Source organism: Vulpes vulpes, chromosome 2 (genome assembly GCF_048418805.1).
Source record: "Vulpes vulpes isolate BD-2025 chromosome 2, VulVul3, whole genome shotgun sequence".
Classification (NCBI taxonomy): domain Eukaryota; kingdom Metazoa; phylum Chordata; class Mammalia; order Carnivora; family Canidae; genus Vulpes; species Vulpes vulpes.
The window spans coordinates 35,939,853-36,198,373 of record NC_132781.1 but is presented as its reverse complement, the minus strand read 5'-3'; the positions used below and the strand labels follow the sequence as shown (position 1 = coordinate 36,198,373).

The 258,521-nt window shown below is 39.6% G+C and overlaps 2 protein-coding genes and 1 pseudogene across 4 annotated transcripts; 1 reads left to right on the top strand and 2 right to left on the bottom strand.

Moving 5' to 3' along the window:
* Positions 1–29,429: 29,429 nt before the first annotated feature.
* Positions 29,430–37,802, top strand: CA4 (carbonic anhydrase 4). Of its 3 annotated transcripts, XM_025996073.2 has the most exons (9): positions 30,431–30,606; positions 31,892–32,079; positions 33,853–33,906; positions 34,674–34,829; positions 35,515–35,660; positions 35,777–35,875; positions 36,142–36,205; positions 36,350–36,516; positions 37,489–37,802. In XM_025996073.2, the coding sequence occupies exons 2-9, from the start codon at positions 32,031–32,033 to the stop codon at positions 37,681–37,683; spliced, it is 930 nt and encodes a 309-aa protein (XP_025851858.2). In that variant the 5' UTR covers positions 30,431–30,606; positions 31,892–32,030; the 3' UTR covers positions 37,684–37,802. The 3 variants fall into 3 exon arrangements, with proteins under 3 accessions (XP_072603750.1, XP_072603751.1, XP_025851858.2); XM_072747649.1 differs by lacking the exons at positions 30,431–30,606; positions 31,892–32,079 and adding an exon at positions 29,430–29,704; XM_072747650.1 differs by lacking the exons at positions 30,431–30,606; positions 31,892–32,079; positions 35,777–35,875 and adding an exon at positions 29,520–29,704.
* Positions 37,803–55,451: 17,649 nt separating this feature from the next.
* On the bottom strand, positions 55,452–257,839 carry USP32 (ubiquitin specific peptidase 32). Its single transcript, XM_025996072.2, has 34 exons — positions 257,581–257,839; positions 192,020–192,147; positions 157,483–157,588; positions 153,786–153,904; positions 147,414–147,573; positions 128,190–128,321; positions 126,616–126,723; positions 124,360–124,475; positions 123,736–123,798; positions 121,977–122,060; positions 115,523–115,584; positions 106,483–106,585; positions 98,270–98,465; positions 96,276–96,451; positions 95,100–95,240; positions 90,361–90,478; positions 86,377–86,531; positions 85,403–85,484; positions 84,509–84,583; positions 83,900–84,038; positions 83,539–83,644; positions 81,848–82,021; positions 80,941–81,115; positions 79,721–79,872; positions 78,112–78,223; positions 76,613–76,824; positions 72,022–72,206; positions 68,786–68,872; positions 67,710–67,830; positions 63,071–63,262; positions 60,841–61,129; positions 58,792–59,216; positions 58,213–58,305; positions 55,452–57,729 (listed from the first exon to the last, which is right to left on the bottom strand). The coding sequence occupies exons 1-34, from the start codon at positions 257,636–257,638 to the stop codon at positions 57,556–57,558; spliced, it is 4,818 nt and encodes a 1,605-aa protein (XP_025851857.1). The 5' UTR covers positions 257,639–257,839; the 3' UTR covers positions 55,452–57,555.
* Positions 95,875–95,995, bottom strand: LOC112918178 (U4 spliceosomal RNA; annotated as a pseudogene).
* Positions 257,840–258,521: the final 682 nt, after the last annotated feature.

Genomic DNA, 258,521 nt, shown 5'->3' with positions numbered 1-258,521 from the left:
GATACTTTTCTAAGAGTATCAGCCCAATAAATGAATGGGGCAGAAGAACTATGGAGAAAAGGGTGTGGTGTCTCTCAAAGGGCCTAGAGAAAAGGGAATAGATTCCAAGGCAAAAACCTGTTGAAGTTTATTAGAGAACCCCACTCCTTGAAATGTTTTAGTAATTCAAGCCTTCACATTTACCTCCACAGACATATGGAGGTAGGCAAAGCGGCAAATTCCTTGTGGAAAGAAAACTTGACTTTTGCTTACTGCCAAGTGGTTGTTTTTAAATGTTTGGGGTTTTGGTATAATTAAGGCAGACTACATAAAAAACTATATCATTTGGCGGGATGTCTGGGGGGCTTAGTCAGTTAAGCATCTGCCTTCAGCTCAGGTCATGATCTCAGGTCCTGGGATAGAGTCCTGCATCATAGGGCTCCCTGCTCAGTGGAGAGTCTGCTTCTCCCTCTGCATCTCCCTCCAGCTCATGCTCTCTCTCTTGCACTCATTCTCTCAAATAAGTAAATGAAATCTTTAAAAACAAGATTATTTCATTTGGCAAAGTTTTCTTTATTAAAAACTAAGGTTTGGTCCTCTTTCAAAAGTAACTATGTGCCAAATCCCTACTTCTTCTCCAGCCAAAATTTCAAGTCACATTTCATTCTGGCCTTCCCTGGGTTATCACACCGTTCTCTTCCAAAGAGCTCACAGGGAACCTGTAAAAATGCTACCATAAAATGTAATGGAGGAAATTACACAACAACTAGAAAACCTTCAAGAATGCTAATGCTTAGGTACTAAAAATTCCAATTAATTCATCTAAACATTAAAAAAAAATCCTAATTAAAATGACCTCATGAAAAGTCTGTGGCTAGATAGGATCTCCATTAAATGGACCCTGGTGTTTTCCAAGCAGGATGTGATGTGATAAATCTAGTTATTCTTTAGGCGTTGAGTTTAGAGGTGGTGTGGCTAAAGTTCAGAGACACAGCCTATGACAGAAGTGGATGGAGGCCAGGAAGAGACATAGCCCTGGCACAGTCCTAGAAGCACTGTGGCTTAAGACAACTGGGGGGGGGGGGGGGGGGCGGGGGTGAGGAATCCCACACGCAGGAGGAATGTGAGGCCCAAGAGGTTCAGTGACTCACCTGAAGTCACCTGGTTTTCAGTGGCAGAGCCAGCCTTCCAGCTCAGGTCCATCTGGTGTCAAGTCTCCCTCCTGGCCTCCGCAGGCCAGACAGTCAGATGCTCTCTCTGCCAAGCATAACTGGCAAAAGCAGCAGCCACGTGCAACCTCCAGATGTGTTTCCCAGCCCTCCAGGAACTAGCTGATAATCATTTCAGCTTCAAACAGAAAAAGGAGAAAAATTAAAATGTCATCAGAGCTGTTAGGTTCCTGTCTCTGAACTAACACCAGCATTACCATAAAGGTTTGGCTATACTAACCTTCTGCATAAAGGTTAAATCCTAAAGTCAGGAGCAGCTGGGTGGCTCATTGGTTGAGCTTCTGCCTTCAGCTCAGGTTGTGACCCTGGGGTCCTGGGATCGGGTTCCGCCATTGGGCTCCCCAAGGGAAGCCTACTTCTCTCTCTGCCCATGTGTCTGTCTCTCTGTCTCTCATGAATAAATAAATAAAATCTTTAAAAAAGAATCCTAAAGTCAGCAGGAAAAAAAAAGTCAGAAATGACCTGGAAAAACAGCCTTTGAACACTGCATAGCTTGGAGAGATGGCTGCACGTTTATGAGGCAGGGAAGCAGAGACCAGGGCTCAGCAGAATGTCTCACCTTCCCTCCCAGGCTGTCCCCATGCTGGCTCAGGACACAGTAGGGAGTCGCATCAGCCTGTGCCTTTTTTTTTTTTTTTAAGATTTTTATTTATTTATTCATGAGAGACAGAGAGAGAGAGAGAGAGAGAGAGAGAGACAGGCAGAGGGAGAAGCAGGCTCCATGCAGGGAGCCCAAGGTGGGACTCGATCCTGGGTCTCCAGGATCAGGCCCTGGGCTGCAGGAGACACTAAACTGCTGAGCCACCAGAGCTGCCCTAGCCTGCGTCTTTTGAAATTCATTCTGCTCTGACTCTCCTCCCTCTCTCCCATTTCTTATTTCACTTTAGTTTCAGAGCCCTCAGCTAAATCTGTCCGTAACTCCTCATAGCCCCAGCTGGTAGCAGAGGGGTGCACTGAGGGCTACAGCCACACATTTCCTTGAGCCCCAAGACCCCTGCCCCGGGAGTGCTGCACTCCCCACTCTGCTCCCCCAGGGTGACACTCAGACATTTCCCAAATGCTTGTGAACTGGGTCATGTCACAGGGCACTGGAGCACGAGTGGTTTCATCTGGTCAACAGCTGTGGCTGCTCTTCTAGTTAGAGAATGTCCTGGAAGAGAAGGTGCAGCATGACATCCTTGGGATTTGGGGGCCATCCCAGGGCTGAGAGACGAGAGCTCCTCAGTGCACAGTGGTCTGAATTTGCTCCTGCATCCCTTACCTGGCCTCAAGGAACTGGCTCTGGCCCCCTCAACACTCTACAGGCCTCTCTTGGCCTTCCTGCCTCTAATCATCTGTTTTTCCCTTTTGACACTTTCTGAGGAGCTCAGGATCTGGCCATTCCGAGGAGTCTTTTTATTATTATTATTTTTATTATTATTATTATTATTATTATTCAATTAGCCAACATATAGTATATCATTAGTTTCAGATGTAGTGTTTAATAATTTATCAGTCGTATATAACACCCAGTGCTGGGATCCCTGGGTGGCGCAGCGGTTTGGCGCCTGCCTTTGGCCCAGGGCACGATCATGGAGACCTGGGATCGAATCCCACGTCGGGCTCCTGGTGCATGGAGCCTGTTTCTCCCTCTGCCTGTGTCTCTGCCTCTCTCTCTCTCACTGTGTGCCTATCATAAATAAATAAAAATTAAAAAAAAAAAAAGAGTCACTTAGGGCAGGAGATCCCTGGGTGGCTCATCTGTTAAAAAAAACAAACAAACAAAAAAAACAACAACAAAAAAAAAACACCCAGTGCTCATCATATGACATGCCCTCCTTAATGCCCATTACCTAATTATCCCCACTTCCCTCCAGCAACCCTCAATTTGTTTTCCAGTCTCTCATGGTTTGTCTCCCTCTCTGATTTCTTCCCATTCAGTTTTCCCTTCCTTCTCCTATGATCTGTGTCCTATTTCTTTTTTTTTTTTAAGAGTTTATTTACTTATTCATGACAGAGAGAGAGAGAGAGAAGCAGGCTCCATGCAGGGAGCCCAAAGTAAGACTCGATCCCTGGTCTTCAGGATCACGCCCTGGGCTGAAGGCGGCACTAAACCACTGGGCCACTGGGGCTGCCCTGTCCTATTTCTTATATCCCACATATGAGTGAAACCATATGATAATTGTCTTTCTCCTAATGACTTATTTCACTGAACACAATACCTCCAGTTCCACTCTTGTCAATGTAAATGCTAAGTATTCATCCTTTCTGTTGGTTGATACAATATTCATTATACAATATTCACTATATATATCACATCTTCTTTATTCATTCATCTGTCAATGGACATCTTGGCTCCTTCCACAGTTTGGCTACCGGAGTCTTGTAATCCCACTTGTGGTTGTGCCTGGACTGACCTGGAACCTCCATTGCTGTGGGTTCCCCTCGGCAGGGTGGCAAAGACTGCTTGGTGGCCAGCAGGGTGACTCCTTCCAACCTGGAGTCCCAAGCCTCCTAGTGAATGCTTACAAGGGCAGATGGGCCCAGCCCTCTCACTGCTTCCTATGTAGGAGTAAAAGGTAGATGATACCTACCTAGCCCTGTGAAGGCCCAGTGGATCCCACTGCCTGCCCTCCTGCATTCATGGGGCCTACTTCCTTCGATTTGGAATTTACCTGGGGGCCCTGACCATCTTTAGCTGCCCAGTGCCTATCTGGAGACAGAGGCTGCCAAGTGGGAGACTGCAGGTGATAAACACCAACAAAGCCCATTACAACCAGAAGCCAGAGGCAAGGAACAGAAGAGGAAAGTAAGCCATGGAGAAAGTAGAAGAAAAGAGAAGTGGGAAAGAGTGAAAGTGACAAAACTGTGCCCAAGATGGGAGAAAAACAAGCAGAATTGTCTCAACAAGACCTGACGGGGTAAGGTTATATGGGAGTCTCACCGTGTGTACACAGGACCCACTTTCTATTTCCAGGCCCCCTGTCAAGAATATGGTTCCCCTGAAGGGAGATCACATGGCTGAAAATGGGCAGTGGTGGTCAGGAAGTGGTAGGGAAATAATTCAGCCCCTTCCCTAACTCTAGCCCCAAATGGGAGCTTTTCACTGATATAGGGACTAGAGCTGGCTTCCTCTCCTGGTTGGGCACCCCCCCTGAAAGAGTTGGGGGAGGAGGTTACCTGCCTTTTGAGGGATGCAAATAACCTGCCCCACAGGCTCATTAAGGAGATGAAAGCCAGGAGATCCAGGCTCCCTCAGTGTCCCCACTAAATTGATCACTCTACTTAGATCCCCACCTACTCCATCCCGCATAGGCTAATCCCCTACTGGGCTATGGCTCCCAGAGATGCCCAATGACCTGCCTCTTTCACAGACTATGTGTAGGTAAGACCTGTACAACTCATTTACAAGTGGTTCAAAACAATAGTAATAATAACTGTGTGTGTGTGTGTGTGTGTGTGTGTGTGTGTACCCAAGACAGAAACAGAGAGGGAGGGAGAAAATGAAAGCAGAGAATAATAGAAACTTGGCAAAATATTAACAAGAGCTGAATATGAATGATGGGTTTACTGAAGTTCTTTGTACCACCTCCTCCAGTAAGTTTCAAAGTATTTTGAAGTAAGAAGTTTAAAAATTAGCATAGCTTTTAAAAAGAGCCCTTCAGGGTCTCTTCTGGACTTTTCCTATCATACAAACAGGCTGGAGCCACATTGCCATAGGCATCTACTGATGGCACTCTACCATCCACCTCCACCTAATCCCTCTGCTACTCTGCAAAGGAACACTTGCAGACACAGCTGATATCTGCACTTCTTCCTCCCAGTCAAATCCAAACACTTCTGATTCTCCTGGCACTTACTTACAAATGACCACTCTCTCAAATCACATTTTCCACTTATGGGGACTGGAAAGGACAGCTGTGACCTGAGAAACAGTCTCACTGCCTCAATAACTGGCTTCCTGGGAACAGCAAACCCCAGGACAGTGTTCAAAAAAGGTACACAAGGCTGCCAGGACCTTCAGAGCATGTTTGGAGGTTCTGCCTCAGTGGCATGATGCTGTGACAAAGGGGTTAGTAGAGAGATGACCTAGACTGAGGTTCTACATGCCCATAGGAGGAGGGTAAATTCGGGGCTGTGTGTTTAGTGGTTTTCCCCACAGGTTTGACTGAAATGAGGTTTTCCCAATGTTTCAGGTCCTACCTAGTGCTGTCCTTCCCCTGTCTCACTGTGGCTTGGGGCAATTCTCAGGCCCTCTCTGGGCCAATTGCTCTTCGCTGATTGTTGCATTTGCTAGAAAAGGTGGCTTCCAAGGCAGGGATCCAGCATCCTCGCGGAGCTGCTTCTCCCCACATTTGCATAAACTGCTTCTCCCCGTATTTGCATAATACCAGTAAGTCCAGGCACTGGCTAATGCGGATTGGTGGTGCTGGGTCATGTGACACCTGCCTCCCTGCGCTGGGACAAGGACACCCTGCCTCTCAGCCCAACTCAGGCTCAGGGTCCACCCCGAAAATTCCATACCGTTCCTTTCCTGAGAAGATCTGGTTAAGAGTTGAGGACCATTGACCATGCCCGGATTTACCTGCTCGCTTTGGAGGCGCTGTCCAGCCCGCGGTGCTGAACCGTGCTGGGCCCTGACGCCAGAGAATAGAGAATAGTCCCTGCCTCCAACCACTATTCCCAACCCAGCAGACTCCAGGCCTTGTTCACACTGGCCTCATAATCCACAAGGGTGCTTGTCTGCCTCAGCAGGTGTAAAGGGAATCACCTTGGAGGTCCAAGCTCCCCAGGGGCGGCCAAGGGAGGGCCAATGTTTTCCAGAGGCCACTCAGCATGGGAAAGTGGACAGTACTCAATTTCTGTGCTCCATATGGAATGAGTGTAGGTATTCACAAACCATGAGCATCTCCACTGCCCTCTCCCAACTTGTCCTACAAGTGGTATGGGGAGACTGGATCCAGGGGAGGGTCCACCCACTTTCCAGGAACTTGATTCTTCCCACCTGTATCCAAACCCAGTAAGCCCTGCAACCTCAAGACAATAGGTGAGATAATCCCTGGAATTCCTCCTGTACATATTCCCTGCTGTGAAGAAGCTCTCCCTCCATGCTGGATGACCCCTCAATGTTTGTGGATGCCCACAATTCCTCCCCTCCACCCAATGTTCAGGCAGGCAGGGGAGACCAGCTGTTCCCAGTGAAGGGTTCTGCAACTTAGAGTCTAGAAACTTGGCCCTCAGAGGAGTAAATGGCACAGTCGCTCAGCATAACCATGATGGCAGTAATATTGGGCAGCATGAAGAAGCTAGATACAGCTCCTACAGCAGAAACTAGTCCAGAATAAAGGGCTGATAGGACTCCAAAAAAAGCAGCCAAATGGCTGCACTGGTGCCCATGACCAACCCCACATATGCTCTGGTTTGCCCCAGGATCCCATGGACAACCACCATGGCAGCCATACCTTCTTAGTGTCAGTTGAGCCTCAGTTTAGGCTAGAAGATAGATGAGGCACCAATTAAGTCAAAAGGTTTTGAGAGAGCACTCCAGAGTTGCTGAGCATGCAGTCAGGACTCATCTGGTGGAAGCAAATGTCATGTCCTGCTCTTTAGAGACTCATGAAAAGACCCAGGTCTAGTGCCTACAAACACCAGCAGCTCCAGTTTGAGGCTTTCCAGAGTATAGATGGCATTCTGGCTGGACATAGCTTGCATGGCCCCAGTGGATCATGTACTAGTGCAGGGATGAATTCCCATCATAGGGAAGGGCAGGCAGTGGCTTCAGGATTGTTGAACTGTCCGAGAATGAGGATTCTTTTTTTTTTTTAATTTTTTTTTAATTTTTATTTATTTATGATAGTCACAGAGAGATAGAGAGAGAGGCAGAGACACAGACAGAGGGAGAAGCAGGCTCCATGCACCGGGAGCCCGACGTGGGATTCGATCCCGGGTCTCCAGGATCGCGCCCTGGGCCAAAGGCAGGCGCCAAACCGCTGCGCCACCCAGGGATCCCCTGCTGCACCACCCAGGGATCCCGAGAATGAGGATTCTTAAAATTGATTATTGTGCTGCAGAGCAAATCATGTGCTTAACTCTTGAAACCTGCCCCTCTCTTTATCCAGTGCTTGCTGGTACACCCTGGAGGAGTGTCTAAAGATGGGCAGTGCTGCTCAGCCCACTGAAGGCACACACTTCAGCCACTGAAGGCACACACCGGTGTGGGATGGAGTGGACAGTCAACCAGGAGATGAGAAGATCCAATACCACCCCCCAACACAGGGGCCTCATATTGCGGCCTCTGTGGCAATGGATAATAACTAATGTCACCCTGAGCATCATAATGACCCCAAGAGGCAGACAAAGTGGATATGAGCAAACCCATTAGGCAGATGGGAAGGCAAAGGGGCAAGAGAAGGCATGGGATAGTCACTAAAGCCCCAGAGAAAGCCTAAAGCCCAACTTCCAGCATTCAGCCCACCATAACACCCTCCTTCCTGTCCTCTGCTCTCCACTTCATCCATCAAGGAGTCGACACTTGGGCAGCCTGCGTGGCTCAGCAGTTTAGCGCTGCCTTTGGCCCAGGGCATGATCCTGAAGACCCAGGATCAAGTCCCACGTCGGGCTCCCTATATGGAGCCTGCTCCTCCCTCTGCCTGTGTCTCTGCCTCTTTCTCTCTCTCTCTCTCTCTCTCTCTGTTTCTCATGAATAAATAAATAAAATCTTAAAAAAAAAAAAAAGGAGTCGATGCTAATGGAGGTCCTCCTTGGTCAGATCCTAACAGCTCTGGTTACCAGGGTAATTAACAAGCACCATTCCTGGGGGGACAGGAGGAGGGCCCCTGTGGCCTGAGGACCAATGTGCTACCCCTTGGCTGGGCCCACAGCCAAGGCAAGGACTCAAACAGCATCCAGAGAAGAAAGGATGCTGGTGGGCAGACCCTAGGGAAGTGGGAGGTGGCAGGAGGCTGCAGGAAGCACAGTTGTCTTCCGGTTTTGATTGCCTCCCCCACACATGCTAGGCTTTCAGGCCTCCTGAACCAGAAGTGCTGCCTCAGCTTCTCCTTGCATCAGTTAAGCCACAGCTGTGCCACACTGTTGTTGGGAAAGAATGTGAATCCAAACATGTCCAGTGGGCCTGACAGGATGAAGCAGAGGGGCCACTGCAGGAGATCACCAGCAGAAAGTTTCCTAAATCCAAGCGTTACAAGGCTCCTGCCAAGTTGCATGGGCATCCCTGTGAACTAGAAGAATTTCACAAGCTGGATTACCTGGGTTAAGGATGGGAACTGGGCAGTATGCAGAGCACTAACACCCCCCAACACACACATGCCCCAGGTGGTCCCTCTCCCCTCTGCTGCCCACCCTGTGAGCCTGGAATGCGCAGAATTGGAGGGTAAGGTTGAGGGAAAATCTTCCAGGAGATTAAAGAAAGGAGAGTTATTACAGAATAGATATTTTTTAAGATAAGAAACTTAGATGATTAACTTCATATTCATAGAAGTTCTAGGAAGAGAAAATGTTGGAAAGGAAATTATTATAATTTTTCCAGCCCCCCAAATGGAAGAGCAGGAGTTGAAAGGTTGAAGGGACTCATACCACATAGCCACACAAATGGATTTAAAAATACCACACAAGGCACTGCCCCAGTAGTTTTAACAATGCCTCTGGATAAAGAGAAGGTCCTAAAACTTTCTGCAAGAGAAATTTGTGAAGTTGTTGGTTAGGATTACTGATTTTATAGAGAAAGAAATAGGTTGGGAGTTGCATGACTCTGGATAATGGATGGAGCTCAACCACATCTTTGCGTTACAGGAGAGAGCTGAAGCCCAGGCAGCACAGTGGCTCTCCCAAGTAGGCCTGCAGGGGAAGAGCAGAAGCTGTTCCCAGTGCTCCTCCTGTGCTGTCCCCTTGCCTTCTCACTGGGATCCCCAACCGCTACCAGACCCTCTCCTCTGTATCCTCTGACAGACAGTGATGCCAGGAAGTGTCTGCAGGGAACTCTGAATCCCCCCATATTTTGGGTTGAGATAAAACCCAACACACACACACACACACACACACACACACACACACACAAAACCAACACAAAATAAGGCTTAATCAACAGCCTGGACTCCCAATCCAGCTCTCCACAATGGAGAGCAAAGACAGGAAAAGTTCTCTTCTTGTCAGGCTTGAAAAACCTATTGCTCTGCTCCCTTCCCCTTCACCACCACTTTACAATTCCTCCCTGGGGCACTGACGGAACCCTGGGAGAGTGAACAAAGCAGAGAGAAGGCTAGAGGTGGTCACTGGAGTATGACAGGGCCTCCTTGGCAGGGTGAGCAAAGGAACATTTTGCCTCTACATACTTTGAAATAGCAACAGACATGAGAAGTACAAAAAGTCCCTACAACACAGATGGCACACAGTCTCCTCCAGCCCCACCTCCCAAGGTCCCACGCTCATGAGCCCAAGCTCACACCAGCTGGAGGCTGGGACCAGAACTTCTGTGGCCTTTCTGAGGGTGTTTATGCACATTCCCATGGGCCCTTGAGGTTCCCAGAGTCCGCTAAGGAAGAAAAAACATAGCCCCTGACATTGATAACTGATTTGGCATTCACAGTTAGACCTCAGCATTGCTAGGAACTGGTCTAACAATTACAACCAAGTCATTTTCTTTTCTTCTCTTGTTAGACATAAGCAATCAACAATAGCAACCTCAGATAAGGTTACTCTGAGACCATGATAAAATGAGACAAAATAAGGCTACTTCATAATTTCTAAACACAGACAGAAATAAAGTCACTGTGCTGACACCCATCAAATACCAAACATACCACTCTAGTGGCTACAATGAGTGACTGACATATTTTTTAGCAGCTTTACTGACATAGAATTCAATTACTATATAATTCACCCACTTAAAGTGTAAATTCAGGGCACCTGGCTGGTTCAGTTGGTAGAGTATGCAACTCTTGATCTTAGGGGCATTTGAGTCTAAGCCCCATGCTAGGCATAAAACTTCCATTAAAAAATTTTTTTAGGGGCAGCCTAGATGGCTCAGCGGTTTAGCGCCGCCTTCAGCCCAGGGCGTGATCCTGGAGACCCAGGATCAAGTCCCACGTCAGGTTCCCTGCATGGAGCCTGCTTCTCCCTCTGCCTGTGTCTCTGCCTCTCTCTCTGTCTTTCTTTGTCTCTCTCGTAATAAATAAACAAAATCTTTAAAAAAAATTTTTTTAAGTGTACAAGTCAATGGTTTTAATTATATTCATAGAGTTGTGCAACCACTGCTGTGGCAGATTTAGAACAATTCCCTTACCCCAAAAAGAAACCCTACACCCCTTCATCATCAACTCTAAATCCTCCCATCCACTAGGCAACCACTGATCTTTTTTGTCTCTATAGATTTGCCTGTTCTGGACATCTCATATAAATGGAATAATATAGTATATGGTCCTTTGTGACTGTCTTCTTTAACTTAGCATTATGTTTTCAAGTTTTATGCATGTTGTAGCAATGCATCAGTAATTCACTCCTGTGATGGCTAATTTCATATGTCAACTTGACTGGGATGGATATACACACACACACACACGTATCTGTATGTGTGCATATATGCTTTATCGGTTCCATGGCAGTGTGTGCCAAGAAGCTTAACCTTCATGCCTTTAATTCCAATAGTTCTTTCTCTTTTTTTTTTAAGATTTTTTATTTAGTCATTTGAGAGAGACAAAGAGAGCACAAGCAAGGGGAGAGGCAGAGGGAGAGGGAGAAGCAAGCTCCCGGCTGATCAGGGAGCCCAATGCAGGGCTTGATCCCAGGACCTGGAGATCATGACCTGAGCTAGAGATAGATGCTTAACCATCTGAGCCCTCTAGGGGCCCCCCAATAGTTCTACTTCTAAGAATGAACTAATTCCACTGTTAAATGAAATAACAAAATTGAAAGATTTTATTTAGCATCATGCTCATAGCAATATTATTTTAAAAACAAAAAAAAATCAGAAACAATCCAAATATCTAATAGCAAAAGAATGCCTCAATCACAGTACACTCATTAGGCATGTGGGGTGTTCAGAAAAAATTCTGAAGGAAAATATGGCAAAAGCATCGGGGGGGTGAGATTATAAGTGGTTTTTAATTTCACATACAAATGCCAACATACTGGGTCTTATGTAATACATTAACATTTTCCCATTCTGGTTTTTTTTTTTTTTAAGATTTTTATATATTTATTTGTCAGAGAGAGCGAGAGAGAGCACAAGCAGTGGGAGTGGCAGGCAGAGAGAGAAGCAGCCTCCCCACTGAGCAAGAAGCCCAATGCAAGGCTTGAAGGCAGATGAAGCTGAAGGCAGATGCTTAATTGACTGAGCCACCCAGGACACTCTGCATTTTCTTGTTTTGACTTTCTTTTTTAAGATTTTATTTATTTATTCACGAGAGACACACAGAGAGAGGCAGAGACACAGGCAGAGGGAGAAGCAGGCTCCATGCAGGGAGCCCGACGTGGGACTTGATCCTGGGACTCCAGAATCATGCCCCGGGCCAAAGGCAGGCACTAAACTGCTAAGCCACCCAAGGATCCCTCATTTTGACTTTAAAAAGAGATGCAGAAAATACAAAAGCACAAGTTATAAGTCCTCACACAAGGAGCTGGAACCCTCATAATACTGATGGTGGGAATGTAAAATGGTACAAACACTATGGAAGAGTCCAATGGCTTCTTTTTTTTTTTTTAAGATTTTATTTATTTATTCATGGGAGACACACAGAGATTGGCAGAGACACGGCAGAGGGAGAAGCAGGCTCCATGCAGGAAGCCCGGCGTGGGACTCAATGCTGGGACTCCAGGATCACGCCCTGAGCCGAAGGCAGATGCTCAACCTCTGAGCCACACAAGCGTCCCCCAATGGCTTCTTAAACTATTAAACATATCCCTACCAGATGATCCAGCCACTAAAGTAATTTAAAACTATTTTCTAGGAAGGTTATATTATGCTTCTTCATAAAGCTTATAACCTATACTCACCACAAATAGCAAAAGGGATTAAAAAATATTTTTTTTTTAATCAAGTACACTCCACACCCAATTTGGGCTTGAACTCATGATCCTGAGATCAAGACCTGAGGTGAGATCAAGAGTTGAAGGTGGAGGCTGGGTGGCTCAATAGGTTAAGAGTGTGTCTTTGGTTGGGTCATGGTGCCTGGATCCTGAGCAGGGAGTCTGCTTCTACCTCTTTCTCCTTCCCTCCTCCTGCTCCTCCTGCCGGTCTTCTCTCTTGCAGGTATGCTCTCTCTCTCAAGTAAATAGATAAAATCTTAAAAAAAAGAAAAAAAAAAGAGTCAAAGGCTTAACCAACTGAGCCAACCAGGCATCCCTCAAAAGGTTGTGTTTTTTTGTTTGTTTGTTTTTTAAGATTTTATTTATTTATTCATGAGAGACACAGAAAGAGAGGGAGAGAGGGGATCCCTGGGTGGCTCAGTGGTTTAGTGCCTGCCTTCGGCCCAGGGCATGATCCTGGAGTCCTAGGATCGAGTCCCACATCAGGCTCCCTGCATGGAGTCTGCTTCTCCCTCTGCCTGTGTCTCTGCCTCTCTCTCTCTCTCTCTCTCTCTCTCTCTCTGTCTCTCATGAATAAATAAATAAAATCTTAAAAAAAAAAAAAAAAGAAAGAGAGGCAGAGAGACATAGGCAGAAGGAGAAGCAGGCTCCCTTCTGGGAGGCTCATGCCAGGAGCCTCATGCAGGGCTCCTTCCCAGGACCCCATGATCACGACCTGAGCCAAAGGCAGATGCTCAGCCACTGAGCCACCCAGGTGCCCCTAGAAGGTATTTTATTTTAAAGATTTATTTATTCATGAGAGAGAGAGAGAGAGAGAGAAAGAGGCAGAGGGAGAAACAGGCTCCATGGAGGGAGGCCAATGTGGAACTGGCTCTGAAACTCCAAGATCACTCCCTGGCTGAAGGCAGGTGCTAAACCGCTGAGCCACTCAGGGATCTCTCCAAAGGTATTTTAAAAAGACAAAAACACTCCCAACTGGTCCTAAGCCTGGAGAAATGGCTGCACTTTGAGAGGTACCAGGAGCTGAGACCCCCGGGAGGCCCAGCCCCCTCTCCTCCGGCCTCAGGTTCAGTTCTGGAATGGAAGAGAATGAACTGCCTGCATCTTTGAAATTATTTTATTTTTTGCTTGCCAATCCTCAGTTGAATTATCCATGATATGACTCTGCCACATGAGAAAATGCCCCACCAGAGCTCCTGGCCCCACTCATCCACCGTAGAGGCCAGGCAGCCCGCAGGGGGAGGAGGACGGAAGCTGGGCCAAGAGCCACCCCCACCCCCACCCCTGCCCCCAAAGTCCCAGATTCTGCTGAAAGTCGAGGCCTGCACTTCAGGGCTTTAGGTTTGGATTATTTGTATCAACACAGCTAGGAATTTTCCAGAGCCCCTTTTACTTCTTCAAACCTCCCAGCTAAAAGTGTTCTGGCATCTCCTGTGAATTTTTAATTAATTTCACTTCCCGAGAAATAACTAATCCTATTTTTGTTGACAGCTTGTTCTGTCGAATGGCACTGTGTTACGTAACTTGGCTTTTCGGTGTTGCGATTTGCGTTTTCAAATCTTATTACTCTAACTTATGTCCCTTCTCGGCTGAAAAGATGGTGACCGGGCGGGGGTAGGGAGTGCTCCACGGCTGCCAAGCTAGTGCATTAGGGCCTCCAAGAAGGAAGAGTGTGGTTGGAGGCAAGCCCCCGTTCTGGGGCTTAGAGAGGTGTTCAGGAACCTAGACCCCGCCCCCCCAACCCTGCCTGGGGAACAGGGGGCCGCTTGCTGTGATTCCTTTTGAAAACCATTGCTTCAAAACGGGGACAACAGCTCAGCCCGGGTGGCTCAGCGGTTTAGCATCACCTTCAGCCCAGGGCGTGATCCTGGAGACCCGAGATCCCAGGTCGGGCTCCCTGCATGGAGCCTGCTCCTCCCTCTGCCTGTGTCTGTGTCTCTGCCTCTCTCTCTCTCTCTCTCTGTCATGAATAAATAAGTAAAATCTTTAAACAAACGAACAAACAACAACAACAAAACAGAGACGAAAGGAGAAAGTCAAAGACTAAAGAGTTTTCACTCCGGAGACGGAGCAGACCACAGGGCCAGGGGGCGGTCAAGGGCAGGCCTGACAAGGCTTAGACTGACCGCGGTGGGGACTGAAGGGTCCCCGCCTTCGGGCGTCAGGACCCGGGGCAGACGTTGGTGCCTCAGGACCTGCGTCCACCTGCTCAGCTCTCTCTCTCTCTCTGCCTTTTTCCTGGTTTCCAAACTGGAGCCAATTCGTGCGCTCGATGGGCGGGAGGTCTTGGGCCCCACGGAGGGACCCCGGCTAAGCTGGAGGACCTTGATCTACAGTTGCCTCCTTGGGTTGCTGGGAGGAAGTTGTCCTCGAGCGATTCAGGTGTTCCTGGCCCGCCCGCTACCTCGTAGTGGGGCTTGAGGCAAGTCATCTCTTCTGTCCGTCTGGGTCCAGTTGCTCTACCTGTACCACAAATGAATGGTACAGAACAGTATGGTCCCTTGTTCACCCTGGACCTGCAAACCCAGGATTATCGCAGGTGTCTCGGCTGAGGCCAGCGGTTTCACTTTAGCTATGGTCATCTGAAGCTCTTCGAGCAGTAACACACACAGCAAGGTTTTCTGCAGCTCAGGACACCATCTCTGGGGAAAGTGAGGCATGGGGGGTGGGGTAACGGGGCTTGCTCATTGGCAAATATTGTGCTTCTGTTATGTTTCTGGCCCTGGGATGGTGCTGGGAGCCCAAGGAGAAACAGGTGTGGTCCTTGCACCAGCCGTGAAGGGCCATACCTCCCCCATCAGACTGTGAGCTCCCCAGGGTGGGAGCTGTGCTCTTAACGGGAAGGAGCTTGGAACCTCAAAACTCTATTGCTTCTTTCTCTGAGGTGTCCACCCCCACTGCTTTACAGACCCTTCCAGGACTCTCCCCACATATTATCTACACAATTTTAGGCCTTTACAGGCCTGGGGTCCCCTTGGACTGCCACTGGCTCTCTCCCACCCACAGATCTACAAGGAACCAGTACAGACCAGAGGCTCCAGTGACACCTCCCCACAGGAACTACCTTCTCCTGGCTGCCCCACCCTGAGAGGGAAGTTTGAGGGGAGCCAGACCCAGCCAGAGTCAGCCAGAATACACCTGAGCTCCCTTGGTACCTGACCTGCCCCCCCAGGCCCGCAACCCTGCTGGGATTCTTTTGCAGAAGTTTGTCTTGGGGTGACCAGGCAGGCATGCTTTACTGAGCATCAAAGCTCCACGAAGAAGAATACCTGTAAGGCATCTGAAGTCAGGCTGCCCTTGGTTCAAATCCTGGCTTTTCCTTCTATGACTGTGTGATCTGCGCTGGTGATATAGCTTCTAGCAGCCCCGCCTGTGCAGCGGGCACTGTCATAGCACATACCCCCAGATTGTGAAAGGATTATATTAAATGATGCATACATACAGGTTGCTTGCATTGTGCTTGGCAGAGTCATGTAGTAAATGGGCATCAGTTAGGAGCTTCTATTATTATTCTGTTAATCGTGATTATATTCAGCAAGAGAGGGGCCCTTCCCGGGCTAGGCTCCAGCCCTTAAGAAAGAGCTTACATCGTGTCTGTCCTCTCCCGCCCGCTCAGGTCCTGGCTGGACTGCTGCACCTCGGCAACATCCGGTTTGCTGACTCTGAGGATGAAGCCCAGCCCTGCCAGCTGATGGGTGATTCCAAGTGTGAGGGTAGGGTGGGGGCCTGTGTCTCAGGCTTTGATCACACACCCAGGGAGCAGGGCACACCCCGTCTGGAAAAAGGCTGGCATTGGTGGGTCTGGGTGGCCAGAGGGTGAAGTTTGGAGTGCAATGCCCTTGATGAAACCATGGATGTTACTACTCACCCCATCTCTGGTGAGGCAAACAGCAGCTCTCCACTCTATAGGTGAAAAACAAGAGTTGGGGGGTTTATAAAGTGATTTGTCCCACATGTGGCAGTGGGGACTGGGACACAGAAGTCCTGGATTCAATTTCTGACTCTGACATTTATGGGGATGTTTGGTAAGCCTCCTCACCCACCAAGACCTGAGTTTCCTCTGTCCATTTGGCATAGCACAAGGTGACAAGTGTCCTGTTGGGTAACAGTGGCTCCAAGAGGCAAAGTGGGTATTAGCAAACCCATTAGGCAGATGGGAAAACGGAGAGGCAAAGGAGGGCATGGGACAGTCCCCAAAGCCCCAGAGAAAGTGGACCGGCCAACCAGTGGTGTTCAGCTCATGGCAACAGGGTCCTCCCTGTAGCTCACGCTGCTCCTCGTTCATCAAGGAGCAGATTTTATCCCCCCTTTCAAATCCAAACAGCTCTGTTTATCATGGTAATTAACAACACCTCTGGGAGTTGTTAACAGAATCCCCTTTGGTGGGGGGTGCCAGGAGGAGGGCTTTCATGACCTGAGGACCACTCTTTGGCTGCCCTGATAGTCACTGCAAGTATATGCATAACAGGAGGACAGGAGGCTGCAGGCAGGCCCTCCTGCATCAGTGTGTGTGTGTGTGGGGGGGGGGGTGCTGGAGGAAGTGCCAGTGCCTCCCACCTGCTGCACCCTCGGGCAGTGAGCGGGCAGTGAGCGGTGAGCCCAGAGGGCTGCTTCAGCGACTCACTGCAGTAGAGCCACAGCTGTGCCCAGCCATCTTGGGGACAAACATGAATCCAGACACCTCCAATAGGCCTGGCAGGGTTGAGAGAAACCGAGGGGCAATCAGGAGAGGGTTGGCCAAGGTAGGAGTTCTCCTGCCAAACTGAACAGTTGGTAGCCCGAGCATCTACATATGACCATCATAAAGCAAAAAAAAACCCCACAACTGGGGCACCTGGGGACAAGGTTGGGGAACATGATGCTGGGCGGTGTACAGAGCAATAAGCTGCAATAAGCTCCTCTCTGTACATACACCCAAGGTGGTACCATGCGCTCCTCTGCACCCTCTGTGAGCCCGGAGCAGGCAAAAAGGCCCAATGGGGGGTAGGGGCAGCCCAGGGCACGAGCGCACTTCCAGAGACAGACACATGAAACATCCAAACAGATCATTAGTGTAACTGATCTCAGGAGCTGCTGGTGACCCCTCACCCCTGCCGGTGGCGTGCTCGTTGGGATGTACTAAATACAAGAATCCCTGTGATCTGGCCTGTTCTACCTCTCAGGTACCTGCCCGAACTCTACTTTGAGCCAGAACTGGTTTGTGGCTTCTTCCAAAATCCCACACTCTCCTTTTCCCTGAGCTTTTCTACGCACATGCTGTTCACCTTCTGAAATGATTTCTTTTTTTTTTTTTTAGTGTTTTTCAACCACTGCCCCCTCAACTCTAGCCTCAGTCCTAGCCTCCACATCCCTTTCTCAGTTTATTCATTCTCCTTATAACCTCAGCTTTAGCATCAGCTGCTGCAGAAAGTACCTCTCAAACACCTGGGTTTGGTTAGGGCTCTCTGTGCATGCTCTGACATTAGTCCCAGGCATGCCCAGCATGACCGTAGACTCAGGAGCAGAGATGGCTCCTGGTGTGGCCCCAACACAGCTGCTGACACACAGGAGGGGTTTAGTAATAATTGCTGGTACCTGAAGGAATGAGAAGGGCATCTTGACACTGTTCTCTCCTGGAAAGATTGCTCTGTTGAGGAGGGGGAATGGGGAAGAACCCAAGACCAGAGACAGAGGGATGAGTCAGATGGAAGGAGCACAGGTCAAGGGGACCAAGTGGATGAGCAGCTGGGGTGTGCTGGGAGGTTGAGAGAGGAATGTGCATAGGACTTCTCAGGACACATGAGGATCCTAGTCTGGGGATCCCAATCTCAGAGCTGGGAGGGTCCCTGTAGGTGTCCGATACAGTCACCTAGCCCCTGGTTTGTCCTCATCCCCTCCTGGGCTGCTTTCTCTACCCTCTGAAGGCCTCCTTGGAGCATGTCCTACAGGTCCTGCACAACACCTCACTCCCTCACATCCTCTGCATCAAGCTCAACAGCCAGAATGGGCACAAACCGTACACCAGGAAGAGGTAATTAAGGTAGGACTGGGCCTCTGCACAGAGACTAGCCTGGCCGTGGCCCTGGGCTGATAAGGAGCAGGACTACCAGCTCTGACCAGAGGTGGGCTCTCAAGCTCCTCTCTGTACATACTCTGTCAGGGCTGACACTCCTGTTCTGGGAGGGATGCCAGGTGTGTGGTGCAGTCTCTGCACCGCACAAGGGCTTAGCTAATAAAGCAACATGGGCTTCAAACCCAATCTCCCCCAGAAAGAGCCACCTTTTCCGAGTAATAGAAAGGCCCTCTCTTTTAGCCATTCACAGGCCCTGTGTCTCCCTGGGGTGGATGGGCCCTCCTACATAGACCATACCAACCACCCCCCCATACCCATGAGCAGTCACTTCCATTTCCCCTGAGTACTTCCAGCTGTAAGCAGTCACTAATTCAATTTCTGTCTCTAAATGTCTGCAAATGCTAGACATTTCCTACAAAGGGATCAAGCAGTTTGTGGTTTTTTGTGATCCCTCTTTAGCTAACCCTTTTCAAGTTTATCTATGTTGTAGCTTATATTAAAATTATCTTTTTATGATGGAATAATATTTCATTAAATGGACATACCACATTTTACTTATTCATTCATCAGTAGATGGACTTTGGATTGTTTCCACCTTGTGGAATTATGAATAATTCTGAATTATTATGAATAATTCTGTTATGAACAGTCATGTACAAGTTTTCACCTGAATATGTTTTTACTTCTCTTGGGTAAATACTTAGGAGTGAAATTGCTGGATCATATGGTAACTCCGTGATTTATCTTTTAATGGGCTGCCAATATGGGGATCCCTGGGTGGCGCAGCGGTTTGGCGCCTGCCTTTGGCCCAGCGCGTGATCCTGGAGACCCAGGATCAAATCCCATGTCAGGCTCCCGGTGCATGGAGCCTGCTTCTCCATCTGCCTATGTCTCTGCCTCTCTCTCTCTCTCTGTGTGTGACTATCATAAAAAAAAAAAAAAATTAATGGGCTGCCAACAGTATGTGTGCTTCCCCACAGATCATGCTGGTGGTGTGCCATTCATGCCTGGTCCTCTCCAGTGCCCTTTCTGCTGATGTAAAGCCTTTTATGCATGGGGTGGGGCGTGGAACCAGTCTGCACTCAGTAACATCCCCACCATCCCGTGGCCTCCATAACCAATAGAGCAACCCTGGAAGTAGAGAGTCCTTGGAAGTAGAGAATTGTTGCACTTGATTAACAACAGGACCAGGAGACTAGAGCTGAGTTTGGGAACTGTGTTTTCTGGCTATCTCCTGGGTTGCTAAAAGATCAAGTTTTCTGGGGGAGGAAGGTGATTTTCCCCAATGCATTGATGTCTTTGAAAAACTCTGACATTGTTTTAAATTTTTTTTTTTTTTTTTTTTTATGATAGTCACACAGAGAGAGAGAGAGAAGCAGAGACACAGGCAGAGGGAGAAGCAGGCTCCATGCACCGGGAGCCCGATGTGGGATTCGATCCCGGGTCTCCAGGATCGCGCCCTGGGCCAAAGGCAGGCGCCAAACCGCTGCGCCACCCAGGGATCCCGACTCTGACATTGTTTAAAAAAAAAAGGAAGGAACGAAGAAAAGAAAAGGAAAGGAAAACTCTGACATTGCTAATTTGAAACTTCAAGAGCTTCCTTGGTATAATCTGAATCAGCCCCATACTCAGAGGGAAGAAGAGAGGAAGAAAGAGGCAAACCATTCCATGGGTCGGTGGCAGGTTTGATAAACAAGGGAACGTACATATGAGGCTTGCCTGGGCTGGCTGCAAGGTGAATATATCTCTGCACTCACTGACAAAACCTTAAGAGTTTATATAAAGGCCTTAACTGGGTTCAGTCACATATATAATCAAGATGGTCTCAACAACACTCTACTCTCTCAAGGCTGTGTCATTGGGCAGCTTTAGTGTGGAAAAGGCAAGCAGCTTGAATGCATATTCCAAGGGCAGGGGAGATGAGGAGCAACCCTCTGATTGCTTGGGTTTATCTACCTTGCTGTGTGACTTGGGACAGATTACAGCCCCATCTCTGGGCCTGCAGCCCTATCTGTAAAACAAATTCAGAATGCCCCAAGATCCACCATGTTATTTTCATAACATTGCCAATACACCCGGCAACTGGATAAGTCTGGATTGGTACCAGCAGCTGGGTCATTTCAGAGATGCTCCTGGGGTGATCCTGAGCCACTGGCCAATAGGGACCCACTTTTCTTCAATCAGACCACCCACGGTGAGTAAAGCAAGACAAGGCTGATTCACTGACAAATATTTGTGGAGCTACTACTGTGTAGCACTGCCATGGAAAAAGCCAACCAGGTTCCTGATCTGATTGAGCTCAGGGCCTCAGGGTTAGGAGAGACTGATCAGGGAAGAGATAAGAAGATAAGATGTCACACCTGGTGACATCTGCCACAAGGGTAGGGAGCCTGGGCCAAGGGCTCCAAGCTAGGGAGACACCACCCAACTGGAAATGTGGTACAGTTCAGGCTTGAGGGTATGTACACGTTTGATTGAGAAGGTTGTTGTGCATAGATGGAATCAGAAATTCCAGGAGACTGAAACAGCTAAGAGGTGGTTCCCTTGGGCCAGTGCTGGGGGACTGTCTGGGGAGTAGCCACAGGCAGAGATGACCAGACAGCTCAGGTGCATGTGAGCTCAGGATGTGAGGCCTTGTGTATAGTATAGCTAGAATCATGTTTAATGGAAGCCCTGGGCCTCATCCAGGGCACACCAACTGTGCTCCCATGACCATAAACCGCTGCCCTCAGGTGTCTCCCCTCTGCCTTTGCCCACTCAGTTCCCCCCTCCTGTTGCATTCTGACACGGGTGCCCCATGACCCATTATGGAGGCTCTGGGGATAGTGTGGCTACTGGGAGGCCCTGGCTGGGATGCTGTTCTGCTCCCTTCCCATGAGACATGTAATCTGAACCCTACAGAGGCTCACTTGCATGTTTCCTAGAAACAGTTCATAACATTCCTCCCTGTCACAGAGTAGGCACAGCTGGACCTCTCCACTTCCCTCTCCTGAACCAGCCCTGCTATACCTCCATTTCTCCTCAGAGGTGCCTTTGTCTTTCCTTTTAACTTGGGGTGGGAGGTGAAGGCTGTACACCTGGGTCTGTGTGTGCAGGAAGGTTTGTCATGACATGAACTGGAGCCAGAGTTTCTACTGGAATTCCAAGCACACAGGGAAGAGGCTCCAGGGGTGTGACCAGGTCTCTGCCTTCAACTCCTGCCTCCATGGTCCTGGAACACCAGCCTCCCCAGGCTAGCTCAGTTCAAGCTCCCTCTCTCCCTCCTTCCCCCCATCCCTGACCTCAAGCTCTGGCTGATCCCCTGAGCACAGGCTCAGAGCCCCATCCAGCCTCTGGGGCTTGTGATCTGGCCCAGGAGCTTGGCCCTACCGGGCCCACCCCTCTACCTTGCTTCACAGGGTAAAATGCACAGTGGAGAGCGGGGCTGTCACTGACCCTATAGAGCTTCAGAGGGGCGCCTCCAGGGTGCTGTCCATCTCACGGTGCTGAAGCTCCTGATTACCTCCACCCTTCTTGGGAGCCACATTCCCCACTGTGACCTGCACTCAGAATCTGACCCAAACTCTAGGATGTGTTCACACTGACCAATAACCTGCATGGATTGTCCTCTGCTTCAACAGTTCAAACCATCACTGGTTTGATTTGAAGCATGCAGAGTCCGAGCTTCGAGAAAGCAGAATGTGACCCAGCTCAGGGCCCCAAAAGTGGCTGCTGGTCCACCGGTTCTCTGAGGCACTGTTGCCTGCTTTCTGGCCCTAGTAGGGTGGAAATCCAGGCAGAAGACTACACATCACTCTCCCCCCACCCCGTATCCCAGAAGGTCTCCGTTACACTTTCCAGTAATGAAAAATCCTACAAAATGAAAAATGCAGAGCACCTCGTTCAAAAATTGTCAAGAATGTCAAGAGACGGATGCTTGGGTGGCTCAGTAGTTGAGTGTCTGTCTTTGGCTCAGGGCATGATCCTGCAGTCCCAGGACCGAATCCCACATTGGGCTCCTTGCGGGGAGCCTGCTTCTTCCTCTGCCCATATCTCTGCCTCTCTCCATGTGTCTCTCATGAATAAATAAATAAAATCTTTAAAAAAAATTCAAGCGAGTGACAGCAGAATATTCAAACAAGTGTGGTTCCTCTGTGACTACACAAGTCCCACACTCATGAAGCCAACCCTGCCCATTCCTATCCGACATAAGTCTCATTAGACTTTAACTATATTTCAGAGTTAACTTTGACATTACTCACTATGGAAGCCACTTGCCCCCCAGCTTCCTTGGTTGCCAAAATAAAGGAGGGGGTGCAGTAGATTAACCTAACCATCCCACAAGTACCCACATGTAGCTCTTGCCAGAGGCAGGAGGTGAGCTATCTCTGCAGGCCTGCTAAATCTGTTTCTATCCGCTGGCCATTCTGACACCTTCATCATCTCCCTGGGGTATGAGGGAGCCAGGGCCACACCTAAAGAAATTAGCTAGGGTAGGGTACTTGCTGACACATTCTCAATTACTTGTCTCAGTTTCCCTTCTGATATCCGAGGGTAGTTCAGATGTTAAATGAAGCTGCACCTGGTGGTAGTGGTGTGAAGTCTCTCTCTCTCTCTCTCTCTCTCTCTCTCTCTCTCTCTTTTGGTGTGAAGTCTCTTAAAGGAGGCAAAAGTTCTGGGAATCAGGTACGGGGTGGACCTAAAGAGTTGTTTTCCAACTCTCTGAATGCTATTCACTGTCATTAAATGATGCCTCCCCGGGATCCCTGGGTGGCGCAGCGGTTTGGCGCCTGCCTTTGACCCAGGGCGCGATCCTGGAGACCCGGGATCGAATCCCACGTCAGGCTCCCGGTGCATGGAGCCTGCTTCTCCCTCTGCCTGTGTCTCTGCCTCTCTCTCTGTCTCTCTGTGACTATCATAAATAAATAAAAATTAAAAAAAAATTTAAAAAAAAAATAAATAAATGATGCCTCCCCAACCCCACAAGCGAAAAAGAAATGCTACCTTAGGACAGATTGATCTTGTTAGTGGGAAGAACTGTAAAAGGCACTGATGGGTTGGAAGCACCTGGACAGCAGAGGGCGCCATTGCTGTGCAAACACACAGCCGGGAAGAGGCACCCACAGGCACACTTCTCACACTCCTCTCCACCCTGCAGATCTACACAGAGCACCCCACCCTCCCCACCACCTTCCCACATGTTCCCTATCTGACTGACACACCAGAGGTCAAAGAGTTAGAACTCCAGGCTCAGATTCTCCAGCTGGCTTCTGAGGGTCCCTTAGATGGTCCCTCGCAAATCTTTTGCCTTATCCCTTATTCCACCTCCAAGTTGTTCTCCTGAACAGATGGTACTTCTGCTCAATGAGGAGCTACAAGAAGGAACTTGCCCTCACTGATGCCTGGTTTCTTTCCCAAGCCTATGGCTTTGCTGCTCCAGGGGGAAGATGTTCCCTGCAGTGTTATTTACAATGAGAAGTCAGCGGAGGACACAGCCTGGGTACACTGTGGAACCACAAAATGACAGTTGCAAAGGCAATGAGGTGAAGTGGACTCATGTTTATGCTTAAATGTGAAGGTTAAAAAGCAGGCCACTAAGCCGTTCACTGTGTCAATACTGTTCTACATATAAAGACTGTAAGAGAAGATAGAAAAATTAAATAGACTAAGGTTGGGGGGTGATCATTGTGTTTAAAGTTTCTTAAAAATCTGTCAAATCGTAAACTAATTGCTTTGGGAGCTAAGGTTTTCAGGGATTTTTTTCCCCCACTGCTTCTTTCCAAATATTCTACATTGAGTAAGTATTATCTAGATAATCAGAGAAAAAGAAGTTCTCACACACACACACACACACACACATGAGTGCACATGAGCCCCTGAAAGAACCTGTTCTCTTCACGTTGCTGCAGCATGAACTGAGGAGGAAATGTTCCTCTCTCCCCCAAGGCTGCCTTCTTCTCCCCACCTGGTTCCACCCCCATCATCCTCTTCAGAGGTTCTTCTGCCACAAAACCAGAATGTAAATGAATGCACTTGGAAAATCCAAAGCAACTCTGACCCCAGCCTCCTGCTGCTGTGAGCCTGGATGCCTGTGGCTGAGACACTGACAGGAGAGGGGACAGCCACGGAAGAGTTTTTCTGAATTCTCTGCAGGGCAGGAACAGAACATATGTCATCTCCATTGCTGGATCATTCCATGCTTCTTACTGCTGTTACTATTTCAAAATGTTCAGGGGCAGAAGTTTCCAGCAACCCCTCCACTGAGGAGGCCCCCATCCTGCCCCCACGAGAGCCTCCAACTCTTTCTGCTTCCTCCCCTTTCTCCCCAGGAACCTCCCTATAGACCAGAGAAATAGGGTAGGCGTGAAGACAAGGGAAGAGGAACTGCAGCTTTCACAGATGCTGGCACAGGAGCTTTCTTGTCTCTGCTGGAATATGGCAGAGATCCAGGCTGGGGAGTGCTCAAGAGGGGAATATTGATTAAACCTTCTCTCTGTGGGTTTCATCTTAAGGTTAGTCCAGGGACACAAACCTTGGGTCTCTGCAAACATTTCCATGAATGATTACTAATCCGAGGGCGCCCTGAGGGTGAGAAAACAATGGGAGATGGAGGTTGGGGGTCCCAATGAGAGGGAGGTGTGTGTTTGGGGTAGGGGGGGGATGAGATGGTAGGGAAAGCATATAGGGAGGGGAGTGGGAGATCATGGTTAAAATCTCCGCTCTGCTCTCTCTTTGCTGGGCAACTTGGGTGATTCACTGCCCTCTCTGAGCCTCAGCTTCCTCTTTTGTAACTCAAAAAAGTAAGGATCCCTGTCCCTTTCTAGGGCCAAGCAACCCTTTCTGAGGATGTTTCCTGGCCTAGAAAATTAGGCTCTTGGGACACCTGGGTGGCTCAGCGGTTGAGCATCTGTCTTCAGCTGAGGGTATGATCCTGGAATCCCTGGATAGAGTCCCACATCGAGCTCCCTGTGGGGAGCCCACTTCTCCCTCTGCCTATGTCTCTGCCTCTCTCTCTGTCTCTTGTGAGTAAATAAATAGAATCTTTAAAAAAAAAAAGAAAAGAAAAGAAAAGAAATTCAGGCTCTTGCTATCTACCCTCTTTTTTTTTTTTTAAGATTTTATTTATTTATTCATGATAGTCACAGAGAGAGAGAGAGAGAGGCAGATACACGGGCAGAGCGAGAAGCAGGCTCCATGCAGGGAGCCCGACGTGGGATTCGATCCCGGGTCTCCAGGATCGCGCCCTGGGCCAAAGGCAGGCGTCAAACTGCTGCGCCACCCAGGGATCCCTATCTACCCTCTTATTAAAGGAAATAATCAGTCCAAACTTCTAACCTCAACAAACAAGTCCTATCCATTTGAGGCCAAATACCTCTCCAACCCCATCTCTCAACACTCTCACCTCTCACTTGGAGACTATTCACCCCATTCTAGGCCTCTTCTCATTCTGTTCCCTCTGGCTGGATTTCCCTTCCCTTTTCAGGTTAACGTCTACTTGTCTTCCAGTACTCAGCTTGGATCTAATGTCCTCCGACAAGCCTTCTCCAATGCCCCCCACCCCACCCACACCACTGGCTGGGGTGGTGCCTACCACTCCTCAGGGCTCCTATAATATCAAGGGTATAAGCCATTTTTGTCTTTAATGACTAGTAACTACAGCTGAGGTTTACTGAGCACTCGGCAAATGCCTAGACCTCTACCAGGCCATTTACCCAGCACTGCATAGTTGGATGCTAACCATACCACGTGAGGGAGGTGCTGTCTTTATCCCCATTGTCCTGATCAGGATGTTGAGCCTGAGGGAGGTAAAGGGTGAATGGTAGGTTTGGGATGTGAAACCAGAGCAGTGTTGCTCCAAGGCTGGTTCTGAGCTTCGGCCTTATACTCTGTCTGCCCAACTTGCTCCCTGAATGTAGGCATGGTGGTTCTCTGTTTGGGGACACGTGCTTAGCCTTCCTCTGACCTGTGAATACCAGGAATGCAGGATCTTGCTCCCTGTGCTCATACCTCGTGCAGGTCAGAGTCCCAGCAAGGGCTGAATCCGACCGAATCTCACAATCTTACCTTCTTGTGTCCATGCAGTTGGGGGCGCCCCTTGCCTTGCCCCTCAGCCTTCTTCACCCCTCCTTAGAAGGTCTTGGGAGTCCAGAATAGCCCTTTCAGGGCCTAGCCCAGTATCCCCTCCCACCTGAGGCCACATCCACACCTGCCCTGGGTCAGGTTTAATCAAGGTAAAGGGACCTCCATTTGGAGGTCATGGGGACATGTGCTAATGTGCCAGCCTGGACCAGCCTACCTCAGGCATGGCTCACAGAATTCTCACAAAAACCTTGGAGGAAGAGAGTGGTATGATTTTCACTTTATAGATGGTGGAAAACCAGGCTCAGCTGACCTCACAGAGCACGTGGCTGGAGCCAGAAGTGATCCCAGGGTCATCTGTCCTCAAAGCTCCAAAGCTTTCCCACTGCCTCCATCTGGCTCCAGATGGGGCCATGCAAGTGGACACCCCCAGAGGACGAGAATTGTGATTCATTTCTGCAGCTGCCATGGGCCAGTGGCTGCACCCAGGAACCGACAGGCATGTTGTGAAAGTCTGGGTTGGGCTGACCCTGTCTCACTGCTGATTCCTAATAACTGTTTATTGGCAGAGGTCAGTAAGGTAGGGATGACCATCCCCACTTTATAGATGAGGAAGTTGCAATCAGAGAGGTGTAGGAAAGTTGCCCAAGGCCATCCCTGAGTCTGGGGAAGAGCAGGGACTTGAATGCAGGACGCTTGGGAAGCCTGGGCAGAATAAGAGGAAGGAGCCTGCACCAGGCTGGGGCCGGTGGGCCCGGGCTGGCAGCTTTATGGGCCTGTAAGTCACTGAGATGTGTCAGGGCCCATCCCTGCTCTAACAATCCCTGCTTGAATGAAGGCTTTGTCTCCTCCAGGGAAGCAGGGCCATAGGCCTAGTAGGTGACAGGTGACTAGTTTATGGCAGACTAGGACAGGGGTCTAGCCTGGGAGATAAAGCTGGGAATGTTAACATTAGACGTGGGGAGCCTCCTGCCCTGCTGTGTAGCCTTGGAGAGATGACATGCAGAGCAGTGGCCACACCCTGACCACTCCCCACCCATTGCCAACATACACCCCCCGTGGTGCCCCTGATTAAGGCACATTCATGAGGATGTGCCCAACCTTAAGCTCCTCCCATGCACACCCCATGCCTCAGAGAGGACACCACACCAGGGCTTGGCTCTCCCACATCTTGCTGGCCCCAGCATACCAGGGGGGCATACCCACAGGTGTGGAGCAGGATTACCTAAGGGGCAGCTCCCTCTCCCACATTCTTCTCCCTCTAGGAGGCCCCAAGGGGGTGGACTTTGATGGGTGGCCCCTTAACCCCACCAAAGTTTTTCAATCTCTCCTACCAGTCAGGGGGCTGGCCTAGGGTCACATGGATCCCCTGAAGTAGACTTCATTCCCAGGAATAGGATTCCTCCCCACTCCATTCCTCAGTCCTGAAACATAGATTTTTATAGCCCTATGGATATAAATCCACTCCCCAGAAAAGGCCCTAGGGTGTGGAATCCCTCCCCTGACTGCCATAGTCTTGGCTGCTGATTAAATTCAAAAGCAGTGTAGACAATAGAGTCCTAAGCCCAATGTGGACGCCCCCTCCCCTCTCTGTAGGATCAAAGCTGCTCCTTGAGGCTGTGATCCTGGGCCAGGACGCGGAGTGGGGAGTGGTGGCAGTTAGAATCAGGACTCTAACCAAGGAGGAAGCCCCTTTGCCTGGGGAGTTCTAGGGGAGGCAATCCCTCTTCAGAGGTCCCTAGCCTAGGTTCAAAGGCCGGTGGGAGCAGAGGGGTTGGCAGCGGATGGGGAAGCGACAAGACCAGAAAACAGGGGCTTCCTGTTGATGAAGGGGGCCCAGGCCCACTGCCTGGTTCCCTCTCCCTCTTCCCTACCCAAGTCTGAGCTTTCCAAACCCCCACGGAAGCCCCTACCCGTTGTGGGACACACAGTACCTAGACCCATAAAAGAGTCAACAGGCACTGCAGCAGGGGGGCCAGACCCAGGAGACAAGAGTACTCCTCCTGAGACAAGAGGCATCTTCCCCTCTAGAGCAGCCCTCAGCCTCATTTACCCAAATGCTAAGGCTTTTTTCAAGGAAACTTTCCTTTTCCCTGGACCCCTCTGAAGATCCTGGCAGATGAGAGAACTAGAAGAGAGTCCATTCAGACCCCTGTCTCTCTCTTTTTTAAAGATTTTATTTACTTATTTGAGAGAGAGAGCAGGCGAGAGAGAGCATGAATGAGTAGGGGAAGGAGTAGAGGGAGAGAGAGACGCAGACTCCCCACCGAGCAATCAGCCCCATGAGAGACTCCATCCCAGGGTCTTGGGATCATGGCCTGAGCCGAATGCAGATTACACTTAACCGACTGAGCCACCCAGGTGCCCCAGTCCCCTGTCTCTTCTCTTCCCATCTCATCTCAGGGGTCTGGGAGCCTCGGCAGGAAACAGCCCCTTCCCTCTGACCCCCTAAGCTTCTCTCTCACTGGAATCTGTTTCTCGACTCTCCCCTCACCGGCCCCCTCCCTGCTCTGGCCATCACCTAAATGCTCACGCAGCAACTCAGAGGCGTCTTCACTCTGTGTTGGAAGAAGGGTCTTTGGTCTGCTTAGAAATTAAGTTTGGAGCAGCCTGGGAGGAAACAGAAAAGAGAGGCGACCCGGAGAATCAGCGGCCACTGCCTCAGCAAGAAGAGCAAGCCTCTTCCCCGGGACACCGGATGCCACCAACCCCAGCGCAGCCGCCTCCACTGCACCATCCTGGGAGGCTGCGTCCCCCCGCGCCCCCCAACCAAGGCCGTTCCCAGGCCCCGCGGGCCGCTCCCCCGGCCAGAGGCCTGCGCAGGGGTCCGGGCCGAAATGATCAAAGGCAGGAATCCGGGCACCCGCTCCTGTGTTGATCAGGCAGCTCGCAAGGTCTGCACCTTGTTCCCAAACCAGACACCAGGTGTGAGATGGGGGCGGGCGGACCGGAGGGAGGGCGCTGCCTCGGAGCGGAGCGGAGCTGGCGGCGGGGGCGGGGGGGGGGGGCGGGCACCAGGCACAAGGTGGCCCGGGGGGGGGGGGGGGGCGGGCGGGCACGAGGCACAAGGTGGCCCGGGGCGGGAGGGCTGCGCCAGGAGGGGAGCGGAGGATTTCAGCGCAGGGACAGGACGCGCCGGGAGGGGAGGTTCCGCCAGGGGGAGGAGCCGCTCCCCGCGCCCCGCTGTCGGGGCTCCCTCCCGCCGTCGCAGCTCCGCTATAAAACCCGGGGCCGGCATGACCGCCGCACCCCCGAAGGCCGCCTCGGCGCGCGACCCCCGGCTCCGCGGCGCTTCTGCTCCTGTGCGGGATGCGGCTGCTGCCCGCGCTCCTGGCCCTCGCGGCCGCCCGGCCCTCCGCCTGCGCAGGTGAACGCGGGGGCCCCGGGCCGGCGCCCCCCGCCCCCCGCCCCCCGCCCCCCGCCCCCCGCCCCAGCGCTGCGGGGCCTCGGCGGACGCGGCGGGCGCGGACAGCGGCCACGTGCGGCGGCGGAGCGCGGGGTGCACTCGCGGGGGGCGCGGGGCGCGGGGCGCGGGGCGCGGGGCGCGGGGCGCGGGGCGCGGGGCGCGGGGCGCGGGGCGCGGGGCGCGGGGCGCGGGGCGCGGGGCGCGGGGCGCGGGGCGCGGGGCGCGGGGCGCGGGGCGCGGGGCGGTCGCTCCCCCGCCGCCTCGACGCACGCCGCTCTGCTCGCCCTCCTGGCGTTGCACGCGTCCTTGGTGCTCGGCCTGGCCGGGGTCGCTGTCCGCCCTGCGCGGGCTCAGCGCCCGCTGGCTGCCCCCGCCCAGAGCCCGCGCAACACCCTGGGTGCCGAGGGGCCCTGGCATTCCCGCTTCTCGCCCTGGGTCCCTTGTCTCCCGAGGCTGCCGCCCCCTGCCGCGTCCCAGCCCCCCAGCACTGTACGGGGAGCCCGCGGGCTGGGGACCCTAGGACACCCCACGCCCTGGCCGAGCCGGTCTTTCCGGCCAGGGTGATTTTCGTTTAAAGATTAATGATGTGGCCGAGCTCTTAATTATTCGCCTGGGTGGGAGGTGGCAGGAGTTGTGCGTTAATATTTGATAAGGAGCTGGAAGCACCTCCAACCCCGCGGCTGGGCACAGGGATGGGGAGGCATCTTCTTTGTGACCCCGCGGGGGACCAGCTCCTTTGCAGGAAGCCCCCATCTGCCAGTCTTCAGCTCAGCTACTCCTCCGATGGTCCCCTTTGGGGTCCACCTAACCAAACTTCCTCTCCCGACGCTAGATGCTTCTCTCTTGGAGTCGTGGGGTTAGGGGTGAGGAGTGAGGGTGCCCTTAGCAGCAGAGAAGGAGAGAGTGTGCCCTTTGCAGGGAAGATTCAGCTGGGGGGCAGTGTGTGTGTGTGTGTGTGTGTGTGTGTGTGTGTGTGTTAGAGGGGATGAGGGGAATCTTATAGAAACTACTGGCTTCTTTCTAGGAGAGGAGGGAAGAGGACAGATGGGATGTGATAAATTTTGTATGTAAAGTTTGAGTTTGAAACCTACTTAAGCAGCTGGGTTTGGTAGAAAGAGAAAAGAGAAACACTTTGCAATTAATTCAGTTGCTTTGTAGCTGTGTGGCCCTGGGTAAGTCGCTTAACTTCAGTTTTCTCACGATATATAGTAATTCTGACTTCACGTGTTTCAAGGATTCAGATAAGAATAAGATAGTGGGTGTAAGTGCTTAGTGCGATACCTGTGTGGCACATGGCAGACGCCCCACACATGAAGGTTGTCATGGCTCTACCACTGGCCTGGGGCCAGGCAGCCAGGGATCAATCTCAGCTGCCCCCTCATACAAGCGGTGCTCTCCTTAAGTGCTGGGGCTTTTGGACTGGAAACTGTCTTGGGATCTTGGGACCCGTCTTCCACCCATTTCATCCCCTGGGACACTTGAGAGTGACCAGGATACACATCAAACAACCGAGAGCATCTTCTGCCATAGATGGAGAAGGAGGGGAGAGGATCATAGGCTTCTTCAGGGCTCCAGAACCCTAGCCAGGAGTTACTGATACTTTGCCAGGACATACTTGGGTTTTGCTGAGCTGGTTTCCAGGATTCCTCCTTCTCCAGAAAGTGAGAGGGTAGAGTGAGCAAGGTCCATCAGAGAGAACTTCTTCAATCACCTCTAAAGAAAGGGGACGGGTGGTACACAGGTCGAGAGTGGGGACAGTGGCCGGGTGATTGGTGATGGTTATCAGGTCTAGTACTGCACGCCTGGTTAGACCTGGAGCTTGGAGCCCAGATCTGGGTGTGGGGAGCTTCCTCCTTCCCAGGCGCCCTTGAGATGGATTGAGGTCTCTAACCTCGGCCTGTGGACATAGACCTGACCCTTGGCCTCATCAACATTGTGTTTTCCTGGTTCTTGCCTCCAGAAGAGGGTAGTTACAAGAGCATTCAGCTGCATAGGTCAAAAGTCTCCATGATTAAGACAGTGGATCAGAGGTCACCATTACAAAACCAGGAGCTGTACCCAGAGTCAGGGAAGAGCACATTCCTAAGGATGGCTCAGCCTAAACCAGATGGGCCCTGGGGGAGGCTGAGAGGAGGCTATGTCCTTCAGGTCTCTGGCTCAGACAATGCTCCCCGGGAATAGCTTCCGTTTGGGCCTCCAGTCAACCTCAGAGGCCCCTCCTGCCTTCAGGACTGATGAGAGGGGAAGACACAGGTGAATTATAACGAGGAGCCTTTTGCACTTGCACATGACCTCCATCCATCCATTGGCTCTTCGGACACTGACCAAAGTCCCAGGTTGGTGGTGGTTTGTTCTGCCTGAGGTAGAATGGAGGGCTCGGGAAAGTTAATAAACTCTGCTGTACAGATTAAGCCAGAGCCAGGACTGAGTCAGGTGAACAGGCTCCAACTTGAGAGCCAGGACCACCTGCAGAGAAGGGCCTGGGTGGGAAGTGGCCACAGCCCCTTGCTGAGTTTGACCTACATGGGTGTTCCCTAGATTCAGCAGTTCCCCACATTTAGCCCTGTCCAGGGCAGGGGATGGACTGTCATGGGGTCCATGGGGAAGGCTCTGAAAGAGGCTGGGCCAGCACGGCAGGGCCTCTGACCCAGAGCTGGGAGACTCATAGCCCTAGCTGGCTCCAAGGGGCCTGGAGCCAGAAGGTGCCCATTTTCTATAGATGCTCACTCTCCTGGCCTGGAACCCCTCCTTCCCTCCCCTACTGAGAACCCCACCTCCTCCTGGCTCCCTCTCCACCTGGGCCTCATTCCAGAGACCCCAGAGGATGTTGGGGTGGATGGAGCCAGCCCTGCAAGAAGGGGGTGGATGTGCTCATAGGCCTCAGCTCAGGCTGAGTGGGAAGCTATGCTTTTCTTAGGAATTTTATCATCCCTGAGTTCTTTCCAGCTCACTTCATTTCTCTTCTGTCTGCCCAGCCTGAGCCTTGGCCATCTGCGCACTTATCTGAGGCCAGAGGGAGGGAGGCCAGGGAAAGGAAGTACTCATTAGGGACTTTAACTAAGCTCTAGGCTCCCTGGAATACTCTGTAGTCTGTCATTTAATTCTCCTACAGCCCAGAGAGGTAGATGCTGTTAGCTCCATTTGACAGATGAGAAAACTGAGGCTCAGAGAGCTTAGGTGACTTGTTTGTCCACCCTACAGCTGCATGCTTTTTTTTTTTTTTTTTAACCAATAGACTATAATTATAGAGCAGTTTTAGGTTTACAGAAAAACTGAGCAGAAAGCTTCCAAGGCCCCCTGCCCTGGCAGTTTCCCCTGTTAGTAACATCTTGCACTTAGTGTAATATGTTTGCAGTGCAGCCTCTTTTCAGAGATGCTGGTTCTACTGAGGTGAACCAGAGCTGAGATTAGAACCTGAATCTGACCACCTACCAGGATTGTGGGGTGTTGGGACCGGGGAAAGGTCCTGACTGCCTTCCCTGGTGGGCTGTGAGAGCTTAGCCCAGAATGGGTGTTAATCACACCAGAGCGTGTGTTCCAGGGAGGGGCTAGTCTAATCTCCTCCGTCATCCCGGATCAACTCTGGGAAGGCAGCCAGGCTGAACTTGGCTCTGTTGTCCCAGGAGGGGAGACTGGGCCTAATCCTCATCCTGTCCTCTTGCCAGAACCTCCCTTCCAGGTTTGGGGTAGGAGATACAAGGGAGGAGGAGGAGGCTGAGAGCAGCTGGAGGAGAATATCAAGGCCAACTCCTGGGGTAGAGCTGAGGCCTCAGATGGCCTCCCAAGAGTGACTGTTTTGCCTGAGGAACAGTGTCCTGGGCACGATGACCAGTTGGTTAGCAATGGGTCAGGACACCTGGGGCCTGGCTTCTACCACTCTGTCCCCATCCCTGTATTTTCTTAAGTCTCCTTCCTTTGGGCATTCCTTCCTAGACTCCAGGAATGTTCCATCCCAACCCAAGGAGGTCTCTGGCTTCCGAGGATATTCTTAGCCTCTGACCCACTGTGTAGAGTGTTGCTTATGTGCACACAGCTCAAGTCGATTCCTAGAGACATGTGTGCAGAAATACACTGATGCAGGCCTCCTATCCTTCTTCTCTCTCTTCCAGAGTCACACTGGTGCTATGAGATTCAAGCCAAGGCCTCCAACTATGCTTGCTCAGGTAAGTACAGCAAGTCTTGGGGACAGGCTTTTCTGCATGGTGGAGACTGCCCAGGTCAAAATGAAAGCCCGGGGAAGGTGGGAAGGATGAGGGTAATGATGCCTCTCCACCTGTCAGATATCAGTCCTTCAAACACACACAGAGTCCAGAGTCCTGGGGCTCAGGGGACAGGGAAGGTACAGTGACCCGAGGCATCTCCCGTCTTTGTCACTAAGAGGAGAAGTCTTCTATCAAACAAATCAGCAATAGCATCAGATACAGAGACACATTGTATTCTTTTTTTTTTTTTTTAGTAGGCTTCCTGCCCAGCATGGGGCTTGAACTCATGACCTTGAGATCAAGAGTCACGCGTTCCACCAGTTAAGCCAGCCAGGCACCCCACATTTTGCTTCTGTAACAAAATGGAGCCTTAGGCCTTTTCCAGTGATACCTTTTCTTTCGGGTGGACCTGGGAAGTGGTTCTTTGCATTTTGTTTTCAAACTTGGATCAGTTTCCCTACCGTCTGCTGTCCTCCTGCCTCTGCTGTGTTTCAGTGACTACACAGCGCTGTCCCATTCCCAAGTCCCGACAGACCGTGTTCTTCTCCAGAGGCTACTTCCTGGCCTCCAGCTCTCAGATAACGCTTCCTGTTAGTCAGCGTGACTTTCCTGAGGCCCCCTTCCTGGGTCTCCACTCCACAGCTTCCAAGCGCTCTTCCATTCCCCCTCCTCCAACTTGAGGAGGTGCCCTCTGCCTGACTCTCAGCGGACCCTTCCTCCCCGCTCAGGGCCCAGCCAGTGGGGTGAAGACTGCCAGAAGAGCCGCCAGTCCCCCATCAACATTGACACTACAGAGGCACAGGTGGACTCAAACCTGGGACCCTTCTCCTTCTCTGGCTATGACAAGAAGCAACAGTGGAGAGTCCAAAACAATGGGCATTCAGGTGGGTCTCGAGCAGGTAGGATGGGGGTCCTGGGACCCCTGAGTTCTGGAGGACTAAGATGTGTGGGCTCCTCCAGGGAGCATCTTTGCTGAGGAAGGGCTGCACAGCCCAGTGGTGGGAGAGTAGGGGGAAGCAGGACAGGCCTGGGGAACACTTCACAGTATTTTCAGTACTTCCATCAGACCAGGAGGGGCAGCATTCCAGGAAGAGGGAACAGCAGGGCCAAGGCACAGAGGCATGAAGCTCAGGGTGCTCAGAAAATTGTGTGTGGCACCGTGTGCATGGCAGGCAGAGAGTGGAACCAGGAGGGGCCAGTCAGCCCAGGAGCAGGTGACCCAGGACTAAGGAGTTTGGACATTCCCTTGAGAAGGCCGGGGCATCAGGGAGGGGGCTTGAAGCAGGGGAGGGACTGGGCTGAGTGGCACGTTAAGCACAGTGGGGGTGTGCAGAGAGAGAGAGAGAGAGAGAGAGAGGCAAGCGGTGGGGGGTATCTTTGCAGGGTCAGCGACAGGTCTGGGCTGTACCACCTGTCCAATCCCATCCTGTCCCTGCAGGCCCAAGACTGTAGCCTGTGAGGGGTAGGAGGCGGGATGGGAGGTTCTCCGTGGGTGGGACTGGGAGGGGGGTGCTGGGCGAGGCTAGGGGAGGCAGGCGCAAGGACTCTGCCCCCGCATGTGCCCTCCAGTAATGGTGTTGCTGGATCAAGAGGCCTCCATCGCTGGAGGGGGACTGAGTACCCAGTACCGGGCCTTGCAGCTGCATCTGCACTGGTCGGAGGAGATGGACAGGGGCTCCGAGCACACCATCAATGGGAATCGCTTTGCCATGGAGGTAAGGGCCCTTTTCCGAGTCCGTGCATGCTTGGGCTCTGGGTGGACCTGCCCTGGGCAAGAAGGGTGCTCCAGCCCACTCATGGGTCCTCTCTCCATTCCTCTCACCCCCACTAGATGCACATAGTACACGAGAAAGAGAAGCAGTCATTGGAGAATGAGAAGGAGGCCCAGGATTCCAAAGATGAGATTGCAGTGCTGGCCTTCCTGGTGGAGGTGTGGCCCTCATTCCCCGGGGTCTGAGAGGCTGCTTCTTAGGATCCAGAGATCTGGGATTCCGGCAAGGCAGGAGGGGGCTGGGGGACCCCGACTTCCCCTGTTTCTCAGCGACTTGTATACACCTAGGTGGGGAGCCCAGAGCCTCTCAGGGCCTCAGTCCTAGAAGCTGCCTGCCTTCCCCACCCCAGACCAGAAGAATGGACTGGTGGTCACCACTGGCTCTCCACAAGTCCCTCTCAAGGCCTCCTTCCCTTCTCTTCCAGGCTGGATCCGAAAATGATGGCTTCCAGCCTCTGGTGGACACACTGTCTTCTGTCCCCAGACCCAGTGAGTGGCTGGAGGGGTGGGGAGGGGAGGAGACTTCTTCTATTGAAGAAGGGCCGGGGTGGGGTGATGTGGTGGCCTGGGCTCTCGGGATCCCTCGCTTTCCCCACCAATTGAGGGTATTCTCTGTACCTACCCCTGCTGCAGAGATGAACACCACAATGAAAGAGAGCATCAGCCTGTTTGACCTCCTCCCCAAGAAGGAGAAACTGAGGCATTACTACCGCTACCTGGGCTCACTTACTACTCCAGGCTGCCAGGAGAAGGTTGTCTGGACCGTGTTCCAGGAGCGCATTAAGCTCCACAGGGATCAGGTACATATGGCCCAGCCAGGGATGCAGCCTCCCAATGCCTGGTTTCCCAGAAACCATCCCTCTGGATCCTCACAGAGGCCCCCTGGGCTGGGGTGGTGATGGGGCACCCCAGGGAGCTGAGATCCTGTTGGTTGAATCCATAGACAACCCCTGAAGCAGACAAGCAAGGAAGGCCTTGCCGAGCCCATCTCTGGTTTGAGAGCGGAAGGGGAGGCTGTGGCAGGAGCAGTCAGAAAAGGCTTCCATGCCGCCCCCTGCAAGTAGGCCGGAGTTGTCCAGCTGAGGGCAGGGAGTTGGTGTCCTGGGAGGGAGGGGTTGGCAAGGGGGAGGGTCCGGGGCTGGCCAGAGCAGCTCAGAGAGGGTCAGTGTAGCCACAATAGGAAAGCAGTCCATTCACCCAACAGTGGTACTCAAGTCCTTATAAGTACTCGGCTCCAGGGATATAGCTGTGAACCGGATCCCTGCTCCGGTGATACTTCCATTGCAGACCAGTGGCTCTCAAAGAGTGGTCCCTGGACCAGTGGCATCAACATCATCTGGGAACTTGCTAGACATTTGAATTCTCAGACCTCACCCCAGTCCTACTGAATCAGAAACTCCAGGGGTGGGGCCTGGCAGTGTGGGTCCAACAAGCGCCCCCACCCCAACCATGATGCTATTACACTCAAGTCTGAGAACCTCTGTTCTGTAGTAAAAGTAATAATAAACAGTGACCAGTGATCAGATTATGGGCCCTCAAAACTGTAGAGCTGTGTGTCCACCTGGCTAAGGGAAGCTAGGAGGAACTAAACCCCCACCAGCACTCTACATCCTTTATTCTTTTCATCTGTACAAAAAGCTAGGGATTCTGAACCCTTTTACTAATGAGGGCTCAGAGAGGCAAGGGGACTGGTCTAGGGTCACAGAGCAGGAAGCACAGCTCTGCTTGCCGCCCCCCCCCCCACTTCCTGCTGAGCCCCATCCCTCCCACAGATCCTCGCATTCTCCAAGAAGCTGTACTATGATGTGGATCAGAAACTGAGCATGACAGATAACATCAGGCCTTTGCAGCGCCAGGGCCAGCGCGTCGTGTTCAAGTCTCAGGCCCCAGGACAGCTGCTGCCCTTGCCTTTGCCCACCCTGCTGGTCCCCATGCTCACCTGCCTGATGGCTGGCTTCCTCCAATGATAGCTCCCTTCTGGACACTTGACCTCTGCTCTCAGCCTGTAGAAGCCTGGGGCCTCCATTCCTCAGGCTTCCTACCTTGGATTTTGATGATGATTAAATGGATATATTTTTGGAGAAAACTTTCTCAGGTCTATTTTTAGTTTCCATGACTATCCCTGCCCTGTTCCCCTCAACTCACTGCCATTCCAGGGTAAGGGCCTTAAGTCTTGGAGATTTCTTCTGGGCAGGGACCACCAGGCATGCTCTCCTACCTTTGTGGACTCCCTGTCTATACCCCACCTGGGGGGATGCAAAGCCAGCTCTGAGTTCCAACACAGAGAAAGGCAGAGAAGTTCCAATCCAGCCTCTTCATTGTATAATGGAGGAGGCTGAAGCTCAAAAAGGAGAGCAGGCTAGGTGGAGACCACACAGTGGGGCTCTGGCAGAGGTGCTCAACCCCCTCCCACCCAGCTCAGCACTTTCCCTCCATGCTGGGGCTGTGTGTGAGTGCAGCCTAGGCAAGGTAGGTGCCAGGAGGTTCAGGTTCATTTATTTGCCCAAATATTTCTTGAGCTTCTATGTTCTAGGCACTGGGGATGTGGCAGAGAAGACAAAGAATGCCAGCCCTCCCTGGAGTCCCCAGGCTAGCTGGAGTCACCATAAATAAAATATACATTGTACAATGTATGAGAAGGCAGTAGGAGCTTATGGAGAAGGACAAATCAGGAAGGGAAGGGGGTTAGGAAAGGTGTCTGTGGGGAGGGGGCATCAGGAAGACTTGAAGGAGGTCAGGGAGGGAGGCCATCTGGAAGCCAGCAGAAGGAAGGGTGCCAGTCAGAGGAACAGCAGGAAGGCCAGCAGGACTGGAGTGAGGGAAGGAAAAGCCCTAGAGGAGAGTTGAGAGGAAGGGGAAGGGAGGAGGTAAGGGGAAAAGGGAGAGGTCAGGTGTGTGGGGGCAGGGAGGGCTTGCAGTAGGACATTGTAAGGATGCTGGTTTTGAATGTGAGAGAGCTGGGAGCCCCCAGAGGCTAGTGCAGAGGGACTTGATGTGCTGCTGCAGGGGTGAGGAGTGAGGGGAGGTGGTACAGTGATGGCGGAGCTAGCTGATGGGTCACAAAGGAGTCCATCCAAGGGTCTTTAGATTCTTTGTGAGGCCAGGAGGAGGCAGGTATGGAGAGGAGGGTCCAGAAAACTGGGGGAGAAGGAAATGAAGGCCCCACGGACAGGTCCCAAGCCACGCAACCAGGGGTCAAGAGACCCCAGGCTCTGGGACCTCATCAGCCAGGGCAAAGCTGGACTTTGGAGCAGAGATGCAGGAGGGAAGGGGGAAGAGAATGGGCCTGGCTGGGTGAAGAGGGGTCCCTGGTGGGTAGGGCTAAGCCCTCTCTAGCACAAGTTCACACCATGCGGAGGTGTGAACTTGTGCATGGGAAAATGTGGATCCAGCTCAGGGCACTCAAGGGTCCCATTACCGGGTGCTAGAAGCCCCCTCAGCCCCACCCCTGCAAGCTGTCCATCTCTGGAGGGGAGCTGGTTGGTGGAGGTGACCTCTAAGCTTTCAGCTGCCCTGACACTCTAACCACCGCCAGCTCAGCCTGGGGAGAGGGAGAAGCCTCCCCTCCCTTTTCCCCTTTCGTGACCAAGAATAAGCACCCTCCTCCCTTCGAAGGTGACCACATAGCCGTGGGGGGTGGTATTACTGTCACCATGGCAACAGCAGGCAGCCTGTGTCAGCAGGGGGTGTGTGGACATCAAACCTGTTCTCTTTGGTTCCTGGTGCAGCCTGTGGGGGATCTGAGATTTAAGCTGTGCCCTCCCCCTCCCACTCAAGGCTCAGGGTTCTCAGAAATCCAAACTGTCCCCCTCCCCGATGAGTCCCCCCCCCCAATAGCTCTCAAGGCAGCATTCAGTGAATAACAGGGTAGCACAACCAGGAGGTCCCAGCTCTCTCCAAGGGACGAAAGGAGACCAGGGGGAAGACACTTGGCCCTCCCTTGTCCCCCTGACCCCGCAATAATAAACCTGGCCAGTGAGTGCCAGAAAGGCATAGCTTGTTGGGGTTCCAGGGCAGAAACCTCTTCCCTGAGCTGGACCCGCCCTCCCTCATGCCTAAGGCTGAGTCAGTGCTGTCAACTCGTGATTCATAGCAAGCTCATTCCTGGCCAATCACTGCAGGAGCCATTCGTGGAATTGGCCCCCACACCCTGGAGTTGAGGCTGACAGGCAATCCCTCTTGTGGGGTATGTGTGTTCTTGAGAGCCTCCTCTCCTGAGTAAATCCAATCCTCCATGCGCCCGCCCCCCCACCCTGGGTAGACCCCTGTCTAGAGAAGGTGCTCCATCTTTAGAGACCCAGTCTGGCTCCTGACACAACTCTGCCAGAGATGATAAGGGGCTACCAGCATCCCCCTTATTCAGAAAGAGGACCCAGCCTCCCCTCACCTCAGCTCTCCTTTCATTTACTTCTAATGCCCGTTGGTCACTGCATTGGGCACGCACCATGTACACAGATGCATACACACGCTTCATTCGCTGCAGCTGGCCAGGTCTGGGGAAGGCTCAGTGCCTGGTAGTCTGGGTCACCATTTGACTTCTCCGAGGTTACTGGCTCCCAGCACTGACCGTGATACACACTTGTCAAATGCCCGCTGAGTGCCAGACATGGGCCTCACTATAGTCCTGTAAGGGTGGTGGTATTTCTCTGTTGCACAGATGAGATGCTGAGGCACAGAAAGGGGTTAGAGTGATGTGGGAAACAAAGGCAGAAGAAAAATCCTTAAATGTCCTTACTATGCACAGCCCACTGACAAGTCCTTGAAATAGGCAGAGTGACATTCCTCTAGGGACTCAACAGCCTTGATGTTGACACTTTGCTAAGGGCAAAAGGCCATCTTAGCCTGACCCTTCAGGATCCCGGGGTCTTCTTTAAACATACAGAAATTCCTTTGGAATCTCCCTTTATCTCTACGCTGCTACCCCCAACAAGATTTTATGTTAGGAATCATCCTTCAAACACAGGCCCACTAATCTACATCTGAAGGATCTCATGACTGAGGGTTTACTGAACAGTAGTAAATGACCTTTGCCAACAATAGCTAGCCTGCTCAGGGTCCTAGAAACCTTCTCTCCAGAATACCTTGGAGGTTTGTACTGTCCCTAACCCCTTTCCAACTTGAAAGTATATAGGCACCACCCCTCACAACCCCAGTGCAGCTCTTTCTGCCCACAGGTCCTGTCCCTGTGCTTTAATAAGGCCACCTTGTTGCACCAAAGACGTCTCAAGAATTCTTTCTCGGCCATCGGCTTTGAACCCTAATGTCTTTCCTACATCAAGGGGGACCTGTCAGAATCTGGGGTCACTTCTCTGTACCTCCTCGGCTCCCGTTGCCACTTTTGACCCATAATAGTTCCCAGGGATGCACATCTTTGGATCAGGGGTTAGGGTGGGGTTAGTAGCACCCTGTCCCACCCTGTCTCTGCTGGTTGCTCTGTATCCCCGATGGCCCATCTCTCTGGCCTCTCTCTGGCCCCCTGTTTAGATTTGGCATCTGGGTGGAAGCCAGGAGCTTAAAATACTCTCCATGTGTTTAGATGATTCTTGGAAAATAAACTTCCCCATCTTGGCTCTCAGTTTGAACACTTGCTGGCCCTGTTTCCTGTGGCTCTGATCTGACATTGCCCGGGTTGTTGAGACAGGTGGGATGGAAGGGTGGGGAGAGCAGAAGGGTCCATAGGGCCCCAGAGTCATGAGTAGTGGCGAGGTGTGCAAGTGTGCGCAGGTATGTGACAAGGCCGCTACGACACCAAACTCTGGGGGTGCCTATGCAGAGACCACATTATGAATAGTGCCCCCCATGTGGTATTACCCTGAAGCTCTGGGCTTCCTTATGGGAAGAGGCAAGGAAGCTGGTGGCCTGGCAGGCATGGGGACAAGTCCTCCATGCTCTGGGCCTGTTTATCCATCTACAAAATGGGTTAAGCTTAACCTTTCCATCTAACTGGGCCTGGCTGTCTTCAGGCTCCTGCCGGTGACCTTGAAAAGAAGGCCTAGCCTATCTCTGTGGGTGGGGCGCTGCTCCTGCACCTCCAATTACACATCTAGCAGCTCTGTTTGTTTATCTGAGTAGGGACAAAGGCATTATCTCCTCTAGGGACTAAGGACATGTCCCTGGGCCCACGCAGGCCCAGGGAGGGGCTTCCTTTGGGGGAGAGCTACAGGACAGGCGAAGTCACAAGCCAGTTCCTTCCTCTGAGCCCTAGCCCCAGCTGAGAATGGACACGTGGAAGGCTCTTCACATTCCAAGTGTCGGCTGCTAAAGGCCTGGGAGGATAGGCAGAGGGCCAGGGGACAGGGCAGGGATGATGGTACATTTTGATCTTTCAACAAGATTTAGTCTTTCAACAAACACTATTATTTCCTTTGTGCCAGGGACTGAAGATTCAGGTAGAAAAACCCAGTCTATGCTCTTCCTCTGGGACTCCTGACCAAAGGGCATGCACATATGACAGTGCTATTAGGTCTATAGAATATGCTCATAGAACATGGACCCCAGAGCCACACAAACCTAGGTTGGTTGCTGTGAAAAGCCTTTGATAACTTCATTTACCTTCCTGAGCCTCTGTTTTCCTCATCTGTAAAATGGGAATGATGATGATATTTACTTCATAAGGTCACCTAAAGATGAAACAAGAAGCCTGGCTGAGAGGATTTATTCAATATTTTGTAGTTATCATTATGATTCTTTTTATTAGAGAGAGCATTGAAGTTTGAGAAGGACCTACAGATGGAGAGAAACTGGCTGCTTCCAGGGATGGGGACAGGAAAGAGTGGGTGGGAGTCACAATTCTAAGAAGTGATGCCTGGATTTGCCTCTGCAATGAGGAGCAGATGTGAGGTGGGGTGGCAGTCCTGCTCCTATGCAAGGGAGAAACCGAGATCCTTTGAGGGGCCTGCTTCTCTACTCACACACCAGGACATCCCCCCAGCACTCCACTCCACCCATACACAGAGCTGTCCCAGCCTGTCTTTTGCCCAGAGTTAAATAAGGTCACCCAGAACAACAGGACGAGTCAAGGGGACCAACCAAGGCCCAGCCTGCTCTGCAGCCCTCACATCCCTGCCTTACTGGGTGGGGGGGTCTGGCTTAGACTTGGGCTGAGTGTCCCCAGGACCTCTGCCGCATTCCTGCTGTGGGATCCATTTCACTGTCCTCCAGTCCTTCCTTAGTAGCAGGATTACCAGGTGTGTCCTCTGATGTGTCCCTTTCTGTATCACTGGCTGTCCCTGGCCCTCTGTCCTGATTTGCTGCAGGCTTTCCCCAGCATATGATCTGCACCCACCTAGGATTGCCTGATAAATCTGAATTTCAGATAAAGAACACTTTTTTTTTTAAATGATTTCATTCATTTATTTGAGAGAGAGTGAGCTAGCAAGAGAGCACACACAAGGGGAGGGGCAGAGGGAGAAGCAGAACCCCCATGGAGCAGGGAGCTGGATGTGGGGCTTGATCCCAGGACCCTGGGATCATGCCCTGAGCCAAAGGCATACGCTTAACTAACTGAGCCACCCACGTGCCCTAAATAATACCTTTTAAAGTATATCTCTCAAACTGCATGGGGCAGACTTAATACTAAATCATTATCTGTTTATCTGCAGCTGAAATTGAACTGTGTATCTTGAATTGTATTTACCACATCTGATGATCTTATCCCACCTCAGGGAAACAGGCCGAGAGGGAAGAGTGGGCAAAGAAAGGGGTCAGAGACTGAGCCAGCCACCAGTTCCTCCTTGTCCATCTCCCTCTCTCTCCTGCTGGCCACACCTTCCAGGAACTGACAGCACACTGGTTGAGGGGATTTCCCCCTGCCTAGTATCAGGTTCCCTGTTGGAAGGGCAACTGGGTACACTTTGGAGCAGGCCTTTCTGCCAGTGGACTTCCTCCCCACAGTTTTCCAAAGACTTGGGAGAGGTCAGTTCCAAGGAAATTGCAGAAAAAAAGGCAGAAGAAAAATTCTTAAATGTCCTTACTACTCACAGCCCACTGACAAATACTTGAAACAGGCAGAGTGACATTCCTCTAGGGACTCAACTGCCTCGGATGTTGACACTTTGCTAAGGGCAAAAGGCCATCTTAGCCCGACCCTTTAGGATCTGGTGAGTCTACTTTAAACATACAGAAATTCCTTTGGAAATTCCCTTTATCTCTAACCCCCTACCCCAAAATACATGTTAGGAATCATCCTCCAAACATAGGCCCACTAATATATATCTGAAGGAAGCTCATGACTGAGTTTACTGACCTTTAAATGACCTTTCCCCAACAATAGCTAGCCCGCTCAGGGTCCTAGAAACCTTCCAGAATGCCTTGGAGGTTTGTTCTGTCCCTAACCGCCTCCCAACTTGCAAGTGTATAAGCACCACCCCTCACAACCCCAGTGCAGCTCTTTCTGCCCATAGGTCCTGTCCCTGTGCCTTAATAAGGCCGCCTTGTTGCACCAAAGTCGTCTCAAGAATTCTTTCTTGGCCGTCGTTGGCTTTGAACCCTAACACCTTTCCTACATCAGCAATCTCATTCCTCCTCCTTGGGTCTCTGCTTGACTCCTGCCTCCCTGAGCTGCAGCGTTAAGGCCCCTTCCTGCAGCTCAGCTCCCACTCATCAGGCCAGCCACCTCTTGCGGGAGGGCGGGCTCAGGGAGTATCTGGCTGCAGCCTCCAGGTGGGGTCAGAAGGGGCCTGGTGCCAGGGTTTTATTTATAAACCCAGGAGACTCAAGAGGTGCAGAACCCTGTGGGAGTTGGAGTGTTCGTTCCCTTCATAGCCTGGAGTACAGGAAGAGCAGGACCCCGACACCAGCAGGCACTTGGGTTCCCTCAGTCCAACTGACGCCTTTATTTCGATTCCTTTCACCTTGTAAGCAGCCTGATCTGTTTCACTACCTCTGGCTGTCATTATCCACACGCACTACTTCGCTGAATCTTGACAGTAATCTAGAACAAAAGCTCCCACTGGCATAGCCTCTTTGGGACAGCAGTGATTTTCTTTCTTTTTTTTTTAAAGATTTTATTTATTTATAGACACACACACACACACACACACACACAGAGAGAGAGAGAGAGAGAGAGGCAGAGACACAGGCAGAGGGCTCCATGCAGGGAGCCTGACGTGGGACTCGATCCTGGGTCTCCAGGATCACACCTCAGGCTGCAGGCGGCGCTAAACCGCTGCGCCACAGGGGCTGCCCAGTGACAGCAGTGATTTTCATCTGTTCCATTTATTCCTTGTGGCGGACACTGTCCTGCCCAGCTCAGAGCCCAAGGAAGGCCTGCTCCAGCGGTGAATGCCCATGGAGTGCTGATGCCTTCAGCCATTGGCCGCTCCAGGGGAAGGAAGCCCTTTATTGGAGATCACGCTTCTTTCTGCAGCAGCCAATTACTGTGATCAGTGTGGGGGTAGAGTTAGCCCAGTTTGGGATGACTCCAAGGGATCATTCCAGCTTCCAGGCTCTTGGTGGGGCCAGGCAAGGTGACCACTGGGCCTGTGGGACGTTTCCATCTCTTCCTCGTCTCAGCCCAACCCTGCTTTGCTCTCTTTACAAGTGTTAGTCCTAGAGACTCTTCTTTTTTTTTTTTTTTAATTTTTATTTATGATAGTCACACACACAGAGAGGGGCAGAGACATAGGCAGAGGGAGAAGCAGGCTCCATGCACCGGAAGCCCGACGTGGGATTCGATCCCGGGTCTCCAGAATCGCGCCCTGGGCCAAAGGCAGGCACTAAACTGCTGCGCCACCCAGGGATCCCCCTAGAGACTCTTCTTAATAAACATCTTGTGCACTGAACTCTGTAGCTTCCTGGGGAAGCCAACCTGCAGGGCTGTGGCGCATTGGTGCCCAGATAGCCTAGAGCACATAGTAGGCTTTCAATCAGTCCTGGACTGGAAGAACCCTGGGACAGGCATTGCTAGTCCTGAGTCTACACAAATAACACCACACTAATAGCAGCTAGTATTTATTCAGGCAAAACTATACAACATGCTTTATAGCTCACTTAATCCTTAAAACAAGTTTCTGAAATGTGCATTTCTATTTTCCCCATTTTCACAGGAGGGAATGAAATGCTAGGGACCCATGACTGGCGAGTGGTATAGCAGTAGTGGGACTTGGATCCATACAGTCTGGTACTCAAGCCCACCCTTGGATCATCGCTGTGCTCTGCCATCATTCTGAAGGAAACCGAGGCTTAGGTAAAGGGACTGCCCCTGCCCCCGGTGAGCTGAGCGGCTAGCAGACCCACAACCCCTGCAGTCTGTGCTGCTCTGCTTGAACTAAGTGCTGCTGACCTGGAAGCACTTCCAGGGAAGCTTGCATTTAGAAGTCACCTAGCCAGCCGGAGACACGCTGTTCCCTAGTTCTGGAACACTCTCCCCTGCCCCTCCCTCCCTGTGTTCGTCTCATGAGCTTTATGCGCCAGCCAAAACTCAGCTTAAAAGTGACTCCTCTGTGAAGCCCTCCTCCCCAACCAAGACCCCCTTGAAGGAAGACTGGAGGATTGCCTCTGAGCCATCAGAGTATGGAAGTGCCACGCCTTGGCTGACCACGCAGAGGGGGGCAGGCAGCAGATGTTTGCAGGATGAATGAATTTAAAAAAATGATAGCAAAACACTGAATTAGCAGGCACCATTCCAGGGCTAGAACTAAATATTTACCTTGCCCACGGGGCAATCCTGAGAGATAAGCCAGGTTTTCTAAGCTCTATTTATGCCGACTTTCCTTCTGTGACTGACACAATCAACCTGGTTTTGTTACAGTTTGAACAGCTGTTTCCACATGTAGGGCCTGGGCGTAGGAGATACTTGATCCTGGGCTTTCACTGTTCCACAACCTCATGCGTTCTCCTCAGGGAATCTGTTTCCTAATCCTTGGTCCGAGGTGATTGGGCTCCTTCATTCTGTGGGCCTGGAGTGGCCCCAGTCTCCAGAGGGCTGTGGGTTAAATTGGGGCTTCACTCTAGTGTAAGTTGTGGGTTTGTGCGCAGTCACGGAGTTAACAGCTACATCAGGAGCTGCTTGGAGTATGTAGGAGACACTTCTTAAGGGAAAGGGATTGGGTATGACATGCTGGGCTCAAGTAAAGAGTCATAGGGTCGGAGGGACCTGGAGTTCATTTATTAGTCGGCCTTTGGGATTCACACTGGGGTCTGTTAGAAAGAAAACTTCAGGCCCAATATGGAGTCACTTATGTTAAAACTCCAATGTCAGCATACCTAACCTAACTGTAGTTTCAGCTCTCCCAGGACTGTAACCTTTAACCAGTCAGCCTGGAATTTCCTGGTTAGCACTAGGAAATATACTGATAGACCCTTTCCGTTCCCCTTAGAAGGGTGACCTTGCCTAAAACAATGCATTCTTTGCTAATAATTTCCTTTTTTCTATTCTCTTTCTGCCTTTGAAACCTTTTCTTTCCTGCAGCTCAATGGAGCTCTCCTCCACTTACTAGATAGGATCTGCCTGATTCATGAATCAATTAATAAAGCCAATGAGATCTTGAGAACTTAATTGGTTGAATCCTTGTCATTCAACAGGTCATAAAAGTAATGGACGTGGACTAAGATGGTAGAGCAATCTCATCTAAACACTAAACACTGCTTGTGGGGGGCAGGCAGCTCTGATTTGGGGACAGTGATATTAAGGCCCAGTGAACAACTCCGACCCTGGTGTCCACTTTGTGAAGGGACATTTGGGGGAGGCAGTGGTGGGATTGCATGAAGGGATCAGAGACGGGATGTTCCTGCTCAGGGGACACATGACAGCTGAAAGGATTAGTGGAGGACATATTTGAGATGCCCTCAGGGGCTGCCTTCAATATGTACAGGGAGAGGGGGCTTTGTGGAGTAAGAGGAAGAGGCAGTGAAACCTGTGTCATCACAGAGCTTGGGGCTGCAGTGGCCAGGCCAGCACAATGGGCACGCAAGCTGATTCATGAAACGCTGCTGTGTGGTCTGGTGATAATTCACATTCAGGGAGTGAGCCTGTGCTCTAGGTGAGAAGAGGGTTTCCGCAACAAACATCAATGCAAACAGGTAACAGAGGTCATGTTTGATCCAAGCCTCTGCCAGGCGCTGTGCTCATGCTGCCACCCTCAGCCCTTTCTTCCTTCCTGTGCTCTTTTTCCATTTCTCTTTTCCTCACTATTTTTTTTTGACAGAGACAGGTTTCCCTCGCTATCCAAAAGTAGAACCTTCCTGGGGCACCTGCGTGGCTCAGTTGGGTAAGCATCTGACTCTTGGTTTTATTTTTTTATTTTTATTTTTTTAAAGATTTCATTTATTTATTCATGAGAGACACACACACACAGAGGCAGAGACACAGGCAGAAGGAGAAGCAGGCTCCATGCTGGGAACCCCACATGGGACTTGATCCCAGGTCTCCAGGATCAGGCCTTGGGCTGAAGGCAGCGCTAAACCGCTGAGGCACCCCGGCTGCCCTGACTCTTGGTTTTAGCTCAGGTCATGATCTCAGAGTCAGGAGACAGCCCCGCATTTCAGCTCTAGCTCTGCGCTCAGTGGGGAGTCGGCTTGGGTTCTCTCTCCCCTCTTCTGCCTCTCCCTCCTCTCTAAAAACAAACAACAACAAAAAAACACAAAACCAAAAGCAGATAATTCCTGTGAAAACTTCATTAACTAAAGTGGTGTAAAGTGAAGAGTACTCCTCACCTTCTGAAAGTTCATGTTACACTACTTAGCCTTCACAAATGACCTACGTTAGTACAGTAGTAGCTTTTTTTCATAAAAGTGAAAATCCTCTTTGGATTTTCTCTGGTTATCAAAAACAGCTACCAATAATGTAGGTCTTCTGAAAAAGTAAAGTGGCATAACTCCAACTTCTGGAAAGTGGGGGATAATACATACCTACCTCAGTTTTGGATTGAGATCTAGCATTTCTATTATCATTGAAGAGGACAGAAAATCAAAGTTGGGCTCTAAACCCGAAGGGAGCGGGGAGACCATGGGCTGCCTCTTTGGGGTTCAGCACAGCCAGGACTGAATGGAAGGCAGTTGAGGAGTCTGCCTGCTGTGTGATGGGCCAGCCATGGTAGCCGCTTAAGCATGTGGTATTTGGTTTAGAGCCTAGGCTTACGGGTGCAAACACCTGGGTAGAAACGGTTTGGCTCAATTGTTCTCCCTCCCTTCCAGGGGAAAAGGCCAGGAAGGAAAAGGCCTCAGCTTAGGGGAGGAGGCATTGTCCTCAGTGGGTTAAGCATCGTCAGGTAGCCCGGTCTGGCAGGGGGCCAGTGGGGAGCACAAGAATCCCATGGCTGCTATGGCTGGTGGCTGTCTTCCCAAGGAACAGCTCATGCAATCCTTGTCTTTCCTATCCTGCCTCTGGAGCCATCACATCCCTGATAAGATATTTTCGGACACTTCAAAGTCCAGTTGGGAGCCACAGGCCTTGACCTGACCCAGAGTCCTTTCTTTCTCCCTCCCTAGTCCCACTTCCCCTCCTACACCCTCCTTCCTCCCTCTGTCCAGCTCCTAAGGTTCCCGGGCCATCAGAAGTGGAGAGAACAAACCTAGGATGTCAGTCTCAGACAAGAGTCACTTCATGGCTGTTTGCTCCCAAGCATTTTTTTAATCTTCCAGGAACAAGGGGAGGAGGCTGTTTTCAGGACACCTACTTCCCCTCCTTATGTAACAATAATACTTCACATTTGCATAAGTGTTATCAGTTGTAAAAGGGTTTCACATTCTTTTTTTTTCTCCAAAGTTTATTTACTTAAGTAATCTCTACATCCAACATGGGGCTTGAACTCACAACCCCGAGATCAAGAGTCGGGTGCTCTTCTGAGTTCGCCAGGCACCCTATCACATTCACTTTTTTTTTTTAAAGATTTTTTTTTATTTATTCATGAGAGACACAAAGAGAGAGAGAGAGAGAGAGAGAGAGAGAGAGGGGCAGAGACACAGGCCGAGGGAGAAGCAGGCTCCATGCAGGGAGCCCGATGTGGGACTTAATCTCGGGTCTCCAGGATCATGCCCTGGGCTGAAGGCAGCACTAAACCACTGAGTCACCGGGGCTGCCCCAACTTTTTTTTTTTTTTTTTAAAGATTTTGTTTATTTGAGAAAGAGTGAGAAATAGATCACAGAGGGAGAGGGAGAGGACGAGGGAGAGGGAAAAGCAGATTCACCACCGAGTAGACAGCCTGATGTGGGGCCCAATACCAGGACCCCAAGATTGTGGCGTGACCCAAGCCAAAGGCAGACGCCTAACTGACTGAGCCACCCAGGCACCTCCTCACATTCACTTTCTCCTTCAGTGCTTACCACAACAATATAAGGTAGTTGGGGTCATGGTGACTCTCATCCCTTGTTATCATCCCTTGTCAAAGAAGCCCACTGGGAGGGGGGGGGTGTCCTGGAGAGTTGGGTTGGTGTGCATGCGGAGAGGTGAGGAGAGTGGTGTGCCTGGAGAGGACACGATAGCTCCACACCCTTTTCTGCATACATTGCCCTATGCATCTAGCTGTTCTGAGCTGTACATTTTTGTAGTAAGTCAGTAATCTAGTGGTGGGGGGCAGGGAAGAAGGCCACGGGGGCTCAAAGTGCTTGACCACCTTGCCAAAGGTTGCTAAGTGGCAGATTATAGACTCCAGTTTAGGCAGAAGTGAGATGGTATAGAAACAGATTAACTTGGGTTTGAATCCAGCTCAGAAACATTCCACCTGTTTGACACTTTGGACAAAAGACTTAATTTTATTGAGTCTTAGTTTCCTCATCCGTAAGAAGGGATGATAACGCCTCCCTCAGAGCCATGGTGAGCACTGAATAAGGAATGAGATGTGCATAGCCCGGGATCTGGTAAATAGATGTCCACTGCATGTCTAAGTGCCCCTCCCAACTGTCCTTCTGGTTCCAAGGGCAGGACTATCCTCCTTTATGCCACACGGTAGGTGTTCAATTAACATTTGCTGTATGAGCAATAATCCCTACTTCAACTGTCCCAAAACGAGAGGATATTTACAGTTCCAAGCCACAGGGAACTCTGCAAACAAGGAGTGGCAGCTGTAAATTTCTCCAGCTGGCACAATGGAAGGTCATAGGCTCTGGGGCTGGCTTCCTGTAGATGCCCAACCCCAGGTGCTCCAGGTGCTCCCTGCAGTCTTTGCAGGGAGGGAGGCGGCCCTTCACTCTCATTGTTGGCTGTCTTTCCCTGTCCAGATGCCCTAATAACAAAATGGCTTCAGAAAAGTCCACCCTGAGGCCACAGTGATTTCCAGCAGACCGAATGAGAATCTCTCCTGTGGCTTGGGACAATTCTCTGGGAAGTCCTCAGGCACCACATGACAACTTTCTATATGCTCAGATGTCAACGGTGCTTTACTGTGCATCTGATCCCTCACATTAGAGCCATCACAGGTTGTTCAAGCAGCACCCCACTTCCTGCCCTCACTTCAACCTGAGCAACTCCAACTTCATCTGCTTTAGCCACCAGTCCTTCAGATAAAATGTAGTTCGAAGGGTCCAGTCCCAATGTTGTTTCAAGCTAAAAACTGAATACCATTGACTTAACACAACCACTTCATTATTCACAAAGGGAACTGAGGTGCCAAGGAGACAAGTGGCCTTGTCTCCTTGAGAAGGTCATACCATTCTTCAAGGAGCAGAAAAAACACTATAGACTAGATATTTAATCCATCTGCTAGGATGACTGCCCTGAACTTGAGGCTACAGGCCGTCTCTGATGCCCATCCGCATCGCCTGATGCATTCACTCTGGAAGGCTCTCTGCTGATCACTAATTTGGAAGTCCCCTTCCCTCTACTCGACCTACAATCTAGTGAGCATCAGGGTTTAGCCATCAGTAGCAGAGGTTCCTGCTACAGAGAATTAAAGAAGCCTGCCCCTGTGGCTCCTGAAAATTTTGGATGCCCCCACCACTTCACCTTCTTTCTAGGCCTCCTCTCCTCCGGTCTCTCAGCCACACTCAGTTATCTCTGCCTGCCTTCTTCCTTCTGGTTGTTCTCCCACCTCCTGCCTGATTCTTTTTCCTTCACTTACCTTGACTATATTGGAGCACTTTAAGCTCAGCACCCTTCTGCATTCCTCTTGGGCTTGAAGTTTAAAGTTCATTATCAACAGACATTTTAATTTTAGCAAAAGGGGATTGTGTGTATGAAAAGGAGAAAAGTTAAGTTATAGCAAACAAAAACTTGTTTACAATAAAGTGGTCTAAGTGTAGTGTGCACTTATGTCAACCACTCATCCATACCAAAATACTCGGCAATGTTAAATATTCATTATATGGGGCCTGACCTTCAAGGGCCTTCACAACGTGGTTTCTGCTTGTTATCTTCTATCATGCTCCTCACGCATGTTGAGGTCAATCCAAACGGTCTACACATCTCTGCTCCCTTGCCTCTCTTAGACTGCCAGACTGTTCTGCACCTTTCTGATAAAGTCCTGATCTTGCTTTATTGCACAGCTCACTTCCCTTTCCCATTTGGTTTTCCTTAAGTACTTTGTCAATGGTCTACTGTCTAGTGCCTTCAGTCAGCACTTCATCAAAGACAATTATACCTAGGGAGCTTTGGTTAATTACTACCACTTCTCCTTGCATGTGTGCATATGCATATGATCATTCCCTAATTAGACGGAATAATGACTCATTCACTAGAGCAGTGGTTTCCATAAATGACCAACCTGAAGACCAGTGAGAACTGGCTGTAAAACATTCTCCCCTGAGGAACTTATTAAAATGCAGATTCTTGGCCTGTATGGGAGAAGATCTCATAAATCTGAGTGTAGAGTATAGAGCACAGGTTTAATATGACAATGATGGGTGGGACCCTCGAATCAGCACTTTTAACAAACTCCTAGTTGATTTTGATGATACTGGTGAATTGCCAGGCTGGGAACTGCTGCCCTAGAGAGCCTAACACAGTTCTGTACCTAAAACATGCTTACAGGTTGTTAAGCTATATACTTCTGGATTGGTAATGAACTTGTAACATTACTGTTGTCTTATACCTGTGTTCTGTTTCCCTAAATGAGAAAAGAATATTGTTATTTGGGTACTTAATCGGTGTTAGATTCTGTGCCTATTTACATATATTATCTACTTATAATAACCTTTTGAGATAAAATGGTATTCTCATTGGTCACAAGAAATCTGGGCATTTTTAGTGAATAGTGGTTGTAATAGCTGAACTACAACTTTTTGATTTAATACACTCTAAGTCCATAACCTTTCTACTTACCAAAGCGCATATACTGGTAGCCTGAATCTGGCTTGCAGATAGGCTTTTTTTTTTTTTTAAGATTTTATTTATTTTTTCGTGAGAGACACAGAGAGAGAGAGGCAGAGACACAGGCAAAGGGAGAAGCAGGCTCCATGCAGGGAGCCCGACGTGGGACTCGATCCTGGGTCTCCAGGATCAAGCCCGGGGCTGAAGGCGGCGCTAAACCACTGTGCCACCCGGGCTGCCGGCAGATAGGCTTTTGAACAATGTTTAAAAACTTTTTAAAAGTTAATTGTTGACATTTCTAACTTGGGTATTTTGAATTAATATCTGGATTTCTGATTTCTCTTTATGGGCAAAAAAACGATATGGTAACATGGGGGCCACATTCCTGCATGGCAACAATCAAAGGGAGCCTTAGATGGATGTGTGTCCTAGAACCCACCAAAATCCCCATCACTCCCCATTCTCATCCGGGGCTATACCTGCAATTTTTTTTTTTAAATGGTGAAAAAATTTATATTTAGATTTATAGCCGGCTGGACTCAGTTTAGATGATCCCAATTTTGTTGGCAACATCCAAAGCATCATAGTCAGGAGCCAGTTGAACATATGCTTTCTTCTCTCCATCAGGCCTGATCAAGGTGTTGACCTTGGCCACATCAATGTCATAGAGCTTCTTCACAGCCTGTTTGATCTGGTGCTTATTGGCCTTGACATCCACAATGAACACAAGTGTGTTGTTGTCTTCTATTTCTTCATGGCTGACTCAGTAGTTAAGGGGAACTTGATGATGGCATAGTGATCAAGCTTGTTTCTCCTGGGGGCGCTCTTTCAAGGATATTTGGGCTGCCTTCAGAGACGCAGGGTCTTGGGTTGTTGGAACGTAGGTGATGTGTGAATCTTCTTTTTTTTGTGACTGTGCATGCCTTTCAGCACCTTTCTTAGCTTTCAAAGCCTTTGCTTTGGCTTCGGCTTTGGGAGGGGCAGGGGTTTCCTTCTTCGCCTTCGGCACCATCTTCGTGAAAGCGTAAACCTGCAACTCTTACACTCTGTTCCCAAACTTGGTCCCTATAGGCCCCTGAGTTTGCAATTCTTGCATTCTTATTTACTATTTTGCTTCTCATTGTTCAGGAAGTTTGGCAAACCTAAAGACATCCTCTTTTTATTTGTACTGTCTTCTATGAGTGTTTGATCATAGGGGTGGGTGTGTGCACTTTTGACTTTGTGATGTCAATACTAAGAAATCTGCTGGTACATCATCAGGGAAACTAGGATATCTGTTCCCTAAGCTACACATTCTAGCTCTGGCCTAATAAAATCCTATATTCCACCCTTAAAATAATTGGGGGAAATGTAGCAATTCATCAATTTGCTTCAATTCAATTGTGTCTGCAATTATGAAAGGAGCCCACAGTGAGCAATGCCACCAAGTAGTAGAGAGGCTGGGAGGCCAAAGAGCTCTCTTAATTTAAAGCGCCACTCAGAAATGAGAAACAAAATGCATGGGCTAGTTCTTTTCAAGACTGTCCTTTAGAAAGCCAGAGACATAGACTGGCACTTTAGGAGCCGTACTTTATTTTTGATGACTTTCTGAATGTTTTTTTAAACCAAATAACACCGATGCTGATTCAACATGTTTCATTCTATACATTTTTAATGTGTGTTCCTGTTTTCGAGAATTTGAGCAAAGAGCTATTAAATTCTTTTAGCATTAAAATAGCAAGAGTAAAAAATCCTCTTTGCAAAACATGATTGAATCTCATAGGGGTAGGATTCCACATTCATTAAGCATTTACCAAGGAACTGCTGCCAGGCTTTTGTATACTTCATTTACTTAAGATAAGGCCAAGAGGTAGGCATTCTATTTTTAAAGATAAACAAATAGGGACTGAGGGTGAAGGACCCACTGCCAACTGCTTCCTCAGCGACCTCCCAGACAACCCAGGGATATCCCTGGTTTCTCAGCGCCCCCTAGAAATTCAGGATTGTTTTAAGGCATTATTCAATGATAAGTTTTCCTCTTGACTCCTAATGGGCAAGAAAACTATCGTTAAGACCTCCTTCATCATGGGATCCCTGGGTGGCGCAGCGGTTTAGTGCCTGCCTTTGGCCCAGGGCACGATCCTGGAGACCCGGGATCGAATCCCACGTCGGGCTCCCGGTGCATGGAGCCTGCTTCTCTCTCTGCCTGTGTCTCTGCCTCTCTCTTTCTCTGTGTGACTATCATAAATAAATAAAAATTAAAAAAAAAAAAAAAAAAGACCTCCTTCATCAAGTCTCTGTTCACTATCAGCTCTCATACACATCCCCTCCTTCCCATGCGAATGCCTTCCAAACAATTTCCTAATAGGGATGTGAACAGAGTTTAAATCAATTCACCTGGTCACTGCAGGGATCTTGTTCTACCTTCAACAGTTTCCATTCTTTCGGAGATGGAGCATCCACTCTATAAGTCAGGTAGGTATTCAAGTAAGAGAATTAAATAGGGTCACAGAAATGCTGAAAATTTTGACTTTTTTGGTGTTTACTTGTATAGAGGAAAAACAGCACATAGATGCATCCACAGTATTTAATTTGTTTGGATAATAGTTACAGATAAACAGGTACACTCCATATACAATTACCAATACTTTTTTATACAGTTCATATTTCAGTACATCAACACTATTTTATTTACACTCTATTTATGTACATTAACATCTTTCTAAAGTCAGTGCATTGTCAACAAGTTTTATACAGTAATTTACAACGTGAATGTAGTTAATAGTTAATTTAATAAATTTTCTGCTAGTCATGAATTAAAAAATTAATTACAACCAATATAACAAACACAGATCAAACAACATTAGTAGATTGTGCTACCTGCTTAAATAAAACATCTGTAAGGAAATTATTTAAAATCTTCCACTTTTTCATGGGACTTGTCCACGTAGAAATGGACAGATTTTTATATACTGAAATCATGAAACTATAAAGCCTGCATTTTGTCTGACTTCCTCATATTTTACCTTTTAGGCCACTCCTTCCTACTTGTAATTACAGTCTTTTTCTGAATAGGATTTCAACTTAGGTAGCCATTTAAAACCATCTTTCCAAATGCTCCGAGAAGAACTGGCTAATAATCGGCCGCAGAGATCAGAACACAAATGCTTAACTAAATTGGTACCTACTATCTGTGAGGAAGGAAGGTTAACAAAATCTAATAATTAATGAGAATCACTTCCAGGGTCCAGATGATAAAAAAAAGAAGACTGGAAAAAAAGGGAGAAATATTTACTTCACATATATTTAAAAACAACACAGGGGAAAAAACATGCTGCCTGAAATAAATAACATTTATACTTTTGTTCCAGTTTTGAATTATCAGAGGAAAAAAATGAAGTGAGCAAAGAAACATAACTTCTGATGGCCACTACTGTGAAATTATTAAAAGAAAGGAAAAAAGACAAACACACACACAAAAGAAAAAGATGGGATATGCAAACAAAACAAAAGCTTACTTCCTAAACCCACCAATTAAATTAAAAATACACGCTACCAGTGTGTGGGATGTGTTTTGTTTTTAAATTTAACGTGATGGGGCAAAATACCCCATATTCAAGTTAATTTATAGCCCTTACAGCCATCAAATATGAACATGTTTTAAAAAGTTCACTTGCATGTATTCTCTCTTCTTTTAAAGTGCAAAACAAAGAAACAAAGAACAAACAACCACCAGTTGTAAAACACCTCCAGCTTTGATGCCACTTTCCCTCTCAGCTCTTGTGCAATGTGGGCATGTGACGATGGTGCAAATGTTGGTGACTCTCCAATCGTGCTTCAGCAGTGGTGGGGATACATTTTTGAGGACACCTGAAGTATCCTCAAAATAAGATGCCTCTATCTGGAGGACTATTTTAGATGGATTTCTCAGGATGTTTTTTTTTCCTCCCCCTCTACAGGGTCTCCAACCAAGGCCTTGGGTAGAAGGCACACAGCTCTTAAAATATTATCCCTTTCAAACTGACCCTTTATATATGCCTCTGCCACGAATGACTGGTTGTGTCTCAAACACAAACACAACATCAGAAACAAAAAGCAAGAAAGGCATAGAGAGTGGGGAAAATGTTTTAAAAAATAAATAGAAAAATGTGTGTCCATGCCTTAAAAATTCTTTGCACACCTTCTGACCTTGCTTTCTCCATCTTGTCAATATAATGGAATAAAACTTCAGGAAAAAGGAGGTAGCATATCATGTCGTCCCCAGACAACACTACAATTTTTTGTTTGACTTTGACTCCAAGGAAATTCTTAGCATTTTGTTATGATTATTGGTAAACTCTACACTCACTACATGTTTGTTTATATCTGGACAAGCACAATTTAGTTCTTATTTGGTCCCACGTGGCTGGTGCCAAAAAAACCCTTTTGTTTACAGGCTAATGGTGGGCTCTGCCTGAAAGTTCTCTACCAGAGAGCTTGTGTGAGACACCTCCCAAACCAAAGTATTACTACTGTTATGTTAACTGCTATTTTAATCAGGATTTTTATTTTGTGCTTCAGGGTCAGAGGATAAAATAACTACATTTAGCTTGCCTTTCAGCGACGCTTCTGCCAAATGTCAGCTACAGGGAGTCATCTCCCTCACCACCAACCTGTCTAGCAGCCAGAGTGGTAGCTTTATTGTAACACACAGTATTTTTTGTAATCGGACTCAAAGTCTTCATCCATGCTGCTTGTGTCTGCCATCTTTTTGCCATCGATCTTTGGCAGAAATTGTGCATAGTCTATCCCCTGCTGCTCATAGAAAAGAATGTAGGCAGAGTCGGTGTCAATTTCATCAGGGTGAAGTTCCTGAAGGGGCAAGAAAAGCCTTTAATAAAAAGCCATCACTATGCTGCCTCTTAATCCTTGCTAAGGAAGGGAAGACCAACCTTCTTTAATTACTAAACCAGACTGCTTCCAATCAGCTTAATATTTTGGCAGTTTGATACCTGCCCTAAAATAAGCCCTATTATTTTCAATGTTTGTTTTGGGGAAGATATTCTGACCACAAGAAAATCAAAAGAATGACAAAAGAAAAAAATAGCTCAAATCCTAATATAGCTCAAAAGATAACTTTTTTCTCATTAACTAACACCTTCTTTTTCCTCACTGTTCATGTTTTCATTTTCTACTTGGCACATCACTTTTGCTCCTTTAATACTGAAGGCACCTATACACTGACTCTAACAGAAATCAGTATTTCCTACTTGGGACAAAGTCTGTTATTTCAACAAATGTCTCCTAATCTGTTGACATTTCTGTTTCTTTTATGCAAAGACTGGGGATATTTACCTTACAGCTGCTGTCATTATAACAGTACCACTTGCTGTTTGGGTTTTTGGCATAAGTGACATAATGGCCCCCGCCCAGAATTCCTGAATGGCACTGTAAGAGAGAAGAAAGCAGAGGTGTGTTAGTCGTTAACAGCAGTATGGCCAGGGTGCAGTACTAGGACCTAATCAGGAAAACACCAATCACTTAGGTGATTTAAAAAAATGTTTTGGAACCACCTATCCTTTTCTAAAAACAAAACAAAAAGAGAAGTTAAAATTTAAAAGCTCTAAATCTTACCATTTTATAGTTGTAATTATTTTTTAAAAAGCAAAAATTCCTTAGGTGTACATAACTCTGATGCCTTGAATCCACGACTCCAATGATAGTGATTACATGATTATCCCCTGAATTGCACTGGGAGCACCCTGGATTCTACCTAGAAGGCCAAGATTTCTACTGCTAACTTTGTCTATCACCAAGCTCAATGGCTAGCAAATAAGCAGGCCCTGAAAAAATGACTGATGAATGAATGAAGATGAATGAACAAACCACAGAGAAGGGCAGATCATTCTGAGAACCATGTAACAAACCACTTACCGAAATTGCATATAGATTATAAATAGGCTTAACATGAACATCTTCTCTTTGGTCATCAGTGCTGTCTTCTTCACTGTGGTTTTCAAGCTGACCATTGCTGTAGCCGTTGCCACATGCCTCATGCTCATAGAGAAATCCATTGGCCAGAGCTACTTCGTGGTCCTGAGGGGTGACCAGCTCAGTTTGGCTGCCCCCCAGCATATGCCCTCGGCTCAAGGCATCAGCCAGCTCACAAACTTGCCCAGCCCCATTCTCTTTGCTGGCATCCAAGTTCTCCTTACTATTTGACAGTTTATTTTTGCTGCCGATCTGGGGTAGCCGGAGCCTCCCTTTGCTCCTCCCCAAAGTCCTAGGGCTACTGTTAGGGCTGCTATTTTTGCTGGAGGGACAGCTGGTTCCACTTTTTCTTGATGAAGAAGGTGAACCTGTGAAAGGGAGAAAAGGAAAAGATTCATAAATCCCAATGCCACAAGTTTAATCAGCCACTAAATGCTAACTTTGAAGCCAACTTCACAAGTGTACACATAAAGGTAAATACAGGGGTGTTCTGACCAGCTTTTTATTCCTATCATGGAGCTGATAAGTTACATTCTTGTCTTCCTCAGGCCACACTCCCACAGGTAGCAACATCCTGAAAACATGTACCATGTAGGGACTTAAAACCAGTAGAAAGATGAAAAGAGAAAAGGAGAGGAGAAAAGAGAAAATAAAATCAGCAGAAAGATGTACACCCAAGGCTAATATAACACTAATATATTAACTACACTGGATTTAAAATAAAATAAATAAAATAAAAATAAACAGCTGAAAGATATTAGGTCAGATTCAGTTCAAAACAATTAGACTAAGACGTATTACAAATACATATTCTCCCTTGTCAAATTACATTAAAAAATATGATCACCAATTATTAAGCAATTACTATTACTAGGCACAGTATTGGAAATTCTCTCTCGGGGATCCCTGGGTGGCTCAGTGGTTTAGTGCCTGCCTTTGGCCCAGGGCGCGATCCTGGAATCCTGGGATCGAGTCCCACGTTGGGCACCCGGCATGGAGCCTGCTTCTCCCTCCTTCTGTGTCTCTGCCTCTCTCTATGTCTATCATAAATAAATAAATAAATCTTTAAAAAAAAAAAAAAAAGGAAATTCTCTCTCTACTATCTCTCTCTCTCACAACAACCTGGTAAGGTAGTGGGTTTCAAACTTTTTGGTCATAGCCTACTTCATCTCCTTCTATACTGTCAAAAATTGTTGAAGATCCCTAGAACTTCTGTTTATGTGGGTTATATCTATAAATATTAATCACATTAGAAATTAAAACTGAGGAATTAAAAAAATACAATACATAAGAACATATTTCACCGACGATATCCTCAAATATCATGGTGGCTCTGACTCTACTGCATATCTGTGATAGAATGAAAGTTGAAAAGGTGAATACTGTTCTTAGTATTCTTATAAAAATAGTTCTACTCCTCCAGGCTCCCTGAAAGGGTCTCTGACTCTCTAGGGATTCCCAGACTACACTTTTAGAACCTCTGCTCTAAGGGAATAAGGATAACAACTATCACTCATGATCACCATTATGTGTCAGGCATATATGGTGCTTCACCCTCTTTTTTGTTTAAAGTATGTATGTATGTATTTATTTATTTTAGACACAGAGAATGAGAGAGAGAGAGAGAGAGAGAGGCAGAGACACAGGAGGAGGGAGAAGCAGGCTCCATGCCCGGAGCCTGACGCGGGGCCCGATCCCGGGACTCCAGGATTGCGTCCTGGGCCAAAGGCAGGCGCTAAACTGCTGAGCCAGCAAATCCTCAAGACTCTGGGAACTTTTATGAATGAGAAAATAGATTTAGGGAGGCTGTGTCTTCTGCTAAAAGTCATACAGGTGACTCATATCTAGATAGGTCTGATCCCAGACAGGTTCCTTCTACCTCACCAAGCAGTTGCTCCAGAATGGAGGACTGAGGGAAACATGCAACCTATGGGGGTCCTGAGAAAGCTCGGGTGACATCTGGGCCCCATGAGCCCCTCCAGGCTTCCTCACCTTTGGGGCTATTGATGATGTTTGCACTGAGTGAAGATGGGCTCTTGCTCAGGAGCACATCCTCTTCTCCAGCTGAATTCTGAGCATCCGCTTTCTTCATGTCTCCTGATGGAACTCTAGGCTCAGAGAGGTCATCCCCCTGGGGTGTGAGTGGTTTACGCTGACAAAGGGCTGGGTCTCTTGGTACTAAAAAAGCACTAGGGTCAAAACTTTCACGAGGAAATTTAACAATTTTCTGTGATTTTATCCATCGACCATTTACAAATTGAAATCGTTTAAGGTGAATAATCTGGAGAAGGAAAGGTAGAAAACAATTACATTAAAGGGTTCAGAAGATACAAAATTACATTAGAAAACCCCAAGTCCAATACATGTGAATGTTCAAGAGTATATATTATACGTTTTTTTTTTTCAAAAAGAATGCATCTATTATGTAACAGAGTTATCAGTGGGGACACTGGCCTTTAAAAATGTATGGCTAACATAGTATCTCCCTAATTTCATAGTCTGTACACATCCTAAATTCTTCCCAAATTTCTGTAACATCCTAGGAACCCATGTTTGCGTGTCTTCCTGCTTCCTGGGCCTGTAACCCACTCTGATCTTTACCATTTTCCAACATCATAGAAGATCCGCTCACAAATATACTTCTGCCATGAAGAAGGAAGACTATGCTGAAGGAAAATGGATGAAACTTACCCAATCTCCAATAGGAGGCCTCTTGTTTCCTACCATATCCTTTGGTTGTTACCAGGGAGTTTCACTGTCCTAAAGAGCGTTAAGAATCTCCCTTTTCTGTTGTGGCTTCTCTTTCCTTTTTTAAGAGCAACAGATTCCTCTAATCTTATACAGTGTTATTATATAATCCAGCGTGGGCACAGATCTTTGGGTCGCTATCTCTACCCTAAATGCTAACAATTTACTGTGTTACAGGGGCATACTGGTATATGGATGTACAGAAGCCCACCATGCTCTCAACATAACATTTACTCTTCACTATTCTTTACAGACATCAAAAAGATAGTTTCTATACAAATGCCTTTATTGCATATGTTCTGATTACCACACAGGTGTATATATAGTTATCAAAATTCATCAAACTAGACATTTAAAATCTATGCATTTCTTTTTTTTTTTTTTGAAAAGATTTATTTTTCATGAGAGATACAGAGAGAGAGAGAATGAGGAAGAGACACAGGTAGAGAGAGAAGCAGGCTCCATGCAGGGAACCTGACGTGGGACTCAATCCCGGGTCTCCAAGACCACGCCCTGGGCTGAAGGCGGCGGCGCTAAACCGCTAAACCACCTAGGCTGCCCTATGCATTTCATTTCATGTTAATTTAAACTTCAGTTAAAAATAAACTTTCCCCCTTCCCGCCTACCTGTCCCAGGCTAGTCCCTGTCCATTTCCTCTCTCCCCAGAGTTCTCATCCCTGGAGCTAGCTAATTAATGTTATTAATTTCCTGTGTATCCTTTCCTGGGAAGTTGTTCTGGTCCAAGGAAAGAAAACCTACGTTTATAGTCTCACAGAGTACCAGGAAGATGACATGAAGAAAAAAAATACATACAAGGTTTGGTTAAAATATACCAATGCCTCACAGTTACATGTGATACAATACTTCCACCCTTAAGGAAAAAACTTTCTTAAATGAGTGGGAAGATCTGGCACTTCAAACTCCCCTGACAAGCAACAGAAGTGTCTTTTACTCTATGAAGGAAGAAGACAGAAGTAGCAAATCACATGTAAAAGAACATATAAACCCCAGTGCACTTGTGTGCCTGTGCTGTGGCTATGTGACCAAGCACAGTGGGATTAGAGACTCAGGCTGCTCAGCTGCTCTTCTAAAGAGCCTAAAGGGCGAGCCTAAAGCTTCTCTCTCTAGAGCCAGAAGTGCTTTCACCTTCTCCTTAAGGTCAAATTCACCAGGATGCACTTCTCACATATTGCATTGAACTATATATAGTTAATGGTCCATATGGTTTCTTTCTCCTATGGCCTGTATGCTCCTTCACAGCAGGAACTGGCAATAATAACACATGCAGAACAATCTCTGTGTGCAACACAAAAACCTTGCACAGCAAAACCTTGCTTTGCACAGCAAAAGCATTTTAAACACTGCCAGCCACAGGAAGGGTCTTCTTTTCTCAAAAGTAACAAAACTCCTTTTTGTTCGTGACTTCTTTCCTTTATGCTAGGCTCCTGCTCTCTGAGGTAGTGCTGTAACATACCAGGATGGGGGGAAGCCTCCAAAGATCCAGCTTCTTGGTTGCCAAGCAGTGGGTCTTACACTTGGAACAGTAGTACATCTCATTTTCCCCTAACTCCTCCTCACTGGTGAAAGCACGGAGACAGCTGTCCAGGTTGATAGGCTCAGCTTGTGCTCGCCGACTCTGTTCCACACTCTCATGCTCATCTACAACCTGGAGGTGGAGTGAACAAGAAGAATGAGAGAAGGGGTGGAAGGGAGGGAGTGAGTTTAAAATGGTCCCATGGCTATGTATCATCCGTTAGGTGACTCATTCTCATTTTATTCTACATGAAGAAAAAGAAAACACAACCCAAACGAGTCTTGGAGCAAATGAAGTATTTGCGCATTACTTCCAAAATTACACCATTAACATCCTGGATTAAATTCATATGACCATAATAGCTTTTCTTGAAAATTTTCTGAGTTCTTCAAAATGACAAAAACAAGGAATTGCCTGTTTACTTTAAAATTTTTGAATTAGGGCAGCCCCGGTGGCACAGTGGTTTAGTGCCACCTGCAGCCCAGGGCATGATCCTGGAGACCCAGGATTGAGTCCCACGTCGGGCTCTCTGCATGAAGCCTGCTTCTCCCTCTGCCTGTGTCTCTGCCTCTCTCTCTCTCTGTGCCTCTATGAATGAATTTAAAAAAAAAATTTGTTTTTGAATTATAATGATATATTTTATTTAGTCCAATATATCCAAAACAGTTATCATTTCAACATGTGATCAATATAAAAATTATTATTTTTTAATATAAGAATTATTGATGACATATTTTAGATTCCTTTTTACTAAGTCTTTGGAATATACAATACTTCTTAACTTGAATCAGACACATTAAAGTGTTCAATAGCCACATGTGTCTAGTGGCTACCGCACCTCTATTTAATGAGTTTGAAATCCTATAACAGCTTACATGTGAGCTTGCCCTCCATCCAGGGGTGTTGAGGTTAGGCCATTTACTTTCTTTTTTTTTTAAAGATTATTTTTTTTAAAGTTTTTATTTATTTACTCATGAGAGACACACAGAGAATGAGAGAGAGGCAGAAGGAGAAGCAGGCTCCCTGCAGGGAGCCCGATGTGGGACTCCATCCCAGGTCTCCAGGATCAGGCCCTAGGCTGAAGGCAGTGCTAAATCGCTGAACCACCTGGGATGCCCGGCCATTTACTTTCAACTAGAAGGACAACATTGTTAGTATGCTGTAGGTTTTATAGAGGCTAGGAGAAATAATATCACTAGGTCACAGATGCCAGATCTGGATTAAATGAGGAAGGGTACAGAAAAGCTGTCCACGAGAAGGCAACATACCAGAGCATGAAACCCCACAGGAAAAAACTCATTTGCATGCTAATGCCATGTAAGAGACTTATCAGAATACCATGTGTATCATCTGTCTCCTGCTTCACAGGGCCTTTTTACCGAGATGACAAGGAAGAGATGGCAATAAAAGCAACAGCAGGCTCAAAAAATGCCCAACTTTGTTGAGAAGGCCCCTCACACCTGCCCAAACCTCTCTGGTTCTATTAATCAGCATACTAGATTTTGGAGCAAAACCTAGAGAAAGAGAAAGAGAGCAGAGGGGGTAGGTGTGCAAGTATGTGTGTTGGAGGTAGTATGGGATCAGGAAGAAGGATAGGAGGAGGTAGCCAGACTGCAACAGGAAAGGAAGAATTCTTCCCCCTCTCATTCTTGGTTGCCACCTAACAGCAACCAAGAACCACAGTGGGTGAGGCACGGCATTAGGACTATGAATGCCACCATGAGACTTCACACAGGAAGTCTCATCCCAGGGTGGGGGCTGGACACCAAGTCCAACAATGCACACACAAGTCCATTACTGAACTTATTACTCACCCCGTCCAGAGGTGAATTTGTTCTCTTTGCCTGAGGCAACTTCCCTTCTGTTTTCCTTCCTGAACTTCTGATGGGAACACTGAGCTGTCTAGCTTATAAATTGGCATGGCTCAGGACATTCATTGGTTTACAACAGGTTTTCATGTGTGACTTTTCCCCCACATGAGATGATAGCTGAGTCACAGGCTGTCAAATGCTAGGGCTGACAATGCATTTAACGGTTTTAACATTGCATCACTGCCATTTCTAAAGATCTATAAGAAGAGGAACTTAGAGAAAAATCTTTTTTTTTTCCCCCTGAACGAGAAATCTGGCTTGACCTTAGGTCACTGACTTCTTTTCTGATACTAACTTTCATCATCTTTTGAGCTGGTCATCCAAAGGAAAAACTGACATGCTTCAAAAGAAAATATGTTGCATCATGGTTGCTGGAATTAGAGTAGAAAAACGGTAATATTCTTTTCTCATAGCTGGTTAAATATCATCTCCACTATCTCTATCAGGGATGCTTTATGGACAACCACAAACTGCAGTAAGCTAGTAAAGAATGTTGATCTTTATTCACTATATTTCTTATGGAACACAAAGGCTATAAGAGCTAGATGGAGACAAGGAGGAAGGTTGATAAAAATACCTATTTGAGTACTGACAATAATTTTTATTTATCAATAAAATTTCCCTAAATGACAAAGATCCCCTTTTTATCTCTTGGAACCCATTCCCAGATTCTCTACCACTATTCAAATAGTTTAAATAACTCATTGACACCCTCTTTCTTCTTCTGCTTGAAATCTCTATTTTTTTTTTTTTTAAGATTTTATTTATTCATCTGAGACAGAGTGTGCAAGCAGGGAGTCCAACTTGGGGCCTGATCCCAGAACCCTGGGATCATGACATGAGCCAAAGGCAGATGCTTAACCAAATGAGCCGAGGCTTTTTTTTTTTTTTTTAAGATTTTATTTATTTATTCATGAGAGACAGAGAGAGAGAGAGAGGCAGAGTCACAGGCAGAGGGAGAAGCTCCCCATGGGGAGCCTGATGTAGGACTTGATCCCAAGACCCGGGGATCATGACCTGAGCCAAAGGGAGATGCTTAATTGAATGAGCCACCCAGGTGCCCCTCCCCCTTTTATACTCTTCATACAAAGACAAACATTGTCAAAATACTGGCAGATTTTCTTCTGTCCTTTTCCTAAATAGTATTCTTTTATACTGCAAAGATTTTTCAGCAAATGAAATTTTATACCTTGCTTTAAAAAAAACCCATACATGGTTATGTCAGTAAAAAAACTGGTAATGGGGCTTCTGGGTAGTGTAGTCAGTTAAGCATCCGATTTTTGGTTTCAGCTCAGGTCGTGATCTCAGGGTCATGAGATTGAGCCCCACACCAGGCTCTGAACTTGGCATGGAGTCTGCTTGAGACTCTTTCTCTCTCTCTCTCTCTTTACCACTTCCCCTCTCTCTCTCTAAGTTAATCTTTAAAAAAACAAAAACAAAAAATCTTTAAAGCAAAAAACCACCTCCTACACTGGGTAATCATTATTTTCAATGACTGCATAATATTTTACCCAATTAATACACTATGCTTTATTTAACCATTCCTCTAATGTGGGACACATACAAGTTGTTTCAAATTTTTTTTACTATTCTAAAAAATGCTATGATAAGTATTTGTCAGCAAAACAGAGTTTTTCCCTAGAATAAATTCCTAGAAGGTAAATCACTGGGATAAAAAAACATAAAACATATGGGTAATAATGTCAATTTTGAACCAAGTTATCTCCTTTGTCTACGTGACTCCCTAATCACATGCAGAAACCAAAGGTAGGAAGAGAAATTATGTAGGAAGATATTAGTCATGTGGTCCCAGTTTCCAGCAAGGCAGGATATCTCAATAGCAAGTTGGTTTCCATGGAACCCTAAGAGCATCACTGAAAGTGGAAATGGGGTGAGATTGAACAGGTCACGTAGGCCCTTCTTTCTATAAGCAGGATGTCCTCTAGAGCCTTTCAGATTGTTCACTGGAAATTTCCATCAAGAGCCACATAAATGCAAAAGCTACTACAATTCTTCATGTGACTAAAAAAAAAATCCTTTGGTTCTGTTGTTTTTACTTCTCCATCAGATTCATCATATCTTTATCTATCTGCTACTTAGCCAAACTATCCTTCAAATGATTATTTGGCAAACATTCTTAGGTATGGAGTTAGTATTCTTTTTGAAGTAACATTTTCAAAATTTAAAAAGTGCCCTGGCCAGTTTTAGGAATGCTAAGTATAAGAATAGCTACTGAGATGTACTCTTAGATGCCCAGTCTTGAAACACTTGATCTTTTCTCTAGTTTTTCTGATCACTATGCCCATTACGCACCTATAGCCCTGGGATGCCTTTGAGTTAAGTAATGGTGGTTATTAAATGCTGCAGCTTCAATAATAATTAATAAATAGGCAGAGAAATATTTATTGCTTGGTATGCGATGGCCAAACAATATAACATCTTAATTATACCCAGAAGTTTCAAGACTTACTTTTTTGTATTGGTATTTCTGAAATATAATGCCCCAATACAATTAAATCTAGAAGTGGGAAAACTGAAATATCCATATACTCATGTCAATCAATATATTAAGTGCCATAGAGAATACCAATGAATGTTTTTTTGATGGATGATTTAGATCATCTAAACCAGAAATGGCACAATACGGTTAAACTGGGAAAATGTTTACAAATAAAAATCACCATCTTATGGTGGCCTTGAGTACTTACCCTTTCCTGTGATGTTTGATAGCGGAGGTGAAGAGCTGTAGGGTCCCAATCCACAGCAATATAGGCATTTCCAATGAAAGCTCTGTCTTCCCCACAATCAATTTTACAGCCTCTGCAAAATCTGAAGGTGGGGGGGGGGGGGCAGGGGGAGAACAATGATCTATTAAAGGGAGGAATAATTATGAAAGAATCTAAATTTTCTTCATCACAAATATTCTCCCTTTCTACTTCTCCACTTTCTTGGGTTCACAGTCTGTCATGGGACTCTAACTTAAGAGTGATCAATTCATGAATATGTACTGGTAGTTATTATTTCAGGGAAGCATGCTCATCACTTCTCAAGTCTCTGGTTTCCGAAGTACTTGACAGCCATTTGTTAATGCACATGAGTATTTGTGGACTCTATGGTAAATAAATGACATGGGAATTGGACATTTGAGATAATACATCTCTAAGAAAATTCTAAATTTAGTTATTTAATGCTCTGAGGTAGGACAACTCATCGGATACAACAATGCCTATTTCCTTGTTTATAAAATGGCACATTAAATAAATACATATAAAAATTTACGGGAGGGGAGGGACCATGACAAGGCCATGGTTTCAGCAGCTATTTAGATTCTTTTTGCTAAGTCCATTACAGCTCTCTGAAGGATGACTTCAGTACTCAGGTATTTTCCAAGCTGAAATAGTAATGGCCAATCAATCCCCATAATTTTTCTAAAAATAAAAAACAGACTTCCAGGAATGTCTAGTAAGTAGATTATGGTTCTACTGGGCTCAGAACTGCTGAACTGATTTATATTTAAGGAGTACAAAGTATAAAATAATAAATATTGATCATAAACTATGAATTTGATGAGGATCATAAGAGTTTACAGAACCAGCTAAGGGTTAAGAGCAAAACTAAGCTACAGTCCTCACAATAAGGAAAAGATGAATCAACAATTCCTTGAGTTTATTTTAAGCTTCTCATTATTCAATATTTCTTCTAAAAGCTGGAAACCTTATGAAAAAAGTATAATATCTGAAGCTGCAATTCCACTAAAATTTTCTTTTGCAGAAGATCACTTTACCTATACCATGGGCACCAAGCACAGGAGTTCCCATCTTTCTGCACAACTCGTAGAGTGAAGGGATATTGATAGCCCATACTGTCATCACTGAAACAGAACATAGACCAAAGAGTATAAAAAACATTTCTGATTTGAGGTCTCAATTTTTTTTCATTTTCTCTTGAAGTAACCCAAGGCAGGGACATCTGTCATAACAGTATCCTCATGGTGATGGTTCAGTGCTGGTTATCTTAACCCATCTGCAGCAGCCCTGTACCAACCACACTCAGGGCTTCCATGCAGAAGGGTAAACAGACTAGACTGCCAGATGTCTCTAAGAGAGCCCATGTGGTCCATGCAAATTTTATAAGATAAGCAAATCATGAAATCAAATACCAATTATCCTTCAGCCCTAATCCAATCATAAGATTTAATTCACATTAAACTGAAATAATTAGACCTTTCTATGACAAGAACATTGACACAGCACAGAAGGCTGAAAGGTCATATGATTTTTTAAAAGAGTCGACTAACTATATATTTAGAAGTTTTCTTTAATCAGAATCCTGTTTGTGGTACATGAGAGGCACCCTTTTTCCCTGCCTTAACTAAAAGCTATAAGGCACATAACATTTTTAGAGTAATGTCTTTTAACTGCAAGATAGCCTTGAATTCTCCAACTTAAGAAAATATTTATTCATCCTTGTCCCAGTAAGAAGCAACGCAGGACAGCACATTTGGCAATTGGTAATGGCTATTACATGGCTGCTGAAGGTAATGAAACCATAAGGACTTTATTACCTCCAAAAATATCAGTTCCAAATATCCTAGTTTGTAACAACCACCTCCTACCCTTTTAAATTACTTATTCAAGTATTACCACTTTAACAATTCTTTGACCAAAGAAAATTTCTAATCCCTGCCCCCAAACCCTCACTTTCTTCCTTGTCCACTGTCCTTCAAAATAATCTTTTATATAGATCCTCAATTCCAGGAATTTGTCCATCTAATCTAAACATGCATATTTATTAACATTAACACTCACAAAAATAGAGAATGCACAATGAACCCCTATGTATTTGTCACCCAATAATAATAATCATCAACCTTTGGCCACTTTTATTTCATCTATACCTTTACCTAGCTCCACTAGAGTCTTTTATTCAATTAAAAAAAAAAACTATGGTAAAATATACATAAAATTTACCATTTAATCACTTTCAAGTATACAATTCAGTGGCAGTAAGTACATTCACAATGCTGTGGAACCATCACCACCATCTATCTCCACAAATTTTTCATCTTTCTAAACAGAAACTCTGTATGCGTCAAGCAATAATAACTCCCCTACACCTCTCCCCCTAAACACTTGTAACATCTAATCTACTTTCTGTTTATGAATTTGCCTACTAAAGATATCTTATAAAAGTGAAATCACACAGTATTTGTCCTTTCGTGTTTGGCTTATTTCATTCGTCTGATATTTTCAAGGTTCATCTATGTTGTAGCGTGTATTAGAACTTCATTCCTTTTTATGGTTGATGAATCCTCTATTGTGTGGATATACCATAGTTTGTTTATCCATTTGTCTGTTGATGAACATTTAGGTTGTTTTTACCTGTTGGCCATTGTGACCCACCAGATTATTCTGAAGGAAATTGGAGGTATTTCATTTTCATTCATAAATATTTCAGTGTGGAAAAAAAAAATTCAGTGTGTTATCTCTAAAAGATCAACTCGTGCTAACTTTTTTATTGCCTGTAGGAGCACTTTCTCTTTAACCTATTCTAATCTCCATGTTTTCATCTATACCACTCCACTAAAAGCTTTTGCAAAGGTCACAAAAGACTACCATTTTATCAAGTCCAGTGGTCAGTTCCCATTTCCCTTAATCTTTCTGCAGCACTTGAAACTCATCAGTTCTTCCTTTAAACACTTCTTCAGTTAACTTCTGGGACACTAACTCACTCCTGATTTCCTTCTTATATCACTGGCCGCTCCTTCTCAATTGCTTTTGCTGTCATTTTTCTATCTTTAAATGTTGGAATGGATGACGAATTAGGTTGTGGGTGTCTTCTCTATCTAACTCTTATTCTCTAAATGATATCATCTAGTCTCAGGGCTTTAAATACCAACTATGTGTTGATGACACCTATATTTCTATCTCCAGCAAAGGACACTTAAGTGTATCTCCCACTTGAAAATATAATATACACCTTTAACTTGATTCCTGTCATCTCTTGCCCCAAACCTACTCTTTCCTTAGTTTTCCTCATTTCATTAAATATTAATACCATTCACAAACAATTGCTCAGGCTGAAAAACTACCTCTTTCCATCATATTCCATATCCAATTCACTTAGCAAGCCTTGGGAAAAGTACTAATTTGGAAGTTCTTCAATTTAGTCAGACTTGCTTTAAGTTTAATCTTGCCCTATGATATTTTTACTAAACACAACATTCTTCAACTCAATTGGTTATCTTTTATTTTTAGTTTTCCTTTAAGATTTATCCTTAAGCCTTATCCTAGTCATCAAAAAACCCCATACCATAACCTATCAGCAAAGAGAACTTCTTTATTCAGTTAACACAGAAGCTGAATGCTCATGGTGCACCATGACAATGACATAATAAACTACAATTCAGTTCAGTTATATAAATGAGGCATCACAATCTCAACAATTGTTAGAAGTAAATACATTTACTAATTTAATAGAACAATGGGAGGAGGAATGGAAAAGAAGAAACAGAAGATGTTTATTTTCTTTACCTAGACTTATGAAATTATTCTGTGTTAAACTGACATGGTATGGAAATAATCCAACTGAATCACTTGTTATGGCATGGGAATTTTTTAGAGTACATGTATAGAAATGCACACTATTCTTATTCTGAATTTCAGAGGGTTGAGAGGATACAATTTTCTTGGTGAATTCATACTCTCTAGTTTTGTAATAACAGAAATCAAGGATATTGCCTGAAGGATTTAACACATTAGCAGGAGGGATTTTAGGTAAGAGATTAGAGAATGAAAGGATTATTAGACACTAGAATGTCTAGGTAATGAAAGGAAACTGTATAGTCTCTCCTACTCAAAAGATCAAACCAAATGGTTGAATTATATGTTCTCTGGATGGTTCTTCAACAAGTGAATAACCCTAACACAGAATACGTCCTATGTATATCACACAGAATTCATACAAATTATTCTTCTTGAGTTTGGAAACCACAGGGCTAGGTTAATCCCCTAAACTCACCAATCCTGAGCATGGTTACTGGCTTCCTGAGGTGGGAGGGGGCTGGCTAATCGAGACACTTGAATCCAAACTGCATCATATAAGTCCTTCTTCCGGGTATGCACAGTACATGGAACAATCAGTGGCATTCCAAAGAGGCTGGGGCGATTCTTCTGAGATGAAAGGAAATACAGTTCTGTCCTCATCTGTATGTACAAATAACAGAAGAGAAGGCTGAGAGGACAGGTCTTTGATTCCTCCCTTTCATTCTTCTGACGCTGCCGATAACAGGCCTCACTATCATTTTCAAATTAGTCACCACCACACCTCTTTATTGATAGAATCATCATTTATTAACATGAAGAGAATGGTTATTTCAAGTGGAATCACTGAAAGGTTGAGGTATTGCCAGTTTCAGAACTGCTATCAAACACAGGTTTTCAGCACTTAATATTTTCAAACTAGTTTTCTCTGATAAATATTTCTCATACCCACTAAATCATACATAAAAACTAGTAATAGTTTCATAGCTCAAGGCCTTTTTTTTTTTTTTTAAATAGCTCAAGGCTTTTAAAAGCAATGAAAATCCTTTCTTTAGAAAGTATGCCAGTAAACCAAAACTCTCTCGAAATGCAATTTTCTAATAAGGTATTGATAGTTGTTAGAGCATAATTCTCAAACTTTTGGAAAGGTATGAAACCCAGTTATTTAATGTTGTAAAATCTTATGCACCCTCCTTAAAAGTAGCTGAGTGACTCTAGTCTTTTTTGTTTTTTAATTATATAATAGAATAAAAGTAAAAAAAATTTCCTTTTAGCATGTTAAGGTTTTTTTTTTTTAAATTTTTATTTATTTATGATAGTCACACACAGAGAGAGAGAGAGGCAGAGACATAGGCAGAGGGAAAAGCAGGCTCCATGCACCGGGAGCCCGACGTGGGATTCGATCCCGGGTCTCCAGGATCGTGCCCTGGGCCAAAGGCAGGCGCCAAACCGCTGCGCCACCCAGGGATCCCTCATATCCTTAATATAGAGATACTACACAGAAGTAGCTTAGAAATGGCTGCTTAATAAAACAAAAGTTTATTGTAATTGAAAGGTTGGTTGGGAGTTTAGGATTACTCAAAAAAAGCTGCTGAGCATTTGGGACATTTAATTAAGCATGGAAGAATAGTGCTGCCTTTCACAGAAGTGATGGGATAAGGAACTTGACTTGAGGCAAACAGACAGTAAGATCAATTTTAGGCATTCCAAACGCAGCTGTCTAGATCATGAAGTAAACTGGAAACAGGAAATTGGTTAAAAGGTGAAAATTAAGAGCTGTCAATATGGTCCAGTAATTATAAAAATGTCTACATTAATGCTTTAGCACTTACCAAGCACTTTATATAACATATACATGATAACTGCAGAGAATTGTTTTCTAAGAAAGACTTTTTAAAAAACTACGTCAGAGTTAATTTATGCTGATAACACTTGGTAAAAAAAGACATAGGGAAATGAATGAATCAATTATTTTAGCTGATGGGACCAGTCAGAGCTGTGCTTAAAGACAATTCCAAGTCACAAAGAACCCCTTAATTCTTTGTCTACTCGTACAATCCTGTCTAGAACATGGTCCATAGAATATCATCCATAATGGTCAGAAACTCACTTTAAGTCAAGAGTTATTAATTCAAAGAGGGAGAAAAGTACATTTTAAGGAATTATCAGAAAGCAAAGAGCTGTACAATTACCACTCAGGTCAAGACATAATATAGCCAGCACTCTAAAGGCCTCCCTCTGCTTCCTTCCAATCACAAAAATCTTGATTTCGGCTCAGGTCATGGTCTCAGGGTCATAAGATTGAGCCCCAGATCAGGCTCTGTGCTGAGCATGGAGCCTGCTTGGGATTCTCTCTTTCCCTCTCCCTCTGTCTCCCCTGCTCTGCTCGTGCTCTTTCACTAAATAAATAAGTAAATAAAATATATTTTTTAAAGTTAACAGTTTTTCTGAATTTTACGGTAATCATTTCCTTGCTTTTCTTTTTGTTCCCCTTGCTTTTCTTTATAGTTTTGTAGCTTATGCATAAAAAGTCAATTTCATTTTCCCTATTTAAAATTTTTTTATTTTAAAATAAATCCTAGTTTATATTTCTTTTGTCTGGCTTCTTTCCCACAACATTATGTTTATGAGGTTTATTTATGTTGAGTATAACTCTAAGTCTATTCATTTTCATTGCTGTATAATACCCTATTATATAAACTTGTTACTCCTTCTAGTATTCATGGACATTTATTTTTTTAAAAAGACTTATTTATTTATTTTAGAGAGAGAGAGAGAATCTCCAGCAGACTCCCTGCTGAGCACAGAGCCTGATGTGGGGCTCAATCTCATGACCCTGACACCATGACCTGAGCTGAAATCAAGAGTCTGATGCTTAACCAACTGAGACACCCAGATGCCCCAACTAATGGACATTTAATGTTTTCATTTTTTGTTTTCAGCTTTGGGCTATTATTACAGATAATGCTGTTATCTGAACAAATATTCTTATACATTTTTCCTGGTACACATAAATCTGTTTTTAGTAGATGCTTAAAAAGAACTGCTTATCTTTAACTAGAAAACTAATTTCTAAAAGAGCTATATTAACTTACACTCTTATTAGCAGGTATGAGAGTCCCTGTTGCTCAAATATCCTTGCCAACACTGTCAATCTGTTCAATCTTAGCTCTTCTGGTGGGTGCACAGTTATATGGTAATGTGACTTTAATTTGCGTTTCCCTAGTTGGTAGTATGGCTGATCACTTTTTCATATGGCTACTGGCTATTTGGATATCCTTTCTGTGAAGTATCTGTTTAAATATCAGCCATTTTTTTTACTGGATTTTTTTTTTCCTAAATGATTTATGCTAGTTCTTTGTATTTTCTGGATTGAGCCCTTTGGTGGTTATAGGAGTTGTAAACATTTTCTATTTCAAGGCTTGCCTTTTTACTCTTTTTTTAAAAGATTAATTGAAAAAGAGAGAGAGGGAGAGAGAGCGTGTATAAGAGAGAGCTTGAGCAGGGGGAGAGGCAGACTCTCCACTGAGCAGGGAGCCCAATGTGGGGCTCGATCTCAGGACCCTGGTTTCATGACCTGAGCTGAAGGCAGATGCTTAACTGATGGAGCCACCTGGGTGCTCCACCTTTTTACTCTCTTAATGGTGTCTCTTTATGGAACTAAAGTCTTAATTTTAATGATATCTAATTTATCTCTTCCTTATCTCTTCTTAGTGCTTTTTGTGCCCTATTTAAGCAGTCTTTCCCTACATCAAGGTCATGAATGTATTCACCTTTAATTCTCTTCTGGGGGTTGTTTTTATTATTTTGCTGTCATATTTAGTTCTATAGTCCACCTGGCATTGAATACTGTGTGATGAGAGAGGTCGGTGTCAAGTTTCATATGGCTATCCAATTATCTCAGCACCACAGACTGAGAAAATTGTCTCTCACTGATCTGCAATGCCATCTTTGCTATAAATCAAGCATTCATACATTTGCAAACTTGTTTCTGGGCTTTCTATTCTAATCCACTGGTCTATTTGTCTTCTCTCATACCAATATCACAATGTCTTAAGTACAGTGGTGTTATAAAATCATAGTATCTGGTAGCTCAATTCCTCATGCTTTGTTCTTCAAGACTGCCTTCAAATATTTGAGTCTCTTTAATTTTTGTCAATAATATTCTATTGTATTCCTTATAGATGCCTTGTATATCTGTTGTAGCTTATTTCTAGGTACTTAATTTTTTTCATTCTATAGCAAATGATATATGTAGTGGATTGGATGATGGCTCCCTGAAAGATATGTACACATCCTAACCCCCAGAACTTGTGAATGTGACCTTATCTGGCAAAATAGTTTTTGCAGGTGTAATTAAGTTGAGGATCTTGAGGTGAGATATCCTGGATTATCTGGATGGCCCCTGAATCTAATGACAATGCTTTATCAGTAAATTTTAGTAGTGAAGAGTAGAGGGAGAAGGTGAAGACCATGCAAAGAAGGAGGCAGAGATTGGAGTTATGAGCTAAGAAATGCCTATGGAATTTGGAAGAGGCAAGGAAGGATTCTCCCCAAAAGCCTCTGGAGGGAGCATAGCCCTGTTGATTTCAGATGTCTTGATTTTAGACTTTCAGCCTTTAGAACTATGAAAGAATAAATTTATGTTGTTTTGAGCCACCAAATTTGTGCTAATTTATTATAGTAGTCCTAGGAAACAACTTGTTTTACCCAAGAACATTCTTGTTTCTCTCCAACAAACCAATCAACCAACAAACCAATCTCCAAAGGTACCCACACCTACATGGCAGAGAAGATGTACCTGCCTACATGAACACAGGAGACACAAACTCTTAAAAGAAATTAGTATTCAGATGTACCAGCTATCCGAATGCTGTTTAATATGAGTGAAGAATCTCATTTCATACATAGGCCAGCATGTGTGATACTGAGTCCTAGCTCTGATCACTTACAATAGCATACATAATACATTGAAAGTGAACACAAAGAAGATGCTTCAAAGACAGAAAGTGGTTATGTTTCACAAATACTGGCAAGACCAGCTGTAACTTGCCTAACATTAAACTAACCATTTTTCGGTGGACTGCAATGATGTAGCCTGTAAAGGAATTGTCAGGAACAGATGGCATATGACCATTCACCATTCCATTTGTAAAGTTCTTCTCAGTTCCACATGGCACAACAGTGTTTGGCATTCCATTAGGTATGAATATTGGTCGAGGCAAGTCCCCATTGGTGGTTAGGGTGAACATTCCATTTGTAGATGGGGAAGAGGAGAAATCTACAAAGATAAGTACAGCATCATAAGCTTGTGGTGCCTTCTCTTTGCTCTTTTCTCTCTTTTTTTTTTTTCTTTGCTCTTTTCTCAAATAATGTGGGGACCCAGGCCACTGTAGTAGAGAATTTTTAGCAAAGGACAGGGAGAAATCATAGTTCAAATAATAATTCTAGACTGACTGGAAGATTTTAATTTCAAATTTTACATCTATTAACTCACACTTAAGACTAAATGACAAAGCAAGAGTAACTGCTAGAAAATTTTCTGAAACTTTTAAGCAAAATTTTTGTAAAAACCTTTATCAGTACCATATTGTTACATGCAAACAATTCTTTGTTTTTCCTCTCCACAAATTCATTTCTCTATTCTCCTAAAAAATGTTTAGTCAAATACAGTAGCCTCTAGTTAGATGTTGCCTTTTTTTAATTTAAAAAAAAAAAAAAAAAACAACTTTATGTCCCACAAATGCAAATCCTTCCCCATTGACAACAACCCCTCCAACCAAAGTGATATATTTGCTACAAATGATGAAAGATACTTTTAAAATTTACATTAATTTGGATCCCTGGGTGGCGCAGCGATTTGGCGCTTGCCTTTGGCCCAGGGCACGATCCTGGAGACCCGGGATCGAATCCCACATCGGGCTCCCGGTGCATGGAGCCTGCTTCTCCCTCTGCCTGTGTGTCTCTGCCTCTCTCTCTCTCTCTCTCTCTGTGACTATCATACATAAATAAATAAAAAATTAAAAAAAATAAAATAAAATTTACATTAATTTAAAAATGCATTTCCCTCAGCCTCAACAGTGATCAACAGTCCATATGACTAGTGAATATTCTATTGGATAGAAAAGATTATAGAATAGACAATATTAATATGGTCAAAAAAACTTGATGGATAACCGTATCAAATCACATGCAATCTTAGGTAAGTATATTCTTTTTTTTTAATTTCCCACCCTCACCCTAAAAAGATTCTTTTTTAGTTGTGTTTATTGTTTTGTTTTCCTAATAGTATATTCCTCTTATACCATCTGTTGCCATGTTAATGTCAAATAAAAATAACCAAGAGATCTGAATTCCAGTGGCATATTTAGTTAAATAAGCATTTACTTATCACTTATGTTGCCTTAATTTTATGCTCCTCATCTAAAAAATGAGGAATTTAGTCAAATAATCACCAAGGTTTCAGTCAGGCTCCAAAATTCTTTTGCCCAAATATCCTTAGCCCAAACAAATATAAACCGTAAGGCCAAATTTAAAGCCGAAATTACAAGGAGCTCTAGTCTCTTACCTGTCTGTATTGGACTAGAAGCTGAAATTGGAGATCCAGGAATGGGAATTTCAAATGCACACAAAAATCCACTCACTGAGAGTCGTACTTTTTGGTTGTCCTGAGGAAAATTCTACAGAAAAAGAGGTAAGATGAGAAGGGGGAAATGTTTCAGGTAAAATGGAAAATTGTCTCTTTGATACATTTAAGCTAAGTCTTAGATGCTTTTACCAATAAAACAAACAAGATGACTGAATAATTTTTCTTAAACTAAAAGATGAAAGCTTGATAAACTAAGAACTAACCTTACTGATAAAACCATTATTCCTTTCCAAGAGAAAGAAGTATGTTGTGTGTAACTGGCTCCTTAAAGTTTTGTCCTTCATTTTAAGCATCTAAGCTCCAACCTCAGAGAGATCTTACCTTTGCTTTATACATTTGAGAAAAACATCAATTAGGTGAGTTTGTTTAGAAACCCCCCAAAATAAATATTAATAATACCAATGGCAGGGGCTCAATTCAGGCTAAGCAACACATTTATTATTATTTTATATAAAAATTTTAAAACTTATTTAAATTCAATTAGTTAAGAGTGTATTATTAGTTTCAGATGTAGAGTTCAATTATTCATCTGCTGTCTTTAACACCAGAGCTCATTGTATCATATGTCCTCCTTAATGCCCATCACCCAATTACCCCATTCTCCCACCCACCTAAACTTTTTATTTTTTTGTTTCCAGTTTTTATTTAAATTCTAGTTAGTTAATATATGGTGTAATATTAGTTTCAGGCTGTTTTTCTAGCTGCTATGCAGGAAGAAGTGATTTGTGTCAATTTGTCTTTGCTCTCTAACTTCTTAGTGTGTTGAAAGGCCAGGTAAATATATTCATAAAGAAACAGTAAAAGCACACATTTATAAATATGTATAAAACTTTAACTTAGGAAGAATTCTAGTGAGAGTGGTAATATGGAAGAGCTGTAAAGTGTAGCAGCAGTGGTCACTGGAGGAAATCTATACTATAGTGACATAGCTAGATTGTACCATATAGATAGCACTGGACTTATGTGTGTTTCCCTTCTTTAAAAAAATGCCACTATCATTATTACTTCCTTTTTTTAAAAAAAAGATTTTATTTATCTATTTGAAAGAGAGAGAGAGAGAGAGAGAAAGCAGGGAGCTCAATGCAGGGCTTGATCCTAGGACCCTGGTGATACTAAGCAGACACTGATGATCTGAGCCGAAGGCAGACACTTAATGGGCAGAGCCACCAAGGTGCCCCTCATTATTACTTGACAATCCTTTTTAAAAGTTTCTGGGATGGGAAACTTGAGAAATTTTTTTGTTTAGTCTTTGTTGTGTTTTAATATCTCCTCCCTCAGTCATTAATTAAGAAACTTGTGGGTTTTTTAATTTAAAAGATTTACTTATTTATCTGAGAAAGAGAGAATAGGGTAAGAGCAGAGGGAGAGGGAGCAGACATGGGACTTGATCCCAGGACTCTGAGATCATGACCTGAGCTAAAATCAAGAGTCGGCTGCTCAATTGACTGAGCCACCTAGGTTTCCCGAGAAAACTGTGATCTTTGAAGGATGGAATCAAGAGTATCTTAGAAGGAACAGTTAATATTACCTTTATGTTGGAACCATGTACTTCTGCAAGAAGGATCTGTTCTGATTTAAGCCCACAGAGATCGCTTAGCTGTTTTTTTAAACCTGTGTACTTTTCATCCATATTTAGTCGTAGTCCATATCGTACAGGGGTAGTACCATCCAGTTTAATAACTAGTAAAGAAAAAATATCTTTTATCAGTAAAATGCAGGTTTTGTTGAAAGCTTTCCTGTGTGTGTATGAGAGTGAGTGAGTGAGAGAGAGACAAACACACTTGGAAATAGCAAACATTTCAGACTAGAATTTTTTAACAAGGACTTTATTTATTATTTATTTGAGAGAGAGAGCAGGGGGAGAGGCAAAGAGAGAAGCAAACTCTCTGCTGAGCAGGCAGCCTCGTGTGGGGCTCAATCCCAGGACCCTTTCTTTTTTGAAAAGACTTTATTTATTCATGAGAGACACAGAGAGAGAGGCAGAGACACAGGCAGAGGGAGAAGCAGGTTCCCTGCAAGGAGCCCAGTGTGGGACTCGATCCCAAATCCCGGGATCATGCTCTGAGCCAAAGGCAGATGCTCAACCACTAAGTCACCCAGGTGTCCCAGACCCTGGGATCCTGATCTGAGCCAAAGGCAGACACTTAAGTGACTGAGCCTACCAGGCACCCCTCAGTCTAGAATTTTTATTTTATATATAAACTACAATAGATAGTACTCAGGGATGATCTTAAGTGAAATCATTATTTTTTTGATGTTTATCTGATATAGAAGTATGAGTGGTTTTGCAAAATTTTAAGGAGTTTCTGGCATGTTTGAAACTAATAGAGAAATCAATGGGCACAAGCCTTAGACCTATGTTTCAGGTCTTTCAAACTTCAAATCATGTCTGAAATTAGATTGCTAGATTATAACATGTGGGTCAATTTTTATGAGAATGCATTATAAAGAAATGACTATACTAATTCATTTTTTACAAAAGATTTTATTTATTCGGGAGAGAGAGAGAGAGAGAGAGAGAGAGAGAGAGAGAGAGAGGCAGAGACATAGGCAGAGGGAGAGGCAGGCTCCATGCAGGGAGCCTGACATGGGACTCGATCCTGGAACTCTGGGATCAGGCCTGAGCCAAAGGTAAATAGATGCTCAACTGCTGAGCCACCCAGGCATCCCTATACTTACTAATTCAGGTTATATGAATAAAGTAAAAGACATTGGAGTTAAGTAATTTTTCAGAACTTTGTGACCTACCTGTTATTTCCAAGTGCATATAACTGTCCATTGGTAATGGCAAAGACAAAAAATTGAAAGGATCAAACCGGACACTTATATGCCCACATGTCTTGCATCTGACTTGGGACCTCAGCTGCCCATGGAACAAATCTACAACAATTGATCGATTTCTTCTCAGATGGTTGTCCCAGGCCTAGCAAGGAAAAAGTTTAGAGAGCTTTTTGTTCCCCCCAAAATCCAAAAGATAATTATTTCTACACAAATTCAAATAAAGTGGCTAAATGTATTAGGTTTAAATGTCAAGAATATAATCCTTTGAAACAAATATAACATTGTATGTCAACTATACTCCAATAAAAAAAATACATAATTCTTAATATTCATTTAAAATATGGAAGCTTTCTGCCTGTAAATTTACAATGCAGATATGTAGTTTAAAATGTACCACCTACTAAGTACAGAAAACTAGTTCTTGAATGGAATGTGATTCTTTCTGCTCAACCTATGATTTTTTTTCAACCTATGATATTAAATTCAGATGGAAAATCCTATTTTTTTGTTCTTCCATGGTAACAATGATGAGTATTAAAGTTTTCTGTCATTTAAAATCAGATAAAACATGCCTATTAATCACTGTATATATTATTTTAGAAATTATGGGGACTCCTGAAATTCTGATTAATCATTCCTATATCCTTTCCCAAAAGTTTACAAAGTAAAAAGGTAACATTTAAAAATTTGCATTAAAGATGCTTTGTTTTGCTGTTACCAAACAAGAATTACACAGAGAAATATAAATTCCATCACTTCCACAGTAAAATTTTGATCACAGAATAGTTTAGTTAGCATTAAAAGTTACGTAATACACATTTGTGGCCAGAACATTTTATCTATTGCTTATATTAGAACTTCAAAACCGACAAACCTCTGCAGCTACTTCCCAGTCTGGTCGGCCATCGCTGTCCTTTAGCTCCACGTATGGCTTCTCATGGACTCGGTTGAGATCTTCATGAAGACCATCCAAGAGAAAAGCCAGAAGTTCTTGGGAGTCTTGTTGCTGGAACCCATTAAACCTGGGAGCATATTTTGCTATGGTCCACTATAAATATAACCAGAATCAAACTCATTATTTGCTACCCCTTAAAATTTGGAATGAAAATGCCCCATAATTCATTCAGAGGCATTAAGAAGGTAAATAGTATTTAGTCTGCCTCAATTTCAGCAAATATATTTTGAAAAATCACAAAATCTTTCTAGGTTTCATCTCAGATGACAAGAAAAAAAAAAAGCCCAGTATTTTGGCCAATACTGTGTCCCAGGTTCAATATCATATAAGCAAACAGTTCTTTAGGTACATAGACAGTATTTAAGAAAGGTAGGACAGAAATATTAAAATAGCATTTGCTCTCACAGAAAAAGTTCCTGTTATGGTTTTCTTTCACAGTTAACTTTTCTAGTCTTGTATCCTAACTTTTATTATTAAAAGCAGAATAGCCTTGTGTTTAGCTATAAGGACTTACTAACTAGCTTATAATCTTGGGCAAGCTATTTAACCACTCTGAACCTTAGTTTCCTAAGCCATAAAATGAGGATAATATTGCTTTACATTCTAGGTCTATTTAGAGGATTAAATGAGTTAATACATATAGTGTAATTAGAATAGTCAGTCCCTGGAAGTGGTTAAGTGGTCAAATTTTTAGTTATTATGATTATTAATTTTTAATCTAAAAAGTTTTTGTATTGTTTTTAAAGATAAAAAATAATCCTAAAAATAACAATTCTAACTGCACTATATTTATTAATATAAAATTTGTATCTATTTCAATAATTATATTTTTTCTGCTTTTTATTTTATTTTTATTTTTAAAGATTTATTTATTCATTCAGAGAGAGAGACAGAGAGAGACAGAGAGACAGAGACACAGGCAGAGGGAGAAGCAGGCTCCATGCAGGGAGCCCGACATGGGACTTGATCCCGGGTCTCCAGGATCACGCCCTGGGCTGCAGGCGGCGCTAAACGGCTGCACCACCAGGGCTGCCCTCTTTTTCCTTTTTATTTTTGTTTAATTAATTTTATTTATTTTAAAAATTAGGCTCCATGCTCAGCCTGGAGCCCAATGTGGGGCTTAAACCACAATCCTGAGACCAAAACCTGAGGTGAGATCAAGAGTTGGATGCTTAATCAACTGAGCCACAATGGTGCCCCTCTTGCTGCTTTTTAAAATTCAATAGATAGAATTATCTTAGTAATGTTAAAAATGTATAGAGTATCATTTACTAGGCTCAGAGAATACTGCAGTAAGAATATTGGTAACAGTAAAGGAATAACAAAGGAAGATTTACTCTATCTACAAGTAGGATATTTGATAAATTAGTAAACTGAGTGATATCCCAAATTTAGACTGTGACTTTGATCATTCCCTAAAACTGCATCTTTAGCAGTATTTTGCATACATTTCAACAAGGGGAAGTATGTGACACCTAGTTTATGCCTCATGAAGGATTTAAAACACATTAAACTAAAACTGAAAAGCTAAACATAAAAAGCATGTAGAAAAAATCAGTTACTTAACTGCTTAGGATGTAAATACTTTCATATTATTTTAACCTGCTTACCCGAAGCTTTAATGGGGCGACATTCTTCTGAGTTCCACTCCAAAGTTCCTGTACTAAATCCCCATAGCATTTAGCCATATGCCCCTTCATACCAATGGGATTTGTCCTAGAAGTTTGAGAGGAAAATTTGTTGCCAAAGGTTCTCATAAATCACAATCACATGGGCATAGAAATGTCTAGCATCTATTTTTTCACATCAAAATATCTTTTTAAAATAAGAGAAATATCCTTTGCCCCTTATTCATACCAAATAGGGCAAATAAGATAAGACTTTTTTCCTCTAGGGTGAAGATGAAATTTAAGTGATAGTGGGTTCATAACAAAGTCATAAAAAAGATGGCAATGAATCAGGAAATACTACCTGTTGAGTTCATAAAGATGTCTCCCTGAGATAAAATACTGTGTCAGTGGCTGTGTGTTACTAACACACTGGATGCTTGAGTTCATGAAACAAGTGTTTCCCAGGTTACTTAGACCAGTGGCTCCTTTTTCTGTGGGAACTAGAAGAAACAAATACGAAAAGGAAGCTAACTACAACAAGATGTCGCACACCAAACACACGCTTGCATTCAATGCAATGATTTTTATAATTCTTGTAATCAGCTAAATGGAGCTAATACTTCTTCATCTGGTCTTAAAATGCTAAAGTAGAGAAGGTTTTTCATCAAGTGTCATTGGCAATCATGATAATCCAGGCTCATTTGTGATCTAAAAGCAGCAATGATTCTAACTGCTATAATAGTTTTTTAGAATTCAAACAATTCTCTCCTAGTACTGTCTTTATATGAATTATTAATTTCAAGGTTAGAAAGAGATTTGATGCTGCAGGAAAGAGAAAAGTAAAAGAGGACCTAATCCCTTTTGAACTAGAAAGCAAAAAGTTGTTAACCTTTCAATAATGAGAAAAGAAAAAAAATAAAAATAAATTTTTAAAAACAAGCTTTCTAAAAATAATTAACCAGAGACTTACCCTTGTGTCTATCTATTTTACTACTGTTTGCTATAAAGGACATTTCCTCAGGCCAGCTCATATCTTTATTGCGAACTGGAAAGATAGAGAGAGGAATGTGTTAATTTCTTATCCATTCAACCCACTGGATTGCTTCTGTTAAAAAAAAAAAGAAAAAGTTCTTATTTCTAAATTAGAAATAAAAAAAATCTAGTTAATTTTAGTAATTGATTCTGAAACCATTCCAACTCTTTATATTGGGGACTATATAGTCACTTGATTACAATTCATTAGTAAGCTATTCCTTCAATTACCTACCTGAATTAAAATTATACTCAAAAATTTATAGAAGTAATTAAAGCTCTAAAACTTAATACACTAGAATTATCACAATTCCTTCTTAAATTTTGACAACTGTTGGAGTAATGTATTTTAATACAAAGGAAGCTAGTAATGTTTCCAAAAACCTTGATGAGAAAAGATACATTTTAAGTTTTCAGTGACACATGCACATGTGTAAATCTATGTGTGAATATACAAGTAAGCTCTGTTGGTAAGTGACAAATGTTGATGACTAAGGAAAGCCTCTGCCACTAACTGTGCCAAAAAGTTTTTCTTACTCAAACTCAAAAAGACAGCTTGAAGTTTTTAAGAAATTTTGTACACTTATAACTAGATTCACTTGTTTCTACCTAATGTTTCCATCCCTTGCCATCTAATGACTGTAGACATATTTTTCTTTTAAAGCAATCTAGATAGTATGTAGCACTACATAAAAGCTTAATAGTTTTTCTTTATTATAAAGAGTATAATGATCAAGTAATAGTTAGAAAAATTATAAAATGGATTATTAGTAAGTAAATCTTTAAATTTTTTTCCTAAAATCTAATAAAGATATATGCTTCCATCTTGTACCTTCAATTACCAGATGCTGCTCATCTTGGATTTTCAAATATTCCAATCTATGATCTTCATCATCCAGAAGAGTAAGGTAATTCTGTGTATGGAGGAGGAAATGTTTTTGTTAATTTGATTACTAGACTTGAAACGGAAATGGAAGTAAATATTAATGACAAAACAATTAAACATGTCCTTGTAGTTCCCTACCTCATATGACAGGTATTTGGCATAGTATAGTTGTTCAGAAATATTTATAATTTAGGTTGGCAAAATGAGAGAAAACCAATGTCTACTTCATAAACAAATACCTCATGTCTCTAAAACAAAGTTATAACAGAATTTTGGGGAGACCAGAAGATTTATCACCCATCAAACCAAAATTGAGATGTAGATTCCCAGAAGCACACAAAAGAAATTTTCCTTAGTACCTAGTATGAAATTCAGTAAACATGCTAATGATAAGAATGAAACTTACTAGGAACCAAAAATATAAAATCAAAGTATACAGTAGAATTACATGTTTTCGTTTGTGCTCACAAAATTAAGTCAATTATTCTAAGGGAGGTACTATTGTTTTGCCTGTTTACTCACAAGAAAATTGAGACAGTTAAGTGACTTGCTCTGGGTTATACAACTAAACAAGTGGCAGAGCCAAGATTTAATCACTGGCAGTGGGGCTCCAGCAATTGTGTTAACTATTACATATTATACTATACTGCCTCTCAATGGTGATCATAGGAGGATGTAAAAAGAGGGAACAATGGAACAGAGAACTGGTTAAAACTACTTACATTCCAATTTCAGAGTATAATCTGAAAACACATTGCATATGTTAGGAAGACTATATAAGCAATTAATGGCACTATCTCTGAAGAGAATAGAAAATAGGTGTCAAAGGATGGGAATGAAGAATTTTCACTATATATTTCTGTATTGTTTGGATCTTTTCAACATGAGTACGTGTCACCTTACGATAGGAAATGACTTACCTCACTGTTGTAAAGCCACAGGCGCATATCTTCCTCTTTGATGCGTAGCCTCTGAGATAGATATTCATGAATTTCCTTGATGGTTTGCATCCGACTAAAACAGCCTGTATAGGCTAAGACTCGCTTTAATGGTGCATTTGGAGAAGGTACATTTCCTATGGTCATAGTAATCATAATAAGGAAAAAGGCATATGTAAAAAAACCCTCAGCAATGACTGCTTTAGGAAATAATGATGAGAAATGAGAATTATAGTTTTGATTTTTTAAAAGATTTGAGAGAGAGAGAGCGCGCGCGCGTACAAGTGGAGGTCGGGGGAAGGGAAAGAGTGAGAGAGACAAGGAAACTGTGCTGAGCAGACAGCTGATGTGTGGCTTGACCCCAGGACCCTGGGATCATGACCTGAGCTCCAAGCAGATGCTTAACCAACTGAGCCACCCAGGCGCCTAAGAATTAAAAGTTTAATAATCTTGTAAATTAAGAAGCTTTAAAATGAAGATAGGAGACCAACTGTGTTAAAGTAAGTTGAAGCCTTTAACTTTGAAAGAAAGAGCAACAAAATCAGAGCCCAAGTAAGAGGTGGTATTTGGATTCCAAGGAGTAGCAAAGTATCAATAACAGACACTGTTATTGGCTGCCCCCCAGTAGGGTGACACTGTTATTGGCTGCCCCCAGTAGGGTGACACTCAATAGCAAAATCAATATTCAATGTAAGAATGGGGAAGATTATAATGGGACTGGATTTGAATTCTACAGATAACTGGATTTGTTTAAAAAAAAAACAAAAAAACAAAAAAAAAACAAAAAACCACTGGCCCAAAACGGCATCACTTAGGTTAAAGTCCTAAGTTCATAAACCAAGACTTAATACCTAACCTAACCGCAGTTTCAAACCCGCTAGAAATGTAACCTTTAAACAGTCAACATGGGTATTCCTGGTCAGTACTAGGACATTTATTGATAGACCCCTGCTTTTCCCCTTAAAAGGGAGATCTTGTCTAAAACATTAGAATCTTTGTGAAAATTTTCCTTTTTTCCACTCCCTACCCTTTAAAAATCTTTTCTTTCCTGTAGCCCTCAGGAGCACTCCTCTACTTGCTAGATGGGATGCTGCAAGACTCATAAATCGATTAATAAAGCCAATTAGATCTTTAACATTTACATTGTTGAATTTTTGTTATTTAATAATTTGACCCACTTTCTTAAAATAAACCGTCTTTGAATTACTAATCCCATCACTCTCAGTCATTAAATGCCCCAATTACCTGGCACATTAGTACAATTACACAAGAAACTTTTCTTTAAAATTGCAAATAGGCATAGACTCTACAATGCCCAAACAGAGTTGAAAGTGAAACCAAGGGCGCTTCTGTGAAAATAAATTGCCCTGCTGAAAAGGTAAGAGGGAGGAAGACTATAGGGCCTGCCCACTCAATAAGAGGACAACGGGCATAATCTTGAATTTCTAGAGGGCTCAAGAAACAAAAAGAATGGCAATAAGAGGAAAGAGAAAAGCGAAGAATATAACAAGTTTAACCACATTCAAAAGAGAAGGGAGATGAAGTGACGAGATTGAATGAGTCAAAATACAGGTTGCTAAAACAATTAACTAAACCTTGGTTAACTATTTAGCCAAAAACGCAGGCAAGAGCTATAGTTTAGGGGTCCCTGGGTGGCTCAGTGGTTTAGCACCTGCCTTCAGCCCAGGGCGTGATCTTGGAGAACCAGGATCGAGTGCCACATCGGGCTCCATTGCATGAAGCCTACTTCTCCCTCTGCCTGTGTCTCTGCCTCTTTCTCTCTCTCATGAATAAATAAAACCTTAAAAAAAAAAAGAGAGCTATAGCTTAAAATGGCCCTCTCTAGCTATAGTAGTAGGTTATAGTTACTTAGTAATCCAAAATAAAAATAAACTTAGCATATCAATATAAGTCATCTAGGGTAAGATTATACCTGCCAGGTAATTTCTACCTATCCAATGGAGACATAGCTTTTTCCCTCTTATTAAATGCTTTTGAGTTTTCACCTACTAAACAAAGCAAATAAAAATATTGGTATCATATGCCTTTTAAAAAGCTTCCAAAAAGAATTTACTCACCTAAAATAGGCTGGAAAACCAACCAAGAAACAAAGACCTCTTTATCTGTCAACATGGCTACATATAAGTATACATTTAAGTATACTGTGTCACAGTTTGTATACTCATCACTTCAAAAGTAATAAAAGAGCCTAGTAAACAGCCCTAACACATTGAGTAATGAAAATGATGAAAAATATGTTAGGGCAGAACAAAGCCCAACCATGATCAGTTTTTAAACTAGAAAAGCTTAGCAAATCTTTTACTATCAGCAAGCAAAGGATAATTCCTAACAGAAAATAAAAGAACAAATTTCTCTAAGTATACATCAGAGGATTAGTTATAAGATTACAGCAAGAAAGCATATTTTTGTAAACTTCAATATGATTAATGATTGATTTCAGAACTAATTTGTAAGGAATAATATTTCAAATTAAGAATAAATTTGGAGCATATACTCAGTTCTAGGATTCAGAAGCATTTGCGAGTGTAGTGTCCAAGTCAATTTCTATTGTCATAAGCCACATAAGAAATTTATTTGAATTCTAGACAGTTTTTATAGCATAGCTCATTAAGCAGGCAGCCACTTATTACACATAATTTTATGTTTTTGAATAGCATCAACAAATCTAGTAGAATTTACAGAAGCAGCAGAAATCTAGGATCAGCACAAGAGTTACAAAGAATACTTACTAAAAGTACAACAACACATCTTGCCTCTCATGTTATCTTTCAAAGAAAATTGAAAAATATATGCTATGGGTGCCATGGAAGCAAGGTAAAAAAACAAAACAAAACAAAAAACTTTTATTCAATGGAAAATTAAATCAAGAATGTTTTATAGTGATATTTCACTGCTCCTTGATTTTGACATTTTCGCCAAAGACAAAGTTTGGTTAGGCAGAAAGCCAATGCTTTGCTATAATTCTTACCAAATAATATGTGTAAGAATCTTCATATATTATTTGAATAGAACTTTTAAGGAAGATAGAAAACCAAATATTTGATTTCAAAGGACGAATGGTACTTATAGAGTTGGTTTGGGTTCACAGGTAGTTCTTGCATACTAAGTTATATTAATAATATTCTGGCATTGTTTATATATATATATATATATATTCTGGCATTGTTACATAAAGTCTTAGACTTTGAGTAAATAGATTAACTCATTATTTCCACTGAAGAACAAAGCCAAATATCTGCAAAGCAAAAGTATAGAGCAAGTCCTACCTGTCTATAAAATTTAGCCTCACAGAGAAATCAAAGGGGGAACTTTTCCCATGTAATACATTAAAACAGGAATTATACATCTTTTTGGTAGGCTTGATGTTCTTCAAAGCAAATGTGTCATTTTAATTTTCAAAAACATATCCTTCATTTTATATTATCTGTCTCTAATAAAGGCTTTTTGGACTAAGCAAGAATTGTATCTTGTTTTATCAGAAAAGTCCCAAAAAAACAGTAAACAAACAAAAATATGATATTGTGAAAGAAATTACTTTTCAGAAATTTGAGTGGAGTTGAAAAGACCAGTCAGTCATTGACTGGCAGATTTTTAATTTAGGTCAGGCAAATAATTTACAATGGCTTGTTTCCAATGAAACAAAGTATATGAAATGTATTTCTATTTTCTTTGTATGTTTTCAAACTAGAAAGGGAAAAAATTCTCAGTTTGCTGCTGAGATTTTGCCACTACCTCATCTAGTCTTGCGCATGACCATAGATTTAGGCCCCACAGATGATTTACTGATTCTGTATGAAAGCCGATGGGAATACGTATTAGTATAGTGGCACCAGACTTTGAGCAACTTGGTTGCTTTTGTTTTTTAAAGAAATGCATGGTATTCTTGCTGCATTCTTAAGTTACCTCTTGGTAAATGCTGAGGAAACATTCTCAGGCTCATCATACCCATATTCACCCAGATGTTAGACTGCTGCGTCCGCGTAGCAGGCTGCTGTCTTAAGAAGAGAAGATATCGAGGAAACAATTCCAGCTCTGGGATTTCTGTCTTGCTATTCTTGATCACCTGTTGTCATAAAAGATACAATGTGATCACCATGAAAGAAGAAACAAAACTGGTCATTTTTATCTAATTTCTAAGATTTATTTTTTAACTAAAATGTTCAATAGGTTTACCACCTATACTTGGTTAGAATCATAGGTTTCTTATATACTCTCAGTTTCCTGGTCCTAAACCCATCTTCTAAGATTAGAACCCCTGGTGAATATTTTCTCCCCTTTTATTTAAAAGCAAGTAACACTGAGATAAAGAGGAGAAATCTTAACTATTAATTCTATTAACTTCATACTATAATTTTCACTTTTATGTATTTCGTGTATATTAATGATGGCCTTTTAATTTTTTTTTAATTTTTTTTTTTAATTTATGATAGTCACACACACAGAGAGAGAGAGAGGCAGAGACACAGGCAGAGGGAGAAGCAGGCTCCATGCACCGGGAGCCCGACGTGGGACTCGATCCCGGGTCTCCAGGATTGCGCCCTGGGCCAAAGGCAGGCGCCAAACCGCTGCGCCACCCAGGGATCCCCAATGATGGCCTTTTAAAGAACAAATTCTTAGGACTGGAGTTATAAGTCAAAAAGTATGGAAGGCCATGTTATTAACTATATTAAGTCATTTTGTCACCCAAAGTGTTGTAATTTACAGTATTTTCAGAAATGTATGAACATAGTTCTCTCATAAAATCTTATCAGTAGACATTATTTAAAAACACCTAGTTTCTTTAACACATATACAGTACTATAAATTTGCTTAAAATTTTATTTCTTATATTAAGGATAAAAATGTTTTCATATAAAAATTTTCTGGGGCTCCTAGTGGCTCAGTCAGTTAAGCATCTGCCTTCAGTTCAGGTCATGATCCCAGGGTCCTGGGATTGAGCCCCCCATCAGGCTCCCTGCTTAGCAAGGAGCCTGATTCTCCCTCTCCCTACCATTCTCTATGCCTGTGCTATCAAATAAATAAAATATAAACTTAAAAAATGTTGCTACCTATATTCTATTATAATTGGTTTGTTCAATATACTTTTGTCTATGATTAAAACAACTATATTGGAGGCCCAAAGCTGAGATTCATGTTGTTGAAAGAGGATTTTTCAATAACCCCCTCCAATAATGTGCTTGCCAGCCCAAAGACACAGGAAAACATTTCATTAGAAAACTATTGTTCAAAAAAAAAAAAAAAGAAAACTATTGTTCTACGAGCTCAAAGGTAGATAGAACATTATCAAGCTAGTATTCCAAAAGGATAGGATTAACACACCTTAAAACATAAAATTCTACATAATTTGTAATGTCTCAAGTGATGAGGCTTTATTTTATTTCCCTCTGCCCTAGTAACCAATGTTTTCTACAACAGAGTACTTTTTAATGTCAAGAGGGGGCAGTAAAGAACCAAATGAAAACAATGCTATAAACTAAACCTTTAGTAGGACTTTTTCTTAAAAGTATTTGGCATATTCTGATATGCTATTGTATGGTATTTGAAAAGCTCCAGGGATCCCTGGGTGGCGCAGCGGTTTGGCGCCTGCCTTTGGCCCAGGGCGCGATCCTGGAGACCCAGGATCGAATCCCACGTCGGGCTCCCGGTGCATGGAGCCTACTTCTCCCTCTGCCTGCGTCTCTGCCTCTCTCTCTCTCTGTGACTATCATAAATAAATAAAAATTAAAAAAAAAAAAAAAAAAAAAAAGCTCCATTGGGAGCTCCATTGGTCCCCCATTGGGGACCTTACATGATAAGCAGTATAAAGGGTCTCCCTGGTATTTTCCTCTAAGACTGCTGGAAGAAGTCTGTCTACTTCTACATAGGCACTAACACCTACAAAGCCAACCATAATTTCTTATGATTCCGGTTTAATATGTGTTGAGAAAAGGTTAATAATTCAGTATCTGTATTTGTCAGACTACATAAGACATACCTTTGGCAGAATCTGAACTGATAATGAAGTAGTTTTTATAATATATGCATCTTGCTTGCCAAGGTAACAAGTGATTTTGTGAGCAAATTACAATTAACAAATTCTTATGCACAAACATACAAAAACATATTTATTTATATTTTAATTATTCTTGTCTTTGAACTTGCTAATAACTTCAAAGATAACCGGAAAACAATAGATATAATTCCATTTGCAAGAATTTATCTTAAAAAAAATCATCACATGTTTGGGGAAAAAATTCTCACTAGGAAATTTTTTTCCAGAAATGGTTTTTTAAAATTAAACACTAGAGGCAAACTAAATATCCATCAGTAGGTGATTAGTTAATAAATTATGATTTATGTACATATATATGTATATGTATGCAAAGTATATAAAGGATCATTATGCAATTACTAAAAATAATGGTATAGATCTAAATTTTTTTTTTAGATCTAAATTTACTAACCTACAATGACATCCACAGTAGCTGTCAGATTGAAAATAGCAGATCATAAAACACCAGGTATAAGATAATTCAATTTCATAAAATTACCCACACATGGGGTGTCTGAGTGGCTCAGATGATTAAGCTTCTGACTTGATTTTGGCTCAGGTCATATTCTCAGGGTTGTGAGATCAAGTCCCACATTGGGCTCCAAGCTGGGTGTGGAATCTGCTTAGGATTCTCTCTCTCACTCTGCTTCTCCCCATTGCCTCTGCCCTCAACAAATAAATAACCCATATCTATCTATCTATGTATATGAAAGGCATAGAGTAATGTTTGGAAATAAAGCACATTAAGCTGTTAATAGTGGTTACCTCTTAACGTAGTAGGATTTGACATGATTTTTATTTTCTTTCTTTTTCTGTATCACTGTATCTGTATCATATCACATATACAAATTAAAGATGTTTTTAGTTTTCTTTTTTTAAGTAGGCTCCACACCTTATGACTTTATGAAGACCTGAGATCAAAACCTGAGCTGAGATCAAGAGTCAGATCCTTAATTGACTGAGCCACCCAGCTACCCCAAAGTATTTTTAAATACATAGTCTGACTTAATATAAGTATGAAAGTATTCATTTTTAACTTTGTCATGGCAAATTTTAGTATTTACTCCCTACCTGAAAACACCATATTTTAAATGTTTTTTGCAGCATTTTTTCCTGGAATCAGGCAAATGTGTTATATATAGAGATTAAAAGAAAATACTACCAAGCCAGCGAATGCAGCTTCGATTTAGTAAGATTATTTTAATATTTGTCTGACATCAATGTAAAAAACATGACCTTGTGTGAGGCTCTGAAAAAATTCATCTAATAATTATGATGATGATGACGGTATTAGCAAAGTCAATGTTTACTAACCACTTACTATAAATCAGATACTGTTAATCATATATATATTATTTAATTATCAAAACAACATTAATGAAGTAGATAACTGTTATTTCCACTTTACAGAGGAGGAATCTAAGATTTAAATTGGAACATTGGTAATCCAAATCTAGGCAGGCTCTAAAACATCAAACTATATATATGTCAAACAATTATCACAATGTTTCCCCAGATATAGAATATTAAGACATAGCAGGAAAGTCCCAGAAATTAAGCAACTAACTGAAGGACTACCCTACCTTCCAATATGTAAAGAATAAAGTATATATGTATATGTATCTATGTATATTTATTTTTAATATATATCTTCTAGAAGTTCTGATGCCAAATACAGTAGGAACATTTTGGAGGCAACAAACACAAATTCCAAATTCCTGCTTCTGACCTAAACACAGTTTTTAATAAGTGTAATTAGTCAAAATTATAGATTAAGGCTTTATAGCAGACTCTTTTTGGAAGTGATCTAACTTACAGGATCTCATCTATGCAAGCTTTCCTGGTATAAGAAAGTTCTATCTTGGACATTAATGTGAGGGAGAGTGTTTCTTGATCTACAAAAAGAACCTTCTTACAAAGGAAGAGTATTCAGGACATGAGTCCTGTTGTTTACTATATAAGCTCAATAACATAAAAGTATAGTTAATTCACTATTATTTTGATATTATATACTTCAAGTCTTTTAAAATTATTCTTTTAAATTACTTAGAGCATTTTATTTATGCTCTGAATGACTCATCCTAGTAATGGCAACAATCAGAATTCATTAGCCTTGGATTCCTGTTATCATTTGTTATGATTATTTGTGTGTTCTTCCTACAAAAAGACAAAACCCAAAAATCCACTAACAACTATGGGATGAACCAACCCCTAACTGATGCCTGTGTGGTTAATAAAAAGAAGTTTCAGAATTGATCACTGCACCATTTCTCCTACATTCACTGAACTTTTCGGCACTGGCTCTCAGACTTCTGCTCCAGCCTAAGTCCTGCAATATCCTAAAGTCTGAGTTTATATGGAGAACTTATTTAATAGCTCAGCCTCATATTACCTTGACTTTGTTTAGTCCAGTTACTATTCCCTCCACTCCATGTAAATCACACACTTCATAGGCATATCATTGTATAGTTGGTATCCAATACAGTGCTCAGTAAAATGAATGAATAAATGTAAAAGAACATAAATTTTATTCAACAGTACTGATACTCTGCTGCCATAGGTAAGAACTAATTTGTGGATAGTGAGATTCATATAGAAAGTAATGACCCAAGCTAGGGCTGTTCCTTATATAAGCACCATTGGTTATACTTACAGGTCGAGGTAAGGCCAGGTTTGCTCCATACCAGTGATAAAGTGCTCTCCACACAGGTTCTGGGACCATTTCATAATCTCTTCCATGGATCAGCTGTGGGGTTCGTTTTAATCGTCCTCCTTCTAGTGTTAGTGATGTAGCCTTAGAAAGGATGGAATACAAATGTTGATTTAAAAAAAATTTTTAGTATTATAGTCTCTTGTGTTTTAACAAAGTCTAGATACAGAACAAACACCTATGTCACTACTCAGTTTCATGTTACTGAAAAATAACGTATTTTCTTAAAGAGATTTTTAACATTCAAAATAAATTATTTAAGAAAGAGAACTCAAGGGACACCTGGGTGGCTCAGTCAGTTAAGTGTATGCCTTTAGCTCAGGTTGTGGTCCTGAGGTCCTGTGATCAAGCCCTATGTCAGGCTCCCTGCTTCTCCCTCTGCCCTCCCCACCGCTCCCCCCACCCCCGTGAGTTCGCACATGTGCTCTTTCAAATAAATAAGTAAAAATCTTATTTTTTTTAAATTTTTTATTTATTTATGATAGTCACAGAGAGAGAAAGAGAGAGAGGCAGAGACATAGGCAGAGGGAGAAGCAGGCTCCATGCACCGGGAGCCCGATGTGGGATTCGATCCCGGGTCTCCAGGATCGCGCCCTGGGCCAAAGGCAGGCGCCAAACCGCTGCGCCACCCAGGGATCCCAAGTAAAAATCTTAAAAAAAAAAAAAAAAAAAGAACTCAAGGCAAATCATTTGAAAAATCACTGGAACATTTGGAAATAAGACTGGTTTTCACAGATTTCATTCAAACAACAGAAAATATTATTTTGGGAAAAGTTAATTAGCAATAATCACGCCTCAGATAAACCTCATTGGCTATGATACTGCCACTGCGCAAAGCTCAGAAAATATTATTTTTGGGAAAAAAAATCCCACATACACATAAGACTACATTTTCACAATAGTTGTCCTAAGAATATTCCTAAGGATTACTACACTGCTTCTATGCAATTACTAAATCATAAAATATTCTCACAGAAATATACTCTGCAGAGATTTCCATCTACAATCAGTTAATTAAATGAACCACGAATGTATGAATGTCATGCTATACGTTAAAATCTCTAGAGTGAAATTTATACTTGAAAGAGAATTATTTTAAGCAGATTTCATATTACTTACCTTTACTGGTTCTTGAGTAACTAGTGGCTGGTTATCAATAGCGCCTGGTTTCTGAGGATTGAGATGCAATAAAATATTCCCATTGGCTCCTAGCAAACACTGGTTGTTATTGTCAGAAGTGTTATGTTGTCGAGCAAAGCACATATCTGCCCCTGGTGTCGCAGAATACAGAAAGCCTGTAAAAGAAAAGAGGATGGAATTTATTTTTAGTTATTATCCATAAAGATATGCCATGTATTAGATTAATGCTATTTTTCTGTTGGCATGTTAGTACAAGATTTTGAAATGTAAACGTAATCCTTCTGGGCAATACCTAGCATAACACTAGGTGGAAGAAAAACTTTAAACTGTTACCAAATGAGGTGCCTGGGTGGTGCAGCTGCTTTAAGTGTCCGACTTTTGACTTTGGCTCATTCATAATCTCAGGGTCATGTGATTCAGCCCCATGTCTGGCTCCACACTCAGCTCAGTGTGGAGTCTGCCTAAGATTGTCTCTCCCCCTCACCCTCTGTCCCGCCCCCCACTCACACACATGCTCTCTCTCCAAAATAAATAAAAATCTAAAAAACAAAAAACAAAACCCACAACTGTTACCAAATGAACATCTGGCCTGCCTCCTGAAATATCTAATAATTCACAAAAATTATACATCCTCTGATAGAAAAGTATGGCCAAATAGCTGGGCTCTCACACAGTCACCTTTAATTCTTCTCTTCCACCTGTAAACACATTCCAAATGTTCTTGGAAGACTGGCCTGGTCATAAGAAGTCTCTAAACCAAAGGGAAGGAGCTAAAACAAGAACCCTAACAGATGAGTGCCAGAGAGGAAGGAATTGTTTCCTAATAAATTTATTTCAAAGGAAGCCATGCCAGGTTATAATAGAAAAATACACACATAAAATTGATTCATGATGACTTAGAGTTGTGAACCTCAATGCTATTTTAAGGTATTTCAACTCTGAACTATAGACTAATCTCAGGTAAACATTCTAGCCATCAATCACTTTAAACCTTTTGTCTGTGGCACTACCAGCCTGTGGATAGCACAGGTCAGAGTAAGCACATATCAAAAAGGACCTTAGAGAGGTTAAAGAAAAAATCTTGGTGTTAAAGCTCCTCAGAGAGAGCACTTCTAGGACTGCTGATGCTATAATGTCAGATGGGGAACAAGAAGGAGATACAAAGAACTTTGTAGAGAAGGTGCTAGCTCTGTCCAATTTGCCAGCTCCCTTCATGGAAAGGAGAAAAGATCTCAAAGATGGAATAACAACAGAGTAAGGTTGAGAGCATTGCTAATGTTATTAGCAGAATAATAGGGATCAACTCAACTCAGCTAGGCCACAAATACATCAAAGCATTTCCTCCAAATGTGTAGAAACACTGAGTTTTAGGTAGGTATGGGATTATGGGAAGCATTATGGCTTTTTTCTCAATAGTTTCATAAAAAATTCCCTCAATTCTGGCCTCAAATGTTTGTATAATCTGATATGAGGGTGCACTTAATCCAATGAAGGCAGAGACAGTTTTGGAGATGGAATTTTAGATTTTCTCAACAACTGTCTTCTGAAATCTAAATTTAATGACAAAATAATAGCAATAGGGAGAGAAGTGGCTTTAATCAACGAAAACAGTGAAAATATTTTGTCTTTTTTTTTTTTACAAGTTTATTTATTTATTTTAAGTAGGTCCATGCCCAGTGTTGGCTTTGAACTCATGACTCCTGAGAGAAGAGTTGCGTGCTCTACTAACTGAGCCAGCCAGAAGCCGCAATCATTTTTAAATTGATTAATGAAGTAGAATACAGAATAGTTTCTCTTTGTAAAGCTACTACATTCAAGAATACATTCAAGAATCTTTTAATTGACTATTTCATTCAAAACTTACTGCTGTGAATGGAAGTCTGATTATATCCTAGAAAGGACACCCTCTGACAAAGTATACTCCTTTAAGAAGTGACCCTGAATAAACTTTATGGGAAACACGCCATACTTACCACTGCCAGCAGTTTCCGAAGCTTCAGATGCAGTAGAAATGTTGTCTGAAAATTTCTCTTCTGTGGTGTTCACATAACTAAGGCTGCCTCCTCCAATTCTATCTTCACTCTGCTCTATACAATGTACTGCTGTTCCAATTGAATATTTTCCTCCATTCAGAACAGATGATGGCTCAATTACAACAGGGCTGGCATCCTAAAAATCATGAAATCAGAGACTGAGATATAAATTTAATAATCTGATAACTAAGCAGCCTTTAAAAATGAATCCCCAAATTATCTATTGCTTCTAATCCTCCAGTAGTTTGCTACTGCTGATTAAGAACACTTTAATGTATAACTAAATTTTAGTTTTGTCAAAGTGTGTGTATAAATAAAATTGGCAAGGCAAACTGGGAATACATACTGCAAAGGACTTTGACACAAACTGAGTGAATAATGTATGTACGTATAGGTTTACCTATTACTTATTTTTAAAGATTTATTTACTTATTTCAGAGAGGGGAAGGGAGAAGCAGAAAGAAGGGGAGAGAGAGAATCCTCAGCACACTACTCGCCAAGCATGGAGCCTGACATGGGGCTTGATCTCATGATCCTGAGATCACAACCTGAGTCAGAGGCAGATGCTCAACCATGGAGCCACCCAGGTGCCCTGGGAGATGACACCTTTATAAGATAAAGTATATGAATTAATACAACTATTTGAGATATTCTGGGATATTCTTGTCTGAGCTACCTGGACACTTGAGTTGTGTGCTCAAGACAGAAAAAGAGGTGGAATATAAAAGTTTGGAGCCCCAGAGTCTTCCTGAAGCATAAGAACATGGTATATGTAGAATAAGGAGAGATCAATATTTACAAAATAGGCAATGGAAGAATCTGAGAAGGACACTGAACCTGAATGATGAGAGGAAAATCAAGAGATTGTACAGTAGCAGAAGCAGAGACTACTAGCACAGAATTATTTTCTACTAAGTTTAGTAATAGAAAAACAGAAATAGAAGACTCTGAGGGGCAGCCCAGGTGGCTCAGCGGTTTAGCGCTGCCTTCAGTCCAGGGTGTGATCCTGGAGACCTGGAATTGAGTCTCATGTCAGGCTGCCTGCATAGAGCCTGCTTCTCCCTCTGCCTGTGTCTCTGTCTCTGTCTCTTTGTATCTCTCATAATAAAATCTTTTAAAAAAATAAGACTTTGAGAATGTATATCTATGAATGCTGTTAGAAGATCAGGATATCTGTAACTGAGAGGGTAAAGAGAAAGACTAAAGTGATTAACCAGTGAAACAAGATCCCACAGGCGTCTGAGGGGGTACGTAATAGCATGAGTAGAAGAACTCAAGTGGCATTCAATGAATACTGACATGTATTTTACAGATAAAATTGATCACTGGAGGTACTACTTATAAAGTAAATGACCGCAACCCAAGAAAAACATCAAATTCAAAAGACAAACTCCAAGAAACAGCACAGTGGGGCTTTAGTTTCTCTTAATGCAATTAGAGCACCTCTAATTTTAGCCTAAACAGGGAGACACTGTATCATCATTTTATTACATACTTTCTCCTCTTTGATCTATAAGCCAGGTGAATACTATCAATTCAGAAGCCAGCTCTGAAGAATTTTCAGTGGCTTTAATAGAAAGAGTGGCAATAAAACTTGGATTTCTTTCTACAGACCAATTCACTTTTTGTTTTGTTTTGTTTTTAAGATTTTATTTATTCATGAGACACACAGAGAGAGAGAGAGAGAATGAGAGAGAGAGAGAGAGGCAGAGACACAGGCGGAGGGAGAAGCAGGCTCCATGCAGGGAGCCTGACGTGGGACTTGATCCTAGGACTTCAGGATCATGCCCTGGGCCAAAGGCAGGCGTTAAACCACTGAGCCACCCAGAGATCCCCCCAATTCGCTTTTTGGATTAAATTTTTAAAATAGCAATTGTTAAAACCTCACACAATTCAGAAGCATACAGATTCTTTATTACAGATACTCATGTTAGCATCCTCTGTCCATTAGTAACTTTCCTGAAGAATGGGAAAGGTCCCAGGTTATTTTGGGTATTAAATAACCTTAGTTCAGAGTGAAAAAGTCATTCCCTATTCAAGTCTCTCTCAATCCTCTAATTACTTCAAGGAAAAGGTCCTGGTTTGGTACAAATGTGCTAATCTTGTTTTTTAATGTGCTAATTTAATACTTGATCTGCCAATGTAACACTTGATAAATTTCTCTTTTTAACAGAGAACAGACCTTAGTACTAGTCTTTAAAGGGCAACACTACTTAGCTGGAATTTGATATTATATCTTATTTTCATTGAATTTATTTTGACCTTCTATTTCTGGAGTGTGACACTGATATTCTTTTTAAGATACTGATGAAAAGGTTTAAAAATACATTTATTTACATAAAAATGATAAGTTATTTTTATAAACATATGTATATAATTTTGAAGATTTTATTTATTCATGAGAGAGACACAGAAAGGGAGAGACAGACAGAGGGAGAAGCAGGCTCCCTACAGGGAGCCCAATGTAGAACTCAATCCCATGACCCTAGAATCACAACCTGAGCCAAAGGCAGATGCTCAATCACTGAGCCACCCTAGTGCCCCTTATATAAACACATTAAATAAATAATGTATGGGCATTATATGGCAAAATATGATGGCCATAGTACACAAATGACTAAAAACTGGGAATCTACATTAAATGTGGATTTTGAGCCATCAGGATATTTTTTTATGTAAACTCTATGCCCAACGTGGAGCTTGAACTCATGATTTGGAGATAAAGAGTTACATGTTCTACCAACTGAGCCAGCCAGGTGCCCCTCATCAATATTTTAAGTTAGACTATCCACCAAAGAAATCAAAATTAGACAACAGAACAACAGAAGCAAAATGACCTATGGTCAAAGAAGTAGAAATGTAAATTAGGCTTGATTTGTTTATATTATTAATCATATGTTTGGCCTTCAGAGTGCGGATTTCATGGCAATTTCTTAATTAAGCACAATATTGATCTCACAGCTTTTCTGACTGAGTCCAACAAAAAAGAATTAAATTTAAATTAGGTTTCAAAATAAATTTTCAGTAAACAAAAATGACTGATTTATATTAATTCAATCTTTATTTTTCAATTATGTTTTCTGATTTATTTGGTCTGGAGCAGAACAGAGGTATTTCTTTTCTTTCTTTCTTTCTTTCAAAAGGTTTTCATATGATCCTATTATGCAGTCAAAATTGATAACCACTGCCCTAGTGAGGATTATAGTCTCATACTTTTGTTTTTATAATGTGCTCCAAACATTGAGAGTATAGTAGTAACTAATTTCTTACTGAATGTATTACTTGCTCTGGAACTTGCTTTTTAGAAAGATTCATATTTTAACGAGCTTTTGGATCATTTCCTTCTTTCCTATATAGATGGAGTAAGACTAATAGAATAGCCATTCTGAAAGAATAACTTGAAAAATTAAAGTCTTCTCCCAGGTCACTTCATTATCCTCCAGAAAAATCACTTTATTTTTGCTATAGGTGTTCTTGACCTTAAGTGATGTCTACATAACTATATGGTTGACAGGTAACTCTTTTTTTTTTTTCTTCAGGTAACTCTTTTTGAAATTTTGTTTTGTTTTGTTTTTGTTTTTTTTTTCTTTTTAAAATTTATATTCATTTCTCTATTCCATATATTTTAAGTTTGTTATAGATATCTTTGGTAAGAAAATGGGGTGATAAGGATGCCTGGGTGGGTCAGGGGTTGAGCATCTGCCTTTGGGCCCAGGGCATGATCCTGGAGTCCTGGGATCGAGTCCCATATCGGGCTCTCTGCACGCACCCTGCTTCTCTCTCTGCCTGTGTTTCTGCCTCTCTCTCTCTCTCATGAATAAATAAATAAAATCTTTTAAAAAAAGAAAATGGGGTGATAAAAATATTATCAGTTATTAAGTCTGTTAAAGTTTCACAATAATTCAGCAACAGAATAATTTTAATAGCTTTTCAAAGCCTGCAATCTTTGCCTGCAGTGACTGCACATTATACTACATGCTTTCACATGGTGTAGTGAATGAGACCCTTTCTAGACTTAGAAAATAAGGGCTTTTCTTCACTGATTTTCCAAAGTTCCAACTAGAGTGGTCTATATTCTCACTGTGTGGCTTGCTTTTCTATCCTAGGAATCTACTGTTCTCAGTGTCCAGCACTGCCTAAAACTGTCACCATTACTCTGGTTCTTTCTTCCCCTTTCTTTGCTCTATTTTTCAGGTCATTGCTTCCACCCTTAGCTTTCAGTGAAATTGTCAACATTTTCAGTTGACTAATCTTATGACTACTTTCCTTCTTTCTAATGTAAAACAAACCAATTATAGTCATGTACATACTCACTGGTTCCTTCTGAGTATTATTTCCAGTTGCTCTGGGAAATTTTTTTCCCTTTAAATGTCAAAGGGAAAAAAAAGTCAAAGGATCTTATTTTATTTTTACTGACTTCTGGGTCTAGAACTATTAGCAATTACTTTGTGTTTTCAGGAAGATAGGTCTCTAGGTAGGTAAAATTTCACCCATGATGAAAGATTTTCCTGTTCTCTAAGTCAATGATTCTTAGAAGGGCCATGTGGCATTTATTTAACGTAAGATAATTCTATTTTAAGCATGTCATAATTTCTTTTGAGTTGTTATCAGTGGTTACTCATGTTCCAAAATAAGGGTCAGGTCTCATTTTCTTCTCTATCAGTGATCATGCTACTTCTTTCTATACATATGTATACTATAAACATTAATGAAATTAAACAACTACTAGCTATGCCAATTTTATATTTCATTAGTCTGCAATGCTGGTTTTCAAAAAAATGGAAGGTAGTATGGAGTAACAGAAAAAGTACTAAGGTAGGAATCAAGAGACCTGAGCTATAGAAATCTAGATCAGGGCAGCCCGGGTTGGCTCAGCGGTTTAGTGCCACCTTCAGCCCAGGGCGTGATCCTGGAGATCCAGGATCGAGTCCACATCGGGCGGAGCCCGCTTCTCTCTCTGCCTGTGTCTCTGCCTCTCTCCCTCTCTCTGTCTCTCATGAATAAATAAATAAAATCTTTAAAAAAAAGAGATCTAGATCAGGTACTAAAGTAATTGCCCAATACAACTCCACGCAATTAGAAAACCTAAAGGGCCTCAGAGGCTTCGTTTCTAAATTTAGAAAAAAGAAGTGCTTAAAGTCTTTCTAACTCCAAAGTCACATAATAACTAATAATACACAATAAACAGTAAAATCTGTACATGAGTAGTAAGAGCTGCTCCCTCAGGTCTCAAAACAGGAGGGAAGACAAAAAAAATACAATGATGACAAACAGAAAGATTTCACTATTTCTCCCCATTTACATTTGTACAACAGATTTCAAATAGTAGAAAAACTTTTGGCTCATTAAAGAAGAACAGATCCCATGAGCAAACCAAATATTCAAACTCAAGCCAATCATTCATATCTGAGGCAAACCACTTCTGAGAATGGATTATTTTTCCTGTTCCATTAGTCTCTACTTAGGCATGCTACTGTCTGAAAGATACAGGGTGCTCTCACAGACAGTAATTCATCTGAGCAAATATCTCATTTTATAAAGATACATTAACTAAAGGTTAACTGATATCTTATTAGGTGGGCAGACTAAGGAAAATCAAATTATCTAACACAACAAAAACACTGATTTTTTTTCCTTAAAGCATTTGCCAAAATTAACCATATATAATGGAAAAATAAATATTACTATTGCTACTGCTGCTAAAACCACTGCTAGTATTACTACCATTACTTCCTCTAATTTTACATAGGGTCCTACTTGCCAGACATGGAGCTAAGTGCTTCACATATGTTAATTCATTTAATTCTTTGTAACAATCCTATTGAAATAGGTATCATGAGTAACTTGGTTCATATGAGGAAACTGAGGTAGAGAAAGGAGAAGTAACTTTTTCAAGGTCATACAGCAAGTAGCAGGACTAGGACTCTAACACAGGGAGTACAAGCTCACTACTATTATCTTATACTATTCTCTCAGACTATTAGCTAATACTTTCTGAGTATTTACTATGTGCCAGACACTGTTTTAAAAGGCTTAACATGGGGACGCCTGGGTAGCTCAGCTGTTGAGCGGCTGCCCTTGGTTCAGGGCATGGTCCTGGAGTCCCAGGATCAAGTCCCACATCCGGCTCCCTGCAGGGAGCCTGCTTCTCCCTCTGCCTATGTCTCTGCCTCTCTCTGTGTCTCTTATGAATAAATAAAATCTTTAAAAAAATTAAATGCTTAACATGTATCAACTCCTTCAATCTTCATAACATCCTATGATAGAGGTTACTGTTCTTAATCTCATTTACAGACAAGGCCCAGAATATCACTTTTTTAAAAAGTTATGCATTTAAAAGGAAGTTGCCTTTTATTTAGTAAAGAACACTTTTCTAATTAACATTATCTTCAGAAAGGACTGCTATTATTCAATTTACATTTTTCCCTTATTAAATAAGTTGCAGTCTCTGCTACCCTTCCCTACACAGAAACTGATATCTTTCTCACCAATTTAATCAATTTCATTTTATTTTTTTAAATAAAATTTTTTTTAAAAAATATTTATTTATTTATTTATTTGAGAGAGAGAGAAAGCACACATGTGAGAGCAGCAGGGTTAAGGGTGGTGGTGGTACAGCAGAAGATCTCAAGCAGACTCTGAGCTGAGCATGGAGCCCGACTCAGGGCTTGATCTCATGACCCTGATAGCATGACACGAGCTGACATCAAGAGTCAGATGCTTAACCAAATGAGCCACCCAGGCGCCTCTAAGCAGTTTCATTTTAAAGTAAACTTTAAAGCCTGCATTTGACAGATGCATACTAGACAGTAATATAGAATCCCAGAGTGGAGAGAATATGATACTTAAGTGTAGATTTTTCCCCTCTACATCTCTCCCTTACCACCCTCCACTAATTCTTTTAATGTGTAGAAGAGTTATGGCAGGCAAGAGCAAATCAGGTCTGTGTTCTCAGCAGTGCACTTCTGTCTGTTTATAAGGGTTGTGCTGCTAAGAACAAGACCTCTACCGTGTTCCTACAGGAAATGAAAAGTAATATAAAATACAAAATGAGGTTACTCTTTTAGTCTATAGCCAGTAAGACATTAAGAACCATTCATTCTAAGGCTAATCTAAGAATATAAAGGACAAAAAGCATTTCAAAATAGACTGTGATGCTTTACCCCACTGTTTTCATTTTCTGTTTACAATCACCATCATTATCTACCTACAAGGTTTGAAGTCATTTGCCTACTTTTCTACTCCTTCAACAGTATCAATTAATGTATTTTATATGTGAAAACCAATATCAAAACTGCAAAATGGAAAAAGAACCAGGCAGAATAATGAAGTAGATAATATAAACAGTCTACCAATATTCTGACAAACAATGACAGAAAAGGACATTATAGAAAATATGAATCAAATAATAAGGTTAGTGATCATTTGGCAACTAACAATCAGTCTATATATCAACTGGCTCTCCAAGTAGGAAGAAATTTGATTCCTGGCGTTTCTCTGAGTCTTTTTAATTCTGAAGAAAAATTCATTCTATTTTAAGTAAGATGAGAATATTCACTAATGAGAATGTCCCTTTTAACCCTTTATTTGGAACAATGGCAGATTATTGTTAAGAAATTGAGTTTTAATGTTAATCCTGATATTAACTTTCTTAAATAGAAAATCAACACTTCTTACCCACACAAGGCTCTTCAACATTTTGATGAAAAAGGTGAATAAAGGATAATGTAAATGATGTGGTTGAGACACCAATGGCTTAAAAGTCAGTCAGTCCTTGGGTTTGATCCCAGAACTTCCACCCTAAGCAAGATATTTAGGTTACCTTTAATCTCAGCCTCAGGTTCGTCACAAGTAAAGTAAATTCATACCACCTTCCTCCCAGGGATACTGTGAGGATTTAATTAAATACGTAAGGTGTATATACTTGCACCCCCATGTCTATTATTACCTTCCTCACAGAGTTGTTGCAAGAGAGGAAATTTACGTGGAAGTGTAAGCACAGAGGTTGGTCCCTAGAAGTATCACACAGTTACTCATTTCTTGCCCCTTCAAGTCCTTATCTACGTCGAACCATTTTATTATTGGCCAGTAGTCACACAAAGTCTGATGGAGTTGAAAATCCTATGAAATATGCAAAAGGGAAGCATACTCACATATTTGACATATTCTTTCCACTGCTGCCACCACTGCATGGAGATGATAAACCAATTGTGTCCTGGTTGCAGACCGTACCTGCTCTCTCGTTCTAACCATCCTCTGTACATACAATAGAAATTCAATACATTAAATGGTATATGAAACAGATGACCACACAGAATGACATCCAGAAATCATCATTAGAAATTTTTACAAAGGAAAAACATGACAGATATACTCGGGAGACTACCAGAGTTTCCATTAGTGAAACACTGATAAGTCAATTTCAGGTGTCATAAAACCACTATCAAGCTTCATATTTGATGTTTTAAAAATAGTTTTAATGAGGAATAATTTATGTAACATAAAATTTACCTGAATTAAAGAGTATAAATCAAATGTGGTAAATTTATAGACATGTGCAATAATCACCACAATCTAATAATCCAATTCTAGAACAATTCCATTACCCTTAAAAGCTATCCTGTGCCCACTTTTAGTCAATTTCTGTTACTACCTCAGCCCAGGAAACCCTACTCTATTTTTTATCTCTTACAAATTTCCCTTTTCTGAACATTTCATATAAATGGAATAATACAACACATGGTCTTTTAACATCTGGCCTCTCTAACTTACCATAATGTTTTTGAGGTTCATCTATGTTGTAACAAATTATCGTTACTTTGTGCTTTGTTATTCCATTGCAAATACTATTTTTCTAAACATTTCTTTTCTTTTTTTTCTTTTTTTTTTTTTAAACATTCATTTTCTTTAGAGAAAGAGGGAGAAAGCACAAGTAGGGGGGGAGGGGCAAAGGGAGAGATAGAGAATCTCAAGCAGACTCCCCACTGAGCATGAAGCCTGACATGGAGCTCAATCCCAGGACCCTGAGATCACGAGCCAAAATCAAGAGTTGGCTACTTAACTGACTGACACCCCCCGAAATACTATTTATAATGCAATCCACGGGTGTGTATACACCATATTTTGTTTATCCACCTAACATCTGATAATTTGAAATTGGCAAGCTGTTTTCCAAAGTGGCCACACCATTTAACATTTTTATCAGGTATAATAGTTCTAGTTTTTCCATATTCTTGGCAATGGTTATTATTGTCTGTTTTTTCTATCATAAATGTTCAAGTGGGTGTGAAGTGGCATCCATGGGGATTTAAAAAAAATCTGTTTTTATGGAGGAGAAATTCATAACATAAGATGGTAACATATTTTGAATGTACTAATGCCACTCAATTATACATTTTAAAATAGTCACTTCTTTGCTACGCATATTTCTCCAAAACATTCTCATACATGCCAACTGAGCAGTTATACACTATGCAGTTATTTCCTATTACTCCCTTCCCCCAACCCTTGACAAGCACCATTTTGCTTTTATCTATTCATTTACCTATTCTGAACATTTCATATAAATAGAATCATTCAATATGTGACCTTCTCTATTTGGCTTTTTTCATTTGTGAGGTTCATCCATGTTGCTGCATGCATGAGTACACCATTCCTTTGTAAGGCTGAATAATATTCCAGAGCTTGCATATTCCACTTTTTGTTCATCCATTCATCCACTAATGGCTATGTGGACTGTTTCCTCTTACTGGCTATTGTGTATAGTGTTGCTATGAACATTTGTGTACAATTATTTGAGTTCCTGTTTTCAACTGTTTAGGGTATATACCTAGAAGTGGAATTGCCAGATTAAATAGTGATTCCATGCTGAGGAACTACCAATATTTTTGCATAGCAGTCTACACCATTTTACAGTTTTACCAGTTTTGTATCAGTGTCTCAATTTCTCCACATCCTCACAAAATTTATTTTCCATTTTTAAAATTATAAACAGCCTAGTAAGTACAAAGTAGAATTACTGCGTTTTTGAGTTGCATTTCCTTAATGACTAATGACTTTGAACATCTTTCTATGTGCTCGATGACCATTTGTAGGTCATCTCTGGAAAAATGTGTATTCAAGTCCTTTGCCCAGTTTTTAGTTGAGTTTTTTGTTGGTGAACTGTAGGAGTTCTGTATATATTCTCATTACTTGACTCCTGGAAGATCTAGATTTACAAACATTATCTCCCATTTTGCAGGTTGTTGTTTTATTTTCTTGATAATGTCTTTTGATAAAAAAAAAAGAAGTTTTAAATTATAAAGAAATCAATTTTATCTATTTTTTCTTTGGTTGCTCATGCTTTTAGTGTCACACATATAAGAATTCAACTTAAAATCCAAATCACACTTGAAAAAATACTTTTCCCAGATACAGAATAAAAATACTATTCTGCTCACTTCTGGATTCCAAGATTTCTGATGAGAAATCTGCTGCTAATCTTATTGAGGATCTACTGCATGTGATGGGTAGTTTTTCTCCTGCTTTTAAAACTTTCTCTGTCCTTAGGCTTCTGACGATCTAATTATAATGTGTCTTGGTGTGAATTACTTAGAGTTTTATCCTTCTTGGAGTTCAAGGCCGTTATTTCTTCAAATATTCTGCCACTTTCTCCCTTCTTCTAGGATTCCTATTGCATGTATCCTGGTATGATTGCTGCTATTCCATAGGTCGAGTAAGCTCTGTTCATTTTCCTCTGTTCTTTTTTCTTTTTACTCCTCAGTCTCAATAGCTTTAACTGATCTCTCTTTAGATTTTAACTTCTCTCAGCTGGGCTTTGTGGTTCTCAGTGTACAAAAACAACGTAAAAAAAAAACACTTTTAGCTTGCAGGCTATATACAATCAGGCAATGGACCAAAGTTAGCCAAGGGCCACAGTATAATAATCCATGGCTTAATATATAGTCAGTCCTGTACAATATTCCATGTGTACTTGAGTATGTACTCTACTGTTGGATGCTGTTCTGCTGTTGGGTGCACATGTATTTATAATTTTTTTATCTTCTGACAAATTGAAACTTTTATCATTATAAATGTCTGCCTGTAGTAACAATTCTTTGCCTAAAAGCCATTTTTTCCTAGTATCAGTACATCCACTTCAGCTTTCTTATGGTTACCCTATGTCTGGTTATAGCTATTTCATCATTTTACTTTCAATCTATTTGTGTCTTTGAATCTCAAGTATTTAGATTTAAAAAATCAGACTATCTTTAGCTTTTGATAATTATTTAATCCATTTATATTTAAGGTAATTATTGATATGGATTTGTGTCTACCATTTTGTTATTTTCTATTTGTCTCAAGTATTTTTTTTATTTTTGTTTTCTCTATTCCTCCTTTACTTCCCTTTTTGTATTAAATAGATCGTTTTCTAGTATATCATTTTAATTATTATTTTTAAGACTATATTTGGGATTATTTTCTTATTGGTTGCTCTAGGGGTATAAAATAAAGCTTAATACATGCTACTTCAGATTAATACTAATTTATTTCAGTAAACTATAGAAGTTGCTCAAATATAGTTCACTTCCTATTCTCTTGGTTGTATATTATTGTCATGCATAGGACATCTTTGGAACATAGCTTTCAAATTATTGTCTTATGGTTTTGTATTTTAAAGTGTTAAAAGGATGAAAGAGAAAAATATATTTATACTGTCTTATTATTAAGTTTACTGGTGCTCTAGATTTCTTTGTGTAGTTCAAATTATTGTCTAGGGTCACTTTGTTTTAGCATGAAGAAGTTCCTTCAGTATTTTAAGTTATTTTAATCCTTCAGCATTTGAAACGTGTTTAATTGCAACAGTGTTTATATGGGAATGTTTTCAAATTACCTTAATTTGAAGGATAGTTCTGCTGCATAAAGAATTCTGGGTTGATAGTTTTTCCCCCTTCAGCACTCTGAATGTCATCCCACTGTCTACTGACATTCATCATTTCTAAAAACAAATGGTCAGCCATTAATTTTACTGGGGTTGCCTTTTACAGATGGAGTCATTTATCTCTTTCTAGTTTTAGGAGCTTCTTTTTTGTAGCTTTGAACAGTTTGACTGTGATATGTTTATAGATGTGGATCTGTTTTTAACCTCCTTCTAAGTTTATTGAGCTTCTTGGATTAACAACTTTTAGTAATTTTAGAAGGTATTATGCCATTATTTTGTCAAAAAATTTTTTTCTGTTCCTTTCTCTCCTCCTTTTGGGATTTCCATTATGTGTGTTTTGATATAGTTGTCTCTGGTGTTCTACAATCTTAGGTTCTATTCATTTTTATTTTTTCTGTTCTTCATATTGGAAAAATCTATTTATCCATACTCAATTTTGCTGGTTATTTCTCTGCAGCTCCAATCTGTTGCTGAGTCGCTGTAATGAATTTTCATTTATTGTAATTTTCAACTTCAGATTTTCCATTTAGTTCATTTTTAAAATCTTTATCTTTATTGATAGTTTATATTTGATTGGTTAATATCATTATACTTTCCTTTAATTCTTTAAACAAAGCTTCCTTTAGCAGTGAAAATATTTATAATTCTGCTTTGAACTCTTTGTATTCTAGGTCAGACATCTGGGGCTACCTCAGTGACAGTTTCTATTAATTAGTATTGTTCCCTACCACCACCATGGTATGTGGGTCATGTTTTCCTATTTTGTTGCATGTTTCATGATCTTCTGTTACTGAGAAGTGGACATATTTCATAATATATCTCACCAACTCTGTATTCTGATACTGCCTGTGAGTTTTGCCTTATGACTTCCTGGACAATTCTAAAGTCTGTTTCCCATGCAGTGTGAAGCTGCTGTTTTCTTCATTATTATTTCTTACATTTAAGTTTGGCCTCCTTGAGGAGAGTATAACTTACTGGTCAGCCAATGACTGGTGAGGCGCTGTGCTGAAACATCTTGAGTCAGTGACACGTGCGCCTTTTTTCTTATATCAGTTCAGTTTGGGAAATTATGCAAAGTTCAGGCAGTTTACAAACCCTCCTTGGTGTGTATTTTCTGCATGTGCAAAGTCTCACATTCAATCAGGAATGAATCGATAGCTAAAGTCTTCTGTGGTTTCTGCTGAGCTTGAGCATGGCCTTGTATATACAAGCAGCCTTCCAGTTCATTTGGGATTGGGGAAGATTATCAATATACACTATTGTTATACTGTTCTCCGGATCTCTTCGTTACTTTCCTTGACTAATATTTCAACCAAAAGCTAATGATGTTCCCTGACTGCCACCATGATCACTATTTTATTTATTCATTTTTTTCTTAGGCAGGCACTCTCTATTTGGAATACTCTCTATTTGGAATAGAGAATTCTTGCTCTATTCCAAATTAAGTCTGCCTTGTCACCTCTGCTTTGGTAAAACTATCATGCTGCATAGGAGGGAACAGGGCCAGCCCCAGATAAAATTACTATGGATTCCCACTATTCTTACTGAGGTTTAGTAGTTTAATAATAAATAATACTTGAATAAATGCTTCCTAACTTGCTGAATACCTCTGGTCAATTTCCAGAGTCCTGAAAGTTTGCTGACAACTTTGCACAGTGTTATTATATTTTGTTCAGTTGCTTTTCAGGGAGAGGATCTGCTGAGTTCTTCACCCAGCCACAGCAGAAATCATGATACTAATTTTGAAACAAATTACTGAATCTTTAAGTTAGAAGTATTTTATTCACTTCATTGCTTATAGTACCAACCTGATCCATCCTTTAAAAATCAGACATGAAAATGGAGGCAAAATCAAACTAAACTCAAAAATCACAAATGAAATTAACCAAGTTAGAATCTAGAATTTAAAATTCAGATTTATTGAAAATTAAGGAATAGAGAAAGCACATTATTTGTGTTTTCAATGAAAAAGGCCCTAGACTTGATTCTGCCACTTCCATGCAATTTTTGCTAAGTCCTTCAACTTCAGTCAATCTCAGTTTCCTCTTTTATAAAATGATATGGTGACAGTAATTTAATGCAGTTATTCTAAGGAATAGATGAAATAATGCAAAGTGAAACTGTTGTGCGAAGAACAAAATTCTATAAAGACATGTGATTATACCACTATTATATTTTTAAATAGGGATGCTATAGGCATTTGCTAAATAATTAAGCCAAGAAATATATACACAGAGCTATACAGCATACTTTTTTTAATCAATATTTTTCTTTTTAAAAAAGTTTTTATTTTAATTCCAGTTAGTTAACGTACAGTGTTATATTAGTTTCAGGTGTACAATATAGCGATTCAACAATTTCATACATCACCCAGTATTCATCTAGATAGCATTCTTAGTATCTATGCTAAGTCATGCTGACTTCAGAAGATATTAGTATGTGATGAAATTAGATTGCAATACTGTAAGAAAAACAAAGCTACTGCAGCTACATAAAGTCTTTCAGTATTTCTTTACAATACCTCATTTGTACACTTAATGTATTTATTTATTTTTAAAGATTTTACTTATTTATTCATGAGAGACACACAGAGAAGCAGCGACGTAGGCAGAAGGAGAAGTAGGCTCCATCCAGGGAGCCTGATGTGGGACTTGATCCAGGACCCTGGGACCATGACCTGAGCCAAAGGCAGATGCTCAACCATGGAGCCACCCAGGTGCCCCTACACTTAATGTATTTATCATTTTTTAAATGAGAGTTAAAAATCAGAAAAAGATTCAAACAACTCTGTCAACATATGAATATTATAAACAAGAATGAGTCTTCTGAGCATGAAAATTAAAAAGACTACATGAGTCTAGAGTTTTTATGAAAACACTTTAAAACTGGAAAATACACTTTGCTACTTCAATTAATCTGAATCTCAACTGGCATTCTTCTTTAAATATTGACTACCTAATCCTCTCAGGCATTCCAAACAACTCTGTTTTAGTAAACTTTCTTTTATCAAGCAGTCCTACACCAGAAGAAACTACTAAAAAATTTGTATACACACTACTTTTAGGTGACAAAACTGTCTATTGAATTTATTCTTTTTTTTATATTGAATTTATTCTAAAGGCAAAGTTTAGTAGAGATTTGGTCCTGTTTCTGAAACTTTCTATACAAATGTATAGTATTATGGTAACACTAAAGTACTGAAAGATACTTAATATATCAAAAACTGAATAAAAAAATTTCAATCATAGCTATAAAAAACACACATGCCTATTAACCAAGATATTTTACTTCAAGTAATTCTGCCTAAATACATAACCAAAGGGATACAGACTTTGTTACTAAATTGTATTTTTAAAAATATAGATTAAAAATAGGGGATGAACAAGGCCTGTGCCAGTCACTGAAATTATAAGAGGCCTTATTGATATGTAAAAGGGTCATTTGATATGATCTGCAGTGAAAATGAGGAGGCCCAAAATAAAACAATATTTTGAAATATTTTTTAAAAAAAATTACAAATTCTAACAAAGGCATACATACATATGTGGGTATAGGAATATAAAAGTGTCAATAGTGTGACCATCAACAGAACTAAAAGGCAATCAATGAAATGGGAAGAAATATCTGCAAACCACAGATCTGATAAGGGATTATATCCAAAATATATACATAAGAAATTCTTACAATTTAGTAGTAAAAAAATAATAATCAATTAAAAAATGGGAAAGAACCTGAGTAGACATTGTTCTAAAAAAGCCATACAAATGGCCAACAGCTACATGAAAAGATGTTTAACATCACTAATCATCAGGGAAATACAAATCAAAACAACAATGAGGTATCATTTCACACCTGTCAGGATGGCGATTATCAAAAAGACAAGAGATAATATACACTGGCAAAAATGCTGAGAAAAAAAGAACTCTTATACACTGCTGATGGGAATATAAAAACCACGTTTTACATGAGATTAAAAAAAGAACTACCATATGATCTAGCAATCCCACTTCTGGGTATATAACCGAAGGAAACAAAATCATTATATTGAAGATGATAGCTTTAATTACATATTCTTTGCAGCATTATTCACAAAAATCAAAATATGGAAACAAGTATCCAACAATGAATGAATGGACAAACAAAATGTGGTACATATATACAATGGAATATTATCCAGTCTTAAGGAAATTCTACCATTTACAGCAACATGGATGAGGATAGAAGCCAAAGAGAGATAAATATTGAACGGTATATATCACTTATATGTAGAATCTTTAAAAAAAAAAAAAAGGGTTGAATTCAGAAACAGTAGAAAAGCGATTGCTGGGGGTTGGGGTTAATAGAGAATAGGTGAAAAAGGGTACAAATTTTTATGATAAGATGAATTAAGTCTGCAGATATAACGTATAACATGGTTGACTACCACTTGATAACACTATAGTGTGTAACTGTGAGTACAACTTAAATGTTCTCATACACACAAAAAAAGTATGTGAGGGATTGGAGTAGAACTTAAATATTCTCACACACACACAAAAGTATGTGAGGGGCAAGTAATTCCCTCAATGGAAAGAATCCTTCACAATGCATACATATATCAAATCACATTGTATACTTTATATACTTTACAATTTTAGATGTTAATTATACCTCAATAAAGCTGAAAAAATGTCAAGAGCAATTACCTGTAAATACAGAGATGATGGGCATTTGTTTGCTTTTTGTTTACCTCTACTTTACAATCTTTCTTTTTCTTTTTTTTTTTTTTTAAAGATTTTATTTATTTATTCATGAGAGACACAGAGAGAGAGAGGCAGAGACACAGGCAGAGCGAGAGGCAGGCTCCATGCAGGGAGCCTGATGTGGGAATCAAGCCTGGGACTCCAGAATCAGGCCCTGGGCCAAAGGCAGGCGCTCAACCGCTGAGCCACCCAGGGATCCCCTACAATCTTTCTACAATAAACATGAATTGTCTTGCAGTAAGGAAAAATTGCTACCTTTTATCTTATAAAATGTCTTATTTCAAAAAAATTAAATTCAGTACTCAACTCAATTTTAATGCTAAAAAGAATTTGACTTCTAAATCAATCCAATCCCTTGGTCAGGAAATTACTATAGCAAAAATATTTCAATATGAGATTAATTTGGAGAAACAAAGTTTCACCATAATGATTGTATTAAAACGGGACACGCTGTTATTTATTAATGTATTTCTGGTGTCAGAAATATCAACTATGAAATGAAAACTACACAGATTGAAATTACAAACTTACCTAATAATTTGTCCTTCCTCTTCTGGAGTAGCTGGTCTTAATCCCAGAACTATGTGACACACCTAGAGAAAAAGTGATAAATCAAACTTCACTGACTAGTGCCAATGACTGAGCTATATTATATTTCACATTCTCTGCACAAGTTCCACTGTGTAGATGGGAATCTGAATTAGCAACAGCTTTCAACTAATGAATTATCAAAGGTTCACGTGAGCAAATTTGAACTTTAAACTTTTTTTTTTTTAATGAACTAGTTCAATAGAGGTCAACCTCCAAATCTCTGTGTGAGATAGGAAAGGAATGAGGGAGGGTGGAAGGGAGACAGAGAGAATGAAGAAAGAAAAGAACCATTTTCCAGAATATTTCATTGATACTATATATTTTAATATATCTCATGCAGAGAATATTATTTTCATTCCTGAAATCTGAACAGCATATCATGGCACCTGGGGATGAAGGTGAGATGAAGAGGATATAAGAGACAAAAGAAATGGGTGGCAGTTTAAACAGTTCAAAGATAAAATTATTACCACTAATGCTAAATAGGTTTTTTTGAGGCTCATTTCCTCCTTAATTTATTTGCTTTCTCTAAATATCATCATAAAAGATGTAATTTTTTCAATATTTTCTCATGAAAATTTTCAAAAAAAAAGTTGAAAGAATTTTATATTGAACACATCATACCCATTACCTAGATTTCAATATTAACATTTTATTATACTTTCACCTATCTATCCCTTAATTCATCCATCAATCCATCTTAATTTTTGGATGCATTTCAAAGTAAATTATAGACATTAGTACAGTTTTTCATAAATACATCAGCATGGCTAACATTAACCACAGAGTTCAATATGTTTACAGTTTTGTTTACCTTCTGAGGTAACATTTATATAACAAAATCCACAAATTGAGTTTTTCAGATTCATCTATGTAGCAGCAGTTCACTTTTATCATTGAGTAGTATTCCACGGTTTGAACACACCACTGTTTGTTTCATCCATTCTAACACTGACAAACACTTGAGCTTTTGAAATCTTTTTTAAAAAAAGATTTGGGGATCCCTGGGTGGCTCAGCAGTTCGGCGCCTGCCTTCAGCCCAGGGCGTGATCCTGGAGTCCCGGGATGGAGTCCCACATCGGGCTTCCTGTTATGGAGCCTGCTTCTCCCTCTCCCTGTGTTTCTGCCTTTTTCTCTCTTTCATGAATAAATAAATAAAATCTTAAAAAAAAAAAAAAAGACTTATTTACTTATGGGGGAGGGGCGTGCATGTACACAGGCACAGAGGTTGGGAAGGGGTAGAGGAAGAGACAACTCCCCAAGCAGACTCCCCACTGAGCCTGATGCAGGACTTGATCTGAGGACCCTGAGATCATGACCGGAGCCAAAATCATGAATCGGATGCTTAACTGGTGACTGAGCCATGCAGGTGCCCCAAAACCTATTTTATATCAAAACGACTTATAGAAAATGGAAATATAGTATTCATGCTTACAAGTGAACACATCTTAAGTGTACAGTTCAGTGACTTTTCACAAAGTAACATCTATGAAAATCTTTACCCAGACAAGAAACAGAACACTGCTACCTCACCTAAAATCCCACTTTGGGTTCCTTCCTACACACCAACTGAACCCCTTTGATGTATCTATGATCCTGAATTCTATCAACACAGAATAGGTAGGTTTTGCCTGCTTCTGAATTTTTTTGGTATAGTATTTTTAACTCAAGTTATATAAGATTCATCCATGTTTTTATGTGTGGCACTATTATACTTACTTTTATTGTGTTACAGTATACCACTCTATGCATGTGCCACAATTTACTTATTGTTTATGTATTTATGGTTGATACATATTTGGGTCATTTTCTGTTTTGGGCTATAACAAGTCACAAGATCTTACCTGTATGTCTTTTGGTGCTTAGATATACACATTTCTGTAAGGTTAATATATGGGGTAAACTTCATGGGTCATGGGGTATGCATATGTTCAGCTTTTATAAATACTGCCAGGCAATTTCCAAAGTATTTGTAATAATTTATATGCCTCCTCGCAATGTTTCAGAATTCCAAGTTCTTGTTATCCTCACCATTACTTCATATCACTAAAAACTAACCATTCTGGGGCATGTCTACTGGTATTTCATATATATATATATTTTTTTATTAAAGATTTTATTTATTCATGAGACACAGAGAGAGAGAGAGGCAGAGACAGGCAGAGGGAGAAGCAGGCTCCTTGCAGGGAGCCTGACATGGGACTTGATCCTGGGTCCCCAGGATCACGCCCCGGGCCAAAGGCAGGCACCAAACCACTAGGCCACCTAAGGATCCCCTCATATGTGGTTTTAATAGTGTTTCCATGATGACTAAGGGGCCCCTTTTCATAACATTTATCTAAATATTAACTATTTGGATATTCTCTTTTGTGAAGCATCTCTTCAGGTTTTCTTTATACTTTTTAAAAGATTTATTTATTTATTTATTTATTTATTTATTTATTTATTTATTTATGTGAGAGAGAGAGAGAGACACAGAGAGAGAGAGAGAGAGAGAGAGAGAGAGGCGCGCAGAGACACAGGAGGAGAGAGAAGCAGGCTCCATGCCGGGAGCCCGATGTGGGACTCGATCCCAGGACTCCAGGATCGTGCCCTGGGCCAAAGGCACCAAACTGCTGAGCCACCCAGGGATCCCCTCCTTATACATTTTTATATTGAAGTTTTACCCTTTTCTATTGATTTTTATTCTCTGTATGTTCTAGACACGAGTCTTATTATAAAAAGCCTCTCCCACTGCATGGCTTATCTTTTCACTTCTTAATGGTATCTCACAATTAAAAAAAAAAAAAACACCTCAATTTTATTTAACGTTTCCTTTGTGGTTAATGCTTTCTATATCCTTTTAAAAAACTCTTTGCCACCTCAGTCATTAAAATATTCTTGTACATTATTTTTTAAATGCTTTAATTTTACTTTTCAAATTTATTACATTATAATCCCACTTGGAAGTAATTTTCATCTATGGCATGAGGTAGGAATAATGATGCATTTTTCCCCCAAGGAGATAGACCAATTGACCTAGTACACCTTTATTTGACAAGATCACTCCTCATCTGCAATGCAATGTCTTCTTGGTTATAAATCAAGTGATCATATACATGTAGGTCTGTTTAAAAACTCAATATTATTCCACTTATGTCTATCTTCACGTACGTAAGACATTGTCTTAATATTGCTGTTTTATAAGAAGCTCCAATATCCAGTAACCTCAGTCCTCTAACACTGTTCTTTACATTATCTTGGCTACTTTTGGCTCTTTCCACTTCTGTATGTACTTACAATCAGTTTGTCAAGTTCAACAAAAACAATGACAACATTAAACTTTTGAGGATTTTGACTGTTAGTGCACCAGATCCACAAATCAACTTAAAGAGAATTGATATCTTTAAGATGCTGAGCCTTACAAATCATAAATATGGATGACCTCCCTCTGCATTTTTTTTTTAAGGTTTTTATTTATTTATTCATGAGAGAGACAGAGAGAGGCAGAGACATAGGCAGGAGGAAGACGCAGGGTCCCTGCAGGGAGCCTGATGCAAGACTCAATCCCAGGACCCCAGGATCACACCCTGAGCCAAAGGCAGATGCTCAACCACTGAGCTACCCAGACATCCCTGCATTGGTTTTGTATTGCATCTGTAACAAATTATCACAAGTTCAGTATCTTAAAACAATGCAAATTTATTATCTTAAATAAAGTTCGGTAAGTCAAAAGTCAGACATGGGTTTCACTAGGTTAAAAATCAAGATATCAGCAGAGCTGCATTCCTTTCTGGAGGTTAAAAGGATACATTTGGGGATCCCTGGGTGGCTCAGTGGTTTGGCGCCTGCCTTTGGCCCACGGCGCGATCCTGGAGTACCGGGATCGAGTCCCACATCAGGCTCCTGGCATGGAGCCTGCTTCTCCCTCCTCCTATGTATGTCTCTGCCTCTCTCTCTCTCTCTCTCTCTCCCTCTATTATCAATCAATCAATATTTTAAAAAAATAAAAGTATACATTTCCTGTCTTTTCCAGCTTCCAGAGTTCACCCACATTACTTTGCTCATAGCCCATTCCTCTATCTCAAAACCAGCAACTTTGCATCTCTAACTCTTCTGATGTCACCTCCTCCTACTCCCCCCATTCCCTCCCTCCCTCTCTCTCTTTGACCTCAGCTGGAAGAGGTGCTCTACTTTTAAGGACTCATGTGATTACAGAGGACCATCTGCTAGGCTAATCTCCCTATCTCAGAGTCCTTAACCTGACACACCTGCAAAGTTCCTTTTGCCGTGTAAGATAACATACACACAGGTTCCAGGGATTAGGACATGGATAACTGGTGGTGGAGGTGGTGGGCATTTTTCTGCCTATCACGCTTTTTAGAAAAAAAAATTTTTTTAAAGATTTTATTTATTTATTCATGAGAGAGGTGGGGGGGCAGAGACACAGGCAGAGGGAGAAGCAGGCTCCATGGTGGGAGCCTAACATTGGACTCGATCCCAGGTCTCCAGGATCACACCCTGGGCTGAAGGTGGCACTACATGCTGGGCCACTGGGGCTGCCTGGCTTTTTAGAAATTTGATGCTTTTTGACAAACACAAGAAACAAGACTCTGATTCCTCTACAAAATATTGGGCATTGAGTTACAAAAAAGATAAAAAATAAAGATATTACTACAGCATGGTTTTCTAATTTTATTGACACTTATACATGTTACACTTAAATACCAAAACATTTGGCCAATAAGGATCTTGACAAATAAACTAAGAGTGTAATTCAAGCTTCTATTGCCAAACTTACCACCTAACTCTACCAATTTTAAGACACATAGAAAACAAAACAACTCAGGATAAAAGTCTTCTTACTCATATACTAAGTGAACATACAGTTTTAAAAGCATGTTGTATATGAAATAAAGCGAATATAGTAAAATGCAATGTTAAATGTGGGTGATAGGTATTCAATGAAAACTACCTTTCAGCTCTTCATAATATAATGTTAGAGACACATATACACAAAAGTAAATCTCAAGCAAATGCTTATTTATAAGTTAGTCATAGAAAAATAGTGCCACTGAAAGTCCTTGATAAGAGAAAATAGAAAAGACAATACAAAAAAGTCAATGCTATGCTATGTGAGAGCTAGAAGATGACAGGGACATAAACCTTGGCGATCTAAATGTTTTATACAGTTATGAGAAAAACTAATGAGGATGTTATTTATTTATTTATTTATTTATTTATTTATTTATTTATTTATTTTATTTTTAAAAGATCTTATTTATTTATTCATGAGAGACGCAGAGAGAGAGAGAAAGAGGCAGAGACACAGGCAGAGGGAGAAGCAGGCTCCATGCAGGGAGCCAGACGTGGGACTGCAGGCAGCGCTACACCGTTGCGCCACCAAGGCTGCCCTGAGGATGTTATTTTAAAGGAGATAAAAATAGTTGATTAATTTTCATATTACCAAGAAAGCCATTTCTGTTTAGTGATTTATAGATTTTTTATACATGTTTATATTTTATAAAGCCATCTACTTAAATCCCTGCTGTAAACTGATTGTAGAGCAACTGACTGATATAAATGGATATTACAGGCTTATTAGATTATATATGTTTTATATACATAGTAATTAGTCACTAGCTATCAGGAAGAGACCAATTTCCATTTATTCTAACATAGCCATGCACAGACAAGTTTTTCTTTATTTACAATAGAAGCACATGACAGAAGAATCTAAAATACCAACTACTAAATCAACTTAATATTTATATATGAAGAATTATAAAAAATGGGAAATTAAAATTACTTTTTCTTAATTAGAGGAAGAGAACTACTCTAACCAGGAAAATAGTGGAAATCTGGCAAGTCTTATGACTGAATGTTCATTCCTGGCACTTATTCGCTCCTCCTTCAACCTTTCTTGGTTCTTCTAGAGTTTAAAAATAAAATTAGAAACAGCTTTGCAGCCAAGATAATCTCCTAACTGGAGAAACTGTGTACATTCAAAATTTTACAGCTGCCTACTTACAATCCATCTTTCTGTTCACACTGCCTGACTTGTTAGGGAAGGCCTTTAAAAAAGATAACAGTGAAGAAAAATACAAAATTATGATGATTTTTGCAATCTAAACTATTCTCCATGTATTTAACATGCTGGTCTACCATGACTTATAAGATAAATAAACATAATCAGCTATATAATTTCTCATCTCCCATGTCATGATTTTGAGATGCTTCAAAGGGCTCTTTTATACTCTACCTTAACCATCTTTCAGGTGTATACAGGATAATGTAGTTCTTTTTATAATATGTGGTTTTATAGTTGAATATTGTAATAACTACTACACAATGAAAAATATGTAGAATTATTGGTACTACTACTCTCTATACCTGTCATTTGCCTTAAACATACCTGGAAAAGGAGATTCAAAAATTCATTGGCAAGAACATTTTTCACACTCCAGATCTGATAGTCTTCTAGAGTAAGATGGCCCATCTGAAAGAGAAATATTTTAGAAGATCTCATGTTAAGAATGTCCTCATTTTTATAGCATTTGAATAAAATCTGGTTTATTAAACTTATATTGGTAATTTTTCTGAAAACAAAACCAATAATTTAAAGTAGATGCTATGTGTTCATCTGAAAACTAGACCATATAGGATGAGTTTAAAAGTAACAAAACTCTGTCAAAGCAGTCAATGGTAATAGGGATAATTTATCACCAACAATCTTCATTCCTCCAATAAGACCTAGGAAATAACTCACATTATCTTCTGGTTATGGAAAGCCACAAAGGGCTCTGAATAGGGAAAGTGGAATATTTACAAATTTTTTAAAAAAGATTTTATTTATTTATTCGTGAGAGACACAGAGAGAGGCAGACAACACATAGGCAGAGGGAGAAGCAGGCTCCATGCAGGGAGCCTGACATGGGACTCAATCTCAGGACTCTGGGATCACGCCCTGGGCCCAAGGCAGGTGCTAAACCGCTGAGCCACCCAGGTGTCCCATATTTACAAATTTTGAAAGCAATAGCGGACTCTCTGGATTATGCACTTTCATTCTAATAATTTTCTAAGACCTTCTTAGAAACATCTCACAATACTATCAAACTTCTTAGATATTTAAAGGAACTTGATAATAAATTTTTGACATATCAAAAATGAGTAACTACACTAAATTTTCCCAAAAAACAATCGAACAATTTATAAGTTGAGTAAAGCAAAATTTTTGTGGTATCAACATGTACAAAAAATTACATATACATATAAAAGCAACATTTATTTTTTTCTTCTTCAGCAAAACTATAATCAAATGTTTTTTACTGCATGTATTCAATTCTAGATGAAGTAATGTTTTTGGCTTTTATAATTTAATGGTACTGATATGTTCTCTTTTCACTACATAACCATATATGATAAAAGATTTTAAAGTACTGTGATTATAATTATTAGTTCACATAATACAGTTTCTTCTTTGTATGTTAATTTTAAATCTAAAGATACAAAAAGAAGTGTAATAATGACATAATCTGTCTCTAGTGACTATGGTTAATAGGTTTGGCTGAAAAGTCCAAGTTTTACTGTAAACTGTTACCATTTCATTATCATTGCTACATGGAGCAATATCAAGTTAGCCCTACCATAACTTATTAAAATGGGAAAAATAAATATCATAAACTACAGATGACAAGGGCTGTGTCTACCTTATTTTTATAAAATATCTAGCTTATAAAATATAAATGTATATATAAATACTTAACAAAGTTATTTAAAGATGGAATGGGTTGGGATGCCTGGGTGGCTCAGTCAGTTAAGCATCTGCCTTCAGCTTAGGTCACCATTTGGGGTCCTGGGATCAAGTCCCAAGTTGGGCTCCCTGCTCATTGGGGAGCCTTGCTTCTCTCTCTGCCCTTCCCCCTAGCCCTGCTTGTGTGCACGCTCTCTCTCTCTCAAATAAATAAATAAAATTTTTAAATTAAAGAAAAAAAAGGACGAATGTGCTAGCTTTAGAGACAACTTAGAGGTACTCTAACTGTAGGTCCAAATAAACACTTGATGGAGGTGATGCAGAAGAGATTCAAATATGTATATAAACTATATATCCTAATTCAGACCACATGGTATTTTTACTAAAGAATATAATTTGTTCTAGTTCTAGCTAGACTCACCTTTGTGGTATCATGTGCATTCAATATGCCTTCCACAATGTCAGATAGATCCATATGCAGCTCCTTTATAAACAGAAATCCAAAGGAATAATTAGAAAAGAGTACTTATCATTTTTATTATTCAATGGCTAAAGTATACTGTATTTTGGCCAAGTATTTAAAATTTTTTTATTAAAAAATTTTTAAAATATTTTATATTTTTAGTCTTGTTATCAGTTTCAGGTATACAATATAGTGATTCAACAATTCCATACATCACCCACTGTGCATCATCACAAGTGCCCTCCTTAATACCCATCGCCTGTTTAATTCATCCCCCATGATCTTCCCCTCTAGTAATCATCAGTCAAGTACTTTTTAAAAAATTACCTAAATAAATAGGTTCTTAGATTTGCTTTGAAAAAATTAAGAGAATTTTCCTACAGTAAGTTTAGTCTACTAAATTTTTTAAGGCACATTCTCTTCCTGGTTTTGTATCTTCAGCTATGAATATTCTGAGTAGTAGCAGAATACAGCAACTCAAAGTAATAACAACTACTTTTCTCTCTCTTTCTTTTTAAATTCTCTACTCTATTTTCCTATTGGAAGTTTACATGCAACAATATGTATACAATCAGTACTTACTGGGATATCATCTGTGCGGTTGTCCTTCCACACCTCTAAAAGTGCAACCACCATGTCTCTGAGTTCAACCTTGGAGAGAACTCCATCACGGTCAACATCAAACACCTTGAAGCAAACTAAAGAAAAGAAATTCTTATGGAGGGAAGTTACTTTTCTATTCTGAAGTACAATGCCTTTCACTAGAAGCTGCCCTAGTAGAATCACTTAAGTTTCTCAAGCCAGTACATTCTGGATTAAGTTCTCATCTGGAGCAAACTACAGTATGTCATTAAAGTCCACTGAACTAAAAAAAAAAAAAAAAAAAAAAAAAGTCCACTGAACTTGTAGGACTTCCTGCATACTTCATAAATCTCTCTCTGAATCACTACCGAGGTTATGGAGTCCTATCCTTCTCCCAAATCTAGAGCTAAATTCCTTGCAAACTAATAAAAAAGGGTTAAGTTACTATATAATACCTCACAGGTTTTGAGAAGATAATTCAAGCCTTTAAATTAATTTATAATATTTAAAACTGATCATTGCAGTTGATTTTTATACTGTTAAATATATTCCATTTACATTAAGAATCAGTAACAAGGTGAGGAACCTGTGTGGCTCAGTCAGTTAAGTGTCTGACTATTGGTTTTGGCTTCAGGTCATGATCTCAGGATCATGAGATTGAGCCCCACTTTGAGCTCCACACTCAGTGGGGAGTTGCTTGAAACTATCCTGCTGCCTCTTCCACCCTTGTACTCACGATCTCTCTCTCTCTTTAAAAAAAAAAAAAATATGTCATAACTTGGTGTTCTAAAGATGGTCTGCTTCTACTCTGCCTCTCTAATGTAATTAATGCACACTCAATTTTTTTGCCAAAGAAAAATTTCAACTCTTCGATGAAGTTTATATACAACATGCTAAGAATCAGAAATATCAGCACAGGGGTGCCTGGGTGGCTTAGTCAGGCGTCTGACTTTGGCTCAGGTCATGATCTCAGGGACCTGAGATCAAGCCCTGTGTCAGGCTCCATGCTCAGCAAGAAGTCTGCTTCTCCCTCTCCTTTTGCTCCTCCCCTAACTTGTGCATTCTCTAAGTAAATAAAATCTTAAAAGAAAAGAAATATAAAAAAAAAAAGAAATATCAGCACATTTCTAATTAACTCCAAATCACGATAGTTTGCTGACTTCTGTTAGTCCATCAGCAAAAAAGAAAAAATATTTTAAAGATTTTATTTATTCATGAGAGACACAGAGAGAAAGAAAGAGAGAGAAAGAGAGAGAGAGAGAGAGAGAGAGGCAGAGACACAGGCAGAGGGAGAAGCAGGCTCCATTCCATGCAGGGAGCCTGATGTGGGACTCGATCCCGGGTCTCTAGGATCATACCCCGGGCTGAAGGCGGCGCTAAACCGCTGAGCCATCCGGGCTGCCCAAAAAAGAAATTAAAAACAAATTGAAGGCGATAATTAACCTCACTTGAGAAGTAAAGATTTCAGCTTATTTAATATTAGAACTTTAATGAGAACAAATAATTTACTATAAAAGCCAGACTGTAGTAATGGTTTATTATCAGGGAAGAATGCTGAATTTTTAAGATTAAATAATTATCTATCTCAATATACTTCCATAAAATTATGCTATTAAATCAACTGACTGCACCATAATAAGTATTACAAAAGAAGATTAAAATACCAAATTGCACACCCAAAATAGGTGACATCTGTGAAGCTGTATTTTGGAAAGACACAGAGATGATGACCCTAGTAAATACATTAGAATTAGATTCCAATTAAATGTAAACTGCTGAATTTTCTCAAATATGGTTAAGATTTAATAATGTAATGTACTTATGCTTGTAAATTATGCTATAATAACATTTAGCTAGGTTTAAAAGACCATTTTAGTATTTAATAAAATTGTGTTTTGATCGTAAATTTCATCTTACTAATAAAATATTAATGTATACAATTGGCAGAAAATATTTTCTAAATGCTTAACACTGTCAAATATATTGTGACTGATGTAGTTCACTTATCATGAACTGCAAATTCATCAGGAAAATCAATTCCATTATTAATCACAAAGAGAAGATTGAATCCTTAGACTGACCTCAGCAAAACCTCAACATGAGATTGCTCTTTGCCAACCTGACAACATGATAAAAATTCAAGCCTTAATACACAGATAATTTTACAGGGATGAATGCTAACTTTTTCTCTGTATATACAATTTGTAAACTTTTAATTGTTTAAATTAAATGTTTAACACAATTTAACACACTTACATTTTTGCCTTTCAGCCAGGGGTCCCCTGCAACAGGCTGATAACCCACAAGATATCTCCTTAAAATCTATGTGATTGTCACGATTTTCATCAAAAGCATTAAACAAACCTGTGAAATAGGAAAAAAACACCATAAATCACAGCTAGCAAGTCTCCTAATGTTAATAATACCATGTTTATAAAAGAAGGCATGACTCCCCATAAACTGGTCAAATTAAAAAAAAAAAAGTTTTATCAGTAGTTCCCATGGTCTCAGGAAGTATTTTTCTCCTGGTATAGCTAAAACTTAAGATCCTCACAGAAAATACATTATAATCATTAGTGTTTGGTTGTATTTGCCTGTTTGTCCCTACCTTCTATCAGTTCTAACAGCTAAAAATGACAATAGTATGTAAAAAAATTAAAAACTGAAAAATCAGGAATTATAATTATCCTTACTTAGAAAGATGGAGAAGAAAAAGGAAAACTGAAGGATAAAAGCTGAGCTGTATACTCCCAGATATAACATGATGTAATGTAAGCTCCCATAAACGCTTTCATTAAGCAAAGAGAAATAACACACCTTATTATTACAAACAAAAGATATTCTGGACTACAGTCTTCTTTGTATAGTTTATGTTTTATAAATAAATATTTAGAATCAGAAATGAAAGAGAATTTATAATCCTGTGGTTTTTAAACTTTTTTACAAAATATATAAATGGAATAATTTTGTTTTCAAATCTAATTATTTCTCAATATCCAATTCTAAAAAGGTAGAATCACAATTGCACTGGTGAAGTAGGTAGAAAAGCCCAGAGCCCTATCTGTTCTGGCTCTTCCAGTAAGTATTTCTGAAGTACCCTCGGAATCTGATGAATATAGACTGTATATTTTAAGAATATAATTCCTCAGTTTAAAGAGTAGAAAACTAAAGCTCAGGAGGGGTTAAATGATTTACCAAATGTAAAAAAAGTTTAAAAAGGTCAGAATAAAAAACAGAACCCAAATATTCAAGTTCCAAATACGACTTTTATATCACCCACAATTATTCTTTGTATTCCTAATAAAAAAAAAAAAAAAAAAAAGAGTAATGAAAAGTTTAGAGCTAGCAAGGATCTCAGAGATGGTCCAGTCCAATAGTTTCCTAATCTCTTTTTGGTAGGAAGAAGGATACAGCACTAGAACCTTTTTATGTAGAAGAAAAAGAGTAGAGGCACATAAGGAGAGGAAGACGTGGTTATGTGTGGAACCTAGAACTCTACCCATGTGGTGGTCATCACCCTAATCCCTGCACCAGTGGCTAAGAAACTTCATTGTAATACAATGACTAACTTGATCAAACTCCTTTTATATTTGAGGATATTCAGGTGCAGGGACCTAACCTGATTTATGCAAGGTTACATAGGTAGAATAGGAAGCTCAAGACTACAATCTTAATTCCTCTTTTAGTTTTTTTCTATTATGCTATTTTCTATTATGCTTGCAAATTTATAACACTATAGTCTTTTAGACCTAAGATATATTGATTAAAAATAAGGGTGGCTTCAGGTGTGTTTACCAAAGAACATTTGTAGAAAATAGAATGATTCCTACCTTCACTTAGAGATGGACGAATGGGTGGTGAAACCAATGGGCCAAACGTCTCTAAATCAAATCGACCAGTCCGGGATTGAGCCTTTAGCAACCAATAGCGTTTCTCCAGATCAATGATGTCTGATTCCTCTACTGAGAGTCAAACCAAATAAGATTATAAAACCTCAGACTTTTCTTCTGGGCAATTAGTTCATCCTGATCATATAACTTACAAGGATATATTTTGATTTTCAAATCCAATTGCTAAAAATATTACCTAAAACAAAACTGAAAAACAAATACATTGTATCTAAAATGGCATGAAAATTGGGGCACCTGGGTGGCTTAGTTGGTTAAATGTCAGACTCTTGATTTGGGCTCAGTTCATGATCTCAGGGTCATGAGATCTAGCCTAGAGGTGGGCTCCCTGCTGGGCATGCAGCCTGCTTAAGTTTCTCTCTCCCTCTCCATCTGTCCCTCTCTCACCCCTGCTCACACTCTCTCTGAAATGAATAAAGTGGCATGAAAATGAAATTCAAATTAATATAAAAGTGGCTTCAGGGCAGCCCCGGTGGCTCAGTGGTTTAGTGCCGCTTACAGCCCAAGGCATGATCCTGGAGACCCGGGATCGAGTCCCACGTCAGGCTCCCTGTATGGAGCCTGCTTCTCCTTCTGCTTTTGTCTCTGCCTCTCTCTCTCTCTCTTCTCTGTGTATTCTCATGAATAAATAAATAAAATCTTAAAAAAAAAAAAGTGGCTTCAAGGGACGCCTGGGTGGCTCAGCAGTTGAGCGACTGCCTTTGACTCAGGGATCCTGGGGTCCCGGGATGGAGTCCCACATCAGGTTCCCTGCATGGAGCCTACTTCTCCCTCTGCCTATGTCTCTGCCTCTCTCATGAATAAATAAATAAAATCTTAAAAAAAAAAAAAGGCCTCAAAATTAGAAAAAAAAATGTTTGCAATTTCCCATTAAGTAGGCTGCTTAAATCCAACATGTAAAATAATAAACCGAGACATTTCTTTTTGGCTTCCTATACCACTTTTATCTATACTAGTTTCTCATAATTTTCAATCTCTAGCTTGGATTTAAAGATTCGTTTTTAAAAAATTCATGTTAGTTAACATGTAGTACATTATTAGTTTCAAGAGGAGAATTTAGTGATTCATCAGTTGCATAGAACACCCAGTGCTCATTACAAGTGCCCTCCTTTATTGCCCATCACCCAATTACCCTATCCTCCCACTCACCTTTCCTCTAGCAACCCTCAGAGTTTGTTCTCAGTTAAGAGTCTCTTATGGTTTGCCTCTCTGTTTTTATCTTATTTTATTCCTGGCTACACTGTAATCATCCTAATAGCAGGATCCATGTCTGATTCATCCTGTCGATAGAGTAATTACCTACACAGTCAATACTTATTAAATAAATGAAAAAGAATATGAGAAAGATGTTATAAATAACACAAGTCAATAAATGACAGATGAGATAGGACTTACAGTGTGATAAGGAATAGGGGCACCATGAAAACATGAATATCTTTTTCTCTTCATTCATCAGAAGGTACAATAAAAAATTACAGATAAGCTCCAACTATAGTTACATTTTATATGTGCTCTCCCTCACCCCCAAGGAACTAAAGTAAGATTTAGAAAAGCAAACAAGGTGAGTCCTTCCATTGCTGGGCTTTTTGCCTGCAGTCACTTTCCGGACATTGACAAGGTTATGAGGAACCTAAGCAGTGAGATTTCACTAAATTTAACAGAAAAAAGCTGTAGTTCTGGGAGATTAAGATAGCTGAAATTTGCCGGGCAGAGTACTGGAGAGGAAAGAGTTATACAAAGAAAGAGCTCCAAAACTGCACAGGACTCTTGTTGACCTTTGGCAGAAGAGTAAGCTATGTATGACAGGTGAAATTCACTGAGGCTGGGCTTGGATATACCTAAGTTTTTTGTTTGTTTGTTTGTTTTTATACCTAAGTTTTGACCAGCCAGAGTGGAGGTACCTTACTGAACGCTGGGAATATTCACAGACTCAAAGGGTCACATTTAATTAGAAGGGGAAAAACTAACTCTAGAATAAAGGCTACTCCAGACTTGCCCCAGCAAAGCTATATTAAAAAAAAAAAAAAAATCCTTCAAAATGTCAAGCTGATTCAAAAGTAACTGCCTATCAAAAGAAAATAAACTTCTTTTAAAGGGAGAAACCACTTAGCTTTAACATTTATAATGTCTAGCATCCAAAAACATATGAAACAAACAGGAAAAAGTAATCCAAAACCAAGATAAAAATTAGTCAATACAAAAAGCTATAGAAATAGCAGACAAGGCTTTAAAATATCTATGAAAAATACTTTAAGAATTTAAGGAAAACTATGACTACATTGAAAAAAGAAATGGAATCTATAAAGAAGTACCAACACCAACTGGAACTACTAGAGATAAAGAATACAATATTTGAAATAAAATTCACTGGAAAATTTAATAGCAGATTAAAATCTAAAGAGGGAAGATAAGTGAATTTGAACACCAAGCAATAGAAATGCTATCCAAATGGAAGCATAAGGAGAGAAAAAAGGTGAAAAATTACTAGAATCTTAGTAAACTATAATATCAAACAGTACAACACACATGGGATCCCAGAAAGGGATGCCAGAAAATACTTAAAAGTAATAACAGCTGAAAAATCCCTAAAGTTGATGAAAACTGTAATTCCACAAATCCCAGAATTCAATGAACTCTGCGCAAGAAAAATTCAAAGAAAACCAAACCAAGGCAAGTCACAATCAAATTGCTAATAGAAAAATTTTAAGGGAGCAAAACACATTACAAACAAGTTAACTAAGATAAGCAATGATTTCCCTTCAGAAACAAGGGAACCAGAAGACTCCCTTGGGGAAAAAGTGTTGAAATAAAAAAAGAATGTTAATCTCATATTTTATACCCTATGAAAATATTCTTCCAAAAAAAAGGAGGGGAGGCAAAATGAAGAATCTTTTGGACAAACCAAAGTTCAGAGAATTCATCAACAGCAGGACTGCACCAAAAGGAGTATTAAAGGATTTCTTCCTGGCTTCCAGGCTGAATGATGCCAGAAAGCAATTAGCATCTGCACAAAGGAATAATGAAAATAGGAAATTCCCAGTCTCTAACTTCCATGGGGCTGATATCACTGATCACCCCAGAGTCTGGAGAGGAGCTTGACTGCAGCTTTGGTTAGACTAAGTTTGTCTTTGGTTCAAATGCTTTGAAAATTGAGTTCAGATTTCTATTTAGAAGAACCCAGAAACTGCTAGTTTTTGAAATTAGGGGTCCATAGCTCCAGCTTAAAGGCTGTATGCATGTTTATATAAATAACATTTTATTAAAACACAGCCACACCATTTACTTACATACAGTTTATGGCTGTTAGTGTGTTACAGTGGCAGAATTGAATAATTGTGATAAATAGATATATGGTCCACAAAGTCTGAAATATTTATTATCTGCCTTTCTTAAAAAAACAAAAACCATAAAACATTTTGCCAATCTCTGTTTTAGATCTTAAAATTGCATGACCACAAGACTTTAAAACTATAAGACTGAACAAAATGATAGCACCTACAGACCACAAGGCCTTGAGACTGAGAGTCTTCAGTTGTCTGAGATTTCAAAATTGTTAGGCCATGAAACTGCAAATCAAGAGATAAGAGATATCTTTTCACTTTTCAGCTTGTCCCCAGTCTCAGCAAGATTTCCACAAGAGAGAATTGGGTAGAAATAATTATCTTTGTATTCAGGGTTCCTGCAGACTCAAATCTGAAACAGGTTTCTCAAAAGTTTGGCTGGTTGCTCCTCATTACAGCAAAGCTAGTCGTAAGTAGGCTCACTCCTCTGTCAGCCTTACTCCCAATCTCAGCCTCAGGCCTGAGATAGGAAAGCACACCACATTCTTTGATCACCTAGGAAGGATTTTGTCTCTCCGGAGTCCCATCTTTTTTTTCCTTTGTTTCTCTTTCTTTCTAAGATTTCTTTATATGCAACGGCTTTAAAGAAGAGTATGATTATTTTGTTTATGTGGTGATTTCATGTTATTACATAGTAGGAGTGTAGGTCTTTCATATCCTCTACTTCCCAACCTAAAGCAGAACACTTCAATTATTATTTAACATGAATCCAAAAATTCTCAACCAATCCAATAAGATATAAAGTATAAAATTAGAAAAGAAGCAAGGTTATTCTTTGCATATGAGCAGAACACGTATCAAAAAACTCAGAGTTCTTTTACAAATTATAACTGAGTTTAAAAATCTGTGGGGAGGGGATCCCTGGGTGGCGCAGCAGTTTAGCGCCTGCCTTTGGCCCAGGGCGCAATCCTGGAGACCTGGGATCGAATCCCACGTCGGGCTCCCGGTGCATGGAGCCTGCTTCTCCCTCTGCCTGTATCTCTGCCTCTCTCTCTCTCTCTCTCTCTCTATCATAAATAAAAATTTTTAAAAATCTGGATAATTTAAAAAAATATATTTTAAAAAAATCTGTGGGGATAACCTAATACATATACAAAAATCAATACTTTTCTATGCATGTAAGAAAACATAAAGGAGAAAAAACACAAAAATAGCAATTCCCCATAAGAAACAAATATCTAAAAGTAAACTCTAAGATATAAGGATTTTTATGAAGAAAACTTTATAAATAATATTAAAGATGTGAATAAATGAAGCATACCATGGACCTAAATAGGGCTTTGATAGAAGCATATTGTGGGCTGTTCAGGTTGGTTATGTAAGATCACACTGTGGAGGGTGATGTGAGAGAACAGATCTGGAACGAGACAAGGGTGCAAATCGTACAGAAAAAATTTTCTGCACAGAATAAGGAGAGGCCTCTAGACAAAAGCATGCTTAGCAAGCTCAAAGAAAGATCAAAGTGACTGAAGTGGAGTTAGTGAAGGAGACAGTAGTAGGAGATAAAGTCTAAGGAAATATGGGAGTTAGATTATGTAGGTTATTGTGAGGACTTTGGTGAATTTGTGAACCACTGGAGGGTCGGATATAATCTTAGAGGATTATTCTCGACACTAAATTGAGAATAGCCTAGTGGGCATAAAGAACAGTAGTGAGATAACCAGCTAGATGTTTAATAAAGAGTTAAAATAATCAATATATGCAATTAAAAAACATTAAGAATACAAAAGATTAACAAGCACAGATGGACAATTCATAAAAATGGGGGGGATTTAATTTCACTAATAAAAAAAAATCACTTCAGAAGACAAATTTAAACAGAATCATGCTATTTCTCTGCTTCAAAACTTTACAACACTCTTCCCAAAGATATCTGCATGGCTATTCCAACAACTCCTTCGGCTCTTTACTCAAATGTCACATTCTCAGACCATCTGAACTGCACCCTACCTGACGATGATACTCCTCCACCCCTCCTCTTCCTTGCTTCACTTTGCTCCCTAATATTTATCAATATCTGGCATAATTTGCTTGTTTTATTTGTTGGATGCCTCCCCCAGCTAGAACATATGCTCCTTGATGTAAGGTCTTATGGTGTATTTTGTTCATTGCTAAATTCTAACACTCAGAATAAAAGCTGGTGCATGTTGAACACTCATTTAATGTATTTTTAATGAATAAATAAGAATCATTTGCTGAAACCCAGGATATATAAATTCAGAATAATGTTAACTATGATGAAAGATGAATATTGGTATAAGTAATGAACCCTGGCCTCCAATAAATTACAAATTACCTAGGAAGACCATAACAATGTTTTCTAAACTTCCACTGCTTGCGAAAGATTCTTACTCTATTCTTCAGTAGTTTTAATACAAATTTAGGGGGGGGAATCAACAAGATAATTTTTTACTCATCAACAAGATAATTGAGAGATAGTCAAATCAACATGTGTACCTGTACTGCATTTGTATAAGTACTATAGTCATAAAAAGCTGAATAAAAAAATATATTCCACTAACTTCCACAAAATTTTAAGAAAAATTATATTCCTTTTGCTTAACTTTCAAAGGGCTCCCAGGACTTAAAACTAATGTCTATTTTCCCTTCATACCCCCTATGTCTGCCCTGATGTTCTCTATACCTGAAACCTAAAAGAGAAGTTTTTATTTAAAAGATTTAAGAGTGAAATTCTTTTGAAAGTAAAATATGTAAATAAACTAAGCCTACACTAGGAATACAGATTTTTTTTAAAAAGATTTTATTTATTTATTCATGAGAGACACAGAGAGAGAGAGAGAGGCAGAGACACAGGCAGAGGGAGAAGCAGGCTCCATGCAGGAAGCCCAACGTGGGACTCGATCCCGGGTCTCCTAGACCAAAGGTGGCCCTAAACCGCTGAGCCACCCGGACTGCCCAGGAATACAGAATTTTGTACACATTACACATCAACAGATGGAAGAACTGAGAATTTGAGAAAGATAGTGTCAAATTTACTCTGAAGCAGAAGGGTAGTACATGGAAATGACCATACCTTCCACAAGTGAAAACAAAAAAAGGCCTTGACAACATGTACTTGGGGTCAAGTACACTGATTCTAACTTTTCTCTATTTTACAAGGAAGAATGTTCTCATGGAAAGTTCTTACCTTGGCTATTCCTAGAATAGTCTTCTTAATGATCCACAAAATCTAGTAAGGGGATTCTAAGAGTGACATTGAAGTTACCCTATACTTTGGCATTTAAAAAGAATTACTTAGTAATTATTAAAAGTAACTATAAACAGCTGACAGATTATAACCTGTTTTAAAAAGCAAAAAATGGAAAATACTCATAATACTAATAAATTTTTAAATTTTTGAAAAAGACTTAAGAGAGAGAGAGAGAGAGAGAGAGAAGCAGACTCCCCACTGAGCAGGGAGCCCAATGATCATGATCTGAGCTGAAGTCAGAGGCTTAACCAACTGATCCACCCAAGTGCCCTAAGTTTTAAATTTATAATTGTTTTTACTAGACTAGTAATATATATATATATATATATATATATTTTTTTTTTTTTCTTTATGATAGTCACAGAGAGAGAGAGAGAGAGAGGCAGAGACAAAGGCAGAGGGAGAAGCAGACTCCATGTACTGGGAGCCCGACGTGGGATTTGATCCTGGGTCTCCAGGATCGCGCCCTGGGCCAAAGGCAGGCGCCAAACTGCTGCGCCACCCAGGGATCCCTAGTAATATATTTTGTTATATGAAAAATCATTTAAAATATAGGTAACTAAAAAAAGGAAAAAAACATATAATTGCACGCTTTCATATAATTGTATTTGAATGTACATATATTTATTTAAAGATTTATTTATTTCAGAGAGAGAGAGAGCGCACGCAAGATAGAGTAAGAGCATGAGCAGGGGTGGAAAGAGAAGAGGAGAGAGAATCCCATAGCAGATTCCCTACTGAGCACAGATCCTCCAACTCTGAGATCATGACTCGAGTCAAAATCAAGAGTAGGATGTGTAACTGATAGCCACACAGGTGCCCCTGAATGTACATGTATTTAAATGAATGTCACCTATATTGTTTGGGAAGATTATTTCTAATACCTTCATTGTATCATCTATATCATCATATGATTTCTCAAATTATACAAAATCACTGTTCATAGTTTTAAATAATCAACGGGCTAAATTAATTTTTAAAATTTTATAGCAAAATCATCAAGAAAGACTGTGATATAAAAACGGTAAAATTTTTCAAAAAAGAGTATACACACTGTCCTATATTTTCTCTTTTTTAACCAAATACCAAATATACTACATTGTAACCTTCTGATGAATCAACCTTTACAAAGGTTAAATTATTTTGGAATTGGAACTAATTTTAAAATGTGCAAAAAATCTACATGAGCATGTAGTTTTCATTTTTTTTTAAAACAAGGGTATCTGCTTCAAATACATATATAAAATTTACTAAAAAGGAGTATTTAAAAATTTAACAATAAGGAGAGTAATCACAGAAGTCTGATATATAAGTTAAGATAGTCCTACTGTTTCCTTTTCCAAAGTAAGATATGTGTTTACTCCATTTATAATATATGAAAGAAGGACACCTGGATAGCTCTGTGGTTGAGTGTCTGCCTTTGTGCTCAGGTCGTGATCCTGGGGTTCTGGGATCAAGTCTTGCATCGGGCTCCCCACAGGGAGCCTGCCTCTCCCTCTGCCTGTGTCTCTGCCTCTCCCTCTGTGTCTCTCATGAATAAATAAATAAAACCTTAAAAAATAATAATATATGAAAGAAAGAGAAACCTCTTGTTCCTACAGAGAAACAGCTTCCTCAAATTCTAAACTTTTTTTTAAGTAATAGATCTGCATATAAAAAATCTCACCTTGGGGACGCCTGGGTGGCTCAGTGGTTGAGCGGCTGCCTTTGGCTCAGGTAGTGATCCCGGAGTTCTGGGATCGTGTCCCATATCGGGCTCCCCTTGAGTAACCTGCTTCTCCCTCTGCCTATGTCTCTGCCTCTCTCTCTGTCTCTCATGAATAAATAAAATCTTAAAAAAAAAAATCTGACCTTGAAACAAACAAACAAACAAACAAAAAGACAATAGCTTTGATAGAACTGTGTTCTTATTTTTATACTTTTAGGTACCAAGCATATATGTTCAGTAAGTACTTCTGATTAACCTGGTGCTTACACAATACACTAAATTAAAAACACACACAAATCACACTAACTGCCTCTCGATTTTTTTTACTTTTGAGAACTGTTTATTAATCTCCTTAAAATATATAATTTCTCTGCTGAAGAAGAGATGTGGAAAGATACGTAGAAGATATTTAAAAGAAAAAGAATGATCACATGTCATGGTCACCACTGAAAATCATGCTTTAGCAGTTTCCCTTTTAAACTTATGTGATCTGTTCATATTTTGGTTACAGACCGCATGCAATTCATTATAGATTATTTGCCAAAGCGAGCTAAGTTATATATATTATATCATTATTACTGGCAGCTGAATTTCTGGTTAGAGAGAAGGGAACAAATTCTATTTTTACTTAAAGAAGTTAAAGGTAATGGCTGTAGTAATTACTCTACTTGCAATTCATAAATCAATATCAACATTTATATTTTACTAAACAAGACTGAATTTATCATCAATCTATAGGCATAACTTTTTCTGGTTCATAAACAGCAGCACACCATACTTCCAACATTCTAATTCCTGGCCTACACTTTGGGCCAACCTAGTAACCTTACCAGAGGCTCCAGCTGCAGAAGTAGGTCTTTAAAGCCAGAACTGGATTCTTATTTTAAAAACAACAACAACAACAACAACAACAAAAACAAAACAAAACAAAACAAAACAAAACAAAGCAAAACAAAAAACAGGCAAAATATCCAAGTATTTCAAAACAGTAACATAGCTCTTTAACACTGTTGAAGCAACCTGTTCACAAATGCAATGACCTTCTGAGGTCTACTTAAAATGGCTGTAATCCCTACATCATGCACAACCAGATAAGAGGATAATGAAGAAGGGACATGCAGATTTACTAGGGGTTTATAGTCAAAGAATCACTGAAGTATTTTTTTTATTATTGGAAGAAGGTGCTAACAATGCCAACTAAAATGTGGCGAAAGAATAACATACATATTTTTAGTTGAAATAATAAATGCTAATAGAGACAATATAAATTTAAGTTAGATGTGAAAAGAAAAAATGATCAAAATGAATTCTATGGCCCCTAAAATTAGCCCAAAATATTCCATTAATTACCTCAAACTCCAGATTCTACTAAAAAGAAATCACTGAGCTAATAGGTTTATTCATTCTTATGATACATTCAAGGATCTTCCAACAACTCTTTCTTAGTTTATTTAGAGACATATTTATAAGAAAGAATAGGCATAGGGGCACCTGGGTGGCTCAGTCAGTTAAGTGTCCAACTCTTGATCTCAGCTCAGGTCTTGATCTCAGGAATGTGAGCTCAAGTGCCATGTGAAGCTCCACGCTATGCGTGGAGCCTACTTAAGAAAAACAAAAAAAACAAAAAAAGGAAAGAAAAAAAGAATAGGCATACAGGTTTTCTCCCAAAAATACAGCTAAATTATGTGAAAATATGATCAATATTAAAAACTTATTTTTTAAAAATTTTTATTTATTTATGATAGTCATACAGAGAGAGAGAGAGGCAGAGACATAGGCAGAGGGAGAAGCAGGCTCCATGCACCAGGAGCCCGACGTGGGATGCGATCCCAGGTCTCCAGGATCTCACCCCGGGCCAAAGGCAGGCGCCAAACCGCTGCGCCACCCAGGGATCCCCTAAAAATTTATTTTTAAAACACAGTTCATAAAATCATCGTTCTTCTGCTGCCCATTTCACTGTTGGTAAATATATAACCATTCAATGATCTTGCCTGGATCAAATGAAATTAATTATTGAAGAGATATGAAAAAATCATTTGTATGTATCCCAAGAGGGAAAAAAAAGGGAAATTGGAAAAGTGCATCTGTAAGACTGAGGTAAGTCTGAAGGAGATTGCGTACCACAACCACAACCACCACATGATCAACTCCTTTTATATACAATTACAAGCTGCTCATAAGATGGATAATAAGAGTGTGTGTCAATAACCTGTCTTCATCTCAGTTTTGGCACCTGAGATTAGCCATCTGATCTTGAGAAAGTTTCTTTCACTTCTCATGGCCTTAGTTTCCTCATTTTTAGAATATGGATAAAATGAACCTCAGAGAGGGCACAAGTATTCAACAAGATGATATACACAGAGTATGTATAGTGCCTCCTCTAGTAAGTGCTTAATCTGCACTAGTAATGAACTATCAGGGAAAAAAAATTAAGAAAACAATCCCATTTAGGAAGGAATGAAGTATCTAGGAATAAATTCAATCAAGCAGAGAGGAAACCTGTACTCTGAACCTTTGTTCTGTTTGCATTCCTTTCCCTTTATTTTTTGTGTATTTATTATAGGTTTTTGGTTTGTGGTCATCATGAGATTCACATATAACACCTCCCTATGTATATAGCAGTCTATTTTAAGTTTGCGGTTACATAGCTCAAATGCATTCTAAAAATGTTACATTTTTTACCATCTGCCCCCGCATTTTTTGATGTCATATTTTACTTTTTATTCTGAGTATCCCTTAACTAATTATTGCAGAAACAGTAGACTTTACTACTTTGTCTTTTAATCTTCATACTAGCATTACAAGTGGTCATGCTACCTTTACTATATATTTGCTTTTACTAGTCAGATTTTTTTTTTCATAATTTTCTTACACTTCTAGTCACAGCCTTTTCTTTTCCACCTAAACAAGTCTCTTTAATATTTCTTATAAGGCTGGTTTGATGGTGATGAACTCCCTTGATTTTTGGGAAACTCTCTCTCTCCTTTTATTCTGAGTGATAACCTTGCCAGGTCGAGTATTCTTGGTCCTAGTTTTTTTTCCCCTTATAGTACTCAAAATAAATCATGCTCCCTCCTTTTGGCCTGCAAAGTTTCTCCTGAAAAGTCAGCTCGTGGTCTCATGGGGGTTCTCTTGTATTTACTCTTACTAGTTTTACATTTCTCTCTGGCCTTTAATTTTTGACAGTTTATTTGGGGGGAGAGGCAGAGAGACAAGCAGACTCCCCACTAAGCACAGAGATCAACATGGGGCTCAATCTCACAATGCTGAGATTAAGACCTGAACCAAAATCAAAAGTTGGACACTTAATTGAGCCACCCGGGCTCAATTTAATTTTCGACAATTTAATTATTATGTTTCTTCCTATGGATCGCTTTGGGTTTATCTCATTTGGAATTCTCTGTGATTCCTGGACTTGAATGTTTCCTTCCCCAGATTTAGAGTAGTTTTCAGCTATTATTTCTCAAAAAAATGTTTTCTGCCCCTTTCTCTCTTCTTCTTTTGAGACCCCTATAATGCAAATATTATGTCTGATGTTGTCCCAGAGGTCCCTTAAACTATCCTCATTTTTAATAATTTTTTTCCTTTTTGTTATTTAGCTTGGGTAATTTCTACCATTCTGTCTTCCAGATTACTGATCTATTTTTCTGCACCATTAATCTGCTACTGATTCCCATTAGTATATTTTTCATTTTATTTTATTTTTTATTTATTTTATTTTTTTAAAAGATTTTATTTATTCATTCATGAGAGACAGAGAGAGAGAGAGAGGCAGAGGCACAGGCAGAGGGAGGAGAATCAGGCTCAAGTCAGTGAGCCTGATGCGGGAATCAATCCTGGGATCTCCAGGATCACGCCCTGGGCCAAAGGCAGGTGCTAAACAGCTGAGCCACCCAGGGATCCCTATTTTTCATTTTAGTTACTATATTCTTCACCTCTGATTGGTTCTTTTTTATATTTTCTTTGTTGATGTTTTCACTGTTGTTTATCCAATTTCCTCCTGAGTTTGGTGAGCATCTTTTAGGACCATTACTTTTAAGTCTTTATCAGGTAGGTTGCTTACCCGTTTCATTAGTTCTTTTTCTGGGGTTTTATCTTTTTGTCATGTGGAGCATATTCCTGTTTCTCCTCATTCTACCTGACTGTATTTCTATGCATTAGGTATATCAACCACATCTCCTGTCTTGAAGGAGTGGCCTTATGTAGAATATGTCCTGTGGGGCCCAAAAGCATAGTCCCTCCTGGTCACCAAAATTAGGAGCTCCAGGGGTATCCTCTGTGTGGGTTATATGTGCCTTCCTATTGTGACTGGGCTCTGACTGCTGCAAGTGAGGCTGTCTCTAGCACACCTGACCGAAATGACCAGATGCAGCTGCTACAGGTACACTGGTGAGTTGGGCTGACCCTTTAGGGCAGAAGCCAGTTTGGGGGTTGCTGGTCCAGGCTATAGCCACATGCTGGGCACAGCATGGTGGGAGCTACTTTGGAGGTCCCTGGTCTTGGTGGAGGCCCCCCAATGGGCGCTAAGGGGTGGAAGCCATTTGAAGAAAGGTACTAGACCCAGCTGAGGTCATCTACCAGACACACATGGTAGAGCAGAAGCTGCTGTGGAGAGTCATCTGCTTGGGGCAGTCAGTTTAAGGGTGCAGGAATGTTGAGGCAGGGTTGAGTGGTGCTAGCAAAGTAGATGGAGAATGTCAGAAATGGCACCTACCAGCACCAGACCAGCTAGGTAGGAGAGTAAGAAAAATGGCGCCCACCCGTGTTTCTGTTCCAGGAGAAAGTTCCTACAAATCTCTGCCCCTTCAGCACTTGCACTAAAACTGGTGAATAAACCTCCTTCACATATGGCCCAGGGACTTTTCAAACTCCTGCCTCTGTGTTCTTGGAGTGAATGCATTTGTGCACAGGCTACTTTTAAGAGTAGAGTTTTGGGTTTCTTATAGCTCAGCGGCAATTCTGGAGTTAAAGCTCTGCTGCCAGGCTTTTTGGGAGCTCATCTTTCCAGTGCAGGCCCCCAGAGTGGAATGTTCAGTGAAAGGCTTGAAATTCCTTGCTCTCCAGAAAGGACTTCTGCATTTGTGAAATCCCTCCTGCTTAAGGGTTACCATACTGAGATGTTGTTCCTGATTACACCACATCTCTGTGCCCCTTCCTACCTATATCAATGTGGCCTTTTCTTTATATCTTTAGCTGTGAAAAGCTGTTCTGCTACTCCTTAGGTCATTCTGAGAAAGAGTAGTTTTATATGTAGTTGTAGCTTTGGTGTGTCTGGAGAGGAGGTAAGCCCAGAATCTGTCCAGTTTACCATCTTACCCTCTTCGGACCTAATCTCAGGTATTTAAAATAGCAAATTATGACAGAAAAATATAATAAACCTTGTAAAAAATTTTTTTGTTAAGATCAATCTACTCAAACATTAAAAACTTAATTCTGGGCTAAAGTTCCAATTCGATTTCTTGAATAAAAAAAAAAAAAAAAAAAAAGTAAGGTAACAGTAATTTGGAGTTTGCAGTCCTGAAAAATGCACCTGCTACAATAAAATCTAAAATCTTGTATAAATCAAATCAGTTAATTATTCTAGCTCTATACTGAATACAAATAGCTCCCCAGTTTCCTTTATGATTTACATAAAAGAGGGATCCCTGGGTGGCGCAGCGGTTTGGCGCCGGCCTTTGGCCCAGGGCGCGATCCTGGAGACCCGGGATCGAATCCCACATCAGGCTCCCGGTGCATGGAGCCTGCTTCTCCCTCTGCCTGTGTCTCTGCCTCTCTCTCTCTCTCTCTGTGACTATCATAAATAAATTTAAAAAAAATTTTTAAAAAAATGATTTACATAAAAGAGAACAGCATTTGATTAAATATGGCAGTGTGTTCAACTATGACTTCAAATTTTATAATTGTATGTGAAAAAGTAATTAAAAGCAACTACACTCTAATATAAATGTTATTTAAAAGTGAAAAATTATAATTTCTTTTTGTTTTCTAGATACCTTGGCTCATTACACAAATTTAAATGGAGTCACTGACGCTTTAAAATAAATATTTTCTGTCTACTTATAAATTAGTTAATAACAATCTTTATCATTTTTATCACAAGTTTCCACATTCAGGACACATTATTTGAAAAGTTTAATGTGGGCAGCCCCAGTGGCTCAGAGGTTTAGCACTGCCTTTGGCCCAGGGTGTGATCCTGGAGACCCTGGGATCGAGTCCCATGTCGGGCTCCCTGCATGGAGTCTGCTTCACCCCCTGCCTCTGTGTGTGTGTGTGTGTGTGTGTGTGTGTGTGTGTGTCTCTAATAAGTAAATAAAATAAAATCTTTTAAAAAGGAAAAAAAAAGTTTAACGTACCAAATATTCTTTGAGTGCAAGAGTCTGCAAAGAATTCAATTGTGAACTGAATATTCCCAGAAACTGGGAATTTACATTTGACAAATCATAGCCATCAGAATGTAAACCTACATGTCAGAATTTCTAAATGAAATTTGGCAGTAATTCTGACTTTGTGATAATGTCTTCATACTAAACCCCATGAAGAAAGTAGCTATTTACTGAAGCCCATGGCAACTCAGTTGTCTGTTCTACAGGTTCTTTGTTTCTATAAATTGTAAAATAAAACAAACTAAAAAGAAAAAGACTTCCTTCCCACAGATGTGGACAAGTTAATTTTTATACCAATCTACCGCCCTCTATTACAAAATTACTTGCTTCTAAAACAATTACTCCCTGGAGATAATGGGGTAAAGCTCACTGACATTTGCAAGCCAAGTGTTCACTGATACAACAGGATACAAATTCATTGTAAAGCAACAATTCCAGAACAGGTGCCAAGTGAGTCCTTTAGAACAGGTACTATTTTATGGACGCCTAAAGGGTAGAACTATAGGCTACTCCAAATAGGTCACTTTGGCCTAAGGATTATATTTAGTTGAAGGTAATTGAGAAGTAGATAAAAGAAAAGCTCTCTGCAAACTACTCATCCCCTCCTCATTTGCTTAAGTTGTAAAAGTGTCTACCTTGACCCTCTATCAAGAAGGACGAAAGTAATCACGATTGCTGTAGATCTTTAATACAGAGATTGCACTAGATAAATGAGTCTACATAACAAACCTTGCTAACCAGCCCAATCTACTATTAGTTTCTCCAAACATCTGCCTTGCCATAATTTGCCACTTCTAGAAGCTCAAAGTCCTTTTCCTTTGTCTTGTCCTTTCTCTACAAAATTACTATTCTTTGCTAAGATGCTATATAAACTCAAGTTCTAACCATCTGTTTTGTAACTCATCAATGAATACTCCTATCCATAAGCAATGTTAATAAACTTATGTTTTTCACTTGTTATCCTGCCTTTTTTCAGTCTAATTTAAAGGGTCCCAGCCAATGAATCCAAGATGGGTAAAGGAAAAAAGTTTTCCTCCCTACATGCCTTAAAACACACCTGTAGATAAATTGTATCATTATTCCTGTTTTCCAAAGGAAGAAAAAGAAGTTTATAGAGATGAAATAAATTTCCCACAGTCACATGAGTAGTAAGTGGTAGGGTCAGTGTCTGACTCAGAATCTGAAGAACTCTTAAACATCCTATCAGTATTTCTCAAAATGTAGTTCAGTTCACAGTCCACCTACATCAGTAACCTGCACTTTTAATACACTCTCCAAATAATTCTAATGCTCAATAAAGACTAGTAACTACCAATATTTCACAGTAGCCTTGTATTTGATTACTTTTTTATTTTGGAGTATCCTCTTTACAAGACACAAGGATATGACAAAATTCAACTAAATTCAACTAAGATGCCAGCAATTCAAAAGGCTATAAATAACTGAGAAAATTTAAAGTATAGCATTTCTTCAGGCTCTTGCCATTAACTACTGACTTACTTCCATGGCCACCAGGGAAATCAATGGGTACACTATAGAGGTAGATGAAATAATTAGTTCAATAGATAATTCCCTCCTATTTATAGTAAATTGGTCCTCTATGTGCCTTAACACTAATTAATTTTCTGTATTTCACATCATTTATCTAACCAAGAGTTTTATTTGTTCTTTAATTAAGATTTATTTATTTATTTATTTATTTATTTATTTGAGAAAAGAGAGCAAAGCAAGACAGCATGAGTGGGGGTGGGGTTTAGAGGGAGGGGACAGGGCAGAGAGAGAGGGAGAAGCAGGCTCCTTGATGAGCAGGGAGCCCGACAAGAGGCAGAGTTCAATTCCAGGACCATGGGATCATGACTTGAGCCCAAGGCAGACGCTTAACCAACTGAGCCACCCAGGCGCCCTGAGACTGTCGAACCTTATTCAAACATGATGTTGCCCTTCTTCATAAATGTTTAGTGCTATAATCCTAAAATAACGTGTACCTTCTGCTTACTCCTGGGGAAATCAAATGTTTAATTCAGTACTTAGAAAGTAGACTTTTAGTGGCTGAAAATTTTTCAATATTATCCAGTCCAATAATATGTATTTAGTCCATTGTACTAAGTACTCAAAGATGAACTGGAAAAGAGCCTTGTCCTTCAGGTACTTATAACTTCTAGGGGGAAATCAAAGTCATTCCCTTTTTTTTTTTTTTCAAAGCCATTTCCAAATGCCTCTAAGGTAAGGCAAAAAGCATCTTAATTGCTTTAATTGAAATGTAAAATGTACAGGAATGCAAATGGAAGTAATTAATTCAAACTGAAGAAAAATGGAGAAATCATGATAAAAAAGAGAGCATATGAATTGGGCTTTGGTGACAAAGAAGTATTTCAATTGTCAAGGGCTGAAAGATATAACACAATCTTAAATGAAGGAATATTAGAAGTGATATATAGGGTAACTATAAATGTTCATGGGGTATAGTCATGGAATAATGACTGGTACTCTGGGATCCAAGGTACTCTATTCAGTCAACAAATACTTATTTATAAGGCTTGGGACAGAGGGAGAAAAAGGAAAGATAATATAGATTCTATGATTAAAGATAATATAGATTCTATGATTTAAAGATGATATGTACACTGGGGTGGAGTCTGCTTGGCATTCTCTCTCTCCTTCCCCCTCTGCCCCTTCTCCACCACCACACTGGCACATTCTTTCTCTTAAAAAAGGGGGGGGAGAGAAATGACATATACAAATAAATAGAATGCTATAAATAATTATAATAAAAGGTAGAAAGTGGTAAGTGGAAAGTGGTAAGAATACAAAAAATGTGTTATGAGAATTCAGAGGAACGAGAGATGATTTCTCACAGGAAGGCAAGAAAAGGATTCATAGAAACAAAGGGGCATGTGATTTAAGTCTTCAAGGATAATTAGGAGTTATAGGGAGAAGGAAAGGGAGAGGCATTCCAATATTAAGAAGCAGCATTAGAAAAAGCCCAGTGCAGGTACTTTTCTGTACTCACAGGAAAGTATCATAGAAATTAACACTTAAGATCTATACAGTGGTAGCTTCAATATCATCCCTCAAAAATTCATGATCACCTGGAACCTCAAAATATGACCTTATTTGGAAACAGGTTCTTTGTAGATATAATGAATTCAGCATCCTAAATTTAGGTTGGGCCCTAAATCCAGTAACTGGTGTCCTTCTCAGAAAAAGAGAGGACACAGATTCAGAGAAGGCCACAGAAAAATGGAGGCAGAGAGTGGAGTTATACTGACACAAGTAAAGCCTGGAGTAACCAGAACCTGAGAGAGGCAAGGAAGGATTTCTTCCCTCGGGCTTTCAGAAGTAATGTGTTAATACCTTGAGTTCAGCTTCCACCTTGAGTTATTTCCAATAACTGAAATAAATTTCTGTTATTTCAGTTTATGAATTGTGCTAATTAGTTAAAAGCAACTTGAAGAAACTAATACCACTTGGTTAAGGACAATTAACAGAGGGCTATTGTGAAATAGTATGAAATTGGTTTCTGTCCCCGGTTTCTGCTAATATTAAGTCTTTGACTAAACTTTCTTAAAACTTCCTGAGTGATAAGGGTTTCTGACAAAGAAGTCCTAAATCCCTTGTAATTTCCTGGGTGATAGCAGTCTTTTGTTCTAATGCTTGAGGTGACTCTTGGTGGGCTTCTGGATGGGGGCTGGTCACCAGAAAGACTAACTAAGCCATAAGCAGAAACTTGGAACTTTCAGCCCTACTCCCTGTTTACTGGAGACTGGAAATTGAGTTAATAATTGATCATACATACATGATGAGGCCTCCATAAAAATCCCAAAAGTATGGGCTTTGGAGAGCTTCTAGACTGATGAACACATACACATGCTAGAAGGGCTGGTGCATCTCAGCTCCTGTGTTTGGGACCCTTCCAGACTTGCCCAAGGTATTTCTTCATCTGGCTGTTCATCTGTTTTTTTTTTTTTTTTTTTTAACATATCCTCTATTAAATATTAAGTCAGTAAATATAAACTGTTTCCCTAAGTTTTATGAGGTCTTTACCAAATTATCAAACCCAAGGAGGGGGATTATCTAATAGAGCTGGTTGATCAGAAGCATTGGTGACAACTAGGATTTGTGATTGGCCTCTGATGTGGGCAGCAGATGGATAGTCTTTTTGGACTGAGCCCTAAACCTGTGGGGTCTATGCTAACCCTCAGGTAGATAGTGTGCCAGAATTGAACTGAATTGTAGAACACTAGTTGGTGTCTACAGAACATTGAGGAATTGCTTTGGGTGGATAAACTTCACACATTTGAAGTACAAAAGTATTCAGTGAGTAGAGGGGAAAATAAAAGTTTTCCTTTTTAGCTATGTATCAAAAGCTCCAGAAATTTATTTTATTACACTTTGGAAGAAAAATATCACTGACAATAAATTTATCCTTAATAGGCATATTCTCATATTACCAGGCAATTATATTAAAAAGTGAATAGAAAACAATGAAATGCCATTACTTACAATGTGTGACTCCGGCTAGAGTTTGGTAGAAAGTGGGAGTATCACTATCATCAGTGAGGGTGACATAAACACCTCCAGATAGTAGCCAACGAGAGAAGGTAAAAGCATCTTTGTTTAGAAGGAGCCAATTTCTAAACTTTTCATAGTTTACCTTTTCACCCTAAAATTAAAAGAAAAAAAAAACCCATACATTTAGTCAAATTTTAAGATATCTTACTTAAAACTAGCACAAACTGAACTTTGTGATTCATTTACCTTTCTTCTATCTACAAAGAATGGATTATCTTTTTCTTTTTAAGATTTTATTTATTTATTCATGAGAGACACATAGCGGCAGAGACAGGCAGAGGGAGAAGCAGGCTCCCCATAGGAAGTCTGATGCGGGACTCGACCCTGGGACTCCAGGATCACACCCTGAGGCAAAGGCAAACGGGATGGATTATCTAAGTAACACTAGAGGCTGTATACTTGGAAATCAAACTGTGTTAAAAAATAATTGTATTTCAGAACTTCTATTTGCATAAAATCTATATGCTAATTGTAAATTATTTCATCAATTCATTAGAGCAATGGAATGCTACTAATAAGCCACATTTTATTAAGGTGTATCTTTTTTTTTTTTTTTTTGGTTAAGGTATATCTTGAAATTAGTGAACTGCATTTTTTTCTATATTTAAGAAGGACAATTCTTTATGTGCCTTCTCCCTCTTCTTTAGCATCTTAATCCGTCATAATTATCACGTTTTGATTAAAAATGTGTAGTATTAAAATGCTCTTAAATTTCACTGGCAAATTAAAAACAACTATCCAGGGGCCCTCTTTCAGAAGGCATCACTGAAAACATGTATTCAAAGGCAACTAGAACACAAAAACAAGTCAATTTCTTTCTTTTTTTTCTTTTTTTTTTTTTTTGCTTTCTTGTCAAGTATTTTGTCTTCTAAATCTCTGGATAAAAAAAAAGTATCTGCTCTGAGAAAGAACATCACAGAGCTGTGCAAGTCAATTTCTTTGTCTGGAAGACAAGAGCACTTAAGGGTGAATGAGAGCCAGATGTTTCTATGAGAAAAAGAGAGAAGCAACCCACATGGAAATATAATGACATTTAGAAGCCTATTAGATGTAATCCTGATAGAAATATTAAAGGATACAAATAACTCATAACCTAAAAGAGATATATGGTAGAAATAATTTCTACATTGTTTGGCAGCGTCCTACTTAAGTACAGCAATATACTTAGCCACTAGTAGTTTCAGAACAGTGAGCAGTGCAATCCAGAACATCAAGATCACACTGACAGTCTTGTTTTTCTGAATGGAAGAATATGGCATTCAGAGTTGCTGCAGGGACATGTAAGGACATTCCCAATTTGTTTAGAGATTAGGGATCATAGCCATATTCTTTCTCTGTTTCCTACATTTAGTCTAGCAAGAGGATTAGCAGTATATAGCCCACAAGCTCACATACATTTATACACATCTTAACATCTCTGACATTGGGATGAGTTGGATTTTTTTTTTAAGATTTTATTTATTTATTCATGAAAGACACAGAGAGAGGCAGAGATACAGGCAGAGGGAGAAGCAGACTCTCTGACTCTCCGTGGGGAGCCTGATGTGGGACTCAATCCCAGGACCCCGGGATCACAGCCTGAGCCAAAGGCAGACGCTCAACCACTGAGCCACCCAGGCATCGGGGATGAGTTATAAAATCAATAGTGTCTTTCAATTATAACTGGCAGGCTTTTTTTCTATCTTTATAATACATACAGGTTTACCTTATAATTGATGGGATCTTAGATACAGTAAAACACATGTAGTATCAATGGTTTCAGTGAAACTAATATGATGTTATAAATGCACCCTCATGTACTAAGAAAAAAGCTGCCAATTAAGACAGGCACTTCTACCACCTTCACTTGTAGTTAATATTGAGTATTTACAATTCCCTAAGCACTGTTCTAAACATTTTTTAAAAGACTGTTTTTTGAGTAATCTCTATACCCAATGTGGGGCTCAAACTTACAATTCTGAGATCAAGAGTCATAAGCTCCCCTGACTGGGCCAGTTAGGCACCCCTAAACATTTTTATATTAATTTAATCTTCAAAGTAACTTTCCATAGGAGATACTATTATCATCCTTATTTTACACAAGAGAAAACTGAGGCATTTAAAAAGTTAAATAATCTATGGGTCCTTGGGTGGTTCAGTCAGTTAAGTGTCTGCCTTCAGCTCAGGTCATGGTCCCAGGGTTCTGGGACTGAGCCCCATGTCGGGCTCCCTGCTCAGCAAGGAGTCGTCTTCTCCCTCTGCCCCTCCTCGTTTGTGCTCTACCTCTCTCTCTAATAAATAAATATGAATTTCTACCTTAAAAACTGACTACTAAAGAAAATATTCAGTAAGGAAAGAATAATACAACTCCTACATGAATTCCTTTATAACTTCATCAAGGCTAATAAAAGCACAAGATAGAAAAAACTGAAATCCATTCCATGTCACTTAAGTCTAGGTGTTAGGTCCACATCTTTTAGCAAATGTGCTTCTCTTTATAGTTTTTGGGGGCAGGGGGTTTGGATTGCAAAAACAAACAAAACACATAAAGCACTGTTATGGAAGATCTAAAAAAGTGTATTCTAAGTAGACTCACACTGAAACGTAATTTTAAAAGGGTTTGGACACAGACACGTTACTCAAATTACAGCCGGTAAATATATCAAATAGTTGAATCAGATAAAAATTAGCCCATTTGTAGTGTTGGTTTTTTACCAACCATAAGCATCTAGTAATTTAAGTAGCCTCTTCATGAGAGACTCCTAACTCTGGGAAACAAACAAAGGGTTGTAGAAGGGGAGGTGGGTGGAGGGGATTGGGTAACTGGGTGACGGGCACTAAGGAGGGCACTTGATGGGATGAGCAAGTGTTACACTATACACTGGGTGTTATACTATACGTTGGCAAACTGAATGTAAATTTAAAAAAAAAAAAAATAGCCTCTTCATGAGTATTCCAAAACCAGGGTCTCTCATTTCTTTGATCTTTCCTCTTCCAAAGATCTGTTCTTCACACAACATTTAACCGCAGCCTTACTAATAGTCTTATAATCTTTTTATTAAAACTGTTCCCTTTCCATTAAATGCAATTTTAAACATTCCACTTTTCCCCTCACAATTTCCTCTTATGAGCTTCTTTTAGTACCCTAACTCCTGTGATTTTTAAATTTATTTTATTTTTAAAATTTTTTTATTTTTTTTAAATTTGTTTTTATTGAAGTTCAATTTGCCAACATATAGTATAACACCCACTGCTCATCCCCACCAAGTGCCCTCCTAATTGCCTGTCACCCAATTACCCCAACCCCCTGCCCACTTCCCCTTTTGCAACCCTTTGTTTGCTTCCCAGAGTTAGGAGTCCCTCACGGTTTGTCTCCCTCTCTAATTTTTCCCACTCAGTTCTCCCATGATTTTTTTTTTTAACTCCACAGGACCAACACCAATGACCTTCCTCTACATTATAAAATCTAATAATCACTTCTCAGTGATCAAAGGCCAACTCACTTGATCTTTCAGTTTATTTGATATAAGCATTCCTTTCTCTTAAAACATTTTCATCACTTGGCTTCCAGGACACCAATCTCTTTTGGTTCTCCTCTCAGACTATTCCTTAGGCTCCTGCTTTGATTCTTCTCCATCTCACTAATCTCTAAATGTTGGAGTACAGGACTCAGTCTTCCAATCTGTTTTCTATCTAAATTCACTCCAAGATGACCTCATCCTCAACTGTAAGTCAACAAATTCTATCCCATGAACTTTAAGTTATATATCAAAAAGCATAGTTGACAATTCCACATTAACGTCTAAAGTGATTCTCAAATTTATGTCCTAAATCTCCCTTGAGGGATCCCTGGGTGGCGCAGCGGTTTGGCGCCTGCCTTTGGCCCGGGGCGCGATCCTGGAGACCCGGGATCGAATCCCACGTCGGGCTCCCGGTGCATGGAGCCTGCTTCTCCCTCTGCCTATGTCTCTGCTTCTCTCTCTCTCACTGTGTGCCTATCATAAATAAATAAAATTAAAAAAAAAAAATCTCCCTTGATATCAAACCCCAAACTTTTGCCTCCAGTAGTTCTAGCCATCATAATTAATGGATACTCCATTCACTTACTAAATTAAGCCAAACACTTTAGTCATCCTCTTCTCTCTCTGCCACAGCCCATAATCAATACAAGAAAAATTCCTGTCAATTCTCTCTTCAAAATAAATGCAGAATCTGAAAACTTCTCATCACCTCTATATCATGATCTACCTGCTATATGATCTACATGATTATCACCTCTCACCTGGATTATTCACAGACATCTCAGTTGGACTCTGTTTAACCTACCCTCTACATGAGCCAAATTGATCACATTAAAAAAAAAAAAAAACACACCTCACGTTTGGGTGCCTGGGTGGCTCAGTTGGTTACCTGTCTGACTCTTGGTTTCAGCTCAGATCATGAGGTCTGAGACTGCAGTCAGAGATTGAGCCCAACGGGCTCCATACTCCGAAGTCTGCTTGAGATTTTCTTTTTTTTTTTTTTTGCTTGAGATTTTCTCCCTCTCCCACTGTCCTTCCACTTTGCACTCTCTCTCAAATCAATCTTAAAAACAAAACAAAACACAACACAACAAAACAAAAAACTCCACATGTATTCATTCCTCTGCCCAACACCCTCCAATGGGTTCTACCTTACTCAGGGTAAGAGTCAAAGAACTCACACTGTCCTACAGAGCCATATATAATGTCCCCACTTCATCCCACCCTCTTCCCCAACCTCTGTAACTTCATTTCCTACTATTCTCTTATTCCATCTATTCCAGCTTACTTGGTCCTTGGATATGTCAAGCACATTCCCAACTCAGGGACTCTGCTGTATTCTCTTCCCCCAGATATCTGCAAGGCTAGATTTCTCATCCTTTAAATTCTTGGTTCAAATGTCCACTTTATCTGACAAGCCTTTCTCAACCATCCTATACAAAATATCTACAATCGGTCACCTCCTCCCTATCTCCACCTACCCCCTTATTTTACTTAATTTTTCCCTATAGCATTTATTATCATCTAATACATGTACTGGCTATTGTGCATGAATTATAGAGAACTGGGTGGCTAATCACATTTAACTCCCATCTATAAAATGGGAACATGTCCACAAAACTTATTAAAATAAAAAAATTATACATTCTCCCCAATAATGTACAGAGCATTAATGCATTTGATATCTCTATGAAAAATCCAGTTAATCAGGCCTGCAAAGATTAGACAACTTTTTTTGACCAGAAAATATTTGTTATTGGAGGAACATAGCTTAGTTTGTCCTGACGTATTAAAATACTATCGTAGCAACTTCCAGCCAATGTGTCAGAACCAAAAATGCAGGAAGCCAGTCCTTTTGCACCAAACACACGGGAATGCTGAGCAAAATGTAACATCATAAGCACTATCATAAACTGTACAGGGAAGCTCAAAGCAAGAAAGGAAACTCTCCAGGTGCTATCAACACCAAAGAAACTCAAAGACAGAATAGTGAAAAACTAAAGCTAGATGGTCTAAAGAGACATTAGAACCAGATGCATATGGCTGGAGTATTAACAATCAATGCCTATACAGTTAGGAAGGTGACTAAACTAAACTGAATAAAACTAACAGCAGTGAGGGGCTGTCACATCTGTGAAATTCGAGTGGGTCAAACAGCCATCCATAAGAAATCATGCAGCATTAAGTGTGCTGCAGGAAGGGATCAGAAAATTCTAAAAGGGGCTACCATCCCTAGGGACTTTTCCCATATTAGCAGACCTCTGAAAAAGGCAAAAAAAATTTTTTTTGTAAAGATATGCATTTTTTATTAAGTTTTCTACAAAGAAAATATATTATTTATGGAAACAAAAAAAATGATAGGTTTTTCAGACCCAAATATTTCACTATGCAAATCAGCTCAAATAAATGATAAAATAGGCCTTGACGGGGCCAAAGTCACAGAATGGCTTGAGGCCAATGAGTGATACACCTATATACAATGAAAAGCAATGACACTACAATGTGAACAATCCTCAGGTTTTTGCAGGATCACCAGTGTGTGTTGGTTTAACAACATGAGAGAGTGTGTTTCATTATATCCTAAGTATAATGATATATCTTAAGTATAGACAGCTGCCTTTAAAGTAGAATTGGGAATTTTCAAATTCACAAATATAGCAGTAATAAGTGTCATGGACCTTTGAGCACAGCACATAAATAGTTGAAACATCAACCATTAAAACCAAAGACGTCAAAAATATGCTTCATATAAACATCTAAGAGTTAATACTTTCTAACAGGTAGGGGTGAAATGTAAATATACCTCTGAGAAACACTTCCTGAGTGTATCTGGGACTTTACCATCCACCACATGGAGCATTCTTTCCATTTCTTCCCGTACAACATAGTTCCCAGATTCACTTGCAAAAAGACTAAAAATGTCTAGGAGAAAGAAAGAATAAATTAAACTTACCACAAGATTAAATATACCTTGGTAGAAGTAGGGAGGGAAGAGAGAGGGAAATATTACTTAGTGATTACTAGTGCCAGGCACTTTATAAGTATGTAATTTTATTCCTAAAAAAAAAAAAAAGAAAATTAAAACTAGCAATACAAATTAAAACAGCAATATGATTATCTTTTCAACACACCAAATTTGCAAAAATGTTTAGGTGTGACAATACAAAGTGTTAGCAAGAAACTGGGAGAAACAGGAACTATTATACACTGTTAGTAAGAGTATGAATTAATGCAACTATTTTGGAGAGTAACTTGCCCAAATCTAGCAAAGGTGATGCATGCTAGAAATTCAGCTTCTAAAGCAATTCAACTTCCCCTCATGGGAAACTTTCATACATGTGCATGAGATACAACAATGTTCACTGGAGTATTTTCAGTAATTGCAAAACTTAGGGAAAAAAGATAAATGTCTACCAATAAGAAAATAGGTATAAATTGAGATATACACACACAATGAAATACTATATAGCAGTTAGAATAAAGGAACTAAGTGTTTCAAAATGAGTAAGTATCAAAAATATTCAGAGAAAAAGCAAATTACAAAATAATCTATCATATACTATTTATTTAAAAAGTTTAAAATCTGCAAAACAGGTGAAGATATGTTTAAGGGTATATAAAATGTCATAAATGTATAAAGACCTGCATGAGGAACAAAAGATCACTGTATTCATGAGAGTGGTTACCTCTGTGAAAGGAAAAATGAAGATAGGAACATGGAGAGATACAAAGAGAGAGCCATACCTTGCCTGTAATATTTTATTCCCTAAAAATAAGGTCTGGGACAAATAAGACACAATATTAAGAAATAATAAAGCTGGGTGGATGTACATATTATATGCACATTTGAAATACTGCTGTTATGGACTGAACTGTATCTCCCAAAAAGATATGTTGAAACCCAAACTCCAGGTACCTGTAATGGAACCTTATTTGGAAAGACAGAAGATAGAAGAAGAGACATTCCATCCTTCTGAAGGCCCAGCAGGTTTCACTGCCTGCTTTCCTGCATCCCATAGTGGATTTCCTTAGAGCCAGTACTTGCTGGTATGCTTTGACCACCTCTTATGGGTTGAACTGTCTATCCACCAGAGATAGTAGTCCAGAAGATAGAAGAAGAGACATTCCATCCTTCTGAAGGCCCAGCAGGTTTCACTGCCTGCTTTCCTGCATCCCATAGTGGATTTCCTTAGAGCCAGTACTTGCTGGTATGCTTTGACCACCTCTTATGGGTTGAACTGTCTATCCACCAGAGATAGATAGTCCTAGCCCCAGTACCCACAAATATGACCTTCATTTAGAACAGTCTTTGCAGATGTAATCAAGTTAAGGTGAGGTAATTAGGGTGAACTCTAATCCAGTATGACTGATTCTAAGAAGAGAAGACAAGAGAGTCAGAAGCAAGCCATGTGAAGAGACAGGCAGAAATTGGAATAATGCAGCTACAAGCCAAGGAACACCAATCATGACAGCACCAGAAGTTAGAAAGGAGGCATTCTTCCCTATAGGTTTCAAAGGGATCAGGGCCCTGCCAACATCTTCAATTTGGACTTCTAGCTTCCAGAACCGTGAAACAGGAAGTTTTGTTGTTTTAAGCCACTTCTGAGTCTTTGTTAGGGCAGCCCTAGAAAACTAATACAACAGTATAATAAAAATATGGGCAGCCAGGGGAGCTCAATGGTTTAGTGCCTGCCTTCGGCCCAGGGTGTGATTCTGGAGACCCGGGACTGAGTCCCACATCGGGCTCCCTGCATGGAGCCTGCTTCTCCCTCTGCCTGTGTTTCTGCCTCTCTCCCTCTCTCTGTGAAAGAAAAGAAAAAAGAAAAAAGAAAAGAAAAGAGAAAAAGAAAAAGAAAAGGGGCACCTGGGTGGCTCAGTTGGTTAAGCATCTGCCTTCGGCTCAGGTCATGATCTCAAGGTCCTGAGATGGAGCTCTGCATCAGGCTCCCTGCTCTGCAGGGAGTCTGCTTCTCCCTCTCCCTCCACTCCTTCCCTCTGTTCATGCATACTCCTGCTCTCCCTCTCTCAAATAAATAAAACCTTTAAAAAAAATAAAGAAAAGATTTAAATATGTGTTTATGACCCCCCATATTGTTATTTTTGATTACTGGTTGCCTGGAGTCACAGTATTTATTTGTTGGTAGAGGGATGCTAATTTGAAAAACCAGGATCACAGTTAAATTCCAGTTGGGTTTATGGATATGTTCACTATCTTAACTGTAATATGTGGGTACACATATGTCTTAAAACATATCAAAATCTACACTTTACATATGTTCATTTTAAGTCAATTACACCTCAACAAAACTATAAAAAAGGGAAAAGATTAAAAAGAATAGTCTAGGGCAGCCCAGGTGGCTCAGCGGTTTAGCGCTGCCTTCAGCCCAGGGGATGATCCTGGAGACCCAGGATCGAGTCCCAGGTCGGGCTCCCTGCATGGAGCCTCGTTCTCCCTCTGCCTGTGTCTCTGCCTCTCTCTCTCTGTGTCTCTCATGAATGAATAAATAAAATCTTTAAAAAAAAAAAAAAAAGAATAGTCTAAATTCAGGGATAAGAAAGATTCTGAGAGATTTAGGGGAAGCAGTCAGAAGGCAGGTTAGAAAAGGAAGATGGAAGAGAGAAAGACTCAACATCCAGTGGCCAAGGGTAAAAACCTAAGAATTTCTGGAGCAAAATATTATATCCTATGTAATAGAAATACTCGCCTTTACTTACCCTGGGAAATTTTCAATAAAACTTTCCTCCCAAAAAGAAACCCACCTTCATTAGCAATTGCTCTCCACTTTCCTCTCCCCCAACAACCTCTGGCAATCACTAATTACTGGATTTGCCTAATCCAAACATTTCATATAAATGGAATTACATACATACTATGGGACTACTTTGACTGGCATTTATCACTTTAACATATTTTCATCCATGTTGCAGCATTTATTTGTACTTTAATTCCTTTCTACTGTCATGTAGTATTTTATTGCATGGACATATATTTTGTTTATGTTGAATGCATGAGCTGATGGACACTAGGGTTGTTTCCATCTTGTGACTATTATGCACAGTGCTTCTAAGAATACTCATGTATATACTTTTTAATGAATACATGTTTCCAATTTTCTTGGGTATACACATAAGAGTGGAATTGCCGGGTCATAAGATAACTCAATGTTTAACAGTTTGAAGAACTAACTACCCAACAGTTTTCCAAAGTAGTGGTACAATCCCAGCAGCAATGTTGCAACTTTTCCATCCTCACCAACACTAATTATTATGTCTTTTATTTTAGCCATCCTGGTAGATATGTAGTGGTATCTCACTGTAATTTTAATATATATTTCCCTAATACCTGATTATGTTTGAGCTTCAAGTGATTATTGGCCACTTGTATATCTTCTTTGGAGAAATATCAACTCAAATGTTTTGACTATCATCAGAATTTTCAGGTAAATTATTCTGCACACAAATGTACTATTATCATTTTGAGATAATAAAAAGATACTTACATTTTGCTTTCTCTTCATCTCTACCTCTTGTAAGAAGGACAAGTCCAACTATTAAGTTATTGAAGTGCAGTCCTTTGGATGTTCCACCAAAAGAACAGTAAATCACCTAAGAGAAAACAATAAAGCCAACATTATATGTTTCAGTTATTGAGGAATTTGAGGCTGATACCACTTTAACAAATCTTGTCTCCATCTCCAAACAAGGCTCTGGTAAACTTTTGTGAAATGATGTTAAGTGTCTCCCTTTTCTTCCTCTCATACATCTTGTTATTGTACTCAGCCAAAAATACACTGTATCTATTCTAAGGTACATATATCACTGGCTTACACACTGAGTATTCTTCTTCTTGGAGTCTTTATCAAGGCCAAGGTCCTCCCCTTTAAAAGCCCCAGTGTCTTAAGAATGTTGTGTAATTTCAGAATTCCCTTCAACATCTGTAAAACTTACATACATTTTGATTTCAAAAATTGACATTCTCTAAGTGGAATGTTCAGAAATGGAATGGCAATCATATTACAATATATAAATGTATCAAATTAACATGTTGTATACCTTAAATTTACAATGTTATATCAAATATATTCAATTTTTAAAGTAAAATAGAGACCCCAAAAGACATTTTTTTACACTCTTAGAAATGAGTATTATAGTAATCAAAAATTAAGAAAAAAAAAACTATGCATAAGAAAGGGACAGCAACAACTATCACATAAATTCATTCATTTGACAATTCTTTAGAGTGCCTGGGGTGATACTGTGATATAATAAGAAATACATATTTGGTCTTCTTCCAGGTTCCTGATGCAAGAGCTTCTAAAAATCCTTCCTGAGTGATGTAGGTGAAAGGAGCATCTTTTGTTATGCATCCAATAAACGCCTTTCATTCACTTCCGAGTTTATGCTAATGAGGTGACTCCTGGTGGGCCTTTACAAAGTTTCAGAATGTAAACTGGTAGTCAGGGGAAAAGATATGATTAGAGGATTGAAATATTCAGCATCACTCTCCAATTTCCAGGAAAGGGAGAGGAGCTGGAAACTGAACTAATCGCTAATAGCAAATCAATGGCCAGTTATTTAATCAATCATGCCTACGTAATGGAACTTACGGTGTTTGGAGAGCTTCAAGGTTGGTGAACACATCAAGGTACTAGAGGGGTGGAGCACCCAGAGATAGCATGGAAGTTCCCCTCCCTGCCCACCCACATCCTTCACCCTTCCATCTCTTTCCCTTTAGCTGTTACTAAGTTGTAGTCTTTAAAATAAACTAATAGTAATTAAAGTGTTTTCCTGAGTTCTGTAAGCCACTCTAAACAAATTATCGAACCTCAAGAGGGAGACATAGGGTTAGGGTTAGGGTTAGGGATCCTAGATTTACAGCCAATTGGTCAGAAGTACCAGAGGTCCAGGATCTGTGAATGGCATCTGAAGTCGGGGGCAGATCAGACCTGTGAAGTCTGCATTAATTCCAGATACTCAGTATCAGAATTGAATTGAATTGTAGGACACCCAACTAGTGTAAAGACAGTTGAAATACTGATTTTATATAAGGGAAAACACCCACACTTTGGTGTCAGAAATGCCATGTTGTTTAAAACAAAAAAAAACAAAGTAACCTAGTATTTGCCACGCAGGATTTTTATTTATTTATTTATTCATGAGAGAGAGAGAGAAGGGCAGAGACACAGGCAGAGGGAAAAGTACACTCCCTGCAAGGAGCCCGATGTGGGACTCAATCCGGGACCCCAGCATCACGCCCTGAACTGAAAGCAGACTCTAAACTGCTGAGCCACCCAGGTGTCCCAATAAAATGCGTGATTAAAGAACAACAAAGATTCCAGAGGAATCTACAGAATCAATGCAATCCCTATTAAAAATACCAATATCATTTTTCACAGAATTATAATAAACAATATTAAAATTTTCACGGAACCACAAAAGACCCCCCAAAAGCCAAAGTAATCTTGAGAAAGAAGAACAAAACCAGAAGTCCCAGATTTCAAGATATACTACAAAGCTATAGTAATCAAAACAGTATAGCACGGGCATAAAAACAGAAATATAGATCAATGGAACAGAATAAACAGCCCAGAAAAAAACACATAGTTAAATGGTCAATTAATCTATGACAAGAGAGTCAAGAATATACAATGAGAAAATGAGACTCTCTTCAATAGATGGTGCTGAGGAAACTGGACAGGTGCTGGGGAAATTAGACCACCCTCTTACACAATACACAAAAATAAAATCAAAATGGATTAAAGATTTATATGTGAGACATAAAACCATAAAATTCCTAGAAGAAAACATAGGCAATAATTTCTTTGACATTAGCTGTTGCAACATTTTTCTAGATGTTTCCTTAGGCAAGGGAAACAAAAGCAAAAATAAACTATTAAAACTACACTGAAATAAAAAATCTTTTGCATAGTGACAGAAACTATCAATAAAAGAAAAGGCAATCTACCAAATGTGAAAAGATATTTGAAAATAATATATCTGATAAGGCATTAATATCCAAATGTATCAAGAACTTATACAAATTGACACCAAAAAATCAAATAACCTGATTAACAAATGGGCATGGGGCACCTGGGTGACTCAGTCAGTTAAGCACCCAACTCTTGATCTCAGCTCAGGTCTTGATATTAGGGTCACTGAGTTCGAGTTCTACGTTGGGCTCCACTAGGCACAGATCTACTTAAAAAAAAAAAGGCAGACGATCTGAAAAGGCATTTTTCTAGAGTAGACATACAGATGGCCAATAAATACATGAAAATATGTCCAGCATCACTAATCATCAGAGAAGTGCAAATCAAAGCCACAATGAGGTATATATCACCTTACACCTGCCAGAATGGCTAAAATTGAAAACATAAGAAATAACAAGTATTGGCAAGGATGTGGAGAAAAAGGGAGCTCTTGTACACTGTTGGTGGGATTATAAATTGTGTAGCCCCTGTAGAAAAGAGTATGAAGGTTCCTCAAAACATTAAAAATATAAATACCATTATGATTCAGTAATTCCACTACTGGCTACTTACCCAAAGAAAATGAAAACACTAATTTGTAGAGATATATGCACTCCTATGCTTACTGCAGCCTTATTTATAATGGCCAAGTAACCCAAGTGTCCAATGATAGATGAATGGATAAAGATGTAGTGTACACACACACACACACACACACTCTCACACACACACACACACACACACAGAATATTACTTAGCCATAAAAAAGGGATGAGAGGGATCCCTGGGTGGCGCAGCGGTTTGGCGCCTGCCTTTGGCCCAGGGCGCGATCCTGGAGACCCGGGATCGAATCCCACGTCAGGCTCCCGGTGCATGGAGCCTGCTTCTCCCTCTGCCTGTGTCTCTGCCTCTCTCTCTCTCTCTGTGACTATCATAAATAAATAAAAATTAAAAAAAAAAAAAGGGATGAGATTTTGCCGTTTGCAACAATATGGATGGACCTAGAAGGTACTATGCTAATGGAAATAAGTCAGACAGAGAAAGACAATGATTTTACTTATATGTGGAATCTAAAAAAAACAAATGAATAAACAAACAAAAAGCAGAAACAGATCCAGAGATACAGAAAACTGATGGCTGCCAGAGGGGCAGGAGAAGGAGGATGGGCAAAATGGGTGAAGGAAGGGGAGTAGGAGGTACAAGCTTTCAGTTATAGAATGAATAAGTTACAGGGATAAAAGGTGCAGCACAGGCAATGCAGTCAATGGTACTGTAGTAACAGTACTGTATGGTGACTGATGGTAGCTGCATCTGTAATGAGCAGAGCATGATATATAGAGAAGTTGAATCACTATGTTGTACACCTGAAACTAATGTAACATTGTATATCAACTATACTTCAATAAAAAATAATTCAAGAAATAAAACTTAACTTACATAGTCAATATGATAAATGAAAATATATTCTGTATTAAGTGACATTTACAAATATATTTAATAGCACTCTTGAAGCCAAAAACTGTGTATCTCTGACGCCACTGATAGAAAAGTCTAGCAAAAACTAGCCTAGGGAGATGGCTTCAGATCAGAACATAAAAAAAAAATTAATAAAATCTTAACAAAAATACTTTATGGAATAACTCTTTTAGTTGAACCCTGCATAAACTGAAGGAAGGTAACAGCAAAAACCCTCTATCCCTGAGGCAGGGGTAAAAAAAAAACATCATAGCCCTAGACCTTTAGAGATCCCCTACCCCTGGGGGATAGATGGAATCATTGAGAAACTCTCTGGGGATACACTGTCTGCCTATAACTGAAACAGAAAAACAGAAAACAGATTGTCTCTCACCCTAGCACTCTCATCTACTTCCACCATTGTGTTAGCAAACACTGAGGAATAAATAATGTCTATTGCTGGGTAACAACTAAGAAAAGAAGATTCAAAGCTGAAAGGAGAGCAGACATTAGAAAAATCCTCTGGTAGGGTGCCTGGGGGGCTCAGTTAAGTGTCCAACTTTTGATTTAGGCCTAGGTCATGATCTCAGGGTCCTGGGATTGAGCCCTGGGCCAGGCTCAGCAGCTCTCAGCAGGGAGTCAGCTTGAGATTCTTTATCTCCCTCTGCCCCTCCCTCTACTCTCACTCAGAGGCTCTCTCTCAAATAAATAAATAAATCCTTAAAAGAAAAGAAAAATCCTCTGGCAAATGAGACTCTACCCTAGAAAAGGTAAGCCTCGCCTGGAATAGCATACGACACAATAGCATAGCAATACAAGATCAGATTCAACTACAGAGGAAAGTGACTCAATTACTCATGCTAAAAACCTAGCCAAGCATAAATACTATTTCTCTCAGTCTCTACCATCCAGTATAAAACATCCATCTTTCAACCACAAAATGTTGTTACAGGAAGCAAAGAAAAAAAAAAAAAACACCCTGACAAAGGAAAAACAGGGGAACAGAGTTCAATAAAGCTTTGGAATGGCTCAACAGTATGTTCAAGAGAGTCAAGTAAGAGAGTCCACAATGAAACAGAGGGGAAAATATGTGCAGATAGGAGGAAACAATATAGAAAATCCAAGAGCAGTGAGACAAATGATTTAACACACGTGCAGCTGAAAATCCTAGAAGTAGAATGCAGAAGAAATATTTGATGAGATAAATGCAGAAAATTTTCCAAAATAGACACAAAACCACAGAAATAAGCTGTTCAGAGAACAAGGAGGATAAATTATACCTCTAAACCCCCAAAACCAACTAGAGAAACCATACTCAAACTACTCAAAACCAAAGATAAAATCTTTAAGGTACCCTGAGGAAAAAAGACATACTACATCATTGAGAGAAACATTTCTCATTGAAAACTACATAAGCCAGAAGACAGGGAAGTGGTATGTTTACAACACTAAGAAGGAACAACTGAGAATCCTATCCTCAGAGAAAGTATCTTTCAAAAAGAAAGGTTAAACTGACTTTTTCAGGAAAATGAAAACAAGTCATTACCAGCAAAACTGCACCACATAAAAAGGGGAAAAAATACTTTAGGCTGAAGGAAATATAAATACCAAACCAGATACATGTACCTATAAAAGACAAAAGAATAGGAAATGGCATCAATGAAGGTACATATAAAATGTAGTTGTCTTATTTTTAATTGCTGTAAAAGATAATTGGAATAAAGGAATAAGAATAAAAATGTAATGTGTTTATAGCATGCTTAAAATTAAAACATGACAGTAGTAGAGAAGAGGAGAAAAAGGAACTGGACACATACTGTTGCATACTATACATAAAATGCTACATATTATATATCTCGATCTTTATACTGTCAGTCAACAAGAAACTACTTAATCACAGCACTATAGTGTTTAACCTAACGTAAACTCCATTAATAAATGATTATTTTCATAATTATAAAAACAATAGACAACATCTAAGGACTTATTATGTGCCATATAACTGTTGTGATGCTTTAACAGTATTAAGCCTCAAAATGATTCCATGAGGAAGGCATTACTGCTGTCCCCATTTGTGGTTGAGAAAAACTAGAGACCAAGGAGATAAAGGAACTTGTCTGAAGTCATACATTAATGAATTGGCAGAGTCAATATTCATACTCTAGGCAAGACAGTTTCATGAAACTGGACTCTTAACCACTACACAGTTCTATAATGCAGTTATATACATTCTTTAGTATTACATGAAATGAAAACCATCATCAGCAAGATGACATCATTTTGGTGAAATCTACTGAAAATTAAACTACAAAATTCCAAATGATCACAAACTCACTATATAAGCACTATGTCTTTGGCATGCCCTTTCCCCCTGCTTTAACTTAATGATGGAAGCTCTTCATTTCTGACCACTTACCTGACTTTATTTTATTTTTTTTAATTTTTATTTATTTATGATAGTCACAGAGAGAGAGAGAGGGGGGCAGAGACACAGGCAGAGGGAGAAGCAGGCTCCATGCACCGGGAGCCTGATGTGGGATTCGATCCCGGGTCTCCAGGATCGCGCCCTGGGCCAAAGGCAGGCGCCAAACCGCTGCGCCACCCAGGGATCCCTTACCTGACTTTAATACAAAGAGAGGAAAGTAGTGAGGGTAAAGTTAATCAAGGAATTTTGAGTAAGATATGATTTTCAGTTTTGCAAATATTTCTAAAATGTAGAAGATTTGGTTTTGAATAGATTTGGTTGGAATGCTGGAACTTACTGGTATCTCACTTCCAAAATATAAGAACCTTCCAAAACTACCAAGTTCGAAAGTTTATCTGACCGATGAAGTAAAGAGCCCAGGAAAATCACCATATTTCCTGAATTCTAAGGCATATGTATTTTCCACCATTTACATGTTCCAGAAATCATCATGCATCTAACACATCTAATGAGTAATATCTTTTTTATCCTCAAAAAGTTATTTTTAAAGCAATGGTTATGTTAAACTGACAATGCTTTAATATTTATGAAATACTAAGTGCCATGCTCATTACCACTCAGATTTGTTTTTAGGATTTGGGGATAGTGAGGGTGCACAGGACAGAAAGGGTATTTTGATGCTACTATTAAAAAGCACTAAGCATTTATTGTTATTGTAACTCATTATAAGGTCTTTATTTAAAAATCTCTTGGGGGATGCCTGGGTGGCTCAGCAGTTGAACATCTGCCTTTGGCTCAGGGCGTGATCTTGGAATCCCGGGATGGAGTCCCACATCAGGCTTCCTGCATGGAGCTTGCCTCCCCCTCTGCCTATGTCTCTGCCTCTGTGTGTGTGTGTGTCTCTCATGAATAAATAAATAAATAATATCTTTAAAATAAATAAAAATTTAAAAATAAAATAAAAATAAAAATAAAAATAAAAATAAAAATAAAAATAAAATAAAATAAAATAAAATAAAAAATAAAAATCTCTGGGATGGGGTGCCTAGGTGGCTCAAGGGAGAGTCAAGCATCTCCCTTTGGCTTGGTTGTGATCCTGCAGTCCTGGGATCAAGCCTCACATTGGGGACCGACCCTATTTCTCCCTCTCCTTGCTTGTGTTTCTCTCTCTGTCAAATAAATAAATAAAACTTTAAAAAAAAAATCTCTTGGGAGTATCTGGGTGGCTTAGTTCAGGGTCTGACTCTTGATTTCAGCTCAAGTCTTTTTTTTTTTTTTTAACATTTTATTTATTTATTCATGAGAGACACACACACACAGAGAGAGAGGCAGAGACACAGGCAGAAGGAGAAGCAAGCAGGCTCCATGCAGAGAGCCCAACCCGGGACTTGATCCCAGGTCTCCAGGATCACACCCTGGGCTGAAGGCGGCGCTAAATCGCTGAGCCACCGGGACTGCCCAATTTCAGCTCAAGCCTTGATCTCAAAGTTGTGAGTTTGAGCCCTGCCCTGGGCTTCACACTGGGCTTGGAGCCTACTTAAAAAAAACCTCTTGGGGCACTTGGGTGGGTCAGTGGTTGAGTGTCTGTCTTCAGTTCAGGTTCTGATCCCAGGGTCTTGGGATTGAGTTCTGCATCAGGCTGCCCACAGGAAGACTGCTTTTCCCTCTCTACCTATGTCTATGTCTGTCTCTCATGAATAAATAAATAAAATCTCAAAAAAAAATCTCTTTAGTAACTTTCTGTAGCTATTAAAAAATAAAGAATAAGAAACATATTTTCTTAAATATTTGGTAGGCATGAATATTCCGCCTGAGACCTGGCATACTGTTATACTAATGTAGTATAAAATTGATGCTTGTGATACTGATCTCACTAGCCTTCTCTCAGGCAATGATATCATCCCAGTAAATAATACGATTAATTCAGAAGAGAGAGAAATAAATATGCATTTTAAGAGAAAGACTTATTCTATATTCTATAACATACCCAGAACTCTTGGCATATAGTTAAAAGGTTAAAAACAGGCAGATGTACCCAGGGCTCCAGACTGAAGGAAAAGTTGCACCATGTTTCAACTGCTGCTCTATGCCCTGGTCCTTCTCCCTCCACTGTCTTCTTTTTTTTTTTTAAGATATTATTTATTTATTCATGAGAGACACGCAGAGAGAGGCAGAGACATAGGAATAGGAAGAAGCAGGCTCCATGCAGGGAGCCCGATGTGGGACTTGATCCCAGGAGTCCGGAATCACACCCTGAGCTGAAGGTAGACGCTCAACCGCTGAGCTACCCAAGTGTCCCTGTCTTTTGGATATAAGGTAAGGGTGTCCCACGACTCTGTGGGGAAAGTAGTTAAGTGATGCATACTATTTCATATCATGGCATTTGAAGTGAGAGAGACCTGAGTTTGAACCCAGGCTTTATTAATTTATTAGCTATATGGTCTTGGGCAAGTCACTTAACTTCCTAGGCCTTAGTTCCACTCCATTCCATGAAGATGGGAAGCAATGTATCACGTCTTCTCATTCCAGACCAAGGCTGAAGAGCAGCTTCTCTGTGGGAAGTATTATTCTCAGGGCAGAAGATAGAAATCAGACTCCACTCTGTTATAATTAGTAAGAATTAATTTAGCATCAATGAGCTCATGGCTTTTGCCTTGGAAAGTTTCCGGAGTAAACTCTACTATACTTTTTAAACTAATTGATTAATACTCAATAGAACCAAATTTATGGTTTGTTCTTTTTTTAAGATTTTTATTTATTTATTCATGAGAGACACAGAGAGAGAGAGACAGAGACATAGGCAGAGAGAAAGGCAGGCTCCATGCAGGGAACCTGATGTGGGACTCAATCCCTGGACTCCAGGATCACGCCCTGGGCCGAAGACAGGCGCTTAACCGCTGAGCCACCAAAGCATCCCCAAATGTATGTTTTCAATTTTCATTTCATTTTACATAATTTTCATAACGATAAATACTTTTCCATTTAAACTTTTAATGAACATTTCATTCATCAATTAGTTTTACTCCATATTAAAATTGTTCTATGCTATCTTTTAAAGATGTTATTTCTTTCAAAATGAATTTTCTCACATCAAATTTAGCTGCTCTAAATTTGTTAATGAAAAACTGATTTTTCTGGAAATGCCTAGACAACAACAAACTTGCTCTGTGCTCTAAAAAAAAAAAAGCTCCTATAGTTTATTCTTAATTTGATATATAAATATTTTATTATATATCTCTAACAAGATACTTTATTTTTATTTATTTATTTATTTATTTAATTTATGATACAAGATACTTTATTTTTATTTATTTATTTTTTTAAATTTATGATAGTCACACACAGAGAGAGAGAGAGAGGCAGAGACACAGGGAGTGGGAGAAGCAGGCTCCATGCACCAGGAGCCTGACGTGGGACTCAATCCCGGGTCTCCAGGATTGCGCCCTGGGCCAAAGGCAGGTGCTAAACCGCTGCGCCACGCCACCCAGGGATCCCTAACAAGATACTTTAAAAACATAACCATACTAGCATTACCACTGTCTTCCTCAAATTCTTATGTTGAAACCCAATGTGAGGTGGGACACTTTGGAAGATGATTAGGTCGTGAGGATAGACCTCTCATCAATGAGATTAGTCACCCTTACAAAAGAGGCCTGAGAGAGTTTCCCTGCCCTTTCTACCATGTGAGGATACAAGGATAGAGTTATCTATGAAGCAGGAAGCAAGCCATAACCAGACAGTATCATGTGTAGGCATCTTAATCTTGGACTTCCCAGCTCCAGAACTGTGAGAAACAAATTTCTGTTGTTTATAAACACTCAGAATATGGTATTCTTAAACCAGCCCAAACAGACGGAGATGAAAACTAACAAAAATTCCTTAGTATCACCAAATATCTAGTCAGTATTTAAGTTTCCCCAATTGTCTCATAATCTTTTTTAACTTGTTTGTTCAAATCAGAATCTAAAATATATTATAACTGATTGCTAGACTCTTAAGTCTCTTAATATGTATATTTTCTTTCTCTCTCCTTCCAATCCTCTTTTTCCTCACAATTTACTTGCTGAAGAAACCAAGATGTTGGTCTTGAGTAGTTTCCCAAAGTTTCCATTTTCATAATTATATATTCCATCCTCTGTATTTACTGTGCAATGGAAGTCAGTTCCAGTGAACTGATCAAATTTAAATTATATTTTTTGGCAGAACCCATCTCCAAGCTGATGCTATTGTATCTCCATCAGGAGGCACATAATGATGGTTTATTTCTCTTTTTGTGAAATTAGCAGCCATTGCCCAGACTCACAAATTCATTAAAGGTTTATTTACTTCTGCCATCCTTTTAATTGGCTAGAATACATACTTCTATAGAGAGAAAATTCCCCTAATCAATTATTTGGCTATCCTGAGATTTATTTTGTATAGAAGACCCAATAGTTGATTATAGGTGCTAGGGGTGCTTACTGCTTGAGTATTAGTGATTGTTTCCCAGACTTTTCAGTGGACAGTACTAGAAAATACATCATGAATTTATATTCATACTCCCATTTACTCCCATTCCTTCTTACGTCAACTAAATTAATCACTATATTTTTATATGGATTAAATGTTTCAACATGAACAATGTTTCAATCTACCTCCTAATGGGCATTGATGAACTAAGGTAACAAGGAGACAGGATAGTAAGAAAAAGAAAGTAGGGGCACCTGGATGGCTCAGTTGTTGGGTATCTGCCTTTGGCTCAGGTCATGGTCTCAGGGTGCTGGGATCAAGCTCCACACTGGGCTTCCTGCTCATTGGGGAGTCTGCTTCTCCCTCTGTTCCTCCCCTCTGCTTGTACTCTCTCAAATAAATAAATAAAACCTTTTTTAAAAAGAACAAGAAAGTAATTCCAAAGATAACTTCAAAACAGAAATTGAGAGCATGAAGCAGGAAAATACTAGGCCTAAATATTTGTAGAAGAGACTTCTAATGCTCTCACAAATATAGTTCTCCTTTCTTTTGGGGCATAAGGCAAGGAGATATTTTCTCATGCTCCTTGAATTGATATGACTATTTGTGGCCAAAGGATTAAGGACAGAATGATATATGCCACTTCTGGGCTAAATACTTAATTGCAGGCAAGAGACCTCTCCCTGGCATGACCACCTCTACCTTGGTGATTTATAGAAGGTCTTTCTGATATGCAATAAAAATGCCGTAAGAAATGACACTGCCTGGAAAGTTATATCAACACACAAAGGAGTTGTCACAGAGAATCACTGAACTCCATCAACAGAATATTTATGAGTGAAAAATAACTTTGTGTTATCTCAGGCTACTATTTTGAGGGAAATATCTATTAAAAACTGTAACATCACTATATTGACTCACACAGTATTAAAAAAAAAAAGGAAAAAGCTAAAAATGAAAAACTTTCCCAAAGACCCTGATTCTACCAACCTATATCCCTAAAAATTATCTTTACATAATTAATGACAAATACATAACATGAATACACGAAATAAGTCACACTGTATATTGGTGACGTTGAAAGAATAATTCAAACACACAATAAGACCCACGGTACATAACCTTTGGAAACATTAAGTACTTACTTACATAAAACAATACTTGCAAAATTTCAAATATTGTTATTCAAATGCAAATTCTGGTTTTATATACATGTGTTGAAAATATTTCTCCTTTCATTTTTTTTTAAGATTTATTATTCATGACAGACACACACACAGAGAGAGAGAGAGAGAGAGAGAGGCAGAGACATAGGCAGAGGGAGAAGCAGGGAGTCTGCTTCTCCCTCCGCAACCCCCTCCATGCTCTCTCTAATAAATAAATAAAATCATTTTTTAAAAAATGAAGACAACAACATTCAAGTACTCAAGACAAAGTTTATAATATCCAGCAGAGTGGAGGCTGGGTGGCTTAGTCAGTTAAGCATTCAACTCATGGTTTCCACTTAGATTATGATCTCATGGATCAAGAGACTGAGCCCCCGTGTAGGCCTCTGCACTCAGCAGAGAATCTGGTTGAAGATTTCCTCTTCCCTCTGACCCTCCCCTCTTGCTCTCATGTGCTGTCTCCCTCTAAAATAAATAAATAAATCTTTAAAAAAATTAGGGGTACCTTGGTGGCACAGTCAGGTAAGCCTCTGATTCTTGGTTTTAGCTCAGGTTGTGATCTCAGGGTGGTGCAATCAAGCCCAGCCTCAGGCTCTGTGTTCAGCACAGAGTTGGCTTGGGTTTCTCTCTCCCTCTCCATGTCCCCAACCCTATGTGCAAGCTCATGCATTTTTTCTGTCTCTCTCAAATAATCTTTTTTCTTTCAAAGATTTTATTTATTTATTTATTCATGAGCGACAGAGAGACTGAGAGGCAGAGACACAGGCAGAGAGAAGGACAAGCAGACTCTATGCAGGGATCCTGATGTGGGACTCAATCCCGGGACCCCAGGATCATGCCCTGAGCCAAAGGCAGAAGCTCATACACTGAGCCACCCAGCCATCAAGCCCTGCAGATGGCTTCCTGCTCAGTGGGGAACCTGCTTTTTCCCTCCCTCTGCTTCTTCCCTCTGCTTGTGCTCTCTCTCAAATGAATAAATAAAATCTTTAAAGAAAAATGTATAATATCCAGCAGATACAAACAATACTAGATGTAAGAAGAAGGAAAATGTAATCAATCACCAGAAATAAAATCAGTGAAAAGGATGACAGAGATGAGAGGTGCCTGGGTGGCTCAGTTGGTTAAGTGTCTGCCTTCAACTCAGGTCATGATCTCAGGGTCTTGGGATGGAACCTCACTTTGGGCTCTCTTCTCAGCAGGGAATCTGCTTTTCCCTCTCACTCTCCTTCTGTTTTCTCTCTCTCAAATAAATAAATAAAATCGTTTTTTTTTAATCTTTTAATCATTAAATATATCAATTCTTACATTTTTCTACTACTTCGAAAAAGGGGCTCAAATTCAAACCATTATAAAAGTAAAGTTTTTAAAAATACACCTTTCTAAGAGATCGTGTAAGAAATAGACCAATTCCCTCATATGCCTAACCCAAAGTTAGCCTAGAAGTTATAAAAAAAATTAATTAGATTCCATGTTATGACACAGACCATGTTCCAGAATGGTTAAATAGTATAGTAATCAAATTAACCAATAAGAATTAAAGTTAATGGGGATCCCTGGGTGGCGCAGCGGTTTGGCGCCTGCCTTTGGCCCAGGGCACGATCCTGGAGACCCAGGATCGAATCCCACATCGGGCTCCCGGTGCATGGAGCCTGCTTCTCCCTCTGCCTGTGTCTCTGCCTCTCTCTCTCTCTCTCTCTGTGACTATCATTAAAAAAAAAAAAAAAAAAAAAAAGAATTAAAGTTAATGTATGCTTACTTTATTTAGACAAGTTTTTTTTTTTTTTAAGATTTTATTTATTTATAAATGAGAAACACAGAGAGAAGGCAGAGACATACGGGTAGAGGGAGAAGCAGACTCCATGCAGGGAGCCCAACATGGGACTCAATCCCAGGACTCCAGGATCACATCCCGGGCCAAAGGCAGGTGGCCCAACCACTGAGCCACCCAGATGTCCCTAAACAAGTATTCGACAAGATCTCACAATATTGTATTTTAGATATTATGATAAGCTGTAAACTTAATGATAGTTAGGGCCATGCAAATATGGCTGATTAATAATAAATACAAAAAATATTGATTAAAAATTCTGTATCTTCTTTGGAAAAAAAGACTAAAGAAGTTCTAACCGGACTTTATTTTTATAACTATTAAACATATTTTTATCAGTGATTTGTATTTGACATAGAAGGCATGTGTATTAATTATGTAAATAACAGAAGTGGGAGGAATGGCTAATAAAATAGGTGACAGAATATAGAATCAAATTCATTTTAGGCTAGGGCAACAAGATTAAACGTATTTAGAATTTCTTAGAAACTCAATATATTAAAGATAGAAAAACAAGATTAAGCTTGAAAATTTTAGCTAAGAAAGCTATGACCTTTTTGCTTAAGTTAATACAATTTTATGCTGCATGGTAGTGATTAAAGAACTAAATATTCTCCTACTGTTCACTAATCTAATTCCATCTAGAGAACAGCATGGGATTAACCAGTATGCGTATTAACTATGGTTAAGAAGCAGCAGGGGAAAAGGATTTATTCACATGCCTAGAAGGGAAGGTTCCAGTTTCCCAATTCAAACAGCTGAATTCCATCTTTTAAGAGGTAACACCAGCTCTACCACCATCTCTAATGCTAGAAAATGAGGCTGGGACTAGGTCAGGAGCATATATCAAACTATTTCAATGCCCCCAAATTTAAATGGGGTAGACCAGAAACAAAAATTTCATTGAGTTCAAGACATCCTACACCTTCAAGTTGATTTGTCACAGCAATTTAAAACATACAACTAGCAAAATAAAAATTTTAACAATGTAAAAATTTTAACAATGTAAGAGAAATGTTAAACAGAAGATGTTGTGAGTAAAAAACTTATCTCTTTAAAAAGTCATTAGTTACAATGGGATATTATTAAGCCATAAAAAGAAATGAAGTTCTAACACATGCTATGACAGAGATAGATTTTGAAAACATTATGTAAAGTGAAATGAGCCACACAAAAAGATAAATATTGTATGATTCCACTTATATGAAATATTAGAATAAGCAAATTCAGAGGCAGAAAGTGGAGTGTGGAGCAAGAAGTTGGCGGGGGGAGAGGACTTATTACTGCTTAAGAGGTACAGAGTTTCTCCTTAGGGTGATAAAAACATTTTAGACAAAAATAGTAGTGATGTGCCCATAACACTGTGAATTCAATTAATGCCACTGAAATGTACTTTAAAATGGTGAAAATAATAAATTTTATTCTATATATTTTGCCCCAGATGCTTCTCTACCATCTCTCAGCTCAGGAGGATCCAGCAAACAAAGTGACTTACTGGAGTCCTGACCTATCTCACTCATCCAGTCCAAGTCTTTAGTGTCATGGAATTACACTTAAAAATTTAAAGACTGACTAATAAAGTAAAATAAAGCCTAACCCAAAAGTAGCCCTTAAATAACTCTCAAGTAGTTCTAGTTATTAAGAAACAAGGAAATCATTCCCAACTCATAAACACACTATCCACCTACAGTTTGTGAAAATGACTATTTAGAATAGAATGCATTTTCCCTCATAATTAATGATCAGATTTCCCTAGCTAACTCCCAGAATTCTACCTAAATTATAATGTGGCTAAAATACTAAGTAATTAACAACAATAATTATAAGGAATTTAAAAGCATACTATCATGAATGTATGCATTTCTTCTGCATTATTATGAACTAAATAAGTTTGGGAGCTAGTATAGGAATGTAGTCGTTATTTACAAATATTATTTCCAGAGAGATATGCCTGTACCATGAGGTACAAAAGGTAATAAAAAGACAACATTAATATGCCTCTGCCCATCTCTCCTCCCTTTCTGGGTTCTTCCTAGTTTCCGCTGCTGAGATTATCAGGCAGACAAAAAACAAACTGAAAAAAAGAGTAGGAGTAGGGAGAAGGAGTAGGGAGAGGAGACATTATCAGGTCTCTATATCCCAGAAATGATACATCTAGCCAAAATCATATTCACAGAACCTGGACTAACCATTCCTCTAAGGATGAGATCAATCAAGCGAGGTAGTAACATGTTTGACTACCCTTTCTGCTCATTCTTTCCTCTCAATTACAGTAGTCCAGTTCCAGTCAAGAAGTAATGAGTCAACTGATCATAGAACACAACTTTTCTGCACTTTTCACATTGGCTACTGGCAATAATAAACCTGCTGGGAAGTCACCAGTGCTAGGGAATAGCTAGTGAGGTGCTGTCACATGCCACCGCTGCCCTGGGTCTTTAAAAAGATTGGGACTCTAACTGCTATTTTGAAGAATGCTGATAATAACTTTGTGCCAAGACAGTCTTCTCTTACTTTTTCCTTCAGTAACCAAAGATACCTATTTAATAAATAAATAACACTCTGGGATATCTTATCAACAAGAAAATTTGAGAAACACTCCACTAAACCAAACACATATTCATTCTAGGCTACAACAACAAAAATAAACAAGTGGGACTACATCAAACCAAAAAACTTCTACACAACAAAATAAATCAACAACAGAATGAAAAGGCAACCTATGGAATGGGAGAAAATATTTGCAAATCATATATACAATAACATATGTTGTATGCTATCATACAGTGCAATAGCACCAAAAAACCCTAATTCTTAAAATGGCAGAGGAATCAAATAGACATTTTTCCAAAGACATACAAATGACCACAGGTATATGAAAAGATGCTCAACATCACTAATCATCAGAAAAATGAAAATCAAAACCTCAATGAGATAATAAATTTAAAAAAGAGTAAATATTTCTTTTTTTTTATTTTTTATTTATTTATGAGAGAGAGAGAGAGAGAGAGAGAGGCAGACACAGGCAGAGGGAGAAGCAGGCTCCATGCACTGGGAGCCTAACGTGGGACTCGATCCCGGGTCTCCAGGATCATGCCCAGGGCCAAAGGCAGGCGCTAAACCGCTGCACCACCCAGGGATCCCCAAGAGTAAATATTTCAATTCATTTTTGTAAGATATATCTTAGTTCTGATAGAATACTTCAAAAAATGTTAAGATCATTTCTTCTAGGAAGGGAAACTAGGTGGCCAGGGAACTGGATGGAAAGGAGATTTTCACTGTCCTTTGTTCTTTTTAAAATTTTGAACCATGAGAATGTATCATCTGTTAAAAAATACAAACAAGAAAAAGGAAAAAAATAAGCATTTTCCAATTGCCCTCCCACATTATATCATACAGACAGAGACCAATTGTGGGTGAAAAATGAAGTCATAGTCACTAGACAAGATAGTTTTCTAAGTAAGACAATGTTATGCATTTTATAAAAAAGTAAAAGAGCCAACATGACAAATCAATGTATAAGCCTGAAATTTTCAGTGAAACATAGTACTCAAGAACTCTGCAACCAAAAAGACAAATCGGCCAAATCCTAGCTCTTCTACTCGGGGACTGTGCGTCCTTGGACAAATTATATAACCTCTGCTTGTTTGTCTAGAAACCAAGATTAATAATAATAGCACCTATACCTCACAGGGTGTGGTGAGATTTAAGTGAGATAATTTACATAACATGTTTAGCATAGTGTCAATTACATGGTAAATAAATCCACAAATGTTAGTTGGAAGGCAACGCAGAAGACTAGCTAACATGAATTTGGATATTTGGACTTGAATCTTGGATCCATGTATTAGTTTTAATAACTTAGGCAGGTAAATTAACCACCTTAAATCTCATATGTCTTGGTAAGGGCACCAAGGAAAAAAGGTTCACAGAGTTCCACACATAAAGAGCTTGAACTTATTTCAAACATAAAAAACTAACATTTTTCCAGTTCAAGAGAGTAAATACAAACTATTCACAGAGCCAAGTAAGTAATGAAAAATTATACCCTCCACCAAATATTCATTGTGCATCTTACACATCAGACATCAAACAGGGTATGGGAGACACAGTGGAAGAGAAATAACCAACTTAACTGGTCTTTCTTGGCACTAACATTTTGTATGATGTACATTGGAAACAGATGTATAAACTTTCCTCTACAGGTGCTTAATCTGCTTCCTTCCTCTACATCTTCATCTCATTAATAAGTGTCTGGTTTTGGAGTGTCTGGAAGACTTACTTTCTGAGATTTTTAGAAATCCTCTGAGAGGGCAGCCCGCGTGGCTCAGCGGTTTAGCACCTGCCTTCAGCCCAGGGCGTGATCCTGGAGACCTAGAATTGAGTCCCATGTCGGGCTCCCTGCATGGAGCCTGCTTCTCCCTCTGCCTGTGTCTCTGCCTCTCTCTGTGTCTCTAATGAATAAATAAATTAAATCTTAAAAAAAAAATACTCTGAGATGTATAATGATTTGATTTAGTAGTGTATCATCCCTATTCCTTAAGTATAAAAGTTGCAATAAGGTTCTTCTGAGAACTACCTTCATAGTTAAAAACTGTCTCACCAGAACAAAGAATGTGCAAACTAGAGTAGAATATAGTTAGTTACTTGATTAACCTGCCTTTCCAAACTAAGAGTGTATGCTCAGCACAAGCTCTTCCCAAACTCCTGCCAATTCATGCTCTTATCTATTCTCTTTGGTAGCTTATATTGACATAATCACTGTACCACTCAACCTTTACATAAATACTATATAACTATGAGAAATGGGAAAAACAAAACCTAAGTCGATAATTTGTATAAGAACGTGCCCAATACTGTACCTACAGCTGGATTTTATTTTATTAATTAACAAGGGCCATTGGAATATTCATTACAAAACAAAGGAGGACAGCTTATAATATTTTCAGTATCATCATTAGAACAATATGACCCACACAATAAATGTATAGTCATTTCTGTTGAAAATCTCAAATTGAGACTTAACCAAAAATACATAATTATATAAACCTCTCTCCAGTAGTCAAGGAAAATAGCCCTAACTAAACAAAAATATTTTCAGAGAGTAACAAGTAATAAACCTGGCATTTTAGAACATGGGCATTTATCACCACAATTTCATGGACACATGCCATATGCAGGTTCCAGGGATTAGCACCTGGAAATTTTGGGGGGCATTATTCAGCCTATCACACTCCTATCAGAACACCTATAATCCCAAGAGGATGGGACAAACACCTTTTTTTACCCTCTTTCTGTTGTCCAATGCTCAGCTCTGGACACAAGCACAGTAGTGGAAAGTCGTAGCCACAAGAGGGTAACTAAAGTACTAGCCTTCTGAAAGGAGAATTAAAAATGACAGCTTCAGGGAATGGGAAAGTACTATGGATACTGAGGGGAGGAAAGAACTCAGGAAAGTTGTTTTTGACTCCTGGGTTCACCTCATAACAGCACATCATGCATGGATTGGAATTTAAATATTACAACAAAGCCTGAGAATTAAACTCAGGATAGATCATTGTCCAGGTTCCAGACTGGCCACTGGGTGGTGCACACGTGAAACGGATACAAATAATTGCACACAGGCTTTGAAAATTCAACTGACATTGGAATCACAACTAAAAAAAGATGGATTGGAACTTGCAGCCTAAATGATCAATATCAGTGATCAACAATCTAATACAATGATCTAATACAACAAATATATCAACCTCTCTACAGGATCTAAAGAGACTTAAAATCTCATAACACAATATTAAAAATGTCTGGAATATAATCCAGAATTACTCAGTTTATAAAGAACCAGGAAAAGTCAATTTAATTAGGAAAAGATAATCAACAACTACATGAGACAAATATTACACTTATCAAAGACACTGGGGAAGCCATTATAAAAATGACCAAAGAAATGAGGTCAAACATTCACTGTTGAATGGAAAGATAGAAAGTCTTAGTACAGAATCAGAAGATGTTAATGAACACAAGTAAATAGTATCAAAGCAAAAGTCCTTATTAAATGGAGAAAAAAATTAAAATATGACTACAAGGTACAAAACAGGTCTACTTTTTCACAAGATGTGTTTAATAGATCTTGAGACTCAAGATGCTGTTTCTTTAAGGTAAAAAAAGGTAGATCCCTCTGCAGATCTAAATCACAGTTTTAACACTGTTAAAAACAATGTTCTGGGGTGCCAGGACAGCTCAGTTGGGTAAGCCTCTGCCTTCAGCTCAGGTCATAATCCCAGGGTCCTGGCATCAATCCCTGAATCAGGCTCCCTCAGTGGGGAGCCTGTTTCTCCCTCTCCCTCTGCCTGCAGCTCCCCCTCTTGTGCACTCTGTCAAATAAATAAAATCTTTAAAAAAATAAATAAAAACAATGTTCTTAGAGAGATGAATTTTTAATAAGCATTACAATATATAAACCAAGAAAATAATTTTGTGATGCAAATCCAATGGCATTTCATTTGGTTCTCTATATTAGTAAATCTTCACAAAAATTTATTTATACAAAATTAATAATGAGGCTCTCTCTACTCCTCCCCATTCGACAGACAGCCGCATCTTCTGGTGCAGTGTCAGCCATGTCCCCGAGACAATAGTGAAGGTCAGAGTGAACAGATTTGGCCGTATTGGGCACCTGGTCACCATAGCTGCTTTTTTAACTCTGGCAAAGTGGATACTGTCGCCATCAATGACCCCTTCATTGACCTCAACTACATAGTGTACATGTTCCAGTATGATTCTACCCACAGTAAATTCCACAGCATGGTCAAGGCTAGAATAGGAAACTTGTCATCAATGGGAAGTCCATCTCCATCTTCCAGGCGAGATCCTGCCAACATCAAATCGTGATGCCGGTGCTGAGTATGTTGTGGAGTCCACTGGGATCTTCACTACCATGGAGAAGGCTGGGGCTCACTTGAAGGGTGGGGCCGAGAGGGTCATCATCTTTGCTCCTTCTGCTGATGCCGCGTGAACCACGAGAAGTGTGACAACTCCCTCAAGATTGTCAGCAATGCCTCCTGCACCACCAACTGCTTGGCTCCTCTGGCCAAAGTCATCCATGACCACTTCAGCATCGTGGAGGGCCTCATGACCACCGTCCATGCCATCACTGCCACCCAGAAGACTGTGGACGGCCCCTCTGGGAAGCTCTGGCGTATCAGCCGAGGGACTGCCCAGAACATCATCCCTGCTTCCACTGGCGCCACCAAGGCTGTGGGCAAGGTCATTCCTGAGATGAGCGGAAAGCTCACTGGCATGGCCTTCTGTGTCCCCCCACCCCCAACATATCAGTTGTGGATCTGACCTGCCGCCTGGAGAAAGCTGCCAAATACGACGACATCAAGAAGGTGGTGAAGCAGGCATCGGAGGGCCCCCTCAAGGGCATCCTGGGCTACGCTGAGGACCAGGTTGTCTCCTGCAACTTCCAACAGTGACACCCACTCTTCCACCTTTGACGTCAAGGCTGGCATTGCCCTCAATGATCACTTCGCCAGGCTCATTTCCTGGTATAACAATGAATTCAGCTACAGCAACTGGGCGGTGGACCTCATGGTCCACATGGCCTCCAAGAAGTAAGAGCCTTCTGGACCACCAGCCCCAGCAAGAACAAGAGGAAGAGAGAGGCCCTCAGCTGCTGGGGAGTCCCTGCCCCAACTTAATCCCCCAACACACTGAGAATCTCCTGACCTCCAATATACATCCCAGACCTCGAGGAAGAGGAGGGGCTTGGGTAGCTCTACCTTGTCATGTACCATCAATAAAGTATACTGTACCCCTCAAAAAAATTAATAATGAAACAGATATTGTACAAATTAGACTCTAAAAAGTAGATAAAATTTCAGAAAAGGATTAAGATTGGAAACATTAAAATTAACTGACTTGGGGTTCAAAAAAGAGGAGATGGTCCCTGGGTTTTAGACTTGGGAGTTATAGAACCCCAATATGAAATATAGATTAGGGATCCCTGGGTGGCGCAGCAGTTTAGCACCTGCCTTTGGCCCAGGGCACGATCCTGGAGACCCGGGATCGAATCCCACGTCGGGCTTCCGGCGCATGGAGCCTGCTTCTCCGTCTGCCTATATCTCTGCCTCTCTCTCTCTCTCTCTCTTTCTCTCTGTGACTATCATAAATAAATAAAAAATTTTAAAAATAAAAAATAAAAAATAAAAAAAAGAAATATAGATTAGATCCTTTACATCAACATTAAGTCTGATTACTGATTATTACTTTAAATTTTTAAAAATATTATTGCTACTATACAGAAAGCCTCAAATTCTTTAATGCCCTCAAAAGGCTTGGGACAATTAAGCCAAACACAAATGTATAGACCTTTAGTACACATTTCAGATCCACTAATATATTTAAGTGGGATCCCTGAACAGTTGGGGGGGATTATTTTCAAATACTTTTTTTTAAAGATTTTATTTAATTATTCATGAGAGACACAGAGAAAGAGGCAGAGACAGAGGCGAGGGAAAAAGCAGGCTCCATGCAGGGAGCCTGATGTGGGACTCAATCCTGGGACCGCAAGACCAAGCCCAGGGCTGAAGGCAGATGCTCAACCACTGATCCACACAGGCACCCCTACTTTTTTAAAAATTAAAAACTTTATTTAAGGATATCAAGGTTGGCAAGACTGTAGAAAAGTTGCAAACCTCATATACCACTGATGGTAATGTAAAATGGTACAGGCATTTTGGAACAGTCTGGCAGTTCCTCAAAAGGTTAAACAGAGTTACCATATGACCCAGAAATTCTAGCCAAGATATATATCCAAGAGAAAGGAAAATATATGTCCACACAAATGCACATGAATGTTCATAGCATCACTATTTATAATATCCAAAAGGTAGAAATAACCCAAATATCCATCAATTGATTAACAAATAACAAAATATTGTATATCCATATAAGGGAATATCATTCACCAACAAGAAGGAATGAAGGACTGATACGTGCCACCACACAGCATAATGTTTTCAAGGTTCATCTAAGTCAAAGAAGCCAGTCACAGAAGACCATATATGATTCCACTTCTACAAAATGCTTAGAACAGGTAAATCTATAAGACAGAAAGTAAATCAGTATTTTAACCTAGGGCTGATGGAGGAGAGGATGGAGAAAATAGGAGTGACAAGGGTATAGGGTTTGCTTTTGGGGGTAATGAAATTAATTGTGGTGATAGTTGCAAAACTGAACAAATGAAGTCATTAACCATATGCTTTAAATGTGTAATTGAGGGGTGCCTAGCTGGTTCAGTTGGTGGAACATGAGACTCTTGATCTTGGGGTTTTAAGTTTGAGCCCCAAGCTGAGTGTAGAGATCACTTAAAAATAAAATTTAAAAAGGGGTGAGTTGAATAGCATATCTCAATAATTAGGAAACTGTTAAGGAAAACGTTGTTAGGAAACATACCAGTATTTCTTTTAAAGCAAAGATCTGGTATACATACATAGCAGAGTTGGCTTAACACATTTTCCTAAACGCTGTTCCTATAAGCCTTTTTACTTCTCATCTAAAATTTTTGAAAGTCAACTGTAAAAATAAAAAAGAATGAAGATGGGAAAAATAATTCAGAATGAATCCTCATATGTTAATATCATATATCAATATTAATTTTTATATAAATGTCAAAACACCTCAGCTGCTTCTGTCATTTGGAAATTAATGAGAAAATTATTCTTCAGAGCTGGAATCCTATTAAAGTTGCCATCCAGATATAAAATTACTTGAGTAAATAAATAAATAAATAAAATAATTTGAGCAAACTATTTGCCTACTACTAATTTCTATGAGCAGTGCCAACTATAAACTGGTCTTAAAACTTACAAATAATTTAAAAAGCTAGATTCTAGCCAGAATCTGTAAAAAAAATAAAACATATTTTTAAAAATGCTACTAACTTGATTTTAAAGCTTCTTTCACATTAGACCAGGGGAAAAAAAAACTAATTCTTTAGCCTGATTTCTCTTTCCTCTGAGGTCAAGTGCTTCATACAAATGGAATTTTATTATCTAGGATTTTCCCATTGTTGTTATTAATGGTACTTTAACAACATACAAATGAGGTGGTTAAAATTCACCCTCAATTCACCATCTATATTTTACCTTGATGTCTCACATTACTTCAACGGCAAATAAAGAAAACACTAATTAAATCTTGCATCAGTTTTTTAATTCATATTTGGGACATGGAAGGCCAAAAAGCATAAAGGTTCATGGAATATAAGAGGATAGAAAGACAGCCTGATATGGATAAACAGATAAATACATATGACATATTTATGTATGTATCACAACTATAAGTAGCTTTGAAGATCAGTGTAGAAGATTAGCCTTTGACTCATGAAAAAAAAATCATACTAAAAAGCTGTTAGAATGTGTGAGATGATTTAGCCACAGGTATGAAAACTAAGCAAATGAAAAAATAAGGCAATCATTAACCCCAGGGGGAAAAAAGACAAAAAAAAATAAAGACTAAATTGTAGCATATATATTGCAAAAAAAATTTTTACATAATCCTAATACTGTAAATAACAAATACTGATTTATCCAAAAACTGTGATATAATTGCACTGAGAAGATGTCGAGGGGGGTGTATAAGAAAGCTATTTCCTACAATTAGAAAAGCAAAAGGGACGCCTGGTGGCTCAGCGGTTGGGCGTCTGCCTTTGGCCCAGGGCGTGATCCTGGAGTCCCAGGATTGAGTCCCTGTGCGGAGCCTGCCCTCTGCCTGTGTCTCTGCCTCTCTGTGTGTGTGTCTCTCATGAATAAATAAATAAAATTTAAAAAAAAAAAAAAAAAAAAAAGGAAAGCAAAGGATAAAATCTAAAATCCAGTAAGAAAGAGTGAAGATTATTATTTAGGAGACAGAAATATATACCAGAAACTATCACTAGGAAATGGTTGCCTCAAGATGGAGTAGATGGGGGACTCTTGGTTTTTCACTAGCTCCTTCTGATTCTGCTCTAATCATGTGCATATATCACTATGATAAAAAAAAATAATTTAAAAGGGACGCCTGGGTAGCTCAGTGGTTCAATGCCTGCCTTTGGCTCAGGGGGTGATCCTAGGGTCCAGGATCCAGTCCTGCATTCAGGCTCCTTGTGCAGAGCCTGCTTATGTCTCTGCTCCTCCCTCTCTCTCTCTCTCTCTCTCTCATGAATAAATAAATAAATAAAATCATTTTTAAAAAAAGATAATTTAAAACCTTTATTTGCAAAGCAGGATAATTGGCTACTGCTGGGGAAGGACTATAGGTAATGGGTATAAGATGGAGAAGGTTTACTTTTCACTAAGCACACTTTTAGTGTGTTATTATCTATTTCTTTTAAATCAATTATTAAATAATAGTTCACAAGACTATAAAACATGAAATAGAGCAACTGAAAACAAAAGCACTATAATTCAATTTAAATAATATAACTGGGATCCCTGAGTGGCTCAGTGGTTTAGTGCCTGCCTTCAGCCCAGGGCATGATCCTGGGGACCAGGGATTGAGTCCCACATCAGGCTCCCTGTGGGACTCAATCCCTGGTCCCCAGGGATTCTCTCACTGCTTCTCTCACTGCCTGTGTCTCTGCCTCTCTGTCTCTCAAGAATAAACAAATAAAATCTTTTTTTAAAAAAAATAATATAACTAAAACATTCACTGCATATATTTTTCAAAAGGCAATTTTATTAAATAAAAATTTTATCTATATAGGAATGACTAGCCTCCTTGATACAGTCTAATCTATTTAAATAAATTCCTGTTGCTACTCACCCTGGATCATAATACAGTTTGTGTAATACAGCTTGTGGCAGAAACGGTTAGCAGTCTATACAATACCCATTTTTCCTTCCTTCCTTAGAAATAGAATCTCAATTTTTCCAAGATATTAATGATCAATCATACATCAAAACTTGCATTTCAGATCATCTACCCTTGTAATTTGGGGGTCCATATTGGACATCATTGTTTATTTTCTTATTCTACTGAGACTTTTGGTGACATGGAATTCTTAAACCTCAGTATGAGAAACTCTCTAAGATGTCTCTCTCTTTGAGGTTCCTGCAGAGAATCACCAAAAGAAAATTCATCCACATAGGATAGAATAGTTTAAGTACTATTTCCCCAAAAAGACTTACCAAGTACCAGGAAAATAAGTCTGGTTATTTTCACATGACATTCTAAGAGACAAATTAATTTTATTTATGTAGATTACTATCCTCTCAAATTACTTTATTGTTAAAGAATAAGTTATCAAATTTGTTAAAGGGAAAAAATTAAATACTATTTTCAGAAAAAAATTAAAACATGCCATTTGCTCTATTTTGTTAAGTATATTTTATTATATTTGCCCCATAACTCATTTTTTTCCACATAAGAAATATCCTAGAGCTTCATATGCCTGTGTCAGGTATCTCTACTCCATAGAACCGTTGACTATTAGATGTTAAGCATAAGCCCATATCATAAAATGTGTATGTAACACCAGAGTCTGAAAGTAACTTACTAATACTCTTCTTAAATTTAGAGAATACTCCATATTACTTCTCCCCCTTCCTCAAGCCCAAAAGCAAAGGAGTCTTGCCTAAACAAAATAACCCAAGATACTCGTGTACATTACCTATTTATATCTGACAGACTGTCCAATAAACTAACCCTAGGATTAACTGGACAAACCAGATTACTAGTTCTGTTTGTCTTGGGTAACTTCCTGCTGCCACCATACTAGATAGCAAGTCCTGAGATTCAGTCTCTACCTCTTTTCTTATCTTTAATTTTTTTTAAAATTTTTGTTTATTTATGATAGTCACAGAGAGAGAGAGAGAGAGGCAGAGACACAGGCAGAGGGAGAAGCAGGCTCCATGCACCGGGAGCCCGATGTGGGATTCGATCCCGGGTCTCTAGGATCGCGCCCTGGGCCAAAGGCAGGCGCCAAACCACGGCGCCACCCAGGGATCCCTCTTTTCTTATCTTTAAAGATACTCTATCTAAGACTATTCAAGGGCAGCCTGGGTGGCTCAGCGGTTTAGTGCCGCCTTCGGCCCAGGTCGTGATCCTGGAGACCCAGGATCGAGTCCCGCTTCGGCTCCCTGCATGGAGCCTGCTTCTCCCTCTGCCTGTGTCTCTGCCTCTCTCTCTCAATCCTGTGTGTTCTCATGAATAAATAAAAAAAAAATGAAGTCCTTTAAAAAAAAAAAAAAAAAAGGGATCCCTGGGTGGCGCAGCGGTTTGGCGCCTGCCTTTGGCCCAGGGCGCGATCCTGGAGACCCGGGATCGAATCCCACGTCGGGCTCCCGGTGCATGGAGCCTGCTTCTCCCTCTGCCTGTGTCTCTGCCTCTCTCTCTCTCTCTCTCTGTGACTATCATAAATAAATAAAATAAAAATAAAAAAAAAAAAATTTTAAAAAAAAGACTATTCAAATACACAACTACATGTCATACTCAGATCATAGACTACAGTGTCACTGGACATCAGTGAGGTAAATTATTAGAATACTCTCTCAATTAGCATGGCATTGGTTTAAAATAATTAAACAGTTTCTATGCAGTTCTGGGTTGTAACTCCCCTTCCACTTACTAGCTTCCTTTAAAGCAAATATTTGTCCCTTTCTAATAGCTAGCAGATCAATTCCCATTCCATTGAAGAAGCTGAAGTCTCCTGAGATCCACAGGTACTCTGAAGAAGCTTCAGGTTCAGCCACCAAGTTTATTCAAGTCAAAACTGGCTCTCTTTGGAGTCAATGTCTCTGAACTCTACCGATGGAGATTTCCTGCCGAGCTTTTTTCCTTGATGTTTTCACAGCTTAATGCATGATTGTAAGATTGGATCCTTGTCCTCACAACTGGCTCCCTGGCCTACTTTATTATCCATACTTTTCTTGGAAACTAACTATCCTGGATCTTCTATTTCTAATGATCTCATTCTGGTATTTCTTCCCTTTAATTTCAATTTTCTACAAGTTTAATTTAATCCATAACTTCAAATCAAGAGAGAAAAGGCAGAGTTCCAATTGTATCCCTGAGAATTCCTCCCTTTCACTGCCCCAGCTTTCCCAGCCTAAACTAGCCCACATCCTTTCCTGCTCCATTCCAGGCTGATTTCAAAGCCCACTAAAACATCAAAAGTGTAACTGCACTCCTAACTTCTCTAATTACAATCCAGCTGCTCATAAATCTAATTCCTACAACAACTGTGATCAAAGGTTTGGAGGTTTTTTTGCCTCGAACTTAAGTGACAAGGAAAAGACCCTGAAGTAAATTAATAAAGTTAGAACTAAAACCCAAATATCCAAACAAATACTAAATGACCTATTTTGTCAATAGTCAATTTTTATATTTTGGGCTCATTTTTCCAAATGAGCCCAAAGTATAAGTATCCTTCCTGAAAAGCACATCTAATTAAATGTTTTACAAAGTTTTTGAGGGGTAACTGAAATACAATAAACTGCAAATATTTTTTATTAGTCTCATTTTTATTTTATTTTTTTAAAGATTTTATTTATTCATAGAGAGAGAGAGGGGTGGGGGGGCAGAGACACAGGCAGAGGGAGAAGCAGGCTCCATACAGGAAGCCCGACGCGGGACTCGATCCCGGGTCTCCAGGATCACACCCCAGGCCGCAGGCGGCACTAAACCGCTGCGCCACCGGGGCTGCCCTAGTCTCATTTTTAAAGTTTTTTTTTTTTTTAATTTTTTAAAAAAATTTATTTATGATAGTCACAGAGAGAGAGAGAGAGAGAGAGGCAGAGACACAGGCAGAGGGAGAAGCAGGCTCCATGCACCGGGAGCCCGACGTGGGACTCGATCCCGGGTCTCCAGGATCGCGCCCTGGGCCAAAGGCAGGCGCCAAACCACTGCGCCACCCAGGGATCCCCCTAGTCTCATTTTTAAATTGTGTATTTAAAGTATACAAATAACCAGTTTTGTGATACATGTCATACCACTAAAACTATCATCACAATAAAAAAAAACTAGTAACATTTTCATCAGCTCAAAAGTGTCCTCATGTCCCTCTGTAATCTCTCTCTCCCTCTTCTTCCTCCTGCACCACCACCAACCAGTAAGCTTCCTTTCAGGATAGATAACTTTGCACCTTCTAAAATTTTATATGAATGGAATCATAAGCATGTATTCTACTTTTACTTGGATTCTTTCACTTAGCACAGCGATTTTGAGATTCGTTTATGTTTTCACATATATCAAGACACCTTCCCTTTTAGATCTTCTCTTTTATCATTGAGTCAAAAAACAATTTTTCAAATTAGTTAAAAGAAAATCTTCATTGTGAATACATCTTATTGTATTTATGATGAATAGAATAGATATATTTAATATGCCTCTATTCTTTTTTTTAACATTTTATTTATTTATTCCAGAGAGACAGACAGAGACAGGCAGAGGGAGAAGCAGGCTCCATGCAGGGAGCCAGATGTAGGACTCAGTCCTGGGTCTTCAGGACTGACTGAAGGCGGCGCTATTACACTGAGCCACCAGGGCTGCCCAATATGCCTCTATTCTAAAAGGAAGAATGTCATAGAAAGACTGTCCAATGAAGAAATATTATTTGTTTTGTTTCTTAAATTCCGCATATGACCATATGATCATTGTCTTTCTCTGACTTATTTCACTTAGTATAATATTATTTGTACCACATACTACACACCAATCAATGTCAGTACCTCAGTTAATACAAGGATTCATGTAAGTGATTACGTATAAATTACTTTCTATAATGGTATTTTTTAGTTCCAGTATAAATGAGTAACTTCTTGACATTTACAATGCCACTTACAACATTCGTAAGTTATATAATGTACCTGATGTAAGGTTTTATATAAGAAGTTCACTAGTTCCGTTATGCCTAATGACTTGTTAGCTCTTCTACCATAAACTACTTTTCTTTAAAAAAAAAAAAAAAAATTTATTTATTTATTTGGGAGAGAGAGAGAGAGAGAGCATATGTGCATGTGCACACAAGCTGGGAGAGAGGTAGAGGGAGATGAAGAGAATCCTCCAGCTGAGTCCATACTGCAGCCTCAATCCCAAGACCCCAAGATGATGACCTGAGCCAAAATCAAGGGTTGGATGCTCAACTGAGCCTCCCAGGCACCCTATAAACTCTGTTTCCCAACAGTTAAGAAGCTGTTTAAAAATAACTCTAGGATAAAATGTAGCAGTTAAGAATCATAAAGATAATGCACTTTTTACAAAAGTCTGTATGTAATTTTATAAGAGAATGAAATTAATATTTTCATCTAATAGAATCCTTGGAATCTTTTCTGTCCAGTCTTACAAAGAGAAATACTGAAAAACACTGAATTTTAAGAACTAGTGTACACATTACACCGTGAACAAAAAGCAATGCAGTTAAAATCAAGTATAGTGAACATATTACAGACTCTAGTTACAGAGAAAGATTTTAATCCAACATCCTGCCTAGTGTTCTCCTGTCAGCTATGTCAAGATCAGGATTTTCTGTAACAAATGGAAACATTAGCTATTCTTCTCTGGTTGATAGAAACACATTAGTTATTTTAGTATATTACAACAGTCAATGATCAATAGCATCAAGCCGAACAGTCAATGACTAGAGTTGTCAAGAAAGTTATCACCCATCATTCTAGTAAATCCAACATAAAGGAATGTCATAAATAATACAGATCAACTAACATCAAAACAAACACTAATCATAATTCTGTGGTCAGTTCCCCCTAAACCTAGACTATCTAGTAAATAAATATATGCCCCTAGTCCCAAGGGGCATCTAAACATAAATTTATCCCCACTATCAGAAAAATATCCTACTAATCAACTCTTTTCATATTTGATCACTACATCTGAAAACACTAGGCTCTAAGATTGCTTTCACTTAAAATTTGCATTTTCCTCTAATTTGTAAAAGATTAAATGTTCAAAGACTGCAAAAGTTATTAGCAAAGCTAACTAATTTCACGAATAGTGGTTTCTGGTCATTCTTGTCATAGGGTTTTGCAAAATAATAAAATTACCTTTAAAAAAGTTAATAAATCAAATACTTATTAAGTTTATACTATATGCACAGCACTCTGGGGCATGTTTTTTAAAAGTCATAAAGTCTGCCCATCAATAATTGTAACTTAGTTGACAGACAAGACTTAAATGAACAATTAACAAATAAGCCATCATCACTTCATAAAATGTGCTACATAGTAGAGGCAGACTTTAACATCTGTAAGAAATGGGAGAAAAATTATGTGGGCTAAAACTGTCAGAGGCAGCTGTGAGGAGAAAGGTAGAATGGTATTACTATACTAACCAGTCATCCAGAATTGAAATCAATCCTGAGATAGAGATTTAAGAGTATCCAGTAAAAGGAAATAGTTAATGAATAGCTAACACAAATTCACTTGCCTAGCAGATTTTGTAAATGGTAAATACTACTTTTAAGTGAATGTGAAAACAGGAAGAAATGATTACAAATTTATACTAGATGGAAATGTTTTGTATTTAGAATTTCTTTGGGAGGACAGGAGTTGGAGAATGGGTGACATGCTAAAGAAAATATAAGTACTGGATTATTAAGAGTTAGTAGCCTTGGTTTAGAAGAGGGCAATTTCAATTTCAACCCATTTTTCATTTACTTACCACGTACTTCTTTTGATTTTGTTTTCTCAATCTCCTCAAATTCTATTCATTTAATATTCTACTCAAATAACACACGGTTACTATTATAAGCAAGATCAGAATTGCATCAAAATATTAATTACACTAATCTATCCTAAAACGAGACTAATTAAATCAATGCTTAAATTCCAAAAATCATAAACTGTCATGAGTTCTTATTCCTCATCCAAAATGTCTTGGAATTTATCATAGCAAACCTTCAGAGAAGGTTAAAAAAAAGGCGGGGGGGGGGGGGGAGTTTAGTTCAATCCTAAATAAATCTCTCTTTTGCTCTAAAATTATACAGCTACTCTTCAAGAAAATAATTTAGAAACTCACATTGCTTCCTTAATTAACATATTAAGGACTAAAGTTACTTAAGTTCATCATCCTTTTCCACTAAAATTCCAAAAATACTTCCCCTTACTCCTGAAAGATATGCTATTACTTTTACTTTAAAGGAAAACATTGATTTCACTAGGGAATGAAGTTCTCTCACCATCCACAATTGGCAGCTTAAATGGTTCCTGTGGCTTTTCTTTCTTTCTTTCTTTCTTTCTTTCTTTCTTTCTTTCTTTCTTTCTTTCTTCTTTCTTTCCTTCTTTCTTTCCTTCTTTCTTTTCTTTTCTTTCCTTTCCTTTTCTTCCCTTTTCTTTCCTTTCCTTCCTTTCCTTCCTTCCTCCCTCCCTCCCTCCCTCCCTCCCTTCCTTCCTTTCTTTCTTTCTTTTTTTTTTTTTCCCTGTGGCTTTTCTTAGAGAGATACTGGCATTAAAATAATGCTGTTGTGGTTCAAAACATTAATTTCAGAATCTCACCAAGAGTAAGTGACCCTCTCCACCCAAATTTAAGGCTGAAGCTCTCCACGGGATTTTAAGAAAGGTCTTACAAGGGCCATTACTTTATTTATAAATCCCATCATTTAACTTATTTCCCTGCAGCTGTAGAACACAGACCTCCATCTGAATCTACCTACTCACTAAAACTAAATTAAAGCTTCAAAACTACCTGTACAGATCTACACTTCCATTTTATTATTTTATTTTATTTTATTTTATTTTATTTACACTTCCATTTTACTTAAAATGCACGATTATGGGTACCTGGTGGCTCAGTGGTTGAGCACCTGTCTTTGGCTCAGGTCATGACCCCAGTGTCGTGGGATCAAGTTCCGCATCAGACTCCCCATAAGAAGCCTGTTTCTCCCTCTGCCTATATCTCTGCTTCTGTCTCTCTCATAAATAAATAAATAAATAAATAAATAAATAAATAAATAATAAAATCTTATAAATAAAATAAAATAAAATGTACAACTTCCTCTTCAGCAAGTAACTTTGAACTCTGCAAATACAAATTATACTAATAAATTCTCTCCCTTTCCCAAATACACACAAAAGCTAATGAAGTCTATCTACTGACCTGCCTATCTCAGAGATGGCTAAAATAAACCACAAGTTCATTTTATTTGAATGTTGAAACTGCTCCAGAACTGAGCTCAAATGAGGTTCATTCACCCTTTTTAGATTATGGTATGAGAAACTATAAAGACTTCCTTTCCTGAGAAAATTCCAGTGATTAATTAAAGATAAAAGTACTTAGCTCCTTATCATACCTCACAATTTACACAATATATTATGCTTACTAATCAATATCCACATGCTAATAGTACCCGCCCTCATTTAAACTAAGCCTATGTCAGGAAATAATAGGGCAAAAAAAGCTAATATCATCACTAAGAGCATTTATAGAGTTTATGTGTTTTAATACAGTGCTAGATTTGACACAAAAAAAGCATTAACTACAATGAAACTAAAACTTGAAACTATTACTGTGGACTTTACCATTTAACATTAAGATCATTCTTGTAAAATAATTATTTTAATTATTCTAGCCAGTGATGACCTTTAACAGAGTCCAAAGGGCAGAGCAAGAATCTTAAAGCAGTTTTGGGGGAAATGAAATTTATGAGATATTCACATAAAAATGATGTTGCAAGGAGTTCCACTTCCACCTTAGATGTAAAAAGTCTGAAAGTGTATTACTTCTATCCTAAAAACCAGAAAGTCGAATAAACTATATTACATTTCTTGAGCCTGTCAGAGGCAACCAAGTAGCCTGACACCTCAGAAAGGACAGATTCCTCCAAAACATAGGATTAATGAACTGCCTCTCCAATAGCAGAACATGGGAAGAAGATGCAGCTGCTATGCAAGTGAGTAAGGAAAAAACCAACTAAAATTTTAACAAATGTATTTTCTGTTTCCATAGAGTTGGCTATTCTAAGCCATTTCGTACAAATGAGGTTAAAAAAATTAAAAATGTAAACTCTATTATTATAGAAACTACAGGTTCAAAAGCACGCAACAGGTTAGAAACAGAAGCTATCACTAAGAATGGCAAATTACAGTTCTATGTAATATACTAATCATAAAATTCCCATAATTTTCAGTGTTTTGTTAACGTTTTCAGCGTTTTATTCTTATTTCACATTTTGAATGATATAATGCATATCTGTATAGACAGCCATAAAAACAGTTAACTTACTATTTTTAGGAAGGGTATATTTATATCAACTTAGGACATTTTATCTCTACCCAAATTTTTTAGTAGAAATTAAATAAGAATTTACAGGTTCCAATAAGCTAGTGTTTCATTCACAACATTTAATTTTATAGAATTGATTTAATTAGGCTTTGTTATCGAGAAAGTTTTTCTTTAACACAAAATCTGTAAAACATACTCCCAACATAAAACTTGTATGTCAGAGTAGTGAAGTGTGTAAGAATAAGAAGTTGGTCAAACTACTGGGCCCATGGTTATAGTCAGTGGCTATGAAAGCTCAGTATAAAAGCAGCACAAATGCAGATCTGTGTTACTTCTCTTTGTCCTCTAAAAATATAGCCATATTGACATCTAAGCTCTACTGACTTACTCAACAAGAAAAATAACTGTGGGGAAGATTACCTATGTTAAGACCAGAAAGCTCCTCAAGAATTCAGGCTGGTAAAAAAAAAAAAAAAGAATTCAGGCTGGTGGTAAAGTATGTCAAAGGAAAAACTAGAATATAAAGATTACCTCAGCCACTTTTGGAGGCACTCCATCACCAAGCACTTCCCTGATGAAGCAGTGCTGGCCCATATAATAAGAGAGTCCACATGTTCTCTTGAAGGCATCTTTCAGTCGTTTCAGCTCTACATCTGTAACTGCAATTCAGAAGTTGAAGAGGGTAAGAAACTGTAAGAGAAAAGAAGGCTCTCAAAATCTTCTTTTTTAAATAATAAATGTTGGCAAGGATATGGAGAAAAGGGAACACCTTTGCATTGTTGGTGGGACTGTAAATTGATGCAGCTACAATGGAACATTTTGGAGGTTCCTCAAAAAATTAAAAACAGAAATACTATATGATTCAGCAGTCTACTTCTGAGTATTCCCCCGACTTGAGTATTTATCCACAGAAAACAAAAACACTAATTTCAAGAGACAGATGCACCTCTATGTTCACTGAAGCATTTTGTAAAATAGCCAAATTATGGAAGCAACCTAAGTGTCCATTAATAGATAAATGGGTATGGGGTGTCTGAGTGGCTCAGTCGGTTAAGCAGTTGGCTCTTGATTTCGGCTCAGGTAATGATCTTGGGAATCTGAGATCAAGCCCTGCATCAGGCTCCACACGCAGTATGGAGTCTGCTTGACATTCTCTCTCTCTCCCTCTGCCTCTCCCCCTATTCATGCTTGCTCTCTCTCTCTCAAAATAAATAAATAAAATCTTTTAAAAAATAGATAAATGGATAAGATGATGTGTATATATAAATACACATGGGATCCCTGGGTGGCGCAGTGGTTTAGCGCCTGCCTTTGGCCCAGGGCGCAATCCTGGAGACCCGGGATCGAATCCCACATCGGGCTCCCGGTGCATGGAGCCTGCTTCTCCCTCTGCTTATGTCTCTGCCTCTCTCTCTCTCTCTCTCTGTGTCTATCATAAATAAATAAAAATTTAAAAAAAAATAAAAAATAAACACACACATATATATGTATAATACAGACTATTACTCAGCCATAAAACTGAAAAAAATCTTGCCATTTGCAACAGCTTGGATGGACCTAGAGGGTATTATTTTAAGTGAAATAACTGACAGGGAAAGACAAATACCGTATGATTTCACTTATATGTGGAATCTAACAAACAAAACAGAAACAGACTCATAAATACAGAGAACCAACTGGTGGTTGCCAGAGGAAAGACAGATGAGGGGATGGATAAAATAAATGAAGGGGATAAAGCAGTACAAACTTCCAGTTGTAAAATAAATAAGTCATGTAAAAAGGATGTAAAAGGTATGTAAAGAGCAGCACTGGGAATATAGTCAATAATATTTTATTAGGGCACCTGGGTGGCTCAGTCAGTTAAGTGTCTGTCTTCAGCTCAGGTCATGATTCCGGGGTCCTGGAATCAAGCCCTGCATTGGGGTTCCTGCTCAGCAGGTAGCTATTGTCCTCTTCCCTGCCCCCTGCTTGTGCTCTCTCTCTCTCTCTCTCTCTCTCTCTCTCACACACACACACACACACACACACTCGCTCTCTCTCAAATAAATAAAATTTAAAATAATAATAATAATATTGTATTACCCTTGTATAGTGGCAGACGACAAACATTTCATACTTATAAATGTTGAATTACTATGTTGTATATCTAATACTAATACAATATTATATGCCAACTATACTTCAAATTTCTTTGAGATAAAAATATTTGTACTTCTTAAGCACTTACTTATTCATGTGGAGGACAGTCCCCACAAAATCTAAGCTAAAGATTAGATTTTGTCATTTACAAAGAAAGCAATCTACAAACTGATTATTCTAACAACCTAATATTTTTAGACATTCACTACAAAACAAAAATTACTAAGTCACTACTTTTAGGCATTTTTTTTCACCAAACAGAACTTTGTCTATAAGGATGAGAAAAATACAATTATGCAGTCAGTTCAAGGATCAAAATGATGGCACAGAAAAAGTACTTTTAGCCCATGCTGGAGGAAAGAGAAGACTCTGAACAGAGAGGATGATTACATAAAAATTTAAAGACTAACCAAAGCAAAAAGGACAAAGGTATGCCAGGCAGAGATGATAAGTTTGTTACAAAGTACAATGACAGATGGAATGTATGGAATTGTACGTTACTAGAACAAAATAAACAAGGTGGGGAGTAGTATATAATAAACCTAGGGAGGCAGTCATTTGACCAAGTCATAGAAATTTTGATCTGTCGTAATAAGGAAGGGATATAGTCAGACACAATTCAGATACAAATTCCAGGCAGATAGGAAACAGAACATAGATACAATGCAGTTCATTCTACCAGTAGTGCAGAAAAGCAAAAGGTAGACTACTACAAGAAGAAAAGAAGATAAATCTGGAAAATGTCTACAAAGAAGAGTCAGTACAACTTGGAGCCTGACTGAGAAGCAATTTAGGATAATGTTTAGGAGTTTAGTCAGGGAAACTTGAAGGATGGTATGCCATGTAGAAAGGGAATAAGAAAAAGAGTAAGTGAGGAAGAAAAGATAATAAATTCTGGGAAGGATATATTGCATATGAAAAACCTTGGGGGGGGGATAAAAACCTCGGGGAAATTCAATGGGTTTTTACAATTATGAGTGTAAAGCTTAGGAGAGTTTTGAGGAGAGTCATCAGCGTATAGGTGGCAATTAAACCACAAATAAGAAGCACAGTCTAAGAAACCAATGCTTATAGGATCTGCAGACAAAGAAAAAGTATTCTAATAATATTGATAAGGAATAATTAGAACAGGAAAAACAAGAAAAGTATAGTCTCCAAAGGACAAGAAAAAGGAACTGGTCTACAGTCTCGCATAAGGCAGAAAGGACCAACAAGATAAAGACTGAAGAGTCCCGGCATATATATTATCTTTCAATAAATGTTTGTAGTAGGGAGAGAAACCTCATGGGTTTGACAACTTGTGAGGCAATGATAAAACATTAAGAACTAATATTCGAATAAGTTGCTAGAGAAAAGTATGAATACTACATGCTTAATTCATTAAAAATTGGAGTCATACTATTAATATCCTCAATATATTAATTTTTTTTCCTTATAAGAATGCAAAAGTGAGGGGTGCCTGGGTGGCTCAGCCTGGGTCATAATCTCGGGGTCATGAGACCAGGTGCTGTGTCGGGTGGAAGCTGCTTGAGATTCTCACCCTCTCCCTCTGCCCCTCCCCCTACATGTGTGTGCTCTAAGAAAAAAATGAAAAAAGGAATGCAGAAGTGAAAAACAGAATAAAACTCCTCTCATAAATTAAAGTAATGGAAAAGAAATTACTTCAGCTACTGGAATACATATTTCCTCAAGATGCCTAATTTTCATTAACAGCTTTACTAACAAATTAGAATGCTCATCATCTAGTGGAAGAGACAAGAAAATCAATCACTGGGATATAAAATGATAATCTCATACACTGTTGGTTACAGATCATTTGAAGGACTGGTAGTAAGTTTAAAAAATAGCAGTCTGATGACTAATGAACTTATTCATTTATAACGTGAGAATATGTACATACATATGCATAAGCTCTTTAAAGCATTTATAAGAAGAAAATGATGTCCATCAACACAGGACAGATTGGATAAGTTATTGTATATGCTTGAAATAGAATATCAGACACTAAAATCTTGCCATGGATCCATACTTATTGAAAATAAATAGCACTTTTATTTTTCAAAATAGACTAACAATTGGCTGTAGACATGGAGTACATAAAAGTGTTGTCTTCTGTACAACTGAAACTTTGAAAACTAAAAATAAAAATTTAGGAGGACTGCAATCCAGCTGGGCCATACCTTATCCCTGGAGCTTTCTGTAAGATGGCAGTTTGAAGAGTATACGCCTTATGAATGGTTGGGAGTACTCTGTACACTAATGCAAAGTACTCAGAACAGTGCCTGAGTTATAGAAAGCCATCTAAATGTTATTTACTGTGGCTGTCATCATCATTATCAGTGAGAGAAGAATAGCCTCCCATAACTTGTGAAACTAACATGAAATAAAATGAAATTACACCATAATACTTCCCATATATATTTCTTTCTAATATCTTCACATACCTTTGTTTAAACAAAGGTGACTAAAAATAAAAAAAAAAAAGGTGACTAATGAATATTCAGCATATAGTAGAGCTCAGGTCTAACACATCCAGGTATTCAATAAATGGTAGCTATTTAAAAAATTAAATTAAAATGTAGGTAGATGGAAAAAGAATAGAATCAAGCCTAGTAAAATTTTAAAGTAGGAAAACATAACATTAATGTAGTTATTTTAATTTTAGAAAGAAAAAAACAGTTTCAGATAAAAAATGGAAAACTGAACACATTTTTAAAAATTTATTATCTAGGGTAACTGGGTGATAGGCACTGAGGGGAGCACTTGACAGGATGAGCACTGGGTGTTATGTTATATGTTGGCAAATTGAACTCCAATAAAATTTTTTTTTTAAATAAGATGATAAAGTTAAAAAAAATCTATTATCTTAGAGCACTTGGGTGGCTCAGTCAATTAAGTGTCTGACTCTTGATTTCAGCTCGGGTCATGATCTCAGGGTTGTAAGATTGAGCCCTGGGTCGGGCTTGTGCTCAATGCGGAGTCAGCTAGGTATTCTCTCCCTTTCCCTGCCCCTCCCCCTGTTCACACTAGTGCTCTCTCTCAAATAAATAAATAAATAAATAAATAAATAAATAAATAAATAAATAAAATATTTTTTTAAAGACCCTCTTCTCTCTCTAGACTTCACTAAAATTACAGCAAGAATAAAAAAAGGATAGAAACTCAAAAGGACAGAGAGAAGAGAAAACTGAACACCTAAGAGTCAAATTTTTCTGGCAACCACTAAGTATCTAGAGGAGTGGTGACTGACCTAAACAGACGAAAGATGGAAACCTAAACACTAGCAGTTGAGAAATATGAACAAGCAGCAAACTAATTTACCTATTTTACACTTTTTACCTATTTTACCCAAACCACTCCAAAAAAGGCTCAGGAACTCATTGTACCAGTTACCACCAAAGGGCCAGGGTAGTAGGTGCTAGAGGAGGTGGTAAAAGGTAGAGAGATCAAGAGAGACTGACTGGTTGAAGGCCTGTATCAAAAGTGGTTAGACTCTTATGTCTAAACTTAAAGCATGATGCTGTCAGGCACCAGTCTATCACATAATCATCACTTTCACACCAACTTTTTAGATGCAGATATATACTAAAAGACCAGAGATACATTCTCTGAAGAATCTGAGACAGAAAGGGTCCATACGTGAAAACAACAGGTTTAGCTAAGAGCTGTAAGAATATGAAAAAAGATAAAGATTAAGTGAGCACTTGTATCCCTTGCCCTACTACTCTGTATCCCTTGCCCCACTCTGACATATGTATCACCTAGCTGAAATAAACAGGAGTCTTCCCTGAAGAAAAGTAAATGAGAGCAGAACAAATGCCTGCCACTGAGTGAGTCTCTATTCCTCCCTTAAAAATGTCTGGGTTCCCAACTAAACACCAAACAGAAAAATCCACAAGTCAACAAGTAATATATTCAAACATATAAGTCTTCCAATCTGGGGCACCCAGGTAGCTCAATCAGTTAAGCGTCTGCCTTTGGCTAGGTCATGATCCCTCCCTCTACCTGCCTACCACTCTGCTTGCTTGTGCTCTCTCTCAAATAAATAAAATCTTAAAAAAAAAAAAAAAAGGGTTTTCCGATCTATCCTTTTAATGCACACTTTAAAAAATAAATGGGTAGTTTGGCAGTTCTTACAAAGTTAAACATATACTTACACTAATAATAACCCAGCAATTTCACTCCTTGTGATTTACCCAAGAGAAATGAAAATACTATACAGAAATACACATAGGAGTTGTATTAATAGTAGCCAAAACACTAGAAACAACTCCTTTGTCCATACACAGGTGAATAAATAAATGTGCTATATCCATACAAGGAATAGTATTCTGCACTAAAAATTTACACACACTTACAGACCATACATAGTACCATTCTAATAGAAAGAAATGTAAACAAATGTAAAGATACATATTAAATCATAACTGCATAAAAGTAACTGTAGTACATACTGCCTTACTGTAATAATTTTGTAGCCACCTCCTGTTGCTATTGTGGTAAGCTCAAGTGTTAGAATGTCTGCTTAAAATGCTGTGTGATGCTAATCATTTCCACATGAACAGTTCATAACTCCAAGTAAATTGTGTATCACAGTCAAAAGTGATCTTTCATGGTTCTCACGTATTTTTTCATGTTTAGTGCAAAAGTGTAAGCCTTGAATAACATCATGGGACCCATACAAAGTGCCACTAGTGATGCTAGAAGTGCTCCCAAGAAGCAGAGAAAAATCATAACATTATAAGAAACAGCTGAATTGCTTGATATGTACCACAGACTCAGGTCTGCAGCTGTGACTGCCCACCATTTTAAGATAAATGAATCCACTGTAAGGACCATTATAGAAAAAGAAAAGGAAATTCATGAAGCCATCACCACATCTGTGCCAGCAGGAGTGAAAATCTTGCACTCTTTGTGAAATCTTTTTATCTTGTATTGAAAATGCAGCTTTTATGTGGGTACAGATTGTTAATGAGAAAGGCATACCTGTAGACTCTAATATGATTCAAGAAAAACCAAAGTCATCATATGACAACTTGACAACTTACAGCAAAAGATGAAGCAAAAGAAGGAAGGAAGGAAAGGAAGTCTAAAACAAGATGAAGAATTTAATGCCAGCAAAGGATAGTTTAAGAATTTTAAAAAGAGGTTTGCCTTTAAAGATGTAAGAAAAGCAGCTTCTGCTGACCAAGAGGCAGCATATGAGTTCCCAGATGCCATTCAGAAAATCACTGAGGAGAAGGATAGCTACCTGAGCAAGTTTTTAATGCAGATGTAAGTGTCCTATCCTGTTTAGGAAAAAAAAAAAAAAAAAAAGAGGGCAGCCCCAGTGGCGCAGTGGTTTAGCGCCGCCTGCAGCCCGGGGTGTGATCCTGGAGACCCAGGATTGAGTCCCGCGTTGGGCTCCCTGCATGGAGCCTGCTTCTCTTTCTCTTTCTCTCTTTCTATAAATGAATGAATGAATGAATGAATGAATGAATGAATGATCTTTAAAAATTTTTTTAAATTAAAAAAAAGGAAAAAAAAGCCACAAAGCACATCTATTAGTAAGAAGAGAAGCAAGCACCAGGATTTAAGGTAAGAAGAGATATGCTAACTCTACTGTTTTGTACAAAATCAGGATTTAAGGAAAGAAGAGATATGCTAACTCTACTGTTTTGTACAAAATCAGTTCATGATCAGAACTGCCCTTATCTATAAAGCTGCTAACACCTGAGCCTTGAAAAGATAAACAGTCATTGGGTTGTACAACAAGAGGTCTTTGGACGATGGGAATCCATTTTCTAAATTGATTCCATCAATGCTCTGTCCCCATAGTCAGAAGTACCTTGCCAGTAAGGGTCACCAAAGGTAAACCCTGTGGCCAGGACTGCTTTGCTGCTGCTCCTGCTCCTGATGAGTGGACAACACTATTGCCACTCATACCACCTGTGCCAAATGCATTCTGCACAGTTCCAGCCTCTGTATCATTGTGTCCTGAATCAGAGCCTGGCATGTGGTTATCTGAATGATAGAGCCATTAGGAGCCGCGTCCAACTGCAAGAATATCTGGGAAATTGGGTCTTCCCCTCTAATGGATGGAGATGGTCTCCACCCTTATAGACTTTAAAAAAAAGAGAGAGAGAGAGAGACTCTTTAAGTGTGAAATCCCATTATGTAGGAAAAGGGACACAAATTCTGGGGATGGACACTGCAGTTGAGGAATGGAAAAATAATGACAAATTTCAATTTTTGAAGCAGTGATCTGAGACATTGTGGGCACTCAGATTTGCTTAGATGAATGAGTAACTAGTAAATCACATTTTTCAAATAAAAAAATACTTTTGATATTGAACAATGCCCCTGCTCACCCAGAACCCCATGAGAGCAACATCAAAGTCGTCAAAGTGATATACTTGCCCCCAAACACAATCTCTCTAATTCAAACTCTGTATCGGGGGTTAGGTCATAGAAGCCTTAAGGCTCATTACACATAGTACTCTACAGAAAGGACTGTCAATGCTATGGAAAAGAACCAGTAAGAGAGAACATCACGAGGATCTACAAAGATTACGCCACTCAAGATGCCATCATTGTTATAGAAAAAGCAGTGAAAGCCACCAAGGCCTGAAACAATAAATTCCTGCTGGAGAAAACTGTGTCCAAATGTTATGCATGCCTTCACAAGAATTACAACAGAGCCAATTAAGGAAAACGTGAAAGAAATTATAGACATGGCAAAAAAGGTGGCAGATGAAAAGTTTCAAGATAAAGATCTTGGAGAAATTCAAGAGCAAATAGACACCACATCAGAATGCAGAACTTGATGGAGATAAGTGTTTCCAAACCAGTGTCAAATAATGAGAAAGAAGATGTAAAAGAAACAATGCCAGAAAACAAAGTGACATTTTGGAAGAAGGATTTCAATTAGTCAAGACTGTTTTGACTTCTCTTCTGACCTGGACTCTTCTATGATACAAGCACTAAAACTAAAACAAATGGTATTAGAAGGATTGGTACCATATCAAGTTGACATCTCTATATGATATTTGAGAAAAATAAAAAAACAAAAAAGTCAGACAGAATTTATGTATTTCCATAAAACTATACCAAATGTGCCTGCCTCTTCTTCTCCTTCCACTTCTTCCACCTCCTCTGCCTGTCACCCCTGAGACAGCAAGACAACCCCATTTCTTCCTCTTCCTCAACCTACTCAATATGAAGACAATGAGAAGGAAGACCTTTATGACAATCCACTTCTACTTAATGAATAGTAAATAATTATATGTCATTGTTAATACACTTAATCTCTTGTGTATGTCTTTGTGTGAAAATATAGTAATTGTATTGCAAGAACTATAGATGTCTTTACATCATCATCATCTATCATCATCAAAGTGAATGATAATGCATATAAAGTCAATAATGTTTTCTTAGTGGTTTTTTAATTTTGCTTTCAAAAACCTAAATTGCTGGTACAGTATTTCTCACATATAATCAGAGACATTGCATTATTATACTATGATCACAGGTGTTTTTTTTAATGTGACAGTGTATTATGAAAAGGACTACAATAATGTATGCTATAAAAACTGGATAATGATTCATTCATTAGAATGCTTTCTTTAGGCTAGGCTACTGTGAAGCAACTATCAATAATATCAGACTACCTACCATAAAGCAATCATACTGCTATTTCTTCATTATCAATGCATGAATTGTTAAGCCTATATATAAACATGAACTTCTTTTTCGTATTATCTTTTCATTTTTGATGCCTAATATTAGCAATACATATAACATCTACAATATCTTACATAAGATAATATTTATGTAGGTACTCACAGACAATTCATCTTATAAACATATGACATAGACTTACAATATGGATATAGTATAGTGCTATAAATATATTTCTTCTTCCTTGTGATTCTTAGTAACATTTTCTCTAGCTTACTTTAAGAATATTTAATACACATAACATTCAAGATATATGTTAACTGAATTTGAAATCAGCAAAGCTTCCAGTTAACAACAAGCTATTAGTTGTTAAGATTTGGGGTAATCAAGGGCACCTGGCTGGCTCAGTGGGAAGAGCATGTGACACTTGATCTCGAGGTTAGGAGTTCAAGCCTCGCATTGGGCAGAGATTACTTAAAAAAAAAAAAAAAAGATTTCAGTAATCAAAAGTTTTATGTGAATTTCCGACTGCACAGGGGGTCAGTGCCCTTAACCCCCAAGTTGCTAAAGGATTAACTGTAATTTTTCCAAGAAAAATTTGTATACCTGTTCAGGAACACTGTGTGTTACCAATATTAATTTAATACAAAAGTGAAAGAAGGCTATACCTATAGGTATACCTATAACATTGTCATGAGAGTTAAAAAATCAACCAGAATCTTACTAAAAACCATGGGCACAGAACCGTAATTCTTCCTCAAACAAGAAGTGTGAAAAGAAGACAACAAAGAAACACCAAAGGTAAAGAAACAAGGGAGAAATTTTTTTCCCATATCAGAACAGTTTTTCAGGGAATTGATCTCATCCAACAAAAAGCCTTGGTGATTTCAAGACATCTGTTTTTAAAATATTCAATTGGTGGCAATTAGCAATTCATAATCGAATATCAAGATCTGATAAGAAAAAGAAAGTACTTGATAATCACTTTCTGATTATAGTACAAAAGAAGCAAGAAATTACACAGAAAGGGCAGATACTGGAACAAAGATAAAACATTATGGTATTCACTACTGAAACAGAATCCTTCCAGTAAAACCATCCTGGAATGCGAAACACAAAAATTAAAATATTAAAAGCAACTAAGCTCTTTCTTATCATATGCCCAAACACTGTGCTATGCAATGGGGAACACAAACCTAATAATCGACTCTACCTTCAAGGAATTCATGGCTAAGAGACAAGACTTATGAATAAATAATGACAATATAGTAAATATAAAAGACAACTGGGCACAGGAGAACACCTAAAAAGAGAGGAAGAGTGCTCTAAAACTCTGTTACTAAACAAAACTTACAGCAAAAACAAACCAACTGCATCTAGAGATTACTTTCATATACTTTCTATAAAGGTCTCCTTACTGTGAATTCTTCCTAAATTTGATCATGCATAGCATGACATTCTAAAAACCTATTTGGCCTATAATAATCTAATAAAACACTCATTAATATAAACAACCTCATCACCAGTTATAATCATGTTTTTATTTTTAAAAATATTTTATGTATTTATGAGAGAGAGAGAGAGAGAGAGAGAGAGGCAGAAACACAAGCAGAGGGAGAAGCAGAATCCATGCAGGGAGCCTGACGTGGGACTCGATCCCAGGTTTCCAGGATCACACCCTGGGCTGAAGGCGGCACTAAACCACTGAGCCAACCGGGCTGCCCTATAATCATCTTTTTAAGAGAAAATTATAGTATTCTGTGATAAGATTTACAGGTTAGACCAACTGACTGGGACTAATATGGCTGGACTTGAGTTAGTTGTGATGAGAATAGATAACTAACTTCTAGAATTCCCCCTGTGCTTTCAGAACATCAACCCCCTCATCTAGATGGTAAAATGAAAAGTCCTCAGACATAGACAATAGTGCTAGCCACAAATATGTGCTTCCTGGATACCCTCCCATTCCAGATTTTCCCATCCTCCCTTATCATTTGGTTTTCTGAGCAGGGCAAAGGCAATAGTGTACTTTGGTGAGCTAAGGGAAGGACGCTGAATTCACTCCAGGCAGTCCCACTGAAGGACTAGATATTCAAGGTAGTGGGTGCTAACAAGAAATTTGTGCTTCTTCAATATGCTCCACTATTTCTTTTTTTTTTTTTTTTAAGATTTTATTTATTTATTCATGAGAATGCACAGAGAGGAGAGAGAGAGAGGCAGAGACGCAGGCAGAGGGAGAAGCAGGCTCCATGCACCGGGAGCCCGACGTGGGATTCGATCCCGGGTCTCCAGGATCGCGCCCTGGGCCAAAGGCAGGCACCAAACCACTGCGCCACCCAGGGATCCCCTGCTCCACTATTTTTTTTTTTTTAAGTTTTAAACATTTTTTTAATCTTTATTTATTTATGATAGTCACAGAGAGAGGCAGAGACACAGGCAGAGGGAGAAGCAGGCTCCATGCACCGGGAGCCCGATGTGGGATTCGATCCCGGGTCTCCAGGATCGCGCCCTGGGCCAAAGGCAGGCGCCAAACCGCTGCGCCACCCAGGGATCCCTGCTCCACTATTTCTAAACCACATTTCATCTGATCCCTTTACCAACACTATCAATACAAATTATCTAAATAAATGAAAATATATACATAATTCCAAATGAAAGGCCAGAAATATTAGACATCTCCATTACATTGGACTATTCTGAGATCTGACTCTGGCAAGAAAAGCTGCATGAATAAAAATACTCTGTGGCTCCTTTGCTAAGAAGTAAAAGTGCAAGCGTAACAGGAATTATAGGAGATAGTAAAGAGTAATGATGCAAAGCTCAAAAACTGAAATACCTACAGGCAATAGGAGGGCAATACAAGTGAGGAAGGGGGCCAGGTCGGGTATGTGGAACCCTAGAGAGCACACATCCTTCTATTGAGTGTAGCATACAGGCATTTGCTACAATGTAGCAATGATGAATCCAAGACTATGAGGGAGGGTGTATGTTAGAGAGAGAGAAAGCTCTCTACTTTTAAAAGTGTTGGCAACTGATTTTTTAAAAATTTTCAGCAACATGCAATCTCAGTATGTCCAGCCAGCTGCCGGGTTTGACAACCTCTGGCCAAATGGTTAAGGGCACAAACAAAATAGATATGTGTTTAAAGTGAACAAAGTCTCTTACTAGCTGTGAAAACATGGGCAAGTTACTTAATATCTCTGCGCTTACTCTTCTTAAAATGAATATATATATATATATATAAGGCCTTGACAAAGACAGGAAATAAATACTCAATAAATGACAGTTTGGGAGGAGGGGATTTCTAGTAGTAATGAGGGTGTACCCTGTTCCTTTTCTTTTTTTTTTTTTTTTTAATTTTTTATTTATTTATGATAGTCACAGAAAGAGAGAGAGAGAGGCAGAGACATAGGTAGAGGGAGAAGCAGGCTCCATGCACCGGGAGCGCGACGTGGGATTCGATCCTGGTTCTCCAGGATCGTGCCCTGGGCCAAAGGTAGGTGCCAAACCGCTGCGCCACCCAGGGATCCCCCCTGTTCCTTTTCTATTCCTAACTCTGGAGAAAGTTGTGAAAATGAGGACTGGAAAAATGAGTTAAAAAGCCAAACAAACAACAATAAATCTTTCTTTTATCCTCTTTCCTCCTTACCTATAGACTAAAATTACCATCCTAGCAACCCTCCTACCACCTAATATTGGAACAAAGGAGAAGGAAGAAAAAGAAGGCAGAAGAGAAGAAAGGAAATAGCAAAAAAGGCAGCAACTTCTGTGGCTCATGACAGACAAGTGAAGGGAAGAGAACTCTCTTCATTGGAAAAGAATGTATCCAAGGCAGTGTTAAATTTGAACATGAATGCTGGTTTACCCAAAGCCAAGTAAGTCATATCACCAGGAGTATTTATTAATACTATAATACATAAAAGGTCATTAACATTCTATAAAATTATAAACAGAATCATCATTCGTAAAACAAATTTTGCTATCAACATTACACAAAAGAAGCAAGTCAGGAGTCACTCGATATTAATAGATCAAAGATTCAATCTGATAAGTCTGCTATATTCATTCACTACAGGTTGGGTTAAATATGATATTTACTCAAAGCATGGATACATTCACTTGCTGTATTTTATCAACAAAAGCTCCTAATCACACAAAAACTCCTTAACTATAGTCAACAAGAATTCAACATGTACTCATTTTAAAAATAAGACCACTTTGTAACAGATTAAAGAATGGGGGTTATTTGATATAACCCATACATAAAACACAAGACTAGTTCAGAGTTCACTAAATCCAAGAACTTCTCTAGAGGATATTTTTAAATTTGTTTTTAAAACACAGGAGCAGAAACAATTTTTCAGTTTTGTCTAGCAGTTTCTAGTGACACAGCAATCCAAACATATTCTGAGTAGCCTGAAACATAAGAAATATCATAAAAACTAAATAGATGTGTATTTCACCTAATTTATATGTAACTAGCAACCGTTTGCTGGGTTCTATGGAGGATACAAAGATAAGGTATTGCCCCTTGTGGGGTTGTTTTTGTTTCCTTGGTTTTAAAAGCCTAAAATCTGTCAACAAATACTTAAAGTCTTATTTTGGTGAGAGTGAAAGAAAAATAAGGTGTAAACTTTTTTAAATGGCAATTCAAGGGGCACCTGGATGGCTCAGTCAGTTAAGCATCTGCCTTTGGCTCAGGTCATGATCACAAAGTCCTAGGATCTAGCCCCAAGCCCTGCATCTCCCTCTCCCTCTAATATTGGGGGAGCTAATATACAGCTCTCCCTTGCTGTGCTCTCTCGTTCACTCTCAAATAAATAAATAAAATCTTTAAAAAATGAAATAAAATGGGAATTTGAATCTGGAAGCTACTGAAAGATTAAATTTGTCTTAAGAGTTCTATGAAGTGCTTAGTGTTCATACAGAAACAACATATTCCACACTAAAAAATTTACATATTGAAAAAACAAGCCTGGAGAGACATACATCAGCCCTCATTAAAACCCACCCCTCCTCATTTTATTATATTTTCTGCTAACAGAGAAGAAGTAAGAAGGGTCACTGGACCTCAGTTTGAGATTTCCAGCATTATGGAAAAATATTTACCAAAATGCCTACCATCTATGCTCCCTGGACAAAGAAATGATGCAGAAAAGAGAAGACAAGACTGAGTGAAGAGGGAAAACAGTAAAAAAGTTAACAAAGTTAAACATTAGGTAGAACATATTAAACAAAGAGGCAAAGGAAATCAAACACATTTCATTGGTATATGTAATAAAAAACTGAAATAATAAGACTGTCCCTTCTGCTGTAGTCACAAGTCTGCCCAGATTCAAGAAGAGCAATCATAGATCCACAGATCCCACTTTTCACAAGAGAAGTGTCAAAGTCATATTGTAAGCAGCAAGTGGGACAGGAGATATTGTCATAACCATCTTTTAAAAATATAATCTGCCATATAATGAACACTAAATATTTGTATCAGGTTTTCTTTTTTCATAGGCATTCAAAGAATTCAACATCATAAACTCCCTTTTAAAATACTTATAAATCTTTGCAAGACAAGTTATATACATAAGTACTAAAGAAAATAGTACTTAGCAAAAAAGAAGTGCTACTAGAGAAGTCAATCATACCACTCCCCTTCAGGAATTTTCAACTACTATAGTAGATTACCTTTAGCCAGAAATAGAACTAAACTAAAGATTTAAACTTCCAAGCTAAGATCTTAGAAATAGTACAAAATCAAAAGGAAGGAGAAGACAGAAGAAAAGTATATGATCTGCTACCACACTGGGAGAGATCAAAATCCCATCTGTACTACACCTAACGGCACTATTTCAGAAATTGAAAGTAACCTAGTCTTAGAGAAAAAAAAGGGAGGGAAAGGAGATTTATTTCTTCACAAAGAACTTCAGCATCCAAGATCCATCAAAAGAATAGGAAGGCAGGAAAGGGGGAAGGGAAGGGAAAGTAGTCCAAGGCAAATCAGTAAGAAAAAGTAGGCTAGCTTCGAGTGATTGAGTCTCTGATCTGAGGCTCTAGGGTCTGACTATCTAGAACCTTTCTTCCTCAGAGTTTATTTTTTTTTTAATTTTTATTTATTTATGATAGTCACAGAGAGAGAGAGAGAGAGAGGCAGAGACACAGGCAGAGGGAGAAGCAGGCTCCATGCACCGGGAGCCCGACGTGGGATTCGATCCCAGGTCTCCAGGATCGCGCCCTGGGCCAAAGGCAGGCGCCAAACCGCTGCGCCACCCAGGGATCCCTCTTCCTCAGAGTTTAAATAAAAATTTTCTCTTTTCCCTTAGTCAACATGACTTCTATAATGAAGTATGACTTAGCAAAGGATACACTGTCCCTGGAAAAGAAAATCAAAGATGACACAGAGCTAAAGTTGTAATTATTTTGTCATAGATTTTTTAAAAGGGTAGGGGGGAGCATAATCCGAAAACAAAATCCATTTACAAAAGTTTATTTACAAAGCAGAGCCATCAAGACTAAATCTGTTTAACTTTGTTTTAAACAATAAGTACCTTCAAATCATTCAACTAGGGATTTCAGAAATTTCCCTAATTATTATTTTAATGTTGTAGTTTGTATATACTATAGTAGTATATATATAGTATACTGTAGTATAGTAGTTCCTAGACGCAGTTTTTAACTGCATGTGGACTACAAGCACAACATTCTTCCTTTTTAAAAATTATACTTTAGGCTGATTTTTCTCAACAGTCATTGAATAAATGCTACTATGTGTCAGTCACTGTAAAGCTGAATAAGACATAGTTCACACATTCTAATACTTCAAATTTCAGTAGGGAAGATCAGCATACAACCAAATAACTGTAATACCAAATAGCAAATGTTATGGTAGAGGTATTAGAGTCCTAAAATAGGAAGTGATTAATTCCAAATTCGCGATTTAAAAAGGCTTCCAAGTGTAAATTCTTGAAGTGAAGGGGGTTCATCTGGCAACAAACAAAAATAGGCTGAAGGGTATTCTATGCAAGGAAAACAAACATAAATGAAACAGCACAGATAATCAGGGAATTGCAAGTAATTTGATATAGAGTATAGGGTGCAAGAAGCAGAACTGCAAGAAATGAGATTGGAATGATAACTGGCAAACATACAGAACTCTACTTTATTCAGGTGATAATGTTCCCAGCTAAAAAACCTATACTTTCCAGCTTCCCTTGCAACTAGAAATGGCCAATGAAAATTGCTAAGGAGTAAGACTCCTTAAAAAGCTCCTGAAAGTTAGCAATGAATATCCTTTTGCTTTTGTCTCTTCCTCCCATCTGGAACTCAGAAAGCAATGGCTGCCTCTACAGCAGTTCTTTTTACACCATAAATGAATCTGAAGTTATAAACTATACACTACAGATGGTAAAATAAAAAAGTCAGAAAAAGCTTAGATGACCATGGAATTACCATACAACCTCTGGATATCCTAGCTCCAGATTTGTATGTGAGAAAAATAAACTCCTGTATCTTATATAAGAAATTTTCTATTTAATATTCACCCAAACTTAATCCTAATAGAGGTGTCTGTCCAAGTGTATAGACGGACACTCTAAGCTATTTCTGAGTTTTAAACAAATAAGACAGATTTATGTTCACAGTTATGTTGTTAGAAAGATTGGGAAGAGGCCATAAGCAGCACAAAGGCTGACTGAGAAGCTATTGCATTGGTTCAGAAAAGAGATGAGGGCAAAAGGCAGATTCACGAGACATTAAAATTGACTGAAAAAGGTTCAATGGATAATTAATTAGCCTTGAAAGGATAAGAAACAAAAAGGATCTAAATGTTTTCTTGGTCCTCAAGTGTATATTCAGTGTCATTGATGAAGATAAAGTCTGTACGGGAATTTGAATATTTTACATGGTATTTACATTTCTGTTGGGGACTAAATGCCATCCCCAAAATTCATACAGTGAAGCCTAACACCCCCCCCCCCCCCCAGTGTGGCTGCATTTGGAGTTAAGAATTACTGTTAAATGAGATTACAAGGGTGGGGCTGATAGGATTAGTATCCATATAAGAAAAAATACCAAAAGAACTTGGGCTTCCCTCCCCACCTCCCATCTCCCTGCATGCAAACAGAAGAAAGGCCATGTGAAGACTCAGAGAGAAGGGAGGGTAAAAAAGGAGTCTTCACCAGAAACCAAACCCTGTCAGAACCTCAATTTTGGACTTTCCAGCCTCTAGAACCATAAGACAATAAATTCCTGTTGTTTAAACCACCCAGTAGGGCAGCCCGGGGGGCTCAGCGGTTTAGCGCCACCTTCAGCCCAGGGCCTGATCCTGGAGACCTGGGATTGAGTGGAGCCTGCTTCTCCTTCTGCCTGTGTCTCTGCCTCTCTCTCTCTCTCTCTCTTTCTCTCTCTCTCTCTCTGCTTCTGTGTCTCTCATGAGTAAATAAAGAAAATCTTTTATAAAAAAATAAATAAAAATAAACCACCCAGTCTCTGGTATTTTGTTATGGCAGCCTAAGATAATACAGAATTTGGTATTGAGAAATGGGGTGCTGCTAATAACAAACACCTAAAAATACACAAGTGGCTTTGGAACTGGGTAATGAGTAGAGGCTGAAGGAGTTTTGAGGTGCATGCTAAAAAAGGCCTAGAGGCACCCAGCTAGCTCAGTAGGAAGAGCATGTGACTCTTGATCTTGGAGATGTGAGTTCGAGCACTATATTGGGTGCAGAGATTCCTAAAAAAATAAATAAGCTTTATATTTAAAAGGCCTAGATTGCTGTGAAGGGGCTATTGGTAGAAATATAGACCTCACAGGTGAGAAGAGGTGAATATTTGGAAAATTCTTGGCCTATCCATAATGCCAAAAATGAGAAAGTTTATTCTGAAAAGAACACTAAGGGTGTGGCTGAACTCCTATTTGATAAAGAGATCAATATGAGTGTGAGCCACAGATTAAATCAATCACCTCAGTAGAAGCCAGGAATAAACACCGGATAATAGCAGCAGAGATCCAGCCAGCTGGGACACTAAGGGGAACAGAAAAAAATGGGATAGAATAAAAGATAGCTGTCAGACTTCTGGGGTTCTACAGGATGGGACAATAGTTATCTAGCTTCAAACAGGTGTTATCTTTCAAGAAAGGGGCAGACTGACCCCAAAGGTGATTCAGAGATGGCAGGCTGCCACCCCCACCTCAGGTCCAGAGGGCAGGTCTAGTTCCTCCTCAGTTTGAAAAGGTGACACCTTGGGATCCCTGGGTGGCGCAGCGGTTTAGCGCCTGCCTTTGGCTCAGGGCGCGATCCTGGAGACCTAGGATTGAATCCCACGTCGGGCTCCCGGTGCATGGAGCCTGCTTCTCCCTCTGCCTATGTCTCTGTCTCTCTCTCTCTCTCTCTGTGACTATCATAAATAAATAAAAATAAAAATAAAAAAAAAGAAAAGAAAAGGTGACACCTCCTAGGTTTGGGAGTGGGGAACTAAGATACCAACACCCAGTATCTCAAAAGCAAGGCCATGGCCCAGTACCTTGGAAGCAGGGCTGCTCCAAAGAACCATGAGAGTGGCACTGACTCTCCAAAGAGCCTGGAGGGCAGTGTGCTGAAACAAAGAAGACTGTTCTCAAAACATAACTAATGGAGTTTGCCTTGCTAAGTTTTCGGCTTGCTTGGGACAACTGTCACCTCTTTCCAAATCCTCCCTTTTGGAATGAGAATGTCTACCCTATTCTATCCTACTACTGTACTTTGGAAGCACATAGCTTTATCTAGATTCACAGGTTCACAGATGTAGAAAATATTTTTCTTCAAGATAATCCTATCTCCAGTCTCACCTATGCCTGGATTTAGAAAATATTTAGATGAGACTAAGGGGTTCAGACTTTAGAGTTGATGTTGGGATGAGTTAAGACTGTGGGGGCTGTTGGAATGGAATGAATGTATTTTAGATGCAAGGAGAATATTAATTTGGAGGACCAGGGTTAGAATGTTACTGACTGCATTTATATGTCCCCCCAAACTCATGTTGAAACCCTAAAGCCCCTACCTAGTGAGGCTGTATTTGGATCTGGGAAGAAATTAAAGTTAAATGAGGTCGTAAAGCTGGGGTCCTTAAATAAATTTTTTTAAAATTTTTCCAAAGGGATGGTTGGCTAGCTCAGTCAGAAGACGTGATCTCAGGGTCATGAGTTCTAGCCCTGTGATGGGTGTTGAGATTACTTTTTTTTTTTAATTTTTTTTAATTCTTAATAAATAAATAAAGGTGGGGTCCTGATCAGATAAAATAAGGCTAGCATCTTTATAACAAGAGACACCAGAGTTTGAGAGTTCAGGCATATACAGAGGAAAGGCCACATGGAAGCTCAGAGATAAGGCAACCATCTGCAAGCCAGGAAGAAAGCCTTTACCAGAAACCATACCCTGCCAGACCCTTGATCTTGGATTTTTCAGCTTCCAGAACTGTAAGATAATTCATTTGTTTTTCAAGCCATCCAGTCAATGGGATGTTATGGCAGCCCAAGACTAAACACAATTTCTATAGTAGCAGTAATAAATAGTACTACCTTTCTCATTCAGATAGAGATGCTACTTAAATGGCTTTTGCAGGATCATATGAAGAGATTAAAACTTGCTGTCCTTCAAAGGAAAATAAAATATGTACTTTAATGATGGCACCAAAACATACACCTCAGTATAAAAGAAATAACAGTACAATGCTCATCTTTCCTACAATTTGGGGGGGGGGGGTGTTCTTTATAGTAGTTATCGACCTTTTTCTGCAGTGAGAAAATGGATGTTTTCATTTCATGGGCATTCCCTGAACCATAGCTGTAACTACATTTTTTTTATTTCCAATCAAGAAATCATATGCATATGTGAAATACATGAACTTTAATCCACTTTCATAAAGGTAGGCTTTTCCCCCCACGAAGTCAGTACTTCATATTACTCATTCATTAAATGGCTATAAAATATTTCACAACAGGCCATGGTACTGGTGTCCTACATTCCTATTATATGCTGCCTTATAGTGTAACTTTTTTCCAAAGGTAAAGGTTAAGTTTTATCTCTCCAAGCAGATTTTAACTCTCAAAAGAAGGGACTAGGTAATCTATTTCTTCTCTCTCAAAGAGCCAAGGCAGTATCTTACATTCAGATTTAGGCTAAAATACAGGAGTTACTGTTTTGACAGTTTGGTTCCAAAGGCACAGATAAAAATTTAACAACATCTGAATCAAAGAATAATCACAGAAGTAAACAAACACTGGGAAATATGCTTTTCACTGCCAAAGTAGGGTAAGAATTTCCAAATACAGAAGAAGCAAAAGTGGAACACAGCAAAGAAATCACAACCAACGTTAATTTATAAATGTGCTTGATGAATTTACCTACCAAAGACTCTCCAAGAGGCTATCTATAGCAAAAGCTACTGCAAAGCCACTTCAGGTAGATAATAAAAGGGTAACCTAGATAGAACATCTCAAACAAGAGGCAGCCAACCTACAAACAGCAAGATTTTTGCCACTAGTGACTCTGTCAAGAACACAACTTCACCAGAACTTGAGAATGGATCATGGGCTAAATGATGTAAGTTTTTCTTATGAAAAGGGGCAAAGCAAAGTTGAAAAGTTAAACTCTCACACATATTCATAACCTTTAATCAAGTGGCACAAAACTGAAAATTCTGAAACTGGTCTGATATTTGTTCTATAAATAGAATCTCTAACAATATAAATGGATCAATTCCTTCAAAATTAGGTTTTTATTTTTATTCTAAATTGGTTAGTATACATTTTAAAGGTTAACAAAAAGTATAGAAGGAAATTACCTCTAAGTAAGACAATGTAAAAAAATAATTTTAGTAATTATATATTTATTCCTCTAAAAAGATTAAAGGACTAACGAGAGCCACAGTTTTCCACGGTACCTCCATAAGGTGGGGAAGAAGTTCCTAGCTTTTCTAACTGAGGCCAGAAGACTAATTTGGCTAATCAAGGACAATGCTAACACTGGAACTACAGATTGTGATCCCTAAGCAATGTTACCCTCAGAAAAAGTAATGACTGGGGTGCCTGGGTGACTCAACTGGTTAAGTATCTGCCTTTGGCTCAGGTCATGGTTCCAAGGTCCTGGGTCCAACCCCACTTCAGGCTCCCTGCTAAGCACTCTTCCTCTGCCTGCCACTCCCCCTGCTTGTGCTCTCATTCTCTCTCAAAGAAAAAAAAAAAAGGAAGGAAGGAAGGATGGAAGGAAGGACGGAAGGAAGGAAGGAAAAAGTAATGCCTCATAGGACTTATGTTAATGTTTATACAAATTGCTTCTATGGTCAATAATGGTAGATTCAATTATGGCTGTACCTGTGAGCCCAAAATACAAACTCTTTTTTTTTTTTTTTTAGATTTTATTTATTTATTCATGAGAGACAGAGAGAGAGACAGAGACAGAGAGAGAGAGACACAGGCACAGACACAGGCAGAGGGAGAAGCAGGCTCTATGCAGGGAGCCTGACGTGGGACTCGATCCTGGGTCTCCAGGATCAAACCCTGGGCTGAAAGCGGCAGGCGCTAAACTGCTGAGCCACCCGCACTGCCCCAAACTCTTATTATAGTTTAAATTCAATAAGCTTTATACCTATTCTGAATTGTTTTATCAAAATATAAAGAGCAAATGAAAATAGTAAAATTCCAATACTAAGAACCTTGGTCAATCCAAGAAGCGATCATTGCAGATTAAAGAGAACTACATTGCTTGTGAACATCTATTTGTCATGCCTCTAATTATCAGACTCTTCATCTTCCTTGAAAGCATATACTAGAAAGAGAACCCAAGGGCACCTGAGTGGTTCAGTCAGTTAAGTGTCTGCCTTCAGGTCAGGTCATGATCCCCGGATCCTGGGTCGGAGACCTGCATCAGACTCCCTGCTGATTCTCTGCCCCTCCCCACTGCCCGTGCTAGTTCTCTCTCTCTCTAATAAATAAAATCTTTATTTTTTTTTAATTTTTTTAATTTTTATTTATTTGTGATAGTCACAGAGAGAGAGGGAGAGAGAGAGAGAGAGGCAGAGACACAGGCAGAGGGAGAAGGCAGGCTCCATGCACCGGGAACCTGATGTGGGATTCGATCCTGGGTCTCCAGGATCGCACCCTGGGCCAAAGGCAGGCGCCAAACCGCTGCGCCACCCAGGGATCCCTAAATAAAATCTTTTAAAAAAGAGAGAGAGCCCAACTGAGAGACAGAAAAAGTTTTCAATGAGCATTTCATAGAAGAGTATAACCAAATCAATAAACATATTCAAAGAACATCACAAGGATATATAGAGGAAATGGAATCTTATCCATTTCTAGGGGGAATGTAAAATGAAATATCTGCTTTGGAAAAACGTTTAGCAGTTTCTCATTAAGTTAAATATATATCTGTCCTATGACCTAGCAATTTCACACCTAGGTATTTCCTTAAGAGAAATGATAACACAGGATCTCAAAAGATTTATACAAAGTATTTACAGCAACTTGATAGCCGAAAACTGCAAATGATCCAAACATTCACGAACAAGACAAAAACATTATAATACATTAATATTATAGTATGCTTTTCTGCAATAAAAAAGAAAAAGCTGATATATTTAACAACATGAATGAAACTCATAGTAACACTGGGCAGAAGGCTGATTTTGAAAAGTGTAGAATCTGCTTACATGAAAAACTAATAAACCTACCCCCAGATATACAAGAACAGTCCTACAGATATAAATAACCCCAGCTTTTCACAAATGAACAAAAACTCCCTAAAAATAACTTTTATCCCTCTGTGTGACTAATTTCATTGTTATTGTGCTTCATCTCGTATTCCACAGTATTATTTCTCCTACGTTTTTATTGCAAATGTATGGTTTTCAGCTAAACAATGATTTAAAATTTCTGTAAGCCACAATCCTGTAAACCTGATGAGCATTTAGAACATTGTTTCCATGGAAAAATAAATGTTAAATTCTGTGAAAATTCATAAAAGTAAACATCGTTTAGAATGGAGTTGGGAGGGATCCCTGGGTGGCGCAGCAGTTTAGCGCCTGCCTTTGGCCCAGGGCGCGATCCTGGAGACCCAGGATCGAATCCCACGTTGGGCTCCCAATGCATGGAGCCTGCTTCTCCCTCTGCCTATGTCTCTGCCCCTCTCTCTCTCTGTCTCTCTGTGACTATCATAAATAAAATAAAAAAATAAAAAAATAAAAAAATAGAATGGAGTTGGGAGGCCAACAAGGGGAGTGCTCATGCCCGGTCCTCTCATTTATTGCAGATCCAACAAGAAGTGTATACTACTGGACTGTCCCAGTAGGAAGAAGGAAGTTCTCATCATGCACAGTAGTTAACAGCCCAGCTAGCTAGTAAGAAACAGTCACAACTCAGCCAACAAACAGCCACTATACTTAGAATTCCCAGTTTACCCTCATGGACTTTTTGTTTATAACAGCCCTCCCAACTCCCCCCATTTTGTCTATAAAAAGGGCATGCTTACTTATCTTTTGTTCCATGGACTTGCCTATGGTTTTGCCATAGCTTGCTATTCCTGAATAAAACAGTCTTTTGCTGGTAAAGTAACTAGCAGTTTTATTTTTAAGGTTAACAATTCTGAATAAACTTTTGGAATAGAGTACTTTAAATAGGCTTACCCTTAGATTAAACAACAAAAAACACACATTCCAATAGCTTAATTAATCCAACAGGTTTCTCTAATCTAAATCAATGGTACAAATCTAATCTTTGATAATGAACAAGTCTACCAAAATGACATTTTCACGGATCCCTTTAAGTCATCACAGTATTCTGTTTTAACTTTAAACACAGAAACATAGCAGCATTCTGAAGGTAAAGTCAAAAATAACCATCCCTCCAAAGTTTCCAAAATATCTTAGAAAAAGAATGGTAAAATATAAACAACTGAACATCAAAGTAGAAATCATACACAAAAAATCCCACAAATTTCTACAAATATGACCCAGGAAAAGCACAAAAAGAAAACTAGTGATGGTTAAATTATAACTGGCACAAGTAGATTGCAAAGGTTAAGCTGTACATACATTATAGAGAAGAACAAGTTCCAGAATCGATCTGTGTATCAAATATAATGAGGAGAGTATGGCCACCTGGATAGCTCAGTCAGTTGGGTGTCTGACTCTTGGTTTCAGCTCAGGTCACGATCTCATGAGATCAAGACAGGGCTGGGTTACCCACTCAGCAGGGGGTCTGCTTGGAATTCTCTCCGTCTCACCCTCCACTCATGTTTGTGCTCTCTAAAATAAAACAATGAATCTTAAAAAAAAAAAAAAAGTATATAAAAGACAATAGCTACTTGAAATACGTAAAAATGTATAGAAAGCAATCAGAAACAATCAGTTACAGATCAGTAACTGAGAAACAGTACTAGAAAAATGTAAACAGGGCAGCCTCAGTGGCTTAGTGGTTTAGCGCTGCCTTCAGCCTGGGGCGTGATCCTGGAGACCCAGGATTGAGTCCCACATCAGGCTCTCTGCATGGAGCCTGCTTCTCCCTCTGCCTGTGTCTCTGCCTCTCTCTCTCTCTGTCTTTCACGAATAAATAAATAAAACCTTTTAAAAAGAAGAAAAGAAAAGAAAAATGTAAACAATTCAAAATTCAAAGGAGCAGAACACCAGTAAAGTAAGGCAAGGTTTGGGGCACTAGATGGTTTAGCTGGTTAAGCGTCTGCCTTTGGCTCAGGCCATGATCTCAGGGTCCCTGCTCAGTAGGGAATCTGCTTCTCCCTCTGCCTCTGCCCCTCCCCCATCCTGCTCATATGTGTGTATGCTCTCTCTCATAACTGAAAATCTTTTTTAAAAAATGAAATTTTAAAAAGGCAAAATAGTTCAATTAGGCAATGTTACTCTGTACAACAAGAATATCAAAGGCCACTAAAAACTAGTAAGAACAATATATTGATCAGGAGGATGCTTCCTAAGGCTTTGATTCTACCTTATGGGGCACATCAGAAACTAAGAAAATATAGCTTATGCTATGGTTATAAGGGCCAAGAGGAATGTCACTTGCCAAGACTTCAGAATCCTAGGCTTAGGCCAAAAGAATTTAAAATGTTTTGACAACAATAAGTTGATGAAAATTGTAAATATAAACCTTAGTATCCAAAGTAGAGATCTATACAAAGGCTCCAGCTATTCCAAACTCTTACCATTCTCTAACCACGTTATGCTCACTGTCATCACCTTTACAATGTTCTCTGCCCCTTGTCCCTGATTAATCTAATTGGCCCAACAGTCTTCAAGACTTGGTTTAATGTCTCTCTTTTATTTTTTAGAAGCCTATTCATTTGCTTCCATGCCATACTACCTACTGTTAGGTGTCCTTTCTACAGAATGACCTTCCTTATAATCACTTACTCAATATCAAACTTTCTGTGCTTTAACACAACTTAATACTGTATTTTCTGGGATGCCTGGATGGCTCAGTGGTTGAGCATCTGCCTTTGGCTCAACTTGTGATCCCAGGATCATGGGACTAAGTCCCACATCGGGCTCCCCTCAGGGCACCTGCTTCTCCCTCTACCTATGTCTCTGCCTCTCTCTGTATCTCTCACGAATAAACAAGTAAAATCTTAAAAAAAAAAAAAATACTGTATTTTTTTATTTAATTGTACACCCACTTTGCTCTTTGAAAACAAAGAAATGGTCTTATCTATATCCCAACACTTATCAAAGCACCTTAAATACTACTGATGTACTATAATTTTTGGATAAAGTTTAGATTTTTTGTAATGATCAAATAAATGTCCTACATATTCTCTTGCACACACTTATTACTGAACCTCAGCATCTAGAATACTGACTCATAGGAAGGGCTCAATAAAACATTTTTTCATTATCGTACACCTGATGTTTAATATCACTAAATGTGACCATAATGCAAATGTGACCATTAATACAAGTAATACCTCCTCACAGCCTTCCTTAGCTTAAAATCCAATTTGGAATCACGTTTAGTAACCTACTAAATGGAACCCAGATAAGAAACAGAGTTTATAGTATGTTATTTCTGTAAGTGATGGAATAGGTATAATTTAGACATTTACTTGCCCAGAGGCAGAAAACTAAACGTTTAATGGCTTTCTCAAAATCCCTTACATTTGATAAATGCATCTTTTTATCATTAAAAACATATACGTTATATTCAAAAATTACATTTTATACATTTATGTAGTATGCTTTTGCTTCAAATGACAAAGTGACAAATTTTTAGAAAAATAATCACACGGTATCAAACAAGACACAATCTGTACACAACGGTCTTGTTTCAAAGTTCCTCCAAATTATCATTGTTTTCAATTTTATCAAATACTTCCTCTATGCCAGACACCATTCAATTGTTTTACAAGTATTTCACTTAATCCCTGCAAAACAGAGTAAATAAATACTGTTGCTATTCCCACTTTACAGATGAGGAAATTTAAGCACCAAAGTTAAGTCACTTTCCTGAGATCACATAGTTAATGAGTGGCAGAGGCAGGATTTGCACCCACAGAATCAGACTCCAGTTTCCATATCTTTAATCTCTCTGTTATGGTTTTAAAAAGAAATCTGAATGGTAAGGTGTGGTAAACTTGGCGTACATCACCACTGCTGGCAGCATTTTACACTGGTGCAATCCTTTTGTAAAATAATATAGCAATACTTAAGAAGAGCTAGAAATGTTCTTATCCTTTGATCATGTGGTTAATTCCTGGGAATTTCATTTAAAGAAATAATTTAAACTGGGTGGCTCAGCTGGTTAAGGGGCTGCCTTCGGCTCAGGTCATGATCCCAAAGTCACGCATTGAGCTCACATTAGGCTCCCTGCTCAGTGGGGAGTCTGCTTCTCCCTCTCCCACTGCCCCCCCCCGCTTGTGTGCCCACACACTTTCTCTCTCAAATAAACAAAATCTTTAAAAAAGGATTATTATAGATGGTGATAAAAACTTGACAGAAACACGAAAACAGATTTGTAATATAATAAATTAACAACCACAGATTATTAAAAGTAGACAAATATATACACAAATGAATGACAATGTGTAAATAAAATGGTTGTATTGGGTAGCACTGGGGGATTTTTTTAAGATTTATTTATTCTAGAGAGAGAAAGAGAATGCACGTGAACAGGGGGAGGGGTAAAAGGAGAGGGAGAGAATCTCAAGCCGACTCTATGCCTCGTGTGGTGCCCAATGAGGGGCTCAATCCTATGACCTTGAGATCACCACCTAAGCCAAAACCAAGAGTTGATGCTTAACCAACTGAGCCAACCGGGCACCCCTGGGGGATAATTAAGTTAATTTTTCATTATACAAGTTATAAGTAAATGAATTATTCTTTTAAAATGTTTAAAATGTATTCAAACAATACATACAGATAAGGCTAAAAATATCACCACTACCAAATCCTAGTCACTTCTTCCCTCTAGTCCTAATCCCTACCTTTCCCTCACCCTTCCCAAGAGATAATCAATGTCTGGTCTGTCTCCATTCAGATCTTTTGCAATGCTTTTATAAATAGTTAGTGAAACTTACAATGGTATCTATCCTACTATACATATCACAGTGCAACTTACTCTGTTACATATAGATCTAGCTCATTCCTTTATGTGCTGCATAGTATTCCATTACCTAATAATACTATAGACTATCTAGCTATTCATATATTGTTGGGCATTTAGGCTGTTTCTCATTTTTTCCTTCATGCAACACTTGCCATGAAAAATCATGGGCATATCTCCTTGGAGAAATATATACACATACTCATATGCTTCTCTAATAAGCAGTAGGTCATTCACATTTTTTGGTTTAATAAATATTGCCAAGCTCCCTTCCAAATGACTACCAATTTACATTCCCACAATTATGCTTTCCCTAGCCCTTTATCCACTATTGTTTACAGTGTCTCTGAAATTCGAACAAAAATTTCTAAAAGAATCCCATATAGCTCATCTTTGAATAGCTGTTTAATCAATGGAGAAAATAAATCTCTATTTCTCTTGTTATTGAGAAGACATAAATCTCTCTAAATATTATATCCTACTTTATATCCCTGAGCACATCAGTAGTAATTCAAAGCAGAAAACAGTGTGCAATTCACAAACTGGCCTCAGTGCTCAAAGATATAATGTTGACAGTATTGCTCTGGGTGTGTATGTAGACTAAAAGTGGATCCAGTCATCAATTCTTCTACATCCATACAAAGTTGTTCTTGGCTTTACCACAACACACATGGTTAGTGCAGGTTGTAGAATATATCGTGCCTCCATATCTTTACTTCACAGACTGCCAGTGTCTGTAATCAAAACGAACCACCCTATCTTTGCAAAGTGTCAGTTTGGACCATCTGCCACTACTTCTGTTCCTCAGCATCCCTAAGCTTTGAGCTTTGTGTACTGCATAAAAAAAACTGAAGTAGTCTAAGAGAAAATTCTGTTTCCTCCTTCCTATTGGTTTTTATTAACAAGCATGGAAATGTGAAGAAAAAATAACATAGAACAGAGTCTGTGCTAGACAACAAAGCTATTCTGTCAATGAATGAAACAGTAGTAACTTAAAAACTTAGAATACAAATGAAGAAACATGCAAGTTGTGTAAGTTTTCTTCTACTAAGAATGACAGCTCATATTCTGAAGGATACCAAATATGCCATTTTATAGTTAACAACTACAAATAATTCAAGAAAGTCTTCGAGAACTGCCCATAAGAACATAGATCACAAAACACACCACTTAGTTTACAGTTGCAGAAAATCTGTTGTATACTTAAACACTGCAGGAGAGTCTTAAAAATGTCATGAAAAGAATGCCTTGAAGTATTCATTAGCTTTTTTTATTTTCCATAATATAACAAAATGACTATTTAACATATGTTGATGACAAGTTTTCTAGTTCATTCACTTGCTTCCAGCAGTTTCTCAAATCAAACACACAATTTATCATTGTCCTGGTTCATAAACTTCTGAGCTATCAGCAACATGGCACTCATCAGTTCAACTACATTAAAATATGTTTCCAAGTACCCTCCTTTCTGCCACAGGGGAAAGAAAACTTAGCCAAGACATCTAGTAGCCCAAATCCCTTTGCAAATTAAACCAAATGTAGTAATGACAGGTTGTCATCAGTGCTTTAATCTTAAATATATTAAGATTAATAACACTGTTGTATCTAATCTAGCATTTTACTCCTTTTTAAAATTTTAATACCTGTATAGTTAACAGTTTCAGGTGTACAATATGGAGATTCAACAATTCCATATATTACTCAGGGCTTATGGTGAGAAGTGTACTCTTTGGGGGGGGGGGAGGGTGGATTTTAAGCAGACGCCAAGCTAAGCCCAATGCGGGACTTGATGTCACAACCGTTAGATCATGACCTGAACCAAAATCAAGAGTTGGACGCTCAACTGACTGAGCCACCCAGGCGTCCCTCTTACAATAGTTTAATGAGATAAGGATAACATATATATATCTGTGTTGGTGCTTTCGTTTTGGGGAGAAGAGGGAGAAAGGAAGGGATGGAAGGCAAGGAGGAAAAGTAGGCAGGAAGGTAGAAGAGCAGGGAGGCAGGAAGATAGGCAGGAAGGAGGGAAGGCCAGCCCACACAAAAGTAGGCCCACACATAAGTATGTATGTTTTCAGATTCCCTAAAGGAACCATTGATGTTCCCTTTCACCATCATCCCCCAAAACTTGCTAAGCCAATTACATTAAATATCCATGAATGTAAAATTATTTATAACTTCCATTCTATTGCACTTTAGTCTTTTACAGGGGCAACTGGGTGGCTCGGTCAGTTAAGAGTCTGCCTTTGACTCAGGTCATGATCTTGGGGTCCTGGGACTGAACCCCATATCGGGCTCCCTGCCTCTCCCTCTCCCTCTGCCCCTACCCGACTCCTCTCATGCTCTCTCTCTTCTCAAAATCTTAAAAAAAAAAATAAAAAAGACTAGTCTTTTATAACATATCCTAAACACCTCTCCTTTCCAAAAAGTTTATAAACAACCCACACTTACATCATCAAGTGACTAGAGAATTAAAAGTAAGAACTTTTACATTCTACCATTAGTACTAGTTAAACATAATATTCAAGTTGGAAGCTATTTTCTTATGCCTTTTAATTAAGAAACCATGAAATCTTTCCTACAATTACATGAGAACTCACCCATCTTTGTTTATCACTAAGATCCTTGCTGAAAGGCATTACAAAAACACTACCTTCAAAGGGAACAAATTAATGAAATTTGGAAACAAAAAAAAAACAATTGTTCATGAGGCATCTGAGTGCCTCAGTTGGTTAAGCATCTAACTCTTGATTTTGGCTCAGGTCATGATCTCAGGATCCTGAGGACCAGCATCAGCAGAGATCGCTTCCTCCTTCCTCCTTCTCCCTATCCCTCTGCTTACAAGCTGTACACACACGCTATCTCTCTAAAAAAATAGAGGCACCTGGGTGACTCAGTCAATAACATCTCTCTTCAGCTCAGGTGTTGATCCTGGGGTCCTTGGGATTAAGTCCTGCATTGGACTCCCTGCTCAACAGGAAGTACGCTTCTCCCTCTCACTCTGCCTGCCATTCCTGCTTGTTGCTCTAGCTCTATCAATAAGTAAAGTCTTTTCATAAATAAATAAATAAATAAATAAATAAATAAATAAATAAATAAATAAATAAATAATTCTTTTTTAAAGATTGGTCAGAAGAAAACATATCAATGAAATTTGGAATTATCCTTGTCCCTTCCACACACAGTGGAAATAACTGGAATTTTTTAACTTCCTTTTTGGCAAACTGGTGAAAAAGAATGCATATAGTATTCTATTCTCAATGCTGCTGTCACTTGGGAAGAAATACTGTTGAAAACAAACTGATATCTTGGAAACCACAACTAACAAGTGACAAAATGCCATTTTCAGTACTATTAACGGTATCAACATTCAACATCTGACAAAATTTCATGTTACTCCTTCTAATATCAAAAGCAATTCTGAAAAAATTACATAAATGGTTAAGAGTCAAGTGTGGACAATTCTGAATTCTTTAAAGAAATTCACACATTTACAACTGTCAAACTGAGTTCTTGATTTCTCAAGAGTGTTTACCAATACTTTAGATTAGAAAATACCAGTCTGGAAATGACCATGTTTTAATTGGAAACTTTTAAATTAAAATGATAATAAAATATAACAGCTTCAAAATTTTTGTAGAAAGGGCTCATGTACCATACAGATACTTAACTTCCATGAGTATTTTAGGTATCATTCCTTACTAAGTTCCCTGATCTCAGATTTTCTAGTAGCAATGACACATATTCTTTTTTTCTTTCTCTTTCTTTCCTTTTTAGATTTTATTTATTTATATGATAGAAAGAGCACAAACAGGGGGAGCAAGAGGCAGAAGGAGACAGAGAAGCAGGCTCCCCACAAAGATGGGAGCCCAATATGGGGCTCGGTCCCAGGATCCCAGGATCACGATCTGAGCTGGAGGCAAAAGCTTAACCGACTGAGCCACCCAGGTGTCCCAAACACATTCTCATTCACAACTTTCAGACAGGTATCTGACGTGACAACAGTTCACCCATAAGCATGGAGGAAAAAGTCATTACTATTCTACTAAGCATTCTGGTAGAGGAACAGACAACAGCATTTCTAGTTTATGCTGTGAAGAAAAATGAAAAGAATGCTATTTTAACAAATGAAAGTTCATCTGTTTAAACGAAGAAAATGTCCATTGTTTTTCAATTTTCCTTATCAACCAAGCTCTCATTATGCAGTTACTCTAGTTTCATAAATGAGTTTATTTCTTTAAAAATGACTGCATTTTAAAGTTGAATTTAACGTTCAAGCAATTAATCTGTAACTAAAGAATTACCTTCCCTGTAATCATTCACTCAATATTTCCCCCAAGGAATTCTTGTCCTAGTTATGTACAAAAAATTACTTTTTTCATTACTATACACCATGACTTCATGGTAGTGGTTATGAAGTCATCAAGAAATAAATTACTAAAAGAAACTATTCAGAGAAGGCATTTATACAAATAAAATTTTATAAGCAATTTTATTAAAATACCAAAAATAATGCCTCAGAGTAAATACATATGAGAAAAACTAGAATGAAGCTACCAAAAGAGTTTGGCCTTGAATCTAAAATCCCTACGCTAAAAGGGTAGGTTACAAAATGACATCAGAAATTAATTTGTACTTTTAATAATAATAGTTTTAGTACTCTGACACTTATAGAATTCTAAAAATATTCTAATTTAAATCTATAGTTGAAAATTGTGATACTTCTTTTCTTCCAGAGACAGAAACACACTGCTATTATCAAAGTGGGTAAGAATCTGAAGCCCATTTTTTAAAAGAAACCCATACACCTACCTCAAAGAACCACAAAAGCCAACAGGCAATAAGGAAACAAATTTTAAAAAAGAAACTGCAAGGTTTAACAGTAAGTAAACATTCCATCTAACCAAGTTTACTGTTTCATAAAACATGGTTCCATCCTTCTTTCTTCAAGCAAAATACAGTACAGTTGATCCTCGAACAACACAGGTTAGAAGCACCAACCCCCACCACTTTGCCTGCACAATTGAAAAAATACATAAACTTGACTCCCCAAAAATTTAACTACCAATAGCCTGTCTGCCAGAAGCTTTAACAGTAACATAAAGTTAATTAACACTTATTTTGTATCAGTATTATATACTATATTTCTACAATACCACATGCTAATGAAAAGTATTAAAAAAATCATAAGAGAAAATGTCTATTGTAGTACACTGTGTATTGAAAAAACTGCGTGTAAGTGGACACACAGTTCAAACCCATGTTGTTAAAAAAAAACTGATGTTGTTCTCTGTATTTAGATATGATGAAGTACTTCATGCTATATACTTCTATAATGGATAGTGTACCAATTGCTTGTTCTAATGCAAAATTTTAAAAGATTTATTTATCTTAGAGCACAAGCGTACACACAAGACTGGAAAAGGCAGAGGGAGAGAGAGAATCAACCTCAAGCTGACTCCCAATTGAGCATGGAGTCCAACTCAGGGCTTGATCTCACAACCTTGAGTTTGTGACCTGAGCCCAAATCAAGAGTCAGATGTTTAACCAACTGAGCCACCCAGGCATTCCTTAATGTAAAATTTTTTAAGCTTGACAGAGTTCTATAAACATTAGATTGCTTTTCATTCCAATAGATAGTTTTTGGGTTGGTTGGTTGTTTTTTTATTTCTAGAAATCAAGGAGGAGAGGAGCTCTATTGCTTGTAAGTCAGTAAGAAATTCTGATACAGGGGTGCCTGGGTGGCTCAGTGGTTGACCATTTGCCTTTGGCTCAGGGTGTGATCCCAGGGTCACAGGATCAAGTCCCTCATCAGGCTCCCCACAGGGAGCCTACTTCTCCCTTGGCCTGTGTCTCTGCCTCTCTGTGTCTCTCATGAATAAATAAATAAATCAAAAAAAAAAAAAAAGAAATCTTGATATAAAAATCTAAAGGAGTTTCTTGACTAGAGAAAAATCTCTTCACCTTGGTTCAGAAACAAGGCTACTAGTTGTAGAGCCATTATAAGAAAAAATAAATAAATAAAAGCTGAAGAGTAAATACATTTTAAACTGAGATTCTAGGTTAAAAAAACAAAAACAAAACAACAGTTAAAACTAAGAATTGATTCTGGCCATCATATGATAAACACAAAATAAGCCCAGGAGTTTATTTTCCTTATTCCTCACTGTAAGCACTTCATGGTTGTGAGCAATTTCCTGATAACCATACATGGTTTTATAAGCAACCTCAAGATGGCAACATTCTCAAGTTCTATTACATAAAAGCAAAAGTGTATCAACACTTCCCAAACAACCAAAGAACAAAATAACTTAAAATAAGGAAGTCTAGACTTAATATGATGCAAAAGTTTCTCTGAGAAAACACACAAGTTTCTGATGCAAGACTACATGAAGGAATAATTAGAATTTATGAGGCAAAACAGAAATTACTATACATACTCAAATTATTTTAAAGATTATTTTTAAGTGAAAATGAAAATGATTCCCTGGCTCATACTAGATTAGCTGCTTAGCAGCCAAACAAAACACACACACACAAAAAAAAAACCCTCAAATTTAGATCCTTTTCCCATACTCCAAAATAAATCTCAGGTGAATAAAACAAAGTTGAATACTAAAAATATGAAGTCATAAATTAGAATCAATTATTTTTCAGGCATGTTAATAAAAATGTGAAACTTCAGAATGATACAAAATATATAGTTGGCAAATCTGACTATATACAAATTTTGAGCTCATGAATATAACTCAGGCATTAAAAGAAAAAAGAAAAGAAAAGAAAAGAAAAGAAAAGAAAAGAAAAGAAAAGAAAAGAAAAGAAAGAAAAAAGAAAAGAAAAGAAAAGAAAAGAAAAGAAAAGAAGAAAGAAAAAAAAAGAAAGAAAGCTATCTGTGACAATATGGATGGACCCAAACAGTATTATGCTAGGTGAAATAAGTCAGAGAAAGACAAATACTATACGAAATTTCACTTATGTGGAATTTTAAGAACCAAATAAATAAAACAGAAACAGACTCATAAATACAGAAAACTGGTGGCTGCCTGAGGAAAGATGGGCAATAAAATAGACTAAATAGGTAAAGGGGATTAAGAGGTACAAACTTCAATTATAAAATAAGTCATGGGGATGTAATGTACAGCTTTGGGAATACAGTCAATAATTTTGTATAGTGAGAGATGGTAACTACAGTTACAGTGGTGAGCATTTCATAACATATATAAATGTTGAATCACTATTTTATATGCCTGAAACTAATACAATGTTGTATGTCAACTATACATCATTTTAAAAAAAATTAAAAGAAGGGCAAAGAAGGGCAAACCCACCACAAAAACATTTGCAGCAAATCCATCTGATGGTGAACATTCAAGGCATTTATTATTTTTTAAAATATTTCATTTATTTATTCATGAAAAACACAGAAAGAGAGGTAGAGAGACATGGGCAGAGGGAGAAGCAGGCTCCCTACAGGGAGCCCAATGCAGCAGCACTCAATCCTAGAACCCCGGGATCATGTGAGCAGATGCTCAACCACTGAGCTACCCTGATGCCCCTTAAGGCATTTATTATAGAGTTCTACAAACTGGGGATCCCTGGGTGGCTCAGCGGTTTGTAGCCTGCCTTTGGCCCAGGGCGCAATCCTGGAGTCCCGGGATCGAGTCCCGCGTCAGGCTCCTGATGTGGAGCCTGCTTCTCCTTCTGCCTGTGTCTCTGCCTCTCTCTCTATGTCTATCATGAATAAATAAATAAATAAATCTTGGGGGGGAAAAAAAGAGTTCTACAAACTGATTTTTTTAAAAACAATTTTAAGAACTAGAAATGTTAGATGAAAGGACAAAAAGACAAATAATGAGGAAATACAACTACCAAAAATGTGGAGAAAGGTTCTACCTTGACAACTAATCAAAAAAATAAAAATTAAAACAAGCTGCCATTTGTGACACCTGGGTGACTCAGCTGGTTAAGTATCTGCCATTGGCTCAGGTCATGATCCCAGGGTCCTAGGATCCAGGATCGAGCCCCAAGTCATGGTCTCTCTCTCCACCTGCTCTTGCACTCTTGCTCATGCACTCTCTTCTCTCTCAAATAAAAATTTTAAATAAAAAAAAATATAAATTTTAAAAAACAAGCTGCCATTTTAGATTAATTAGCAGAAGTGGGTCTTTTGCCAATTATAATACCAAATTCCGATAAATGTTTAGTAGAAGCAACACTCATATATCACTTTCAGAAAATGATCTGAATCAAAAGATGGTTATTTCTGGAAATCTAAGGAAATAATTCTAAAAATAGAGAAATTTAAATGATGCTTACTTCAGTATAATGTAATAACTGAAAAATTGGAAGAAACTTAAGTATCAAGTAATAAAGGCAATAGTAAATTATGGACAATCTAGGCAATAGAATATCAAGCAACCAATAAAAATTATAATTATGAAAATAATTTGAGGGCAGCCCAAGTGGCTCAGCGGTTTAGCGCCGCCTTCAGCCCAGGGCCTGATCCTGGAGTCCAGGGATCAAGTCCCACGTCGGGCTCCCTGCATGGAGCCTGCTTCTCCCTCTGCCTGTGTCTCTGCCTCTCTCTCTCTCTCTCCTGTGTATTCTCATGAATAAATAAATAAAATCTTTAAAAAAAAAAAAAGGAAATAATTTGAAAAAAAAACAAAATGACATGCTATGTGACAAAAAATATACAGCGTTCTGATAAAAGAACACTGGATTGAAACACATTTAATGTCATTCCCTTCTTAAAGCCCACTTTTCAATAAAGGGATTCTTTTTTTTAAGGCATTAACCCAAAAACAAAAACAAAAAAAAATCAGGATAGGAGATAAAACTAAGAAAAATTTAGAAGCTGAAAAGAAAATGGACACATAAAGGACTTAGCAGATATAAGCTGAATCATAAGCTGCCAATAGGAAAGGTGAGCTTTTTATACAGAGGAATCCCATATAGATTCAGAATTAGTGGGACCAGGGTGCCTCCAGAAGATGTAAGACAACAGTCAGGGTAAAGAAGGCAGTGGTGCTACCAGCTCAAATCTATTTAAGTAGTGACATTCCAGAGATCCCCAACCCCATTCCACACAGCCTGGCTACCAAGCCTCGCCAATCATGGCAAAAGACTAAAGGTGTATTGTCTGGTAGAAAATCTATGGACACCAGAAAACCTATGGACACCAGACATAAATAAGGTTAACTAAACCACTCTAAAAACAGGTATTAAGTAATGAATGGGAATGTAAAGACATCTCCCCTCTTCCTCCTTTGAGCTTCCAGATTCTGGCAATTAGACCTTTACCTCCAGACAGAAGAGGTGAAGAGACTTTTCTGAGTAAAGTTGGGGTTGGGGGGAGTGTTCCACACTGAAAATGCTCAGCAACAAGCACTACAAACACAAAACTTGTATTCAGCTTTATGAGCACAGAAACAAGATTATCAGGCATCTGCAGAAAGCCTGTGATATGAAAGAAGTAAATATTAAGAAAAAAATTTGAACAGTCTACAGAAAGAAGAACAGAAACTTAAAAATGTGTTAATAATATCCTCAAAGAGGTAAGATTATAACAAAGGTGAAAAAAAGAAAAAGATGCTATTAAACAAAATTCATAGAACAAAAAAGGCTCATAAGGGGCATATGAATGGTCAGTGTGCACAGGTGTTCAACATGAATAATTAACAAGGAAATACAAATGAAAACTACACTGAGATGACACTATCCACCAGCCTAAAGTTCTATAATTAAAAGAACTCACAATACCAAGAAAGGAAATAGAGCAACTGAACTAGGAGAAGTGGAAAAAAAAAATTATATAGCCACTTTGAAAAATTATTTGGTGATTTCCAAAAGAGCTAAACATACACTATTCTATGACACGTGATTCAACTGCACTCCAGGGAATATAAGATGAATGAAAATACATGTCTAGAAAGTCTTGTACAAAAATATTTAAGGAAGTTTCATCCGTAATAGCCCAAACCAGGAAATGTCCAACTGAAGAATAATGTTATATTCATATAGTAGAATACTACTCAGCAACAACATGGATGAATATCACATCTCTTAGGTATTATGTTGACCAAAAAAAGGCAAACACAAAAGGATACACACTGTATGATTCCATTTGTACTAAATACAAAAACAAACAAAACTAATATATGGCGAGAAAAATCAGATCAGTAGTTGCCTCTGGTGGCAGTGGGGGAATGACTAACTGGAAAAAGACATGAAGGATTTTACTAAAGTGATAAAATATTCTATATCCTGATTTTGGTGATAAATATAAAGCACTTGTCAAAACTGAACTCAGTAACTTAAAAGATGTATATCTTGATAGGAGTATAGGTTACATGGATGGAATTTTTTTGTTTGGGGGAATTTTTTTTTTTTTTTTTTTTTTTTGCATAGACATAGGCTTTATTATTAGCACATTTCTTTATGAGCATCGGCCTACAGCCTTATCCCAGGGGGAAGGATTCTGATGAAGTTGGGTGTATTTTTAAATTCATTTAAGTGTAAACTTGAGATTTATGCGTTGTACATATAAAATTTATCACATGAAAATTTATCACATGAAAATTTTCAAAAAAATTAAGAGCTCTTAAAAATTAAAAAATGAGAGCAGAAAGACAGGCTATCAGGTAAGACTGGAAGACAAGGTTAAATCTCTCAAAAAGTAGTAAAAAAGGCAAAGATAGAAAAAGGTAAGAAAATCAGAGGATCAGTCCAAGAGCTCCAATATCCAAATACAAGAGTTTCAGAAAAAAATCAAAGAGAGGAAATGATCTATAAGATAATTAAAATAAATTTCTCAGAACTGAATTTGGGACATCAACTTTCAGATTAGAGCCCATTTTTACTAGCAAATAGGTGAAAACAGAGCTATACTAAATGACATCACTGTGAAATTTCAGAACATTGTGGATAAAGATCCTATAAGCTTCCAGAAATAGAAACAAATAAAATGGTTCAAAAATTTAAATGGTACTGGATATCTCAACAACAAGGTAAACCAGGCTAAAAATTAAGCAATATTTTTTCAAAATTCTTTTTTTTTTTTTAATTTTTTATTTATTTATGATAGTCACAGAGAGAGAGAGAGAGAGGCAGAGACATAGGCAGAGGGAGAAGCAGGCTCCATGCACCAGGAGCCTGATGTGGGATTCGATCCCGGGTCTCCAGGATCGCGCCCTGGGCCAAAGGCAAGTGCCAAACCACTGCGCCACCCAGGGATCCCCTATTTTTTCAAAATTCTAAAGAAAAATTATTTCTAACTTAGAATTCTAACTCGGACACTTACAGTCACATGTGAGGACAGATTTAAGGTATTTTTAGAGTAATGAATCTCAAATAATTTACCTCACATAAATTCTTTTTCAAAAAGTTCCTGGAGGAAGACACCCACCAAAACAAGAGAAAATCCAGAAAGCAGAAGGCATGGGATAGAGGTAACCAAAGATCAAGTAGGAAGAATCCCCAGGATAAGGGTAAAGGGAGTTCCCAGGATCATCACTATGGAACAGGTTCAAAGAGTAACCAATCCACTTTGAAACCAGTCCACATGCTACACATGAAAACATCAGAAGAAACTAACATGTAATAATCTTGAAAGGAGACATGGGCAAGTGACAAGAGTATATGCAGGATTGAATTAGTGAATACTTAGAATCCTACACAAACATAAATAAAACCACAATTATTAGCTCTAGGGAAAATAATAAATTGTGCTGGAAAAATAATCATAGCTTACTATATAACTTGAGCTGTGAATCATATGTGTACATAATCATAAGGTAAACATTAAATATTTATCTAACCAAAATGACCATACAACTATAGTGGCAGGATGAAGTAATAGGGAGAAGGGAAGAGGAAGTGGCTAAGGGAGAAGGAGGGGGAAGAAAGCTAAATTCTCATGCTCAGAAGTGGGAAGTCAACAGATAACGCCTAAAACCAAAAAATCAGTACCAAATACCCAAAGATCAACTAAAAGAGTACACAATAGTACCTTCTGGAAAAGAGAGAATGCCAAGATTAAGCAACTGCATCTTATTCAACAATTCCTTTTAATTTAACAAATCTTATGCAAACTACTTAACATTTTAAACTATATGAATATATAACACTGATAAAAATAGGTACCTCAGAAAAAAAAGATACAAAATTGTAGGTATGTTATGATTAAAACAATAAAAAGATAAAGCATTTATGAGAAAAAGAAATAAAAGCATATAATCAGCTGTTAGGTGACAGGATTAGTGGAATTTTCTCCCTTTCTCAACGAATCCCTGGTAAACTAATGTTATATTGCTTTATACTTTTTAAACAAATTTTACAAAAGTGCTGTTAGTTGTTTGCTGGCATTCTTATCTGCTTTTACTTATAATGCTCCCTCCTCTATGGATACCACCCTACTTCTTGCAATGTCACCTGAACAGCTTTTTGTAATTTGACTTAAAACATCACCTCTTTTGGGGTGCCTGGGTAGCTCAGTTGGTTGTTTAAGTGTTGGACTCAGTTTTGGCTCAGGTCGTGATTTTGGGTCAGGAGATAGAGCTCCACCTGGGGCTCAGTGTCGAATCTGCTTATCTCTCTCCCTCCCCTCCTCCTCTCTCAAATACACAAATAAATACAATCTTAAAAAAAAAAATCACCTCCTTCCTTTCATTCCCGGACTACTCTGTCCTTTATGACCCTGCTGTGTCTTATATGAATAATAAGCTCCTTGAAGGTAGTATCATCTCTAATTTGTCTTGGTAGCCCCAGCACTCAACACAGAGCCTAAAACAGTATAGAGACATTTAATAACTAATCAATTATTCGATTATGTATTTACTCCAATAACCATAGGACATTAAGTACTTTTGTCACATCAAAGCATAGACCATACATTTTTTAAAAGATTTCAGAAAGGCAAAAGGAACTAATAAATTATACACAAAAGAGATCTCTAAAGGAAATGTAATTCATTATGAAATTTCTTCTTTTTTCTACTTTAACATTTTTTAAATAATCTAACTTCTGGGATTCCTGGGTGGCTGAGCGGTTTGGTGCCTGCCTTCCACCCAGGGCATGATCCTGGAGACCGGGGATGGAGTTCCATGTCAGGCTCCCTGCATGGAGCCTGCTTCTCTCTCTCTGCCTGTGTCTCTGCCTCTCTTCTCTCTCTTTGTCTCTCATTAATAAATGAAATCTTTAAATAAATAAATAAATAATCTAACTTCTATAGATAAGTTAGATTGGCAAAACATTATTCAAATCTTTAGCAGCAACTTGTCTAGATTACCTTACGGATAAACTCAAAATGTCTTAAATTCTTCATAAGCTAATCAAAGAGATAGCTATTACAGTTTTCTAAACTTTGATGTTGAAGAGAATGTTTTATATTTAAGAAAATTTTTTTCAATATATTGATCAATAATTCCTAGAACTCTTACGTGAACATATTTTGTCACCACAAACACTTTTAACGATTATGTCAATAAATAACTTCAATTCTGCTGCTGCCCAAAAAACTTTTTAAAGCTGTTAAATAATGAAATGAATAAATTAAAAGAACTATTAAAGGGTATCTGGCTGGCTCAATCAGTGGAGCATGCAACACCTGACTGTACCTTCGAGATATATGTTGGGTGGAGACATTACTTAAAAAATAAAATCCTAAAAAAAAAAAAAAAAAAAAAAAACAGCTATTAAAGGTTTCACAAAACGCAAATCTATTTTCATGAAACTACTGGTTACAATACACACTAAAAGCACTTATGTATTAACTTGAAAAATTAACTTTAAAAAGTCACAAAAATGTTACAATGAGACTTTAATCCTACTGGACTACTAAAAGAAAAGGAATTTGTCATTACATCTAAATGTGAAAGAAACACAGTCTTTCATGAACAGGACTAAAAAGCAATGCTTTTTTTTTTTTTTTTTTGGTAATAAGAAAAACAGTTTTTCAGGGTTTTTTTAAACTTTTTTTTTTTTTTTTTTTTTAAGATTTTACTTATTCGTGAGACACAGAGAAAGAGAGAAGCAGAGACACAGACAGAGGGAGAGGCAGGTCCCCTCCAGGGAGCCTGATGTGGGAATCTATCCCAGGACCACCACCTGAGCCAAAGGCAGACTCAACCACTAAACCACTCAGGTGCCCCAAGAAAAAGTTTTAAATACAGCTAAAATTGTTTTGCATATCCTTTTAAAGATTTTATTTATTTATTCATGAGAGGCACAGAGAGAGAAGCAGAGATGGAGGCAGAGGAAGAAGCAGGCTCCTCACACGGAGGCCGAAGCAGGACCCAATCCTTAGACCCCAGGATTACACCCTGAGCCAAAGGCAGAGGCTCAACTGCTGAGCCACCCCAGGCATCCCTAAAACTATTTTAGATAACAAAGATAGACAAGGAAAATCAACTTCACAACACAGAAATAATCTATTAATGTTTTGTAGTATAGCTGACCTTTTAACAACTTGGAGTTTAGGGGCACTAAGCCCGCCTCCAATGGAAAACCCATGTATAATTTTTTGACTCCGCAAAAACTTAACTACTAATAGCCTACTGTTGACTAGAAGCCATACTGATAACATAGTCAGTGAACACATATTTTGTATGTTTTACGTATTATATACCGCATTCTTTTTTTTTAAAGATGTTACTTAATTTGAAAAACAGAAAGAACATGAGCAGAGGGAAGGGCATAGGGAGAGGGAGAAGCAGACTCTGCACTAAGCAGGGAGCCCCTTGTGGGGCTTGACCCCAGGACCCCGGAATCATGACCTAAGCTGAAGGCAGATGCTTAACCAACTAAGCCACCCAGGCGCCCTTATATACTATGTTCCTTCAATAAAGTAATCTAGAGAAAAGAAAACATCATTAAGAAAATCATAAGGAAAATACATACAGGACCACATTGTTATTTATCTAAAAAATTCCAGTATAAGTAGACCTACACAGTTTAAACCTGTGTTAAGAGTCTGTATATTCTTCAAATTTGTTTTTCTTTACATGTAATTTTTACAAAAATGACATCATATATTGTTTCATGTTTTCCTCATCATACCATACTGTGAACAGCTTTCCAAGTTATTAAAATATCCTCCTACAAGTATCAATTTTAATGGTATATTCACTCTATGGATATAACAATTTATTTTACTAATCTGCTGGTGTATGCTTATGCTATTTATAATTTTTTAAGAACTATAAACAATTTAAAATAAATAGCCTTTAGGGGCACCTGGCTGACTCAGTCAGTAGTACATGCAACTCCGGATCTCAAGGTTGTGAGTCAAGAGCCATGTTGGGTAAAGAGATTACTAAAAAATAAATAAACTTTAAAATACTCTTTAAAATAAATAGTCTTGTTACTAAATCCTTTTGGCAAAAAACAATAATTTTGTTAATCAGTTCTACAAGATAAATAACAAATGAAAAACCTCTAATCCTATAAATCTACCTATGGAAATAAGCACATCATATATTGTCTATATTAAAGGCACTAAGTTCACAGGATCTTTTTTTAAGTTTAAGAAAAAAACTGAGGTTATATAGGTCAGCTTCACATCCTTTTCTCTACAAACCACAAACACATCCCTATTTTCTTGAAATCAAATCTCCACCAAAACATGTATTTTAAGAACAAGTAAGAGAAAACTAAGGTTAATTCTTAAACATAAAGGCAGTCCTTGCTTTGCAAAGTTACCATATTCATGAATTTCAGTTCCTACTGTTTAAATAACACAAGCCCCCTCCCCCCAAAAAAACACAAAACACAGTTCAAATTCCAGTCATCACATATTAAGTATATGTAATTTCATAAAATACAAATTGCATGGCTGGTTCTTCAGTCCATGAATCCCTATGTTAATAAAAGATGCACACATGATCAGTGACCAATCATGTCACTTCTTTCAAAATCTGCCTATAATTTGCCCCTACAAACAAAGCTGTTATTCAGTTCATATGCAGAGAAGGTAATATTGTTATGTGATAAATCCAAGTGATATTTTATGAAAATGCATAATCAAAAGAGGGAACTAGACAACAAAGATAAAAATGTAGCAAAGAAATGAAAAGTGATAATGCTAAATTCCAATTTAACATAAATGGAGATTTTTTTAAAGGTTTTATTTATTTATTCATGAGAGAGACACAGAGAGAGAGAGAGAGAGAGAGAGAGGCAGAGACATAGGCAGAGGAAGAAGCAGGCTCTGTGCTGGGAACCTGACGTGGGACTTGATCCCAGGTCTCCAGGATCACGCCCTGGAAAGCGGCGCTAAACCGCTGAGCCACCCAGGCTGCCCCATAAATGGAGATTTAAAAGAAACGTTGCGGGCAGCCTGGGTGGCTCAGCGTCTTAGCGCCGCCACCTTCAGCCTGGAGACCCAGGATTGAGTCCCACGTCAGGCTCCCTGCATGGAGCCTGCTTCTCTGCCTCTCTCTCTCTCTGCCTCTCTCTCTCTCTCTCTCTCTCACATGAATAAATAAATAAATAAAATATTTAAAAAATAAATAAATAAAAGAAACGTTGCTACCTATCAAGAGACACTAGGTACGCATTCAGAGGAATTCAGTGAAAGGTCAATGGAAAAGCAGCCATGACAAAAAGGATGATGTCCCAGAGAAAGCAATACAGGCAAAAAAAACAAAACAAAAAACTTTTATTAGAGAGCCGGCAGATACTTTCACAACATTGAAAACACAAAAGAAAAAATGCTGGAAGCTAATCCAAACTTAGAAAGGAATGACAATTCAGCAAAGCATAGAAAAGACACCCACTCCAAATTTTACATTATACAAGGCAAACTTGAAACTACTCTTGATGGGTTTTTCTACAAAGAAATAAAACGCTAGCTCTGATATTTTAAATTGTACCATACCAAAAAGAAACTAAAAATAAATAAATAGATAGATAGATAAAAAATAAAAATTATACCATACCACATAAATATTATCATTGGGCATTTAAAGGAACATCTATAATGTACTGTAAATTATATAACACAATGTCGGAATTTGCATTTTAGGACCATAAACATGTATACAAACCCATGAAGTGTATGAATAATACACACTAAATTATCTCCGTGGTTAACACTGTTTCTCCTTTTCCTATTATAAATGTAACAGAAATAAGTAGATAATTAAAAAATACAGTAGAGCTGAGCATATTTCATGGATAAAGCCAGAGTTATGATTATCTTTAGGCCATCAACTTTGATAGAGGCAATCTGACAGGAAGCTGCAGAAGTAAGTCTAAAATGCCAATTAGAGTTGAGATGTAAATTCTAAGCACAAAATGACAGCGGGACAAAAATTTCAATAGCAAAGTAAAAAAAGTAATATGAATTTTTACATGTCATTTCTAATTTTTCTGACAAATCTTTCATCTCTAAACTAATACGGTGAGAGGGTAATCCATATATTTCAACATGTGTAATCAGAAAATAATAAATCAGGGATCCCTGGGTGGCGCAGCGGTTTGGCGCTGGGCGCGATCCTGGAGACCCGGGATCGAATCCCACGTCCGGCTCCCGGTGCATGAAGCCTGCTTCTCCCTCTGCCTGTGTCTCTGCCTCTCTCTCTCTCTCTCTCTCTCTGTGTGACTATCATAAATAAATAAATAATTTTTTTAAAAAAAGAAAATAATAAATCAGAATATGCACTGCATTTTCACTACCAATTTTTTTTGTCAATTATACTCTCTATAAAAAATAACAACTTCTAAAAGATGAAGAAAATTTAATTCCTTTCTTGGAGTACTCTAACTGCACTAAGTTATAATATCTCAGGGATCCCTGGGTGGCGCAGCGGTTTGGCGCCTGCCTTTGGCCCAGGGCGCGATCCTGGAGATCCGGGATCGAATCCCACGTTGGGCTCCCTGCAGGGAGCCTGCTTCTCCCTCTGCCTGTGTCTCTGCCTCTCTCTCTCTCTCTGTGTGACTATCATAAATAAATAAAAATTAAAAAAAATATATCTCAATAATAACATTAATGTTTAGCATCAAAGTATTAGAAATCAATTAAAGCCAGTAAATTAAACAATGTTCAAATATGGAAAAAATTTTCAGACTAATAGAGCATATCAGCTTCCAGTCTAGAATAAAAGTTATCTCCAATATATGATGTTACAAAAAGCCACTGCCAAAAAAATCTTCTGGGAGAATTATCATATAAATGACTGATAACCTCTATTAAAAATGCACAGAACACTGCTGTAATAAAATTTTGATTTGCAAAGGACTACATCTAAGGGATTACATAGCTAAAAAGGAAAGTGATACAGCCAGTATTTATCACCCCCTTAAACTCACCTATTAATCTATATACATCCATTAAAGTATGGTAACTTTAAAGAACCTACCCCCAGACAGTATACTGTAAAAAAAAAAAAAAACACAGGCAGACCTTTCTTTAAAAGAGTGTCTACTGAAACAAAAGATTTTAAAACATATGTCATTTGCATCACTAAGAAGCAATCACACAGTCTCTAGTCCAGCAGTATATATATAACACGTAAGCTTTAGGCCTCCATAGCACTTGGGTTAACAAAGGTTCAATTTCAGAATTTAAGGGGAGACACAAGGCACTTCTCCTTAATTTTTTTTTATTTTATTTGACAGAGAGAGACAGAGAAACAGAGAGACAGAGAGAGGACAAACAGGGAGGGGCAAGCAGAGAAAAGGGAGAGAAGCAGGCTTCCCACAAAACAGGGAAGCCCAATGTGGGGCTCAATTCCAGGACCCTGGGATCTTGACCTGAGCGGAAGGCAAACACTTAAACAACTGAGGGGCCCAGGCACCTCCGGCACTTCTCATTCTCAAGACAGATACTACCTGCTACCATTTGTGTGTGTGTTTGCAGTGAGAGAAGCCAAACTTTTTGACATTCCTCAAATAGCCTGACTTTCCACCCTGGCTAAAATTCAATAATAAAGCTGGCTCTCTTGTGCTTTCATTACAGACAGCACTGTTTTTATGAGTATTGTTTGCTTCTTAATTATCCGTGAGCTGTGTGGATTATTTGGAAAATTATTTCTAAAGGATTCTCTTTTGGGGGAGGGGGGACCTTCTGAGTATAGGAAGTAGGGTGCTTTCTGCCCTGGTTTTCTCCAACTATGAGGTCAATATTTTTTTTTTTTTTAAGATTTTATTTATTTATTCATGAGAGACAGAGAGAGAGGCAGAGACACAGTCAGAGGGAGAAGCAGGCTCCATGCAGGAAGCCTGACACGGGGACTCGATCCCAGGTCTCCAGGATCAGGCCCTGAGCTGAAGGCAGCGCTAAACTGCTGAGCCACCCGGGGATCCCCATGAGGTCAATGTTTCAGAGCTCTGTGGATTTATCTCTGCACAATCTAAAACTTAAATTCAAAACAAGGGGATCCCTGGGCGGCTCAGCGGTTTGGCGCCTGCCTTTGGCCCAGGGCGCGATCCTAGAGTCCCGGGATTGAGTCCCACGTCCGGCTCCCGACATGGAGCCTGCTTCTCCCTCCTCCTATGTCTATCATAAACAAATAAATAGATAAATCTTTAAAAAAATAAATTCAAAACAACCTGACAATCATGAAAATTAAAAACTTTTGAGCATCAAAAGACACTATAAGGAACACAAAGACACCCCACAGAAAGGGAAAAAATAATTGCAAATCACTCACTGATAAAGTATTAATATCCAGAATACAAGCATACCTCATTTTATCACACCTCACTTTTCTGCACTTTGCAGATACTGTGTTTTCTACAAATTGAAGGTTTGTGGCAACTCTACTGGTACCATTTTTTTTTCAACAGCATTTGCTCCTTTCATGTCTCTGTGTCACATCTGGTAATTCTCAGGATATTTCAAATTTTCATTATTATTATATTTGTCACAGTGCTCAATGACCAGTGATCTTTGATGTGACTATTATAATTATTTTGGGTCACCACGAACCATGTCCATATAAGACAGCAAACTTAATTGATAAACATTACACATGTTCTGACTGCTCCACCAACTGGCCACCCCTAGTCTTTCTCCCTGTCCTTGGGCCTCCCTATTCCTGGAAAAACAATATTGAAATTAGACCAATTAATAACCTTACAACAGCCACAAGTGTTCAGGTGAAAGGAAGAGCCCTACATCTCTCACTCTGAGTCAAAAACTAGAAATTATTAAACTTACTGATTAATCTTCAAAGGCATGTCAAAAGCTAAGACAAGCCAAAAGCCACACCTCTTGTGCAAGTTAGCCAAATGGTGAATGCAAATGAAAAGTTCTTGAAGGAAATTAAAGCACTATTGTAGTGAACACACAAATGACAAGAAAGTGAAACAATCTTATTGCTGATATAGAGAAAATATGAATGATCTGGATAGATCAAACCAGCCACAACATTCCCTTAAACCAAAGTCTAATCCCAGAGTAAGGCTCTAATTCTCTTCAATTCCATAAAGGCTGAGAGAGGTAAGGAAGCTGTAGAAGAAAAGACTGAAGCTAGCAGAGGTTGGTTTGTGAGGGTTAAGGAAAGAAGCAATCTCCGTAACATAAAATGCAAGGTAAAGCAGAAAGTGCTGATGTAAAAGTTGCGAAATTTATCCAGAGGATCTAGTTAAGATAATTAATGAGGGTGGCTACACTAAACAACAGATTTTCAACATAGATGAAACATTATACTGGAAAAAGAGGTCAGCTAGGACTTTCATAGCTAGAGAGGAGAAGTCCATGCCTGGCTTCAGCTTCAAAAGATAGGATGCCTCTTTTGTTAGGGGCTAATGCAAGTGGGGTCTTTAGGATGAAGTCAATACTATTTTACCATTTGAAAAGTCCCAGGGTCCTTAAGAATTAACACTAAATCTACTGCCTGTGCTGTACAAATGGAACAAAGCCTAAATGACAACACACCTATTTACGACATGATTTACCCAAATATTTTAAGCCCAGTGTTGAGACCTATTGCTCAGAAAAAGAGATTCCTTTCAAAATATGGCTGTTCATGGATGATGGACCTGGTCACCTAAGAGTGCTGATGGAAACAGAAGCGATTAATTTTCTTTTCATGCCTGCTAACACAACAGTCATTCTGCAGCCCACATGTTAAGAAGTAATTTTAACTTTTAAGTCTTTTTTTTTAAGAGATACATTTCATGGGGTGCCTGATCTTAGTTAGGGTCATGAGATCAAGCCCCATGTTGGGTTCTGTGTGCTGGGCATGGAGCCTGCTTAAGATTCTCTCTCTCCCTCTGCCCCCTATGCTCAGGCTCTCGCTCTCTCTAAAAAAATTAACAAAATCTAAAAAATATATTTTCTAAGACTATAGTTGCCACAAAAAGTGATTCCTCTAATGAATCTGGGCAAAGTAAACTGAAAACCTCTGGAAAGGATTCATCATTTTAGATGCCATAAAGAATATTTGTGGTTCATGGAAACAGATCAAAATATCAACATTAACCTGAGTTTGAAGAAAGTTGATTCCAACCTTCATGGATGACTTCGAGGGGTTCAAGAGTTCAGTGGACAAACTGCAGATGTGGTGGAAACAGCAAGAGAACTGAAATAAGAAGTGGAATCTGAAGATTTAACTGAATTGCTACAATCTCATGATAAAAGTTTAACAGGTGAGGAGCTAATTTTTATAAATGAGCAAAGAAAGTGGTTTCTTGAGATGGAATCTACTACTCATGAAGATACTATGAACACTGTTGAGGGGTGCCTGGCTGGCTAAGTTAGAAGAGCATGCAACTCTTGATTTTGTGTCATGAGTCTGAGGCCCACAATTGCTGTAGAGACTATTTTTTAAAAAAATAATAAATTAAAAAATAATAATAATAATAAATTATTAAAAACGTTGAACTGACAATAAAGGATTTAGAATATAAACTTAGTTAATAAAACAGCAGCAGGGCTTAAGAAGACCAACTTCCAATTCTGAAAGAAGTTTTACTGCAAGTAAAATGCTACCAAACAGCACCACACAGAGAAATTGTGAAAGGAAGAATCAATCAATACAGCAAAACTTCACTGCAATCTTATTTTAAGAAATTGCCACAGCCACCCCAACCTTTAGCAACCACTATCTTGAACAATCAGCAACAATCAACACCAAGGCAAGAACCTCCACCAGCAAAAAGATTACAACTCACTAAGAGCTTGGGTGATAATTAGCATTTTCTTTTTAATAAAGTATTTTCAGGGGCACCTGGATGGCTCAGTTGGTTAAGTATCTGACTCTTGATTTTGGCTCAGGTCAAGATCTCATGGGTGGTGGGAATCAAGCCCCAAGTCAGGCTCCACAATCAGCAGGGAGTCTGCTTGAAGATTCTCTCCCTCTGCTCTGCTCCCCCTCACTTACACGAGTGTACACACCCTCTCTCTCTAAAATAAATAAATCTTTACAAAATAAATAATAAAATATTTTTAAATTAAGATATATATATATATATTCCTTTTTTAAACACAATGCTACTTTACACTTAATAGACTATTGTATAATATATACTTGGTTTACATAACCGAGCATAGGAAAACACACTCAACATCACTAGCCATTAAGGAAACACAAATCAAAACTACAATGAGATACTATTTCACAACCACAGGATGGCTAAAATAAGAAACATAACAAGTGTAGGCAAGCATGTAGAAAAATCATAACCCTCATACATGACTGGTAAGCGTGTAAAATAGTGCAGCCACTTTGGAAAACATTTTGGTAGTTCCTCTAACTGTTAAACATCAAGTTACCATATGACCCAGCAATTCTACTTCTAGGCATACATTTAAAAGAACTGAAAGCAGAGACTCAGATCTTTGTATATCAATATCCACAGTAGCATTATTCACAATAGCAAAAAGGTGAAAAATGATCCAAATGTACAGTAACAGATGAATGGATAAACAAAATGTGGTATACACACATTACTCAGTATAGGAAGGAATTAAATTCTGCTACATGCTACAACATGGATGAACCTTGAAAACATGCTAAGTGGAAAGACACAAAAGGATAAATAATGAATGATTTTACTTATATGAGGTACCTAAAATAGGCAAATTCAGAGGAAAAAAGTAGAATGGAGGTTACCAGGGACTGGCAAGAGGGGAGGGAAAATGGGAAGTTATTTAGGGATTACACAGTTTCTGGTAGGGACAATAAGCAAGTTCTAGAAATGAATATTGGCGATGACCACACATCATGAATGTACTTAATGCCACTGAATTATACAATTTAAAATGGCTCAGGGGCACCTGGCAGGCTCAGTCAGTAGAGCATACAACTCATGATCTCGGAGTTTTGAGTTCAAGCCCTATGCTGGGTATAAAGATTACTTACAAGTAAAATCTTAAAGAAACAAAATGAATAGTAAAATGGCTCAAACAATAAATTTCATCTTATGTATAATCTACCACAGTAATAACTAAAGCCAGAAAATAAAACTATGTATATACCTGAACTTGTGAGAATCAGTCAAAAATTCACATGAAATATTTCACAAGCCCCTTATAACAATACTAAAATATATGGTTGAAAATACAGTCAGAAATCATAATTTAGTGCAATTTTTGCTTTTTCTCTCATATATATGAGAAAAGGCATATTTACTTATTTGTTAATATTAGAATCACAAGAGATACTGATAAGCAGTTGTCATCTTGGGTGTATTCACCCATCCTCAAACTGACAAATACATAAAGATGAGCAAAACTCTCCTAAATTCTTTTGCAATCAACAACTGTCTAACTTCTAATAAATTCTTTTTTTTTATTTCATTTATTTATTCATGAGAGATATATAGAGAGGCAGAGACGTAGGCAGAGGAAGAAGCAGGCTCCACACATAGGGAGCCTGATGTGGGACTCGATATTTGGACCCCAGGATCATGCCCTGAGCCAAAGGCAGACACTCAGCCACTGAGCCACCCAGGCGTCCCCTAATAAATTCTTCTAGCACATATAGAACTGCCATGCCGTGCAGTTCTCTTGGACCTATAATTTTAACTTTCAGTCACATTCCCACAAACTTACAAATTGGGAGTTTGAGATATGAGCCACATGTTAAACATTTAGAAGAAAACATGAAAATGAAAGTTAAAAGATAGATCTTAAAAGAAAACTAAATAAGATAACTTGATTTTTAAAAGCAACACATCGGGACATCCGGGTGGCTCAGCAGTTAAGCATCTGCCTTTGGCTCAGGGCGTGATCCTGGGATCCTGGGATCGAGTCCCACATCAGGCTCCCTGCATGGAGCCTGCTTCTCCCTCTGCCTGTGTCTCTGCCTGTGTGTGTGTGTTTGTGTGTCTCATGAATAAAAAAATAAAAATATTTTAAAAATAAAAAAATTTTTAAATAAAAAACAACACATCACAATTATATAAAGGCACCAACAACTGTAACCATCTGGTTCTCTCCATCATCAAGCATATGCTGAATACCTATTTGTACTTAAAACAATGCAAAGTGGTTTAAAAAAAGATTCCTCCTCAAGAAACTTAAAATCAAGTGGGAAGATTAAATTAATACACATAAAACAATACCATGTATATGTAAAAATATTCAAATACCAAGGATACAAACTAAGAGTCATAGGAATTCAAAGGAGATAAGTGCTAGATAGTCCAGGTATGTTTCAAAGAAGGTAAGATCTAGATAAAGTCTAGAAGTCCAGAAAGATAAGTAAAATCAAATGAAAATGAACCCTTCATAATCTACCTTCATCTTTCCTGTTCACCACTTTGTACAATATAAATTAGAATAGATGAAGATAGAGAAAAAGTCACTCCACTAAAGAGAAATCACAGAAACACAAAATGAAGAGAGCAAACCAATTGTCCCAAATTTAAGAGATTAAAAATTTTAGGCAGAGGGGTACCCGGGTAGCTCAGTCAGTTAAGCCTCTTGACTCTTGATTTTGGCTCAAGTCGTGATCTCAGGGCTGTGAGATGGAGCCTGACATCCAGCTCCATACTGGGCATGGGGCTGCTTGGGATTCTTTCTCTCACCCTCTCACTCTGCCCTTCCCCCATCGCCACCACCCTCATCAGCACATGCACACTTTCTCAAAAGAAACAAAAAAGCTATGTAGAAGTACATATTAAATTATGCAAATTATTTGAAAAAGTTCCAAAAATTGCATGGAATTTGACATGATTTTACCATGTTTTCCTATTCACACCAGTAAGTATTTGCTATTTATGAAAAATTTGAGTGTCTTAGAACCAATCAAATCAAGGCTCATCTGCAAAATGTCGGCACTAAATTTAATCAAAGCTAATTATAACAAATTACGAATCTACGAGTCATTGCATACAAGATTGTGTTTCCTTTTTCCTTCATATTTTCTACTGAGTGCTTCATGGATTCAGATAATTTTAGTTTAGGGCCAGCAGGTATTCTTTTTAACCCAAATTTTAAATGTTTATATTCCTGGAACATTTGGAATATTTGTATAAAGGTCATGAAACAACTATAATTTATCCTGTAAAAATACAATTTACCAGATTATTACTATTAGTTTTATTCTGTCAGCTTTCTTTCTATTCAAAGAGCACTAAGTTGTCCTACTCATTCAATCAACATTTTAATAAGCCCCGTCATTTACCTTCTAGGCTCCGGAGTTATTCTCAAGGCTTTCAGAACTCATATAAAGTAGACAGTCAATTAAACTAGCAGCTGTAATGCAGTGGAATAACCACTACAATAGAAGTATGGTTACAGTACAGCATAGAAGGGGAGGAAAAGTAGGAGCAGTATCAGGGAAGGCTGCTGAGAGGACCTGATGCCTGAGCTTAGTTTTGATGGATGAGGATCTAGTTAGGCAGACAGTTCAGGGATAAAGATGCATGTCAATTAATCAATAAGCATGTACTTCATGCCAGCCACCACAATAATACACTTGCCCTAACTTCAAGACACTACTTGTCAGAAATTTACTTCATACAGAAAAGGCTTAAAATTTGGTCTTAAAAATGAGTTCACATCTCATTTTTTTTAAATGCACCATGCACACACACGAAAAGTAAACATTCTATGATTTTATTTATACAAGACTGAAAAAATAGATAAAACTAATCTATAGGGACAGAAGTCAGAACAGTGGTTACCTGAGGGGCAGTATCAACCGGAAGAGGGCAAGAAAGCTTACTGGGGTGTCGGAAACATTCTCTACCTTGGTTTTTACATAGTGGTTGCTTGCGTACATAGCTAAAATTTCATCAAGCTATATAGCATCATTTGTGCACTTCAGTGAATGTAAGTAATAAAAGAAGGCATTCCAAGATCTCGGGAAGCAGCACACAGAGTGGGCAAAGGCCAAGTCACAGAAACTACCAGGACTTCCCACACTAAAGACTTCAAACTACAGGGTGTTGGGTACCTTCCACTGAGGAGCATCTGAGTAAAATGACCAGATGTATATTTCAGAAAGGTTATTCTGGTGGAAATATAAAAAATGGACTGAAAAGGTAGGAGACTAATAATAGTCCAGAGGACAGATGAAGGACTTTTCTAAGGTAATGACTTTAAAGATGGAAAAGAAACAGAAGATAGTAAGAAGGTAGCACCAAGGGACACTGTGATTGATTAAATGTGAACAGAGAAAAGAAAGAGTCTCAACTGATAACCAGATTTCTGGGTTGGGCCCATGGGTAAATCACTCATATACAATATATAAGCAGGTCTGTAAAAATCTAAGTTGCATTTAGCTTTGGACTCTACTGAAATAACATAAAAAAAATGTTCCACACAAAAGGACACCTTTTTCTATGAGATGTTATTTACTACCAACTGTTCAATCGGTTGATATCCTATTTCTTTCATTATTTCAATATATTTGCTTGGCAATCGTCTGTCAACTTCAATTGACATCTGTATGGTACCAAGGATATGACGATAAAAAATGCTTCCACCATTGAATACTTCTTACTACACCTCTAAGCCTATAGAATAAGCAATTTGTTCTCCTTCCATAATTAGCTATAAAGAGGTATTCTTACCTCAGCATCTCTGACAAATGACAACTTCTGATCTGTAACACTCCACACAGTGGAAGATTTCATTTATTGGTGCTTGCATAAAGAATTTCTAAACCAAATTTATTAATCAAACAACTGTTCTAAACCCACCACAGGGATCCCTGGGTGGCGCAGCAGTTTGGCGCCTGCCTTTAGCCCAGGGCGTGATCCTGGAGACCCGGGATCGAATCCCACATCGGGCTCCCGGTGCATGGAGCCTGCTTCTCCCTCTGCCTGTGTCTCTGCCTCTCTCTCTCTCTCTCTCTCTCTCTCTGTGACTATCATAAATAATAAATAAAAATTAAAAATAAAATAAAATAAAATAAACCCACCACAGCTTCCTACCACAGCTGCTCACCAACAGATTCCAAAACCAACTTTAAAGCAGAGCGAAAAATGACACAGTAAGATTTTAATACAATTCTTTAAAGGCAAAAGATGCATTTAAATATATGTATGTATGTATGTATGTATGTATAAATAAATAAATAAATAAATAAATAAATAAATAAACAAACAAACAAACATAGGGCAGCCTGGGTGGCTCGGTGGTTTGGCACTGCCTTCAGCCCAGGGCCTGATCCTGGAGACCCGGGATCAGGTCCCGCGTCAGACTCCCTGCGTGGAGCCTGCTTCTCCCTCTGCCTGTGTCTTTGCCTCTCTCTGTGTCTCTCATGAATAAATACATAAAATCTTTTAAAAATAAATAAATACATAAATATACATAGACATAAAAACATGAGTTTTAAGCCTCAAGGCATATACTCATAAGCACACAAACATTTATCCTGAACCAAGTTTTTTTCTAAAAGTTTAATCTAGTTTTTAGGAAAGATTGCTTTGATATGCAATTCAGTCATTCAACAGGTATGTATTGAGTAGCTAAAATAGGGCAAATTACGTGCAGTTACTAGAAATATGGCAGTGAACAGAACAGACATGCTGTCACCTCATGGAGTTTTATAGTCTAGTAGTACATGATCGGGAAAACTGCATTCTAGGGCAATGTGTCAGTTTCTAACTGACCATGCAACGAATCTGCCCTTGGCTTACATTAAGACCCACATGACCCGAGATCAAGTATAAGGATTATTGAAAAGAACTTCAAAAACAATTACTTGGTAAAAAACAGAGAGCCTCTTGGAAACTGAATAGCAGAACAAAAATATAAGAATTATTTTAAAGTAAGAAAAAGAGCTCAAGAGTAAAGGTCTTAAACCTTTATCTCCCATGAACCCTTCTTCAGGAAGCTACCAGAGGATGAGTTCCATCAAAATAATATAGTAATTCAAGAAACAGGAAACAAGGGATACAGAGAACAGGGGATCCAACATAGAATAGTGAAGGAAAGCTCCAGAATAATGGTGAAGGAAGATCCCAAGACGGCAGCTATGCTTCGAGCACAGGGGCAATAGGTACAGACTGGAGTAGGCCAAAAAGTTCTAAGAAAATTTTCCAACATAATGGAGTAAGCATGTGATGTATACTAACATATGGATAGATTTAACAATTGGTGGGAACTTTGAGAGTTGAATTACAGTAAAAAGAAACCTAAGCAAATAAAAACAGAAGGCAATTATTACAGGAAATATTTAGGAGGAAATCAATTATACAGGAAAGGAAAAATAATCTTACTATATTAAACAGCTTAGCTGTGAAAAGCATTTATAAAGACCTAATTGCATAAAAACTGAACAATGATCTAACCAAAATTTTAAAATACATGTACCAATATGAGGAAATGGGACTATAGAAAGAGCATACATGTGTGTACTTAGAGGATGAGTAGCAGTGAAATTAAGAGCTACATCCTAATCTTTTTAACAGTGGAATGCCAGTAAATATTCCTTAAATGGAAAAAAAGAAAAAGTATCACTATAAAAGTATTATGTGGAGATACAATGTAAAGACCAAATTAATAAATTTAAAATATTAAAAAGTATTAAAAAGTACTATTAAAAAGTACTGGACAGTAAGCGGAGGAAAACTGGAAAGGGAGAGAGGATAACAGTACTACTGTTTCCATTACAAATCCTGGAGTACCATTTGATTCTAAATTATGTGTATATATCACTGCTATAAAAATTAAAACTAAAAGACTGGGGGGAAAAAAGGTAGGGGGAGGAGCATTAGCCATGGAACATTAAATAAAAAGAATCTTGGGCCAAAAAAATAAATAAATAAACTATAAGTAAAATTTATTTGTTTGTCTTAGCTCCATTCCCAACGTGGGGCTCGAGCTCTCAACCCTGAGCTCAAGAGCTGCATCCTCTATGCACTGAGCCAGCGAGATACCCCTAAAATGTATTCTTAAATCACCTGGACTATTTAGAAACAATGAGAGCACTTGTATGCTGATGTGAATATTATCATCAGCTTCCAAAGTAACGCTGTACAACAATTTAAGCAAACAAGTTTCCAACTGTAACCTTACATTTGGCAGTAAGATGATACTTGTCACCACTGAAGAAAAGTAAAGATCATTGTGTAAAAATAAATCATTTCATGAATAAAATTATTAAATATTTTACTGAAAGACTTCTCAAGTGTTCATGAACATAATACTTAATGCCATACCAATCTCTTAATGTCTGTCTACTCAGGAATTTACACTATTAGGTATCTAACCTAAATATCTGAACAGACAAAATTACATACTATATTTAAGGCTCTTACATTTTTAATGTAACATTCATTCAAAATCTTTAGCACATTTTTCTTTTTCTTTTAAGCTTTTATTTATTCATGAGAGAGACAGAGAGACAGAGAGAGAGGCAGAGACACAGGCGCAGAGGGAGGAGCAGGCTCCTTGCAGGGAGCCTGATGCCGGGACTCCAGGATCATGCTCTGGGCCCAAGGCAGGCGCTAAACCGCTGAGCCGCCCAGCGATCCCTTTAGCACATTTTTCAAAGTTGATTAAAGGAAAAGAAATCTTGATACCAATACATTGCTTAGTTTACTCATTCCCTATTACTTGATCCTTTACCCTCCAACCTTACAAACATTACGCAGTTCTCCAAATTTTGTATCATTTATACATTTATACATTCACCCAGCCATCGAATATTTACTTAGCACTTAAAATATACCCAGCACTGCATCTATCCTGGCACTGGAGATTCGTCATCATGTCTGACAATAAACATGTTAATTTATATATTATGATAAAAGCTATAAATGAACCATACAGAATAGTGCAATACTGACAGAAGAACACTTCATAAAACATAAAAGAAGGCCTCACTGAGACCATAAGAATTCAGACTTCAGGTGTGAAGAATGATGAGCCAGACCTGTGAAAATTTGTAAGCAGCCTTTCCAGGCTGAGAGGAAAGGAATAACAGGATCTGATTTGAATTTTAGGATTATACTGACTGTTGTGTGGAACTAGAAAACCACTGCATGGTATCTTAGCAAGAGACAATGGCAGCTGGGACTAGAAGTAGTAGCAATGAAAGTGAATCAAAGGTAACAGACTAGACTGGATACCAAACTAACAGAACTGGATGACAGACTCACACTAGGGATAAGAAGATAAGTCAGATGGCAAAAGAAAAGGAAGAACTGAGCAAGTCTACAGATTCTTGGTTTTAGCAACTATGTTCCAATAGTGGTAGCATTTACTTAGGTGGAAAAAACACTAGGGGAGGACTGCTTGATAGAAGGGTCCTTTTCATAAAAGAATCTCTTTAGTCTTTCAAGAGTCATTAGAAAAAGGCAAGAAACCACAAGAAGCCTTAAAAGGCTTTTCTCTCTAGGGCTACAATACTGAGACAATGTAACTTCATGGAAATGAAAGAGAAGCTGGAAAATTTCTCTGTAAAACTTCACTTTAGCATAGTTTTCCTTTAATGCAGTCCGATATCAAGGACTCCAACCTTGTTTACAAAATAATGATAAACTTGAGATTTCCCTGAAATAAAAAGAGCCTTATGTTAATGAATACTAAATCCCTAATAAAGAAGGATGTTAAAGAAGGCCTTCATCTTTGAATAGATCTTCTAATAGATAGGTCTCTGACTTTAACAGTAAATACTATACTGGTTTTATCAGGCTTTTGTCAGTAATTATCCATTCTTGACTTCCAAGAAATCTTTATTATTAGATAAAAGAAGATAACTGATTAGCATACAGTAAAAAGGTGGAACAGCTCAATTTATTTATTTTTTTAAAGCAGATCTTGTTTATTTATTGAGGTATTCTACACCCAACATGGGCTTTGAACTCACAACCCTGAAATCAAGAGTCACATGCTCCTAGGACTGCACGCTCCAGGCACCCCTTAGACTAGCTCAATTTAAACACATTTATTATCAAGCCCAAAAGGTAAAAGCAGAAGCATAAACAAGCCCTAAACAGAGAAGCCATGTTTTCTGGATACTATATGAATAGAACTCTCAGTTCCATTTTAAGTCTTCTAAGTACTTAGTACTTATCAGACCATCAACCTTTTTTTTTTTTTTTTTTTTTTTTTAATTCATTCTTGAGAGACAGAGAGAGAGGCAGAGACACAGGCAGAGGGAGAAGCAGGCTCCATGCAGGGAACCCGACGCTGGACTCAATCCCGGGACTCCAGGATCCTGTCCTGGGCTGAAGGCAGTGCCAAACCGCTGAGCTGCCCCATCAACCATTTTTTAAATCAGAGAATAGGTGACATACATTATATTAGTTTTAGGTGACTTGACAATTACATACGTTACAAAATGTTCACCATGATTACTGTAGTTAACATCTGCCACTATACAAAGCTATTACAATATTGACTATATTCTCTATGCTGTACTTTCCATCCCCATGACTTAATTATTTTATAACTGGAGTTTGTACCTCTTAATCTCCTTCACCTATTTCACCCATTCCCCCACCTTTCTCCTCTCTGGCAACCACTAATTTGTTCTCTATATTTATGAATCTATTGTTCTTTGTTGCTGTTGGTTTATTCACTTGTTTTTCAAGTTCCACACATAAATGAAATCATATGGTATTTGCCTTTCTCTGTCTGACTTGTTTCATTTAGCATAATACCCTCTAGCTCTATCTATGTTGTCCCAAATCAAAGCACCAACTTTTAATTCATAAATAAAATCTCTCCACCTCTGCAGCTTAACATCAAAGCTTCTAATCCAGCTCTCACCATTAATCTCTAGTACTTCAAATCCAAAAATGGATTTCCTACAGTCACAGCAAGAATAATAATCACTTCTCTAACTTTTCCTGTGACCTACCATGCAATCAAATGCCAAAAATCTTCTCTTTCTCCTGAGAGAACATCTCACGATTGGTTGGTCACCACATTCCCAACTCTAGGTACTTACACATCTTTCTGGAAGGCAACCCTGAATGCTGTCACTGTGAAGTCTCTCTAACCAAGCACAAAGACAAACAATGAACAAGAAAAAACAAACAACAGCTGTCCAGTTTGGTAAATGGGAGGCCATTAACCATCAAGTGATGTCACCTCATTCTGTTCATCCTCCCCAAATCCAGGGTTCATTGGTGTATTTACCTCTGCTTTGTCATGAACACTCTGTACGGAGTGTCAAACTGGAAATTATGAAGAACACCACCTGTGTAATTATTTAGGTGACTACATATAAACAGACTAACTTAAAATTGCCCGATTTTTCTCTTTACGTATAATAACAGCTGGTTAGGTATACGTGCAAATGGCTTAACCAAAACCTGCAATTTCACCCTAATGCAAGAAAGCTGACTGGTATATTTAATAAATTCAAACGAAGGCAAATAAGTGAGAATAGTGCATACCAGAAGGTACCAACTGTGAAATTAAATTTTCATTTATACAACGATGTATTATGCTAAACCAGCTAACCTTACATCATAGGCAGTGTAATATCAGTAAAATTTTAATATTAATACCTATGAAACTTGGTGAATAAAATCTTGGTTGGGGAGTCAATAAAACATTGACATATGAGGGCTGGTGGATAATAAGTAAAAAAAAAACTACTGGAATCTTCAACTATTACATACTTAATTATCCCACTAGCAAAGACAACAACCTTTAAGTGATGATGAAATTAAGTTCTTTAACACAATTGAGCACATACTAAAAAATGAGTGTGTTAGGCACTTTCAGGCCAATACACCAACACACACTCTACATCCCTATAGCACTTCCTTCTATGTATAGCACTGTGGCATTTACATACTATATGCTGATCATTTATAAACAATATATATATTACTTTTTGAAAATATTGTCCATTATCAAATATATAAATAATAGAACTTTAAAAAGAAGTTTTACTATTTTATTCCTACATCCCATGGATAGTCCTGAATACACCTTGAGGTATATACACTTCATTGGACTGCCCAGCTTATACCCCCCAACGACAGAGAGTAAGCCATCTTTGTTTCTTTGATGCCTAAGTCATTGGCAGCACTCAGTAAAAATTTGCTGGATGAATGAGCAAAGGAGCACTCAAAAACATTAAACCACAGCATAATTTCTGACATGCTATATTTCATCACCCAACTACTTATACTTAGTCTAATTTAAGTGCCAAATTTTTCTTAAAGGGATTAGAAGAAATTCACCCACTATATTTTATTAACACAGTTTAAAAGCTAAGGACAATTTCAATTCAGCCAATTCTTGCGGGGAAGAAAATAAAGCCTTATAATTCTGTTTCCAGAATGATGAAAAGGAGAGAAGAACTAAAGAACTGGAGGTTTTTAAGGTTTCTTGGATTCTGAAATACTCTAAACTGCAACTCATCTTTCATTCAATTTTTTTTTAATGCTATGTTCCAAGCATTTAGAATATATTTTTAGGAATACACAAGCCACAAACTTAGATGCAAGAGGAAGTGAAGTAAACAGATGAACATAGCTGCTAAAATTCTCAGGACCCATGAAGTACAGTAGACAGACTTGAGGAAATACATGCAATCTAAGCAAGGGTCAAGCCTTCAAGGAACAGCCTATTTCTGTTCATACAAGACATGACAGATATATACAGAGATACCAAAAATAAAAGCTACTGCTATTATGTCTACCTTAAAAAAAAATTTTAAGGTATGCTTTCAGAAAACTATTAATGTTTACATAACTGACATAGTCTAGCCAAAATAGCATACAATACCAATCTTCCTAATTTCTAGAGCTTCTGCAATGTAAATGAGAAGTCACCAGACTGCCCTTCACTTAGGACCAGTAAGCCTTATTTGTCATTAACATAACACTCCATTTCCAAGGCTCCATTTTAGAAGATAAACTGCCCGGAATTCCATGTCTGTTTCCAGTAATATATGGTTGACTATTTTTTTTTAATACTACCTAATTACGGTTGGGCATTATTTACTGCTTAATAATTTCAAATAAAGCCAAGGGGATAGGTATTTCAGTAGTTTATCAAGCTTTTAACTTGTATAGTGATTCACATAACCTACAATGTGTCCAATCCTCTCCCTATCCTCCACCCCCATTCACCTTACATTCACCTGTTAAGTCTTAATTACTTACCAAAGGTTTCAGTACCTATTTAGATTCTTCACATTTCCCTCAAATTTCCCAAACCATTTTTTTAGCTCTATCAAAAGCTTTATATAAATTCCTTCTAGGGATCCCAGGGTGGCGCAGCGGTTTGGCGCCTGCCTTTGGCCCAGGGCGCGATCCTGGAGACTCGGGATCGAATCCTACGTCGGGCTCCTGGTGCATGGAGCCTGCTTCTCCCTCTGCCTGTGTCTCTGCCCCTCTCTCTCTCTGTGTGTGACTATCATAAATAAATAAAAATTTATTAAAAAAAAAAATTCCTTCTATAGGGGATCCCTGGGTGGCCCAGGGCATGATCCTGGAGTCCCGGGATCGAATCCCGCATCAGGCTCCCAGCATGGAGCCTGCTTCTCCCTCTGCCTGTGTCTCTGCCTCTCTCTCTCTCTCTATCATAAATAAATCTTTTAAAAAAATTCTTTCTATTATCTTAGTAAAAGACATTCTTTTTTTTTTTAATATTTTTTTCTTTATTTATTTATGATAGTCAGAGAGAGAGAGAGAGAGGCAGAGACACAGGCAAAGGGAGAAGCAGGCTCCATGCACCAGGAGCCCGACGTGGGATTTGATCCCGGGTCTCCAGGATCGCGCCCTGGGCCAAAGGCAGGTGCCAAACCACTGCGCCACCCAGGGATCCCCAGTAAAAGAAATTCTATAGTTGGAGTCCCTAGGTAGCTCAGTTAAGCATCTGCCTTAGGCTGAGGTCATGATTACAGGTTCCTGGGATCAAGCCTGGAGAACACTGAGTCAGACTCCCTGCTCACAGCTAAGTCAGCTTTGCTTCTCCCTTTCCCTCTGCCCCTCCCCCCTCTGGTGCTCACTCTCTCAAGAGAATAAAATCTTAAAAAACTAAAAATTCTATAACCCACCCTGCATCTGGGTGGCTCAGTTAAGTGTCTGCCTTCAGCTCGGGTCATGACCCTAGGGTCTTACTGCTCAGCAGTAAGTCCCCTTCTCCTTCTTCCTCTGTCTCTCTCGCCTGTCCCCATCATGTTTGCACGCTCTCAAAAAAAGTAAAATCTTTAAAAATAAATAAATTAAGTCTAATATTTACTACAGTAAACAGTATGTTCAAAAAATTATCCACTTTTTTAAAAAAGCTCCTGGTTTACATTTATTTATTTTTTTTAAAGTTTTTTTTATTTATTTATGATAGGCACACAGTGAGAGAGAGAGAGAGGCAGAGACATAGTCAGAGGGAGAAGCAGGCTCCATGCACCGGGAGCCCGACGTGGGATTCGATCCCGGGTCTCCAGGATCGCGCCCCGGGCCAAAGGCAGGCGCTAAACCCCTGCGCCACCCAGGGATCCCTCCTGGTTTACATTTAGAAATACTATTTATCAACAAGCTTCTCTCTTTTGCTTTTATTTTCCTCTGGGGTAAAACTGATAAAACATAAACTTATTCCAAGAATAGTTTAAAAAGGTTTTAACAAATATTTTTGCCACCTCTTCAAATATTCTTTTTAAAATTCAACTTAATAAATTGAGCAAAGACCTTCAATTAAAGCAGTTTAAAATGCACCTATTAATTTCATTTATATTTACAAAGGTGCTAACATCTTAGTTTGATACGAGAGTAAGCAAGGTAGTTTTAATAAAAGTTAAATTTTAGAATTCCTTTAATGCCAGCTACATCACCCCCAAACTTAAGAAACTGAACATTTCTGAACCATGAAGCTGTAAACCAATCTGACTGATGTCCTCTTTCATGCCATGTAAGCCATTGCCTAATTGAGCCCAGACCTGTCAGGCTCGACAGCATCCCGGAAATGACTAGCCTACTAAAGCTGGAAACACATCAAGAATTTGGAATATTTCTCATATTGAGAAAAAAAGTTCAAGTGATATTGTCCATAAGAACAATCATTATACTGTTCTGTAGAAAAAAAAAAAAAAAGATATAAAGAGCATATTTTTGTTATTCTGGTCAGGCCACAATGAATACACCTAAATTCTTTACCTATTTTCCGGTGATGTCCCTCTGAATTTATCTTTTTTCCTACATATGAACAAGAGGTCACTTACTAAATCCTCATTTTGAATGCCTGTCTTTTAATCCAGTTTTTATTTTTATATCCTTAGCTACTGAAACTATCACCTGGAGCATGGCTGGTTTCTTGACTTGCAAACCTGTTAACAATAATGCCAAGCATCCAACCTGCTTAAATGTTTCACTTCTTACAGAGAAGATCCATTAAATGTCGAAAAGAAATACATACATACACACATACTCAAATCCCGTCATGAAAAATTAAGTCACATTCCGGCCATAAACTGCAATAGGCACTTCCAGTTAGCGTGTGCTTTAGTGATCACGGACAGCGGTATCAGAGTAACTGGTAGGGGGTTGGGGCTGTTAACACTGTGCATTAGAGCCAATAAGCAGCAGGCGAGGACTGGCAGCAAGGCCGGTCTCTAAAGGGAGCTATAACACAATATCAGAATGTTGGGTTTCCGAATATGCCATTTTACCGGGAGGAGGGGGCGAGAACTGGGGATCAAGTGCAATGTAAGGCTCTGGCCAACGTCTAAGGAGATGAAATCTAAGACAAGGTCTTGTGGCAACACCAGCTGTCCAGTCTCCTCTCACCTCCAGTGCAACTTAATTTGAGGTCGTTCTTATCAAAGTCAGTCGCTCGAAGGGTGAGGCGGGTGGCAAGAGTGGACGATGATAGCCCCCCTAGAGGCTGGCAGAGGCCCTCGGAAAAGGCGGAGACTTCGCAATTGGAAGGGGCTGTCAGCAGCAGACAGAGAAGAGGGCTGTGCAGCCGCCTCCCCTCTCCCTCCCTTGACCAGGGCTGTTGGGGACAAGCTTAGGATGTTGTCGGGGTTTATGGAGTGATAGGAGAAAATGGCAGTAAAGGATGAGGGAGGCTGGAAGGGCTGGTGCCACCCAAGAAAAGAGGGAGAGGAAGACCCCCCTGGACACATCCAGCATAACAACGCCACCAAAGAGCACGGGCATTTCCCAACCAGCGCCAGATACCCGTCGGTCTGGGAAAGCTGCTCCCTCTTCCATACGGTCCCAATTCCCAAACACCGCTCCCACCCGACCCTTCTCCCCCAATTACATTCCCCGTCGCCGGCCTCCTTTCCCATCCGCCTCTGGCGCCCCACGCCCTCAACCTCCCCTCCCCTTCCCCGGTCACCCACCCTCGGGGCAGCCCGTCGCTGGCCTCCCCCACAGCTCGCCCAGACCCCTCCCCCCTCACCTCTCCTCAGCGCCTCCTCGTAGCTGAGGAATCCGATCCGTGACTCCTTGGCGCCCATGCTCCCCTCATCCCCTCGGCCGGGGGTCGGAGCCTGATCTCGCCCCCACCCCCCCTCCCGCCCACGACTCGGCGTCCCTGGGTGACGGTGTCGGCGTCCCCCAGCCCCCTCCTCCCCCAACACTAACAAGTGCGGCTTCTGCCCCGGCAGCTCCTCCCGGCCGCCGCCACCGCCTCCATGCCGAATCACGTGACCCGCTCCCACCCCGCCCCCTTCCCCTCCCTCCTACTCCGCCCTTCTCCTCTCTCCTCCCTTCCCTTTCCTCCTCACGCCCTCTTCCCTCCCCCTCCCCCCTCCCGCCGGCCCCGCCGAGGGTCACCTGACCCGAGGCCGGGGATTGTTCCGGGTAATGGCCGCCAGGGGCCACACACTCCGCCCCGCCCCGCCCCGCGCTCTCCGCGCGCAGGAGCGTAGGGGAGTGGCCGGATCCCGCGCGTAACGCATCATATCCCCGCTTCCCGCCAATCCGGAGCCGCAGGGCCCGGGAGCCTCCGCCCACCCGAGGGGGCGACTTCCGGAGCGTTAGGGGCTGAGTCTCCCGCCCACCCGTTCTGGCGTCTGATGGGCGGGGCCGGAGCGGCTGGCGGTTGGTCTGTCCTTGGACAGGCCCCATCTTGGGTAGAATCTTAGGGCACCGGGGTGTGAGGGTTGCCCTGAGAACGGGGCGGGCTGGGGAGAAACTCCTATAACGTTATGGGAAGTTTTGGCTGGGAGGGAGTTGTGAAGGGAAAGAGCCTCTCAGGGATCTCCTGTGACGAAAGCGTTCTTAATCCTGGTGGGGAGATCCCTAAGGGAAATGAACCTTGTGGAAAGTTTGGGATATCTTTTCACGTTATCCGTTTCCCCCCTACACCCACGTTGACTACTCTAGATTTTGTTTCAT

Excerpts from the sequence above, each read along its gene's own strand:
- USP32 (XM_025996072.2), bottom strand. The coding sequence starts at position 257,638 with ATGGGCGCCAAGGAGTCACGGATCGGATTCCTCAGCTACGAGGAGGCG. Across the intron at positions 68,873-72,021 it reads AGTAACCATGCTCAGGATTG|TGATGACAGTATGGGCTATC; the intron begins GTGAGTTTAGGG and ends GTTCTGTTTCAG. Across the intron at positions 63,263-67,709 it reads ATCAAACATCACAGGAAAGG|GTTGTAGATGAGCATGAGAG; the intron begins GTAAGTACTCAA and ends CTCCACCTCCAG.
- CA4 (XM_072747649.1), top strand. The coding sequence starts at position 29,647 with ATGCGGCTGCTGCCCGCGCTCCTGGCCCTCGCGGCCGCCCGGCCCTCC. Across the intron at positions 34,830-35,514 it reads CCAAAACAATGGGCATTCAG|TAATGGTGTTGCTGGATCAA; the intron begins GTGGGTCTCGAG and ends TGTGCCCTCCAG. Across the intron at positions 36,517-37,488 it reads TTAAGCTCCACAGGGATCAG|ATCCTCGCATTCTCCAAGAA; the intron begins GTACATATGGCC and ends TCCCTCCCACAG.